Source organism: Oncorhynchus nerka, linkage group LG9b (genome assembly GCF_034236695.1).
Source record: "Oncorhynchus nerka isolate Pitt River linkage group LG9b, Oner_Uvic_2.0, whole genome shotgun sequence".
Classification (NCBI taxonomy): domain Eukaryota; kingdom Metazoa; phylum Chordata; class Actinopteri; order Salmoniformes; family Salmonidae; genus Oncorhynchus; species Oncorhynchus nerka.
Window position 1 is genome coordinate 30,709,532 of NC_088424.1, and position 288,358 is coordinate 30,997,889.

The 288,358-nt window shown below is 43.7% G+C and overlaps 4 protein-coding genes, 1 long non-coding RNA gene and 1 pseudogene across 6 annotated transcripts; 3 read left to right on the forward strand and 3 right to left on the reverse strand.

The window, feature by feature from the left end:
• Positions 1 to 31,815: 31,815 nt before the first annotated feature.
• On the forward strand, positions 31,816 to 67,465 carry LOC115114589 (CDK5 and ABL1 enzyme substrate 1-like). Its single transcript, XM_029642969.2, is given in 11 exon segments — positions 31,816 to 32,551; positions 51,160 to 51,231; positions 51,603 to 51,695; positions 53,096 to 53,173; positions 54,774 to 54,879; positions 55,045 to 55,204; positions 55,563 to 55,669; positions 62,150 to 62,256; positions 62,480 to 62,492; positions 62,494 to 62,685; positions 63,259 to 67,465. Coding segments are annotated over 11 exon segments (1,638 nt in total). The 5' UTR covers positions 31,816 to 31,982; the 3' UTR covers positions 63,400 to 67,465.
• On the reverse strand, positions 41,315 to 59,219 carry LOC115114590 (uncharacterized). The gene is made up of 3 exons (XR_003861253.2): positions 58,726 to 59,219; positions 53,873 to 54,054; positions 41,315 to 41,891 (listed from the first exon to the last, which is right to left on the reverse strand). It is a non-coding gene; the product is annotated as an uncharacterized LOC115114590 (long non-coding RNA).
• Positions 67,466 to 70,946: 3,481 nt separating the features above from the next.
• Positions 70,947 to 104,443, reverse strand: npc1 (Niemann-Pick disease, type C1). The gene is given in 26 exon segments (XM_029642973.2): positions 70,947 to 72,858; positions 73,033 to 73,195; positions 73,759 to 73,872; positions 74,059 to 74,290; positions 78,711 to 78,896; positions 79,154 to 79,283; positions 79,403 to 79,518; positions 79,784 to 79,974; positions 80,095 to 80,184; positions 80,323 to 80,457; positions 87,330 to 87,457; positions 89,834 to 89,948; positions 90,085 to 90,267; positions 90,630 to 90,819; positions 90,954 to 91,056; positions 91,477 to 91,577; positions 91,813 to 92,039; positions 92,271 to 92,641; positions 92,790 to 92,872; positions 92,981 to 93,107; positions 93,110 to 93,229; positions 94,200 to 94,367; positions 96,499 to 96,662; positions 96,887 to 96,993; positions 97,151 to 97,279; positions 104,269 to 104,443. Coding segments are annotated over 26 exon segments (3,828 nt in total). The 5' UTR covers positions 104,341 to 104,443; the 3' UTR covers positions 70,947 to 72,775.
• Positions 104,444 to 104,594: 151 nt separating this feature from the next.
• LOC115114592 (epidermal growth factor receptor-like) lies at positions 104,595 to 195,247 on the reverse strand. Of its 2 annotated transcripts, XM_029642974.2 has the most exons (27): positions 195,003 to 195,247; positions 143,228 to 143,379; positions 141,541 to 141,727; positions 140,699 to 140,830; positions 140,363 to 140,431; positions 139,479 to 139,597; positions 135,174 to 135,315; positions 128,205 to 128,321; positions 127,740 to 127,866; positions 127,542 to 127,615; positions 127,372 to 127,459; positions 127,039 to 127,238; positions 126,042 to 126,174; positions 124,171 to 124,261; positions 122,339 to 122,496; positions 116,316 to 116,354; positions 116,024 to 116,168; positions 115,796 to 115,918; positions 115,353 to 115,451; positions 114,086 to 114,271; positions 113,440 to 113,595; positions 113,078 to 113,153; positions 110,836 to 111,080; positions 110,503 to 110,670; positions 107,302 to 107,355; positions 107,050 to 107,143; positions 104,595 to 106,762 (listed from the first exon to the last, which is right to left on the reverse strand). In XM_029642974.2, the coding sequence occupies exons 1-27, from the start codon at positions 195,094 to 195,096 to the stop codon at positions 106,356 to 106,358; spliced, it is 3,675 nt and encodes a 1,224-aa protein (XP_029498834.1). In that variant the 5' UTR covers positions 195,097 to 195,247; the 3' UTR covers positions 104,595 to 106,355. The 2 variants fall into 2 exon arrangements, with proteins under 2 accessions (XP_029498834.1, XP_064869596.1); XM_065013524.1 differs by lacking the exons at positions 139,479 to 139,597; positions 140,363 to 140,431; positions 140,699 to 140,830; ... (1 more) ...; positions 143,228 to 143,379; positions 195,003 to 195,247 and adding an exon at positions 137,592 to 137,612.
• A 19,875-nt stretch (positions 195,248 to 215,122) lies between these two features.
• On the forward strand, positions 215,123 to 253,400 carry mmp16b (matrix metallopeptidase 16b (membrane-inserted)). The gene is made up of 12 exons (XM_029642975.2): positions 215,123 to 215,542; positions 223,760 to 223,908; positions 229,062 to 229,076; positions 232,205 to 232,321; positions 234,963 to 235,129; positions 235,742 to 235,879; positions 243,677 to 243,856; positions 244,117 to 244,334; positions 244,580 to 244,718; positions 248,667 to 248,817; positions 249,926 to 250,041; positions 250,440 to 253,400. Exons 1-12 carry the CDS (start codon positions 215,414 to 215,416, stop codon positions 250,805 to 250,807), a joined length of 1,887 nt encoding a protein of 628 aa, XP_029498835.2. The 5' UTR covers positions 215,123 to 215,413; the 3' UTR covers positions 250,808 to 253,400.
• Positions 253,401 to 274,538: 21,138 nt separating this feature from the next.
• Positions 274,539 to 288,358, forward strand: part of LOC115114868 (phosphotriesterase-related protein-like) — a 17,008-nt pseudogene continuing 3,188 nt past the window's right edge.

A 288,358-nucleotide genomic window follows, 5' to 3' on the forward strand; every position in this document is an offset into this window, starting at 1 on the left:
CGAACACAAAAATACCAATCATATCTCTCAGAACGTCATTCACCATACTTTGGAACACAGCAGGAGCGTTGGTCAGTCCAAACGGCATCACCTGGTACTCGAAATGTCCCATCGGAGTATTGAACCCAGTCAACCACTCGTCCCCCTCTTTGATCCGAACCAAATGATAAGCATTACGTAAATCAAGCTTCGTAAAAACCGTAGCACCCTGTAAAGAATCGAAAGCCGAGCTCATCAGGGGCAGGGGATACTTGTTCTTGACCGTAATATCATTCAAACCCCGATAATCAATACACGGTCGAAGAGAGCCATCCTTCTTGCTCACAAAAAATAATCCTGCTCCCAGAGGTGATGACGAGGGCTGAATGAGACCTGCAGCTAGAGACTCCTTGATGTAGATCTCCAAGGCCTCACGTTCAGGTCGAGAGATACTGTATAACCGTCCCTTGGGAAAGGCGGCTCCAGGAAACAGATTAATCGCACAGTCATAAGGTCGGTGGGAAGGAAGGGACAGAGCCTTCTGTTTACTGAATACTTCACCCAACTCGTGATATGTTTCTGGAACCAGGGACAAATCAGGAGGAGCAGAGTCACTGACCTGACTGGAAACGGCAGGAGAACAGGCAGTCCTAAGGCAGTTAGCATGACAATCAATGCTCCAACGAGTTACCTTACCCGTCACCCAATCAAACGAGGGATTGTGTTCCTTCAGCCAGGGGTAACCAAGAACCAGAGGAACATGGGGCGAGGACAGAATGAAGAAGGAGATAAACTCTGAATGATTCCCCGACAACAACATCTTAACCGGTTCAGTCCTCATAGTGATCCGTGCCAGACTACTGCCGTTCAGAGTGGTTGCTTCAATGGCTTCCGGCAATTGCTCCTTGGAAAGCCCCAGCTGTTCCACCAAGTCGGCATCAATAAAGCTGCCATCGGCACCTGAATCGATAAAAGCGTTCATCTCTAAGCTCTGATCCTTATTCATAAGGGTCGCAGGAAAACGGGGTCTGACAGGATTCTTGAGAGGTTGAAACTGGCTCGCTAAAATTCCTCCCAAAACTAGCGAGCCGGGCAGTTTAACGGGCGCTGTGGACAAGCAGAAATGTAATGTCCTGAGCTACCACAGTAGAGACAGCTGTTGGTCTCACGTCTACGTTGGCGCTCCTCCTTAGTTAGCCCGTGTCACCCCACTTGCATTGGTTCAGGATCTGGTGGCAAGACCCCTCCACTAATCCCGTGTGGGGAATAACGATCAATACGTTCTGGTTCACTTCCTGAACCGAATGGTAACCGAGTTGCTGATTGATTGGATGGGCCCCACTGCTTCTCCCTCCTTCTCTCTCGGACTCTATTATCTACCCGAATAGATAAAGTGACCAAGCTGTCTAGGTCACTAGGCTCTGGATAGGATATCAGCTCGTCCTTGAGTTGCTCCGACAACCCCTGGTAAAAAGCCGCTTGTAGTGACTCCTCATTCCAACCACTCTCCACAGACAATGTCCTGAACTCGATCATAAAGTCTGCCACACTGCGAGCTCCTTGTCGAAGAGTGAACAAACGTTTAGCTGCGTCCTTACCTCGGACTGGATGGTCAAAAAGCCTTCTCATCTCTCCCGTGAACTCCTGGTATGAAGCCATGCAGGTCTCCTGTCGTTCCCAAACGGCTGAAGCCCATTCCAGAGCTCTTCCACGCAGCAGTTCAATAACAAAGGCTATCCTAGCCTTGTCAGTGGCGTAAGAATGGGGCTGCAGATCAAACACTAACCCACACTGCATAAGAAACGAACGGCATCTTCCCAAATCCCCTTCATATTTATCAGGCGTCGGTACCTTGGGTTCACGGAAGGAAACCGCACCAGACACGGCAGGTGAGATGGGTGAAACAGGTGGTGAATGAATCGCCGGCAAACTGAGCTGATCCTGGATTTGTGTCAAGCTAGCAGATAAGTTCTGGATTGAACCCGCTATCTCCTGTAGCGCCGTCTTGTGTTGTCCCAATGTCTTCCCCTGCTGGGTAATGGCATGGCAAACAGAGTCCAGGTCCGCTGGGTTCATCCTTGGCCGGATCGTTCTGTCACGTTCTTTCAAAATCGAACCCAGAAGCAGACCAGGACAAGGAGAGTAGGAAGAAGGTGAGTATTTATTTACAAGTGAATGTGAATGGGTAGATATATCCAATGGGGTAGCGGAATCCTCCGACGACCAGGCGGGAATGGGGTAAGTGATCCGGGTGAGTAACTGAAGACAGAACAAACGGAGGTAAGTTTAAGGCAAGCAATACGTAAAAAACAACAAAACAAATTCTATCCAACTTGAGGCTGATACTATGGCACAACATACTGTTCATGGCTAACGATCCGGCAGGGAATGGATGTCAGGTCCGGGCTTATGAAGAGGAGAGATGATGATCAGGACCAGGTGTGCAGATAGCTGATGGGATACAGGTGCGGGTAATCAGAACTCCCAACTGGCTACATTGCCCGGCAACCAGACAGGATGCGTTCCAGGACGCCGGAAAAAACACTCCAGGACAGAACACAGGCAAAAAAACAGACTCAGGAAACGGGATTCGTGACAGTTTTCCCTTTGTCGCTATGGGGTATTGTGTGTAGATTGATGAGGGAAAACATAAGGAAATCAATTTTAGAGTAAGGCTGTAATGTCAAAATACGGAAAAGGGAAGGGGTCTGAATACTTTACAAATGCACTGTATGAGCCAATATGACCACTATATACTGTATATGAGGGTTAGGCTTGGGGTTACGGTTGGCTCCACATACTGGCTCAACCCTAATCCTATTCTTAACCCTAACCCTTATGCTATAATGGTATTCAAATATCCCTACAGCTGCAACGCTAACTGCAACCCTAACCCTTACCCTAGACTCATGTCGCAGTGCTGGCTCAACTCTAACCCCAATCCTTACCCTAACCGTAGACTCATGTCGCAGTGCTGGCTCAACTCTAACCCCAATCCTTACCCTAACCGTAGACTCATGTCGCAGTGCTGGCTCAACTCTAACCCCAATCCTTACCCTAACCGTAGACTCATGTCGCAGTGCTGGCTCAACTCTAAACCCAATCCTTACCCTAACCGTAGACTCATGTCGCAGTGCTGGCTCAACTCTAAACCCAATCCTTACCCTAACCGTAGACTTATATTGCAGTCCTGACTCAGAACCAACCCTAATCTCAACCCTAACCCTGAAGTATAAATCAATTAGTAATCTCCTCTTTCAGTTATTCCAACTGTACCTGATTATTTTATCATAAATAACAGCTTTTGTGCTGATATAACACTGAAGGTTATAGCACCTAAATATAACATGCTTTATTATTGTGTACTAGGTGCAGCACAGTAGATTAGAAGGTATTCATTTTGACTATCCCTTGCTGCATTAAAAAGGCCTGTTCTGTTTGAGAACTCTGATCACAACAATAGAACTAAAGATTAACTCCTACTTCTAGCAGAGAAGAGATTGGTCATGCTTACCAAGTGTTTGTCCAACTCCAACCCTTTTGTTCTCTCACCAGGTATCCAAAGAAACGTGTCAATACTGATCTGGCATTGCACAGTTAACCAGGTCATTGTGAAGGGGACTTTACTTTCTGGACACAACACATGTTTTTAAATGTAATGAATATGTGATTCAGCTTCCCCAACTACCTCTAATAAACATTATGTAAAAAAAAAAATATTCAGCATGGGCAGAATAGGAACCTACCATTATTTAATTTGCATGTAAAGGGTTGTCCTTCTATCCTGACATTTGACCCAGAAGCACAGAGGAATACATATATTTCTGTCCACTGATGCTGCTTCCAAACCAGATCAATTATTGAGCTTAACAGTGATTAATATGTGGTTTACAAAAGGAGTGGGAGGGTTCTCCTGCCTCAAAATTGACAAAAGCCCGACAAAATGTGACTGTCAAATGATCATTTATTCCCCCACAACAAAGAAAGTTTAGTCTATCGTTCCTAATGGAAAACTCACTACTAATGGCTCAAGCTCTCTGACTGAGACTGTTCTCTTCCCTGTCTCAATAAACAACCTAGCTAGTACTTTGAAACCTATCCCTTAAATCATGTAACTCATTTCAGTATTTTCTGTCCCGGGCTATCCAAGAGGAAGGCATAATACAAGACTCTTGTGAGTTCAGAGTCGGGTCACAGCTATCTCTCCTCTCTCACTAGCTCAACAGTCAGCCTGGCGTCCAAAGGGGTTTAGAATTAAGTTCAGCGCTTGTGTGTATGGGAAACCCAGCTCACAGCCAAATGCAATACTTCCCCAAGTATTTCTGTCAAAGCCCAGGCCTTTTAAAAACAATATGAAATCGTAGCGGAGACATTTTAATCAATTAGCTACGTGTCAACAACATGCCTGTCATTCTTTTAATGGGGGAGACTATACTATTCTAGTGTGGTGACGAGTGAGCAGTTGGCAATCATACTCTTGAGGTAATTTATGGTGAGCTCCAAAAGTATTGGGACAGTGACAATTCTTTTGCCTCAGTAACTTTCTCACTCATCATTATTCACGATTCATTCAGGATTATCCGTAATCATGGTAACATCCACATTAATGTAGAAGTGTTGAGAAACATTCTATTCTTATTTACAATAAAAGTTACTCCAAAATGACACAATACATGACTCACCATTCATTTCTATTGGGCACAAAATAATCTAAAACACAACCAAAACAAACAGCAAATGCATCCAACAAGTTTGTAGAGGCAGAAACTTGATGTAGTCATTGTGTGCTAGGAATTTGGGTACTAAACGTTGTACTACTTTAATACGCATAAATTAATTTGTCCTAATACATTTGTTCCCCTAAAATGGGGGGACTATGTACAAAAGGTGTTGTAATTTCTAAACGCTCCACCCGATATGGATGAAAATACCCTCAAATTAAAGCTGATAGTCTGCACTTTAACCTCATGGTCACTGTATCATTTCAAATCCAAAGTGCTGGAGAACAGAGCCAAAACAACAACAAAATGGTTACTGTCCCAGTATTTTGGAGCTCACCGTATATAGGCCTACAAGAATGTATAACTCTTTACATAAACAATATTATGTTGACATGTATTCTTAGACCGTTATAACCGTTAAGTTGTCTAAGATATTACTCTAAAATGTTCCTCTCTTTCAACCTGCCCACTGTTCCACACTTATTTTCCTTTATTACATGCCAGCATCATGGCTTTCCAGTGCTTTCACTTCTGATATGTAAATAAAGGCATCTTATCTGAACAAGGTCCTACCAGCAGCAGTGCAAACACACCATCCGGTGAGAGACAGATAGAGAACAATGTGAGGAGGATAAGTAAGGATGGTCAACCCATTCCCACGTCTTCACAGTGTGTGTACGTACGTGCACATCCGTGCCTGCATTCACGTGTGTATGTGTCCATAATGTGCATGTGTGTGTGTTTAACCTCATATGAAGTGGGTGAAAAACACGTCCCTCTTCCTGGCTGGTATCAGTCCTCTGGCTCAGTCTGTAGATATTCTGTGTGGAGTCACAGCCCTAGCCACTCAGGTCAAGTACAGGCTACGTAGTCTAGTGGGATACCAGACCCTCCTTCCTGCTATTAAGCCAATACAGGGCCAGGCTCTCACTCTCTCTCGCTCTAAACATCATTTGGCTCACTGAAGGCTTGAAACGCTATACATTTTCATTTGAAGTTCCAGATAGCTGTAGGATGTTGTTGGGGCTCTGAGAAGAGAGAGGAATCTCTGGGCTGCCCAGGGCCTGAGAGGTGAATCAGAGAAGAACCCCGCTGCCCAGGACCTGAGAGGTGAACCAGAGAAGAACCCCGCTGCCCAGGACCTGAGAGGTGAACCAGAGAAGAACCCCACTGCCCAGGACCTGAGAGGTGAACCAGAGAAGAACCCTGCTGCCCAGGACCTGAGAGGAGAGAGGAATCTCTGGGCTGCCCAGGACCTGAGAGGTGAACCAGAGAAGACCCCGCTGCCCAGGACCTGAGAGGTGAACCAGAGAAGAACCCCGCTGCCCAGGACCTGAGAGGTGAACCAGAGAAGAATCCCGCTGCCCAGGACCTGAGAGGTGAAACAGAGAAGAACCCCGCTGCCCAGGACCTGAGAGGTGAATCAGAGAAGAACCCCGCTGCCCAGGACCTGAGAGGTGAATCAGAGAAGAACCCCGCTGCCCAGGGCCTGAGAGGTGAATCAGAGAAGAACCCCGCTGCCCAGGGCCTGAGAGGTGAATCAGAGAAGAACCCCGCTGCCCAGGGCCTGAGAGAAATAGAATGACAAAATCTGCCATTCAAATGAACACTGTTAATTCTCTTTCAATGATGTCAAGAAACAATCTCTACTCTGGCAGTAGAGAACACAACTCAACCCCTCCCTTGAACCCTGGAAAGACTGACCAGCACAGACCCTTTGGCTGGGCCTGCCAATTAATTATATAGTGACTTTAAAGCTTCCTGTTTTTCTCTCTTCAATTAAGCCAATCTGCCACAATGCTGGAAACAGAGGAAATACCCTTAAAATAGTCTCTAATTTCAGCACGTTCAATTATTTTGTACCACCCGGTCCGAATCAGATAGCATCAGGTTGTGTTAATGTAAAGATCAACAATGTTTGATCACAGGGAAAATATTTCTGTCATATCTTCCTGTTTCTAGCCTGCGTAGTGTGGGAATTTGTGAGAAGTCTGGTGCAGCTTGTCTGAGATGGCCACTGCCCACTGCCCTATGCCAGGGTTAGCTGGTACATGCCTTAGTCAGGCCCATCATCCACCATCAATCTCTGACTGTTTATTATTACATGTTTAGCAAAAAAACTATTGATTTATTCCCTCCTCTGTTACGCTTTTCCTGTCTTCTTTTATGAAAACAAAATTCCAGTGAATTCTTCCATTATTACCATTAGGCAGCCAGGATGGCTGGCTCCCTCTCACTCACTGCAAACACAGTGCAGCGCCACAACATGACTTCAGCTAATGCTCACGGATATGCTGCCTGGTATTCACAACACATTCTGCTATACCGTAGCTTTGTTGCCAAGTGAGTTGCTGCACAAAGCATTGACTCTCTCCCCCATGCAGCCAGCACCTGACAAATCGACCTTGACAGCAGACACACACTTTGTCTTCCTCTCCCCTTTCTGCTGCAACCGTTCTAATTACAGTAAATCTACAGTGTAGCGTTCAAGAGCAAAAAGTCAACTCCAATGTTATCGTAAATGCTCTGTAGCCTACTTTCCTGCTGAATACCTGCCAGTGTTTTCCAACATTACCCTTTTCAACTCTGAACTGAAACTCACCTCCCGGCTGCCTCACCCTCTGTTTTTCACAGGGAAACCGGAAAGGAGGAGAAAGTGAAGACCAACCAGGGCAGGGCCAGTTAAAATGGACTTTAATGGAGGATTTCAGCTTCAGAAAGTCTGTATTTTGACCTAATTCACATGTTAGTTCTGCAGTAGGGACTGACACATTCTTTCAGGCTCTGTATCAGATAAATGTTGTCTATTGTTTTGGCCTAATGATATCTATGCTGCAGATCTGACAGATTGTGTGGTAAAAGTAAATGAAAGTGAGAAGTAAATAGTATGATGTGTCCAGCCACTTCACAATTCATGGTAGAGATAGACAGATAAGACATGCACAGATTTAAACAGCTTCCCTTGCTCCCACTCATTGTGTAGCACATAAAATTAAATAATAATTGGAAAATAGGCCTACTTGAACGGCAATTTCTTCCCGCATAACTTGACATTTTTAGTGTTATTCATTTTCTTTTTGAAAGCCGAATGGGGATAAATAACAGGTCATAACAGATAGAAATGAGTGTCGACAAATGGTGAGATGAGGTCATATGACTAGATAAGTCATAGAGACTGATGGTATTGGAGTGATTATGAGGAGGAAGGGGGTTTAGTGGGGATGAAGAGGGAGGAAACCCCGGCAGCCCTCGTATCAGTGGCACGCTGGCCGGAGCCCCTCGATAAACAGGCCGGTTATCACATCACTAACATTTATTTAACCCTTCTCTCCAGCACAGAGAGAGAGCACAGAGAAAGCGAGAGGTTGGTCCCTCAATCTCTCTGCAACAACCATAACATTTTCTGAGGCTACTACAACTTAAAAACACACACATAAAGATGAGTACATTAACAAAGCTAATTTTCTCAACGGACACTCCCTACACATATATACACACCCACAAACACCCAATCTACTCCTGTAACAATATCCCTGTCATCCACAGAACTCCCCCTGTCCATTTCTGTCTCCTCCTCTCGCTGTCCTCCTCTTTATAATAATTTTGTAATTTTTTGCACGCCCAATTTTTCAGTTTTTGATTTGTTAAAAAAGTTTGAAATATCCAATAAATGTCGTTCCACTTCATGATTGTGTCCCACTTGTTGTTGATTCTTCACAAAAAAAATACAGTTTTATATCTTTATGTTTGAAGCCTGAAATGTGGCAAAAGGTCGCAAAGTTCAAGGGGGCCGAATACTTTCGCAAGGCACTGTAGGTGATGACAACTAGGGTATTAACTTCAGATAGAATGATTAGAGATTAGTGTTATTATTCAAGTATATGCTTTCCCATGCATTTAAATTAAACTGAAACAGTAAATGACTCCATCAATGCAACAGACATAAGCTTTAACATGTATACTATCACATTTTCAATGGACCCCATCGAAAGAAATAAAAATAATGAACCCCAATGATTTTTTCACAACCCATGTCCAAATGACTGGCAGGCTTGCTTAAACCCGTTGGCACGCGTTGGAACTAAAAAAGAATGACGACACACGTAAACACCATGGGACCACGCAGCCGTCATTTCTCTCAGGAAGGAGACGCGTTCTGTCTCATAGAGATTAACGTACTTTGGTGGGAAAAGTGCAAATCAATGCTAGAACAACAGCAAAGGACCTTGTGAAGATGCTGGAGGAAACAGGTACAAAAGTATCTATATCCACAGTAAAACAAGTCCTATATCGACATAACCTGAAAGGTCACTCAGTAAGGAAGAAGACACTGCTCCAAAACTGCCATAAAAAAGCCAGATTTCGGTTTGCAACTGCAGATGGGGACAAAGATCGTACTTTTTGGAGAAATTCCCTCTGGTCTGATGAAACAAAAATATAACTGTTTGGCCATAATGACCATCGTTATGTTTGGAGGGAAAAGGGGAGGCTTGCAAGCCGAAGAACACCATCCCAACTGTGAAAAATGGGGGTGGCAGCATCATGTTGTGGGGGTGCCTTGTTGCAGGAGGGACTGGTGCACTTCACAAAATAGATGGCATCATGAGGCAGGAAAATGATGTGGATATATTGAAGCAACATCTCAAGACATCAGTCAGGAAGTTAAAACTTGGTTGCAAATGGTTCTTCCAAATGGACAATGACCCCAAGCATACTTCCAAAGTTGTGGCAAAATGGCTTAAGGACAACAAAGTCAAGGTATTGGAGTGGCCATCACAAAGCCCTGACCTAACAAAAATAGAACTGTTTGGCCATAATGACCATCGTTACCTCACAAAAATATAACTGTTTGGCCATAATGACCATCGTTATGTTTGGAGGGAAAAGGGGAGGCTTGCAAGCCGAAGAACACCATCCCAACTGTGAAAAACGGGGGTGGCAGCATCATGTTGTGGGGGTGCCTTGTTGCAGGAGGGACTGGTGCACTTCACAAAATAGATGGCATCATGAGGCAGGAAAATGATGTGGATATATTGAAGCAACATCTCAAGACATCAGTCAGGAAGTTAAAACTTGGTTGCAAATGGTTCTTCCAAATGGACAATGACCCCAAGCATACTTCCAAAGTTGTGGCAAAATGGCTTAAGGACAACAAAGTCAAGGTATTGGAGTGGCCATCACAAAGCCCTGACCTAACAAAAATAGAACTGTTTGGCCATAATGACCATCGTTACCTCACAAAAATATAACTGTTTGGCCATAATGACCATCGTTATGTTTGGAGGGAAAAGGGGAGGCTTGCAAGCCGAAGAACACCATCCCAACTGTGAAAAACGGGGGTGGCAGCATCATGTTGTGGGGGTGCCTTGTTGCAGGAGGGACTGGTGCACTTCACAAAATAGATGGCATCATGAGGCAGGAAAATGATGTGGATATATTGAAGCAACATCTCAAGACATCAGTCAGGAAGTTAAAACTTGGTTGCAAATGGTTCTTCCAAATGGACAATGACCCCAAGCATACTTCCAAAGTTGTGGCAAAATGGCTTAAGGACAACAAAGTCAAGGTATTGGAGTGGCCATCACAAAGCCCTGACCTCAATCCTATAGAATATTTGTGGCCAGAACTGAAAAAGCGTGTGCGAGCAAGGAGGCCTACAAACCTCAGTTACAGCTCTGTCAGGAGGAATGGGCCAAAATTCACCCAACTTATTGTGGGAAGCTTGTGGAAGGCTACCCGAAACATTTGACCCAAGTTAAACAATTTAAAGGCAATGCTACCAAATACTAATTGAGTGTATGTAAACTTCTGACCCACTGGGAATGTGATGAAAGAAATAAAAGCTGAAAGAAATAATTCTCTCTACTATTATTCTGTCATTTCATATTCTTAAAATAAAGTGGTGATTCTAACTGACCTAAGACAGGGAATTTTTATTGTGAAAAACTGAGTTTAAATGTATTTGGCTAAGGTGTATGTAAACTTCCGACTTCAACTGTAGTCGCCTACCCCTGCTTTAGGTAATAATTACTTAGTCTGACGCTATCTTGATGCCGCTCCACTTCGGGTGAGGTCTTCTAAATGGCCAATTGAACTTTCTGTCAAGCAGAACCCCCCTGTGACCCTAACACACATACACACGCATGCACACACACACGCACGCACGCACGCACGCACGCACGCACGCACACACACACACACACACACACACACACACTCCCAAACATTTACTGGGCCTCTGGAACATCAATAGTTTGTTTATAATTAGCCGTGGCATCTCTTGACGACTTAGAGAGTGATTGTTTTTCAAAATGGCCCCAGGGGAACTGTTGACTAATTGGCCCTACGTGGCTGGCTGGCTGGGAGAACATCGTAGACACACATGTGCATACACACATAAACAGACACACACACACTCATATGCACAAACACACACGCGCACAAACACACAGCAAAGCATGGGGCCTGTTACTGGCCTATGGTGGCGGGCCGCATTCCATACAAGCTGCTCTTGGTATCTGACAGTCCAGTCAGATAATAGTCTAGCAGAGACTGACTCAGAGGGCAGTGTGCCTAAACCCTGTATAGAACCACTCAAATAGGGGGGGGGGGGGGGGGGGGTTGTCCTGGCACCACACTACCAGGTCTCTGACCTCCTCCTATAGGCTGTCTCATCATTGTTGGTGATCAGGCCTACCACAGTTGTTTCATCAGCAAACTTAATGATGATGTTGGAGTCGTGCTTGGCCATACAGTCATGGGTGAACAGGGAGTACAGGAGGGGACTAAGCATGCACCCCTGAGGGGCCCCAGATGTGTTGTTGCCTACACTTACCACCTGGGGGCGGCTGTCAGGAAGTCCAGTATCCAGTTGCAGAGGAAGGTGTTTAGTCCCAGGGTCCTTAGCTTAGTGATGAGCTTTGGCACTATGGTGTTGAACGCTGAGCTGTAGTCAATGAACAACATTCTTACATACGTGTTCCTTTTGTCCAGGTGGGAAAGGGCATTATGGAGTGCGATTGAGATTGCGTCATCTATGGCCCTGTTAGGGCGAACTGGAGTGGGTCTAGATTTTCTGGCATGATGGTGTTGATGAAGTATTTGCTCAGTCCTGCTGAAACACGGAGAAGCAAAGCCAGCTATATTATCCGTGTATTCGTTCAGCCAAGTCTCTGTGAAACGTCCCGTTGGTAGGATAGTCTTAATTGTAGATTGTCCAGTTTGTTTTCCAATGATTGAGGGTAGTGGTGACCTCCGCCCCCTGTATTTCCATATTTTCTTCACGCGAATGACAGGGATTGGGGCCTGGTCTCCAGGAAGCAGTATATCCTTCGCGTCGGACTCATTAAAGAAAAATTATTTGTCCAGTTTGAGTTGAGTATAACTGTTCTGATGTCCAGAAGCTCTTTTCGGTCTTAAGAGATGATAACAGCAACATTATGTACAAAATGAGTTACAAAAAATGAGAAAAAACTAACAAAATAGCACAGTTGGTAAGGAGCTTGTGAAACGGCAGCCATCCCCGGCACCATTTTCGGGATTCATAAACAGAGGTGTTTATGCAGAGAAGTGTTAGGTAAATACACACTGTGTGGTCCTCTAGTTGACTCTGTTGGTGGGATGACTCCTTTGGTGGGGCAGGGTGTGTGTGCAGGAGTGTGTGTGTGTGTGTTTGTGGGTGCTTGTAAGTCGCTCTGGATAAGAGCGTCTGCTAAATGACTTAAATGTAAATGTAAATGTGCTTGTATTTTAGCGCACCCTGTTCTCATTACTGTTAATAAAGTGTACAATCGTCCATGGGAATTCCTCCATCCACAGCCATTTTAGGGAAATTATCCATGTGTTAAGTGGCCATAAACGCTTCTAAATCCCATTTCTAAGCATCTGCCATGCTTCAGAAACAGTACCCCCATGCAGTTTCATGACACCAGTTGAACCTATGTGGAGGTAGGGCACTAAAACCTGGACCAGTCTGAGGCCCTCCTCCCATCCACCCACACCATTCGCCTGCCTCTCCCTGCTCCTTCTCTCTCCCTCCCTCCACCTTCATCCCCTGTTCTCTCCCTCCCTGCCTCCTTCCCTCCATCCCTCTCTACTTTCCCTCCTTTCTTTAGCCAGCCTGTATCTGACCTTTCACCTCCCTTTGACCTCTCACCTGCAGGCGTTTACATGTAGACTTACTCACTCACACACACACCTTTGCTGCAGGCCTCGCCGTGTGACGTGGAGATCCATACAATGGGTCCGTTAGCCTTGTGTTGTCTGAAGCCTGAGGCTTGGATTAGAGATTAGAGAACAGCTAGTCTAGTGTGAGGTAAACATGAGAGATAAATACAATAGAACTATATTTTACCTGCTGTCCAAGTACAGTGGATGTTGGTGTCAAACGGCCTACTTGGAGCTTGTCATTCGATGTTGACATTTCCACCAGAAACAGGGGGTGGCTAGACAGAACAGTCCAGAACAGAGGTTGGTGGCTTGACAGAACAGTCCAGAACAGAGGTTGGTGGCTTGACAGAACAGTCCAGAACACAGGTTGGTGGCTTGACAGAACAGTCCAGAACAGAGGTTGGTGGCTAGACAGAACAGTCCAGAACAGAGGTTGGTGGCTAGACAGAACAGTCCAGAACAGAGGTTGGTGGCTTGACAGAACAGTCCAGAACACAGGTTGGTGGCTAGACAGAACAGTCCAGAACACAGGTTGGTGGCTAGACAGAACAGTCCAGAACACAGGTTGGTGGCTAGACAGAACAGTCCAGAACACAGGTTGGTGGCTAGACAGAACAGTCCAGAACACAGGTTGGTGGCTAGACAGAACAGTCCAGAACAGAGGTTGGTGGCTTGACAGAACAGTCCAGAACACAGGTTGGTGGCTAGACAGAACAGTCCAGAACACAGGTTGGTGGCTAGACAGAACAGTCCAGAACACAGGTTGGTGGCTAGACAGAACAGTCCAGAACAGAGGTTGGTGGCTTGACAGAACAGTCCAGAACAGAGGTTGGTGGCTTGACAGAATAGTCCAGAACAGAGGTTGGTGGCTTGACAGAACAGTCCAGAACACAGGTTGGTGGCTAGACAGAACAGTCCAGAACACAGGTTGGTGGCTAGACAGAACAGTCCAGAACACAGGTTGGTGGCTAGACAGAACAGTCCAGAACACAGGTTGGTGGCTAGACAGAACAGTCCAGAACAGAGGTTGGTGGCTTGACAGAACAGTCCAGAACACAGGTTGGTGGCTAGACAGAACAGTCCAGAACACAGGTTGGTGGCTAGACAGAACAGTCCAGAACAGAGGTTGGTGGCTTGACAGAACAGTCCAGAACAGAGGTTGGTGGCTAGACAGAACAGTCCAGAACACAGGTTGGTGGCTAGACAGAACAGTCCAGAACAGAGGTTGGTGGCTTGACAGAACAGTCCAGAACAGAGGTTGGTGGCTTGACAGAATAGTCCAGAACAGAGGTTGGTGGCTTGACAGAACAGTCCAGAACACAGGTTGGTGGCTAGACAGAACAGTCCAGAACAGAGGTTGGTGGCTTGACAGAACAGTCCAGAACAGAGGTTGGTGGCTTGACAGAATAGTCCAGAACAGAGGTTGGTGGCTTGACAGAACAGTCCAGAACACAGGTTGGTGGCTAGACAGAACAGTCCAGAACACAGGTTGGTGGCTAGACAGAACAGTCCAGAACACAGGTTGGTGGCTAGACAGAACAGTCCAGAACACAGGTTGGTGGCTAGACAGAACAGTCCAGAACACAGGTTGGTGGCTAGACAGAACAGTCCAGAACACAGGTTGGTGGCTAGACAGAACAGTCCAGAACACAGGTTGGTGGCTAGACAGAACAGTCCAGAACACAGGTTGTTGTCTGGCTGCTTTGAATCAGTCACAGAAATGTGTTGTGAATGAACTGCATTGGCTCTTTGATACCTACCTGCTTGAGTGGGAACTTGAATAAGACACAATATTGTATTTTAGAAGAACATTTGACTGAGACATTTAATATGAGTATTGTTCAACTTAAAGGTATTTTCCCATCGACTGCTTGGTGGTTTTCCCACCAAAGGAATGTGAAAAGCACAACAGCAAATTCTCCCTCCCTGTCACAATGGAGCACTCTCAGTCTCAAAGGACAAAGGGAAAAATTAACATTTTAATCATTTATCATTTATCATTTCATCTGGGAAACATCCCAAGGGTTTGCCTTAATATTTATTCTAATGTGATTTCTTTGTTACAAAACGGTACTCATATTGAAAGACATGTTCAAAAGTTTCAAGTTCAGGGCATGCTATCGTTTGAGTCTAAATTGAAACAAGACACTCCCTCAAGAACAGAGTCCTTCATATTTGCTTATTGAATCTGATATATAATAGCTTTTTTAAAGAAATATACATATTTTCCTTAAAAAGCTCCCATTAATTATAATGACAGGGTATGCAAATCTAAAATAAAACACAACAGTAGATATTTCCCTGCAGGAAAACATAAATAATGACAACAATGAACGTCCCCAGAAGAGATGATTCCAGAGGCTTCACTTCATCTTTCATCCAGACCATTTAGGACTACTAGGAGTCTGACCTGTGAACTTTGAACACTCTGTGTCTCCATATCACAGTCCAGTAAGGGGGCCTCCAGACTTCTGAACTAACTTTAAACGGAACATAACTTAAAATAAAATAGAACTTTAAAGCAGAGGTGTCAAACTCATTCCATGGAGGGCCTGGTGTCTGCGGCTTTTAGTTTTTTCCTTTCAATTAAAACATAGGCAACCAGACAAGGGGAGTTATTTACAAATTAGTGACCTTAATTCATCAATAGAGTACAAGGGAAGAGCAAAAACCTGCAGACACTCGGCCCCCCTTGGAATGAGTTTGACACATGTGCTTTAAAGGATTAAGCCTTGGGTTAATGAGGGTTTATGAAAGCATTATAAACCCTTTATAAGCAAGGTGTAATGCTATAGCCTCTAAAGTGTGGCAAAATCGTTATGATACATTTATAATAATAGTCATATTGAGTCCCAAAGCTTTTGCAAAGGGCAGCAGGAGAATGTGAGGAAATAAAAATGATAGTGCCATACACTGTATCAAGTTATAATTCAAATAGTTTCTAGTCAAAGCAAAATGACACAGCTTTAACATCACATAAGGGAATACGCAACATGAGCTATTGGTGTATAACATAATTTGTAGGACAGAGTTGCGAAAGATCCTGAGAGGGCTGTTTTACTTTACATTACCGTCACTACTACTAAGTCTCTTCACTGTCTACAAAATACAAGACCAATATATCACTGGCCTGAAATGGTGGCTACATTTCCACCCTTTATTTTCATATGGTAAGCAAGGATAAATGGATGTGTTTATTATGTTCAACAAGGGTAGTTTATGACTTGTTAAACACTTTTCCACTGTATCTCATTTATCAGAGGTTGGTGGAAAGTTGCCAAGGCATCTCTGGTTCACAGAGACATTAGGTGGGGATGTTTAGGATTACTCCCGTCCAGACACCCATGTTGGGTCATGCCAGGTCAGACATACTGGATTTAGCACTGGATAGTGGCTAGGGTTATAAAGTTCCAGTAACTCAGAAGAGGAAGGACCTTCCTCCTCAGTGAATGTCATAAAAATAAACATAGTGAAACATTCAAAAAGTTATCCTTTCTAGATAAAAATATACTAAATATATTCAAATGCCACCAAATAATTGGCCAAAACACTGTTTTGTAATGAAGGTCTACCGTAGCCTCAGCAGTACTCTGTAGGATAACACCATGGTGTAGCCGAAGGACAGCTAGCTTCTGTCCTCCTCTGGGTACATTGACTTCAATACAAACCTTGGAGACTCATGGTTCTCACCCCCTTCCATAGACTTACACAGTAATTATGTCAACTTCCGGAGGACGTCTTCCAACCTATCATACCTTTTATAGCATGAACTGACATGTTGTCCACCCAATCAAAGGATCAGATAATTAATCTAGTACTGAAAGCATAAGCTACAACTAGCTAGCACTGATGTGCATAAAATGTGGTGAGTAGTTGAAACAAAGAGAGAGAAAATAAATAAATAACTTTATTTCAAAATTAAGGAGAAGCAAGAGAGAGAAAGAGCTAGCTATATTTTGTAGTGTATATATATATTTTTCACTTTCACTTACTTAGCTAGAAAATGCAGCTAGCTAGTTTAGCTCACTCAAACACCCGGTTCAAACAGAGAGGGATGCTATGTTATCTAGCTGGCTTTGGCTATCCAACACTGGAACTCTTCCAAGTCAAGGTAAGCTTTTGGTTATATTAATTCATAGCCACCGGGGCCCGCCAGTGTAACTGCTAAACTGCTTGCTAACTGTACACTGTACTGCATGATTGTAGCGGGTTTACTAATGAGTTCATTCTAGTAGCTATGTTGACTATGACTTAATATTGTGACAACGATGTTGTATTGTGCACTGAAGTCCACAATCGAAGGGGAAAGGTGAGAGGAGGAGAGAAAAGATGCGAGAAGGAATTATATAAACAACGAGCAAAGTGATCATGCGGTTTATATGCAGCTCTGTTGGCATGTGATCAGAGGTGTATTAATTCTTAAACGGAAGCAAACATAACAAAAGGGGGATAAACATACCTGAATTTAGGGCCTCCCGTGTGGCGTAGTGTCTAAGGCACTGCATCGCAGTGTTGGCTGTGCCACTAGAGATTCTGGGTTCGAGTCCAGGCTCTGTTGCAGCCGCCTGCGACCGTAAGACCCATGGGGCGGCGCACAATTGGCCCAGCGTCATCCGGGTTAGGGAGGGTTTGGCTGGCAGGGATGTCCTCATCTCATCGTGCACTAGCGACCGTGGCTGGCCGGGCGCAGTGCACACTGACACGGTTGCCAGGTGCACAGTGTTTCCTCCGACACATTGGTGTGTTTGGCTTCCGGGTTAAGTGGGCATTGTGTCAAGAAGCAGTGCGGCTTAGTTGGGTTGTGTTTCGGAGGACGCACGGCTCTCGACCTTCACCTCTCCCGAATCCGTAGGGGAGTTGCAGCGTTGAGACAAGACTAACTACTAATCGGATACCACAAAATTGGGGAGAAAACATCGATACAAAAATAAAAAACATACCTAAATTTGTCCGATAGAAACTCTCATTTGCAACTGTTGGACTAATGATTACAGCCTAGATCAGCTAGATGCAGGCAAGTCATCTTGATTACTTTAATTTCTCTCAGCCTGTGCACCTATGTTGTGAACTTTCATTTATAGGCTAGGTTGTAGCAACCTCATGATGGGTATAGGGAAAATTCTAGTATCATATATTTAGCCTAAACCTATCGATGTTACATTGACAGTCAACCAATATGCTGTAATAGAAATACGGCATTGCTCGTGAAAAAATAAAAATCGCCCTCCCTCATCTTGAACGGCACTGACCGCGACTGATAAGTACTGTACCTCAATAATGCTACAAGAACACTGAGGAAGTGGGCCAAATGAAAGGTGAAGAAATATGGTTTTGCATCGGTGGCTACAATAACAGAATCCCAACATCTCCAAAAACACAGAAAGACAAGATTCCAGTTTCAAAGAGGAGCCCTGAGAAACTGTGGAAATAGTAGATGTTGAGGAGTGAGGAGTCATCCCCTGCTTGTGATCAAGACTGGTTGCTCTTTGCACAACCTCCTCACTCCCACTGGAATCTGATGACAAACTAGATTTAACCTCACAACAGGAGATGTGTGTCTCCACCACTTCATAACACTCCAGGGTGTGGGAGTTGTATTCTCCACTGAGAGAATGATTGCTACTGTACTGTTCTTTAGTAGACTCTAGGTTATGATTCAGGGCAAATGGGGGAAAGGAGGTATGAAAGTCCAGGACTGTGAGATGATGACTCATGTGAACACCTTACATCATGTGAGGAGAGGTGCGGTGTATAATGCCTCTCACTACTTACTTGGATGACAAAGGGTTCAGAAACAGTGAGGTGGGAATTCAATTCTAATGCAAAAGAATTCTTAACAAAATATGCCTATTGTAAGGAACCCTGCTCACAAGATGAAATAGGTTTTATGGTCATGTACGCCAGATAGGTGCAGTGAAATGTGTTGTTTTACAGGGTCAGACATAGTAGTACGATGCCCCTGGACAAACTTTGGGTTAAATGCCTTTCTCACGGTCACATCGACAGATTTTTCACCTTTTTGACTCAGGTATTCGACATCCTGTTTGAGACCTGAAGACTTGAATCGGATCCCCAAGCTAACCTGACACTGTTTTTTCTGTGTGAAGGAGAACTGAGTTTGAACCCAGTCAGTCTAGACTATGCTCTAAATATACTCAATTAACTTGACATCAAATTTGGCCAAATGTGAACAAATTGAAGAAGAGGAATACCTCTGACAATGAAAGGTGAATAAAGATGGTTTTCCATGGGTTGTTTCAATAACAGAATGCCAACCGCCCCAAACACTGCAACTGGGCACTGATAGACAAGATTCCAGTTTGAAAGAGTAGCAATGAGAAACCCTTGAAACAGTAGATGTATGTGGAGGAGTCAGGCGTCATCCACTGCTTATGACCAAGACTGGTTGCTCTTTGCACAACCTTTTCATTCCTCACTCCCACTGAAATCTGATGACAAACTAAAGGTAACTACCAAAATAACTGAGGAATACAAAGTATATTGAAAGCGGGTGCTTCCACACAGGTGTGTTTCCTGAGTTAATTAAGCAATGAACATCCCATAATTTTTCGTGTCATGTATAAAAATGCTGGACAGGACATTATTTTGGCTAGCATGGGATGACAATGACCCTATCCACCGTGCACGAGTGGTCACTGAATGGTTTGATGAGCATAAAACGATGTAAACCATATGCCAACCATCACCAGATCTCAACCCAATTGAACACTTATGGGAGATTCTGGAGTGGTGCTTGAGACGGCGTTTTCCACCACTATCAACAAAACACCAAAGTATGGAATTTCGCGTGGAAGAATAGAGCCCCATAGTGGAGATATCATAATACCCATAAAACCTAGAAGTCAAACAACAAAATGTTTCCAATCATTTTTCCATCATTTATTTTTCCCATAGGGGATTTTAGAAACACTTAAAAATAAGGGCTGTGTTTAGTGTAGGCTTACCCTGGTGTGATGTTTTAGTAACCATGTAAATCTCTCTCTGGCAAGGGTCTTTTATCAATATACTCAGCTCTATTTACTCTCAGATTCTAAAATGATAATTAGCATCAAAGTAGACATCATGCAAGACTACAATTCCCTGCAAGCTCCTGCACGTCAGCTTTAGTTGACACCTTTATTAACAGGTGTCTATTTAAAACTTGCATAAGACAGTTCACAGAATTGTCCATTTAAAGACATTTTGCCCATTTATTCATGACTACATTTATCTAACATTAGGTTGTTAATCCATACATTCTTACCTTTGCCTTGATTCGGCAGTCTTGTCCAGATCATCATTGCATGCATTTGTAGTTCTTTATGATAGCCACATTAGCAGCTAATTAGTGTTTCATTTTTCGGGGGTAAATATAGGGAACTCTATTGATAAAAGTCACCTTGTCCTAGAGAGATGTACACGGTTATCAAAACGTCAGGAAACACAGCCCTTATTTTAAATGTTTCTAAAATCCCCCATGGAATAAATGAATGGTGGAAAAAACGCTAAGTTTTATGGGTGTTATGACTCATACTGTGGTACTCTATGGTGTCCCTCCAATAGTTCCAGACACTTGTAGAATCTATGCCAAACTGTTCTGGCTCACGGTGATCAAATGCCCTATTAAATGCCCTATTAAATGCCCTATTAAGACACTTTGGTGCTTCCCTTATTTTGGAAGTAACCTGTAGGTTTAACCTCCCAGCAGTGAGGAGCTGGATGTGCTGCTCCACCACATAGCAGGAAAAAGGAGGTATGAATGTCCAGGACTGTGAGATGATGACTCATGTGAACACCTTACATCATGTGAGGAGAGGTGTGGTGTATAATGCCTCTCACTACTTACTTGGATGACAAAGGGTTCAGAAACAGTGAGGTGGGAATTCAATTCTAATGCAAAAGAATTCTTAACAAAATATGCCTATTGTAAGGAACCTTGCTCACAAGATGACTAATCTTACTTGAAACCTGAAGACTTTCATCGGCTCCCCGAACTAATGTCTATAGGCTTTAGCTCAGCAGGTCAACACGGTTTTGTGGCATGAAGGAGACCCAAGTTCAAACCCAGTCAGTCACACCAGTTCAATATCTCTCCATAGCCATTCAGTCTTCTATAGATAATGCTCTAAATATACTCTCCTCTCTCTAGAAGAGATAAAACCAGTGAAAGCTGAAAGCTCATTTAGCTGGACTTCAAAGCTGCAGCAGCGTTTTCAATACTTCCCTGCTGGCATTTCAACTTGTGTCAGTTCATTCATCTCTGCCCTCCAGGGTCTGCCACATTGCCCACTGGGCAGAGACGTCATTTAAATGTCTTGTTTTGATTTACATTTGATTCCGTTGTAAACAAACGTGAACTAAATGTGAAAATCCCCCCAAAATTGACCATGACACTGGATTTAGGTTAAAAGTCTTCCACATTGATTCACCATTATCACATTTAATTATTTTGTTGAAATGACATGAAAACAATATTGATTCAACCACTTTTTGCCCAGTGGGTGGTATTGCTTGGCATGCTGGGATACTAGGAACAAGGAGAGAGACGGTTCTATTGGCTAGTCTAGATGTTAATCACAACACCATATATTTTTTGGCTTGGAATAGTCTTCTACACATAGAAATGTTTTTTCCAGTGCTTCATCCTCTGAAAGAGAATGCTGAAGAGGTCATTAAACCTCTGTGAGCAAGGTTACCTCACAGGTTAAATGAGGCCTTGAGTTGATTCATAAAGGAATGCATGAAGCCAGCTGTGTAGTATTCTCACCACAACACAAACTGAAACTGCTAGAGCCATCTGCCATCCTTTCACATGACAAACTATGCATATTTCCACCCCATGCATTTCCTTCACCCCGCAACTACAGACAAAAGAAAGGGAAAAAGTGCTGATTATGCTTGATGAAGGCTGTTTTCATAAGTGGTCCGGCGTCGCTTTTGTCACAAAGGCTGTCCTGTCACCCTGCCTCAGCTATACATTAGCTTCTGTTGGGTAGAGGAAGTGATCCAGGGACCTTGTTTAATTTTTTTTATTTAAAAAAAAAAAAATGGTGTGTGTGTGAGAGAGAGAGAGAGAGAGAGAGAGAGAGAGAGAGAGAGAGAGCTCCAGAGGAAAGCCCTGGCTCCAGGGGACCTGTCCTGTCCAACCCCATGGCTCCCCTCTGGGCTGGTGGTGAGACAGGCAGGCAGGACGAGGATGAGGCTGGAGATAAATGGAGGGTGCGAGGGACAGAAAGAGAGAGAAGGAGGGAAAGAGAGGAGGGGCTGGGCCGACTCTTGCCCTCTCTCTGACAGGATCTGGTCAATGTCCTGCCGCCGAGGGTCGCAGGCCAAAGCCTACACACAGACACACACACAAACTTATCTGCAGTGCATCTGCCGGGCCGCCTGTGCAGTCAGCCTGTCTCCATGGCGGCCTGCGAGCCTTTTCCTGCTCTGGGGAGGGGAGAGGAGGGAGAGGGGAGGAAAGAGAGAGAGTGGGAAGGAGGAGAGGGGGCTCAATGGGAAACTGAGTTTGCAGGGCCCTGCCAAGTCACTGAGCTGAGCTTCATGGAAAACACTATCCCCCTGCCGGTTAACAGGAGTATGCACTTCTGAATTTCAGACAAACAAAAATAACTCTGATGACTGACTGGCTACGGACCCTCTCTGCCCCGCTAGCCCTCCTCAGTCTTTCTGTCTCTCACTTGAAATTCCCACACGTGTAACAAGCTCATGTTCGGACCCTAGCCTACTGCGAGAACAGCTCATTTCTTCTAGAGTTAAGAAAAGGAGGGAGAGGACCAAATGTAATAATTATAGCGGAGCCCCGTGTATTTATCATTCCTTCTCTCTGTGGATTGAGATGACCTTGCGGTGACCAATCTGAGGCGCTCAATTCAGGTCCCATTGGCCAGTCATTTCATCATTCAAACAGCATGCGCTCCAATTCTCATGACCTAATGCATTGCAGAATGCCTGAAAGCTGCTCATTTGGCTGTCTGTGTTCTCCCCTCCACTACATCGTCAACAGAACTAGAGAGCCATGACAGGTTCTACTGCATTATATTTGAATCGTTCTTCTGACTGAAAAATGGCAGTTATATTTGAATGGTTCTGACAGTGTGATGAAATGGAGATAAATAATGGGGAATATTATGATGGAGAGCAGTGTTTGTCTGTCTGCTGGTAAGAACTGCCAAGGTCAAGTACCTCAGATCATTGAGAAGTGATTAATTAGAAATAGGGGCATCATCATGAAAATGACTATTAGAGGCATGTTATACTGTATGTCCCAAGGACATCATATACTTACAGGACTAGTCAAAAGTTTAGACACACCTACTCACTCAAGGGTTTTTCTTTATTTTTACTATTTTCCACATTGAATAACAATAGTGAAGACATCAAAACTATGAAATAACACATATCGAATAATGTTGTAACCAAAAAAGTGTTAAACAAATATAAATATATTTTATATTTGAGATTCTTCAAAGTAGCCACCCTTTGCCTTGATGACAGTGTTGCACACTCTTGGCATTCTCTCAACCAGCTTCATGAGGTAGTCACCTGGAATGCATTTCAATTAACAGGTGTGCCTTGTTAAAAGTTACAAGGTAGGGCTGGTATACAGAAGATAGCCCTATTTGGTAAAAGCTCAAATAAGCAAAGAGAAACGACAGCCCATCATTACTTTAAGACATGAAGGTCAGTCAATCTGGAAAATTTCAAGAACTTTGAAAGTTTCTTCAAGTGCAGTCGCAAAAACCATCAAGCGCTATGATGAAACTGGCTTTCGTGAGGACTGCCACAGGAAAGGAAGACCCAGAGTTACCTCTGCTGCGGAGGATAAGTTCATTAGAGTTACCAGCCTCAGATTGCAGCCAAAATAAATGTTTCACAGTGTTTAAGTAACAGACACATCTCAATGTCAACTGTTCAGAGGAGACAGGCCTTCATGGTCGAATTGCTGCAAAGAAACCAGTACTAAAGGCCACCAATAAGAAGAAGAGACTTGCTTGGGCCAAGAAACACAAGCAATGGAAATTAGACAGTTGGAAATCTGTCCTTTGGTCTGATGAGTCCAAATTTGAGATTTTTGGTTCCAACCGCCGTGTCTTCGTGAGACGCAACGTGGTTCCCAATGTGAAGCATGGAGGGGGATGTGTGATGGTGTGGGGGTGCTTTGCTGGTGACACTGTCAGTGATTTACTTAGAATAAAAGGCATACTTAACCAGCCTTTCTACAACAGCATTCTGCAGCTATACGCCATCCCATCTGGTTTGCACATAGTGTGACTATCATTTGTTTTTCAACAGGACAATGACCCAACACACCTCCAGGCTGGGTAATGGTTATTTGACCAAGAAGGAGAGCAATGAAGTTCTGCATCAGATGACCTGCATCCACAATCACCCAAACTCAACCCAATTGAGATGGGTTGGGATGAGTTGGACCACAGAGTGAAGGAAAAGCAGCCAACAAGTGCTCAGCATATGTGGGAACTCCTTCAAGAATTTTGGAAAAACATTCCTCATGAAGCTGATTGAGAGAATGTCAAGAGTGTGCAAAGCTGTCATCAAGGCAAAGGGTAGGTACTTTGAAGAATCTCATGTATAAAATATATTTTGATTTGTTTAACACTTTTTTGGTTACTACATGATTCCATATGTGTTATTTCATAGTGTTGATGTCTTCACTATTATTCTACAATATAGAAATAGTCTAAATAAATAACAACCCTTGAATGAGTAGGTGTGTCTAAACTTTTGACTGGTACTGTACAACTGACTTGTTAAACAGTCCATTACCTCTGCAGTAAATATGATTCCTAAAATTATTTTATTTCTCCTTCAGTAGAGGTTCTTTAGACTGTATTTTAGTCTGTCAGGCAAAGGTATGTCTCAGTTTCACATTTTAGGGGCTGAAAAACAGGGGGTTGATGATACTGGTATATCCTATAGTAACACAACAGTCTTTAGAACCTGCTGTAGATTCTCCTAAACCCTCTCTGACAGTCTAGCTGACACTGACACAGCCATAAACCTCTAGAGCACAGATTTCCTCATCTGCTCCTTGTTGGGAGCCCTGTTCCAGTCAGACCTTCAGCAGTGCAGCTATGGAGGTAAAACCTAGCTCTGAGTGTTTACATCTCATGACCTCTAACACTAAAATAAAAGAATAAAAGAGAGAGAGAGAGAGAGATAGAGAGCAAGGGCGAGAGCGTTAAAGCACTCTGTTGTGTGATAAGGCTGTCCTGGAGAGAAAAGACAGCAATGTTATAGTTATGTCATGAATTATAGTTTCATTTAAGCAGTGTCTTATTTAAATGAGACACAGAAAAAGATGGACTTGCTCTCTCTACTCAGTAAGAAACATTAATGGGACTATAGCAGGTCCACTGGCAGGGCTAGAGTAGAGAGGTTTTGTCATGCTCTGAGCCGAGTGCTGTGCTACATTATCCCATTTCCAAGGGTCACATTATCCACTCTGCTCCCATTGTCACCACTGTAAATATAACAAGAGGGGAGAGGATTATGAGGGAGACCGTGATTTGTCTCCAACTCAGCACAAAGGCTATGTCGTTGTGTGTGTGGAGGAGGGGAGTGAGGGACTGAAGAACTCTACTTCACACTACGATTGCGATGAAACTGTGAGAAGAAAGAGAGGAGACGTAGAGAGAGAAAGTGAGAACGAGAGGGGAGGAGAGACAGAAGGGCCTCCCTCCTGTTTTATGTAATGTACATTCTGTCTTGGCTGCATTTCTCAAGGCTGCTTGACTAGGGTGTGTGTGTGTGTGTGTGTGTGTGTGTGTGTGTGTGTGTGTGTGTGTGTGTGTGTGTGTGTGTGTGTGTGTGTGTGTGTGCCTGCTGGTGCCAGGCACAGTGAGCGTCTCCTCCAGCCCAGTGTTGACCCTGTACAGTCTGAGTGCCTGGTGATGAATACTCCTCCTACTACTCTGGGCGAGGCTGCACGTACACACACACACACACACACACACACACACACACACACACACACACACACACACACACACACACACACACACACACACACACACACACACACACACACACACAAAGGCAAGCACTCTAAAAAGCACACAAATGAATGCACAGTCACACTGATACTCACACACACCAAGGTTATGGAGAAGGTGGAGTAGAAGGAAGACAAACGTATTGCCTCGTAGTTCATCATCACAGCAGAACTTGACTAGAGTGTCATGATCCACATGAGGTAAAGGAGGAGGTGGTCAAGGTCATCTCAGGTCAAACCTCTGACTTTGAGACAGTTGAAGATTGTCCATTCACTAACCATATTATTGGAATTCTGGGGGAAATGAGCTACTTCCCTCCCTCACTTCCTTCCTCTACACGTTCCAATGTTCTTTACTACGGAATTCACTGGTATGTTTCATCAATAAGGCCGGCTCTGAAAGATAACAATTCATTATGGAAAATGTATTCTGGTTAAACGGTCTCTGCTCCCTCTTAATGAGAAGTCCACTGGTGTTGCAGATGGTCTGAGTGAACCCATGTTGTCCCCCTCCAGTCAAAGTGGTGCCTGGTCCTATCTAGCCACCAACTCCCTCCCTCTCTGTCTTACTCACACCCAGCCGCCTGCAAATTAATACAAATGAGTGTTTTCATTCTGAGCTAGACAGCAAAGTATGTTATCACAAGCCTGAGCTCCTACTCTTAAAATTAACCAATCTCATCCCCAAGAAAAATAAACATGATGTGGTGGAACTCTTGAAGATATAATCGTATTGTGATCAAATTGCTTCTAATGTCCCTTAATGACTGGAGCTGAGGACTGACAGGGAGAACTTGATTGATTCAGTGAGCCAGTAGATTTGATAGATTTGTGAAGTGTTTCAGTCAGGAGTCATTGAGAGGGCATGGTCTACAACAAAACTGAAGAACAGAAAATGCATTGTATTTTGATAATCTCGTAGGTTATAGGGGAGTGCTACATATTTAAGATTGGATCAGGTGAGCTACTCCGTCACCCAAAAGGACTATAGATAGACAGCATAGCTATTAATATACTGTTTAAGGGGTGAATGTGTCCCCCCCCCAACCAGTATTAATACTCCCAAAAAGCAATTTCCTCACGACTGTGGAATTCTGAGAGATGCCAGGAACATGTCAGAAATACAGAGGAGGCTGAATAACTTACACCATGCCTCTGAGTCTGACTCCAAGTATTTGCTAATGTGTTTATAGTCAACGTTGCTGAAAATGTGATTTAACCTCACAACTTAGTATATGTATCTATGTACGCAAAGGACAATATACACTACCGTTCAAAAGTTTGGGGTCACTTGGAAATGTCCTTGTTTTTGAAAGAAAATCACATTTCAAAAACACCAGTCTCAACGTCAACAGTGAAGAGGCGACTCCGGGATGCTGGCATTCTAGGCAGTGTTGCAAAGAAAAAGCCATATCTCAGACTGGCCAATAAAAATAAAATATTAAGATAAGATGGGCAAAAGAACACAGACACTGGACAGAGGAACTCTGCCTAGAAGGCCAGCATCCCGGAGTCACCTCTTCACTGTTGATGTTGAGACTGGTGTTTTGCGTGTACTATTTAATGAAGCTGCAATTTGAGGACTTTTGAGGTGTCTGTTTCTCAAACTAGACACTCTAATGTACTTGTCCTCTTGCTTAGTTGTGCACCGGGGCCTCTCACTCCTCTTTCTATTCTGGTTAGAGACAGTTTGCACTGTTCTGTGAAGGGAGTAGTACACAGCGTTGTATGAGATCTTCAGTTTCTTGGAAATTTCTCGCATGGAATAGCCTTTATTTCTCAGAACAAGAGTAGACTGACGAGTTTCAGAAGAAAGTTATTCGTTTCTGGCCATTTTGAGCCTGTAATCAAACCCACAAATGCTGATGCTCCAGATACTCAACTAGTCTAAAGAAGGACAGTTTTATTGCTTCTTTAATTAGCACAACAGTTTTCAGCTGTGCTAACATAATTGCAAAAGGCTTTTCTAATGATCAATTAGTCTTTTAAAATTATAAACTTGGATTAGCTAACACAACATGCCATTGGATCACAGGAGTGATGGTTGCTGATAATGGGCCTCTGTACCCCTATGTAGATAGTGTCCAGCTACAATAGTCATTTACAATGTCTACTCTGTATTTCAGACCAATTTGATGTTATTTTAATGGACAAAAAAATGTGATTTTCTTTCAAAAACAAGGACATTTCTAAGTGACCCTAAACTTTTTAACGGTAGTGTATGCTACATCTACATTTTGCCAAATCCTTCTCAAGTCTCTCAATTAAACAATTATAGCTGATCGGCTCTAACTTGGGTAAATTGTTTGGGTAACAATTTGCAGACATACCGATGTGAATTCTCAACATATTGGAGCCGGTCTGGTTAGTATACAGGTTTAAGTGAGGGGACGTCACAAGGGGATGAGTAGGCTACAATGTCTACTATGTGAAAGCTGTCTTTGTATAAATCTCTCACTCAGAGGCTTGGGTTGACCCTCAGCCTTAGCCTTTGTTTGGCAGACGCCTTGGCCCCCTTTAATCTTGTGAGGAGATAAATCCATTGATGGACCTAGCCTGATTCAGTTGAAAGTGCTGTCTGACTATCTCCATAGATCACCATAACACAGCATGTTTGAAGTTGGGCTGGTGGGCTGTGGTGCATGGCGCGTGTGGGCCTGGAGAGGGAAGACGAGATGGGGTGGGGTAGGGTAGGGGGGCTTCCTCACGATCCAGAACAGAGTAATCAATCCTGGGCCATGACCACAGACCCCATCTCCCCCTCCTCCTCAAACCACCCACACACACACACACACCACAACAACACCACAACAACAACAACACATTCCTGCTGTCTTCTTGACCACAGAGCACAAACACCATACAGGGCCAGGATGGTAATCTCTCTCTATTTCTCTCTGTGTTTCTCTCTCTCTATTTTCTCATCTTTACTAAAAGTGGGTAAAATGTTACATTGTTGTTTTTTTCAGAGCTTCTACAGGGGTAAAATGCAACCTAGAAGTGCCATCCAATGCAGTTCAGATGGATTTTCCTGAGATTACCATGAGAGAGCTATCCATTCTAATGAGTACATCACGAGAGTCTATGTGTATATATGTGTCATCCAGAAGTGTATGTGAACTGATGTAAACCACTGGGAGCTCTTTAGATGTTAGCTGCTGATAAGAGCCCTTCTTCACCCCATTACATTACTGCAGGAGCTCACACAGTGGAAGTGCTGCTCTCCCTCCTCACACTCTTATCCTTCATCAACACAGACTCTAATCTGAACATAGAGGCTAATTTTGATAGATTGTTTTAGTCTCCTCAGGGCATAATAAGGAATAACACATCAAAGACAAAAACGACTTATCATATTTCTCATGTTACAAATGTGTTTAGTCCAGTCAAGTTTATTTGTCATATGCACAGTACAATGAAATTCTTACGTGCAGGTTCACTTTCGACAATGTGACATAATAAGAATAGTAAATATAAACTTAATGGAATATTTGCTATGGCTGTTAGGGATTTACTCTGTTAGGATTTACATTTTTTTTCTGAAGTCTCGATAGGTTGTTTTCCAATGCTCATGGGGAAGACTTAAAGATGAAGGTCTTGTAGGGGTGTTTCCCTGTGGCTGCTGACCTAGGAGCAGTGTTCTGGAGGTGTGTGTGTCCCTCTCCCAGCAAGCCCAACTAAGGCCAGCTAAAATACCAAGTTAAGGTAATGGATAAAAAAAGATCACAAGTCACAACAAAGAATAAAAGATACTTGCCACTGAAGATAGCAAGACTATCTCACCCTCATCAGTCTCCTCTTTCCTTCTTCCCAGCCTCCTCTTTTTAATGACCCTTGTTATTACCATCATACAACAATATACACTACCTCCACTCCATCTTGTTGCTGCAAACCATTGTCTACACATCATTATCCTGCTGGTAATCGTTTATGGTGCTCTAACACTTGGCATGTTTTTCCTTAATCAACTCTAAAGTAATAGCAGAGTGATGTGCATTGTGGCTCACAATGAGGTGCCAAATCCCTTTATGTCTGGGAAGCTTTACACAAACACAGGAAGTCCAGTGTTTCAAGGGAACGGCGAGGGGAGTAGGAGTCAGAGCCATGGCCTGCGTCTCTCTCTTTCTCCTCTGATGGGAAGTTCAGATTAACGGTGGGTGGTAAAACCTGCAGCTCGTACACCTCATTGTTGCAGTCCAGAAACAACCTAACCGGAGTCCAAGGTCTGCAGTGCACACTGGTTTCATTGTAATGCATGGCACTGCACAGTAGTGATCTGCTACTGGGGTGAAATTAAGGTAAACTTTTTTTAATAGGAAGTAATAAAAACAAATGGGCATGGCGCTGGATCTGTGTCAAGAGTTACTCAAAACCAACACAACTGAGAAGTTACTATAGCTAAGGCCAGAGTTATACATTAGCATATGACCTGACCAGGATTGGAAAAACTCCTGGCTCCGATTATAGGGATGAATCGAAAGCAGTGGTATTCAACTCTGACCCTACGAGGTCCGGAGCCTGCTGGTTTTCTGTTCTACCTGATAATACATTTCACCCACCTGATGTCGCAGGTCTAAATTAGTCCCTGAATAGAGGGGAACAATGAAAAAATGCAGTGGAACTGTCTTCGAGGTCCAGAGTTGAGTTGGAGGGATCTAAAGCATACTCTAATTTCCCCCTGAATCTATTATTCAATAGTCTGTCTAAAACTCCATTGGAATATGTATTTGTAGGACAGTGTGGTTGATTCGCCAGAAATCTGAGTAGTCATTCACCCCAATGCTTTTTGCAGCTTGTCTTCTCTAAAGAATATTCAACTTGACCTAAAGAACAACCCTCCTCACTTACTCCCAAACTGCAGGCGTTGTAGGATGCTTTCTGATCCACCATGGAAGCCTGGAAGGATTTTGAAGAAACACAGGGACATCCAGTGGTGAGCAGATGTCTTGTTGCCGTCCTAAACGATATGATTAACATAGCTTCCTAGATGTCCTCTTTTTTCTTAGAAGTGGACTATATAAATTAAAGCGAAAACTAGTGAAAAAGTATTCACATAAACAGCTAATCCCACCCAGGTGGATTACTACAGGCGCTCACCACCAAATAGTACTATTTTGCATTGGTGTATATCTGCAGTGTTGTGATATTTATCTAACACCACTAGATGGCATATTTAGTCCAAACCTGACAACTAGACCAGACTAAACCATGTAAAACAGACAGATGGCGCAAATGTTGCAGAACTGGAGAATTACATATTTTGGAAATACAGCATGTTCCATTCCTCAAAAGCTACACAGCCCAATTTTGGAAATACAGCATGTTCCAATTCCTCAAACGCTACACAGCCCAATTTTGGAAATACAGCATGTTCCATTCCTCAAAAGCTACACAGCCCAATTTTGGAAATACAGCATGTTCCATTCCTCAAAAGCTACACAGCCCAATTTTGGAAATACAGCATGTTCCATTCCTCAAAAGCTACACAGCCCAATTTTGGAAATACAGCATGTTCCATTCCTCAAAAGCTACACAGCCCACTTTTGTTTTCAATATCATGGGATGTTCTGCTAAAGATTCCCTAATTATTTTAGAGACATACAGTGAAGATGAAAGAGTTTATGCTTTGAGTCCTTGGTAAATAGCCCAGGGCTATTAGGGTTACCCATTATTTCTGTAATATGAACTCCAAAGCACAATTTCCAAAAATGTATATTTCCAATCAATTTAACTGCCTTGACATGCAAATATGACACATGGTAATCCATGAGTTATTTCTTAATGTGGCCAAAATCTGCTATACCTGATGACATTTTTATGTAATTTTGGACAACCAGTCCAGAAGTCTGAAGAGGGAGGGCACCGGAGGAAAATGAGAAGAAAAAATAACCCTTTCGTGTGTCCCTGAAAGCCTATTGGTCAATTTTTTTCCCTGCTGCCACAATACTGCAGACACGTAACCATCCTGTTTTAGTCAGTTTAAGCTTGCACTTACAATACAAGGCTTTAACATTTGCTATCTACATAAGCACACTTTTAATGTCATATTGACAAAACCTTTGCTCGCCGATTCGAATCGCTGGAAGTGGACCATGGCGGCTGCCACGAGCAGCAATACATCCACAACCACGCTTCAGATAAAGCATTCCAGTATCGAGCATACGCGGAAACGCATAGACCCTCGGAGGAGACAAGCCGCACTCTCTTTTCTCAGTAACATTTCTTTGGATGGTCGACCGGTGCAAGATGATGCCGACAATCAGATCGAAGAGGATAATTCAATTGAGTCGAGGACTAGACAGAGCCTGGTTTCTGCAGCAGAGCGTCCGCTGTACGCGGCTGGCAGTGGCACAGGGGTAGCGACCCCCACGGCCACCCAGGCGCTCGCTATTGCAAACCAGGCTCTGATTGCTAACGCACGAGATAGTTTTGGGATTGGTCCCGCAGCTGCAGCTCAAGCGTGTACAGATCCGGAAGGGGATGCTTTCGGCCCTTCGATTTTCAGTTCGCCTTTCTCTGCAGTACCAGCCGCGATTAGAGGCAGGCTTCAGACCTACACTCAGGGAGTTGTGCCTGCTGCCTACTCCAGGCAGGCTTCCCAAGTCTTCTGTTTGGAGGGAGGACAGATAGCCAACTCTGTCCTGGAGCTGCAGAGATCAAGGTAGGGCATTTGTAGATATCTCCATCATGTAGTGTTTACATTCATGACATGTGTGAAGGAGATTACTGGTTGCCCATATTGGGAATGGGAATAGTGACACAGAAGCCCACAGTCAATGTTTACACTGCACTCTCACAAATGATGCATGTCATAGACTACAGTATTGCAACCCAATAGTGTCAACAATACAGTTTGGCTACAGTATTGCAACACTCATATTGCAATAGTCACTGAAAGTAAGGTAAGAGTTTTCAGGAAGGTCTTTGTTGAGTGAAGCCACCAATCAGGATCCACACAGACCTGGGCTAGACTAATGTGTATCATCAGTTATCATCTCAACAATAGCACAGGTTTCTCCGGTCACATTCTGTACTAGGGCTGCTCAAACGGCATCAGCAGTTTTAGTCAGTTAGTGTTACTGCTAAAGACAAGTTTATACAAAGAGACAGATTACAGCAAAGAGCAAGAGCCTTGGCTTTCTCTATATGTGAAACTTAGTATGCTGCTAACTGTGCACATGCAGTGGCTCATCGATTTAGGTGGAATCAGCGGGATTAGATTGAAAAGGTCAACCATTGTGGAATCATTTTGATTAGCCTGCCTATTAACCAGTATGATGAATGTGCTCTCAAATAACATCATTTGTAAAACATGTTATATTCATGGTAGCACTGAAAGGCATGTCCAGCAGGAAGTGGACTTGTTTTCCCCTGTGCAGATACGGTCACCCGTGCAGATTCTTCCCCATAACCGGTTGGGAGGACTTTACAAAGCTGCCCTGCACCTGCTGCCTTGCCCTCTCCTATGCAATATAAACAACCTGTAAACCAGTACTCCTCAACACATCGGACCATGGACACCTTTAATGCCTTTGTTTACTCTGTAGAGTGGACCAGAGCACAGGGACAATCTGAGGCTGCCTGACACTCTGTCCCTGCCTATACCCCACAAACACACACAATTATCTGTAAGGTCCCTCAGTCGAGCAATGCATTTCAAACACAGATTCAACCACAAAGACCAGGGAAGTTTTCCAATGCCTTGCAAAGAAGGGCATCTAAATATATGGCAAGACCTAGCAATGATCAACAACCAATTTGACAGAGCTTGAAGCATTTAAAAAAATATAATGATGGGCAAATGTTGCACAATCCAGGTGTGGAAAGCTCCTAGAGACTTACCCAGAAAGCCTCACAGCTGTAATTGCCCCCAAAGGTGATTCTAACATGTAAGCAACTCAGGGGGCGAATACTTATCTAATCTATATACAGTATATCACAAAAGTGAGTACACCCCTCACATTTTTGTAAATATTTGAGTATATCTTTTCATGTGACAACACTGAAGAAATGACACTTTGCTACAATGTAAAGTAGTGAGTGTACAGCTTGTATAACAGTGTAAATTTGCTGTCCCCTCAAAATAACTCACACAGCCATTAATGTCTAAACCGCTGGCAACAAAAGTGAGTACACCCCTAAGTGAAAATGTCCAAATTGGGCCCAAAGTGTCAATATTTTGTGTGGCCACAATTTTCCAGCACTGCCTTAACCCTCTTGGGCATGGAGTTCACCAGAGCTTCACAGGTTGCCACTGGAGTCCTCTTCCACTCCTCCATGACAACATCACAGAGCTGGTGGATGTTAGAGACCTTGCACTCTTCCACCTTCCGTTTGAGGATGTCCCACAGATGCTCAATAGGGTTTAGGTCTGGAGACATGCTTGGCCAGTCCATCATCTTTACCCTCAGCTTCTTTAGCAAGGCAGTGGTCGTCTTGGAGGTGTGTTTGGGGTCGTTATCATGTTGGAATACTGCCCTGAGGCCCAGTCTCCGAAGGGAGGGGATCATGCTCTGCTTCAGTATGTCACAGTACATGTTGGCATTCATGGTTCCCTCAATGAACTGTAGCTCCCCAGTTCCGGCAGCACTCATGCAGCCCCAGACCATGACACTTCCACTACCATGCTTGACTGTAAGGCAAGACACACTTGTCTTTGTACTCCTCACCTGGTTGCCGCCACAAACGCTTGACACCATCTGAACCAAATAAGTTTCTTGCTCATCAGACCACAGGACAGGTTTCCAGTAATCCATGTCCTTAGTCTGCTTGTCTTCAGCAAACTGTTTGCGGGCTTTCTTGTGCATCATCTTTAGAAGAGGCTTCCTTCTGGGACGACAGCCATGCAGACCAATTTGATGCAGTGTACGGCGTATGGTCTGAGCACTGACAGGCTGACCCCCCACCCCTTCAACCTCTGTAGCAATGCTGGCAGCACTCATATGTCTATTTCCCAAAGACAACCTCTGGATATGAGGCTGAGCACGTGCACTCAACTTCTTTGGTTGACCATGGCGAGGCCTGTTCTGAGTGGAACCTGTCCAGTTAAACCGCTGTATGGTCTTGGCCACTGTGCTGCAGCTCAGTTTCAGGGTATTGGCAATCTTCTTATAGCCCAGGCCATCTTTATGTAGAGCAACAATTCTTTTTTTCAGATCCTCAGAGAGTTCTTTGCCATGAGGTGCCATGTTGAACATCCAGTGACCAGCCAGTATGAGGGAGTGTGAGAGCGATGACACCAAATTTAACACACCTGCTCCCCATTCACACCTGAGACCTTGTAACACTAACGAGTCACATGACACCGGGGAGGGAAAATGGCTAATTGGGCCCAATTTGGACATTTTCACTTAGGGGTGTACTCACTTTTGTTGCCAGCGGTTTAGACATTAATGGCTGTGTGTTGAGTTATTTTGAGGGGACAGCAAATTTACACTGTTATACAAGCTGTACACTCACTACTTTACATTGTAGCAAAGTGTCATTTCTTTAGTGTTGTCACATGAAAAGCTATACTATTATATACTACTCAAATATTTACAAAAATGTGAGGGGTGTACTCACTTTTGTGATATACTGTATATATATATATTTTTTTTTAAAATCCACTAACATTACAGTATTTTTAATATAGTATTTTGTGTAGATTGTTGACAAAAAAATACAATTAAATCCATTTGAATCCCACATTGTAACAAAAGTGAAGGGGTGTGAACTATACATTAACTATACATTCATGTACATACTACCTCAATTGGGCCGACCAACCAGTGCTTCCGCACATTGGCTAACCTGGCTATCTGCATTGTGTCCCACCCGCCAATCCCCTCTTTTACGCTACTGCTATTCTGTTCATCATATATGCATAGTCACTTTAACCATATCCACATGTACATACTACCTCAATCAGCCTGACTAACATGTGTCTTTATGTAGCCTTGCTACTTTTATAGCCTCACTACTGTATATAGCCTGTCTTTTTACTGTTGTTTTTATTTCTTTACTTACCTATTGTTCTCCTAATACCTTTTTTGCACTATTGGTTAGAGCCTGTAAGTAAGCATTTCACTGTATTCAGCACACATGACAAATCAACTTTGATTTGAACACTGTCTGAAGGCACTGTACATTACAATGATTCAGTAGTTAAACCCCCCCAGGTTATGGAATGCGGTCGGTCAAAGGAGGCTGCCACTGTAAACTAAATTATAAGCTGTTGAGTAATAACTAAGGCGAACTGTTGAGGGACCCCGGCCATATTCCACAGACACATCATAGATGGGCATCTCTCACACAGTGCCTGGTCTGTTTTCCCAGGGCAGCAGCTTGGTGGAAAAGTGGCCAGATCCAGAGAGAGAACCTTGGCTGGGAAGGGAAAGGCAGGACGCCCAGGCTTTCAGAGACGCTGCCCGGCCAGACTCTCCTTTATCTGTTTATCTCCATCTTCTGTCCTTCACTCCACTTCCTCTCCCAAGGGCACCATACCAGATACTCTTTATTTCTCTCTTTCCATCTTCCTCCCTCTCTCATGGCCTCCAGTCCTGCTCCCAGCCAGGAATCCCCAACCCTCAGATCAGCTGCCAAAAGATACTCTGAGATCAGCGCTCAGAGCTGCTTAAAACCATCTTATTCGGTGTGCATTGATTCTAATGCATGCAAATTATGGTTGAGTTTACATAGGCTGCAGTATTCTACTGCTCAAGCTAGACTCATAGACAATGGCCTTTTACATTCTAGCATAATTTAAGGCGCCCACTCTGTCTTGCTGCTACTGTAAAGGTGTCAGCCCGAGGTGTGGATCTGTTTAAACAGCTTTAAAATGAATTTAGCTTAGTGAATGTTGCCACAAAATCAAATTCCCATAAAATTGTATGGATTGACAGTTAATGCAGTAAATTATATTCTGCACTCCAATGTCCCCATGTTTTAAACCATTTTTTACAAGTCCTCATTGTGATCGAAAGCTTACTACAGGGAGACTATGAAGCCAAGGGAAACCATAGCAGAGAAACCACATGCAGTATAAACCATTACAATGGTCCTTTGCAGTTTTGTGCAATTGAGTCATATCCTTTTGGTTAAGAGGTTGAGGTTGTTGTTTGGTGAAGGAATGGTTGGCATAATTACATGATTATGTAAGCAGCAATCTTAGGCTAGTTTGCCTCTGAAACACTCGTGGCTTGAACTGTAAGCGAAATCTCCAAAGCAGCTGCAGGATAGGCCTTTATGGTTAAAACGGCCACCATAATTAAAGCATTACTGGTAATGAGTCTTGAGATAAGAAAGATAGACATGATGGGTTACTCTATTTCCAAAATGGAACTTGCAGTACAAGTTTACTTAGTTCAAGTTCCACAATGCTAGTAGCACTGTTGTTCACCCTAAACCACATGCTATTTAAAGGGAAGGGGGAAGGATGGATTCAGTGGTTTTACTGTATGTCAAGCAACCAGAGCAACTAACCACAATGTGCTGTGTGTTTTGAACAATATAGGTATGTGTTCTTGTCCTTTATCCATGTCTGCAGCAGTGTTTCCCCTATATTCATATATAGTTTTTTACAGCAGTGGTAAGAATTGAGCAGCGTTGGGACATATTTCTGCCGAGACGCGCTTTTAGAGCTCTCCCACTGCTACAGTAGCAGGAAGGAATTGACTGTTGTTGCAGCGTTGTTGTAAATGTGTTGGAGAAGAAAGACCGAAGGGGCTGAGAATAGCCTTTGTTGATTCCCCCCAAATGTTTCAATTTTCTTTGGCCTGTAATTGTAAGAAGGCTAGAACATTAGATTGACTTCCACTCTGTCACCCGACAGTGGAACGGGAAGACAATGTCCATGGCAGGCTGCCAATGGGTGTGCGTGTGAAACAATTGAATCTTTTATGTTGAGCACTACAGCTCCTTATCCTAAAAAGCGACAAGCATAGCTGTCAGGTTACATACCAATTGTTTATGAATGTCCTCATAGGATGTCTATAGGAATTGTTAAGATTGATTAAATAGACCATGCTTGAAATTCATTGAATGTGAACAGTGCTTGTTATGTCACATGCGCCGAATACAACAGCTGTAGACCTTAGTGACATGTTTTAAGAAGAAAAAAAACAACTCCATAAATTAAACAACCATTTGAGTAAACAAAAACACAGACAGATGGTGTCTTTCATGGGCAGCTCTACTTAGATGCCCACTGTCAATATTGAAGGAGGCGATAATTGAAAGTAGCCTGGGCTCTGCCTTAAAGCTTCAGAGTTTGACCAGTCCTTGTTAACGTCAGAATGCTACTGTTGGATTGGAGTTGATTTATCAAGGACCTCAGCCACACGAACTACGGACTGTTCACCCCGTTACCATCTAGAAGGAGGCGACAGTACAGGTGCATCAAGCTGGGACCGAGAGACTGATAAACAGCTTCTATCTCCAGGCCATCAGCCTGTTAAACAGTCACCACTAGCTGGCCTCCGCCCAGTACCCTGCCCTGAACCTTAGTCACTGTTAATAGCTACCACCCGGTACTCTACCCTGCAGCTTAGAGACTGCTTTGCCCTATGTACAGAGTCATTGAAAGCTGGTCACTGCTGTACACACCTTTGCTATTAATATACTGTCTACACACACACACACACACACACACACACACACACACACACACACACACACACACACACACACACACACACACACAGTGGGGCAAAAAAATATTTAGTCAGCCACCAATTGTGCAAGTTCTCCCACTTAAAAAGATGAGAGGCCTGTAATTTTCATCATAGGTACACTTCAACTATGACAGACAAAATGAGAAAAAAATTCCAGAAAATCACATTGTAGGATTTTTAATTAATTAATTTGCAAATTATGGTGGAAAATAAGTATTTGGTCAGTAACAAAAGTTTATCTCAATACTTTGTTATATACCCTTTGTTGGCAATGACAGAGGTCAAATGTTTTCGGTAAGTCTTCACAAGGTTTTCACACACTGTTGCTGGTATTTTGGCCCATTCCTCCATGCAGATCTCCTCTAGAGCAGTGATGTTTTGGGGCTGTTGCTGGGAAACACGGACTTTCAACTCCCTCCAAAGATTCTCTATGTGGTTGAGATCTGGAGACTGGCTAGGCCACTCCAGGACCTTGAAATGCTTCTTACGAAGCCACTCCTTCTTTGCCCGGGCAGTGTGTTTGGGATCATTGTCATGCTGAAAGACCCAGCCACGTTTCATCTTCAATGCCCTTGCTCATGGAAGGAGGTTTTCACTCAAAATCTCACGATACATGGCCCCATTCATTCTTTCCTTTACACGGATCAGTCGTCCTGGTCCCTTTGCAGAAAAACAGCCCCAAAGCATGATGTGTTACTGATGGTAGGCTTTGTTACTTTTGTCCCAGCTCTCTGCAGGTCATTCACTAGGTCCCCCCGTGTGGTTCTGGGATTTTTGCTCACCGTTCTTGTGATCATTTTGACCCCACGGGGTGAGATCTTGCGTGGAGCCCCAGATCGAGGGAGATTATCAGTGGTCTTGTATGTCTTCCATTTCCTAATAATTGCTCCCACAGTTGATTTCTTCAAACCAAGCTGCTTACCTATTGCAGATTCAGTCTTCCCAGTCTGGTGCAGGTCTACAATTTTGTTTCTGGTGTCCTTTGACAGCTCTTTGGTCTTGGCCATAGTGGAGTTTGGAATGTGACTGTTTGAGGTTGTGGACAGGTGTCTTTTATACTGATAACAAGTTCAAACAGGTGCCATTAATACAGGTGACGAGTGGAGGACAGAGGAGCCTCTTAAAGAAGAAGTTACAGGTCTGTGAGAGCCAGAAATCTTGCTTGTTTGTAGGTGACCAAATACTTATTTTCCACCATCATTTGCAAATAAATTCATTAAAATTCCTACAATGTGATTTTCTGGATTTTTTTCTCTCATTTTGTCTGTCATAGTTGAAGTGTACCTATGATGAAAATTACAGGCCTCTCTCATCTTTTTAAGTGGGAGAACTTGCACAATTGGTGGCTGACTAAATACTTTTTTGCCCCACTGTATATATAATCACACACACACAAAAGTATGTGGACACCCCTTCAAATTAGTTGATTTGGCTATTGCTCGTCACTGACAGGTGTATAACATCGAGCACACAGCCATGCACATCCATAGACAAACATTGGCAGTAGAATGACCTTACTGGAGAGCTCAGTGACTTTCAATGTGGCACCATCATAGGATGCCACCTTTCCAACCAGTCAGTTCGTCAAATGTCTGCCCTGTTACAGCTGCCCCGGGCAACTGTAAGTGCTGTTATTTTGAAGTGGAAACATCTAGGAGCAACAATGGCTATGCCACAAAGTGGTAGGACACACAAGCTCACATAATGGGACCGGGAGTGCTGAATCACGTAAAAATCGTTTGTCGTCGGTTGCAACACTCACTACCGAGTTCCAAACTGCCCCTGGAAGCAACGTTGGGCACAATAACTGTTCGTCTGGAGCCTCATGAAATGAGTTTCCATGTCCGAGCAGCTGTACACAAGCCTAAGATCACCATGTGTAATGCCAAGCGTCGGCTGGAGTGGTGTAAATGTCACTGCCATTGGACTCTGGCGCTGTGGAAACGCGTTTTCTGGAGTGAGGATTCACGCTTCACCATCTGGCAGTCCGACAGACGAATCTGGGTTTGGCGGATACCAGGAGAACCCTAGCTGCCCCAATGCATAGTGCCAACTGTAAAGTTTGGTGGTGGAGGAATAATGGTCTGGGGCTGTTTTTCATGGTTCGGGCTAGGCCCCTTAATACCAGTGAAGGAAATTCTTAACGCTACATACAGCATACAATGACATTCTAGACGATTCTGTGCTTCCAAATTTGTGGCAACAGTTTGGGGAAGGCCTTTTCCTGTTTCAGCATGACAATGCCCCACTGCACAAAGCGAGGTCCACACAGAAATGGTTTATCAAGATCGGTGTGGAAGAACTTGCCTGGCCTGCACAGAGCCCTGACCTCAACTCAATCGAACACCTTTGAATTGATTTGGAACGCTGACTGTGAGCCAGGCCTAATCGCCCAACATCCGTGCCCGACCTCACTAATGCTCTTGTGGCTGAATGGAAGCAGGTTCCCGCAGAAATGTTCCAACATCTAGTGGAAAGCCTTCCCAGAAGACTAGAGGCTGTTATAGCAGCAAAGGGGGGACCAACTCCATATTACATGCCCATGATTTTGGAAGCAGATGTTTGTTGAGTAGCATACTTTTGGTCATGTATATTCCGCACTCTTACATTGCTCATTCTGCTATTTTTAAAAATGTATTTATTTCTTGTTGGATTATGCGTGTATTTTTAGGTATTATTACTGCACTGTAGGAGCTAGAAACAGAAGCATTTCGCTGAACCTGTAAGGGTTTTCGTCCTCCTCTGATGAGGAGTAAGAGAGATCGGACCAATTTGCAGGGTGGTAATTGTCCATTTTAATAAGTAAAACTGAACACTACAACATACAAAATAACAAAGTGAAACCAACGAAACAGTCCCGTGTGGTACAAACACTAACACGGAAAATAATCACCCACGAAACACAATAGAAAACCGGCTACCTAAATATGGTTCTCGATCAGGGACAACGATAGACAGCTGCCTCTGATTGAGAACCATACCAGGCCAAACACAGAAATAGCAAATCATAGAAAAACTAACATAGACAACCCACCCAACTCACACCCTGACCGTACAAAAACAAAGACATAACAAAAGAACTAAGGTCAGAACGTGACAGCACCTACAATAACATTTGATTTGACCTGCAGTTAAACATCAATAGCTGGCTGTATCAGTCTTGTTGAAGTGAATGAGTAGTCTGGTCCGTGTGTTATTGTTTGCACGGGTGTGGAAAACATCCTTTGCACGTCCACCTCCTGGCTGGCCTGCTGTTGTTCATCTACAGTAGCTGGATCAGTCTGAGCGTCCCGCTGAACAGTAGAAACTAGTTTATGGGTTCACTTCATCAGATGTGTACTGTACAAACTGTGAAAGAAAAACCTAATAGTCAAAATAAAAATTAAATATTCTGTCCAAAAATGAAATTTGCAGCAGTGATAAGATTTTGACCCAATGACATCTGGTACAGTAAGCCATCTGTAATCGAGTGAACCTAATAATTTGTCATGGCAATAGATAGATTAGAGTACCTGGGATGAGGTCATGGTCACTGTTATGTTTCTAATAGACAGTGAGGGCTGTATTTGCTCTGCTGACTGCTACAGCCTAGCTATTCTGGTTAACATGTTCTCCAGGGTGAAGGTGGAGAGACATAGTGTATTCAGAATCCTTGACTTTTTCCACATTGTTACGTTACCGCCTTATTCTAAAATGGATTAAATTGTCCCCCCCCCCAATCTACAAACAAAATACCCCATCATGACAAAGCAAAAACAGGTTCAGATTTTTTTTGCTAATTTATATAAAAATTGTATAAAAAAAGTAACATTTACATAAGTATTCAGACCATTCTCTCAGTACTTTATTAAAGCACTGTTGGCAGATATTACAGCCGCATGTCTTCTTGGGTATGACACTACAAGCCTGGCACACCTGTGTTTTGGGAGTTTCTTCAATTCTTCACTGCAGATCCTCTCAAACTCTGTCAAGTTGGATGGGGAGCATTGCTGCACAGATATTTTCAGGTCTCTCCTGAGAGGTTAGATCGGGTTCAAGTCCGGGGTCTGGTTGAGCCACTCAAAGGACATTCAGAGACTTGTCCCGAAAACACTCCTGTGTTGTATTGGCTGTGTGCTTAGGGTCGTTGTCCTGTTGGAAGGTGAACCTTCACCCCAGTCTGAGGTCCTGAGTGCTCTGGAGCAGGTTTTCATCAAGGATCTCTGTACTTTGAGAATGCGAATCTTGTTTCTCATGGTCTGAGAGTCTTTAGGGGCCTTTTGGCAAACTCCAAGCCAGTTGTCATGTGCCTTTTACTCAAGAGTGGCTACCGTCTGGCCACTCTACCATAAAGGCCTGATTGGTGGAGTGCTACAGTGATGGTTGTCCTTCTGGAAGGTTCTCTCACCTCCACAGAGGACCTCTGGAGCTCTGTTAGAGTGACCATCGGGTTCTTGGTCACCTCCTTCACTTACAATATAGCTGGGTATTTTTATTAAGGGTGTCAATTTTTTGACCGCCCCGATTGCTCGGTTTGGCCGGGGGCCAGCTCTGGGAAGAGTCTTGGTGGTTCCAAACTTCTTCCATTTAAGAATTATGGAAGCCACTATGTTCTTGGGCCTTTAATGCTGCAGAAGTTTTTTGGTACCCTTCCCCAGATCTGTGCCTCGACTCAACCCTGTCTTTGAGCTCTATGGACAATTACTTCGACCTCAAGGCCTGGTTTTTGCTCAGACATGCACTGTCAACTGTGAGACCTTATATAGACAGGTGTGTGCCTTTCCAAATCATGTCCAATTGAATTTAACACAGGTGGACTCCAATCAAATTGCGGAAACATCTCAAGGATGGTCAATAGAAACAGGATGAACCTGAGCTTAATTTCTCAAAACCTGTCTTCGCTTTGTCATTATGGGGTATTGTGTGTAGATTGAGGGGGGGGGAAATGATAATACATATGGCATATGGCTGTAACGTAACAAAATGTGGAAAAAAGGAAGGGCTCTGAATATTCTCCGAATGCACTGTAGCTAAGACATAGGTTTCATTGCAGTTGCTCTGCTCTGTGCAACCGATGAATGTGTCACCTCATCAGGAATGTAAACCGTAGCATGTTAGCGCAGCTAGCAGGCTAGGAATGTAAGCCTTTAGGCTAGCATGATGGTAGCCACCTTATCCATCACTCAGCATTCTCACTGGAGGATGTCACCGGGCCTGTCGGCCACAAATACCTTGACGATCCATAATCAATCAATCAATCAATCCAATGTATTTTATAAAGCCCTTTTTACATCAGCAGTTGTCACAAAGTGCTACACAGATACTCTTCTTGCTGTGGTGATAAGAGTACATGGCCATTGAGGCCAGATTGTTTATCAAGATGAACAGCAGGGTCACATAATAACCACAGTGGTTAGAGGGTGCAGCAGTTCAACACCTCTGGAGTAAATGTCAATGATCCATCTCTTTGACCTTCAGAGAGGGGATGTGATGAGAATTCATAACATGTAGGCTACATGCTTTCCTTCATTACTTTCTTGCCGGGTTTCTCTCAAAAGAGAGGTTCTCAACTTCAAGAGATTATCCTTGTTAAATATGAAGATGTAAATGAATAAATTCCTCCATCTCAGTGCAGAGTGGATGAATGCCATGTAGTTGACCATGTTTACAATTTCTGGCACATCTCAGTGCTAGACATTTTAGAACTTGTTTCCATTCCAATTGCTGTTTCTAACCACATTCCCCCGTAAACATGATGTAGTCTCACCTATGTGGTATAAAGACTGTTGAATCATCCTCTGTTGATTTAGGCTTGCTTACTGCTGGGAGTTTGTCAAGGACAGTCATTTTTTGTTAATTTGTTCTGCTGTTCTGTAGTTGATTAACCAGCCGGAGAGCATACTCTTATCATCAGCTCATTCTTTCTCTCTCGCTGAATTGGTAATTGAAGAGGTGACAAGTCAAGTTGAGTGTCATTGAGTATATTTAAATAAGTACCACATGTTTAGTGGAGCCTGAACGCTTGGTGACAACTAACAAGCAGGCTGGCAGGAGTTGTGCAATATGTTTTTACATTTTTTATAGTAACGGGCTAATAGATTTTGCGCTGGCTAAGTCATGCAACCCAAGTGTGAAAGAAAGGCCTGTGTGTGATGAAACAGTGTTACAACAAAATGAACCAGCCATTGTCTTTATCCTCTTATGGCATATTTCCATACAGGATTTACCTCAAGTGTTTTACCCAAAAGGCTCAGACTTTTCTGTTTCCATCTACGCGGGCCGGTATCCGTGTCTAAATGGGCCACTGGTACTTTTCAGCCAGCATTTGCATAACAATGGCTAACTGTGAACTTGAACACCTCACAAAGCAACTGTTTTGATTATGCCGAGGTTGTTGATTCTGCTAGCTATGGAAACAATTTCCTTAGTATAACATGTATGTATACACTGATGTTAGTAGAAAAGCAGCATTAATTACCAACTAAACCAGTTTCTTACTCTAGATTAGAATGTTCTAACCATTCTACATGATCTCACACAGAGGCTACTGGTCAGAATGTAGAACACAACAGTGATCATTGACCACAGCAGCCAGCCAGTCAGTCACACAGTGCTGGTGTCAATGATTACAGCTTTGCTTTGTAAATAAGCCACTGTGCCTGACAAGACGGCACAGTACAAAGTCATAGAAACTTTAGCTATTCTTCACATCAAACGTGAAGGTAATGTACATGGGCCAGACTAAGAGGTCCAGTTAGTTTAGGCTACTCATTCATTCTCCAGACCGTTAAAGAAATATAAAAATGATTGTTATGGATGATCACTTGTTGATTTTAGATCGTCAATGATTTAAGATTTGGGTTCAAACCAGTACAATGTTGAACATTTTTCTAAGATTTCCCAATACTGATATAACGGGACAGTAGTTGAGAGGGTAGTAGAAGTTTTAAGTTCCTCTGCGTACACATCACGGACAAACTGAATTGGTTCACCCACACAGACAGCGTTGTGAAGAAGGCGCAACAGCGCCTCTTCAACCTCAGGAGGCTGAAGAAATTCGGCTTGTCACCAAAAGCACTCACAAACTTCTACAGATGCACAATCGAGAGCATCTTGTCGGGCTGTATCACCGCCTGGTACGGCAACTGCTCCGCCCACAATCGTAAGGCTCTCCCGAGGGTAGTGAGGTCTGCACAACGCATCACCGGGGGCAAACTACCTGCCCTCCAGGACACCTACACCACCCGAAGGCCATAAAGATCATCAAGGACAACAACCACCCGATCTACTGCCTGTTCACACCGCTATCATCCAGAAGGCGAGGTCAGTACAGGTGCATCAAAGCAGGGACCGAGAGACAGAAGCTGTTTTTCGATCTCAAGGCCATCACTGTTAAACAGCGACAACTAACATTGAGTGGCTGCTGCCAACATACTGACTCATCTCCAGCCACTTTAATAATGGAAATTGATGTAAAAATGTATCACTAGCCACTTTAATCAATACTACTTAATGTTTACATACCCTACATTACTCATCTCATATGTATATGTATATACTGTACTCTATATCATCTACTGCATCTTGCCATCTTTATGTAATACATGTATCACTAGCCACTTTAAACTATGCCACTTTATGTTTATATACCCTATATTATTTTTTAATTTTTAAATTTATTTTACCTTTATTTAACTAGGCAAGTCAGTTAAGAACAAATTCTTATTTTCAATGACGGCCTAGTGGGTTAACTTCCTGTTCAGGGGCAGAACGACAGATTTTTACCATGTCAGCCCGGGGGTTTGAACTTGCAACCTTCCGGTTACTAGTCCAACCACTAGGCTACCCTGCCGCCCTATCTCATGTATATAGGGTACTCTATACCATCTACTGCATCTTGCCATCTTTATGTAATACATGTATGACTAGCCACTTTAAACTATGCCACTTTATTTTTTACATACCCTACATTACTCATCTCATATGTATATACTGTACTACATTTACATTACATTTTACATTTAAGTCATTTAGCAGACACTCTTATCCAGAGCGACTTACAAATTGGTGCTTTCACCTTATGACATCCAGTGGAACAGCCACTTTACAATAGTGCATCTAGGTCTTTTAAGGGGGGGGGTGAGAAGGATTACTTTATCCTATCCTAGGTATTCCTTAAAGAGGTGGGGTTTCAGGTGTCTCCGGAAGGTGGTGATTGACTCCGCTGTCCTGGCGTCGTGAGGGAGTTTGTTCCACCATTGGGGGGCCAGAGCAGCGAACAGTTTTGACTGGGCTGAGCGGGAACTGTACTTCCTCAGTGGTAGGGAGGCGAGCAGGCCAGAGGTGGATGAACGCAGTGCCCTTGTTTGGGTGTAGGGCCTGATCAGAGCCTGGAGGTACTGAGGTGCCGTTCCCCTCACAGCTCCGTGGCAAGCACCATGGTCTTGTAGCGGATGCGAGCTTCAACTGGAAGCCAGTGGAGAGAGCGGAGGAGCGGGGTGACGTGAGAGAACTTGGGAAGGTTGAACACCAGACGGGCTGCGGCGTTCTGGATGAGTTGTAGGGGTTTAATGGCACAGGCAGGAGCCCAGCCAACAGCGAGTTGCAGTAATCCAGACGGGAGATGACAAGTGCCTGGATTAGGACCTGCGCCGCTTCCTGTGTGAGGCAGGGTCGTACTCTGCGGATGTTGTAGAGCATGAACCTACAGGAACGGGCCACCGCCTTGATGTTATTTGAGAACGACAGGGTGTTGTCCAGGATCACGCCAAGGTTCTTAGCGCTCTGGGACGAGGACACGATGGAGTTGTCAACCGTGATGGCGAGATCATGGGACGGGCAGTCCTTCCCGGGAGGAAGAGCAGCTCCGTCTTGCCGAGGTTCAGCTTGAGGTGATGATCCGTCATCCACACTGATATGTCTGCCAGACATGCAGAGATGCGATTCGCCACCTGGTCGTCAGAAGGGGGAAAGGAGAAGATTAATTGTGTGTCGTCTGCATAGCAATGATAGGAGAGACCATGTGAGGTTATGACAGAGCCAAGTGACTTGGTGTATAGCGAGAATAGGAGAGGGCCTAGAACAGAGCCCTGGGGACACCAGTGGTGAGAGCACGTGGTGAGGAGACAGATTCTCGCCACGCCACCTGGTAGGAGCGACCTGTCAGGTAGGGCGCAATCAAGCGTGGGCCGCGCCGGAGATGCCCAACTCGGAGAGGGTGGAGAGGAGGATCTGATGGTTCACAGTATCGAAGGCAGCCGATAGGTCTAGAAGGATGAGAGCAGAGGAGAGAGAGTTAGCTTTAGCAGTGCGGAGCGCCTCCGTGATACAGAGAAGAGCAGTCTCAGTTGAATGACTAGTCTTGAAACCTGACTGATTTGGATCAAGAAGGTCATTCTGAGAGATAGCGGGAGAGCTGGCCAAGGACGGCACGTTCAAGAGTTTTGGAGAGAAAAGAAAGAAGGGATACTGGTCTGTAGTTGTTGACATCGGAGGGATCGAGTGTAGGTTTTTCAGAAGGGGTGCAACTCTCGCTCTCTTGAAGACGGGAGGGACGTAGCCAGCGGTCAGGGATGAGTTGATGAGCGAGGTGAGGTAAGGGAGAAGGTCACCGGAGATGGTCTGGAGAAGAGAGGAGGGGATAGGGTCAAGCGGGCAGGTTGTTGGGCGGCCGGCCGTCACAAGACGCGAGATGTCATCTGGAGAGAGAGGGGAGAAAGAGGTCAGAGCACAGGGTAGGGCAGTGTGAGCAGAACCAGCGGTGTCGTTTGACTTAGCAAACGAGGATCGGATGTCGTCGACCTTCTTTTTAAAATGGTTGACGAAGTCATCTGCAGAGAGGGAGGAGGGGGAGGGGGAGGAGGATTCAAGAGGGAGGAGAAGGTGGCAAAGAGCTTCCTAGGGTTAGAGGCAGATGCTTGGAATTTAGAGTGGTAGAAAGTGGCTTTAGCAGCAGAGACAGAGGAGGAAAATGTAGAGAGGAGGGAGTGAAAGGATGCCAGGTCCGCAGGGAGGCGGGTTTTCCTCCATTTCCGCTCGGCTGCCCGGAGCCCTGTTCTGTGAGCTCGCAATGAGTCGTCGAGCCACGGAGCGGGAGGGAGGACCGAGCCGGCCTGGAGGATAGGGGACATAGAGAGTCAAAGGATGCAGAAAGGGAGGAGAGGAGGGTTGAGGAGGCAGAATCAGGAGATAGGTTGGAGAAGGTTTGAGCAGAGGGAAGAGATGATAGGATGGAAGAGGAGAGAGTAGCGGGGAGAGAGAGCGAAGGTTGGGACGGCGCGATACCATCCAGTAGGGGCAGTGTGGGAAGTGTTGGATGAGAGCGAGAGGAAAAGGATACAAGGTAGTGGTCGGAGACTTGGAAGGGAGTTGCAATGAGGTTAGTGGAGGAACAGCATCTAGTAAAGATGAGGTCGAGCGTATTGCCTGCCTTGTGAGTAGGGGGAAGGTGAGAGGGTGAGGTCAAAGAGGAGAGGAGTGGAAAGAAGGAGGCAGAGAGGAATGAGTCAAAGGTAGACGTGGGGAGGTTAAAGTCGCCCAGAACTGTGAGAGGTGAGCCGTCCTCAGGAAAGGAGCTTATCAAGGCATCAAGCTCATTGATGAACTCTCCGAGGAACCTGGAGGGCGATAAATGATAAGGATGTTAAGCTTGAAAGGGCTGGTAACTGTGACAGCATGGAATTCAAAGGAGGCGATAGACAGATGGGTAAGGGAGAAAGAGAGAATGACCACTTGGGAGAGATGAGGATCCGGTGCCACCACCCCGCTGACCAGAAGCTCTCGGGGTGTGCGAGAGCACGTGGGCGGACGAAGAGAGCAGTAGGAGTAGCGGTGTTGTCTGTGGTGATCCATGTTTCCGTCAGAGCCAAGAAGTCGAGGACTGGAGGGAGGCATAGGCTGAGATGAACTCTGCCTTGTTGGCCGCAGATCGGCAGTTCAGAGGCTACCGGAGACCTGGAACTCCACGTGGGTCGTGCGCTGGGACCACCAGATTAGGGTGGCGCGGCCATGCGGTGTGGAGCGTTTGTATGGTCTGTGCAGAGAGGAGAGAACAGGGATAGACAGACACCTATTTGACAGGCTAGAGAAGAGGCTACGCTAATGCAGAGGAGATTGGAATGACAAGTGGACTACACGTCTCGAATGTTCAGAAAGTTAAGCTTACGTAGCAAGAATCTAATTGACTAAAATGATTAAAATGATACAGTACTGCTGAGGTAGGCTAGCTGCGTTGTTGACACTACCTAATCAAGTCGTTCCGTTGAGTGTGAAGTTTCTACAATGCTGCTTTTCGGGGCAAGCTGGCTAGCTAGCAGTGTTGGTTACGTTACGTTGCGTTAGGAGAACGACAATAGCTGGCTAGCTAACCTAGAAAATCGCTCTAGACTACACAATTATCTTTGAAACAAAGACGGCTATGTAGCTAGCTATGTAGCTAGCTACGATCAAACAAATCACACCGTTGGGACTGTAATGAAATGAAATGAAAATATGATACTACCTGTGGAGCGAAGCGGAATGCGACCGAATGCGAAAGTTCTATTCAGTAGGCGTTGGCTGGCTATTGGCTAGCTAGGAGTGTCTCCTACGTTAAGGACGACAAAATAGCTGGCTAGCTAACCTCGGTAAATTAAGATAATCACTCTAAGACTACACACTCTAACTACACAATTATCTTGGATACGAAGACAGCAAAGACAACTATGTAGCTAGCTAACACTACACTAATCAAGTCGTTCAGTTGAGTGTGATAGTTACTATAGTGCTACGGTAGACGGTGAACGTGTTGGGCAGATAGGAGACGACGAAATACGATAATTACGCAATTATCTTTGATACAACGACGACTATGTAGCTAGCTAAGAAGAAATTGCTAAGATTAGACAAATCAGACCGTTGTACTATAATGAAATGTAATGAAAAAGTTATACAACCTGCAGACCGAAGCGCGGATGCGACCGGCTCGCTCCAACCCGGAAGTTGTTATACTCTATACCATCATCTGCATCTTGCCTATGCCGTTCTGTACCATCACTCATTCATACATCTTTATGTACATATTCTTTATCCCTTTACACTTGTGTGTATAAGGTAGTAGTTGTGGAATTGTTTGATTACTCGTTGGTTATTACTGCATTGTCGGAACTAGAAGCACAAGCATTTCGCTACACTCGCATTAACATCTGCTAACCATATGTATGTGACAAGTAACATTTGATTTGATGGATGTCAACCAGTGGTTTTGGGTAGAACTACCTTGCTTGCTGTTAGATAAGGAATGATGTGGTTAATACCATTAATTCTGAAGAAATGTGTTCAGGGTTTATCATGAACCTCACTCTATTGACATTTAGGCCTCTTTGCGAAAGCCCATGATTAAGAGTGATTCGACCATTTTATTACATCAACACATTTCTTTCTCTGTTATGGTAAGCCAAGGGTTTTAACCTGCATAATCATTACCAAATAAATGACCATCATTTAGCAAATATCTTGCAATTCAGAATGAATGATTCTAAATGGGCCTAATACATAGTGTCCAGTCTTTCCTCTTCCAGGGCCAGGTAGAGCTGGTTAGCAGCAACACAAGTTGCTTGTAAAACTCAATACCAGTTCCTTATTTCCCTTTTCTCCACAGACGGAGGCTCATCTCTCAGCGATCCTCCTTGGAGACACTGGAAGACATTGAGGAGAACGCCCCTCTACGCAGGTATTGTATAGCAACAACTGTCACAGATCACACAACTCTGCACACCACCCAGAAACATACATTTGGTTTGCTCATATTAGCCTCTCATTTTAGAGCGATACTCGAGAAGTCAATAACAGCTTTGGCCTGGGAAGTATTTTGATAGATGATGACACTGGAGGAGCTGTAGTTTCACTTCAGTTTGTTATATGGAGACATTTTATGTCCTTTGGGGGTGGTGGTGGGAACATCAGGCAACACTGTAATGTCTTGGTCTGGCTCAGTCTCTCTGTTTACGGTTGTTGAAGACATGTTGTGGTCTTTTACTGCTCCAAATGGATCTCAATGAATCACATTTGTTTTGATCTGTCTTGAATAAAATGTGTTTTTAGATGCAGAACCCTCTCAGGTTCACCCCGACCAAAGAGCTTCAAAAAGGTCCACTTCATCAAGAACATGAGGCAACATGATATGCGCAATGGAAGGTATGAATGAAAACAACCCCATCCGCAATTCAATACAAACCTTCAATAGAAAATCCCCCCAATGAACGCACAGTAGTTTGAATACCCCTCAGGTTAATGAAATCTACTAGAGATGTAGGTCACTTATTCTAAGCTATTCCTTATTGCTTAATACTATCAATAAATTTACTATTGATTGATACATTTATAATTCATAGGATAATTTATCAGACTGATCAGCAGTTCATTGAAAGATTAATCTTCACAGAAATTCTCTCAAATTGAGTTCATATTTCATATTGTCAAAGCTATACATTGAGGATCACACCCTTGAATCATGAAACGCATCACACTATCTCACTTTTATAAACAATGATACATGCACTTTCACTTAGATATTACAGAGCACTGAAGAAATTTGGTCACACAGATGTTAATGACTTATTTGATATATAACACAGTGATACTGTATGTAGCTAGTGTACAGCAGCTTCTCTCAGTAATAAATACTATAGGCTTTTATGGATATTTCCTGGAATCTAAAAGAAATTGGACAGTTAAACTATTTCCACGGCACTTGATTTTGTATTACACAGATTATTCAACTATCTTTAAAAAAAAAATGCTGGATGTTTTGAACTTACAAGCCTCAAGCTCCTTTTACACTTGGGTGTGTACCGGACCTATTTATTTTGATGAATTGTTCTATATCTGTCTTGACAGGTATTTGAATGGGTGCAAAGCCTTTCTTTTGGCCCAGGAAGAAAAGGAGTGTGCTGATACATTCTGTCTTCAATAGTAGCTTTTAATAAAGCTTATTTCTGGATTTTAGGTGGTTGAATTGGGACAGCAACTGTTGTGCTTTACATTCAATCTCTATGCAGTTGCGGTTGTTTTTATTTACTCTTATCTAGCTAATCAGTGTGCCATATACAGCAGTAATGAATTGCCATACGTCCCATTCTGCCTGTGACGTTGATATTGATCAGTGAGTAGGCCTGTTATTTTATGTCATAACTCAAAAAGTATAAATCAGTGACAAAGTTTTATGAAGCAATTTCTCAATGAATTGTAGCAGCAGTTATGCAAACCACTTTGAGGAGTGGTTCAATTTTACTGTACTATAGGATTTTACCTCGCGTGCAGCTGCTATTCTGATATTGTATGATAAACAAGTTTGGTCTTGTTTAGTCTCCAAAGCAAGACATGGCTAGTAACATCATTTGAAAAGATCTGCATAATTTTGTTCCCAAACCTCTGACTACATATTACATACTCCACAATACACTCACAGAACACATAAAAAAAAACAGTATTTCATTTAGTTTTCTAAATCTTGATTGTTTTACTGCTCACCTTTTCCTCCATCTTAACCTGTAAATCTGAGTGTCTTTTTCACCTAGTTCATTTTGTTTTTATAGGATAGTCCTAATCAGTGGCAGAAGATCCTTGTATAGTGTATTTTCTGTCCTGCCCTATCGAGATTGTAGCCAAGCAGGGTATGTATCCTACAGCATGCCAACCTCCATTTTCCCATCCTTCGTTCCCTGCTTTCCCCCGTTCTCACATCCCTTTAGTTTCTGCCGATATATAACTAGTACTTTATTACATTGGGACGGGGATAACATTATTACAATGAACAGTGTTCTAGACGGGTTGGTTTTGGTGGATGCTTTTTTTACTACTACAAAATAAATGTTTGCAAGAGAGGTGAACAAGTAATCTACTGAATTAATTAACTTAAAAGTAATGGATCACACCCATTTAAGGATTGTATCCATGTCACTATGTTTCCATGTAGGCCTGTAGTTTGCTGTATCTAGACTATTTGTTTTTGGAAGACATCATGAGGTTGTTTAGATTCATTCTAATACGACTTCGTTTTGCCCATTGCAACAGTCTCTGGCTTTGCTGTTATCATTTAGGCTGCACTTTTCCTCAACTCGTTGCTGCCCTCAAAGATTCCGTAGCATGTTTTTATCTCAGCACTTTAACTTTGCATGCGCTTTGCTGCGATTGCATAACACACACTTACATTTCAGAGTGGTCCCAAATGATCCATCCATAACCATAACAGAGCATTATGTAGTTTCTGTTTGGAGTTTACACATGACATTTCAGTTTGTTGTTGTTCATATTGTTCTCCCTGTGCGGTTAGAGATTATATTTCTTGGCCCTTGGAAGAGAGCCTGGCTTACCAGTAGTCAGACTGTTGTTTTTTCTTATTGCAACACGAGGTTCAGACTCCTTCGTGTTATGGGGACCCACGGTAGTCTTGAACTCTTTCCGGTCTGTTATATAGCTTCCCACCTGGCCTGCCTGCCTGGGGAAAGAGGCAGTGTTGGTTTGACCTGGGTCCTGGTGCCCTCCAATGAAATAGCTTGTTTTGGAGGAAGTGAGAAAGAAAAATGACTGATTAACACAGAGAATACAATGGACAGAGAGAAAGAAAGCACCATTTAGTGGGCTTAGTGAAGAGCAGAACAGGGTAATTTATGCAGCCTAATCTTCCTAAGCCTAGCCCTACAACAAAGGGTTAAAGAGCTAATGAAGCCCCTAATGAATTCAATAGTCTCATTCCTGACTGCCCAATGCTGCTAATTGGCGGTTGAGATTGCTTGGCTGAGTGTCATTGCAGCAAAATGCACTTTGACTATGTAGAGAACTGACCAAGCTAAAATCCCATGCCCTGTCTTATAGTCAGTACCATATAGGCCTAAAATAATAATTATCTAAATGATGTCCACAAGCCCAAGCTGTCTTTTAGGACTTTTTCCTGGAATGTTTTCCTTTCTTGCCCCAATTAGTGTTTTTGTTGATTTACCCCAGTGTTTATAATAACTGGGTGATTCAATTGCCTTGTTAATTAGCTCAGTCCTCTCTGGGGCATTATGGCACTCTGGAATTCTGGGAACATGGAATGATAGCTTCTCTACCTGGTCTAATTCCACATTCCTTTTTTAGAGCTTCCATTTATTTTCTGTGTGATAGATGGTGAGAGAGATGCTGAGGTGGAGTCTAGACCCTAGACAGAAGACTGTTTGGCAGGGGGTGTGGGTTTTAGGGGAAGGGGTGTCTAAAGGTTTTGTGCCCCGGCAGGGATGTGAAACTGGAAAGCGGGCGGCAGCGTCACCCCTCGGGCGGGGTCAGTGCCAAGGAGATGGTGATCGGGCTGGAGGGAGTGGAGCTGGGGGCCTATGGAAAGGTGAGAGAGGATGGGAGACATATCCTTTCCTCCCTACTTTGTTACAGATCAGTTATCACCTCAAGGAAGAGAATAAGGAAGGATTTTGAGTATGTAACAGCGGTCCAAACAGCGCAGACAGTGGTCCAATCACATGTTAAAATGTGAGTATGTCTCTCTCCACAGACTGTATCATACACTCAGTTCCTGTACCCCACCAACGCCCTGGGCAGCGGACGCAGGAACACCATCGACTCCACTTCATCCATCTCTCAGTCTCGTAACGCCAGCCACCGCAGCCTCAGCTTGGGCCGGGCCAACAGCAATCAGAGCAGCATCGACACAGGTCAGTCATGTGAGTGAGTGGATTTTCTGGAGTAGTTGTGGCATTCATACAGGCCAGTGTGTGGACCCACCCGTCCTGGAGAGCCCCTGAATAGGTGTATGTCAGAGTGAGGATGATACACATCACTTTTCCCCATCCACAGTGTGATGTTTTAGTTGATCAATTACTTGTTCAACATTGAGGGCTTGACTGTATTAGAAGTGGAAAAACAATTTGTATTTCTCGGCCCGTGTTTGTTTATCCCGGGCTCATTGTGTGACTAATATATAGTAATATGCCATTTAGCAGACGCTTTTAGTAATTTGTGTATAGATTTTACGTACAGGTGGTCCCGGGACTGTCCTTTTGTCCTCTGCAGGGAATGATCTGGGGGACTTGATCCGGGAGTATGACCCCAATCTGTTGGACGATCCCCAGTGGCCGTGTGGGAAGCACAAGAGAGTCCTCATCTTCCCCTCCTACATGGTAAGAGACTACTCTGCTTACCAGAAATGGTTTCAAACAGTATTTGTTTCCTTTCAAGTACTTCATTCTTTATTGAGCCTGCCTTTATGCCACAGGGACAGGGTTTGTTCTTGAGACAAGTCCATTGGTTCCATTGCGCCAGACAACTCAATCTAGCACAGATAAAGTATTTGAACGATTTCAAATACTTTTTGAACACAGGTCTGCTGTTTACTATGGCCCTGCATGTTGCTCTCTTCACAACCCAGGGATGTTTTTATGTAATACAGCCTGTCAAGAGTCCACCTTATGTAAGTAAGAGCAATGGGAATTAGGCTATTTGTGGTCAAGGACATTGTATTGCTGAATGGATCCACTGGTATTTCTCATGTTCATTTGTATCAAGTCATGCGATATCTTCCTTGTTTTTCCTGAAGAAAAAAAAAAAGTATTCCCCCCAAAATATTGTCTGAAAAATAACTACAGAACAACTCCTATATACAGTGGGGCAAAAAAGTATTTAGTCAGCCACCAATTGTGCAAGTTCTCCCACTTAAAAAGATGAGAGGCCTGTAATTCTCATCATAGGTACACTTCAACTATGACAGACAAAATGAAAAAAAAAAAATCCAGAAAATCACATTGTAGGATTTTTAATGAAATTATTTGCAAATTATGGTGGAAAATAAGTATTTGGTCAATAACAAAAGTTTATCTCAATACTTTGTTATATACCCTTTGTTGGCAATGACAGAGGTCAAACGTTTTCTGTAAGTCTTCACAAGGTTTTCACACAGTTGCTGGTATTTTGGCCCATTCCTCCATGCAGATCTCCTCTAGAGCAGTGATGTTTTGGGGCTGTTGCCAAGCAACAAGGACTTTCAACTCCCTCCAAAGATTTTCTTTGGGGTTGAGATCTGTAGACTGGCTAGGCCACTCCAGGACCTTGAAATGCTTCTTACGAAGCCACTCCTTCGTTGCCCGGGCGGTGTGTTTGGGATCATTGTCATGCTGAAAGACCCAGCCATGTTTCATCTTCAATGCCCTTGCTGATGGTAGGCTTTGTTACTTTGGTCCCAGCTCTCTGCAGGTCATTCACTAGGTCCCCCCGTGTGGTTCTGGGATTTTTGCTCACCGTTCTTGTGATCATTTTGACCCCACGGGGTGAGATCTTGCGTGGAGCCCCAGATCGAGGGAGATTATCAGTGGTCTTGTATGTTTTCCATTTCCTAATAATTGCTCCCACAGTTGATTTCTTCAAACCAAGCTGCTTACCTATTGCAGATTCAGTCTTCCCAGCCTGGTGCAGGTCTACAATTTTGTTTCTGGTGTCCTTTGACAGCTCTTTGGTCTTGGCCATAGTGGAGTTTGGAGTGTGACTGTTTGAGGTTGTGGACAAGTGTCTTTTATACTGATAACAAGTTCAAACAGGTGCCATTAAAACAGGTAACGAGTGGAGGACAGAGGAGCCTCTTAAAGAAGAAGTTACAGGTCTGTGAGAGCCAGAAATCTTGCTTGTTTGTAGGTGACCAAATACTTATTTTCCACCATAGTTTGCAAATAAATTCATTCAAAATCCTACAATGTGATTTTCTGGATTTTTCCCCCTCATTTTGTCTGTCATTGTTGAAGTGTACCTATGATGAAAATTACAGGCCTCATCTTTTTAAGTGGGAGAAATTGCACAATTGGTGGTTGACTAAATACTTTTTTGCCCCACTGTATAAATCATATACTGTATCAACTCACTGTAAGCCACAGGAGTCTATTTGACTGACCATTCTAATCAGCAAGGTCATTGGCTCAATCCCTGGCTCAGCTCCCATTCCTACTAGAGTCTGTGGTGTGTGAATACACTCCCGTCTCTCTACCCTGTAGATCTTTGAACAGCCATCATAACAGCTAGGCTGCTTCCAAAATTGCACCCTATTCCCTCTATAGTGCAACACTTTTGACCAGGGGCCAAATATTTAAATGAGTTAATGGCATTAGTTAATCACAATTTCTTTATTTACCAGTATTCATGTAAACAGTACAGCTTGTCACTTGTCTCTTAATTATTTTAAGCATATTTTAACAGGTTTAACACCTAACAAACACTTTATAAGTTTATTTTTATTTTTAACATAGGACAGGTCCTGTTGTTACCTCATATCCCAGAGCTAATGCCTTGCAAAACACCTGGGAAGAAAACACTTAAACTTTCCGTTGGCTCAACTTACCCCAAGGCAAACATTTAGACTATTAGCCCACACAGCTTCAAGGATGCACTTTAATACTAGATTTAGTATCTCATATTGAAGCTTATAGAGAGCCAAACTGATGTAATAGAACAAATCTTAAAATACACATTGGTTTAGATACAAGCATCATGAAACATTTTACACACTAATTAATTTGACTGGTAAATATCTGTTTTTCTTTATTTACTCAAATTGGGCCAAAGCAGTGCATTGAGTTATATTGCTTTGAAACTCAAATAATCTACATCCGAATGTTTTAATTAAGCAATAATGCACGAGGGGGTGTGGTATATTGCCAATATACCACGGCTAAGAGCTGTTCTTACGCACAAAACAACGCGGAGGCCATATACCACAAACCCCCGTGTCGTATTGCTATTATAAACAGGTTACAAATTAGAACAGTAAAAATACATGTTTTGTCATACCCTTGATATACCACAGCTGTCAGCCAATCAGCATTCATTAAACAACACAATTCACTACAGCTATTAATGCTCCCAATGTTTAGGTAGGCCTACTCCCTCTTATCTATGTTATTGAAATGTAACACTTAAGCACAACACAGACACACAGCTTTAAGTTATGTTAAAGCTTCAGGCATTCTACATGAGTGTGACAAAAGAAAAATAGAACTGGCTCTGGATACAAAGATCTTGTCCAACAATGTTATGAAAACACTAACCATCTGTACTGTTCAGATAACATTACACACATAGGCCTTCACACTTTCCCACCCTCCCACATCCTCTCGCTCTCACAGGGAGTTTCTTATGCACTTACTCCCGCTCTCACACATCCGCTTCACACCCCAATCTTGCATATGCAGCCTACCTTTTCAAAAATGTATTTGAGTAGCCTATTCCTTTTCAGTTCTAACCTGTGCCATACACATTTGTGCATAGTCTAGTCAGTGGTCAAGTAATCTGCTAGCTAGCCACACGGTCTTCAGCGCTGTAAAAGCGCAAGCGTTGATTATAGCTGTGTTCCGTGTTGTGTTCTGGTCATAAAAAAAGTCCGTACGGAAGCATGTGCGCTTAAAAAGTTCCGTGCCTTGAAGAAATAGAGACTCGATTAACGTTATACTTTTTTTTTGTGCCGAGAAACATGTTAACTTTGACAGCCCTACTATTTTCTTTAACTGATTTTTCAGGTTCTACTACTAACTGTGTCATGATATACAAATCATTTTGGTATGTTTAGTTTCCTTTGTGATCAGATAAATATCTATAAATTACATTCCTTTTAGTTAGAAAAGTAGCCACAAGTTTGCTGCAGTAGTCGAAGTATAGTTACAAATAGCTGATGGTATATTTTGAACTCTGATGGGGAGCTGCATGGAGGAATTACTATCCATGACCAAAAATATCAAGTTAAAAATACTAGTTTGATAAGTTGTATTACTGCAAGCTAGAGCAGAGCAAATTACTTGGCATGAGCTAATTTGGGCAATATGCTGTAAATTCATAATTGTTATCTCTCTCTCTTATCACATACCCAGATTGAGTGTGGGTCAACTGCAGGGCTCCTTCTATCTTCCTAGATAACAGTTGAGCCTCTGACCTGAAATAAAGTTAAATGGCTAAATTACAGTAGGGGAGAGTCGGGTAAATTGAGCCATTTTTTTTTCATTCCGTCAAGTCAAATAGTATTCTTTCTAACAAACATATCTACATATATTTCAGGATGTTGTATATCCCTGGAAATAACCAGTATTCATGTAAACAGTACAGCTTGTCACTGGTCTCTTAATTATTTTAAGCATATTTTAACAGGTTTAACACCTAACAAACTTTATACTTAAGTTTTTTTTATTTTTAACATAGGACAGGTCCTGTTGTTACCTCATATCCCAGAGCTAATGCCTTGCAAAACACAGGGGAAGAAAACACTTAAACTTTCCGTTGGCTCAACTTACCCCAAGGCAAACATTTAGACTATTAGCCCACACTGCTTCAAGGATGCACTTTAATACTAGGTTTAGTATCTCATATTGAAGCTTATAGAGAGCCAAACTGATGTATAGAACAAATCTTAAAATACACATTGGTTTAGATACAAGCATCATGAAACCTTTTACACACTAATTAATTTGACTGGTAAATATGTTTTTTGGACTTAACTTGCTTACCACTTTTTCCATGTGGTTTCTTCCATTAGACTCCATGAAATGATGACCTCTTCCTAAATATTTGGTACAATTATAAATTTTGTGTATAGTTTCCTAGAAACAAGGGTGATTCAACTTACCCCACTCTCCCCTACATCAACAGAATATACTGAGCTTGGAAATGTAAAGCATCAAACATTCTATAATATATTCTGTCTTTCCGTGGCCCGTGTATGGTGTGCCACCCAACTCCAATGTCTCGTGCTCCGACACTCAACCACCCAATGGAACTAGGGCTGAGCGATATGGCGGTATTATTATTTTTGGAATAATAAAAGTTCCACATTTTCTTTGAGTAGTGTGTGACCCTAGGGTGGCAACACATACATTATATGTGATTTCAATGGGTCTTTCTCCATTCTCATTTGTTTTATACTGGTCAATTCAACTTCAACCAGAAATAATTTTCAGCATTTTCATCGCTAACTAGAGATCATTTCCACACTGCCACTTAGGGCAGCACAATATGGGCAAACAATATAGGTCTTTTTTGTAAATGTTGTGATTTTTTAGCAAAACACTTGGGTGAACAACTGGAATCATGGAAATATAATGAGTATTCTAATGATATGGTTAGAATATAATAGTGGGCACTTTTAAATTGTCTTGTTTGACAGGACAACAAATGAAAATGCCAGGGAGGAGTTATTGTGACAGGCAGGGTAGGAACAAGTGTTGTGTTTCCTAGGGGACCCTACAAGCTTTAGATACATGTTTTTTATTTTCTTAACATATTCATGCTTATTCCTCTTTGTTTGAGAAGATACTGTTGCACAAACATGCTTGTTTTTTGGTCTACACCATCACTGGTATTATCAGGCTGTATAGCTGATAACGTTTGCTCTGACTCCGTACATGTATTAGCTAGCTAGCTAATAATCAGCTAATTAGTAATTAACATTAGCGGCTAACACGATTTAGTCCTAACTTGCTAAGAAAATACAAACTAGCTGTTTGCAGATGTAAGAAACACAAACGAATCATGTAATTATAAAACGCTAGTGGATTTCTATTAAGAGGCAAAGTGAAAACAGCATAGTTGTCATCAACATTGTTGCATTCAGACCGCATTGTCAAGGCAGCACATGCAAGTGTGTCGAGGAACAAATGCGTTCCTTAAGTGACAGGGGGCGGGGCTAGGTCTGTGTGGAAAGCCGCAAGGAGAGAGAGATCAAAAATATAATTACTTGACACATTGGAAAGAATTGACCAAAAAAAAGAGCAAACTAGAAAGCTATTTGGTCCCAAACAGAGAGTACACAGTGGCAGAATACCTGGCCCCCGAAGGCAGACCTGGCTCTCAAGAGAAGAGGGGCTATGTGCACACTGACCACAGAATGAGGTGGAAACTGAGCAGCACTTCCTAACCTCCTGCCAAATGTATAACCCTATTAGAGACACATATTTCCCTCAGATTACACAAACCCACAAAGAATGCAAAAACAAATCTAATTTTGATAAACTCCCATATCTATTGGGTGAAATACCACTGCAATCAAAGCAACAAGATTTGTGACCTGTTGCCACAAGAAAAGGGCAACCAGTGAAGAACCACCATTGTAAATACAACCCATATGTTTATTTATTTTCCCTTTTGTACTTTAACTATAGACATTTGAAATGTCTTTATTCTTTTGGAACATTTGTAAGTGTAATGTTTACTGTAATTTTTTTTTATTGCACCTTGGCAATGTCGACATATGATTCCCATGCCAATAAAGCCCCTTAAATGGAAATTGAGAGCGGAGAAAAATGACTCAAGTTGCGAAGTAAACTGTAAAAATGGACGTTACACACGGCGTATCACATTTAACAAACCAAAAACTCAAATACTGTTATAAAAGGTCAAGTAAAAATCCAAAACGATCTGTGCATCAAGACCAATATCATAAAAACTGTATACTGCCCAGCTCTAAATGGAACCCAACACTGAATATAAAGATCCCGCCACCTTCCATAGTGAGACTGATGCTGCTGTTTCCTCTTCCACATATGTATACAAAAACCTATAACACTTGCACAAATTCAATAACAGAGCCTAACACCAGTGCTGTCTGTCTAACACCAATACATTCATCTTCCTTTCAGACTACAGTCATAGAGTACGTCAAGCCTTCTGACCTCAAGAAGGACATGAATGAGACGTTCAAGGAGAAGTTCCCCCACATACGGCTGACCCTCAGCAAAATCAGGAGGTGGGGACGTCTAGTCCAAACAGATATTAGAGTATGATGTGGAAATGATCCGTTTGGTGCAGCAGTATTTAACCCCTTGTGGTTAATCGTATCAAAATTGGTTTACTGACAATGGCCACACTATGATACTTACTGGGTTCTTCTTTTTAGCTTTGACCTTTTAGCGTTTGTCTTATCTCCCTGCCTTCACCACCTTCAACCCCCCCCCCCCCCCCAACCCCAGTCTGAAGAGAGATCCGTAAATTGACCCAGGAAGAGTGTGGCTATGAGGAACCCACCGTAGCCATGGCCTTCGTCTACTTCGAGAAGCTGGTCCTCCAGGGGAAACTCAACAAGCAGAACCGCAAACTCTGCGCCGGTGCTTGCGTCCTGCTCGCTGCCAAGATTGGCGGAGACCTCAAGAAGCACGAGGTCAAGCAGCTCATAGACGTAAGTGTCATACTTTTGTCATCGTGCACTGGGCTTTGGCTCTGAGCAGCCTGGTGGAAACCATCAGTGCTTTCCTGTCACGCAGACAAACCGCGATCCTGCACGGATCATAGGATTGTTATATCGTATGAATTCATTACAAGTGTTTCCTGTAAAGCTGGAATCCTTAGTGGTGAAACTGCCATATCCGTTTGCGATATTACAACAACAAAGATATTACTTCAAACAACGAACACTTTTTTCCCCCCCATCCAAAAAAACAATGACAAATGCGTCTGGGGCGACCAGTGGCGGCTGTTTCACCTTTTGCGGATCCCAGCTTTAATGTTAAACTTTTGTAAAAATGTAATAAAAATATGATAGGATGGTAATATAATATTGATGTGGTTATTTGTCAAGCATTATAAATATCTGCGTGACAGGAAAGCACCACATGACAGATAGCAACGTGGCTAGCTCACGGATCGTAGACAAAAGTATTTGTCACTACATATTATTCACCTAATATATTAAGTAGTACAGTGGTTTAGTTACTACATCACCTCTCCTCTTCCTTTTTTCCCTAATTTGTAGAAACTGGAGGAGAGGTTTCGTGTGAACAGGAGAGAGCTGATAGCCTTTGAGTTCCCTGTGCTTGTAGCCCTGGAGTTCAACCTGTACCTGCCTGAGCACGAGGTCATGCCCCACTACAGACGCCTCGTCCAGACCTCCTAGCATTAGTGACCCGTCAGGAGGAGCACCTAGACCATGCCCTTCTGATCCAGGACCAGAATCTACACCACACCCTCTTCCCCACCCCACCACTGGGTGCCACGACCTTGTCTCCTCTCTGCAGCCTGGGGATCCATTATGGACTATGATGTGGGAGCTCCACTACACTCTACTGCAGGCCACATTCATATGTTCATTTTCAGATCAAGACTTGAAAGCAGCCAAAGTGACATGTATTTCCATACACATATTCTTACTTCAACATTTTTCTCAGACTTTTACTCCTACATTCGAGACTAGTTACATCTTCAAAATACTTACACTATCATTCAAAAGTTTGGGGTCACTTAGAAATGTCCCTGTTTCTAAAAGAGAAGGACATTTTTTGGTCCATTAAAATAACATCAAATTGATCAGAAAATGCAGTGTAGACATTGTTAATGTTGTAAATTACTATTGTAGCTAGAAATGACAGATTTTGTAAAATGGAATATTTACATAGGTGTACAAAAGGCCCATTATCAGCAACCATCCCTCCTGTGTTCCAATGGCACATTGTGTTAAAAGGCTAATTGATCATTAGAAAACCCTTTTGCAATTATGTTAGCACAGCTGAAAACTGTTGTTCTGATTAAAGAAGCAATACAACTGGCCTCCTTTAGACTAGTTGAGTATCTGGAGCATTAGCATTTGTGGGTTTGATTACAGGCTCAAAATGGCCAGAAACAAATAACTTTCTTCTGAAACTCGTCAGTCTATTCTTATTCTGAGAAATGAAGGCTATTCCATGTGAGAAATTGCCAAGAAACTGAAGATCTCATACAACGCTGTGTACTACTCCCTTCACAGAACAGCGCAAACTGGCTCTAACCAGAATAGAAAGAGGAATGGGAGGCCCCGGTGCACCACTGAGTAAGAGGACAAGTACATTAGAGTGTCTAGTTTGATAAACAGACGCCTCACAAGTCCTCAACTGGCAGCTTCATTAAATAGTACCCGCAAAACACATGTCTCAACGTCAACAGTGAAAAGGTGACTCCGGGATGCTGGCCTTCTAGGCAGAGTTGCAAAGAAAAAAACATATACTGGCCAATAAAAATAATAGATTAAGATGGGCAAAAGAACACAGATACTGGACAGAGGAAGATTGGAAAAAAAGTGTTATGGACAGACAAATCTAAGTTTGAGGTGTTCGGATCACAAAGAAGAACATTCGTGAGACGCAGACAAAATGAAAAGATGCTGGAGGAGTGCTTGACGCCATCTGTCAAGCAAGGTGGAGGCAATGTGATGGTCTGGGGGGGCTTTGGTGGTGGTAAAGTGGGAGATTTGTACAGGGTAAAAGGTATCTTGGGGAAGGAAGTCTATCACTCCATTTTGCAACGCCATGCCATACCCTGTGGACGGCGCTTAATTGGAGACAATTTCCTCCTACAACAGGACAATGACCCAAAGCACAGCTCCAAACTATGCAAGAACTATTTAGGGAAGAAGCAGTCAGCTGGTATTCTGTCTATAATGGAGTGGCCAACACAGTCACCGGATCTCAACCCTATTGAGCTGTTGTGTGAGCAGCTTGACTGTATGATATGTAAGAAGTGCCCATCAAGCCAATCTAACTTGTGGGAGGTGTTTCAGGAAGCATGGGGTGAAATCTCTTCAGATTACCTCAACAAATTGACAACTAGAAGCCAAAGGTCTGCAAGGCTGTAATTGCTGCAAATGGAGGATTCTTTGACGAAAGCTAAGTTTGAAGTACACAATTATTATTTCTAACCTTGTCAACATGTTATATTCATTTTGCAACTCATTTCATGTATGTTTTCATGGGAAACAAGGACATTTCTAAGTGACCCCAAACTTTAACGGTAGCGTATGAAAGGGAGAATCCTATCTTCCTCCACTTTGAAAAACAAACAAAAAAATATCAAGACTTTTTACATCCTCTGCTTTTTTCTTTGAGGTTTCATGTCATCTTTCTAGTTAAAGAGCATTGCAAGATGATTTCTTTTGTCAAAGCAAATTATTGCTTTGTGATTGTTACATTTGCACTAATCACATTTTTATTTTTAGATCCCATCTTTATTTTTTTGAGAGAGAGATGATTGATTTCATTGGTCCCTCGTTCCTATGTGGAACTTTGGCTTGTTTTGGTTGCCTTATGATCATCATAAGAATGAATTGCACTGCAGCTTTTGACAGGACTGTTATCAAAGTGAATGTGCTTTTTGAAAGACATTTTCCAGTCTCCTCACTAGAAGTATACTTTTGAATAATGCAGATATGGATGGATGTGATTTGAGAATGACTTGTGATGAAACAAACGGATTCTGATCAAGTTCAGTTGACTCAAACCACAAAAGGGCAAGTTGATGTAAATGGTTCCATTTATTTTCTCATCCATTTTCCCTTTTCTATTTTCTAGCCACCAATCCCACTATCAGCATGACAATTTATTTTAAAACAATTGGTAAAATACACAGATTTAATGGGATTTTATACTGTATAGTATTCAGTACATTTAAGTACTCTTCTTGTTTTCTACCTGTGGAGTGCTTGCTTTGGACATTCGGTGACTGACCTACTCTTATCAGTGTGTAGTCTCCTGTGCTCTATGTTAGAGTGAGTTATCAGTGCGTTTCTGGTGCTATACTGGAGTGGGTGGAAAGATATTGGAAGCAAGTCATGATGATGCCAATGACCAATGATACAGATTTGGTATTGAAGCTGAACTTCTTAATCACAATATCTGTCATGACCGGACCAAGTGTTTAAATGGCATTGTATCTGTCATGACCGGACCAAGTGTTTAAATGGCATGGTATCTGTCATGACCGGACCAAGTGTTTAAATGGCATGGTATCTGTCATGACCGGACCAAGTGTTTAAATGGCATTGTATCTGTCATGACCGGACCAAGTGTTTAAATGGCATTGTATCTGTCATGACCGGACCAAGTGTTTAAATGGCATGGTATCTGTCATGACCGGACCAAGTGTTTAAATGGCATGGTATCTGTCATGACCGGACCATGTGTTTAAATGGCATTGTATCTGTCATGACCGGACCAAGTGTTTAAATGGCATGGTATCTGTCATGACCGGACCAAGTGTTTAAATGGCATGGTGTCTGTCATGACCGGACCAAGTGTTTAAATGGCATGGTATCTGTCATGACCGGACCAAGTGTTTAAATGGCATGGTATCTGTCATGACCGGACCAAGTGTTTAAATGGCATGGTATCTGTCATGACCGGACCAAGTGTTTAAATGGCATGGTATCTGTCATGATCGCAATATTGTTGTGCCACCAATCTTTTATGACGAGTGGTTCAAGCTTGAAAGTCACCTTTGGAATGGTATGCTAATGGCATTGTTGTGACATCATAGCAGTGTTACCAAGAGTTTCTCTTATTTTACTATATCCAACTTTAGTCTTTTGAACACTTTTTCTTTGGTTTGAATGGACAAATCAAACAGGCCTTACAGAAACGAGCTTTATGCTACATGCACATATCCATGTCTGATCAGAAAGTTTAGGATGGTGAAAATCCTTTTGTCATGCACCTCAGCCACGCCCTAAGTGTAATGCTTATTAAATTGCCCTTTTCAAATGTGTGTAGCTGTAATTTTGACCTGTAATGTTGGGTATATATTCTCTCAATCTGAAATTGACTATATAAACTTTGATACAACAACGTAGGTTGATGCTGAACTATGTCACAGAGAAACATGGATACATTGTTCAAGTAAAAATAGACTGTGTGAATTGCCATGTGTTTGAATCAGGCCTATTGTATTCAGCACAGAAGGGTTGGATAAAACACGATTTATTTGACTTTAATCTGATTGCAGTGATTGAGTAATCAGAAAAGATGGATAGTGCTGAAATTGGGGTGAAATACATTTGGGAGAAGTTCTGATTCTATTTGTAAGCCCGAGAGGTTTTGCCATAGGATACCCACTTTTAGGCTTTTACAGAAAGCTGATGGTCAACAACATTCAAATACACGTGCGTATGTTTGTAAATATACTGCTTTGCTTGTTCAATAAAAACAAGATTCCTGAAATGTGAGTGGCTTCGCTTAATTTTGTGTTACTCTCTCCTGATGTTGCGGAATTGATTTACTGCCATAGCATGAGATATCTGGTTTCACACTTAATATTTGTTTGCAGAAAAACAATAGCATTTTTTACAATTCAACCATGCATGAAGCAGTGCATGTTTCTCATTATACAAATCCTAAACCCTTGAACGTGAGGTTTCGCCCCAATGTTAAAAAGCCTGTGACACATCAGCACTGTGATGTTGAGTCTGTCACCCAACCGGTTGTAATTTACCATGAATATTAAAGTATGTCTCACATATCCCTTTGCATAAGAGCATCAGAAACAACTCCAAGTCAGTGCAAGTTGAGAAGGCCAGCCAGTGCTAGTGAGTTGTGGCTCTCCTATATGGAGCTCAGGGAACATGTTGTGCCCGGCTATGGCTCTGATGCAATCTGAGAGGACAGTTTCTCAGGGAGAGGGAGGAAGGAAAATATAGCGAATGGGAGGGAACAAATGGGCTCTCCCAGTACCGTCTGACACACATCCAAGGTCAACAAGGCGGGTGGGCAGTCACGCCAGTCCCAGTCTTGTGCTACCATCAAAACAAACAGTTCCAGGCCTGGCCACGGCCACATGGCCTATACGGCTTAGCCCTCTTCATTGATACCCCTAATACCCCTCTCAGAGCCTCATAAAAGGACAATTGACTGCCCTTCCTGGGGTTGGCTCACACATCAGCCATCGCCATTGTACCAAATATGTGTTCCATCGTTTGGGGGGCAAGCCCCCTGGCCTAGTCTATTGCCCTTCCCGCTATTAAAATAACATTTGGCTGAAACGGCAGTTTGCCGCCCAGGCCTTTCCTCCCCCTTCTGATGCTGTGAGTGTTGCAGTGACTCAGGGCTTTTCACCCCAGGTCAGACCCTGGCCGCTGCTGGGCCCACCACCATTATGGCCTGGACATTTGTAAACAAGGAAGTGAATGGTGTGTATTCAGCGATGTGAAATGTTGCAGATAGAAATAGATATAGGGAATCATATCAATGTGAACGTTACAGACCCCAGACAGCACTGCAGGTGGACCTGTGTGTGAATCTGATCTCCACAGGCATTTCACTATACATCTGCTAAACACGTATGTGACCAATAACATTTGATTTGAGATGACTCTAGTCCCGCTGTTCCACGGTCTAGTTTGGCGTCAACTGAGCCCCGGATGTAACAGAAAACCAGTGACGCAAAACAACAGGGTATGAAATGTCTCTCTCACCTTACTTATTAATGTACCCTTTAAAGTGATTCAGCCCAAGTGATTCAGTCAAGTGGAAAACATGGCCGGAAATTGAACCCCAAGGAAAGTGTTGGCAGCAATTAAGGGCACTCAATGACTTATTAGGGGTACTTTGGAGAAAGCCAAGGTGTTGACAAGAAGTATGTGTATTTTCATGAACCAGCTTTGAGAGGTGTGGAGGTGTTGCAGAATTTGCTTTGGATTCCTGGTAGGCGACTAGCAAGAGATCGTCTTCTGTATGCCCTTATAATCATGTGGTGTGTGTTGCTTGACTACGTATTTTAGAAAGCATATGTCGTTGTGACAGTAAGGCGTCATGGCAACGCATGTAAAGCAAAGTGACCTCACATGGCGGCAGGAGCTGCCTGATAACGTGTCAATTTACAGTATGCCTTCTCTTAAAGTCGCCACTACAATCGCTACATTATTTCACATTAAATATTTCCACTGCGGCAAGAAAGGCAAAATGACTGGTGTTTTTCTTAATAACCTATTCAACTTGAATGTAATAATGTACCATGCCAGTATGGTTAGCCTTACTTTTTGTGCCAGTAGAATGTTTACATCACATGCTTTAGTTTAGTGGGCTGCTGCCATTTTAGCCCATATTTCTACCCTGCCTTTTATTAACCATTTTGTGCTGTTAAAAACAAAGTGGTGTAATATGGGTTGACTCTCTTTCCTTAGAATAATGACTCTTATTCCAAAGTGCATAATGTACATTGAGGTCAGCAAATCATATTTTATCTAGCGCTGGTGACCAATTAATGAGCTCATTCACTCATAAAACCATATTGATTATTTTATGTTTCGTTCAATGACGATATGATATGAGGCCTCAGAGGGGGAATGGATAGTTTTTCCAGGGATTGATAATCCATGGTCACAGTCATCCAGACCAGACAGACAGAGGCCACAGCCAGAACTCAGCCTGCCTGGCTCCCCACTACAAACTGAATGGATGAAAAATGCTGTACTTGAATATCTGCAAAATACAGCAACCTTGCACCTGATAGATAGTAAACTACAGTATAGTATGGTTGCCGTTCATAAATATTACCTTGATGTTTCACGGCTATATTCATATTCTAATTTTTATTTTGAATTTTACCCCTTTTTCTCCCCAATTGTTAGTAGCTACTATCTTGTCTCATCGCTACAACTCCCGCGCGGGCTCGGGAGCGATGGAAGGTTGAAAGTCATGCGTCCTCCTCCGATATTCTAATTTCTTAAGCTGATTGAGGGACTGATGCTATAAATAAGTAAAAGCATGGTGTAATGTACAGTATCTGGCATTCAATAATTCAGTGTCTCTATTCAAGTAAACAGTTTACATAAAATAATGCAAAACCTCATCTCTGCCATGTGATTTACAACCTGGAGAAAACCAGCTGCTGAAATGTCAGCAATGGTAAATCATCTGTAGATGACAGCCATATTCTTATTCATAAAACAGCAGTGTCTGGGTCAGGTGAGGGGTCCAGGGAGAGGTGAGCCACACCCCCCCCCCCCCCCCGTTCCACTCTCCTACATAGACTAATAATATATGTGTGTTCCCTCCGACCCTCTCCTGCCCCCCACAGCCCCAGCCAGGGGGAAATTAATATTTTAATCTCCGCCAGATTCAATGAACAGCCCAAACGATGAGAGAGAAAATGGATGAATAAATTATGAAGTGGCAGTCTGTATGACAAGGCTGTTAAGGCACTTGCCAAGTCAGGACAGAAAGGGAGTTGACACTGTTGCAAACCATCAGTCCTCGGTTTGGTAGCCGATTCCAGTTAGGATATTATGTTCAATGTGGGACATGGAAGTAGACACACTGTGGGTGAAGTTCGAAGTTCATATTGTTAGAAATGGTTCTTGGGTTTTAAAATACCGGACAAACATGAATCATCTTTAAAATACTCATGTCTCACAACCACAAGACAGAAAAAATATAAACGTGAGCCCTCAAATTGGCAGTAAATGTAAAGCATTGAAACTACCATGTTAGACCACATCCACCTGAAGTGAGGAAATACTGCATAACAACTGATGGAAAATAGGTCAACACCGTTAGTCGGGAGAGGCAGTTCCAGACACAGCAGACAGCTACTCTGATATCTGGCTCCACAATGTGGTCACTTTGTACACAACCATCAACCAGGCTGTTTCTTGTGAACATCTATTCTATTGTGTGAGGTTACTCAAATAAGGCACACATGAGATATTAGTAAGTGATTTATTCCCCCCCCCCCCAAATCAGAGAAATCTATAGTGGTGCATCTTTTCCACAACACCACTAGGAGGTTCTACTGCACATTACATTTAATCTGTCAAGATAGTTAAAAAATAGTCAAAATAGTTAAAAATTAAGATTTTCACTCAAGACTGGTTACAATATTACAACATTGTGCATCTCCTTTCCAGCACCAATGCACAACATTGTCAAAAAGCATGTCTGTCACAAACATTTAGAGCCACTAGTTGCCCTATAATAACCATTACGTTAATATCTAGGCTCAGCCTTACATTCTGAAGTACTACAGACACTGGACACTAACCTTAACTGTAAGCAAAAACGTCACTTCAAAATAGAGAGTCAGCCCAAGCTCACTACAATATCAACAAACAAAAAAAGAAAGAATAACTACTGTACTCCTTGGCCTAGAAAACCTCAGTACTTAGACTGACCTCTGGGCCCGTATTCACTGATCTAGAATCAGTTCTGCTTTTTCGATCATAATTAAATAGACAAGGGGACCCTGATCCGAGATCAGCACTCTTACTCTGAGTCGCTTTGTGAATACGGACCCCTGGCTATAGGAATACAGTGTCACACAATATTGTTATTATAACATGAATAAAATTACCTCAATCCAACTGGTAAAGTGTTCAGTAACTGTGGAACCATAGAAATATAATTACAGAATTATAGTTATTGTGTTTCTGTGTGGATTACCAACACATCCAAGGTACATTTTTTCTTTAAATATTTTTCATTATTAGTTACATTACAGTGTAAATCGGTACAGTATACATCAATGATTCGTCATATCAAATAGCTATCCTCAGAGAAGTCAACCTTTGCATATATCACTCTCTTTACACATAGTACTTAGCTAATCCCAATACAAAAAAACACTGGCTGGTTTCACAACTATTGATCCCCAAAAGAAACTAAAGGGTAGCATCGGTTTTATTATCCAAACTAGAAGGTTGTGGAAGTTGAAGTTTCTCCTAATGTCACACTGTGTTGAGAGAGAAAACAGTATACATCATCGTATTGCTGTTGATTTAGGGGGGTATTCTAGGTTAGTGAAATGAGTTGTGTTCATTTGGCACCAAACAGAAGGGAGAAAAACAGGGAGGGACTACCTGGGCCCACAAAGCATCTTCAGAGTAGGAATAGTGATCATTTTGACACTGCTGCTACTCGCTGTTTATTATCTATGCAGTCACTTTAACCCTCCTACATGTACAAATGACCTCGACTAACCTGTACACTGACTCGGTAGCGGTACCCCCTCAGTATTGTTATTTTGGTGTGTTTTTACTTGAGTTTATTTAGTCAATATTTTCTTAACACTGCATTGTTGGTGAAGGGCTTGTAAGTCAGTGCTTCATGGTAAGGTCTACTACACCTGTTGTATTCGGAGCATGTGACTAGGACCAGTTCCCACCTGTCAACGTAATCCTATTCAATGTGATCTAAAAGGCTAAACTGATCCTAAATCAGTACTGCTACTCTGAGATGCTTTGTGAATACAGGCCCTGGACTTCAGTTGCAAAACATTTGCCACTGTGTGCACTATTGCATAACACCCAGAATTGCCCTTGAGAATTAAATTGGCGAAAAGAAGCATTTGAGAAGGCCTCTGACAGACACAGCACACTGTTATTCCTGAGTTGCATCCCTGCGATATGCTGCGTAGTGAATGGTTGATGAGTGTGTCAATAATCATAGAAACAGCTGCTCCTGTCGCACTGAGTCACCCCACACAGTCTCTCCCAGACCAGACAGACTGGTTAGTTGGTTCATACCATTGTCCTGTCTCTAGAAGTTGAGGAGGCGTTCCCTTTCTGTGCCGGCGTAGCGTTTGTTGGCTGCAAACACCTTGGCCTTGTTCACCGAAGGACCTGAAGCGAGAGACAGATGGTGTCATTTTATCAAAGGCATAATCGTTAAGGACTTTTGGGAGGCACAACATACTCCGGTGTTAAGCAAACCTTCATTTCAAGGCACACTTCCTTTTGTTGATAGAGGGGAATTATATGTGAGGTGAAAGGCCACACAAACCACAGCATGCGTACCTGCATAGCTGAGCAGCACAGGGAGGAAGATGAGTCCGTGCGTGGCCCCCAGCAGCACCATGGCCAGGTACATGCGGAAGTAGAAGATCTGGAAGATCTGGGACTTGGACAGAGCCAGGATCAGGATGCCTCCAAACTTAGTCAAAGTGATGCCACTGAACACCTGGGAGAAGAGGAGCAATGGTTTAGTTATATTCTGCTGGTCAGCATTCCCTCCTGTCAATAATGAGTAAAATAACCAGTTTCTAAAAACCTGAGTAAAACAAGGAAGTAATTTCTACTTTTCTAGATATTCCATTCATGCCAAGAATTCAATTTTACTCCACAGTTCATTTTGCAATACTATTTTTGCATGTCAGATATACTGCTATTTCAGAATTATTGGGCAAAGGATGAACTAAATGCTTTTCTTAAAAAGAATATTCAGACAGTGTGACATTTCTATGGACAGAATACAGCGTTCCAGTCTGTGGTGAACTACAAAAGTAGAGCTGAGGTGTATTCATTAGTCCTATTCCGTTGCAAAACATTTTGTCTGGTGCAAACTGTCTTGCAACCTAAACACTTTGCCGTTTACTCCAGATACCACACGGAAGCAAACAGAACACAACATGGAGGGACCTACCGGAATTTGTCCTATCAAAACAATCGTTTAAGTTGCAAACCGTTTTACAGACAAAACATTTTGCAATGGAATCCAACTAATGAATAAACCCCTGTACTTACTGAGCTGCCCATGTGGGCCAGAGCCTCCTCAGCCCTCTCCACTCTGGTACTCTTCATACTGATGGAGAAGGCCCTCACTATGTGACTGCAGAACTCCACAGAGATACCACAGCTCTGCAACACACACAAACAATTAATAGACTGGGAATACTGGGCTGTGTCCACAACAAAGAGTTCTCTGCATCCTCTTGGTGTCAAAATGTGGCAATAAAAAATAACTACCAAAACAACTGAAATATGCCAAGTTACAGGAAGACATGATGTTAAAACCAGCTGCTATCAGCCTGTTTCTTCACTCACCATGACAAGGTTGACGAGGGACACAGCATTGAGGCTGATGTCCCAGAGCCACATGACCCCGAACATGTTGACCAGGATCATGGCGATGGTGATGCTGACCAGCACTCCTGACCACAGCTCAAAGCCCAGCAGCACCGTGGTAACCACAAAAATGGCCGCCAGCGACACGCCCAGCTGGAAGACCGTGTCGTAGGCTATGGTCAGGTACTGCTCATAGAACACGTAGAACACACTGGAGGGAAAACAACGGTTACACTTGAAGACTAAACGAATTCAACATGACTGTATTACAGGATGTAGAAAGCTACATGTTGTGAAGTGTGTATTTAAAAATAACAACATTCATTGCCCTAGTTGTGGCCACTCACGACACTAAACAAATATTTGACAAAGAAGCATAAAACAGGGCATTTGACTGGCCAGAATACATAGATTTCACCTTTCAGACTGGTCTTTCAAATCAAATCAAATTATATTAGTCACATGCGCCGAATACAACAGGTGTAGATCTTACAGTGAAATGCTTACTTATGAGCCCCTAATCAACAGTGCAGTTAAAAAATAATAAGAATAACAAATAAAAGTAACAAGTAATTAAAGAGCAGTAGTAAAATAACAACAGCGAGACTATATACAGAGGGGAACCGGTACAGAGTCAATGTGCGGGAGCACCGGTTAGTTGAGGTTATATGTACATGTAGGTAGAGTTAAAGTGACTATGCATAGATGCCAACAACAGAGACTAGCAGCGGTGTAAAAGAGGGGGGGGGAAATGCAAATAGTCAGGGTAGCCACTTCATTAGCTGTTCTGGAGTCTTATGGCTCGGGGGTAGACGCTGTTTAGAAACCTCTTGGACCTAGACTTGGCACTTCGGTACCGCTTGCCATGCGGTAGCAGAGAGAACCGTCTATGACCTAGGGTGGATGGAGTCCGACAATTTTTAGGACCTTCCTCTGACACCACCTGGTATAGAGGTCCTGGATGGCAGGAAGCTTGGCCCCAGAGATGTACTGGGCCGTTCGCACTACCCTCTGTAGTGCCTTGCTGTTGGAGGCCAAACAGTTGCCATACCAGGCAGTGATGCAACCAGTCAGGATGCTCTCGATGTTGAAGCTGTAGAACCTTTTGAGAAATCGGAGGACCCATGTCAAATCTTTTCAGTCTCCTGAGGGGAAATAGGTTTTGTCGTGCCCTCTTCACGACGGTCTTAGTGTGCTTGGACCATGTTCGTTTGTTGATGATGTGGACACCAAGGAACTTGAAGCTCTCAACCTGCTCCACTGCAGCCCCGTCGATGAGAATGGGGGCTTGCTCGGTCCTCCTTTTCCTGTCCCCAATCACCTCCTTTGTCTTGATCACGTTGAGGGAGAGGTTGTTGTCCTGGCACCACACGGCCAGGTCTCTGACCTCCTCCCTATAGGCCGTCTCATCTTTGTCAGTAAGCAGGCCTACCACTGTTGTGTCATCGGCAAACTTAATGGTGTTAGAGTCATGCCTAGCCATGAAGTCATGAGTGAACAGGGAGTACAGGAGGGGACTGAGCACACACCCCTGAGGGGCTCCTGTGTTGAGGATCAGCGTGGCAGATGTGTTGTTACCTACCCTTACCACCTGGGGGCAGCCCATCAGGAAGTCCAGGATCCAGTTGCAGAGGGAGGTGTTTAGTCCCAAGGTCCTTAGCTCATTAATGAGCTGAGGGCACTATGGTGTTGAACGCTGAGCTGTAGTCAATGAATGACATTCTCACAGGTGTTCCTTTTGTCCAGGTGGGAAAGGGCAGTGTGGAATGCAATAGAGATTGCATCCATCTGTGGATCTGTTGGGGCGGTGTGCAAATTGGAGTGGGTCAAGGGATTCTGGGATAATGGTGTTGACGTGAGCCATGACCAGCCTTTCAAAGCACTTCATGGCTACAGATATGGGTGCTACGGGTCGGTAGTCCTTTAGGCAGGTTACCTTAGTGTTCTAGGGCACAGGCACTATGGTGTCTGCTTAAAACATGTTGGTATTACAGACTCGGACAGGGAGAGGTTGAAAATGTCGGTAAAGATACTTGCCAGTTGGTCAGCGCATGCTCACAGTACACGTCCTGGTAATCCGTCTGGCCCTGCGGCCTTGTGAATGTTGACCTGTTTAAAGGTCTTACTCACGTTGGCTGCGAAGAGCGTGATCACACATTCTTCCAGAACAGCTGGTGCTCTCATGCATGTTTCAGTGTTATTTGCCTCAAAGCATAGAAGTAGTTTAGCTTGTCTGGTATGCTCGTGTCACTGGGCAGCTCTAAGCTGTGCTTCACATTGTAGTCTGTAATGGTTTGCAAGCCCTGCCACATCCGATGAACATCAGAGCTGGTGTATTAGGATTCGATCTTAGTCCTGTATTGACGCTTTGCCTGTTTGATGGTTCGTCGGAGGGCATAGCGGGATTTCTTATAAGCTTCCGGGTTAGAGTCCCGCTCCTTGAAAGCGGCAGCTCTAGCCTTTAGCTCAGTGAGGATGCTGCCTATAATCCATGGCTTCTGGTTGGGGTATGTACGTACAGGTCACTGTGGGGACGATGTCATGCACTTATTGATGAAGCCAATGACTGAAGTGGTGTACTCCACAATGCCATCGGAGGAATCCCGGAACATATTCCAGTCTGTGCTAGCAAAACAGTCCTGTAGTTTAGCATCTGCTTCATCTGACCACTTTTTTATTGATGTAGTCACTGGTGCTTCCTGCCTTTTTGCTTGTAAGCAGGTATCAGGAGGATAGAATTATGGTCAGATTTGCCAAATGGAGGGCGAAGGAGAGCTTCTCTGTGTGTGGGGTAAAGGTAGTCTAAAGTTTTTTCCCCTCTGGTTATACATTTAACATGCTGATAGAAATTTGGTAAAACGGATTGAAGTTTTCCTGCATTAAAGTCCCCGGTTACTAGGAGTGCCGCCTCTGGGTCAGCATTTTCTTTTTTGTTTATGGCGGAAAACAGCTCATTCAATGCTGTCTTAGTGCCAGCCTCAGTCTGTCGTGGAATGTAACCAGCTACGAAGAATACAGATGAAAACTCTAGGTCGATGCTGTGTTTAAATGCACTATACGGGTGGCGCAGTGGTCTAGGGCACCGCATAGCAGCGCTAGCTGTGCAACCAGAGACTCTGGGTTCTCGCCCAGGCTCTGTCGCAGCCGGCCGCGACCGGGAGGTCCGTGGGGCGATGCACAATTGGCCTAGCGTCGTCCGGGCTAGGGAGGGTTTGGCCGGTAGGGATATCCTTGTCTCATCGCGCACCAGCGACTCCTGTGGCGGGCCGGGCGCAGTGCGCGCTAAAAATAAAATGCACTATACAACCTCTCTCTAACCCTTAAAACAGGAAGTGTAGTAAATATAAACAGGAGTGGCCATAAAACTTAGATGTCAAGGTCAAACAAGAGAAAAACTGTGTTACAATGGCAGCCATAACAACATGTTAGTAGTTATCCAAGTCTGACTAACTTCACCTTTTATGGTTATTTTAAGGAACCCTGGACTTTGAGTCCTAAGAGACCACAAAATGTAACAGCTTTCAGAGCCGGTTCATTTAGCAAGATAAATCAAGAACTCAGAAACAGTGAGCATCTATCCCACTAGTGACAATAGTTTCTCCTCATGCGAGAACATTTTAGCAGGTTAGAGTTTTTCATCATGAATCTTGTTCTGGTGGCAGCTCTGCAGAGTGATCACTAGCTAGCACAGCCACAAAGTCGTTCAATCTGATTTTAAACTTAACCAAACTGCTGACCCTTGACTCTCAGTTCTATTACATTACACATAAAACTAACTGGAAGAAAGCGTTTTCTGTACGGTGGAGTTATGTTAGGTCTAAACATTAACACGGACCGCTTGCGGTACAGGGACCTTATCATTCATAGCTGCGAGAAATAATAATCATTTAAAAAAGGTTAATTAATACACCATTGTAGGGTTCCCAACTGGCCATATCTCCATGTTACAGCATTTGTTTACGGAAGACAGATGGAAGAGAGGCAACAACCTGTGCTAATTATCTATTTAGTGTGCTCCGAACAACTGTGTGGAAGCATAACTGGGAAAGAAGTGTAGCTTGGAGGCTCCACAGCTGTATGGATCTGTAACTGTATCTTTTTATTAGATTTTCTCTCGCTGATGAAAGGGCCATATGTTTCAAAAGCCGTATCGCAAGCGCTGATTACTGACGTTTCTAAACATAACACAGGGACGAGATTGTAGTTCACATGAGCCAATCGTGACTGAAGCGGAGGGCTGAAACTGTAGGGAGAAGGCAGAATGCCACCTAGAGTTTGAGAGCTATGCTAACCCTAACCTTAAATTAAGACCAAAATACAAATGTTTGTTTTTATGAATTGTTACAATATAGCCAACTTTTGACTTCACAGCTGGTTTACCTAAGGATAAATCACCCAGTTCTGCCTCCAGGACAAGACTCATGACAATAAAAGGACAATTATTGTCAACCTGCAAGATTTTACCAGTGACTTTTATAGCAACAGGTAAGCCAGTGATACTGACCCTTTGCAGGAAAAGCCTCACCCTTTTAAGTGAGGGTGATATGGAAACAACACTGGAGCAGATAATAACTCCTATTTGAGTGAGATAACAGGAATCCTTAACTAACATAGGAGTTAGCCTAGTTTACCTGTAGGGGAAGACTTTGTGTCCCATGGCGGTTGTGATGTTGTCAGCCAGCACACGGGCCATCTTCATGGCATCTATAAAGTCAGGTGAGTCCTTGAGGATGGTGTGGTAGGTCATGAAGTAGGTGGCCCCCACAGACGTGGCGTTCCCTTTTAGAACCACCGCTGAACTGTAGGCCGCATGACCACTACAGGACCACAAAGACCAAGTTAGAGACAGAAAGAGTAATTCAGTTAAAAGGAATTTCAATTCCCTTAAACTGAATGATTCATTTGGAAATGTAAGCGTTCATAGACAATTCTATCAGAGCTGTTGTGAAAAGCAAAAGTGAAAAGTAAAGATTCAGACGAGTGGTTTACCATCAACTCAAACCCCACATCCAATACTTCTCAACACACAATCCTTTATGAGCCATACCTGGATTGCCAGAGACACAATAATTACCCTTTCCCACACTTGACGTTAGGGTTGTCTGACAGGAACATGGGGAGGAAGTTCATGAAGTCCTGTTCCGTAGGCCTCAGCTTCCCACTGGGGGTCATGGGGCGGCAATGCACACACGACGTGTTCACCACTGATGAGAGTAGACAAATAGGTACTTCAATACAATATTTTTATAACATCAAATTACAAAGAAAATTGCAGAATGCCCCAGAAGAGTTGTAATATCTTCAGTGTGTGTGTGTGTGTTACCTGAGGCATTGCAGAAGGCCCCAGAAGAGTTGTAATATCTACAACAGGTGGACTGAGGCTTGACCCAGTCAAAGTAATCATCCAGCCACGACGACGGGTTGAATCCTATAGTGGTGCTGGGGGACAATAACATGGAGAGTATTTGATCCTTTTCTATTGGAAGATATTCAAGAAAGTCTCATAATTCCTTCAAACAAGAAGGTTATTTGTCAATGAGTTCACTGCTATAACAGCAGCTAAACCCAGAGTTCTAGTCACCCTGTTTGAGCTAGACTGACTTCACAGCATAATACTGATGTCAACATGCAGTCCAAAGGTTGTTGTTGCTTCACTCACTAGTTGCTGTAAGGGAGGCGGTGTGTGAGTGTGTGTGTCACTCACTAGTTGCTAATGAGAGATGCTGTGTAGACCTGTTGGATCAGAGAGTTATTGTTGCAGCCCACCCCTCCACACACAGAGTTCTGGCCCTCCAGACTCAGGTAGTCATGGCCATCCTCCACCACGAAGTAGACTGGAGGACCCGTGTGGAGGTACGTACTCAGGTTCTTAAAGTAGTCCAGCACGTACGAGTCCTATAGGATGGGAGATTCAATAGAGAGATGTCCAGCATGAGCCAATGTATCAAAACTAAGAGCACAACACCAAATGTCATTAGCCCACTGAGTGGGCCTGGTGGGGTTAGACATACTTACATCAGGCATGGAGAGCTTCTGGTCCAGTCCAATCTCTACCTTATTGGTGACAGCAATACTGAAGGACAGCAGCCCCACAAACACAGCCACCTGTCCAAGAAGAGGAGACATTAAAGACGCACTATGTTTACATCAATTGTTGGCTTAAATGCTGGCTCTATTGTACATTTACATTCAAATCTGAGTACCAGCACTCGTTGTGGATGAAGAGGGCGTAGATCTACTCACCACTATGGGTCTGACCCACTCCTTGAGGATGAAGGGGGCGTAGATATTCTTGAAGAAGCGGAACAGGAAGCCATCAGTCTTCCCCTCCTTCCCCTCTGGCAGCGTCACACAGCACATAATGTCCAGACGATTCTCCTGGCAACATAACACAACATGTTCATTCTTGAAGCACAAGAGAATGATACAAGTTATTGCGTTAACGCTAGTCAACAATGGCTCCAAAAATGACCTTCAATTTCCTTCAAACTGCACACAGAAACTTAAATTACATTAATGAGTTTCTCAACCATTTGAAAGCATGTGAATGCATCCAACTGGTATTTATAACTTCACAACTGGTAAATTCCAACCTCCCACGTGGTTACGAATGCAGGAGAAGGCCCCAAGGACCCAATTAGTAAAACAGGTATTGAGAATTTACTTCCATATTAGACTCCAGTGTCTCGATCTGAAAGAGCTGAAAAATCTGGATCCCTACAAATCAGCTGGACTAGACAATCTCGACCCTCTTCCTAAAATGATCCTCCGCCATTGTCGCAACCCTTATTACTAGTCTGTTCAACCTCTCTCGTATCGTCTCAGATTCCTAAAGATTGGAAAGCGTCCACAAAAATGCAAATTAATTACTTAAAAATCATACAATGTGATTTTCTGGATTTTTGTTTTAGATTCCGTCTCTCACAGTTGAAGTGTACCTATGATAAAAATTACAGACCTCTACATGCTTTGTAAGTAGGAAAACCTGCAAAATCGGCAGTGTATCAAATACTTGTTCTCACCACTGTATATCACTTGTGTAAATTACTAAATTATAATTACTTCGCAACTATTGGCCTATTTATTGCCTTACTTCATTTGCACACACTGTATATAGATTTTTCTATTATGTTATTGAGTGTACGTTTGTTTATCCCATGTGTAACTAACTGTGTTGTTGCTTTTGTCGCACTGTTTTGCTTTATCTTGGCCAGGTCGCAGTTGTAAATGAGAACTTGTTCTCAACTGGCCTACCTGGTTAAATAAAGGTGAAATCAAATAAAATTACAAATTAAAAAGTGACATCAGTGCACTGCTCATTTGAAGTAGGCTGTGATGTTCATGCTTAGCTGGACCCGAATTGACTTCCGGGTTGGAGCGAGCGGTCGCATCCGCGCTTCGGTCTGCAGGTTGTATAACTTTTCATTACATTTCATTATAGTACAACGGTTTGATTTGTCTAATCTTAGCAATTTCTTCTTAGCTAGCTACATAGCAGTCTTTGTATCAAAGATAATTGCGTAATTATCGTATTTCGTCGTCCTCCTATCTGCCCAGCAGCTAGCCAGCTAGCAAACGTTCACCGTCTACCGTAGCACTGTAGTAACTATCACACTCAACTGAACGACTTGATTAGTGTAGTGTTAGCTAGCTACATAGTTGTCTTTGCTGTCTTCGTATCCAAGATAATTGTGTAGTTTAGAGTGTGTAGTCTTAGAGCGATTATCTTAATTTACCGAGGTTAGCTAGCCAGCTATTTGTCGTCCTTAACGTAGGAGTCACTCCTAGCTAGCCAACAGCTAGCCAACGTCTACTGAATAGAACTTTCGCAATCCGGTCGCATTCCGCTTCGCTCCACAGGTAGTATCACATTTTCATTTCATTTCATTACAGTCCCAACGGTGTGATTTGTTTGATCGTAGCTAGCTACATAGCTAGCTACATAGCCGTCTTTGTTTCAAAGATAATTGTGTAGTCTAGAGCGATTTTCTAGGTTAGCTAGCCAGCTATTGTCGTTCTTTTAACGCAACGTAACGTAATCAACACTGCTAGCTAGCCAGCTAGCCCCCGAATAGCAGCATTGTAGAAACTTTACACTCAACGGAACGACTTGATTAGTGTAGTGTCAACAACGCAGCCACTGCCAGCTAGCCTACAAAGTCAACAACGCAGCCACTGCCAGCTAGCCTACCTCAGCAGTACTGTATCATTTTAATCATTTTAGTCAATTAGATTCTTGCTACGTAAGCTTAACTTTCTGAACATTCGAGACGTGTATTCCACTTGTCATTCCACTTGTCATCTCCTTTGCATTAGCGTAGCCTCTTCTCTAGCCTGTCAACTATGTGTCTGTCTATCCCTGTTCTCTCCTCTCTGCACAGACCATACAAATGCTCCACACCGCGTGGCCGCGGCCACCCTAATCTGGTGGTCCCAGCGCGCACAACCCACGTGGAGTTCCAGGTCTCCGGTAGCCTCTGGAACTGCCGATCTGCGGCCAACAAGGCAGAGTTCATCTCAGCCTATGCCTCCCTCCAGTCCCTCGACTTCTTGGCACTGACGGAAACATGGATCACCACAGACAACACCGCTACTCCTACTGCTCTCTCTTCGTCCGCCCACGTGTTCTCGCACACCCGAGAGCTTCTGGTCAGCGGGGTGGTGGCACCGGGATCCTCATCTCTCCCAAGTGGTCATTCTCTCTTTCTCCCCTTACCCATCTGTCTATCGCCTCCTTTGAATTCCATGCTGTCACAGTTACCAGCCCTTTCAAGCTTAACATCCTTATCATTTATCGCCCTCCAGGTTCCCTCGGAGAGTTCATCAATGAGCTTGATGCCTTGATGAGCTCCTTTCCTGAGGACGGCTCACCTCTCACAGTTCTGGGCGACTTTAACCTCCCCACGTCTACCTTTGACTCATTCCTCTCTGCCTCCTTCTTTCCACTCCTCTCCTCTTTTGACCTCACCCTCTCACCTTCCCCCCTACTCACAAGGCAGGCAATACGCTCGACCTCATCTTTACTAGATGCTGTTCTTCCACTAACCTCATTGCAACTCCCCTCCAAGTCTCCGACCACTACCTTGTATCCTTTTCCCTCTCGCTCTCATCCAACACTTCCCACACTGCCCCTACTCGGATGGTATCGCGCCGTCCCAACCTTCGCTCTCTCTCCCCCGCTACTCTCTCCTCTTCCATCCTATCATCTCTTCCCTCTGCTCAAACCTTCTCCAACCTATCTCCTGATTCTGCCTTCTCAACCCTCCTCTCCTCCCTTTCTGCATCCTTTGACTCTCTATGTCCCCTATCCTCCAGGCCGGCTCGGTCCTCCCCTCCCGCTCCGTGGCTCGACGACTCATTGCGAGCTCACAGAACAGGGCTCCGGGCAGCCGAGCGGAAATGGAGGAAAACTCGCCTCCCTGCGGACCTGGCATCCTTTCACTCCCTCCTCTCTACATTTTCCTCCTCTGTCTCTGCTGCTAAAGCCACTTTCTACCACTCTAAATTCCAAGCATCTGCCTCTAACCCTAGGAAGCTCTTTGCCACCTTCTCCTCCCTCCTGAATCCTCCCCCCTCCCTCTCTGCAGATGACTTCGCCAACCATTTTGAAAAGAAGGTCGACGACATCCGATCCTCGTTTGCTAAGTCAAACGACACCGCTGGTTCTGCTCACACTGCCCTACCCTGTGCTCTGACCTCTTTCTCCCCTCTCTCTCCAGATGACATCTTGCGTCTTGTGATGGCCGGCCGCCCAACAACCTGCCCGCTTGACCCTATCCCCTCCTCTCTTCTCCAGACCATTTCCGGTGACCTTCTCCCTTACCTCACCTCGCTCATCAACTCATCCCTGACCGCTGGCTACGTCCCTCCCGTCTTCAAGAGAGCGAGAGTTGCACCCCTTCTGAAAAAACCTACACTCGATCCCTCCGATGTCAACAACTACAGACCAGTATCCCTTCTTTCTTTTCTCTCCAAAACTCTTGAACGTGCCGTCCTTGGCCAGCTCTCCCGCTATCTCTCTCAGAATGACCTTCTTGATCCAAATCAGTCAGGTTTCAAGACTAGTCATTCAACTGAGACTGCTCTTCTCTGTATCACGGAGGCACTCCGCACTGCTAAAGCTAACTCTCTCTCCTCTGCTCTCATCCTTCTAGACCTATCGGCTGCCTTCGATACTGTGAACCATCAGATGCTCCTCTACACCCTCTCCGAGTTGGGCATCTCCGGCGCGGCCCACGCTTGGATTGCGTCCTACCTGACAGGTCACTCCTACCAGGTGGCGTGGCGAGAATCTGTCTCCTCACCACGCGCTCTCACCACTGGTGTCCCCCAGGGCTCTGTTCTAGGCCCTCTCCTATTCTCGCTATACACCAAGTCACTTGGCTCTGTCATAACCTCACATGGTCTCTCCTATCATTGCTATGCAGACGACACACAATTAATCTTCTCCTTTCCCCCCTCTGATGACCAGGTGGCGAATCGCATCTCTGCATGTCTGGCAGACATATCAGTGTGGATGACGGATCACCACCTCAAGCTGAACCTCGGCAAGACGGAGCTGCTCTTCCTCCCGGGGAAGGACTGCCCGTTCCATGATCTCGCCATCACGGTTGACAACTCCATCGTGTCCTCCTCCCAGAGCGCTAAGAACCTTGGCGTGATCCTGGACAACACCCTGTCGTTCTCAACTAACATCAAGGCGGTGGCCCGTTCCTGTAGGTTCATGCTCTACAACATCCGCAGAGTACGACCCTGCCTCACACAGGAAGCGGCGCAGGTCCTAATCCAGGCACTTGTCATCTCCCGTCTGGATTACTGCAACTCGCTGTTGGCTAGGCTCCCTGCCTGTGCCATTAAACCCCTACAACTCATCCAGAACGCCGCAGCCCGTCTGGTGTTCAACCTTCCCAAGTTCTCTCACGTCACCCCGCTCCTCCGCTCTCTCCACTGGCTTCCAGTTGAAGCTCGCATCCGCTACAAGACCATGGTGCTTGCCTACGGAGCTGTGAGGGGAACGGCACCTCAGTACCTCCAGGCTCTGATCAGGCCCTACACCCAAACAAGGGCACTGCGTTCATCCACCTCTGGCCTGCTCGCCTCCCTACCACTGAGGAAGTACAGTTCCCGCTCAGCCCAGTCAAAACTGTTTGCTGCTCTGGCCCCCCAATGGTGGAACAAACTCCCTCACGACGCCAGGACAGCGGAGTCAATCACCACCTTCCGGAGACACCTGAAACCCCACCTCTTTAAGGAATACCTAGGATAGGATAAAGTAATCCTTCTCACCTCCCCCCTTAAAAGATTTAGATGCACTATTGTAAAGTGGCTGTTCCACTGGATGTCATAAGGTGAAAGCACCAATTTGTAAGTCGCTCTGGATAAGAGCGTCTGCTAAATGACTTAAATGTAAATGTAATAATGAACCTGGGAGTTAGTGACAGAGAAACTGACAGATACTCTAGCAAGCCAACCCTACCCTAGTCCTGTGAGTCATCACCAGTCCTCTCAGAGGAACAGCAAATAGTGTGGAAGCATTTCTGGTTTTTAATCCCCAGCCAAACTCACCTCTTAGCACACCTTTTGCTTCTGAGTAACCCCAAACCCTCCTCACCAGGCCCTCCGTGTCCGGTCTGGAGCGTGAAGTCACAAGCTTTTAGCAAGGATAAAAGCCCTGGTCTGCCTATGTAAATTAAGATCGCCAGAACGGCTAAACAAAACTTGGAGATGGACATTTTGGGCTCTAAAATGTATTTATTATGATCATGTTTCATCCCCATAGTGAATTATTTGAAAGTTCACAGAGGATCACGTGCTGACACAGACCAATCACGGGCCGGCAGGCTACGAGGAGGCTCCCGCACTCATGCATGTGCACCTAAGGGTGTGTTTTGTGCTGTGCTTTTATCCTCTGTCTAGTTCAAACGTTATCACGTTTAGTCTGTCATCATGGGTAGTCTGTCATCACGGGTAGTGTAGTTGTATATACCTGTTATAATGTGTGATTTTATTGCTTTTTATCCTGCTGATTTTCTTGTGTATGTATGTAAAGTGACTTTGGATGTCGTGAAAAGCTCTTAAAATCAAACATATTATTATCCAGATGAGAGCAAAGTCAACAAGCCTGTTAAGTGGAGATGGAGGTGCTGACAGAGGATGACAGAGTGGAGAGCAGAGGATGACCGTATGACAGGGTTTACGTGCCTTTGAACAGGGTATGGTAGTAAGGGGCCAGGCGCACCAGTTTGAGTGTGTCAAGAACTACAACGCCATTGGCTTTTCAAGCTCAACAGTTTCCTGTGTGTATCAAGAATGGTCCACCACCCAAAGGACATCCAGCCAACTTGACACAACTATGGGAAGTATTGGAGTCAACATGGGCCAGCATCCCCGTCGAACGCTTTCGACACCTTGGAGAGTTCATGCCCCTAAATAATTTGGGCTGTTCTGAGGGCAAAAAGGGGGGTGTGCAACTCAATATTAGGAAGGTGTCCTTAATGTTTTGTCCACTCAGTGTACATCGTATGTCTGAGGTCATTCTTTATGATGACATAAGGATGCAGTTGCACAAATGATAAAGAAGTCTACAATCATATAAAAATACAGAATCAAGATAATGTATGTGTAGTCCACTCTTTTCTCATGGGGCAATCTAATCTAGCCTTACCGAGTTGGGATGGGTTGTTGTGATGGTAGCCCATTCACATTTAATTTCCTGGTGGAAGGCCCATGGCCACATGATACCTAGACTAGATAGGGTACTTATTAACTTTGAGTTTGATTTTACAATGCGAGTCACCATGCCGGCATGTTCTGTATTTAACTGTACTAATCGGCAATGGAAAGAGTAATTTTCCTTTTTTCCAATAAATCAACCGTAATTCTGATTATCATAGTTATTATTTGCTTTTTTGTTTTCCAATGTTAACCTAGCTAACTTTTAGGTAACGGTCAACTTTCAAATTAATCTTCGGACGCAAAGGTTTAACAGTAGGCGAGCATCAGGTTCATAAACATTAAAACTAGGTTGACTCTCTCAGGCAGGATGAAAATGACTACGTCGACCATGATCCTTTGCTAGTTACAGCCACTTTCACCATGATCCTTCGTGATTTTTTTGTGCCATTTAGACCTATTCAGCAACATGGCACGCTTCAAATTCAAATACCTCCGGCTTCATACGCCATTGGGAGTTTTCCATAGTCACGTCAGCACTATCACTATTTACTGGTTGTAATGTCCATGCGCCTCACCTCCTGCCTCTTGGCATCCAGGCCCAGCAGGCTGACGAAGCAGCTGATCTGTAGCAGAAAGTCAATGAACACAGCTAACCCAGCAAACAGGGAGAAGGTCCGCACCGCTGGCATAGTGGACAGGGCCCCTGGAGAAGAAAATAGTCGTTAACTCATTGACAGAGCTCCAGACTAAAGATTGTGGTTACAAAACATTTGCAGTCAATACTGAAATCCATAGAAAGGACTTAGTTGACATCTTCAATTATCTACATCTAGTGTGTTGAGACATACTACTTGGCTACATTATACAATATGTTTGATTGTTGTATAATAACTGTAATTTGATGGTTGCTTATATTTGTCCTATTTTAGACATGTACACGTGTATTAATACACGTGTGAATGGGAAATGTTTTTTGTTAATTTTTTTATATCCCAACTCTCCCTGAGAAACCCTCAGAGAGTGGCGTCAGAGCCAGGATCTGCCATTATCAACGGCGACCATGGAGCAATTAGGGTTTAAGTGCCTTGCTCAATGGCACATCAACAGATTTTGCACCTTGTCAGCTCAGGGATTCGAACTTTCGGTTACTGGCCCAACACACTAACACTAGGCTACCTGCCGTCCTTAGTATGCCAAGTAGTGTGTGTCAACACTGGAGGCGTTAAGTGATTGAAAGTTACAGGTAGGGCTGTAGCGGTCACAAATACAGTGGCATTATTTTATAGTAAGAACATAATTGAACAAAGACAAATAAAATCGAAAGGACATTTTCTCCAAACGACATGTAGGTATTCTGTGTTGAGCGATTAACAAAGAAACAGGTCCTCCTATATGCTTCATTTAGAGTTATTTATGGAACTTCAGTTGTGACACAAACGTTGGGTTACATGTTTTGATTTTTAATACAGTCTAAGGATGCATGATGCGACTAATGATGATTTGAAAAAAGTTGCATGAACTCTGCTTCGTTTTAAGTGCAGGCTGTACACATTTAATCAGTCTCTCATTCACAATTTAACAAGCACTTGATAAATGCCTCAAATTTCTCAGCGGAATCCCCTTTGTGTGGCCATAATGTCCCCTGACAAAAAGTCTAGGCCTTTTGCGGCCAGTGGCCGTTGTGTCCCTGGCCTGAACGTAATAACTCTAATTCCCTTCTCCCTGCGTGCTCCAAAGCACATCTCACTCACATGGCGTTCCGTCATGTGATCGATCGGGTCTTTCTCACAGGCTACAAGTGAAGACAGACACATGCAGACACTTGCGTCCTTATCCAATTCTGAGGCACATATTGAAGACATTGGAAGAACTGTCACATTTACTTTTTGTCAGCCAACAAGATGAGTAGGCCTAACGAACAGAAAATGTACTAGCCTATGTCAATCTACTATCCCTCATAGCACAAAAGTTGACCAAATTTGAGATTTTTGCTTCCAACCGCCGTGTCTTTGTGAGACGCAGAGTAGGTGAATGGATGATCTCTGCATGTGTGGTTCCCACCGTGAAGCATAGAGGTGGTGTGATAGTGCTTTAATGGTGACATGGTCTGATTTATTTAGAATTCAGGGCACACTAAACCAGCATTGGTACCACAGCATTCTGCAGAAATACTCCACCCCATCTGGTTTGCTCTTAGTGGGACAATCATTTGTTTTTCAACAGGACAATGAGCTACCTCCAGGCTGTGTAAGTGTTATTTGACCAAGAAGGAGAGTGATGAATTATGACCCGGTCTCAACAAAGACACGACTTCAAACCAATGAGATGGTTTGGGATGAGTTGGACCACAGAGTGAAGGAAAATAAGCCAACAAGTGCACAACATATGTGGGAACTCAATCAAGACTGTTGGAAAAGCATTCTAGGTGAAGCTGGTTGAGAGAATGCCAAGAGTGTGCAAAGCTGTCATCAAGGTGGCTATTTTGAACAATCTCTGCACCCAAATAGCAAATGGAGGACGCTTTCCCATGGTTAATTTTCATGCCAGGCCTAGCCTATAGAAAGTTGATGGGATCCACCTATTTTTAGCAGAGGCCTTCACACAATTGAAAATTTTGCGCAACATGAGCTCAAGGGCTTCTTTGAAGTGTTTGATTCGATTTTATTTTTACCTTTATTTAACTAGACAAGTCAGTTAAGAACAGATTCTTATTTCAATGATGGCCTAGGAACAGTGGGTTAACTGCCTGTTCAGGGGCAGAACGGCAGATTTGTACCTTGTGAGCTCGGGATATGAACTTGCAACCTTTCGGTTACTAGTCCAACGCTCTAACCACTAGGCTACCCTGCCGCCCCATTGCATTGATGTCAGAGTGATTAGAGGGACAATAGAGTGCTGAGTACCAGGCAGTTAGCAAGTTTGGTAGGCTACTAATGACCATCAGCAGCAGAACTTGAAGAAGCCTAAAATATCGAAACTAAACAGTTAAGTGGAATTTGACTGCCTTCATGACTCGTGACCACTGGTGTGGCCGTAATATGGTCACCGTAACAGCCCTAGTTACAGGTCATTCTCATACCCAGCAAGAAAGCCACGGTCTCAGAGAAGGAGGAGAGGAACATGCTTGGAGCCACATCTCCTAGGATACGGCCTATCTGCTGGTGCAGCTCTTCATGAGGCATCCGCTCATCCCTCTGCACAACACAACACAACACACACAGGAGGTAAATACAGTGTGTAAAAAAAAAAAAAGTCACTGGTATTCAAAACTATGTCCAATAAATCATGGTTAGTGTAGTCAGACAAGCATCAGGCAAGCATAATGCCTACCTGGTATGTCTGTACAATGATGAAGATGTTGTCGACGCCCACGGCCAACACCAGGAAGGGGATGACCTCGATGACGATGAGTGTGAGAGGGATGCCAGCGTAGCTGAAGATGCCCAGAGAACAGGCCACCGAGCTCAGCACGATCACAATGCCCGCTATGCCCAGGGAGATCTTAGAGTCCACCTGGGAAGGGACAAAGACAATGAGTTGCTCACATTTCAAATGTGTCATTTAGCAGACACTCATCATTTTTCTGACGTTTGAGTTACTGAATGCATTGTTCATTCCTTCTCAATGCTTTCGAAATTAGTTTTACAGACTCACACCGCAAACGATATGATCTTTGCAAATGAAACAGATATCATGTTACTAAAGGAAATGGTGACAAGGTGAACAGCTGGACAATACACTATTGTAAAGTGAGTTAGTTGTCTCACTTGTATTCGTCTGAAGCTATGGATATGCCCCAGAGCCAGGGAGATGTAGACGAACATCTTACTAAATTAAATAAACTATTATAATGTCTGAAGTTAGTTACTACTAACCAATACTCTCCTGAAGCTGTGGATATGTCCTAGCGCCAGGGAGATGTAGACGAACATTATAGCATAGCTGACCACGACAGTGCTGAGGTCACTTTCGCTCTCACGGTTGATCTCGTCCTCAATGCTCCTCTCAGAGTTGAAGGAGATGGTCAGGTTGGGGTTTGTATAGTTCTTCAGGAATCTGATGAATCTGGAAACAGAGACATGGAGGGTTGTGTTAGTGCAATGGTAACTCGTGGCACAAAACCAAACCATTTTTGACTTAATTAATTTAATCTATACATCTGAAGGTTGATAGCTAAAATGTATGAGCTTATTGCTCACTCTTTTTCCCAGACCAGAGCTTTCCCCAGCTTGACAGTGTCGTTATGGTAGTTGTTGACAGGGAACGTGATCACTAGAGCTGTGGCGTTGTTGTAGTTGGTTGCTACAGTGGGGAAGAAAGATGCAAATATGTCATGGTCAGGGAATTTGTGTTGACAGTAGACAAACTATAGTAAATCAATACAGAAGATACTGAAGGATAGCAGATCCAAGAGATTCAAAGCTGCAAACAGTCCGAGACAGCGAATTACACCCAATTCTACACAGGCCAATTACCACAAAAAAATGTGGTCTCTCTGCATAATAAAAACTATAAAATAAAACTACAAAACATTTGTGCTTAAACGGACTATATAAAAGGAGTTATGTAATGAAGTTAACTTGTCAGTGCTAAAAATGCTTTTCCCAATTCAAACATACAATTAAACATACCCATAGAAAAAGCAGCACAAAATAGAAAGGTATATTGCCCACTGACTAGTACATTCTATTTCTTTGTGTGATGATGTACATGTATCCTCACCATCATAGCCTCCCAGGACCAGCCAGGGGAAGATGGGGCCTCCGTAGGTGCCCAGGCAGGGATCGTGGAGCAGACTGGTGTCATTGAGGGACGCTGGGGCACTGACACAGGAGAGACAGCGCAAATGCTTTAAGAACTCTGAGGTAATATACACAAATCTATGACTACTATTCACCATTTACAGCTATGAGTATATACTTGCTGAAGGGAAATGAGGAGCAAGAAAGGAGTTGAGTTGAGAGTTAGAGAGGAACTCCAACTAGTATAACCTCATGAATTCAGCAGCATTCCCCAGATGCAGATGTCACAAGAGAATGTGTTCCGAGGGCCACTCACCTGACACAGTAGAGGAAGTGTGTGTGGTAGTCTGCGTAGACGTAGAAGTCATCTCCTATGCTATGGTCCAGCTGTTTGTGACTGTTCTGGAAGTAGTTGAGAACACTGAGGATGGTACAGTTGTCGTTGTATGGGGCCAGTGGGGCCAAGCAGATATCCTTTAGGGTCACCTTCTGGTCCCCATATGAGGCCACTATGTTCTCTATGTCCGTCTGGAGATCCAACACCTGAGAGATGAGTGATTGTGGAAAATTGAGAGAGAAAAACAAACTAAACAAACTAAAGCTATAAAATGTCACATCAGAACTAAGGCAAGGCCCAAAGATGCCTTCCTGAATTAGTCTACAAGAGAGCGAATATATTGTCCAGAACCAATAATCCCATTGAAAATGTTACAACAATTCCATCTGAAAGTATCAATCAATCACCACCCAGCCCAGTTCCTCTACCTAACCCACCTGGTGAAGGACGTCCTTGTCCAGGGGAGCTCCGAAGGGCACGGGAGCCCCCGCGGGGTACGGGGAGTAGGAGGATTCTGACTGCAATGTGGTGGTGATGATGAGCTGCTCTGCCCTGAAGAAGGGTCCAAAGTGGCTGTCAAAGTAGTCCTTCTCCTGCCTAGCCTGGCTGCTGGGTGAGGACCACAGCTCCACAGGGTCTGTGGTGATCTTCATGTAGACCAGGCCCCCTGAGCAGGCAGCCACTATGATCAGGCTGCCCAAGATGACCATGAGGGGCTGCCGTACGCAAAACGAGCCCCAGCGGGTAAAGAGGTAACGCAGGGCGTTCTCAAAGTGCTCGCCCAACGTCTCGCCACACGACGCATCCACTGAGAGAGAGAGAGACAAGAGGGAAGACAGGAGGTTACAGGTCAGATTGTAGCAAGAACAGGTTTGTAGCTGTATCTTGCTGAATATTGTACTTGGTTATTTTCCAAAATGAGACAGAGTCAGATCTCATGCCAAATAAAAGAGTACCTTGATCAATGCTGTCATTGTTCAGAGAGTGAGGGTTATTGCTGTCCAATATTGGGCCATACTCAGACTCAATTCTCCTTTTTCTGAATAAGAAATAAGAGAAAGAGACAAGCATTACATACTGCTCCAAAATGACACTGAATAGACAAGCATTACATTCTGGTCCAAAATCAGTGCCCCTCAGTTATCACCTGTAGCACCAGGTGCCGATCACGGTTCCCATGAAGACAAGGAGGAAGGCCATGTAGGAGATCCACATGATGAGGACCATAGCGCTGATGCCCAGGATGGTCCATGGTGGGGGCAGGGGAGGGGGACAGGCTGGGGGCCACAGGCCGGGCTACAGTCCTGGCAGGAGCAGGGACCAGAGCCATCCTCCAGACCCTCCGTACAGTCGTATGTCTTGTTGTTCATGGGGCTCATACCGGATACTGACACGTCTGGAGAGGTGGGGGTGGTAGGAGGATGTTGAATTATTTGTTGTGATCATTAAAAACGAAAGAAGAAAGCATTAGGCATAAGTACTCAATATTGTGTTAATGTGCGTATTACATACACTGAACAAAAATATAAAACGCAACATGTAAAGTGTTAGCCCCATGTTTCATGAGCTGAAATAAAAGATCTCTGAAATAGTCCATATGCACAAAAAGCTTATTTCTCTCAAATGTGAACAAATTTGTTTACATCCCTGTTAGTGAATATTTCTCTTTGCCAAGACAATCCCTCCACCTGACAGGTGTGGCATATCAAGAAGCAGGTGCACCTTGTGCTGGGGACAATAAAAGGCCCCAAAAATGTGCAGTTGTGTCACACAACAAAGCCACAGATGTCTCAAGTTGAGGGAGCGTGCAACTGGCATGTTGACTGCAGGAATGTCCACCAGAGCTGTTGCCAGTTAATTTTTATGTTCATTTCTCGACCATAAGTCGCCTCCAATGTCATTTAAGAAAATTTGGCAGTACCACGTGTATGGGGCGAGCAGTTTGCTGATGTCAACGTTGTGAGGCCATGGTGGCGTTGGGGTTATGGTATGGGCAGGCATAAGCTACGGACAACGAACACAAGAGCATTATCAATGGCAATTTGAATGCACAAAAATACCGTAATGAGATCCTGAGGCCCATTGTGAGGCCCATTTTTTTTTAAAGGTACCAGTCATGTGAAATCCATAGATTAGGGCCTAATTCATTTATTTCGATTGATGGATTTCCTCATATGAACTGTAACTCAGTAAAACCAATGAAATTGTTGCATGTTGCGTTTATATTTTTGTTCAGTGTAGTTTCACAGAGACCAGTGACATTTTCAAATAGTGAAATTACATATCTGATTACCCTTGTTGGGACATCCATACCTGGATGTACAAAGTGCAAATATTCTGTGTTTGTCCATTTAACTTAATTTCACCTGAGAATATAGGGATGATGGTGAAGGGACTCTGTCCGTTGTTGATGTCGAACATGTACTCGATCCAGTTGGTGGCGTTGCAGTCACTGGCATCTTTCCCACAGAGCAGTGACAAGGCCTTCACATTACTGGAGGGAGCCTGGACATCCTGACAAGCATTGTACATGGCTGCCAAGAAAGAGAATCAGAATTATATTAAACACCTGGGCAGAGACCAACATCTATAGCATTAGGTCAACAATAGCTATGCTAGCCTCCCGGGTGGCGCAGTGGTTAAGGGCGCTGTACTGCAGCGGAAGCTGTGCCATCAGAGTCCCTGGGTTCGCGCCCAGGCTCTGTCGTAACCGGCCGCGACCGGGAGGCGACGCACAATTGGCTTAGCGTCGTCTGGGTTAGGGAGGGCTTGGTCGGTAGGGATGTCCTTGTCTCATCGCGCACCAGCGACTCCTGTGGCGGGCCGGGCACAGTTCGCGCTAACCAAGGTTGCTAGGTGCATGGTGTACCCTCCGACACATTGGTGCAGCTGGCTTCCGGGTTGGATGCGCACTGTGTTAAGAAGCAGTACGGCTGGTGTATCGGAGGACGCATGACTTTCAACCTTCGTCTCTCCCGAGCCCGTACGGGAGTTGTAGCGATGAGACAAGATAGTAGCTACTACAACAATTGGATACCACGAAATTGGGGAGAAAAAAAGGGGGTACATTTTTTTTTAAACACACAAAAAAAACAATAGTTATGCTAGCCAAGGTGATTGCATTTTTCCACTCTTCAAGCTGTGACCTTCAACTGCATTTTGCCAAATGAACCACAACACAGGGGTGTTAATCTGACCCTTAGTTACCCAACTAATTGCATAATACAAGGAAAGTAATTTGTTTGTAGAAATCTACACTGCTACTCGGTCAGCATATACTACAAGCCCAAAAGTATGTAGACACCTGCTCGTCGAGCACCTCATTCCAAAATAATGGGCATTAAAATATGGAGTTGGTTCCCCATTTGCTTCTATAATAGTCTCCACTCTTCTGGCTTTCCACTAGATGTTGGAACATTACTGCGGGAACTTGCTTCCATTCAGCCACAAGCGCATTAGTGAGGTTGGGCACTGATGTTGGCCGATTAAGCATGGCTCTCAGTCGGCCTTCCAATTCATCCAAAAGGTGTTCGATGGGGTTGAGGTGAGGGCTGTGCAAGCCAGTCAAGTTCTTCCACACCGATCTTAATAAACCATTTCTGTGTGGACCTTGATTTGTGCAGTAGGGCATTGTCATGCAGAAACAGGAAAGGGCCTTTCCCAAACTGTTGCCACAAAGTTGGAAGCACAGAATCGTCTAGAATGTCATTGTATGCTGTAGCATTAAGATTTCCCATCACTGAAACTAAGGGGCCTAGCCCGAACCATGAAAAACAGCCCCAGACCATTATTCCTCCTCCACCAAACTTTACAGTTGGCACTATGCATTGGGGCAGGTAGCGTTCTCCTGGCATACACCAAACCCAGATTAATCTGTCAGACTGCCAGATGGTGAAGCGTGATTCATCACTCCAGAGAACGCGTTTCCACTGCTCCAGAGTCCAATGGAGGCAAGCTTTACACCACTCCAGCTGACGCATGGCATTGCGCATGGTGATCTTAAATAAAATGTTATTGGTCACATATGCTAAATATGTGTATGTTATTGAAGGTGTAGCAAATTTCTTGATCTTAGGTTTATGTGCGGCTGCTCTGCCATTGAAACCCATTTCATGAATCTCCTGACACAGTTATTGTGCGGACGTTGCTACCAGAGGCAGTTTGGAACTCGGTGGTGAGAGTTGCAACTGAGGACAGACGATTTTTATGCACAAGGCGGTCCCGTTGTTTGAGCTTGTGTGGCCTACCACTTCACGGCTGAGCCCTTGCAGCTCCTAGAGGTTTCCACTTCACAATAACAACACTTACAGTTGCCCGGGGCAGCTCTACCAGGGCAGACATTTGACGAACTGACTTGTTGGAAAGGTGGTATCCTATGACGGTGCCGCATTGAAAGTCACTAAGCTCTTCAGTAAGACCATTCTTCTGCCAATGTTCCTCTATGCAGATTACATGGCTGTGTGCTCAATTGTATACACATGTAAGCAACGGGAGTGGCTGAAAAAGCCAAATCCACTAATTTGAAGGGGTGTCCACATATACTTTTGTATATATAGTGTGTCTCAAACTGTGATATAGAGACAGTGCCCACTAGCTGGATAATGACCATAGGAGTTGGCTCTGACAGCACAAACAGAGCTGGGACCAGGAAATGTGCCCCCTCACCATTGGCAAATGTTTGTCCAATGTAATACTGGACTTCCACCACATTGGTCTTGTTGGCAGCTGTGTCATTAGTGAACTGGGTTCCATTCATAAAGAGACTCTGGAGGGGGCTGCAGGTTAGCTCACAGAACAGGTTCATCAGGTTGAAGAAACAGGCTGGGCATCTGGAGATGGAGAACACAGAGAGTCAGGATAAAGAAGCTTACCATCATCATCATCATCAACATATAAAGAGACCTTTAGAAGGAAACAGGTGACAATGATAAGATGCCAACAAAGCTACCTTACTGCCAAGGCATCTTGCTAGACTATAGCTATAACAGGGGTCTGTCCAAGTACGGCACACGTAACGTCAAAGTCCCTTTTGCAAAGCCACCATGGTACGTACCGAGAGAGGAACTGTAGGGGCAACTGAAGGCTCCCTTTCAGAGTCTTGAGCTGCTGGACATCACAGCACAGACTCTGGTTCCCATAGTCATAGCCTGGACACAGCTCCTACACACAAACAGATACACGGTATAATTTCCTTGATCTAACTTGGTTTTGCGAAAGTAAAACATGTGAGACAGAACACATTTCAATGTAAGTCAACTGTCATTTCAGAAGGCATCTTGAGAACCCGTTCAAAGAAAGCGTCCATGGTCAACCTTACCGTGAGCAGCTCATGGCCCTCTGCTGGAAGTGGGATGGGCGGTCCTGTATAGTTGCAGTTGTACCTCTTCCCCGGGACCTTGTCAGACTCACCACACTCACCGTACCACACACAGTGCTGAGCTTGAACCTGAGAGAAGATAGGTAGGCTACTTATCAGAACTTAAATTTGCTGTTCTGTAGGCTACATATGCTGCACATTTTACAATGCTTTTGTTGCGGTCATTGAAGGCCCTCAAGAAAGTGTTAGTCGAGTTTCCTTCTGTTCATTTGAATTGGTGAGATCAGTTGCTACGGTGTAAAAGTTTAAAAAAGGCACGTAGCCACTGTGTTTGAACGCTAAAGATAATAAATGTAATCCATTTGAATTCAATCCCTTTTTGACAGGACTTCATTTAAACAAAACTTTCCATACATGTTGGTCAATGGAAGAAGTCAGAAAGTGACTTTCTGAACCTGGATGCCAAAAGACAGGGCCTTTCGAGGTGGATAGTAGGCTAATATTACACTCAGATGTGGTATAGAGAAAATAACCCCAAGGTGCACAAGACGTCAGCTCACTTCTGCTTTAATTTAGCAAGAATCTAATTTGGGTAAATCATTTGAATTCTATCACTTTTTGACAGCAATATTTTTGATTCGAATGAAACCTTCCATACGTATTTGTCCATAGTAGAAGTGCTTTTTGGACCTGAATGCCAAAACATAAAGGTGCTCAAAGGTGACTCCTTTTGCATACCCCACCATACCATGAGACATCCATGTCTTCATTACTGGAGAAGATAAATGGTTGAAATCAATATCATCCTTCCCCCCCCCCCCCCCCTTAAAAGATTTAGATGCACTATTGTAAAGTGGCTGCTCCACTGGATGTCATAAGGTGAATGCACCAATTTGTAAGTCGCTCTGGATAAGAGCGTCTGCTAAATGACTTAAATGTAAATTTAAAAGCTTACAAACAGGGTTGTCAAACTATTTGATACTTTATTGAATAAAAAACAGATGGATGCCCTTTTTTTACCTTTAACGTAAATTCTAAAACATGTACAGTGCATTCGGAAAGTATTCAGACCCTTTGACTTTTTCTGCATTTTGTTACGTTAGACTTACTCTAAAATGGATAAAAAATATTTTTTTGCCCTCAATCTACACATAATACACCTTAATGACAAAGTAAAAACAGTTTATTTTTTGCAAATGTATCAAACATAAAACTGAAATATCATTTACATAAGCATTCAGACTCTTTACTCAGTACTTTGTTGAAGCACCTCTGGCAGTGATTAAAGCCTTGAGTCTTCTTGCGTATGACGCTACAAGCTTGGCACACCTGTATTTGGGGAGTTTCTCCCATTATTCTCTGCAGATCCTCTCAAGCTCTGTCAGGTTGGATGGGGAGCATTGCTGCACAGCTATTTTCAGGTCTCTCCAGAGATGTTCGATCAGGTTCAAGTCTGGGCTCTGGCTGGGCCCCTCAAGGACATTCAGTGACTTGTCCCGAAGCCACTCCTGCGTTGTCTTGGTTCTGTGCTTAGCGCAATTGTCCTGTTGGAAGGTGAACCTTTGCGCCAGTCTGAGGTCCTAAGTCTGGCCACTCTACCATAACAGCCTGATTGGTGGAGTGCTGCAGAGACGGTTGTCCTTCTGGAAGGTTTTCCCATCTCCACATTTCTAAAAAAACTGTTTTTGCTTTGTCATTATGCGGTATCGTGTGTAGATTGACGAGGACATTTTTCTTCTTATTTAATCAATTTTAGAATAAGGCTGTTACGTAACAAAATATGGAAAAGTGGAAGGCGTCTGAATACTTTCCCGAAGTCACTGTATACCTAAAATTCATTTTAGCATTTTTTTGTGCATATATCCCATTTTACGGCATCTGAGTTTGTGTTGTGCCCGCCATCAGTTGAGACATAACATGCTCTTGAATACAGGGTGAGTGTCATTTCAAATCATATAACTAGAATTCATGGATTCAAAGATAGTTGCCGGTCCACACACCGTCAAATTACATAGGTTTTCCTATGGAAGATTGACAGTATAATTTAAAACAGATATTCCCATTCAAGTCAACATTCTCTGATGTCTGGAGCTCCAACCATCTGTGTGGTACCATTTGAAAAGTTGAAATTAAAAATATAATCCCATTTTAGTACATTTATCAGCCAAAACGACACCCTGTATTCAAGAGCATGTTGTCTCAACCAATGGCGGTCACAACACAAAAACCTCAGTTATAAAATAGGGTCTAAACTACAACATATGAATATGAAAATAATCTGAGTTTACACATTTTTTGATAATTGACATTAAAAAGGTTAAAAAATGAAATAATGTGTCTTACATTTTTTTTTCTTTTCTAGAAATGAAATAGTTTGACAACCCTGTTTGTAAGTTTTTAAATGATATTGATTTCAACTGTTTATCTTCTCCAGTGCTGAAGACATGGATGTCTCATGGTATGGTGGGGTATGCAAAAGGAGTCACCTTTGAGCACCTTTATCTCTTGAATGTTTTGGCATTCAGGTCCAAAAAGTCACATTCTGAGCACTTCTACTATGGACAAATATGTATGGAAGGTTTCGTTCAAATCAAAAATATTGCTGTCAAAAAGTGATAGCAAGAATATCATTTGGGTAAATCATTTGAATTCTAAATGAAAGCAGAAGTGAGCTGACGTCTTGTGCACCTTGTGGTTATTTTCTCTATACCACGTCTCAGTGTAATATTAGCCTACTATCCACCTCGAAAGGCCCTGTGTGTTTCAGATTCTAAAATAAAACCTTCACTTCCACAAATCACATGTGCTGTGGTCTTCCGCGTTCCCCTTTTAATCTACTCTTTCGATGGTTGACTTCCGAACAAGTTTCTTTCAGACTGATAATGTACAGTACACACTGTGCCCGGTTTCTTTCAGACTGATAATGTACAGTACACACTGTGCCCTGTTTCTTTCAGACTGATAATGTACAGTACACACTGTGCCCTGTTTCTTTCAGACTGATAATGTACAGTACACACTGTGCCCTGTTTATTTTGCATAGGTCCCTCGACAGACTTGGTTGGTTGGTTCCCTTATTGTCACGGTCAGGGGTTTCAAGTAAATCACAGTAAGATGCACTCTACGACTAGACTGAACTCACTAATGTGTTGCTACTGTTAAATTATTTCCAACATGTCTCTTATGAGTTATTACACTGGCATTTATAGGAAGGGTGTGTTTGAAGACTTATTTTGTGCCTTTTCTGTGACCAGACCTTGGCTGTGCTCCGCCTAGTCTAAAGCCTTGTTCACACTGCTGAGCCTACTCCACTGCATTCACACCCGTTGTTAATATGACAACTAATGTAGCCATAGATAGATACAGCGAGTCATGTCTTAATGTGAACATGCCTCCGAGTAGGATACAGCCGTAGGGTACTCCCATTACACCCATGTTAAATTGCCTACTTTACTCATAACCGGCTATACTCTTTTTTTCAATTATTATTATTACTATTATTATCACAAAATGTACATATGCTTGGTTGGTCATTTTTAACATTCTTCCATGTCGTCTTAATCCCAAACTGGATGCTCAGATACTGTCGCATGGAAAGTACATAACAATTATCAGCCAAAGAGCCGAAAAGCCGGGGTGTATTCATTACGGTAACCGTTTACCATTACAGAACTAAATGGAAGCAAACACAGCAAAACAAAAGTTGCTATTGCAAATTCAGATGGGTCCTTCCCCATTTCGTTCCATTTGCTTTAGTTTAAGAAACGCTTTGCAACAGAATCGGCGTAATAAATACGCCCATTGCATACCATTTTTGTTTGAACAATAGTTTAATCAACTGCCCAAGGACCAGGTGAGACGAACCTCATGGGTTCAGGCTATTACACCGCAGTGATGGAAAGCTGTGGCCTCCAGTTACTCAATACATTTAGCTACAATGCATTCAGAAAGTATTCAGACCCCTTGACTTTTTCCATTTTGTTACGTTACAACTTTATTCTAACATGTATTAAATGTATTTTTAGCAATTGTATAATTAAAAAAAGAATTGACATAAAGTAGTCAGACCCTGTACTCAGTACTTTGTTGAAGCACCTTTGCTAGCATTTACAGCCGCAAGTCTAATTGGGTATGACGCTACAAGCTTGGGAGACCTGTATTTGGAGAGTTTCTCCCCTTCTACTCTGCAGACCCTCTCAAGCGCTGTCAGGTTGCACAACTATATTCAGGTCCCTCCAGAGATGTTCGATCGGGTTCAAGTCCAGGCCACTCAAGGACATCCAAAGACTTGTCCCGAAGCCACTCCTGCGTTGTCTTGGCTGTGTGCTTAGGGTCGTTGTCCTGCTGGATGGTGAACTGTTGCCCCAGTCTGAGCTGAGCGCTCTGGAGCAGGTTTTCATCAAGGATCTCTGTACTTTGTTCCGTTTATCTTTCCCTCGATCCTGACTAGTTTCCCGGTCCTTGCCACTGGAAAACCTCCCCCCAGCATGATGCTGCCACCACCATGCTTCACCGTATGGATGGTGCCATGTTTCCTCCAGACGTGACGCTTGGCATTCAGGCCAAAGAGTTCAATCAGACCAGAGAATCTTGTTTCTCATGGTCTGAGTCTTTGGATGCCTTTTGCAAACTCCAAGCAGGCGGTCATGCACCTTTTACTGAGGAGTGGCTTCTATCTGGCCACGCTACCATAAAGGCCTGATTGGTGGAGTGCTGCAGATATGGGAGAACCTTCCAGAAAAACAACCATCTTCACAGAGGAACTCTGGAGCTCTGTCAGAGTAACCATCGGGTTCTTGGTCACCTCCCTGATTGCTCAGTTTGGCCGGGCAGCCAGCTCTATGAAGAGTGTTGATGGTTCCAAACTTCTTCCATTTAAGAACGATGGAGGCCACGGTGTTCTTGGGGACCTTCAATGCTGCAGAAATGTTTTGGTACCCTTCCCCAGATCTGTGCCGACAAAATCCTGTCTCGGAGCTCTACAGACAATTCCTTCGACCTCATGGCTTGGTTTTTGCTCTGACATGCACTGTCAACTGTGGGACCTTATATAGACAGGTGTGTGCCTTTCCAAATAATATCCAATCATTTGAATTTACCACAGGTGGTCTCCAATCAAGTTGTAGAAACATCTCAAGGATGATCAATGGAAACGGGATGCGCCTGAGCTCAATTTCGAGTCTCATAACAAAGGGTCTGAATACTTATGTAAATAAGGTATCCGTTTTCGCATTGTCATTATTAAAACACATTAATTTAATCAATTTAGAATAAGGCTGTAACATAACAAAATGTGGAAAAAGTCAAGGGGTCTAGATATTTTCCAAATGCACTGCATTTGTGTTCAAAGCACTGTATCACCAGTGCAACTACCTGATATGAAAGTGATTTGAAATGTGGCTTGAAATGTCTGATTCCATTGTGCTTTTTGGCAGGCTGTCCAGATTGCAGGAAAAATAACAGATTCTAATCAGGTAGGATTTAGATTTTTATTTGAGTCACTTCAAACTGCCAATGTGAACAAGGATTAAGCCTCTGTCTGTTCGGGGTCTGACAGAGATATTGTGTTTCTATGTGGCGAAAGTTCAAAAGGCACTCGCCATCAACCCACCAAACCATTGAATCAGCTGCCTAGGAGAAGGATGGCACACCTAACAGGCTAAGTAATGTAAAATATATTTTATTGGTAGTGTACACATTTGCAGATGTCATCGCAGGTGCAGCGAAATACTTGTGTTTCTAGCTCCAACAGTGCGGTACTACCTAGCCATACACAAATCCCCAAAATATAACTAAATGTCTGGTTCAAGCAGGGGAATCCCGAAGAGCAACTCCAGTTACTTCCTTGACATACAGGTCTCCCATTACAGTCGTTTTCAGTATCCAACATTTGTGTATTGTTACTCCATATAGCCATACATACTGTATCTTAAAGTTCATTGCCCTTTTGCTGCGTGTTGTCGTGAAGTGTATTGGAAATGATTTGACTGTAGGAATGAAGAGGATTGATCAACTTATTTTAGGAATGCAAATGACTGCGCGAGTACAAAGATAGCACTTGTCAATTTTAACAATGGGCTATTGAATTCCATCCCACGAGAGAAAATCTGATCAAAACATGAGTTGCTTTGGGTCGTTTGTTGGATTCATGTATTTTTAGCTAAATGTGTTTTATATTGGAGCAGGAGGACGCACATCAGTAGCTTTGAAGAAGTCTCGCTCTCACTTGAATCAGAGTACAGTAATTTGCATGTAAGCCCATGTCACGCAAATATTTGATTTGAGATAAAGAAATGTGTTTATTTACTTTACCTTGCTGAATAGCTAACGTTAGCTGCATTTGATGGATGATTTTTGAGCTACAAGACACTCGCGTGACAGTGACGCAAACTATTTCGTCATGTCTGGGCCGCTCGTAGAACCATATTTATTTTAGCTATCTCTTAAACCAGGCTTCCCCAACTGGCGGTCCGAAGCCGGACAAATGTGGTTTTGTTATTTTTTTAATTGTTGGACATTAGACTGTAAAAACACCAGCTCCAAGTGACTTTACATTTTGGAAATCAGTTCCAAAATATTGCCAAACAATAGATGTGTGATCGTATACAAATATAAGCACGGTTTGAAATGATGTTTTTGTCAAATCTGTTTGGTCTTGAAGTCTACAAATTATTTGTAGTCATGTTCCGGTCCCCTGACCATCCGCTCAATAAGAAATCGTCCAGCGGCTGAATCTAGTTGATGATGGTCAAAACTAGCTACTAGTACAATTTGTAGCTGGCAGCTGATTCTTGTTTATTGATGCCAGCTAACGCTATCTAGTTACTTTAGCAAGATATTTAACGTTAAACGAACACACCACCTTGTAAGCACGAACAGGACTTGATTTGGGTAAGCAAACTAGCTTTTTGACACCGATTTAGCTCGTTTGACACACTTTAGTAAGTTAGTAGGGGTGTGCCGTAATAGCGATAGCGTGTCTGATGATTGAATCAACAAAACAAGTTAGCGAACGGTTACTGCAAGCAACCGGCAGCTTGCTAACTATACGCAACAAGAGATTAACTAGCTAGCAAAACAAGTCTATAGAAAGCTATTTAATAGGTAGGTGGACTTACCCATGTATAATGTCCCTCTGTCAAAATTATGAAGAGGAAAAATAAACAGCTTCTTTCTGATAAGAGCCCCATCCCTCTTACTGTCACAAATACTTATCTGGCATTCCAACTACAGTAACGACTGACGTTATAACTAGCTATATAAACCCCGCAAAACTTCGGCGTTTCCTGTTATTGCTCGTCTTCTTCATTACGACATTGGTGACTGGAGAACAACCATTTGGCACACTGCTGCAACCTACCGGATTGGAAAGTACGAGCACTAGCAACATTGTGAAATGTAAAAAAAAAAAAAAAAACTTTTGACACACAAAACGTAGTTTTTTAACAAGAGATCCTTTAATCTTATGTTCATCTTAATAAAACAGGTTGAAAAACACTCAGATTTGCTGTTGAACAGTGTAAATGTCTTTAAAGAAAACAACGGTTTATTCATTTTCACTTTGAAATTAAATAATTAGTTCATTAATAAGTGTATATTTATATATAATGGGACAAGACCATTTAGATGAGGAATGTTGATAGGATAATGTATAGGTGACCATATTGAGTATATTATACACCGTATAATCTCACACTTGTCTTGGGGCTCCGGATTGGCGCAGCGGTCTAAGGTACGGCATCTCAATGTTAGAGGCGTCATTGTCATTATAGACCTGATTCAATTCCAGGCTATATCACAACCAGCTGTGATCGGGAGTCCCATGAGGCGGTGCACAATTGGCCCAGTGCTGTTAGGGTTTGGCCGGGGTAGGCTGTCATTGTAAATAAGGATTTGTCCTAGTAAAATACAAATGATCTGTATATGTACCTCTGTCAAACAGCAGGCTCTCAAATGTCAAGTAACTAATTCATATATTCCTTCAAAACGGTTAGAAGATTTACAGATGTAGTGTCAGAACTAAAGACCCAACTGTTCAAGACAATAAGCAACAACAGAGATATACTAATATTGATACTTTTACACTGGGGCACCAACAGGGGTCAGTGTGTCTCCCATCTGGCCATATAATAAAGCCTATAGAGCCCTCAAATTAAAATCTGGACCTCAAAGCCAGTTTCACTGCAATTTTTCATTATTCCCCTCTAATCAGAGACTGATTTAGACCAGGGACACCAGGTGGATGCAATGAATTATCAGGTAGAACAGAAAACTAGCAGGTTCCTGACCTCAGTGTACGATTTGAATACCCCTGCTATAGAGCCTTCAGCAGAGTCATCAACAGCGACATTTGATATTGTTGTGTCCTCATGAAACCCTCCTTCAGAAAGAGTGCCGTCATGATTCAGAAGTTCATCAACGAACTCCATGGTCCAGCCACCATCAGTGAAGAGAGCCTCCTCCTTCCCACTTCTGACACCAACAACGTTCAGCAACATTTGACTCCAGTGGGTCTCAAACTGCAGGTTCCACACACAGAAGAGCCGAGACGTCTAACTGTTGTTCTAACAGTTTCAAGCCCTTAAGCCGTGGAAGGTAAATACCCAATAATACTATATACTCAATACACCAATCCAGTATGAGTGACATCTTTAAGTACTGTTTGTGTTGGCAAGAAAAGGGTGAGCTGCCACATATAATAGTATTTCTGGAGCATCTGACATCAAGGATTGAAGGTTACACTCTTGTCTAGTAATAGTGTTTCTCCACTTATACATTCTGATCACAACTTTTCATTGTGCAACAAGACATCTCTTATGGGTTTCTGATAGGGGCTACAGTATCTTATAGGCCTACGGTTTTCTCTTGGTCTTTTGAACACAATGGAGTAGAATACACCCAGACCCAGAGCCTAATTCCTATCACATCTCTATCTGTTCAGACACAGTTTGAAATGGAAGAGGTTTTGGAATGAGGAGTTTCATAGTACTATACAATACTACAACTGGTGAAACAAAATGGAAAGCTGCACTTATCTCACTTCTGGCTTCTTTAGGCAGGGATAAATACAATGCAAAGTACAATACAATCCATGGTACCGCTACCCCTCCTCAACAAAGACCTCATGTCTTCTCTCAGTAGGATAGAGAGCCTTATTCCCTGGTGTCTTGTTCCCTCCCCAGTGGGAGTAGGGGGGTAACAGAACTCAGTTTGGGCCCACGTACTCTGCGTTCTCTGCGGCTGGGATGTGGGTCTTGATGGAGGGGGTGAAATCCTGCTGGTAGTCTGGGTTATCTATACTGTTTTGGGGCTGGTTTTTCTGGATGTGGTGGAGACCACCATTGGAAATTGGGGAGAGGCCATTGGAGGTGGGGGAATGGCTGTTAGCAGTGGGGTTGAGGCCATTGGAGATGCCATTGGAGGTGGTGGGGGAGAGGAGGGAAGGCTGGAGGGTGTTGAGGTACTCAGGCCCCACTGCCCCGTTCTTATAGCAGTTCAGGTACTCTGCCTCTGTTTCATCTGAGGATATGGTGGGGACGAGGGTGCGAGGGGGACCAGGGTGCTGGTATACAGGGTTCATCATGTCTGAAACTCCGTTCTGGTTAATGTAGTCTGTGGGGCAAAATGACAGGAGTTACTTACTACAGCAGGAAAACAAGCCCTCACAGTGAATGAAACGTTCAATTGTAGTTTTGTAAGCAATGACAGGTGATTTGACAGGTGATTTGACAGGTGCTCTACTTGGCATATGAACTACAGCTATTGCCCAGCAGAGGTCACTCTTCCTTTCAAAATGATACATGACTGTTTTATTTTGAAAGGAAGATGTATCACAATATGTAATGAATTAGCCATGTTCTGGGGTTAAGACCCTTTGGGAGGTCAATGAGGATACTTTCCTGGAGATGGCTGGAAGGCGTGGTCCAATAACCTATCTGTGGGGTCAGCAATGTACCGGAGAACCATGCTTCCTTCTCTGACTGGGAACCCGTTCTAGTTTAAATACAAATGTTGTTGGCTCAAACCCACACCTTAACTGCAAGTATCCAATGAATTAGAGATCAGTTGTTTTGTATGGTGAAAGACTCAAGTCAATACTGCAAAGTTTCCTTTTCAATACACCTCAATGTGCATTTGTGATGGTTACTGACCCCATTTCTGCTGTGGCACATTCCAATGCTGCTGTTCAACGTGCTGTTCTGGCTCTGAAACACAGATTCACACTCAGGTTAACACTTCCTTTTACATCTCAACACACATGGTAAAATACCACAAAAACACTCATTACTGTAGGCTTACTTCTTATAAGCTCTTGGTAGTTCTTCACAGTAATGTTTCGAAAGGTCAAACCTTTTCATTTCGTTAATGTGTATGAAGAAGATGTTCAAATAAAAGAAAACAAGGAATAAATAAGTGACAAAACAGCTCAGACAAATGTAAATATTTTCGACAGACTGAATAAGAGGAAATAGGAATAAGTTAAACAGGCGACATCTGTCAATTGCTGTATAGTGAACCAAATGCTGCAATTATATAATCAGGTTCCTGCACTTGTATTCTGCCAGAACAATATTTAACAAGTAGTGCTGCCTGCAAAGGTAATCAAAGTTGAAAGCTTATGGAGTAACCAGACTGCTTTCAGAAGCAGGCATACAGCTTAGATATACGACCAACACTGCACTTGGAGATGAGTCTTAAGACAGACAGAGAAGGAGAGAGAGAGATGTCTTCTCATCTTAAATACCATCAATCAAGGTGCACCTGGGAGGAAGCAGGGTTGAGGGGGGAGTAGGGGTGAGAACAGAAATAGTATGGGGGAAGAAGAATACCCCTGATGACAATTTAACAGGAACGATTGGGTGATTGAGTGCAGTCTGGTTCAAGCCAGGTATGACTCGGTATGAATAACCACGTAAATGTAATTTACTCTGTTTCATCCCCAACCTATGTACACCATGATTCAATTTCACCACAATGTCAAAAGGGGCTAACTACTGGGTGTAGTAGGGAAACCTAAATTGCCTCCAGTAGTCTAAATTGCCTCCAGTAGTCTAAATTGCCTCCAGTAGTCTAAATTGCCAAATTATGTCCATTTTGGAAGTGGATAACAACATTCTGCAGACCCTTATTTATAAAACAACAGAAGAGCTGTGAGCATGAAGTGAGACATAATGGAATGACTTTTCTTTGAGTCAGTGCAAGGATGTCATATTATCCAGTCCCTGTAATACACTAAAAAAACTATTCTCTGTGTTAGAAATTAGAGCATAGACAGAGCCAAGGGCTGGTGGAAACCTTTTCTTTAGACAGGTTTAGCAGATTCAGATGAACTCCTGGACATCCCCATTGAACATGCATTTTAGAGTCCGGGAAATCGCCTCTCTAGGTTATAAGTGACTGCCACATAGCAGTAGATGATGGCTAGCCATGTTGATGTGTTATTGTACCATATCATGTAGGAGCTGTGTGCTGAAGGTGCTGAGGTATATATTACTATTATTGTACCATATAATGTAGGAGCTGTGTGCTGAAGGTGCTGAGGTATATATTACTATTATTGTACCATATAATGTAGGAGCTGTGTGCTGAAGGTGCTGAGGTATATATTACTATTATTGTACCATATAATGTAGGAGCTGGGTGCTGAAGGTGCTGAGGTATATATTACTATTATTGTACCATATAATGTAGGAGCTGTGTGCTGAAGGTGCTGAGGTATATATTACTATTATTGTACCATATAATGTAGGAGCTGTGTGCTGAAGGTGCTGAGGTATATATTACTATTATTGTACCATATAATGTAGGAGCTGGGTGCTGAAGGTGCTGAGGTATATATTACTATTATTGTACCATATAATGTAGGAGCTGTGTGCTGAAGGTGCTGAGGTATATATTACTATTATTGTACCATATCATGTAGGAGCTGGGTGCTGAAGGTGCTGAGGTATATATTACTATTATTGTACCATATCATGTAGGAGCTGGGTGCTGAAGGTGCTGAGGTATATATTACTATTATTGTACCGTAGAGTGTAGGAGCTGGGTGCTATAGGTGCTGAGGTATATATTACTATTATTGTACCATATCATGTAGGAGCTGTGTGCTGAAGGTGCTGAGGTATATATTACTATTATTGTACCGTAGAGTGTAGGAGCTGGGTGCTGAAGGTGCTGAGGTATATATTACTATTATTGTACCATATCATGTAGGAGCTGTGTGCTGAAGGTGCTGAGGTATATATTACTATTATTGTACCATATAATGTAGGAGCTGTGTGCTGAAGGTGCTGAGGTATATATTACTATTATTGTACCATATAATGTAGGAGCTGTGTGCTGAAGGTGCTGAGGTATATATTACTATTATTGTACCATATAATGTAGGAGCTGTGTGCTGAAGGTGCTGAGGTATATATTACTATTATTGTACCATATAATGTAGGAGCTGTGTGCTGAAGGTGCTGAGGTATATATTACTATTATTGTACCATATCATGTAGGAGCTGTGTGCTGAAGGTGCTGAGGTATATATTACTATTATTGTACCATATAATGTAGGAGCTGTGTGCTGAGGTATATATTACTATTATTGTACCATATAATGTAGGAGCTGTGTGCTGAAGGTGCTGAGGTATATATTACTATTATTGTACCATATCATGTAGGAGCTGGGTGCTTAAGGTGCTGAGGTATATATGACTATTATTGTACCGTAGAGTGTAGGAGCTGGGTGCTGAAGGTGCTGAGGTATATATTACTATTATTGTACCATATCATGTAGGAGCTGGGTGCTGAAGGTGCTGAGGTATATATTACTATTATTGTACCATATCATGTAGGAGCTGTGTGCTGAAGGTGCTGAGGTATATATTACTATTATTGTACCATATCATGTAGGAGCTGGGTGCTGAAGGTGCTGAGGTATATATTACTATTATTGTACCATATAATGTAGGAGCTGTGTGCTGAAGGTGCTGAGGTATATATTACTATTATTGTACCATATAATGTAGGAGCTGTGTGCTGAAGGTGCTGAGGTATATATTACTATTATTGTACCATATAATGTAGGAGCTGGGTGCTGAAGGTGCTGAGGTATATATTACTATTATTGTACCATATAATGTAGGAGCTGTGTGCTGAAGGTGCTGAGGTATATATTACTATTATTGTACCATATAATGTAGGAGCTGGGTGCTGAAGGTGCTGAGGTATATATTACTATTATTGTACCATATCATGTAGGAGCTGGGTGCTGAAGGTGCTGAGGTATATATTACTATTATTGTACCGTAGAGTGTAGGAGCTGTGTGCTGAAGGTGCTGAGGTATATATTACTATTATTGTACCGTAGAGTGTAGGAGCTGTGTGCGGGAGGTACTGGAGCTACTGAAGAAGCCGTGCTGAGGCACTAGGTACTCGTCTGCGTCCACAGCATCTTCCATGTCCTCTCCACTGATCAGACTGTGGTAGAACTTGGTGTCACTGGGGCTGGGGAGGTGCATCCGGTCGTCACCCTGGAAGAGACACACACAACTCACCATCAGTACCAAAAACACAGGCAGAAAGAATAATAGAGTAGCTAGGTGGTTGTTCACTAGCTTTACAGTGGCTGAGGGAGTCTAATAGATTTGTGTTGTGTGACTCTACAGTTATTCCTGGCAAGGAGTTAAAATGCTTACCTGGATGACAAGGTAACGTGGGGGATCCCGCGCCATCTTGGAAAACTCAGCTATCAGCTCCCGGAAACGAGGCCTGCTGTCTGCGTCGATCATCCAACATTTGACCATGATCATGTAGACGTCTATGGTACAGATGGGAGGCTGGGGGAGCCGCTCGCCTTTCTCCAGCACCCCTGCTACCTCACTGGCTGGGATGCCGTCATAGGGCTTGGTCCCAAACGTCATCAGCTCCCACGCGGTCACACCTAAACAGAGGTACAGTGAAACAAAGTCACAATCAATGACATAATCTCAGTTAAAAACTTTCATTACTGTCACACTTAATGATAGTGGCACAATCTCAGATAAAGTTCAGTCACTAGGGAAGATGACTGTTTTCATTCCATAAAAGCCGATAGCATTGTGTTGATATCTGCCTAAGTTAGTTTTCAGAACATTCCACAGTAAACATCAGTAAGTTGGATGTGTCCTTAGGAGTGGGAGTTGTCATGTTCCGTTGGTGTTGGAGCTGTTTGAAAGGGAAAAGGAGAATGTAAAGAAGGGAGGAGGAGGGCTGGCTGCTGCTACTGATGTCTTTGCCTTGTAGAGCGGAAGACACAATCCAACCTCAGAGGACAGGATCTGGAGACTGGCCCGCTGAGCATGTGTGTGTGTGTGTGTGTGTGCGCATGCTTGCGAGTGTCCAAACCGGGGGTGGTGTGTGTGTTGTTGAGGTTTCAAAGTTTCTTTTGACAAGACATTGGGCATCTGGGACTTGCGGTGCATATCACCGATACTAGTTAGCTGTTTCTCTCATCTCCCAGACTCTAGCAAACCAACATCCCCATTTGGACCTGACTCTAACAGATTTGCTTAAGTACATTATCCAGAATCAATATTTATGTATCTGGGGTTACACAAGCAATGTAGTTAATTCTGACACGATGCAGCATTGGCATGTTAGTGTTTTGGCAGAATGTAAAGGTATCAGTGCATTAATCCTATTAAATAGTGTAGATGCATGTTCTCCTGACTTACCATATCTCCACAGGATGCATGTTCTCCTGACTTACCATAGCTCCACAGGATGCATGTTCTCCTGACTTACCATATCTCCACAGGATGCATGTTCTCCTGACTTACCATAGCTCCACAGGATGCATGTTCTCCTGACTTACCATAGCTCCACAGGATGCATGTTCTCCTGACTTACCATGTCTCCACAGGATGCATGTTCTCCTGACTTACCATACCTCTACAGGATGCATGTTCTCCTGACTTACCATATCTCCACAGGATGCATGTTCTCCTGACTTACCATATCTCCGCAGGATGCATGTTCTCCTGACTTACCATACCTCCGCAGGATGCATGTTCTCCTGACTTACCATATCTCCACAGGATGCATGTTCTCCTGACTTACCATAGCTCCACAGGATGCATGTTCTCCTGACTTACCATAGCTCCACAGGATGCATGTTCTCCTGACTTACCATGTCTCCACAGGATGCATGTTCTCCTGACTTACCATACCTCTACAGGATGCATGTTCTCCTGACTTACCATACCTCCACAGGATGCATGTTCTCCTGACTTACCATATCTCCACAGGATGCATGTTCTCCTGACTTACCATACCTCCGCAGGATGCATGTTCTCCTGACTTACCATATCTCCACAGGATGCATGTTCTCCTGACTTACCATATCTCCACAGGATGCATGTTCTCCTGACTTACCATATCTCCACAGGATGCATGTTCTCCTGACTTACCATACCTCCACATGATGCATGTTCTCCTGACTTACCCTATCTCCACAGGATGCATGTTCTCCTGACTTACCATAGCTCCACAGGATGCATGTTCTCCTGACTTACCATACCCCCACAGGATGCATGTTCTCCTGACTTACCATACCTCCACAGGATGCATGTTCTCCTGACTTACCATACCCCCACAGGATGCATGTTCTCCTGACTTACCATACCTCCACAGGATGCATGTTCTCCTGACTTACCATATCTCCACAGGATGCATGTTCTCCTGACTTACCATATCTCCACAGGATGCATGTTCTCCTGACTTACCATATCTCCACAGGATGCATGTTCTCCTGACTTACCATATCTCCACAGGATGCATGTTCTCCTGACTTACCATACCTCCGCAGGATGCATGTTCTCCTGACTTACCGTACCTCCACAGGATGCATGTTCTCCTGACTTACCATATCTCCACAGGATGCATGTTCTCCTGACTTACCATAGCTCCACACGTCACTTTGATGTGTATATGTCCGGTAGAGGATGGACTCCAGTGCCATCCATTTGATTGGTACCTGCAGAGAAAGGGTTCTCATGACATAGGGCTCACTGTGCAAGACCAACCTGAGGTAGCTAATACTGGGCATCCTTAAGTATGTAGGTAAAGTATTGTGTTATCGATAGACTATATATAATAGGTTGGGTAAGGGATGGACATGGTAACAACATACATTATCACTATCATACAATCAAAGTAAAAGGGGATTATAATATTATATTTACACTCCAAAAAATGGGTTCTGTTACATTACTACACAGTAATTCAATTAAAATCAAATGACATGAGGAGATTGAGCAGACCTTTCCTCCGTCTGCGTGGTACTCCTTCTCGTCAGAGTTGAGGAGTTTGGCCAGGCCGAAGTCAGTGATCTTGACATGCTGAGGGGTCTTCACCAGGACGTTCCTCGCTGCCAGGTCACGATGCACCAGGTGATGCTCCTCCAGGTAGCTCATCCCCTGGGATCAACCACAGGTGAAAGGTCAAATTATCTTGTATACGTCGACGGCTATACATGGGGCCTGTTCGATTACTACTGAAAGTTAAGGAAGCATTCTAACAGTATTCACATTTTTCATGACTCATTGTTTGATTAGGTTTTAAAGAGGTCAACAAGACGTCAAATGAGGGTTGAACTGTAGGGGTCTATTAGGAGCCTATACATTGCCATACATGGTTACACCAGACGTTCCACTGACTCCTGTTTGATTAAATACCATACACTGTGACTCATGGGTAGTCAGAAATTAGGGTCAGGAAAACTCAGGGCCTCATCATAGTCTGGGTGCCATTCATCAGTAAGTTGGATGTGTCCTTAGTAGTGGGAGCTGTCAAGTTCCATTTGTGTTGGAGCAGTTTGAAAAGGAGGATGAGGAAGTATTGGAAAATCACTGCAATTTAAAAAAACACTATCCGGTCGATGACTGTTTAAATGCAGCTTAGTCTTACCTTGGCTATCTGTACACACCAGTTGAGAAGGTACTGGGACCCGATGTTGTCCTTGTTCTCCTTGACATAGTCCAGCAGACAGCCATAGGGCATGAGCTGGGTGACCAGCTGGACTGTAGAGGTCAGGCAGATGCCCAGCAGTCGACAAACATGGGGGTGGTCCACACCGGCCATCACATAGGCCTCCTAGAGTCAGATAGATACAGTACCAACATTTACTACAGGCCAAGAAGGAGGGCATCACTACTCTGCTCCACACTAGTCATCACATTGTAGACGTTATACAAAACACACAAACAGTACATTATACAGCATATAGGGCTAGGGATGGTGGCATCATTCTACTGTGAGTTCATAAAACCCACACAACATGAACATTTCAGATCAACTGACAGCTTGAAGACAACGACACTGGTCAGAAAAATACGTAAACTTAGTGAATACTTTTAAGAGAGCTCTTGACCTCATTACAAGAGGACAAGAGCAACATCACTGTGAAACCTCAGCTGTCCATGCACTCCATGAAGTCTGACTGAATTTTCATGACTGTCAGACCGGGGTTCAAATAGCATTTTAAATCTCTCAAATACTTGAGCCTGCCTGGAGAGCCAGGTGGGTGGAGTTTGTGCTTTTGGGACTATTCTATTGGTTCAACAATGCCAGGAAAGCTAAATCAAGCCCAGCTAAAGTATTTGAAAGATTTCCAATACTATTTCAACCCAGGTCTGGACTGTTTTTTAACTGCGGTTACTGGAAGAGATTCTAAATTCATTTCCAGAACACCTTAACCTTGAATTAGTGTCCTCCTCCCACGCCCAACCCTGGACCAAAGCTTCTCAATGAGTTAATCCCATTTCCTACATCCCCATCGAGGTCACTGACTAGAAACCTGACTCCATTTTCAAGCTAAATGTTGTCATTATTTCAGCTTCTACCTAAATGGAAGAGCATGTGCTTGGAATTAGACTATTAGAGGAAACGTGACACCTAAATTGGCCAGTAACATGCACTAATACTGAGTGTATTATGCAGCTAAATTAGGTCAAAATACTCATGTCAAAACATTTTTTTTTTTAAGTGCATGGTATGGATGACCATCAATGACTGACTGATACCAGAGTGTGCCTAACAGCACTAACTTAGACTGTATAATACCATACAGATTATACTGTGAATTAGATATAGACTCTTTATATTTGGAGGATAACAGATTCTAACTCCCATGAACAAACATCTTTGAGTAAAGTGACAGAGTGATATGACTCACGTCCAAGATCTCCTTGTTGGCTTTAGGTGATGTGGCCTCTCTTAAAACCTTGATGGCCACAGAGATCTTCACATCCTCTCCTTCAGGGACCCACAGACCCTGGATAGGACAGACCGTAGGGTTATTTAACATGATAACAGGAGAAATCTGTGTCAGTGTGTGTACTCTGATCATTTCTTTCAATCTTTTGTCATTAGTAGAATGTGGGAATGGTAAAATAACTAATAAGGAGACAGGAGGGTGAGTGTGGATTGATGCATGATGTGGTGCATTAAATATCTGGCTGTTGTTGTAAAAACAGATGTAGATGTATCTAAAAGTGTTGGTTTATATTCAGTCTGAACATACATTCCCATAAACTCTTTACATACAGTACCACAGTACAATCCATGAAACTAGAGTTTCCAGAATTAAATCTAGATACTGTGAGAATTTGTATTTACCTTGTAGACAGTGCCGAAGGCCCCTGATCCCAAAACTTTCATCTTCTTAAACTCTGTCTCCTTCAGGATACGGAGCAGAGCCTGGTTGGGCGCCTCCCCACTGGGGGTCAGCGGTTCAACTAACTGTAGATGCATATAAGGATGGTTTACTTTGTTCACATTGATGCACTAAGGTGATTGAATTCCAGCCCTAGAAAGCCCTTGAGGCTCAGCAGTTCAGCCTCTCACCTCTCTCTCCTGGAGGAGTCTTCGCAGGGTCCTCTTCTTCTTGATGTGGCGTCGTCTTAGCAACACGAAGACGGACAGGCCCATGATGAGAAAGGCCAGCATCCCGCCCACCACACCAGCTGCAATCACTGACAGCCCAGAGTTACTGAAAGGGGAACAGATGGTAACCAATCAATGCGGGCAAAATACTTACACAAATAATCAAATGTTCATTAGCTTAGTGTTTAAGTTTATGTTGAATTTGAACAGTATGTTTGTAAGTTACTATTCATGACTAGAGTCACTTGCTTACCCTTTAGACTGACAGCCTTTCAGACCAGGACCAGTACATCTGTAAACATATTAGCACATATATGTTTTTTAAAATTCAAATCAAATCAAATTTTATTTGTCACATGCGCCGAATACAACAGTGAAATGCTTACTTAGGAACCCCTAACCAACAATGCAGTTTAAAGAAAATACAGATAAGAATAAGAAATAAAAGTAACAAGTAATTAAAGAGCAGCAGTAAAATAACAATAGCGAGACTATATACATTTACATTACATTTACATTTACATTTAAGTCATTTAGCAGACGCTCTTATCCAGAGCGACTTACAAATTGGTGCTTTCACCTTATGACATCCAGTGGAACAGCCACTTTACAATAGTGCATCTAGGTCTTTTAAGGGGGGGGGGGAGAAGGATTACTTTATCCTATCCTAGGTATTCCTTAAAGAGATGGGGTTTCAGGTGTCTCCGGAAGGTGGTGATTGACTCCGCTGTCCTGGCGTCGTGAGGGAGTTTGTTCCACCATTGGGGGGCCAGAGCAGCGAACAGTTTTGACTGGGCTGAGCGGGAACTGTACTTCCTCAGTGGTAGGGAGGCGAGCAGGCCAGAGGTGGATGAACGCAGTGCCCTTGTTTGGGTGTAGGGCCTGATCAGAGCCTGGAGGTAGTGAGGTGCCGTTCCCCTCACAGCTCCGTAGGCAAGCACCATGGTCTTGTAGCGGATGCGAGCTTCAACTGGAAGCCAGTGGAGAGAGCGGAGGAGCGGGGTGACGTGAGAGAACTTGGGAAGGTTGAACACCAGACGGGCTGCGGCGTTCTGGATGAGTTGTAGGGGTTTAATGGCACAGGCAGGGAGCCCAGCCAACAGCGAGTTGCAGTAATCCAGACGGGAGATGACAAGTGCCTGGATTAGGACCTGCGCCGCTTCCTGTGTGAGGCAGGGTCGTACTCTGCGGATGTTGTAGAGCATGAACCTACAGGAACGGGCCACCGCCTTGATGTTATTTGAGAACGACAGGGTGTTGTCCAGGATCACGCCAAGGTTCTTAGCGCTCTGGGACGAGGACACAATGGAGTTGTCAACCGTGATGGCGAGATCATGGAACGGGCAGTCCTTCCCGGGAGGAAGAGCAGCTCCGTCTTGCCGAGGTTCAGCTTGAGGTGATGATCCGTCATCCACACTGATATGTCTGCCAGACATGCAGAGATGCGATTCGCAACCTGGTCGTCAGAAGGGGGAAAGGAGAAGATTAATTGTGTGTCGTCTGCATAGCAATGATAGGAGAGACCATGTGAGGTTATGACAGAGCCAAGTGACTTGGTGTATAGCGAGAATAGGAGAGGGCCTAGAACAGAGCCCTGGGGACACCAGTGGTGAGAGCACGTGGTGAGGAGACGGATTCTCGCCACGCCACCTGGTAGGAGCGACCTGTCAGGTAGGACGCAATCCAAGCGTGGGCCGCGCCGGAGATGCCCAACTCGGAGAGGGTGGAGAGGAGGATCTGATGGTTCACAGTATCGAAGGCAGCCGATAGGTCTAGAAGGATGAGAGCAGAGGAGAGAGAGTTAGCTTTAGCAGTGCGGAGCGCCTCCGTGATACAGAGAAGAGCAGTCTCAGTTGAATGACTAGTCTTGAAACCTGACTGATTTGGATCAAGAAGGTCATTCTGAGAGAGATAGCGGGAGAGCTGGCCAAGGACGGCACGTTCAAGAGTTTTGGAGAGAAAAGAAAGAAGGGATACTGGTCTGTAGTTGTTGACATCGGAGGGATCGAGTGTAGGTTTTTTCAGAAGGGGGTGCAACTCTCGCTCTCTTGAAGACGGGAGGGACGTAGCCAGCGGTCAGGGATGAGTTGATGAGCGAGGTGAGGAAAGGGAGAAGGTCACCGGAGATGGTCTGGAGAAGAGAGGAGGGGATAGGGTCAAGCGGGCAGGTTGTTGGGCGGCCGGCCGTCACAAGACGCGAGATGTCATCTGGAGAGAGAGGGAGAAAGAGGTCAGAGCACAGGGTAGGGCAGTGTGAGCAGAACCAGCGGTGTCGTTTGACTTAGCAAACGAGGATCGGATGTCGTCGACCTTCTTTTCAAAATGGTTGACGAAGTCATCTGCAGAGAGGGAGGAGGGGGAGGGGGAGGAGGATTCAAGAGGGAGGAGAAGGTGGCAAAGAGCTTCCTAGGGTTAGAGGCAGATGCTTGGAATTTAGAGTGGTAGAAAGTGGCTTTAGCAGCAGAGACAGAGGAGGAAAATGTAGAGAGGAGGGAGTGAAAGGATGCCAGGTCTGCAGGGAGGCGAGTTTTCCTCCATTTCCGCTCGGCTGCCCGGAGCCCTGTTCTGTGAGCTCGCAATGAGTCGTCGAGCCACGGAGCGGGAGGGGAGGACCGAGCCGGCCTGGAGGATAGGGGACATAGAGAGTCAAAGGATGCAGAAAGGGAGGAGAGGAGAGGAGGGTTGAGGAGGCAGAATCAGGAGATAGGTTGGAGAAGGTTTGAGCAGAGGGAAGAGATGATAGGATGGAAGAGGAGAGAGTAGCGGGGGAGAGAGAGCGAAGGTTGGGACGGCGCGATACCATCCGAGTAGGGGCAGTGTGGGAAGTGTTGGATGAGAGCGAGAGGGAAAAGGATACAAGGTAGTGGTCGGAGACTTGGAGGGGAGTTGCAATGAGGTTAGTGGAGGAACAGCATCTAGTAAAGATGAGGTCGAGCGTATTGCCTGCCTTGTGAGTAGGGGGGGAAGGTGAGAGGGTGAGGTCAAAAGAGGAGAGGAGTGGAAAGAAGGAGGCAGAGAGGAATGAGTCAAAGGTAGACGTGGGGAGGTTAAAGTCGCCCAGAACTGTGAGAGGTGAGCCGTCCTCAGGAAAGGAGCTTATCAAGGCATCAAGCTCATTGATGAACTCTCCGAGGGAACCTGGAGGGCGATACCAGGGGGGAACCGGTACAGAGTCAATGTGAGGGGGCACCAGTTAGTTGAGGCAGTATGTACATGTAGGTAGAGTTACTAAAGTGACTATGCATAGATGACAACAGAGTAGCAGTGGTGTGGAGGGGGGGGGGCAATGCAAATAGTCTGGGTAGCCATTTGACTAGATGTTCAAGAGTCTTATGGCTTGGGGGTAGAATCTGTATAGAAGCCTCTTGGACTTAGACTTGGCGCCGGTACCGCTTGCTATGCGGTACCGGCGAGGGTGGCTGGAGTCTTTGACCATTTTTAGGGCCTTCCGCTGACACCGCCTGGTATAGAGGTCCTAGATGGCAGGAAGCTTGGCCCCAGTGATGTACTGGGCCATTCGCACTACCCTCTGTAGTGCCTTGCGGTCGGAGGCCAAACAGTTGCCATACCAGGCAGTGATGCAACCAGTCAGGATGCTCTCGGTGGTGCAGCTGTAAAACCTTTTGAGGATCTGAGAACCTATGCCAAATCTTTTCAGTCTCCTGAGGGGGAATAGGTTTTGTTGTGCCCTCTTCATGACTGTCTTGGTGTGCTTGGACCATGTTAGTTTGTTGGTGATGTGGACTCCAAGGAACTTTAAGCTCTCAACCTGCTCCACTGCAGCCCCGTCGATGAGATTGGCGGCGTGCTCAGTCCTCTTTTTCCTGTAGTCCACAATCATCTCCTTTGTCTTGATCACGTTGACGGAGAGATTGTTGTCCTGGCACCACAAGGCCAGATCTCTGACCTCCTCCCTATCGGCTGTCTTGTCGTTGTCGGTGATCAGGCCTGCTGTCATCTGCAAACTTAATGATGGTGTTGGAGTCATGCCTGGCCGTGCAGTCATGAGTGAACAGGGAGTACAGGAGGGAACTGAGCACGCACCCCTGAGGGGCCCCTGTGTTGAGGATCAGTGTGGCGAATGTGTTGTTACCTACCCTTACCACCTTGGGGAGGCCCGTCAGGAAGTCCAGGATCCAGTTGCAGAGGGAGGTGTTTATTGACAGGGTCCTTAGCTTAGTGATGAGCTTAGAGGGCACTATGGTGTTGAATGCTGAGCTATAGTCAATGAATAGCATTCTCACATAGGTGTTCTTTTTGTCCAGGTGGGAAAGGGCAGTGTGGAGTGCAATAGAGATTGCATCATTGGGGCGGTATGCAAATTGGAGTGGGTCTAGGGTTTATGGGATGATGGTGTTGTGAGCCATGACCAGCCTTTCAAAGCACTTCATGGCTACAGACGTGAGTGCTACGGGTCGGTAGTCATTTAGGCAGGTTACCATAGTGTTCTTGGGCACAGGCACTATGGTGGTCTGCTTAAAACATGTTGGTATTACAGACTCGGACAGGGAGATGTTGAAAATGTCAGTGAAGACACTTTCCAGTTGGCCTGCGCATGCTCGCAGTACACGTCCTGGTAATCCATCTGGCCCTGCGGCCTTGTGAATGTTGACCTGTTTAAAGGTCTTACTCACATCGGCTTGCGAAGAGCGTGATCAGTCTTTCAGAACAGCTGGTGCTCTTATGCATGTTTCAGTGTTACTTGCCTCGAAAAGAGCATAGAAGTAGTTTAGCTCATCTGGTAGGTTTGTGTCACTGGGCAGATCTCGGCTGTGCTTCCCTTTGTAGTCTGTAATGGTTTGCCAGCCTTGCCATATCTGACGAGCGTCAGAGCCGGTGTAGTACGATTTGAATATTGGTCCTGTATTGACACTCTGCCTGTTTGATGGTTCGTCGGAGGGCATAGCGGGATTTGTTATAAGCTTCCGGGTTAGAGTCCCGCTCCTTGAAAGCGGCAGCTCTAGCCTTTCGCTCAGTGTGGACGCTGCCTGTAATCCATTAAATCTGGTTGGGGTATGTACGTACGGTCACTGTGGGGACGAGGTTATGCACTTATTGATAAAGCCAATGACTGATGTGGTGTACTCCACAATGCCATCGGAGGAATCGCGGAACATATTCCAGTCTGTGCTAGCAAAACAGTCCTGTAGCTTAGCATCTGCTTCATCTGACCACTTTTTTATTGATCTAGTCACTGGTGATTCCTGCTTTAATTTTTGCTTTTATGCAGGAATCATGAGGATAGAATTATGGTCAGATTTGCCAAATGGAGGGCGAAGGAGAGCTTTTTATGGGTCTCTGTGTGTGGAGTAAAGGTGGTCCAGGGTTTTTTTCCTTCTGGTTGCACATTTAACATGCTGGTAGAAATTTGGTGAACAGTAATTATGTTTCCCTGCATTAAATTCCCCGGCTACTAGGAGCGCCGCCTCTGGGTGAGCATTTTTCTTGTTTGCTTATGGCGGAATACAGCTAATTCAATGCTGTCTTAGTGCCAGCCTCAGTCTGTGGTGGTATGTAAACAGCTACGAAGAATACAGATAAACTCTCTCAGTAGGTAGTGTGGTCTACAGCTTATCATGAGATACTCTACCAAAGGCGAGCAATAGCTCGAGACCTCCTTAGATATCGTGCACCAACTGTTATTTACATAAATACATAGTCCGCCGCCCCTTGTCTTACCAGACGCTGCTGTTCTATTCTGCCGATACAGCGTATAACCAGCCAGCTGAATGTTGATATTGTCGCTGTTCAGCCACGACTCTGTGAAGCATTAGATGTTACATCAGCTTGATGTTACAGTAGTTTAATCTTCTGCGTATTTCGTTGATTTTATTCTCCAAGGATTGCACATTTGCTAGCAGAATGAAGGGAAGTGGGGGTTTATTCGATCGCCTACGAATTTTCAGAAGGCAGCCTGCCCTTCGGCCCCTCTTTCTTTGCCTCCTCTTCACGCAGATCACGGGGATCGGGGCCTTTTCCCGAGGACGCAGCATATCCTTCGTGTCGAGCTCATCAGAGTATTGAAAGGAAAATAATAATTCTGCTAGTTCGTGGTGAGTAATCGCAGTCCTGATGTATAGAAGTTATTTTTGGTGATAAGAGACTGTAGCGGCAACATTATATACAAAATAAGTTAAAAAAATAAGTTACAAACAACGCAAATAAAAAAACAATCGGCTGGGGGCACGTAAAACGTCTGCCTTCTTCTCCGGCGCCATTTGTGTATTTGTGAATTATTCATGTATTTATGCGGTTGTGACAGATGCCCTTACTTACCCCTCGGTACAGTTCTGGTGGCACAGCTGGCACACCTTCATCTTATCTGCGTATTTCCAGATGAAGGTGTTCTTGCCCCCAGCCACCCCTCTAGGGCACCACGGGACACAGTTGTCTCCATCTTTGAAGTTGGCACACCGGGTACACTGCTCATGACCCTGAAAGAGATTTGGATAGCAAGACAATGTATTACATACGCATCTAAAGAAACATTCTAAGGAAACAGCCCTACTGTGCTGAGATGTAGAATCATTAACAAACACAAGCAGTGTACCCAGTGTACCAACTTCAAAGATGGCGACAACTGTGTCCCGGGGTGCTCACATGTTAATATGTTTACAGATGTACTGATCCTGGTCTGAAAGGCTGCCAGTCTAATGGGTAAGCAAATGACTCTGCAATAGAATGCCAGAGAAATACATTGTGCCTATTGTTCTGGGACATAGCATGGAGAGAGACACAAACTGCTACATATTATATTATAGGGAGAGAGACATCCCACTGGTCAAAAACTGGTTGAATCAACGTTGTTTCCACCTCATTTCAACAACAAACTTCTGTGTGATGATGTTGAATCAACTTGGAAAACTGATTGGATTTGCAAAAAGTCATCAACGCAAGGGAATAAAAAAAACTAATTCCAATGACATGTTGACATTTATTGTTTCATGTTGATTTTTTCTGTTGGTTAACAACTCAACCAAATGTAAATCAAAACTAGATGTTGAAAATACATCTGTGCCCAGTGGGATACTTCTTCATAGTATATTATAGTGACACATACTACTACATAGTACACTACAGTTCAGAAGTTTGGGCCCACTTAGAAATGGCCTCAAGTCCTCAACTTGCAGTTTCATTAAATAGTACCCACAAAACACCAGTCTCAACGTCAACAGTGAAAAGGTGACTCCAGGATGCTGGCCGTCTAGGCAGAGTTCCTCTGTCCAGTGTGTATTATTTTGCCCATCTTAATATGTTATTTTTATTAGTCTGAGATATGGCTTTTTCTTTGCAACTCTGCCTAGAAGTCCAGCCTCCCGGAGTCGCCTCTTCCCAGTTGGCGTTGAGACTGGTGTTTTGCGGGTACTATTTAATGAAGCTGCCAGTTAAGGACTTGTGAGTTGTCTGTTTCTCAAACTAGACACTCTAATGTACTTGTCCTCTTGCTCAGTTGTGCACCGGGGCCTCCCACTCCTCTTTTTATTCTGGTTAGAGACAATTTGCATTATTCTGTGAAGGGAGTAGTACACAGCGCTGTATGAGATCTTCAGTTTCTTGGCAATTTCTCGCATGGAATAGCCTTCATTTCTCAGAACGAGAATAGACTGACGGGTTTCAGAAGAAAGTTATTGTTTCTGGCCATTTTGAACCTGTAATCGAACCCACAAATGCTGATGCTCCAGACACTCAACTAGTCTAAAGAAGGCCAGTTTTATTGCTTCTTTAATTAGCACAACCGTTTTCAGCTGTGCTAACATAATTGCAAAAGGGTTTTCAAATTATCCATTAGTCTTTTAAAATTATAAACTTGGATTAGCTATCACAACGTGCCATTGGAACACAGGAGTGATGGTTGCTGATAATGGGCCCCTGTACGCCTATGTAGATATTCCATAAAAAATCTTCCGTTTCCAGCTACAATAGTCATTTACACCATTAATAATGTCTACACTGTATTTCTGATCAATTTGATGTTATTTTAATGGACAAAAAATGTGCTTTTCTTTCAAAAACAAGGACATTTCTTTGTGACCCCAAACTTTTGAACGGTAGTGTATATTATATTACAGAGACTGCACTGACGTAGCATATATAAGAGACACACATACTGGTCCAGAGCAGGTCTGGGTCCCGTTGAGGAGCTGACACTCAAGGTGACACTCCACACACGTCTTATTCACTTCAGTCTCCCGTGGCTCCCTGCAACAATTAGGACACATGATAGCATGAAGCATATTTCCACTAGCCTGGTCCCATATCGGTTTGTGCCATCTTGCCAACTCCTCTAGTCATTGTCCCATAGGAGTTGGTAAGATTGGGACCAGGCTATATTTCTATTGGTTGAACATTTAATTTCAGATGGTTGCATTTGCAGTGAAATACTTGATCCCGTTCCTCATAGCAGTAGTTAAATTGTAAGCAAGGTTGATGCTCAATGTTTGACAGAGGAGAGGACTCCCAAAGTTAAACAGCTATAAGTTAAGTGATTTCATTCCAGCTGAGAGAACTTTCTTCATTACCAAAAGTGAACAATTCTACTGTAAGTACTGTCTTACTACCTTCCTTAGATATACTCCATCTGTTTTTGCTGTTAAATTCCATGCAACATCGTTTCATGCAACATTTTCTTGCAAAATACACGTTTTTCTTTGCCAAGTATACAACAAGTTACTTTCACTTTTCCTCCCTGCTTCAGCTACAGAATCAGGTTACAGTCTCCTCTCACCCCTCCAGTAGGTTACAATGGCTCCTCTCTCACCCCTCCAGTAGGTTACAATGGCTCCTCTCTCACCCCTCCAGTAGGTTACAATGGCTCCTCTCTCACCCCTCCAGTAGGTTACAATGTCTCCTCTCTCACCCCTCCAGTAGGGTACAATGGCTCCTCTCTCACCCCTCCAGTAGGTTACAATGGCTCCTCTCTCACCCCTCCAGTAGGTTACAATGGCTCCTTCTCTCACCCCTCCAGTAGGTTACAATGGCTCCTTATCTCACCCCTCCAGTAGGTTACAATGGCTCCTCTCTCACCCCTCCAGTAGGTTACAATGGCTCCTTCTCTCACCCCTCCAGTAGGTTACAATGGCTCCTCTCTCACCCCTCCAGTAGGTTACAATGACTCCTCTCTCACCCCTCCAGTAGGTTACAATGACTCCTCTCTCACCCCTCCAGTAGGTTACAATGAATCCTCTCTCACCCCTCCTGTAGGTTACAATGACTCCTATCTCACCCCTCCAGTAGGTTACAATGGCGCCTCTCTCACCCCTCCAGTAGGTTACAATGGCTCCTCTCTCATCCCTCCAGTAGGTTACAATGGCTCCTCTCTCACCCCTCCAGTAGGTTACAATGGCTCCTTATCTCACCCCTCCAGTAGGTTACAATGGCTCCTTATCTCACCCCTCCAGTAGGTTACAATGGCTCCTTATCTCACCCCTCCAGTAGGTTACAATGGCTCCTTATCTCACCCCTCCAGTAGGTTACAATGGCTCCTTATCTCACCCCTCCAGTAGGTTACAATGGCTCCTTATCTCACCACTCCAGTAGGTTACAATGGCTCCTTATCTCACCACTCCAGTAGGTTACAATGGCTCCTTATCTCACCCCTCCAGTAGGTTACAATGGCTCCTTATCTCACCCCTCCAGTAGGTTACAATGGCTCCTTATCTCACCCCTCCAGTAGGTTACAATGGCTCCTTATCTCACCCCTCCAGTAGGTTACAATGGCTCCTTATCTCACCCCTCCAGTAGGTTACAATGGCTCCTTATCTCACCCCTCCAGTAGGTTACAATGGCTCCTTATCTCACCCCTCCAGTAGGTTACAATGGCTCCTTATCTCACCCCTCCAGTAGGTTACAATGGCTCCTTATCTCACCCCTCCAGTAGGTTACAATGGCTCCTTATCTCACCCCTCCAGTAGGTTACAATGGCTCCTTATCTCACCACTCCAGTAGGTTACAATGGGGAACAAATAGGGGCTCCTCTCACCCCTCCAGTAGGTTGCAGGAGTCGACACAGCTTCCTGCTCGGCTGTAGTCCTGACAGGCGAAACACATGGTGGGTCCAGGACCCCAGCAGCCATCTCTGGTACACATCCTGTCACACGTGCTGTTCTGCATCCCTGCAAACACACATACAGACGCATACTATAGATAGGCCCAAAACATTGTCAAAGACTCCAGTCACCCAAGCCTTAACTGTTCTCTTCTACCGCACATCACGGTCCAAAAGGCTCCTTAACAGCTTCTACCCCCAAGCCATAAAACTGCTGAACAATTCATTAAATGGCCACCTGGACTATTTACATTGACCCCCTCCCCTCCCTCCTTTGATTTTACACTGCTGCTACTCGCTGTTTATTATCTACGGTATGCATAGTCACTTTACCTCTACCTTCCTCGACTAACCCCAGCACATTGACTCGGTACCGGAACCCCCTGTATATAGCCTCGGTATTGTTATTTTATTGTGCTACTTTTATTTTTTTAAATTACTTTATTTGATTTAGTAAATATTTTCTTAACTCTATTTCTTGAACTGCATTGTTGGTGAAGTGCTTGTAAGTAAGAATTTCACCTATTGTATTCGGAGCATTTGACAAATAACATTTGATATCAATACAAAATAACTTTGAACCCTTTTCTCTTTTCACACAACCCTGCACAAGCAACAAGCTAGCGTCAATTTCCTTTCTCCCACAATAACACTCCATCATCATTGCATTCTGTATCTATCACAGTTTTATTACCACAACAATAGAGGGTAAATATTATCCCGGAGCCACTCATATCCCAGTGTAACCATTCGTTTAGTAAGACCCGAACATGTTATCACTCATTTGTCATGGGCTTGAGCTGATATTATGGTGTTGACTCCTGGTGTTTGTTGTGTATCTCCTGTTTGTTAGTGTTTGCTTTTTTTCTGTTATGTGACCACAAAAATCTATAAAAATGTTAATCATAAAAAAAATGACTGAATGATTTACCGCAGTCGGCTGCGTCGGCGTTGTTCTCCAGCCGGGCGGTCTGAGTGTCGGACTTGAACAACTGCTTCCAGTGGTGATTCTTGGTGTAGCAGAGGTTGGGGTTTTTTGCAATGACCACGTCTCCGTCACTGATCTCCTTCAGGTTACGCAGCCCCAGGTGGGTGATGGTTAACTGGGTTATGGCCAAGCTCAACAGAACACTGAGAACAGAGAGAGGGAGAGAGAGAGAGGAGTTAAAGGGATATTGAATGAGTCACATCAACCCATTCACGGTCAGTGGCACACTGTAGTAGAGGCTGAGGTTTAGAGAGAGGCCAGGAACAGTGATCTTACCGCTTGGTCCGTCCACGGATGATCTCCAGGTTCTCAAATGGACTGAGGGACGTCATGTTCTCAGGCCAGTTCTGAATCAGCAAGTACCCTGGAAGATGAATAGATGTTTTTGTAATAATCGTGAAAAGTGCACTTTTGTCTGATTTGAACTGCCATGGCTCTATTCTTACCGGTAATTTCTCTAACTGTCTTGAAAACTTCTAGCTTGGCCGGATCCATCTTAGGTGCTTTGGTGAACGTGTCCCTGTGAATAGCAATAACAACTGTGACATGCATCTGTCATATTTGTGAATTTCACAATACAAAGGTTAGAAATGATCTATGATGTTTCTACAATTTCAAAAGACCTTAATGTGCTCACTACTTACCCATGGATAGATGTGTAGATAATAGCAATGTTCCCGTTGATTTTGGTACAGTTTTTAAATGTGTCAATGTTGGTGGCATTAATTGACAGAATATTGGCAAGTTTTCCCATTCCAAGTCCATTGCAAACTGTGAAAATTAGTAACATATTAATAAAAACAAACGTAGCTACTAATTTCTTGACACACAGAAAAGTTAGTTTGAGAAATCACAAGCCCCCCAAAAAACAGAAGACTAGTGCAGTACATCAGGTTAAAATACATTTTTATTCAATAAGTAAAATTCAAAATCGGAAAATCCTCTATTGGAAATAAAATGGTATTGAACACAACCCTGCAGTGCATCTTTGGGGAATAACACTGGGGTGAACTTGATGTTATAGAGAGGCACATTCATGCAGTATCATCGTGAATGCTATAATCCCTGCCATCAGAATATATAGTAGAAGCTGTAGCATTATTAACTACCTTTGGGGCACAGTCCATCACACTTCTTGCACTTCCTGACCCCTCCCTCGTCCACCTCGTATGTGTCACCACTGCATGTCCGAACGCACGCTCCATGGTCCGTCACCACATAGTTATCTGAGGAGGGAAAAAATTAATAAAAATGAGAGTACACAATCAGCACTCATTAATCATATACATATGGTTCTAAAATCAAGTCAAATTAAAAACAATTTAAAAAAAAAAAATCTAATTTCTTCAAAGGAATAAAACTATGAAAATATATAATAAACCTATATAATGCAATACTGCAGGACAGTATTTTAGGCATGCCAGAGGTTGAGTGCTGATTCTAACAAAAAGTGGAGGCTGCTGCATTAGCACACCCTAAAACTACAACATTTTCTTTCCTCGCTTATGCAGTTTATGATTAAACTGAGTCTGACACAGACTGACTGACACGAACACCAGGCTAGAGGGACCGTGTGGCCCCTTGTTCAAAATACCAGATCTGAACATTTCACATCACTGAGACTCATACAGTACCAGTCAAAAGTTTAGACACACCTACTCATTCAAGGGTTTTCTTTATTTAGACTATTTTCTACATTGTAGAATAAAAGTGAACAATTCAAAACTATGAAGTTAGTGTTAAACAAATGAAAATATATTTTAGTTTTTAGATTCTTAAAAGTAGCCACTCATTGCGTTGATGACAGCTTTGCACACTCTTGGCATTCTCTCAGCCAGCTTCATTTGGACTGCTTTTCCAACAGTCTTGAAGGAGTTCCCACATATGCTGAGCACATGTTGGCTGCTTTTCCTGACAGTGTCACCAGCAAAGCACCCCCACACCATCACACCTCCTCCTCCATGCTTCACAGTTGGAACCACACATGCGGAGATCATCCGTTCACCTACTCTGCGTCTCACAAAGACACGGCGGTTGGAAACAAAAATCTCTCATTTGGACTCATCAGACCAAAGGACAGATTTCCACCAGTCTAATGTCCATTGCTCGGGTTTCTTGGCCCAAGCAAGTCTCTTTTTCTTATTGCTGTCCTTTAGTAGTGGTTTCTTTGCAGCAATTTGACCATGAAGGCCTGATTAACGCAGTCTCCTCTGAACAGTTGATGTTGAGATGTCTGTTACTTGAACTTTGTGAAACAATTATTTGGCCTGCAATTTCTGAGGCTAGTAACTAATGAATTCTGGGTCTTCCTTTCCTGTGGGGTTCTCATGAGAGCCAGTTTCATCATAGCGCTTAATGGGTTTGCCAGTGGTGTAAAGTACTTCAATAAAAATACTTTAAAGTACTACTTTAGTCGTTTTTTGGGAGGGTCTGTACTATTTATATTTTGACTACTTTTACTTCACTACATTCCTAAAGAAAATTATGTACTTTTTACTCCATACATTTTCACTGACACCCAAAAGTACTTGTTACATTTCGAATGCTTAGCAGGACAAAAAATGGTCCAATTGCCACACTGGTCATCCCTACTGCCTCTGATCTGGCGGACTCAAGAAACACAAATGCTTTGTTTTTAAATTATGTCTGAGTGTTGGAGTGTGACCCTGGCTATTCATTAATAAGGATTTTTTTTTTATTCTTACTTTTACTTTTTATACTTACAGTTGAAGTCGGAAGTTTACATTCACCTTAGCCAAATACATTTAAACTCAGTTTTTCACAATTCCTGACATTTAATCCTAGTAAGAATTCCCTGTCTTAGGTCAGTTAGGATCACCACTTTATTTTAAGAATGTGAAATGTCAGAATAATGGTTGAGATAATGATTTATTTCAGCTTTTATTTATTTTATCACATTCCCAGTGGGTCAGAAGTTTACCATACACTCAATTAGCATTTGGTAGCATTGCCTTTAAAATGGTTTAACTTGGGTCAAACGTTTCAGGTAGCCATCCACATGTTTCCCACAATAAGTTGAGTGAATTTTGGCCCATTCCTCCTGACCGAGCTGGTGTAACTGTCAGGTTTGTAGGCCTCCTTGCTCGCACATGCTTTTTCAGAAGCCATTTTTCTACAACTATGGAAGTATGCTTGGGGTCATTGTCCATTTGGAAGACCCATTTGTGACCAAGCTTTAACTTCCTGACTGATGTCTTGAGATGTTGCTTCAATATATCCACATAATTTTCCTTCCTCATGATGCCAAACAGTTCTATTTTTGTTTCATCAGACCAAAAGTACAATCTTTGTCCCCATTTGCAGTTGCAAACCGTAGTCTGGCTTTTTTATGGCGGTTTTGGAGCAGTGGCTTCTTCCTTGCTTAGCGTCCTTTCAGGTTATGTCGATATAGGACTCATTTTACTGTGGATATAGATACTTTTGTACCTGTTTCCTCCAGCATCTTCACAAGGTCCTTTGCTGTTGTTCTGGGATTGATTTGCACTTTTCACACCAAAGTATGTTCATCTCTAGGAGACAGAACGCGTCTCCTTCCTGAGCGGTATTTTTTTTTATTTTAATTTTAATTTTATTTATTTATTTCACCTTTATTTAACCAGGTAGGCTAGTTGAGAACAGGTTCTCGTTTGCAACTGCGACCTGGCCAAGATAAAGCATAGCAGAGTGAACAGACAACACAGAGTTACACATGGAGTAAACAATTAACAAGTCAATAACACAGTAGAGAAAAAAAAGGGGAGTCTATATACAATGTGTGCAAAAGGCATGAGGAGGTAGGCAAATAATTACAATATTGCAGATTAACACTGGAGTGATAAATGATCATGTACAGGTAGAGATATTTGTGTGCAAAAGAGCAGAAAGGTAAATAAATAAAAACTGTGGGGATGAGGTAGGTGAAAATGGGTGGGCTATTTACCAATAGATTATGTACAGCTGCAGCGATCGGTTAGCTGCTCAGATAGCTGATGTTTGAAGTTGGTGAGGGAGATAAAAGTCTCCAACTTCAGCGATTTTTGCAAATCGTTCAGTCACAGGCAGCAGAGTACTGGAACGAAAGGCGGCCGAATGAGGTGTTGGCTTTGGGGATGCTCAATGAGATACACCTGCTGGAGCGCGTGCTACGGATGGGTGTTGCCATCGTGACCAGTGAGCTGAGATAAGGCGGAGCTTTGCCTAGCATGGCCTTGTAGATGACCTGGAGCCAGTGGGTCTGGCGACGAATATGTAGCGAGGGCCAGCCGACTAGAGCATACAAGTCGCAGTGGTGGGTAGTATAAGGTGCTTTAGTGACAAAACGGATGGCACTGTGATAAACTGCATCCAGTTTGCTGAGAAGAGTGTTGGAAGCCATTTTGTAGATGACATCGCCGAAGTCGAGGATCGGTAGGATAGTCAGTTTTACTAGGGTAAGCTTGGCAGCGTGAGTGAAGGAGGCTTTGTTGCGGAATAGAAAGCCGACTCTTGATTTGATTTTCGATTGGAGATGTTTGATATGGGTCTGGAAGGAGAGTTTGCAGTCTAGCCAGACACCTAGGTACTTATAGGTGTCCACATATTCAAGGTCGGAACCATCCAGTGTGGTGATGCTAGTCGGGCAAGCGGGTGCAGGCAGCGATCGGTTGAAAAGCATGCATTTGGTTTTACTAGCGTTTAAGAGCAGTTGGAGGCCACGGAAGGAGTGTTGTATGGCATTGAAGCTCGATTGGAGGTTAGATAGCACAGTGTCCAATGACGGGCCGAAAGTGTATAGAATGGTGTCGTCTGCGTAGAGGTGGATCAGGGAATCGCCCGCAGCAAGAGCAACATCATTGATATACACAGAGAAAAGAGTCGGCCCGAGAATTGAACCCTGTGGCACCCCCATAGAGACTGCCAGAGGACCGGACAACATGCCCTCCGATTTGACACACTGAACTCTGTCTGCAAAGTAATTGGTGAACCAGGCAAGGCAGTCATCCGAAAAGCCGAGGCTACTGAGTCTGCCGATAAGAATATGGTGACTGACAGAGTCGAAAGCCTTGGCAAGGTCGATGAAGACGGCTGCACAGTACTGTCTTTTATCGATGGCGGTTATGATGTCGTTTAGTACCTTGAGTGTGGCTGAGGTGCACCCGTGACCGGCTCGGAAACCAGATTGCATAGCGGAGAAGGTATGGTGGGATTCGAGATGGTCAGTGACCTGTTTGTTGACTTGGCTTACGAAGACCTTAGATAGGCAGGGCAGAATGGATATAGGTCTGTAACAGTTTGGGTCCAGGGTGTCTCCCCCTTTGAAGAGGGGGATGACTGCGGCAGCTTTCCAATCCTTGGGGATCTCAGACGATATGAAAGAGAGGTTGAACAGGCTGGTAATAGGGGTTGCGACAATGGCGGCGGATAGTTTCAGAAATAGAGGGTCCAGATTGTCAAGCCCAGCTGATTTATACGGGTCCAGGTTTTGCAGCTCTTTCAGAACATCTGCTATCTGGATTTGGGTAAAGGAGAACCTGGAGAGGCTTGGGCGAGGAGCTGCGGGGGCCGGAGCTGTTGGCCGAGGTAGGAGTAGCCAGGCGGAAGGCATGGCCAGCCGTTGAGAAATGCTTGTTGAAGTTTTCGATAATCATGGATTTGTCGGTGGTGACCGTGTTCCCTAGCCTCAGTGCAGTGGGCAGCTGGGAGGAGGTGCTCTTGTTCTCCATGGACTTCACAGTGTCCCAGAACTTTTTGGAGTTGGAGCTACAGGATGCAAACTTCTGCCTGAAGAAGCTGGCCTTAGCTTTCCTGACTGACTGCGTGTATTGGTTCCTGACTTCCCTGAACAGTTGCATATCGCGGGGACTGTTCGATGCTATTGCAGTCCGCCACAGGATGTTTTTGTGCTGGTCGAGGGCAGTCAGGTCTGGAGTGAACCAAGGCCTGTATCTGTTCTTAGTTCTGCATTTTTTGAACGGAGCATGCTTATCTAATATGGTGAGGAAGTTACTCTTAAAGAATGACCAGGCATCCTCAACTGACGGGATGAGGTCAATGTCCTTCCAGGATACCCGGGCCAGGTCGATTAGAAAGGCCTGCTCACAGAAGTGTTTTAGGGAGCGTTTGACAGTGATGAGGGGTGGTCGTTTGACTGCGGCACCGTAGCGGATACAGGCAATGAGGCAGTGGTCGCTGAGATCCTGGTTGAAGACAGTGGAGGTGTATTTGGAGGGCCAGTTGGTCAGGATGACGTCTATGAGGGTGCCCTTGCTTACAGAGTTAGGGTTGTACCTGGTGGGTTCCTTGATGATTTGTGTGAGATTGAGGGCATCTAGCTTAGATTGTAGGACTGCCGGGGTGTTAAGCATATCCCAGGTATGACGGCTGCGTGGTCCCATGGTGTTTATACTTGCGTACTATTGTTTGTTCTGATGTTTTTGCTGATTTCTTTTGATGTTCCCATGATGAAATACATCCACAGGTACACCTCCAATTGACTCAAATGATGTCAATTAGCCTATCAGAAGCTGCTAAAGCCATGACATAATTTTCTGTAATTTTCCAAGCTGTTTAAAAGCAGTCAGCTTAGTGTATGTAAACTTCAGACCCACTGGAATTGTGATACAGTGAATGATACGTGAAATAATCTGTCTGTAAACAATTATTGGAAAAATGACTTGTGTCATGCACAAAGTAGATGTCCTAACCGACTTGCCAAAACTATAGTTTGTTAACAAGAAATTTGTGGAGTGGTTGAAAAACAAGTTTGAATGACTCCAACCTAAGTGTATGTAAACTACCGACTTCAACTGTAAGTATATTTTAGCAACTACATTTACTTTTGATACTTAAGTATATTTAAAACCAAATACTTTTAGACTTTTACTCAACTAGTATTTTACTGGGTGACTTTCACTTGAGTCATTTTCTATGCAGATATCTTTACATGTACTCAAGTATGAGATTTGAGTACTTTTTCCACCACTGTTTTTTGCAACTGCACTTGAAGAAACGTTCAAAGTTCTAGAAATGTTCCAGATTGACTGACCTTCATTTCTTAAAGTAATGGACTGTCATTTTTCTTTGCTTATTTGAGCTGTTCTTGCCATAATAAGGACTTGTACCAAATAGGGCTATCTTCTGTATACCACCCATACCTTGTCACAACACAACTGATTGGCTGAAATGCATTAAGAAGGACAGAAATTCCACAAAGGTTTAAATAAGGCACACCTGTTGTCTGAAATGGACTCATGAAGCTGGTTGAGAGAATGCCAAGAGTGTGCAAAGCTGTCATCAAGGCAAAGGGTAGATACTTTGAAGAATTGCAAATATAAAATATATTTTGATTTGTTTAACACTGTTTTGGTTACTACATGATTCCAAATGTGTGATTTCATAGTTTTGATGTCATCACTATTATTCTATAATGTAGAAAATAGTAAAAAAGAAAAAAAAAAAACTTGTGTCCAAACGTTTGACTGGTACTGTATGTGTTGTCTGTAGACCTGGTTGAAGCCTCCTCTGTGTACAGTTTATAAACCAGGGCTTCCCAGTCCTGGTCCTGGAGGGCCAAAACACGTCTGGTTTTTGTTTCTACCTGGTAGTTAATTGCACTAATTGAGTAACTCAAGTTGAAGACATACCGGGGTACTGCAGTCCGCCATTAGTAACTAAATGATGATCAGTATAACTTTATTTTGTGTGTAATTGTAAAGCTCAAGGAGACACATCTGGTGTATTAGAAGCAGCTATTGGTACCATGATTGTCTTCTAATATTTGATTTATTTACATGAAGATTGCCAATTTTCCATTCACTATAATGGGGATCCTGTTTTCTGCTAACAATGCCTGCTGTACCACAGTCAGCTTTGAACTTCTGTGGCTTCAATGAGACGGGGGAGTCGTTCTCCCCTGGTCCCAGGTCTGAATTAGTCCGTGATTAGGAGAGGATGAAAACCAGAAGTGTTTCGGCCCTCCAGTTCAGGATGGGGCAGCCATGTTCTAAACAATCCTTATATCATTTATCCTATACTGCAGCCTCAGAGGAGGTAATGGGGGGACATGGAGGGGACACGGAGGGCCATGGGGGTTTTCTTACGAGGACAAGTCTTGACGCAGGTGGCCCCAAAGTTGTACTTCCCGTCTGGGTTGTTGACCAATTGGTGAAGGTTGCGGTCGTAGAGCAGGAGGCGGGGACACGAGTCTTTACACATCCCATCATCCTGGAAGTCACGGCAGGCCTACGACATCAAAGAGGGTTGTGTTTATTAGGCACCAAACGGAAGAAAACTGACTGACACCGGGAGGGACAACCTGAACTTGTCCAATAGGAAATGTTTGTTTTCACTTTCCATTGCAAAATGTTTTAAATGGCCTAATCACAGTGCTTGACTTGGACAATAGGTTTGGGTACTCATTTTGGGTGCCGGTACTGTTTATATTTAGGTGCAGGAGCTCCGCAATACTTTTGAGCTAATATTCTACGAAGAGGAACAGGAGCTCAAACAGTAGAACATTTGAGGTGCCGGTACTCAGCTCCTGTGAGCTCCTACCCAAGTCAAGTACTGCCTAATCATCAATTCAACCCAGCCAACCCAGAGAGCACTAGGACCATATAACAGAGCCATATATACTCAGATGATAACACTGCATTTCTATTTCATGCCTTAGGTTAGCCAGAGAGGAATAGGTGACTGGCTTAGCTCCCAGCTGGGGACCCAGCCTGATTCTCAAGGCACTGTCAAAAAGCAGAGTTTAACCAGTGGTCACTGGATGCAAGAGCAACACAATTTGCAACACAATTTGGTTTCAATCATAAAGTGGATAGAAAACACTCACCCGGTGTATGGTTGATCGTGAGCCAGTAAGTTACAAGGGAGCCTCATAAGAGAGAAATAATTATGTGTGAAATGCAATGTGGGTCTGTTTCCTCAAACCCTTGACTCTTGAGTGACGACACTGTTATTGGGTTAAGAAATAACTTGAAATAATACATAATAGCTTGTGAGAGATGCAAGTGTCCTCCCTTATGGAGCCACTCATGACCTCTCTCCCTATAACCTCTGACCCCAGTAATATGTGAAGGTGGCTTCAGTCTCTCTATTCCTGGTATAATCACATGACATGGTGAGGTAATAATCCTGACCCCAGTACAGTGTGTGAAGTTGGTGTTTCTGCCAGTCTCTCACCAGACAGTCTGGGTCCAGTACAGTGTGAAGGTGGGTTATGGTTAGGGTCTCTCACCAGACAGTCTGGGTCCAGTACAGTGTGAAGGTGGGTTATGGTTAGGGTCTCTCACCAGACAGTCTGGGTCCAGTACAGTGTGAAGGTGGGTTATGGTTAGGGTCTCTCACCAGACAGGCTGGGTCCAGTACAGTGTGAAGGTGGGTTATGGTTAGGGTCTCTCACCAGACAGTCTGGGTCCAGTACAGTGTGAAGGTGGGTTATGGTTAGGGTCTCTCACCAGACAGTCTGGGTCCAGTACAGTGTGAAGGTGGGTTATGGTTAGGGTCTCTCACCAGACAGTCTGGGTCCAGTACAGTGTGAAGGTGGGTTATGGTTAGGGTCTCTCACCAGACAGTCTGGGTCCAGTACAGTGTGAAGGTGGGTTATGGTTAGGGTCTCTCACCAGACAGTCTGGGTCCAGTACAGTGTGAAGGTGGGTTATGGTTAGGGTCTCTCACCAGACATTCTGTAGGTCTGGGTCCAGTACAGTGTGAAGGTGGGTTATGGTTAGGGTCTCTCACCAGACAGTCTGGGTCCAGTACAGTGTGAAGGTGGGTTATGGTTAGGATCTCTCACCAGACAGTCTGGGTCCAGTACAGTGTGAAGGTGGGTTATGGTTAGGGTCTCTCACCAGACAGTCTGGGTCCAGTACAGTGTGAAGGTGGGTTATGGTTAGGATCTCTCACCAGACAGTCTGGGTCCAGTACAGTGTGAAGGTGGGTTATGGTTAGGGTCTCTCACCAGACAGTCTGGGTCCAGTACAGTGTGAAGGTGGGTTATGGTTAGGGTCTCTCACCAGACAGTCTGGGTCCAGTACAGTGTGAAGGTGGGTTATGGTTAGGATCTCTCACCAGACAGTCTGGGTCCAGTACAGTGTGAAGGTGGGTTATGGTTAGGGTCTCTCACCAGACAGTCTGGGTCCAGTACAGTGTGAAGGTGGGTTATGGTTAGGGTCTCTCACCAGACAGTCTGGGTCCAGTACAGTGTGAAGGTGGGTTATGGTTAGGGTCTCTCACCAGACAGTCTGGGTCTAGTACAGTGTGAAGGTGGGTTATGGTTAGGATCTCTCACCAGACAGTCTGGGTCCAGTACAGTGTGAAGGTGGGTTATGGTTAGGGTCTCTCACCAGACAGTCTGGGTCCAGTACAGTGTGAAGGTGGGTTATGGTTAGGATCTCTCACCAGACAGTCTGGGTCCAGTACAGTGTGAAGGTGGGTTATGGTTAGGGTGTCTCACCAGACAGTCTGGGTCCAGTACAGTGTGAAGGTGGGTTATGGTTAGGGTCTCTCACCAGACAGTCTGTAGGTCTGGGTCCAGTACAGTGTGAAGGTGGGTTATGGTTAGGATCTCTCACCAGACAGTCTGGGTCCAGTACAGTGTGAAGGTGGGTTATGGTTAGGATCTCTCACCAGACAGTCTGGGTCCAGTACAGTGTGAAGGTGGGTTATGGTTAGGGTCTCTCACCAGACAGTCTGGGTCCAGTACAGTGTGAAGGTGGGTTATGGTTAGGGTCTCTCACCAGACAGTCTGTAGGTCTGGGTCCAGTACAGTGTGAAGGTGGGTTATGGTTAGGGTCTCTCACCAGACATTCTGTAGGTCTGGGTCCAGTACAGTGTGAAGGTGGGTTATGGTTAGGGTCTCTCACCAGACAGTCTGGGTCCAGTACAGTGTGAAGGTGGGTTATGGTTAGGATCTCTCACCAGACAGTCTGGGTCCAGTACAGTGTGAAGGTGGGTTATGGTTAGGGTCTCTCACCAGACAGTCTGGGTCCAGTACAGTGTGAAGGTGGGTTATGGTTAGGGTCTCTCACCAGACAGTCTGGGTCCAGTACAGTGTGAAGGTGGGTTATGGTTAGGGTCTCTCACCAGACAGTCTGTAGGTCTGGGTCCAGTACAGTGTGAAGGTGGGTTATGGTTAGGGTCTCTCACCAGACATTCTGTAGGTCTGGGTCCAGTACAGTGTGAAGGTGGGTTATGGTTAGGGTCTCTCACCAGACAGTCTGGGGCCAGTACAGTGTGAAGGTGGGTTATGGTTAGGGTCTCTCACCAGACAGTCTGGGTCCAGTACAGTGTGAAGGTGGGTTATGGTTAGGATCTCTCACCAGACAGTCTGGGTCCAGTACAGTGTGAAGGTGGGTTATGGTTAGGATCTCTCACCAGACAGTCTGGGTCCAGTACAGTGTGAAGGTGGGTTATGGTTAGGGTCTCTCACCAGACATTCTGTAGGTCTGGGTCCAGTACAGTGTGAAGGTGGGTTATGGTTAGGGTCTCTCACCAGACAGTCTGGGTCCAGTACAGTGTGAAGGTGGGTTATGGTTAGGATCTCTCACCAGACAGTCTGGGTCCAGTACAGTGTGAAGGTGGGTTATGGTTAGGGTCTCTCACCAGACAGTCTGGGTCCAGTACAGTGTGAAGGTGGGTTATGGTTAGGATCTCTCACCAGACAGTCTGGGTCCAGTACAGTGTGAAGGTGGGTTATGGTTAGGGTGTCTCACCAGACAGTCTGGGTCCAGTACAGTGTGAAGGTGGGTTATGGTTAGGGTCTCTCACCAGACAGTCTGTAGGTCTGGGTCCAGTACAGTGTGAAGGTGGGTTATGGTTAGGGTCTCTCACCAGACAGTCTGGGTCCAGTACAGTGTGAAGGTGGGTTATGGTTAGGATCTCTCACCAGACAGTCTGGGTCCAGTACAGTGTGAAGGTGGGTTATGGTTAGGATCTCTCACCAGACAGTCTGGGTCCAGTACAGTGTGAAGGTGGGTTATGGTTAGGGTCTCTCACCAGACAGTCTGGGTCCAGTACAGTGTGAAGGTGGGTTATGGTTAGGGTCTCTCACCAGACAGTCTGTAGGTCTGGGTCCAGTACAGTGTGAAGGTGGGTTATGGTTAGGGTCTCTCACCAGACATTCTGTAGGTCTGGGTCCAGTACAGTGTGAAGGTGGGTTATGGTTAGGGTCTCTCACCAGACAGTCTGGGTCCAGTACAGTGTGAAGGTGGGTTATGGTTAGGATCTCTCACCAGACAGTCTGGGTCCAGTACAGTGTGAAGGTGGGTTATGGTTAGGGTCTCTCACCAGACAGTCTGGGTCCAGTACAGTGTGAAGGTGGGTTATGGTTAGGGTCTCTCACCAGACAGTCTGGGTCCAGTACAGTGTGAAGGTGGGTTATGGTTAGGGTCTCTCACCAGACAGTCTGTAGGTCTGGGTCCAGTGCAGCCTGCAGCACAGTGTTCGTTGCAGCAGTCGATGGGAGACGGACCCTTACACCTCTTAGAGCACTGCTGGGCACAGTTCAGCTTCGTCACTATAAAGGGATTAGAAATGCCAAATCAAATTTTATTTTTCACATGCTTGGTAAACAACAGGTGTAGACTAACAGTGAAATGCTGAGTTAAGGCCCTTCCAAACAATGCAAAGAGAAAAGAAATAGAAAAATAATAGAAAAGTAAAACACATAATAATTCTGTAAAAATAATAATAAATATACAATGAAAAATTATAACTTTGCTATAAACACGAGGTACCAGTCCCGAGTCCATGTGCCGGAGTAAGAGGTAATTGAGATAAATATGTACATATACAGTAACTAGGAATTAAGTAACTAGGCAACAGGATAGATAATTAGCAGAAGCATTTGTTATTGGTCAAAAGATTTCTGGTTTGAATCCCCGAGCCAACTAGGTAAAAAGTCTGTCAATGTGCCCTTGAGCAAGGCATTTAACCCTAATTGCTCCTGTAAGTCACTCTGGATAAGAGCGTCTGCTAAACAACTCAAATGTAAAATAGTCTGGGTAGGTATTTAGTTAATTATTTAACTAAACTATTTTGGGGTTAGAAGCTGTTGGTTCCTTAGTTCGTGCATCGGTACTGCTTGCCGTGCGGTAGCTGAGAGAACAGTCTATGACTTGAGTGGCTGGAGGCTTTGAACATTTTTCTGGCCTTCCTCTGACACCGCCTGGTATAGAGGTCCTGGATGGCAGGGAGCTCAGCCCCAGTGATGTAATGGACCATATGCACTACCCTCTGTAGCACTTTGCAGTTGTGTATGGTTTAAACTTGAAAGACTTACACGTCTGGCAGTGTTCTGGGCCGGGGGCCCAACAGGAACCATTGAAGCATCCAGGATCACATCTTTTACCTACAAAAACATAGACACAAATAAAAGTTTAGCAAAAGCTTAACTTCCAAACCATTACTTTAATGTTTAATCAAATAAAGTTGGAATATTTGACAAGTGAAACATTACGAAACTGTTGGCCAAACTTGTTGAAGCAGCTTCCTGTTAATATCTTACAACATGAACCAGTCTAGCCTCAAGGGTGTATAAAAACACAAAACCTTCAATGGGATTATGGTAGGTACATTTATGTGACGCAATGTTTGTGTTCTAACAGGAGCTCCTTACAGAGCCGATTGTTGCTGGGTTCAGGTAACTGCATGTTGGGTTTGCTGTTACTGTTTACAATGTCCAACCACTGGATGGTCTCCACGTTACAAAGCTGGTTGTCTGAGAACTTCACTCCTCCTTTCAGGATCTCTGGAAATTGGAGAGAGACTTGTTTATTTTCAGGTGGAAGCTAAATATTGGTGTGAATTAATCATTGTAATAAAGCTGTGTAGATGAAATACAACAAACTACTGAATCTTCAGATTCTGATGCAAGCCTAACTTCAACCCTAACCTCAAGCCTAACCTCAGCTTCATGTCCACATCCTGGTTCAACCCTCATGTCCACATCCTGGTTCAACCCTAATCCTAGCTTCAACCCTAACCTCAACTTCGTGACCACATCCTGGTTCAACCCTAACCCTAGCTTCATGTCCATATCCAGGTTCAACCCTAACCCTAGCTTCATGTCCATATCCTGGTTCAACCCTAACCCCAGCTTCATATCCATATCCTGGTTCAACCCTAACCCTAGCTTCATGTCCATATCCTGGTTCAACCCTAACCCCAGCTTCATATCCATATCCTGGTTCAACCCTAACCCCAGCTTCATATCCATATCCTGGTTCAACCCTAACCCCAGCTTCATATCCATATCCTGGTTCAACCCTAACCATAACTTTGTGTCCACATCCCGGCTTAACCCTAATCCTCAACCCTAACCCTATTTTATAGCTTATATCTAGGGCTTAGAGTTTGCCTGGTTTGGCCCTAGTATGTGAGAATTCCCACAGTGACTAGTCATTCTGAGGCTGGGTATAGACCTGCCTGGACAGAGCAGGGACAGGCCTATAGACTGACCTGTGAGGCTGGTCAGAGGCAGCTCAGTGGTGCCTGCTCGCATGGACTTGTTATAGTTCAGCACCACAGCCAGGGCAAAGCCACTGTCATAGAGAGTGTGGCCTCGGATGATGCGCAGGTTGTCCAGGGGAATCGTGTTGGCTGTGTTGAGGGCGATCAGAACGTAGCCACCCACCTCCTGGATGGACTGGAGGCAAACAAGGAAATGTTTAACTGGACTTCACACACTATGCCAGTGGTGAACAACTCTACACCTACAGGGTCCAGCTTCAGTCCTGCTGGTTTTCACATCAGCCTGTCTATATCCTCATAGCTAGATATATCCTGCATACCTAAATAACATAGGTAATGTAATGTAATGTAACGTAATGACGCCACATAAAATTTTGCTTCGGTGATTCGGTGGCACTCTATCTGAGCCTCTCTACTGTGTCACCACCATGCTGGATGCTATGTACAAGGACCGCTACTTAGATGCAAACAAGAAACAGGGTTTATGTGAACTGATACATACACAGCTGGACCAGATGGAAACAGACACAGTGACAGTGCACACAGAGGAAAAGAAGCCATGGACAGACAGAGATGAAACTTCACTGCTTGACATGTATGATGAAATCCTGGTTGAGAATGAAACGAACAAATGAACAACGAAACAGCACAGCAAGTAAGTGAAAGAAATAGGTTTTAATTATGTTTTACTGGTAATGGGGACGTACGTAAATGCCAACAAAATAACTTTTTGGTCAGTGTGGTGTGTAACCTTTAACTAGGCAAGCGTTATTTATAATGACGACCTACTCCAGCCATACCCGGACGACACTGGGCAAAGTGTGCACCGCCCTATGGGACTCCCAATCACGGCCAATGTGATACAGCCTGGATTCGAACCAGGGACTGCAGTGACGCCTCTTTCACTGAGATGCAGTGCCTTAGACCGCTGTGTCCATGTGTGTGTGTATTAACTATTTAACTGTACTAGAATGCTTAAAAGGCCGCAAAAATGTTTAATATCGGTTATCAGTTTCGTTTTATTTATTTATTGGCAAGGAAAATATCGGATATCGGTATCAGCCAAAAATGAAATAGCGGTGCATCACTAATGTCTGTAGGTTAAAGCAAGCTTGTAAGGTGTTTTAAGCAGCTGTTATGTACATGTTTTTATCATCCAGTATTGCTTTCTCCAGACAAATGTGTTCCTGACCTGTAGCCTGGTATCTCTTATGGTCATTGTCCATAGGACTTGACAAGACCGCACAAACAGATCTGGTACCAGGCTAGCATTCCTTCATCTTACCCTGAGGAAAGACAGATCTGGTACCAGGCTAGCATTCCTTCATCTTACCCTGAGGAAAGACAGATCATGGTACCAGGCTAGCATTCCTTCATCTTACCCTGAGGAAAGACAGATCTGGTACCAGGCTAGCATTCCTTCATCTTACCCTGAGGAAAGACAGATCATGGTACCAGGCTAGCATTCCTTCATCTTACCCTGAGGAAAGACAGATCATGGTACCAGGCTAGCATTCCTTCATCTTACCCTGAGGAAAGACAGATCATGGTACCAGGCTAGCATTCCTTCATCTTACCCCGAGGAAAGACAGATCATGGTACCAGGCTAGCATTCCTTCATCTTACCCCGAGGAAAGACAGATCATGGTACCAGGCTAGCATTCCTTCATCTTACCCTGAGGAAAGACAGATCATGGTCGTCCTCCATGTATGTGACCTCCAGGTTCTCCAGGACCACGGTGCAGTTGCTGTAGGTCTTGACCATGTTTAGGTAGTGGTCCTCTTTTGACCCAAGCAGGCTGAACCGGTTAGTGACGCCCTGGCACACTGTGGATGAAGAGTGAGGAGATGATGATCCAGGAAAGTAGATGAGAACATCAGAGCGTCAACTTGAATTTCACAAGGAACATTTAGAATTAGTAGGCCCACTCATATAAAAAAAAAGTTGGTGAGGTGGCCAGAACAAATATGCCCGTTGTCAAAATATTGCTGCCTTGATCTACACTGAGTGTACAAAACATTAGGAATTCCATGACAGACTGACCAGGTGAATCCAGGTGAAAGCTATGATCCCTTATTGATGTCACTTGTTAAATCCACTTAAAATCAGTGATGGGAAGAAGAGGGGTTAAAGAAGGATTTTTAAGCCGTGAGAAAATTGAGACATGGATTGTGTATGTGCCATTCAGAGGCTAAATGGGAAAGACAAAATATTTAAGTGCTTTTGAACAGGGTATGGTAGTAGGTGCCAGGTGTACCAGTTTGAGTGTGTCAAGAACTGAAACGCTGCTGGGTTTTTCACGCTCAACAGTTTTCCGTGTGTTTCAAGAATGGTCTACCACCCAAAGGACATCCAGCCAACTTGAAAACTGTGGGACGCATTAGAGTCAACATGGGCCAGCATCCCTGTGGAACGTTTGACACCTAGGAGAGTCCATGCCCCGGCGAACTGAGGCTGTTCTGAGGGCAAAAGGGGTGCAACCCAATATTAGGAAGGTGTTCCTAATGTTTTGTACACTCAGTGTAGACAGGACAAATCTAAGCTACCAAGCCCACATACATGGCTAGTGCTAATCATCATGCAGTCTCTGCTCAAATTCATATTGGCATACCCAACACAACGAAGGACTCCCACTCTGTTTCTCTTTGGCTTCTCTTAGGTATCACACATGTTTAGTATATTTGTTTGTAAGTGTGCACAGTCATCATTTGGCTCATTCAGATGCATTAAATAGCTGATCTGGATTCAATCTACAATGGGAACTCGATCCCTACAATGCTAGTGCTTACTCATGAGTCGCAGTGAGCTCTGAGCTGGCTGGCTGAATTTATCTTGGCTCAGACTCTTTCCACTGCTATTCAGGCTAGTTAAACAAAGCCTAGCGACTCTGCGCCATGTCATCTCTGCAGAAATGTTGGAGTTAATATTCACACACACACGCACACGTTATTCATGGGGTCTATTATCTATTCCACTCATCACCCTGTCGCTAGGAAGAATAGTGGCAGCATTAATGTTAATCGATCCATAAATACTGCATCTTCTGAAGTTTAGACAGGTTTTCCAGTCAGATAACAAGGATTATTTAAGGAATTCCTGGAAATGAAAGCCGGAGCCATTTTGCATGATAACTCCCATTCTTGGCACGAATCAACAAACTTCTCAGGATCCTCCAAGTGTTGTTGATGCATGTGTGTATGCAACAACAGCTATTAAGCCTTTCCGCGAGCTACTCCAACAAACACCTACGATAAAAGGATTATAATGGTCTAATCCAGGGGTTTTCAAACTGGGGTACTGCAGTTGGTCCGCAAATTATTATTATTTATTTTAATTTAAAAAAAAATACTTTTCATGTGAACGACAATTATTTGAGGAATATCACTAGCTGCAACAGAATAGCATTGTGGGTACCATTTTCATGTCTCTGCCTCCAGTAAGAAGGAAGTTAGAGGTAGTTTCAAAAGCCCAAACTAACTAGCGTCAGTGCAATGACTGGAAGTTTACAGGAACTGCTAGCATGCTAGCTGTTCCGGTTCATCTGACTCTGGGGAAGTAGATAAATGGCTTCATGGCCAAAATCACGAACTACGCCTTTAATATGGAAGAAATTACAGTCATTGGAGCTAACTACAGGGTTTGTTTTCTGTATAGGCGGGATGGAAAAACTGTTTCAGTCTCAAGTTAAATGACCAAAACCAGATAGAGTGCATGCAGAAAGGATATTGAACAATATATATTTTTTAATAAGCTTTACAACAGCAACATTTTCTCTACACTGCCAAGATAGATAAGATAAATGGTATGTTAGAGTTTACACTTCCTCTTCCAATGAAAAAATCTATTAATTTTAAACTGTTGACTACTTCTACTTGCCATTATCATTCACCTGATAAGACGAGATGTGATAAATATAATTTTTTGCTAACATATGATGGGAGTCCCAGGTTTTCCTGAGCAGGGGTCACTGGGCAAGAAAAGTTTGAAAACCCGTGCTCTAATCTACGATTACAAAAACGTGTTTGACTAAGTCAATGCAGTGAGACACTATTGAAGATACAGAGGAAGACGTGATGATTCTTTACAGAGTAGTAGAAGCTGCCTGAGGAGATCTGGAGGAAACAGGTTCAGTCTGTCTGTCCCTTGAGCTGGTCTGACAGGTTGTTGTGACTGACAATGTGAACCAGGGGAACATCAAATTCTATTTGTCACATGCTTCGTAAACAACAGGTGTAGACGGACAGTGAAATGCTTACTTAGAGGTCCTTTTCCAACAATGCAGAATTAAAGATTTAGAAGATGTTTTTCAAATAGAAATTGTGGCACAAATAAATACACAGTGAAAAACGAATTACACTAAAGAGTAAAAATAACATGGCTATATACAGGGAGTAACAATACCGAGTCGATGTGCAGGGGTACGAGGTAACCGAGGTAGTTATGTAAAGTCACTAGGTAACAGGGGCGGCAGGTAGCCTAGTGGTTAGAGCGTCGGGACAGTAACCGAAAGGTTTCTGGATCGAATCCCCGAGCTGACAAGGTCAAAATCTGTCATTCTGCCCCTGAACAAGGCAGGAATATCGCATTTTATTTGTCACATGCTTCGTCACTGTTCTACGGTGGGCCGTCATTGTAAATAAGAATTTGTTCTTAACTGACTTGCCCAGTTAAATAAAGCTTAAGTTAAAAATGTAAAAACAGAATAGATGCATAACTTCTGGTTTCCCAAGCGCCATCCATCACACACTAAAGACCACAAAGGGATCATATAAAGCAGAGTTAAATGTGTGAACACATTCTATTTACTTTACTTTGGGCTCGAACCAGGGATCCTCTGCATAACAACTATAGTCGAAACATAGAGATTTGGTTCTGCGTTGCTGAGATTACACAACAACACTCACTAAAGCAGCATATACAGTGGGGAGAACAAGTATTTGATACACTGCCGATTTTGCAGGTTTTCCTACTTACAAAGCATGTAGAGGTCTGTAATTTTTTATCATAGGTACACTTCAACTGTGGGAGAGGAATCTAAAACAAAAATCCAGAAAATCACATTGTATGATTTTTAAGTAATTAATTTTCATTTTATTGCATGACATAAGTATTTGATCACCTACCAACCAGTTAGAATTCTGGCTCTCACAGACCTGTTAGTTTTTCTTTAAGAAGCCCTCCTGTTCTCCACTCATTACCTGTATTAACTGCACCTGTTTGAACTCGTTACCTGTATAAAATACACCTGTCCACACACTCAATCAAACAGACTCCAACCTCTCCACAATGGCCAAGACCAGGGAGCTGTGTAAGGATATCAGAGTTCAATTGTAGACCTGCACAAGGCTGGGATGGGCTACAGGACAATAGGCAAACAGCTTGGTGAGAAGGCAACAACTGTTGGCGCAATTGTTAGAAAATGGAAGAAGTTCAAGATGACGGTCAATCACCCACAGTCTGGGGCTCCATGCAAGATCTCACCTCGTGGGGCATCAATGATCATGAGGAAGGTGAGGGATCAGCCCAGAACTACACGGCAGGACCTGGTCAATGACCTGAAGAGAGCTGGGACCACAGTCTCAAAGAAAACCATTAGTAACACACTACGCCGTCATGGATTAAAATCCTGCAGCGCACGCAAGGTCCCCCTGCTCAAGCCAGCGCATGTCCAGACCCGTCTGAAGTTTGCCAATGACCATCTGTATGATCCAGATGAGGAATGGGAGAAGGTCATGTGGTCTGATGAGACAAAAATATATATTTTTGGTCTAAACTCCACTCGCCGTGTTTGGATGAAGAAGAAGGATGAGTACAACCCCAAGAACACCATCCCAACCGTGAAGCATGGAGGTGGAAACATCATTCTTTGGGGATACTTTTCTGCAAAGGGGACAGGACGACTGCACCGTATTGAGGGGAGGATGGATGGGGCCATGTATCGCGAGATCTTGGCCAACAACCTCCTTCCCTCAGTAAGAGCATTGAAGATGGGTCGTGGCTGGGTCTTCCAGCATGACACCGACCCGAAACACACAGCCAGGGCAACTAAGGAGTGGCTCCGTAAGAAGCATCTCAAGGTCCTGGAGTGGCTGGAGAAGGTCTGTATGGAGGAGTGGGCCAAAATCCCTGCTGCGGTGTGTGCAAACCTGGTCAAGAACTACAGGAAACGTATGATCTCTGTAATTGCAAACAAAGGTTTCTGTACCAAATATTAAGTTCTGCTTTTCTGAAGTATCAAATACTTATGTCATGCAATAAAATGCAAATTAATTACTTAAAAATCATACAATGTGATTTTCTGGATTTTTGTTTTAGATTCCGTCTCTCTCAGTTGAAGTGTACCTATGATAAAAATTACAGACCTCTACATGCTTTGTAAGTAGGAAAATCTGCAAATTCGTTAGTGTATCAAATACTTGTTCTCCCCACTGTATGTAGCCTTAGAAATAAGGTTCATGAAATCAATAACTTGCTAATATCAGATAACATTCATATATTAGCCATGTCTGAGACTCACTTAGATAATTCATTTGATGATACATCAGTAGCAATACAAGGATATAACATTTATAGAAGAGACAGAAATGCTGGGGAGGAGTTGCTGTATGTATTCAGAGCCATATCCCTGTAATGCTTAGAGAAGATCTTATGTCAAGTGTTATTGAAGTGTTGTGGTTGCAGGTTCACCTGACACATCTAAAGCCTTTTCTTTTGGGGTGTTGCTATAGGCCACCAAGTGCTAACAGTCAGTATCTAAATAATATGTGTGAAATGATTGATAGTGTATGTGATGTAAACAGAGTGGCCTACTTTCGTGGGGAAGTGTATATTGACTGGTTTTCATGAAGCTGTCCGCTTCTTACTGTAACCAGTGCCTGTAATCTGGTTCAGGTTATTAATCAAACTACCAGGATGTTTACAAACACTACAGGAACATACAGGAACAAGATCATGCACATGTATCGATCACGTTTTTACTAATACTGTAAAACTTTGTTCTAAAGCTATAACCTTGCCCATTGGATGCAGTGATCACAATATAGTGGCTATATCCAGGAAAGCCAAAGTTCCAACATCTGGGCATAAAATAGTATATAAGAGATCATACAAAATATTTTGCTGTGACTTATGTGGATGATGTTAAAAATATTTGTTGGTCTGATGTGATTAATGAGGAGCATCCAGACATTGCACCTGATGAATTTATGAAATTGCTTCTTCCAATTATTGATAAACATGCACCTGTTAAGAAACTGACTGTTAGAACTGTTAAGGCGCCATGGATTGATGAGGAATTGAAAAACTATGGTTGAAGGAGATGGGGCAAAAAGAGTGGCTAATAAGTCTGGCTGCACATCTGACTGGCTTACTTACTGCAAATTGAGAAATTATGTGACTAAACTCAACAAAAAGAAGAAGAAACTTTATTATGAAGCCAAGATTAATGATATAAAGAATGATGGGAAAAAAAACTTGAGTAATTTAAATGAAATTATGGGTAGAAAGACAAATTCAACTCCATCTTTCATCGAATCAGATGGCTTATTTATCACAAAACCATTTGATGTTGCCAATTATTTTAATTATTATTTAATTGGCAAAGTGGGCAAACCTAGGCAGGAAATGCCCACGACAAAACAGTGAGCAATTATATTCATTCATTTAAAAAAACAATGAAAGAAAAGCAGTGCAAGTTTGAATTTTGTTAAGTTAGTGTGGGAGAGGTGGATTTTTTTTGGTTAACGATCCATAATGACAAACCTGGCATTGAAACTTAGAAGGAAAGCTACTGAGGATGGTAGCTGACTCTATAGTCACTCCTATCTGTCATATTTTTAATCTGAGCCTAGAGGAAAGTCTTTGTCCTCAGGCCTGGAGGGAAGCCAAAGTAATTCCGCTACCCAAGAGTGGTAAAGCGGCCTTCACTGTTTCTAACAGCAGACCTATAAGCTTGATGCCAGCTCTTAGCAAATGGTTGGAAAAAATTGTGCACTGCTATTTCTCTGTAAACAAATTAACAACATACTTTCAGCATGCTTATAGAGAAGGGCACTCAACATGTACTACACTGACGCAGATGACTGATGATTGGTTGAAAGAAACTGATAAGAAGATTGTGGGAGCTGTACTGTTAGATTTCAGCAACCACAGCTAATGAAGTCACTGAAACCCTTAACAAAGAGTTGCAGTCTGTTTTCGAACGGGTGGCCAGTAATAAACTGTCCCTGAACATCTCTAAAACTAAGAGCATTGTATTTGGTACAAATCACTCCTTAATTGCTATACCTCAGCTGAATCTGGTAATGAATGGTGTGGCTGTTGAACAAGTTGAGGAGACTAAATTACTTGGCGTTACCTTAGATAGTAAACTGTCATGGTCAAAACATATACAGTTGAAGTCGGAATTTTACATACACCTTAGCCAAATACATTGAAACTCAGTTTTTCACAATTCCTGACATTTCATTCTCGTAAACATTTCCTGTCTTAGGTCAGTTAGGATCACCACTTAATTTTAAGAATGTGAAATGTCAGAATAATAGTAGAGAATGATTTATTTCAGCTTTGTATGTGTGTGTGTATATGTATGAAAATCAAAAGAAATTGGCAAAGACCTCAGAATTTTTTCTTTGTAGACCTCCACAAGTCTGGTTCATCCTTGGGAGCAATTTCCAAATGACTGAAGGTACCACGTTCATCTGCAAACAATAGTACGCAAGTATAAACACCATGGGACCACGCAGCTGTCATACCGCTCAGGAAAGAGACACATTCAGTCTCCTAAAGATGAACGTATTTTGGTGCGAAAAGTGCAAATCAATTCCAGAACAACAGCAAAGGACCTTGTGAAGATGCTGGAGGAAACGGGTACAACAATATCTATATCCACAGTAAAACGAGTCCTATATAACCTAACCTGAAAGGCCGCTCAGCAAGGAAGAAGGCACTGCTCCAAAACCGCCATTAAATAGCCAGACTACGGTTTGCAACTGCACATGGGGACAAAGATCATACTTTTTGGAGAAATGTCCTCTGGTCTGAAGAAACAAAAATAGAACTGTTTGGCATCATGAGGAGGAAAATTATGTGGATATATATATATTTTTTTATTTCACCTTTATTTAACCAGGTAGGCTAGTTGAGAACAAGTTCCCATTTCCAACTGCGATCTGGCCAAGATAAAGTGTAGCAATTCGACACATACAACATGGAATAAACAAAACATTCAGTCAGTAATACAGTAGAACAAAATAAATCAAAAAGTCTATATACAGTGAGTGCATATGAGGTAAGATAAGGAAATAAATAGGCCATGGTGGGCGAAGTAATTAAAATATAGCAAACACTGGAATGCTAGTTCGGCAGAAGATGAATGTGCAAGTAGAGATACTGGGGTGCAAAGGAGCAAAATTAAATAAATAAATACCAGTATGGGGATGAGGTAGGTAGATAGATGGGCTGTTTACTGATGGGCTATGTACAGATGCAGTAATCTGTAAGCTGCTCTGACAGCTGGTGCTTAAAGCTAGTGAGGGAGATGTGAGTCTCCAGCTTCAGAGATTTTTGCAATTTGTTCCAGTCATGGGCAGCAGAGAACTGGAAGGAAAGACGACCAAAGGAGGAATTGGCTTTGGGGGTGACCAGTGACATATACCTGCTTGAGCGCGTGCTACGAGTGGGTGCTGCTATGGAGACCAGTGAGCTGAAATAAGTGGGGGCTTTACCTAGTAGAGACTTGTAGATAACCTGTAGCCAGTGGGTTTGGCGACGTATATGAAGCGTGGGCCAACCAACGAGAGCGTACAGGTCGCAATGGTGGGTAGTGTATGGGGCTTTGATGACAAAACGGATGGCACTGTTTGAAGCAACATCTCAAGACATCAGTCAGGAAGTTCAAGCTTGGTCACAAATGGGTCTTCCAAATGGACAATGACCCCAAGCATACTTCCATAGTTGTAGAAAAATGGCTTCTGAAAAAGCATATGCAAGCAAGGAGGCCTACAAACCTGACAGTTACACCAGCTCTGTCAGGAGGAAGGGGCCAAAATTCACCCAACTTATTGTGCGAAACTTGTGGAAGGCAACCTGAAACGTTTTTAAAGGCAATACTACCAAATACTAATTGAGTGTATGGTAAACTTCTGACCCATTGGGAATGTGATAAAATAAATAATAAAAGCTGAAATAAATGATTCTCTCAACCATTATTCTGACATTTCACATTCTTAAAATAAAGTGGTGATCCTAACTGACCTAAGAAAGGGAATTTTACCTAGGATTAAATGTCAGGAATTGTGAAAAACTGAGTTCAAATGTATTTGGCTAAGGTGAATGTAAACTTACGACTTCAACTAATTATAAAAAGTAAAAGTAATAATTTAAAAAAAATCCTTATTAATGAATAGCCAGGGTCACACTCCAACACTCAGACATAATTTAAAAACAAAGCATTTGTGTTTCTTGAGTCCGCCAGATCAGAGGCAGTAGGGATGACCAGGGATGTTCTCTTGATGCTGTAGGTGTGGCAATTGGACCATTTTCTGTCCTACTAAGCATTCGAAATGTAACAAGTACTTTTGGATGTCAGGGAAAATGTATGAAGTAAAAGGTTTTCTTTAGGAATGTAGTGAAGTAAAAGTAGTCAAAATATAAATAGTACAGACCCCCCAAAAAACTACTAAAGTAGCACTTTAAAGTATTTTTATTGAAGTACTTTACACCACTGGCAAAACCCATTAAGCGCTATGATGAAACTGGCTCTCATGAGAACCCCACAGGAAAGGAAGACCCAGAATTCATTAGAGTTACCAGCCTCAGAAATTGCAGGCCAAATAAATGCACATCTCAGACACATCTCAACATCAACTGTTCAGAGGAGACTGCATTAATCAGGCCTTCATGGTTGAATTGCTGCAAAGAAACCACTGCTAAAGGACAGCAATAAGAAAAAGAGACTTGATTGGGCCAAGAAACACGAGCAATGGACATTAGACTGGTGGAAATCTGTCCTTTGGTCTGATGAGTCCAAATTTGAGATTTTTGCTTTCATCCACCGTGTCTTTGTGAGACGCAGAGTAGGTGAACGGATGATCTCCGCATGTGTGGTTTCCACTGTGAAGCATGGAGGAGGAGGTGTGATGGTGTGGGGGTGCTTTGCTGGTGACACTGTCAATGATTTATTTAGAATTCAAGGCACACTTAACCAGCATGGCTACCACAGCATTCTGCAGTGATACGCCATCCCAACTGGTTTGCGTTTAGTGGGACTTAAGAGGGCTGATATAAATACTATACATGCCAGTCTCTCTTGGCTAAGAGTTGAGGAGAAACTGACTGCATCACTTCTTTTTATAAAAACATGAATGTGTTGAAAATCCCAAAAGTTTGCATAGTTGACACACACACTTATCCCACCAGACATGCCACCAGGGGTCTTTTCATAGTCCCCAAATCCAGAACAAATTCAAGAAAACGTACAATATTATATAGATTCCTTATTGCATGGAACTTCCTTCCATCTCATATTGCTCAAATAAACAGCAAACCTGGTTTCAAAAAACAGATAAAGCAACACCTCGCGGCACAACGCCTCTCTCCTATTTGACCTAGATAGTTTATGTGTATGCATTGATATGTAGGCTACGTGTGCCTTTAAAAAATGTATGTAGTTCTTTCCTTGAGCTGCTCTTGTCTGTTGATGTTCTGTATTATGTCATTCTGTATTATGTTTCATGTTTTGTGTGGACCCCAGGAAGAGTAGCTGCTGCTTTTGCAACAGCTAATGGAGATCCTAATAAAATACCTAACGAATCGCTCTGTTAAAACTATGGTCTTTATTGAGCAACAGTGACACTGACTCACTTTAAATTCTGGTGATTTTGTCCCTGGTGTCAGAATATGAGCTTTGGGATAAAGAGGGGATTTATTTTCCTCCTATTTCAGTCAGTCTTGTTGTTGTAATTTTCCTAGGAATACAGTACATTCCTAAACATGCCTGGTCTAGACAGCAAAGCCAGAACAGCTCCACAACTCAAGCAGTAGCCTCAGCATAAAACACATCTTACTAGCACAACAGTTTGCTGTCGTACACTGACATTTTCATATCCAAGAATGGAAGAAATAAACATATCATCAGGATTATTTTCTTAACGCCTGTCCTCTTTCCAACTTTTTTTTTTTTATGTCATTTTTTTGGTGGTCTTTGTTTTTTAAATTTAACAATAAAACAAAATAAGTGATGAACTACATTAAACAAATAAGTGAAAGTAGATTCTATACTGTTGTAGCTGTAAAGACTGACAATATTCTGGGTATGATGCCATTGAACTTGATAATGAAGCTGGCAACACAAATGTCAAAGTACAATGGAAGTCTGCTTATTTATTGTACACCTCACTTGTTTGTTATTGCTCCCTGTTGTGATCAGTTGAGATGGGCTAGCCTGGACCCAGATCTGTTTATGCTGTCCTGGTACACCTCACTTGTTTGTTATTGCTCCCTGTTGTGATCAGTTGAGATGGGCTAGCCTGGACCCAGATCTGTTTATGCTGTCCTGGTACACCTCACTTGTTTGTTATTGCTCCCTGTCGTGATCAGTTGAGATGGGCTAGCCTGGACCCAGATCTGTTTATGCTGTCCTGGTACACCTCACTTGTTTGTTATTGCTCCCTGTTGTGATCAGTTGAGATGGGCTAGCCTGGACCCAGATCTGTTTATGCTGTCCTGGTACACCTCACTTGTTTGTTATTGCTCCCTGTCGTGATCAGTTGAGATGGGCTAGCCTGGACCCAGATCTGTTTATGCTGTCCTGGTACACCTCACTTGTTTGTTATTGCTCCCTGTCGTGATCAGTTGAGATGGGCTAGCCTGGACCCAGATCTGTTTATGCTGTCCTGGTACACCTCACTTGTTTGTTATTGCTCCCTGTCGTGATCAGTTGAGATGGGCTAGCCTGGACCCAGATCTGTTTATGCTGTCCTGGTACACCTCACTTGTTTGTTATTGCTCCCTGTCGTGATCAGTTGAGATGGGCTAGCCTGGACCCAGATCTGTTTATGCTGTCCTGGTACACCTCACTTGTTTGTTATTGCTCTCTGTCGTGATCAGTTGAGATGGGCTAGCCTGGACCCAGATCTGTTTATGCTGTCCTGGTACACCTCACTTGTTTGTTATTGCTCCCTGTCGTGATCAGTTGAGATGGGCTAGCCTGGACCCAGATCTGTTTATGCTGTCCTGCCAATTCATCTGGTCATTGTCTCACCAAAAACATAAGCGCTGGCAAGACAGCACAAACAGATCTGGGCTAGAGATGGGCCCAATCAGAGAAAGTGTATAGGACATGAACAGCTGTGTTCTTCTGTGAAGACATTAAGTTCTAGTTCTCATTAACATGTCCCTGAAGGGACACCCTGAAATGTACCCTTACCATCCACGCCACTGGCCTGGCTAAGCATGCCACCCAAAATGCACACTATTACCTTTATAGTGCACTAATCTGGTCAAAAGTAGTGCACTAAATAAAGGGAATAGGTTGTAATTTGGTACGCACACTAATTAAAACCCTGACACCGTGGCAACAGAGGCAGAACCTAAACACCCTAATGCCTAGCAACAGAGGCCAACTTACAATGCTACTGCAGCAAGCTCTTCTTTTATAATTAGGAGAGGCATGATGTGAGATTTAATTAATTTAATTAACTCAATTAAGACTGACTTAAAGGCTGAAAAGGAATAAACAAAAGATATCATCACAACCTGTCTATACACAGTAAGAGGAAATTGTATAAACATATTATCTTGACATCATATATCGTCATAAGGAGACATAACATATTGATCCCAGTCACGTGGCATAAGCATTATTTACAATATCAGACTAAGCATTCAGCTACAATCAGGCCTAAAACATGACCCTGTGTCTTATCAATGTAACCTTTCTTTCAGTGAGAGATTATCTATTGAAGAATTCAAATGAAATATGAGCAAAGGTCAAAAGTTATTGTTTACCATAAAACACCTGAGGCCTGGTTGGCTGTAAAAGTGACACATTCAGTCTGAAGAAAACACTACACAAGGCAGTTGCACAATAAGACATGTTAAACATTGTACTGCATCTGCTTGTGCGTGTGTTGTGTGTGTGTGTGTGTGTGTGTGTGTGCGTGTGTGTATAATATTACACAGTGCCTTCGGAAAAGTATTCAGACCCCTGGACTTTTTCCACATTTTGTTATGTTACAGCCTTATTCTAAAATTGATTAAAAAATAAAAATCCTCAGCAAACATATTAAAAATAAATAACAGATACCTTATTTACATAAGTTTTCAGACCCTTTGCAATGAGACTTGAAATTGAGCTTAGGTGCATCCTGTTTCCATTGATCATCCTTGATCTTTCTACAACTTGATTGGAGTCCGCCTGTGGTAAATTCAATTGATTGGAGATGATTCGGAAAGGCACACACATGTCTATATATAAAAAGGTCCCACAGTTGACAGAGCATGTCAGAGCAAAAACCAAGCCATGAGGTTGAAGGAATTGTCCGTAGAGCTCCGAGACAGGATTGTGTCAAGGCACAGATATGGGGAAGGGTACAAAACATTTATGCACCATTGAAGGTCCCCAAGAACACAGTGGCCTCAATCATTTTTAAATTGCAGAATTTTGGAACTACCAAGACTCTTCCTAGAGCTGGCTACTCAGCCAAACTGAGCAATCAGGGGAGAAGGGCCTTGGTCCGGGAGGTGACCATGAACCCAATGGTCACTCTGACAGAGCTCCAGAGTTCCCCTGTGGAGATGGGAGAACCTTCCAGAAGGACAACCATCTCTGCAGCACTCCACCAATCGGGCCTTTATGGTGAAGTGTCCAGACAGAAACCGCTCCTCAGTAAAAGGCGCTTGGAGTTTGCCAAAAGGCAAAGAAACATGATTCTCTGGTCTAAGGAAACCAAGATTGAACTCTTCGGCCTGAATGCCAAGCGTCACATCTGGAGGAAACCTGGCACCATCCCCACAGTGAAGCATGATGGTGGCAGCATCATGCTGTGGGGATGTTTTTCAGTGGCAGGGACTGGGAGACTTGTCAGGATCGAGGAAAATATTAGCGGAGCAAAGTACAGAGAGATCCTTGATGAAAACCTGCTCCAGAGCGCTCAGGACCTCAGACTGGGGCGAATGCTCACCTTCCAACAGGACAACAAACCTAATAAGCACACAGCCAAGACAACAACGCAGGAGTGGCTTCGGGACTAGTCTCAATGTACTTGAGTGGCCCAGCCAGAGCCCGGACATGAACCCGATCAAACATCTCCGGAGAGACCTGAAAATAGCTGTGCAGCGACGCTCCCCATCCAACCTGACAGAGCTTGAGAGGATCTGCAGAGAAGAATGGGAAAAACTCCCCAAATACAGGTGTGCCAAGCTTGTAGCGTCATACCCAAGAAGACTCAAGGCTGTAATCGCTGTCAAAGGTACTTCAACAAAGAGTCTGAATACTTATGTAAATGTTTTGCTTTGTCATGATGGGGTATTGTATTTAGATTGAAGGAAAAAAGCTATTGAAACAATTGTAGAATAAGGCTGTAATCTACATATGTGTGTGTGTGTGTGTGTGTGTGTGTGTGTGTGTGTGTACAAGCCATTGTAAACATTGCACTGTATTTAATTTAAATCAATAGTTTTATGGCAGTCAGACCCAGGGCTCAGCGGTGCTCTAAAAGACCTGATATGACACTGTGCCACGACAAGGAGAAACAAAAACTAAGGCGCGTCTGAAATGGCACCCTATCCCCTATATAGAGCACTTCCTTTGACCAGGGTCTACAGGGTTCTGGTCAAAAGTAGGAAATCTGAAATATAATGCCCTTTCAGACGTAGCCTTAGTCCTTTTAGTGGCCTGGCTGCTGAGGTTAGAATAACAGCAAGACCGAACCGGCACGCACACACTCATATTTAACAGCGATCCAACCATTTATAATGAATAACAGATCCTTCATTGAAAAATTGGTTTTGTGCAAGTGCTTTTTGTACACGCATCTGAGAAGCATTCAAATCCCTTGGACACAGCCCTAGTTAGATATTATTCCATTACTATCCTTCATGAGAACTGTTTGACGAGAATCTACAAGTAGCAATGAGGTTCCCCTTAAAAGAAACCTGAAGGGAAATGTCAACGGAAACTACAAGTCAAACCTGATAGTCCATGTCTTCAGTCACACCTGCTGTCATCAAGAAAGACAGTACTGTCACTCTACATAAGGTGCACAGGGAGTGGTTGATGAGTAAGTCAATGGGACGCGTGAGGAGAGTTTGTGAGATTGTTAAAACGCTTCAGTGATTGCTTCACTTCCTCTCTCCCAGCTGTGGTGGTGTCACTAAGTATGTACAGAAGCCAAGGAGAAGCATACAGGGTAAGGCGGCTCTGGCAAGTCTCCACAACCTCTACCTTTTTGTTTGCGTGTGTGTGTGCGTGTGCGTGTGTGTGTGTGTGTGTGAGAGAGAGAGATGCAATGAGGTAGGTAACACCCTGTTTCATAGACCCAGGTGTACAGAACATTCCCTGGAGCGCCCTGTATTGCAATGAATGCGGGTGCATGCCTACACACACACACACACACACACACACACACACACACACACACCTGGTCATTAGTCATCTGAGCTTCTTGCAATGTGCAGTCAGAAATGTGGCTTTTGATGTTTGCTCACTGGACAAGTGTTAGAACTCAAGGGTGTGAGAACAGGTTTCTGTTTCTGGAGGCATCAGATCTTTAAGCTGCAGGAAATTGAACGAGGTCCCTACTTCATCTCCAAAAGTTAGCGTATATATCACATTGTCATTAAAAGCTGTTACTAATGTGTTTGCAGGGAACCTCTGTATGCCTGTCAGGGTGAGGGATTTGTCCACGTTTAATTTTGTATCAATAATTGCTCTCATTTTACCAAAGCAAACTGTAAACAATATTCATATTATGCCAACTGATTTGTACTAATGTATCTATAACCTATCTTCATTAAAGGTCATGATGATTGAAAGCCCATTCTACTGGGGACAATAGAAATGATCCAACAACCTTGTTCCCTTCCCCTCATTTACTACCTGCAATTCAATTACACTGCAGCCAGAGTCTGATAATTATATTAGTTAAGTTTTACTCATCATTAAAGGGGAGTGGCAATGTTAATTGATACTCTTGTTTATATTCCTCCATGAAGAAAGAATCCCAGCAAGGCATTTTGTATAACCCAACCACCATTGTCTTCCTCTCTTCATTACAAATCACTGCCAAACTAATGTCCTTAGTATCAGCTCCTTGCGGGTGCAGTATCAGCTCCTTGCGGGTGCAGTATCAGCTCCTTGCGAGTGCAGTGCACTGCCTCAGGTTTCCATCCAGATCCCCAGATTCAATGGAAGCATAATCACAAAGGCCCCCTATCAGAGAGGGAGGAAAAAAATTAAGCACTTCCTCCATACTTCCTGTGCATTGAGCACACACTTCCTCCTTTCTGATTGGCTGATGTTGATGAGGGGGTGAGAGATAAGTCCAGATATGATTCTAAAAGATAATACTTTGGTTTGCCAGTTACCAATGCAGTTGTGGGATCATCATTTAAAACATTCATTCTGAGAAGTACCCTACGCAGGCCTACTGTGCATGAGTAAAGACAGTTGGAGAAACCCTCCTCCTAACCTCCTGTTCTTTTTACTGTGAGGCCAGAGGTACACGCCATTTTCCTCTACGTGAGAAATGCATGCAGCATCAATTCCTTTGAGAAAACAACTTCTCTCAGAAGAAAAGGGCCCACAAGGGGAGTGGAGGGGGGCGGATATCCCTCCTCCATACACACGCAAGCACTCCCACACGCGTGCGTGCGTACCCCCCCACCGCCCACACACACACAATGGATGGCTGCAACTACACAGCAGGACCCTCTGAATTGTCTCAGGAAATGTCTTCTTTGCATGGAGTCAGTTCCGTCAGAGAGAGCTATGCTGAGATATGAGCTACAATACTACGCTAACCCAGATGCTGCCTGGGTTGTTGTCTCAAGGGGGCCAGGAGAATGTTCTAGATCTGAGCTATAGAGAAAGGAAGGTGATTTAACCAACCCAGCCAGATGTTGCAGAGCCACTGAGCCTGAAGCTGTGTTTCATACTGTAATGAGAGAGCGGGATATCTGCCTGTATCCCTCAGGGTTGCACAGAGGACAAAACACCAGCCCAGCTGTGGAGCACAAGACAAGCAAACACCAGTGATTGCTGTGAATGACCGATAATCCTTCCAAACTGTGTTCACTTTAAATGACGCACGTCTATCTGGAGAGCAGATCGAGTCCTCTGTTAGAACACAACTCCATGACTTCTCACCGGGAGAGCTCTTAACAGTTTGAGCCGAAAGTAAACGCCTTTGAAAATGGAGTCTTCTTAGCGGCTTGGTCCTTTAGAAGCTGAAAGAAAAGAGACCAAATAAAGGCCAAAAGGCTCATGTTTAGCCCAGTTGGAGAGGGTTTCTGTGCTAACAGAGTGTTCTCTAACATAACTGAGACACTCCAGATATCTGCAGCAAAAAGGGTCAGTCGTGTGTTTATTCTGTGACCTTGTGGTGGAATGCTGGATGTAAGTTCCTTACAAACACACAGGAATAGACCCAGTCACTCTGCACTCCGGCACACAGCACACACAACGTTGCTCGTAAGTCGCAACACTAACCAAGGGGCTCCTGATATTGTATATCTACACCACTCCCCACAAACATTCTCCCAACGATGCCACATCATATAGTTTCAGTCATGTCAGTGCCTTTCTTGGCTATGACTTAAATGGGGAAGCTTGCCAATAGACATGTAGGTTTGGCTTATACAGAGCTGCAGGTTGATATTGAATAAGCATGTATCAATCATGTAACGACTGAACATACAAGAAACTCTTCTCATGGCAGTCAAGTCGGCGATCCCTTGAATTGCCACAGTGATCCCTGGTCACACAACAGACACTTGTTATTCATTTATTTGAACTATCAATGGTGCACACACTGCTCCTAGTGATGCCCTTTTGTGGTCACAGAAAGAGGTATTATAGATCTGAAAATAATCAAGTAAAAGTGTCAATTTAACACCGAAACAATGTCTTTTGGCTTGCTTCCATACATATCTGCACCAGTGTCACTCCACACAGCTGTCCCATATACAGTAGAACAGCACTATAGAAACCTTATAATCATTAAACACACCAGTCATAAACAAAACCATACTTGGCACTATCTGTTGACCGTTTTTAAATCTCAATGCATCCCACCAGTCACCCAACACTCAAAACTCCTATTCCCCAACCTCCTATCCTCTGTCCCCTTTAACGTCCAATAATCTACCCACCAGCCTCCTTAAACATTCAACAGTCTGCCCACTTCCTCCTTTACTTCTTTCACTCCAGACATTCTCCCCATTGTCCCACTTTAAACTCAAGACATTTTACCCCGTCCCCCCCCCACACTCCCCCATCCACTGCTAACACTATCCTCCTCTTCAGCAATCCCACAGGAAGTCAGTTAGAGGAAGACTGGAGAGAGAGTGGGCGGGTCGGCTGGCAGAGAGGCCGGCAAGACAAACACACGGCTGCCTGCTAACTCACTGACGCGCACACACACACACACACACACACACACACACACACACACCAAAGAGGTAGGTCTCCTTTTATTTACCAACGCTCTTAGAGAACCATGCCTGTTAAAGGAGGGGGAAAACGACAACCACAGGCAGTAAAAACTACACATTTCCCACACCATTCCAGCCTGAAAAAGGCGCAGTAATTCAGGATTCCCCTTCTGACACCCTATAGGTTGGCCTGAGTAGCCTTCCCAAAGCCGTCCCGGCTCAGAGTGGAGCAGTACACAGCACAGAGAAGGAGGCGGAGCTCTTCCTCAACATAATCTGAGGATACAGGAGATAAAGACATTGGTTGCCACTTATCAAACCTACACTGAAAGCTACAGTTAAGTCAAGGTAGTCAGTCAGTGCTACAGGTGTAGGATCTTAATTTGAGCCAGTTTGCTACAGCAGGAAAACAATTTTGCAGCAACAGGAAATGTTAATTATTATGTGGATTGTAATTAAAAATGTACAGTTTTGTAGGGGTTGATACATTTTGCGAAAGGGAAGATCAAGTCGGAAATTTCAAAGTGGAAATTACAAACTTTTGAAGCCTTTTTAAACCTCAAATACACTAGAGGTTTTAAAATGTCCTGCATTGCAGGAAAGGTCTCCTGCAACAGGGTGATCAAATGAAGATCCTACATCATCTGTAGTGAGTAGAACCTAAACTTTCTCAACTTTTAAATGGGACAGAGTAGTATGAAAACAGTCTATACTAGGGATGCTTGGAGGGAGGCGATATCAGGGATCCCACTGCATTTCTCGCAGTACTGCTCCTGTGTGATTCCAACCACTTTCCAGCTACTGCCTTAGTCATTTCCCTATTAACTCACACTATGTCGATCTGGACTCACACATCAGTCAGTTGCCCTACAAGGGTTCCCATAAAAAGACATAGGCCTTTTCTAAAAGAGACTGAGGTTTTAGTTCTTAAGTAGCATTGTGTTGCTCAGCTCTTACTCACTGTCAGTTTCCCCTGGTTAAGGCATTAGGTGGACTGAGGGCTTCTCCTATAACCTCCTACTGGGGGGGGGGGGGGGAGTATTCAGCTTGAATACAAGAGTATTCAGCTTGAATACAAGAGTATTCAGCTTGTTAATAATCCTTAAGAGTATTTAGAGAACAATCCCCTCTCTGGTAATGATGTGGGCAATATAACATGAAACCTGACTGACATTAAACGTCGTAACACTTCCTTAATGTGAAAAGCCGCTCTACAGAAACGGCAGCTCGTATGTCTTCTAATGTTAGATCCGGTGGCGTGTGATGATCATCTGTGTGACAAAAAGACATATCACACCTGGATGGTAACGGAAGCCAAAACGATGCCATTGGCTGTTTGAAGTGATCATGGCAGCGGAGCTGGGGACAGTTTATTCAAAGCCGACCCCTCATCTCACTGGATACAAAGCAGTGCTATTGCAGGCACCTCAGGACCGCAGTGCTAAGCACTGGCTGTCTTGCGTCAGTCAAAGGGTCTGGGGCTTGGCGGCCAGGGAATCTTTCTCCTATCAGGGTGCACTGCACTCACTTCTGAGCACTAGGGCCCTGGCTCACAGTCAGAATGGGTGAGACATGCTCTATACTACAGATATACACACAGACCAATTATAAGAGTGGGTAGCTAGGGAGAAGATATGAGGAACTTGGTCCTATGTCACAATTGTTTGGCTAAAATGGCTAACACGCATCCAACCAATAGCATCACAGCATTCTTATTGAAAGATGGGAGTATTGGATCTAACTCCTCTCAGCAGATGCAATGATGTTTCTTGTTAAAAATGTTGGATGTCTAACTTTCCATGTTTTTTCCAGTTCTAGGTATTGTTGGTGCCAAAACTTCACAACACAGAACAAGGGGTAATTTGACATGGGAGAACATCACATCCTTTCGCTAAATGCCTGCGATCTAAAGACTATCCATTGCTTGCAAAACAACAAACGTGCCTCAGAGTTGAAAACGAAACAGGGAAAAATGACTCACATACTCCCATGACCCAACCGAGTGTTCTCCCTTCGCTGCCAACTGAGAATGCTGCTTGGCTTTCTTCAAATGCCTCATGCTTGACTATTTGAAAGCAATCTAACTTGCTGTGTTTCTCTTTGACCCCTTAAACCAATTTAAGCTTATTCTAATCTTTGGGGCAATATTCTGCGTGGGTGATTATTACTGTGTATGCCCACGGTGGATAATACCTTAATAATACCCAGCGTGACAAGTACATTCATATTAAAAATTCAGAGACTCTCAAGCATAATCAGTTCAGAGTGAGACGGTCGGTACAGTGAACAGAAGTCTACTGGGCTCATCCTATTGGAATCAGTCCAACTTGCACTCTGGGGTATTTCCATCTATCATTGCAACCTCCATAAACCTAGAACGAATCGTTTCTACTAGACCGAGAGCAGATTTTTCTATAATATTTTAACAATACCTCTGATCTAGAGGACTCATTATGCTATAACGTCATGCAATGTATGGGATGAAATACACATGGCCTAATATGCTAATGTAAACCAGGTCTCTCTCAAATAGATTTGATCATCTCAACAAAACTAACCTGGATGAATAAAAATTTAATTGGAAGTAGCCTAGCATTGTACGGTCAAGGAATGAGAAAATGAATCATGCCCTACTCTACAGATGATATCTATTGACACTGACCGGTATCTATTCTCTAACATCAAGTTAGAGACATCAAGAGATAAACTTCACCATGCTATTGATAGTTAATGCAATACCAGTATCTCAAGTTAAACAAACAAAATAACAGATCATCTCTATGCTACTGATAGTGAACGATGATAACCACTAAATATCAACAAGCAGATCCTCCCTGTAGTAAACAACTGTGGAAGATAAAACAAAAAAAAGCGTCTTTTCTGTGAGCCGGATCATTTTGCTCCGTTCACCTAAAAAAGCCTTTCATTTGGCCCCCAAACAGCTCTTTGCTTAGTAATGCTTCGAAATTGACCTACAAGCATGAACAAATGTAAAGCCTAAAATGTTGTCTATGTCAGATCGTGAAATGTGAGTTGAAATACATTTTTACCTGACCAAATTATTAGATAGCCTGCAAAAAAAGATGAAGACTGAATGAGGCTCTCTCCTCACTATATTGTTCCTGCACATCTTCAGACAATGTTTTTATAACTTATCTCCAGATAACCGATGTCTAGAGCTCATAAAGCACTAGTAAAAGCATGACAATCAGGGAGCCAAATGAACGGCTCCTTCACAAATGCGATTCGGTTCCCGACTGTCACCAAAAAGAGCCTTTCAAAAAGAGCTGTTCGTTCACAAACAACCTATCACTACTGGCTAACCAGGGGTGGGATAATGGCAATGTTGCGTTTGCTAAATAGTAGCTGGGAACTTGCAGTGTCTGATACTTAAGAGATTTGTTTATGACAGTTTGCGGTGGAACACTTGAAAATTACATGTACATTCAGAATTGTTTGGCGAGCTATTCATTGGTGGTCTGTGAGCTAATGGTAACTCCCGATCAACCTTCGACCTGTTGGAGTCCCCTGCTCTACAGGCCAGAATGATATTTAGACGTACTTTACCGGGTGTCTGTGCTGTCGGTCCGTTTGATGGTAGGAGGTGGAGATGGGTAAACAACACTTGGATACCGTTACTTTTTGCGGCGTCGGTCATTTCTGTCACTTGAATTTTCAATGTCCTGACGCATTGTACGTGATGCAAAATATTTCAACAATAGCCGAATGTAACTGAACGTAGTCGACTGAAGCATGTTTCCTCACTATCAGCTGGAAGTGTTTGTGAAATTTGCCAGCTGATTCCCTGGGACAATGTTCAGTTTGTGGTTCAGTTAGGCTTGGCCATATTGTGCAAGTGTTTGACACGGCGAATTAAAACGATATACTGAAGGTCGGGTTATAATGCTTCCCTGTGAATATTTTGTCTCAGATTACCTCCGACATAAGGACAAAAACAGGGAAAGTACGTTGAAATTTTAAAAATTCAACATTCTGTAATGGGAGTATTCGGGAATGCTGAGCCAACATGTTAGAGACAAGAGTGTAAGTATTTCACTGTCAGATTTTAATTAAGGCTAGACTGGAGGGTGAGACAGCGAGGGCTGAAATGTTCGTCTGTCCGGCCTGGCAATGACGTCCTGCTAGCCTGCCTAGTGTTGCCTGCTACCCTACAATCATGTCTGTAACTCATACAGGGCTAGGCACTATGTCATCAGGTGCAATGTCTGTAATTTCCTCCCCAGTAACATACAGTAGACCTAAGTAAGGGTTTACCAGTTCCCTCCAACAAATGTTGTACTCATATTGTAGTTTTAACATCATGTACGTGCACATTAGTTAGTATTTATATAGTAGTTGTAGTGTAGGCTGTTAATACAAAGCTTTAGTGACACATTTACATTTACATTTAAGTCATTTAGCAGACGCTCTTATCCAGAGCGACTTACAAATTGGTGCTTTCACCTTATGACATCCAGTGGAACAGCCACTTTACAATAGTGCATCTAGGTCTTTTAAGGGGGGGGGGGGGGAGGGGGGGGAGAAGGATTACTTTAGCCGGCCCGTTGAGTAAAGATTGTAGATGTTACAGACAGACCAGCCGGCCCGTTGAGTAAAGCTTGTAGATGTTACATACAGACCAGCAGGCCCGTTGAGTAAAGATTGTAGATGTTACAGACAGACCAGCCGGCCCGTTGAGTAAAGCTTGTAGATGTTACATACAGACCAGCAGGCCCGTTGAGTAAAGCTTGTAGATGTTACAGACAGACCAGCCGGCCCGTTGAGTAAAGCTTGTAGATGTTACAGACAGACCAGCCGGCCCGTTGAGTAAAGCTTGACACTATGTAATGTTGCTTGCTTTATGCCAAAATGTTTTATCAGACAGGTACATCAGGTAAAATCAGGATATTTCAGCCTTATTATCTGAAACATTGACCCATCTAAGTGCATTCTCTGGTGTCCATAAATATCAGTTAAGTAACTGGCCTTTCTCCCCCTGTTGTCATAGGGCTAAATCCCAGTGTCTAAAAGTGACGTCTACATGGCCCATTAACACCCCAGAAGATATACAAGCCAGTGTCGCAGCAGACACGAAAGCGGTGGAGAAAGAACCTTTTAACGGGGTTGTGCTTCCCACAGAGATGGAGCTATACATTCAGGGTCTGTCTGTGTTTATGGATCAGAGGCTAGATGCATTTAGCTTCCCTCTCTTTCCTCCCCCCTCCCGCTCTCTTACTCTCTGCACTCACTCTCTCACTAAATTGCTCCCTCTCCCTCTAGCATATAATAAGTGCATTGGAACTTGTAACAAACAAACAAGACAGCACTCTGTAGATTTCTGTAGTCTGTAGATGTTACAGTCTGACCAGCCGGCCCATTGAGTAAAGCTTGTAGATGTTACAGGCTGACCAGCCGGCCCGTTGAGTAAAGCTTGTAGATGTTACAGACTGACCAGCCGGCCCGTTGAGTAAAGCTTGTAGATGTTACAGACTGACCAGCCGGCCCGTTGAGTAAAGCTTGTAGATGTTACAGGCTGACCAGCCGGCCCGTTGAGTAAAGCTTGTAGATGTTACAGACTGACCAGCCGGCCCGTTGAGTAAAGCTTGTAGATGTTACAGGCTGACCAGCCGGCCCGTTGAGTAAAGCTTGTAGATGTTACAGGCTGACCAGCCGGCCCGTTGAGTAAAGATTGTAGATGTTACAGACAGACCAGCCGGCCCGTTGAGTAAAGCTTGTAGATGTTACATACAGACCAGCAGGCCCGTTGAGTAAAGCTTGTAGATGTTACAGACAGACCAGCCGGCCCGTTGAGTAAAGATTGTAGATGTTACAGACAGACCAGCCGGCCCGTTGAGTAAAGATTGTAGATGTTACAGACAGACCAGCCGGCCCGTTGAGTAAAGCTTGTAGATGTTACAGACAGACCAGCCGGCCCGTTGAGTAAAGCTTGTAGATGTTACAGACAGACCAGCCGGCCCGTTGAATAAAGCTTGTAGATGTTACAGACAGACCAGCCGGCCCGTTGAGTAAAGATTGTAGATGTTACAGACAGACCAGCCGGCCCGTTGAGTAAAGCTTGTAGATGTTACAGACAGACCAGCCGGCCCGTTGAGTAAAGCTTGTAGATGTTACAGACAGACCAGCCGGCCCGTTGAGTAAAGCTTGTAGATGTTACAGGCTGACCAGCCGGCCCGTTGAGTAAAGCTTGTAGATGTTACAGACAGACCAGCCGGCCCGTTGAGTAAAGCTTGTAGATGTTACAGGCTGACCAGCCGGCCCGTTGAGTAAAGCTTGTAGATGTTACAGGCTGACCAGCCGGCCCGTTGAGTAAAGATTGTAGATGTTACAGACAGACCAGCCGGCCCGTTGAGTAAAGCTTGTAGATGTTACATACAGACCAGCAGGCCCGTTGAGTAAAGCTTGTAGATGTTACAGACAGACCAGCCGGCCCGTTGAGTAAAGATTGTAGATGTTACAGACAGACCAGCCGGCCCGTTGAGTAAAGATTGTAGATGTTACAGACAGACCAGCCGGCCCGTTGAGTAAAGCTTGTAGATGTTACAGACAGACCAGCCGGCCCGTTGAGTAAAGCTTGTAGATGTTACAGACAGACCAGCCGGCCCGTTGAGTAAAGCTTGTAGATGTTACAGACAGATCAGCCGGCCCGTTGAATAAAGCTTGTAGATGTTACAGACAGACCAGCCGGCCCGTTGAGTAAAGATTGTAGATGTTACAGACAGACCAGCCGGCCCGTTGAGTAAAGCTTGTAGATGTTACAGACAGACCAGCCGGCCCGTTGAGTAAAGCTTGTAGATGTTACAGACAGACCAGCCGGCCCGTTGAGTAAAGCTTGTAGATGTTACAGACAGACCAGCCGGCCCGTTGAGTAAAGATTGTAGATGTTACAGACAGACCAGCCGGCCCGTTGAGTAAAACTTGTAGATGTTACAGACAGAATTGCCGGCCCGTTGAGTAAAGCTTGTAGATGTTACAGACAGACCAGCCGGCCCGTTGAGTAAAGATTGTAGATGTTACAGACAGACCAGCCGGCCCGTTGAGTAAAGCTTGTAGATGTTACAGACAGACCAGCCGGCCCGTTGAGTAAAGCTTGTAGATGTTACAGACAGACCAGCCGGCCCGTTGAGTAAAGCTTGTAGATGTTACAGACAGACCAGCCGGCCCGTTGAGTAAAGCTTGTAGATGTTACAGACAGACCAGCCGGCCCGTTGAGTAAAGCTTGTAGATGTTACAGACAGATCAGCCGGCCCGTTGAGTAAAGATTGTAGATGTTACAGACAGACCAGCCGGCCCGTTGAGTAAAGCTTGTAGATGTTACAGACAGACCAGCCGGCCCGTTGAGTAAAGCTTGTAGATGTTACAGACAGACCAGCCGGCCCGTTGAGTAAAGCTTGTAGATGTTACAGACAGACCAGCCGGCCCGTTGAGTAAAGATTGTAGATGTTACAGACAGACCAGCCGGCCCGTTGAGTAAAGATTGTAGATGTTACAGACAGACCAGCCGGCCCGTTGAGTAAAGCTTGTAGATGTTACAGACAGACCAGCCGGCCCGTTGAGTAAAGCTTGTAGATGTTACAGGCTGACCAGCCGGCCCGTTGAGTAAAGCTTGTAGATGTTACAGGCTGACCAGCCGGCCCGTTGAGTAAAGATTGTAGATGTTACAGACAGACCAGCCGGCCCGTTGAGTAAAGCTTGTAGATGTTACATACAGACCAGCAGGCCCGTTGAGTAAAGCTTGTAGATGTTACAGACAGACCAGCCGGCCCGTTGAGTAAAGCTTGTAGATGTTACAGACAGACCAGCCGGCCCGTTGAGTAAAGCTTGTAGATGTTACAGGCAGACCAGCCAGCTCGTTGAGTAAAGCTCCTGTTGAGTAAATCTCTTGGTACCTTGTGTGTGTTTAGTGAATCCAGCCCACAGAATGAGTCATGTCAAAAGAGGCTGTTGATCAGGAGCCAGGGGGATAACACACATAGCCTACACACACACACAAATCGGCATTGCTCTGTCTGTAGTCCTAAAGCATGCATGACTTCACAATGTAGTCAAATGTTTTCAGATTTTTGTGTTAAATGCTCTACAACAACGTTTGTGTCCAACAAGCTTTCTCTACCCTTAACCTTGTTCTGAACACATCCAAAACAAAGGTCATGTGGTTTGGTAAGAAGAATGCCCCTCTCCCCACAGGTGTGGTCACCTCATACAAGTACTTGGGAGTATGGCTAGATGGTACACTGTCCTTCTCTTAGCACACAAGCTGCAGGCTAAAGCTAAATCTGGACTTGGTTTCCTCTATCGTAATCACTCCTTTTTCACTCCACCTGCCAAACTAACCCTGATTCAGATGACCATCCTACCCATCCTAGATTACGGAGACATAATTTATAGATCGGCAGGTAAGGGTGCTCTCGAGCGGCTAGATGTTTTTTTACCATTCGGCCATCAGATTTGCCACCAATGCTCCTTATAGGACATATCACTGCACTCTATACTCCTCATCTCTGTATACCCGTCGCAAGACCCACTGGTTGATGCTTATTTATAAAACCCTCTTAGGTCTCACTCCCCCCTATCTGAGATATTTACTGCAGCCCTCATCCTCCACATACAACACCCGTTCTGCCAGTCACATTCTGATAAAGGTCCCCAAAGCACACACATCCCTGGGTCGCTCCTCTTTTCAGTTCGCTGCAGCTAGCGACCTGAACAATCATGGACACTCTTACTGACAGTTGTGGCTGCTTTGCGTGATGTATTGTTGTCTCTACCTTCTTGCCCTTTGTGCTGTTGTCTGTGACCAATAATGTTTGTACCATGTTTTGTGCTGCTACCATCTTGTGTTGCTACCATGCTGTGTTGTCATGTGTTGCTACCATGCTGTGTTGTCATGCGTTGCTACCATGTTGTGTTGTCATGGTAGCTGTGTTGTCATGCGTTGCTGCCTTGCTATGTTGTTGTCTTAGGTTTCTCTTTATGTAGTGTTGTCTAAGATTGTCGTGATGTGGGTTTATCCTATATTTATTAGAGGTTGACTGATTTATCGGAATGGCCAAATAATTAGGGCCGATTTCAAGTCTTCATAACAATCAGTAATCTGCATTTTTGGAAGCTGATTATGGCCGATTACATTGCACTCCACGGGGAGACTGCGTGGCAGCATGATCATTACACAGGTGCACCTTGTGCTGGGGACAAAAAGGCCACTCTAAAATGTGCAATTTGAATGGAATGTTAATTTCTCTACCATAAGCCGCCATCAAGGCCCTTTTAGAGAATGTGGCAGTACGTCCAACCGGCCTCACAACCGCAGACCGCAGCTGGCGTTGTGTGGGCGAGCGGTTTGCTGATGTCAACTTTGTGAACTGTGTCCCATGGTGACTGTGGGGTTATGGTATGGGCAGGCATAAGCTACAGACAATGAACACATTTAACGTGACAAGATCCTGAGGCCTTGTCATGCCATTCATCCGCCGCCATCGCCTCATGTTGCAGCATGAAAATGCACAGCATCATGTCGCAAAGATCTGTACACAATTCCTGGAAGCGGGGTTCTATCATGGCCTGCATACTCACCAGACATGTCACCCATTGAGCAAGTTTGGGATGCTCTGGGTCGACGTGTACGACAGTGTGTTCCAGTTCCCGCTAATATCCAGTACCTTTGCACAGCTATTGAAGAGTGGGACAACATGCCACAGGCCACAATCAACATCCTGATCAAGCTCTATGCGAAGGAGGTTTGTGTCGAGCTGCATGAGGCAAATGGTGGTCACACCAGATACTGAATGGTTTTCTGATCCACGCTCCTACCTTTTTTTAAGGTATCTGTGACCAACAGATGCATTTCTGTAGTCCCAGTTATGTGAATATTAAAATATATATATATAACCTTTATATTTAACCAGGTAGGCAAGTTGAGAACATTTACAACTGCGACCTGGCCAAGATAAAGCAAAGCAGTGTGCCACAAACAACAACAGAGTTACACATGGAATAAACAAACATACAGTCAATAATACAATAGAGAAAGTATATATACAGTGTGTGCCAATGGGGTAGGATAAGGGAGGTAAGGCAATAAATAGGCCATAGTGGTTAAATTATTACAGTATGGCAAATAAAACACTGGGGTGATAGATGTGCCGAAGATGTGTGCAAGTCGCGGTACTGGGGTGCAAAGGAGAAAAATAAATAAATAACAATATGGTGATGAGGTAGTTGGATGGGCTATTTACAGATTGGCTATGTACAGGTACAGTGATCTGTGAGCTGCTCTGACAGCTGGTGCTTAAAGCTAGTGAGCGAGATATGAGTCTCCAGCTTCAGTGATTTTTGCAGTTCGTTCCAGTCATTGGCAGCAGAGAACTGGAGGGAAAGGTGGCCGAAGAAGGAATTGGCTTTGGGGGTGACCAGTGAGATATACCTGCTGGAGTGCGTGCTGCGGGTGGGTGCTGCTATGGTGACCAGTGAGCTGAGATAAGGCGGGGCTTTACCTAGCAAAGACTTATAGATGACCTGGAGCCAGTGGGTTTGGCGACGAATATGAAGCGAGGGCCAGCCAACGAGAGCATACAGGTCGCAGTGGTGGGTAGTATATGGGGCTTTGGTGACAAAACGGAGGGCACTGTGATAGACTGCATCCTATTAGCTAAGTAGAGTGTTGGAGGCAAATTTGTAAATGATATTGTCGAGGTCAAGGATCGGTAGGATAGTCAGTTTTACTAGGGTATGTTTGGCAGCATGAGTGAAGGATGCTTTGTTACGAAATAGGAAGCCGATTCTAGATTTCATTTAGGATTGGAGATGCTTAATGTGAGTCTGGAAGAAGAATTTACAGTCTAACCAGACACCTAGGTATTTGTAGTTGTCCACATATTTTTAGTCAGAACCGTCCAGAGTAGTGATGCTGGACGGGTGGTTGGTGCGTGCAGCGATCGGTTGAAGAGCATGCATTTAGTTTTGCTTGCATTTACGAGCAGTTGGAGGCCATGGAAGGAGAGTTGTATGGCATTGAAGCTCGTCTGGAGGTTAGATAACACAGTGTCCAAAGAAGGGTCAGAAGTATACAGAATGGTGTCGTCTGCGTAGAGGTGGATCAGAGAATCACCAGCAGCAAGAGGGACCTCATTGATGTATGCAGAGAAAAGAGTCGGCCCGAGAATTGAACCCTGTGGCACCCCTATAGAGACTGCCAGAGGTCCGGACAACAGGCCCTCCGATTTGACACACTGAACTCTCTGAGAAGTAGTTGGTGAACCAGGCGAGGCAGTCATTTGAGAAACCAAGGCTGTTGAGTCTGGCGATAAGAATATGGTTATTGTCAGAGTCGAAAGCCTTGGCCAGGTCGATGAATACAGCTGCACAGTATTGTCTCTTATCGATGGCGGTTATGATGTCGTTTAGGACCTTGAGCATGGCTGAGGTGCACCCGTGACGAGCTCGGAAACCAGATTGCATATCGGAGAAGGTACGGTGGGATTCGAAATGTTAACTTGGCTTTTGAAGACCTTAGAAAGGCAGGGTAGGATAGATATAGGTCTATAGCAGTTTGGGTCTAGAGTGTCCCCTCCTTTGAAGAGGGGGATGACCGTGGCAGCTTTCCAATCTTTGGGGATCTCAGACAATACGAAAGAGAGGTTGAACAAGCTAGTAATAGGGGTTGCAACAATTTCTGTGAATAATTTTAGGAAGAGAGGGTCCAGATTGTCTAGCCCAGCTGATTTGTAGGGGTCCAGATTTTGCAGCTCTTTCAAAACATCAGCTATCTGGATTTTGGTGAAGGAGAAATGGTGGAGGCTTGGGCAAGTTGCAGTGAGGGGTGCAGGGATGTTGACCGGGGTCAGGGTAGCCAGGTGGAAAGCATGGCCAGCCAAAGAAAAATGCTTATTGAAATTCTCAATTATCATGGATTTGGTGACAATGTTTCCTAGCCTCAGTGCAGTAAGCAGCTGGGAGGAGGTGCTCTTATTCTCCATGGACTTTACAGTGTCCCAGAACAGTTTGGAGTTAGTGCTACAGGATGCAAATTTCTGTTTGAAAAAGCTAACCTTTGCTTTCCTAATTGCCTGTGCATATTGGTTCCTAACTTCCCTGAAAAGTTGCATATCGCGGGGGCTATTCGATGCTAATGCAGTACGCCACAGGATGTTTTTGTGCTGGTCAAGGGCAGTCAGGTCTGGAGTGAACCAAGGGTTATATCTGTTCCTGGTTCTACATTTTTTGAATGGGGCATGCTTATTTAAGATGGTGAGGAAAGCACTTTTAAAGAACAACCAGGCGTCCTCCACTGACGGAATGAGGTCAATAACCTTCCACGATACCCGGGCCATGTTGATTAGAAAGGCCTGCGCACTGAAGTGTTTTAGGGAGCGTTTGACAGTGATGAGCGGTGGTCGCTCGACCGCGGACCCATTATGGACGCAGGCAATGAGGCAGTGACGCTGACATCCTGGTTGAAGACAGCAGAGGTGTATTTGGACGGCAGGGTGGTTAGGATGATATCTATGAGGGTGCCCGTGTTTACGGATTTGGGGTTGTACCAGGTGGGTTCATTGATAATTTGTGTGAGATTGATCAAGCTTAGATTGTAGGATGGACGGGGTTTTAAGCATGTCCCAGTTTAGGTCACCTAGCAGCACGAGCTCTGAAGATAGATGGGGGGCAATCAATTCACATATGGTGTCCAGGGCACAGCTGGGGCAGAGGGTGGTCTATAGCAAGCGGCAATGGTAAGAAACTTGTTTCTGGAGAGGTGGATTTTTAAAAGTAGAAGCCCAAAATTGTTTGGGCACAGACCTGGATAGTAAGACAGAAATCCATAGATTAGGGCCTAACGGATGTATTTCAATTGACTGATTTCCTTATATGAACTCTAACTCAGTAAAATCTTTGAAATTGTTGCATGTTGCGTTTATATTTTTGTTCAGTATACTAACCTTAACCCTACCTCTTTTTCTAAACCTAACCTTAGCGGGCAGTTTCTTATCAACAGATAGCTTGTTGATTGTACGGCCATCTGTAGAACATCTACATAAGGACTATTCAGACTATCCAAATAAAGTGTGACTAATATTTCCAGGAGGGTATTTTTAGGGGGCAGAAATTAAAAGGACAGAAGGATATAAGGCTCTAGCCACAAGTAGAGAATTATATAGGGGGTAATTTCACTCTATGCATATTCTGACCTTGAACTTAAGCATGACAATAGCACGCTATTCACCAGCTATTCGTTTGGGTAAAGATTGAACAAATGAAGGTGTGGTGAATGTGTGGTGGAGGGGTCTACAGATACGTCTTATTCTGACCTGGACTTCATTCCCTGATAATTCCACCACCTTTACGTGTGAGGAAACCATGAATAAGGTTTCCTCTCCCTCTCCAACTCCTCTCCCACTCTCCTCCAACTCCTCTCCCACTCTTCTCCCTCTCTCCTCCCACTCCTCTCCCTCTCTCCTCCCACTCCTCTCCCTCTCCTCTCCATGAATAAGGTCTAGCGAACCTACCGGTTCCAAGTCGGAAAAGCATTTGCAGTACTTTATTTTTTCATGTGAACCTAACTCGCAGCTAAAAAATGTAAAGAAAGGAATCCAATGTTATTTGTTGCCTAGACTTTACTGCAAATGACACTCAAGTCTTGAGAAAAAAAACAATACACTAATATTGCAGTTAGCCATGACAGCCTTTATAATAGAACGCTTGTGACCACACACATAAATATTGCACTTGGGAAAAAAACATCTTAAAGTAGAAATAGAATGAGACAAACAGGCATTCTATTTTTGCTCTATTATAGTTACAGCACGTGAAGTCCGCTTCATCACCTTCTCACCCGGTCTCTGTGGTCAGGCTTCTCACCTAACGTCACCTTCTCGGTATCGTTCAGGAGACGCGCTGCTGTATGTAACTGACGCGCTGCCTTTCCAGAGCGCGCGCTGATGCTGTAACTAGTAAATTGGTTGTCTCTTCTTTCTTCAGTCGCATGCTGCGCTGTATTCTGTTGTATGTAAACGATTGGCTGAGCCTTGGATACAGCCAGTATTGCTCCAAATGCGCATCACTCGTTCGCTTACAGCCAGTAGTGATCTAAGCTCCCCCGAACTTTTCTCATCGAATCTACACGAATCACTATTTTGGATTCAAAACGGCGAATTTCGCCAAAAGGTGACAAGTTTGCACCCCTGTAAATGCTGTGCGGTTATGCAGAACTTAAATTGGCCTTATGACTTGCAGGGATTGGCACTCTCAAATGTCTTAATTATAGGCTACCCCGAATGTCTCGGTCTCCTTTTTCTACCATGTTAAGTAGACCGTCAGTAGGCCTAATAACCACACATATTCAACTGACAATTTACTGTTAGTTCCCTTCAGTTGGTATAGCCTACATTATTATTCTATTTGTTTACCTTAATTTGGTTCCTCTTTAAATGCCGTAACAGTCGTGTGGTTGTTGCTGTGGATCATTAGTAACGTATTAGTATTCAGACGCCTCGACCTTTTCCACATTTTCCCCCCACATGTTGTTACGTTACAGCCTTATTCTAATTTTTATTTTATTTTTTTATTATTTCCCCTCATCAATCTACACACAATACCCCACAATTACAAATCCAAAACTGAAATGTTTGCAAATCTATTCACAATTCAAAACTGAAATATTACATTTAAATAAGTATTCAGGTCGACCGATTATGATTTTTCGAAGCAGATACCGATAATGATTATTGGACGACCAAAAAAGTCGATACCGATTAATTGGCCGATTTAAATTTTTAAAATGTATTTGTAATAATGACAATTACAACAATACTGAAAGAACTCTTATTTTAACTTAATATAATACATCAATAAAATCAATTTAGCCTCAAATAAATAATGAAACATGTTCAATTTGGTTTAAATAATGCAAAAACAAAGTGTTGGAGAAGAAAGTAAAAGTGCAATATGTGCCATGTAAGAAAGCTAACGTTTCAGTTCCTTGCTCAGAACATGAGAACATATGAAAGCTGGTGATTCCTTTTGACATGAGTCTTCAATATTCACAGGTAAGAAGTTTTAGGTTGTAGTTATTATAGGACTATTTCCCTCTATACCATTTGTATTTCATTAACCTTTGACTATTGGATGTTCTTATAGGCACTTTAGTATTGCCAGTGTAACAGTATAGCTTCCGTCCCTCTCCTCGCTCCTCCCTGGGCTCAAACCAGCAACACAACGACAACATCCACCATCGAAGCAGCATTTACCCATGCAGAGCAAGGGGAACAACTACTAGAAGGCTCAGAGTGAGTGACATTTGAAACGCTATTAGCGCGCGCTAACTAGCTAGCCATTTCACTTCGGTTACACCAGCTTCATCTTGGGAGTTGATAGGCTTGAAGTCATAAACAGCGCAATGCTTGACGCACAACGAAGAGCTGCTGGCAAAACGCACGAAAGTGCTGTTTGAATGAATGTTTACAAGCCTGCTTCTGCCTACCACCGCTCAGTCAGATACTTAGACACTTGTATGCTCAGTCAGATTATACGCAACGCAGGACACGCTAGATAATATCTAGTAATATCATCAACCATGTGTAGTTAACTAGTCATTATGATTGATTGTTTTTATAAGATAAGTTTAATGCTAGCTAGCAACTTAACTTTGCTTACTGCATTCGCGTAACAGGCAGTCTCCACAGCAACGAGAGAGAGGCAGGTCGTTATTGTGTTGGACAAGTTAACTGTAAGGTTGCAAGATTGGATCCCCCGAGCTGACAAGGTGAAAACCTGTCTTTCTGCCCCTGAACAAGGCAGTTAACCCACCGTTCCTAGGCTGTCATTTAAAATATGAATGTGTTCTTAACTGACTTGCCTAGTTAAATAAAGGTATAAAAAAATATATATTAAAAAATGGGCAAATCGGCACCCCAAAATACCGATTTCCGATTGTTATGAAAACTTGAAATCGGCCCTAATTAATCAGCCATTCCAATTAATCGGTCGACCTCTAATTCAGACCCTTTACTCAGTACTTTGTTGAAGCACCTTTGGAAGCAATTACAGCCTCGTATTTGGGGAGTTTCTCCCATTCTTCTCTGCAGATCCTCTCATGCTCTGTCAGGTTGGCTGGGGAGCGTCGCTGCACAGCTATTTTCAGATCTCTCCAGAGATTTTCGATTGGCTTCAAATCCGGGCTGGCCGGGCTACTCAAGGACATTCAGAGACTTGTCCCGAAGACACTCCTGCGTTGTCTCGGCTGTGTGCTTATGGTCTTTGTCCTGTTGGAAGGTGAACCTTCGCCCCGATCTGAGGTCCTGAGCACTCTGGAGCAGGTTTTCATCAAGGATCTCTCTGTACTTTGCTCCGTTCATCTTTCCCCCGATCCTGACTAGTCTCCCAGTCCCTGCCGCTTCATTTTAGGGATGGTGCCAGGTTTCCTCCAGACGTGACACTTGGCATTCAGGCCAAAGAGTTCAATCTTGGTTTCCTTAGACCAGAGAATCTTGTTTCTCATGGTCAGAGTCCTTTAGGTGCTTTTGGCAAACTCCATGTGGGCTGTCATGTGCCTTTTACTGAAGAGTGGCTTCAGTCTGATTGGTGGAGTGCTCCATAAATGGTTGGCCTTCTGGAAGGTTGTCCCATCTCCACAGAGGAACTCTAGACCTCTGTCAGAGTGACCATCGGGTTCTTGGTCACCTCCCTAACCCGATTATTCAGTTTGGCCGGGGATGGCCAACTCTAGGAGTGTTGGTGATTCCAAACTTCTTCATTTTAAGAATGATGGAGGCCACTGTGTTCTTGGGGAACTTCAATGCTGTAGAAATGTTTTGTTACCTTACCCCATATATGTGCCTCGACACAATCCTGTCTCGGAGCTCTACGAACAATTCCTTCAACCTCATGGCTTGTTTTTTGCTCTGACATGCTCTGTCAACTGTGGGACCTTTTTATATATAGACATGTGTGTGCCTTTCAAAATCATCTCCAATCAATTGAATTTACCACAGGTGGACTCCAATCAAGTTGTAGAAAGATCAAGGATGACCAATGTTAACAAGATTCACCTGAGCTCAATTTCAAGTCTCATAGCAAAGGGTCTGAATACTTATGTAAATAAGGCAATTCTGTTTTTTTTTATATACATTTGCAAACATTTCTAAAAACCAGTTTTCGCTTTGTCGTTATTGAATATTGTGTGTAGATTGATGAGAATAATTTTTTTTTTTTTTAGAATAAGACTGTAACCTAACAAAATCTGGAAAAAGTCAGTGGGTCTGAACACTTTCTGAATGCACTGTATATTTTTTGAAAGACATGTAGGTTAATTCAATTGTCATGGAGCGGAGAGCAGAAACCATAAAAGTTTGAACCTGAAGCATGGCGCAATACTTGGCAGAGTTCCATGGTTTGTGCAAGCAATAGACGAGGGTATAGCCTACTATTGTACACTCTTCTCCCTATTATAATTCTATGTACACTAATCTTCCAACATTACCATTTTCAGAATGAATCAAACCACCATTTTCTTTCTTTAGTGTGTAAAGACTCTCCAAACCTGTTTTTTATGATTCATAAATACTTTTCTAAACCTAAATTACCTACAAGATCAGAGTATTTTCAAATCTACTAATTGGTGCTGAAACGGAGACTAATATGCATACATTTAGATGGCTTTCTTTAATTTATCCCTACTATTCTGAACTGTCGATAAAATTAGAACTAAAAAAGGAACACCATATTTAAAGGATGGCTTAAGATAAAAGTACTGAAAACCCTATTAAATGAAAACACCACAAGAAAATCTGTTGGCAAGTGGGACAGTTTTCAGTGGTTGAATGAAATTTAAAATCAGAGTGCGTAAGGTAAACAAATGAAGGTAAACGAAACAATGTAATTAAATGGAATAATAATGTAGACTATACCTACTGAAGGGAAATTGGAAGATGAATGTGTGCGGTAATTTGGCCTACTGAAGGTCGACACTGATATTTAACACGGTAGAAAACGGAGACAGAGTTCGGGGTAGCCAAAAAATTATGGCTGCCAAGGGTTGGAAACTTTCCGGTAAATGGGATGTTAAGCCCTGGAATTTTGGGATTTTTGCTTAAATTCACCCCCAAAAAGTTAGCTTATAACAGTGAACCTTTTTTGTGGGACACACATAAGGCAATTCTAGGTCTTGTGGCATATTTTGGTTAGACTATCCCCAATTCAATGGAATTGCAACCCTCTGCATGCACAGTGCATTCTTCCATCACATGTACAGCTGATTGTCAAGATCTTGCACACTAATGAGATGCTATTGAGCCCACACTACTACATGGTCTGAGCCAAGGACTACATGCTTTCTGGTAAGATTTGATTAAAATACTGGGTGAGGTGAATATATTTTATATGACATACATGATTTTTTGTTAACTAGTAAATAGTAGCCTAAAACAAAGTGTGTTGAAATCATTTCTAACTTAACAATTTCTGCTAGTTAGTTTTTGCGAACAGGTGTGTTTTAGCTTGCTTGAGCCTACTAACTGAGGAGTGTTAATTCACCTGTTGCCATACGTTTAATTTTAAAACATTTATCTTACAAAGGAGTTGTTTAATCTAACTGCTTAACTATTTATCTGTACATGGAATTGTATTTATATATTTATATTCTTTAAAAAAAAAAGTAAAATCTTTACAGGAAAATGCTACGGGCACTATCTGATGTGTGGAGACATTTCACTGCAGCTAATGTAGAAGGAAAAGCTGTGTACATTTGCAAATACTGTGCCAAATCATATGTGAAGAATGCAACAAAGATGCAGAAAATGATGAATCTGACACCTTATCGATAGCAGCAGCTCACGGTCCTCCTGGAATCCAAAGTTGTTGTTTTTTACCCATATGGAGTAACGAAGTCACAAAAATGCTGATGAATGTCTAGCTAGAGCTGTGTATGCAACTGGTTCAGCTCTGATGATCACAGGCAATGTGTATTGGAAGAGATTTCTGAATGTTCTTTGCCCACCATACACCCCTCCAACCAGACATGCTTTATCTACTAATTTGCTGGATGCAGAGTTCAACAGAGTTCAAGTGAAAGTCAAGCAAATCCTAGAGAAAGCAGACTGCAATGGAATCATCTCTGATGGACGGTCAAATGTTTGTGGGCAAGGAATAATTAACTACATCATCTCCACCCCTCAACCAGTATTCTATAAGAGCACAGACACAAGGGACAACAGACACACTGGTCTCTATATTGCAGATGAGCTGAAGGCAGTCATTAATGACTTTGGCCCATACAAGGTATTTGCACTGGTGACAGACAATGGAGTAGCAGTAAGACGTGTGTATTTGTCTTTGTCTTATCCCATGTAAATAGCCAGACTTGTTTGCATATATCTTAATGTCACTTTATCTACAAACTAAATATGCTTTCCTGCAACCTGCCTCATCCAATGTGGTAGGGATCTGCTATTTCTATTTCTTATAACTGGAACTTCCATCAGGAGCTAGCCAGCTAACTAGCTACTAGTATTTGTTAGCCACAGCTAGCGGTCTTCACCTTTTTCCTCGGTCATCAGCTAGCCTTAGCTCAGACAACACCTGCCAGTCTGCACAGCGCGATATCAACCCAGAGCATATCGGACTGCTTCTCTCTACCATATCACCAGATTCCTGCCGCTCTGCATCATTACACCAGATCATCGCAGCTAGCTAGCTTCAAACGAGTGGCTACTGTTAGCTAACGCCTCTGTCCCGAAGCAAGCACCAGCTAGCCTCGAGCTAGGCCCATATACCAGCTAATTCTAGGGTGACAATACCTCCTTTGCCAATTGGCCTGGACCCTTTTACTGTCGACACGTAAAATGTTTGTTTGTCTCCATATGATATGGTAAATATATCCAAAGCAAAAACATCTACATTTAAATGGTATTAATATCACATTTGCATATATTACCATTAATTGCAATGGAAAGTTTCCACCTCTGAATATTCCCCAAAATTTGCAACCCTAACTATAATTAAGACATTTGATAGTGTCACGTTCACGGTCTTCAAACTCCCTGTCATAAATGAGCCAAGGCGCAGCGTGCATGTAATTCCACAGCTTTAATAAAGTGAAACCTTCACAAAAAAACAGGTAAACAGAAACCGAACGTGACGCGCACACAAACACTCACAGAAAATAAATTATTACCCTCAAACACAGGTGGGGAAAAGGCTGCCTAAGTATGATTCCCAATCAGAGACAACGATAGACAGCTGCCTCTGATTGGGAACCATACCCGGCCAACAAAGAAACAGACAAACTAGAATGCCCACCCAAATCACACCCTGACCTAAGCAAATAGAGAAATAAAAAGGCTCGCTAAGGTCAGGGCATGACAGATAGTGCATAAGCATTTCATCAACTTTAATGCTCCAGTTTCCTACAAAATGACTGGTTTCACATTTGCCTCCAGTGATAAGGTAAAAAATATATCTAAAACAAGTGTAATTTAGATGTACAATTCCCTTATCCATTCGGACTACTCATTTACCTAGCTCTTATCAAGTTGTTAATTAGAGTGCATAGAGAATGTTGTGATTTCTATCTGAAAAAATAAAGTACTGTAAATCCTTTTCCGACTTGGAACCGGTAGGTTCGCTAGACCTTATTCATGGAGAGGAGAGGGAGAGGAGTGGGGGGAGAGAGGGAGAAGAGTGGGAGAGGAGTTGGAGGAGAGGGAGAGGAGTTGGAGGAGAGTGGGAGAGGGAGAGAAGTGGGATAGGAGAGGGAGGAGGAGAGGAGTTGGAGTGGGAGAGGAGTGGGAGGAGAGAAGGACAGGAGTTGGAGAGGGAGAGGAAACCTTATTCATGGTTTCCTAAAGTTGGTGGAATTATCAGGGAATGAAGTCCAGGTCAGAATAAGACGTATCTGTAGACACACCTTCACCAGAACTTCATTTATTCAATTTCAACCCAAAACGAATAGCGGGTGAATAGCATGCCATTCTAATGCTTAAGTTCAAGGTCAGAATACGCTAGAGAGAAAATCTAATCAAATACAATTTTATTAGTCACATACCAGGGTCTCGAGCTTAATGATGAGTTTGGAGGGTACTATGGTGTTAACCCATTGGGGCGGTAAGCAAATTGGAGTGGGTCTAGGGTGTCAAGTAGGGTGGAGGTGATATGATCCTTGACTAGTCTCTCAAAGCACTTCATGATGAATGAAGCGAGTGCTACAGGGTGATTATCATTTAGCTCAGTTACCTTAGCTTTCTTGGGAACAGGAACAATGGTGGCCCTCTTGAAGCATTTGGGAACAGCAGACTGGGATAGGGATCGATTGAATATGTCCGTAAACACACCAGCCAGCTGGTCTGCGCATGCTCTGAGGACGCGGTTAGGGATGCCGCCTGGGCCGGCAGCCTTGCGAGGGTTAACACATTTAAATGTTTTACTCACGTTGGCTGCGGTGAAGGAGATCCCGCAGGTTTTGGTAGCGGGCCGTGTCGATGGCACTGTATAGTCCTCAAAGCGACCAAACTTCCGGGTTGGAGCGAGCGGTCGCATCTGGACTCGGTCCGCAGGTAGTATTACATTTCATTACATTTCATTATAGTACAACGGTTTGATTTGTCTAATCTTAGCAATTTCTTCTTAGCTAGCTACATAGCCGTCTTTGTATCATAGATAATTGCGTAATTATCGTATTTCGTCGTCCTAACGCAGTCTACACTGCCCTGCAGCTAGCCAGCTAGCTAACGTCCACCGTTAGCTAGTCCACCGTCTACCGATTAGCAGCACAACTATTACACTCAACTGAACGACTTGATTAGTGTAGTGTTAGCTAGCTACATAGTTGTCTTTGCTGTCTTCGTATCCAAGATAATTGTGTAGTTTTATGTCGTCCTTAACGTAGGAGACTCTGCTAGCTAGCCAACGTCTACCGAACAGAACTTCTGCACTCAACAATCCGGTCGCATTTCGCTTCGCTCCACAGGTAGTATCACATTTTTCATTTCATTTCATTACAGTACAACGGCTTGATTTGTTTGATCGTAGCTAGCTACATAGCTAGCTACATAGCCGTCTTTGTATCAAAGATAATTGTGTAGTCTAGAGCGATTTCCTAGGTTAGCTAGCCAGCTATTGTCGTTCTTTTAACGCAACGTAACGTAATCAACACTGCTAGCTAGCCAGCTAGCCCCGAATAGCAGCACAGTAGAAACTATTACACTCAACGGAACGACTTGATTAGTGTAGTGTCAACAACGCAGCCAATGCCAGCTAGCCTACATAGTCAACAACGCAGCCTCTGCCAGCTAGCCTACTTCAGCAGTACTGTATCATTTTAATCATTTTAGTCAATAAGATTCTTGCTACGTAAGCTTAACTTTCTGAACACTCGAGACGTGTAGTCCACTTGTCATTCCAATCTCCTTTGCATTAGCGTAGCCTCTTGTGTAGCCTGTCAACTATGTGTCTGTCTATCCCTGTTCTATCCTCTCTGCACAGACCATACAAACGCTCCACACCGCGTGGCCGCGGCCACCTAATCTGGTGGTCCCAGCGCGCACGACCCACGTGGAGTTCCAGGTCTCCGGTAGCCTCTGGAACTGCCGATCTGCGGCCAACAAGGCAGAGTTCATCTCAGCCTATGCCTCCCTCCAGTCCCTCGACTTCTTGGCACTGACGGAAACATGGATCACCACAGACAACACTGCTACTCCTACTGCTCTCTCTTCGTCTGCCCACGTGTTCTCGCACACCCCGAGAGCTTCTGGTCAGCGGGGTGGTGGCACCGGGATCCTCATCTCTCCCAAGTGGTCATTCTCTCTTTCTCCCCTTACCCATCTGTCTATCGCCTCCTTTGAATTCCATGCTGTCACAGTTACCAGCCCTTTCAAGCTTAACATCCTTATCATTTATCGCCCTCCAGGTTCCTCGGAGAGTTCATCAATGAGCTTGATGCCTTGATAAGCTCCTTTCCTGAGGACGGCTCACCTCTCACAGTTCTGGGCGACTTTAACCTCCCCACGTCTACCTTTGACTCATTCCTCTCTGCCTCCTTCTTTCCACTCCTCTCCTCTTTTGACCTCACCCTCTCACCTTCCCCCTACTCACAAGGCAGGAAATACGCTCGACCTCATCTTTACTAGATGCTGTTCTTCCACTAACCTCGTTGCAACTCCCTCCAAGTCTCCGACCACTACCTTGTATCCTTTTCCCTCTCGCTCTCATCCAACACTTCCCACACTGCCCCTACTCGGATGGTATCGCACCGTCCCAACCTTCGCTCTCTCTCCCCGCTACTCTCTCCTCTTCCATCCTATCATCTCTTCCCTCTGCTCAAACCTTCTCCAACCTATCTCCTGATTCTGCCTCCTCAACCCTCCTCTCCTCCCTTTCTGCATCCTTTGACTCTCTATGTCCCCTATCCTCCAGGCCGGCTCGGTCCTCCCCTCCCGCTCCGTGCCTCGACGACTCATTGCGAGCTCACAGAACAGGGCTCCGGGCAGCCGAGCGGAAATGGAGGAAAACTCGCCTCCCTGCGGACCTGACATCCTTTCACTCCCTTCTCTCTACATTTTCCTCTTCTCTCTCTGCTGCTAAAGCCACTTTCTACCACTCTAAATTCCAAGCATCTGCCTCTAACCCTAGGAAGCTCTTTGCAACCTTCTCCTCCCTCCTGAATCCTCTTCCCCCTCCCCCCCTCCTCTGTGCAGATGACTTCGTCAACCATTTTGAAAAGAAGGTCGACGACATCCGATCCTCGTTTGCTAAGTCAAACGACACCGCTGGTTCTGCTCACACTGCCCTACCCTGTACTCTGACCTCTTTCTCCCCTCTCTCCAGATGAAATCTCGCGTCTTGTGACGGCCGGCCGCCCAACAACCTGCCCGCTTGACCCTATCCCCTCCTCTCTTCTCCAGACCATTTCCGGAGACCTTCTCCCTTACCTCACCTCGCTCATCAACTCATCCCTGACCGCTGGCTACGTCCCTTCCGTCTTCAAGAGAGCGAGAGTTGCACCCCTTCTGAAAAAAAACCTACACTCGATCCCTCCGATGTCAACAACTACAGACCAGTATCCCTTCTTTCTTTTCTCTCCAAAACTCTTGAACGTGCCGTCCTTGGCCAGCTCTCCCGCTATCTCTCTCAGAATGACCTTCTTGATCCAAATCAGTCAGGTTTCAAGACTAGTCATTCAACTGAGACTGCTCTTCTCTGTATCACGGAGGCGCTCCACACTGCTAAAGCTAACTCTCTCTCCTCTGCTCTCATCCTTCTAGACCTATCGGCTGCCTTCGATACTGTGAACCATCAGATCCTCCTCTCCACCCTCTCCGAGTTGGGCATCTCCGGCGCGGCCCACGCTTGGATTGCGTCCTACCTGACAGGTCGCTCCTACCAGGTGGCGTGGCGAGAATCCGTCTCCACACCACGTGCTCTCACCACTGGTGTCCCCCAGGGCTCTGTTCTAGGCCCTCTCCTATTCTCGCTATACACCAAGTCACTTGGCTCTGTCATAACCTCACATGGTCTCTCCTATCATTGCTATGCAGACGACACACAATTAATCTTCTCCTTTCCCCCTTCTGATGACCAGGTGGTGAATCGCATCTCTGCATGTCTGGCAGACATATCAGTGTGGATGACGGATCACCACCTCAAGCTGAACCTCGGCAAGACGGAGCTGCTCTTCCTCCCGGGGAAGGACTGCCCGTTCCATGATCTCGCCATCACGGTTGACAACTCCATTGTGTCCTCCTCCCAGAGCGCTAAGAACCTTGGCGTGATCCTGGACAACACCCTGTCGTTCTCAACTAACATCAAGGCGGTGGCCCGTTCCTGTAGGTTCATGCTCTACAACATCCGCAGAGTACGACCCTGCCTCACACAGGAAGCGGCGCAGGTCCTAATCCAGGCACTTGTCATCTCCCGTCTGGATTACTGCAACTCGCTGTTGGCTGGGCTCCCTGCCTGTGCCATTAAACCCTACAACTCATCCAGAACGCCGCAGCCCGTCTGGTGTTCAACCTTCCCAAGTTCTCTCACGTCACCCCGCTCCTCCGCTCCCTCCACTGGCTTCCAGTTGAAGCTCGCATCCGCTACAAGACCATGGTGCTTGCCTACGGAGCTGTGAGGGGAACGGCACCTCAGTACCTCCAGGCTCTGATCAGGCCCTACACCCAAACAAGGGCACTGCGTTCATCCACCTCTGGCCTGCTCGCCTCCCTACCACTGAGGAAGTACAGTTCCCGCTCAGCCCAGTCAAAACTGTTCGCTGCTCTGGCCCCCCAATGGTGGAACAAACTCCCTCACGACGCCAGGACAGCGGAGTCAATCACCACCTTCCGGAGACACCTGAAACCCCACCTCTTTAAGGAATACCTAGGATAGGATAAAGTAATCCCTCTCACCCCCCCCCCTTAAAAGATTTAGATGCACTACTGTTCCACTGGATGTCATAAGGTGAATGCACCAATTTGTAAGTCGCTCTGGATAAGAGCGTCTGCTAAATGACTTAAATGTAAATGTTAAATGTAGTTTGTCTGGGAGGAAGACATATAAAAAGGGAATTACGTTCCATTTACGCGAGCTTAACTCAGGTCAGAATAGGGGCCAGAGTGAATAGGGATTCCTCATAATCAAGATATCATAAAACAAGCAGCAACCTAGATCTACAACTGGAAGGGAAAATAGAAGGCAAACATTCCGAATCTCAATCTAGATTCAGAACAGATTGGAGAATGAATTTACACATAAAAGTGGACAAATTAAATACACTGCTCAAAAAAATAAAGGGAACACTAAAATAACACATCCTCGATCTGAATGAATGAAATATTCTTATTAAATACCTTTTTCTTTACATAATTGAATGTGCTGACAACAAAATCACACAAAAATTATCAATGGAAATCAAATTTATCAACCCATGGAGGTCTGGATTTGGAGTCACACTCAAAATTAAAGTGGAAAACCACACTACAGAGGAGAGAGAGCGAGACAGAGAGGAGAGAGAGACAGAGAGGAGAGAGAGGCAGAGAGGAGAGAGAGAGACAGAGGGACAGAGAGGAGAGAGAGAGAGACAGAGAGTAGAGAAGAGAGGGACAGAGAGAGAGAAGAGAGGGACAGAGAGGAGAGAAGAGAGGAGAGAGGGACAGAGAGGAGAGAGAGAGGAGAGATAGAGGGACAGAGAGGAGAGAGAGAGAGAGAGAAGAGAGGAACAGAGAGAGACTAGAGAAAATGCATTTATTTGCCACTTTCCATCTTTACGTACTACTTCTGTTTGCATAAGCCGTTTCAGTGATTTCAGCTAACCAAGCAGACAAAAACCAAGCAAGGGAACTGGAAGTGTTTTTTTCAATTAGCCGTCATCAATATGGTTTTGTTGACATTACAACCCCTTTTGCACTTATGGCTCTGGTCTTTGTCTCTTTTACAACACGGAGGAACAACTGCCAATGTTTGTGCCATTATTGCTGTTCAATATTTGAATAGCCGTTTGCTGCTGTATATTGATGCAGGCCTACTGTCACCGAATATGCTACATTTATAAATCATGCAACAACATATACAAATATTGTCAGTTATCCGTGTGTTGTATTAATGGATATTGGGAGTGATTTTGGTTATGGGGAAGATAACATTCATATTCAGTCAAAGCATTCAATTCACAGTCTGTATTATCTGATAAACTTTGTTATTGGTTAAATATGGCTTGAATGCAGTAATTATAAGGAGGGGGGGGGGGGGGGGTCGAAGAACTCAAGTGAACAGTGGGCTGTTTTCCTGGTACACCGGAGTGGCTGCACCTGTTGAGATGGTAAGATAGCAGCAGGACCTTTAGCTAGTTTTTCCAGACTAAATTCATGCGTCTCTTTCCACTGGAGCCTCTCACACAGCCACAGGTGACCCACTGGATCATGGAAAGGCTCAAAAATAACTCCATGACTCTGTTACCACAAACAAAGAAATAAGCTCAATGAGTAACTACATGCAGACAAAGTCCCCTTTCCCATGCATATCTTCAGGATTCTGCATTGGTGATGACACAGTAGTCTACCTAGGGATACAAACAGTGTGTTTATCGATAATCAACTGTAAGTCTGTCTGTGTGAGATAGGGACTGTTCAATACTTTCCATCACTATTGACCATCTGGTATGTCTAACAGCACAATAACTGCTTATCATGACACATATTGATTCATTTCTATGACAGCAAACATGAACAGAAGCCAGATGAATGATAACAAGCTGGTATTAATGGTGTCCTAATGACATAACGGAACTGAAGAATAACAATGGGCTCCTATAGCCTCAGCGTATGATAGTGCTGAGCGATTAGCCGAATATCCTGTTGTTTTTTTTTAAACAGGCAATGTACCTTTTTATGGTGAGCTCAATGCACACATTGTGTAGTTTCTCTATAGAGATAGATCAGATCAAGCCAGAACTGTAGGGAATTGTAGTTTCCAACAGGCCAACAATATTCTACATACAGTACACAGAACAGAAATATAAATGCAACATACAAACATTAAAGATTTTACTGAGTTACAGTTCATATAAGTAAATCAGACAATTTAAATAAATTCATTAGGACAATCTATGACTGGGACTACAGAAATGCATCGGTTGGTCACAGATTTCTTTAAAAAAGGTAGGGGTGTGGATCAGAAAACCAGTCAGTATCTGGTGTGACCACCATTTGCCTCATGCAGCACGACACAAACCTCCTTCACATAGAGGCTGTTGATTGTGAACCACAGCTTGGTGCCCTTGCTCATGTTGGCCATAGATCACAATGCTCAGCAGATCTATAGGTGTTGCTTCCTGAATACCTGCAATCTACAGAAACACTGTTGTCCCTCTGTGAAACCATACTCCAAATGTAATCTTTCTCTGCCACTCTGAGGTAGATTAGTTTATCAAAGAGAGTAGCAGAAACAGAGTGAGTTTTCCCCCAACAGCCCACAGTTAGCTCTCATGGCCATGCTCCAGAAGCCATATCCACAACAATGGCTTAAGCAGATGAGAAATCTGGGAAGGTCAGAGAGCACGCTTGGGTTCAAATAGTGTTTGTTTTCTTTCAAACACTTTACCTACTCTTGACTGAGCTTGCCCTGGCGCAATGGAAACAATGGGTTAGTCCCAAAAGTGCAATCCCCTCACTTCTGGCACTCTAAGCAGGGCTCAATCAAACACTCAAAAGTATTTGAAAGAAAACCAATACTGTTTGAACCCAGGTCTGTTAGAGAGGCTACAATAACCAGACAAGCACCCCCTAGATTCTACTGAACAGCCAAGCTGAGATTCTAGGGTTACTGAAGTATTGTAACCTACATTTCACTAATGCCCGACAACGGCAATATCAATCTGATCCTACAGAGTGGGCCTTAATGAAAATAAAATGTCTTTCTGAAAATATGGAAAACAATAGATGACGGATGGAGAGTCTAGAGAGATGTTGGGTGGACTCCAACAGAGAACATGAAGTGTTATGGAAGATAAGGTTTCTGGTATGGTACAGTGGCACTGAGGTATGATAATGAAGGTGTGCAAGAAGGCCAAAGGTAAAAAAGGATCGGAAGCACAATGCAATCTAGGCTTTATTGACAATATTTGATCCCTTAGGTCTTCATCAGGTCAGACCTGAACATGATCTTTGACCTCCAGCAGCTGCTGTGCCAATATGTAATATTCTCTTATACAAGAATAGGGGAGATACATGAGTCTGAATATATGATAGTATTCACACCGCTTCATTAAAAGATAGCAGCTGTGGCACTTTCACTGGACACATACCTACACATCTCACATGCTCTCAGTCACCCAGACCTACCATCGTACAAGAGCTCCAGTCATCTATTAACTGGGAATAGCAGAATATTGCAGCATATTGATATAAGGGGGCCGGGCCTTGCTTCGCAGGCAGCCTGGTGTTGTGATGGGGATTAAGGATTTAGCTGTGAACATGTCCCTATGATTAGACTGATCTGACACAGGTCATATTTTATTGTCTCTGGACCCACAGAGACAGATAGAAAGGACCTCTTCCTACTCCATGTCTCTTCTCTCTCTGACAGCTTGGCATGGGGAGAGATGTGATGAGATGACACACCGAAAAGATGAGAGGAATTTTTAGGACTGCCTGCAATAAGAAAGAAATGTCAGCCATCTATCTGCAAATTCGATGTGTCATCTCTATCAAAAACAGGAATTTTGGGGTGACAGCAACAAGAACCATCTCAACCATCTCTGAGTTCTCCAAATAGAGATCCACTGGAAGACATATTGACTGAAATGCATTCGAGCCCAGTAATGTATAATTGCTGGAGTGATTGCTTCTGGGTGGATGATGAGGATAATTATCTGGGTTATATTAGCGTCTTCTCAGAAGATAACAGTTTATCATCATTGATACCAATGGCGTGCGGGAAGAAACATCAGATGAGCTCTCAGATTAACTTTTTTTTACCAAATATTGTAGGCAGGCCCTTGACTAGAGTCCATGGATATTGATTTAGGGACCCCGCCAGTGAAAAACTTTCTAGGGGAAACTCTGCGCCAACGTAGTCTGTTTGGCATGACAATGACAGCAATGGCGTTGGCAAGACAATGCAAACAGATCTGGGACCAGGTTAGTACCAACTTGCAGAAATAAACATTGGAAGATCTCTTAACACTAGTTCTACCTAAATCCCACCACCAGCAGCACTAAATTGGGTGCTGGGCCCAGGCTGTCACATTAGGACTGGCAGAACGCTTTGGCCTCCCGAGTGGCACAGCATTCTAATGCTAGATGCTTTACTACAGACCCTGGTTCGATCCCGGGCTATATCACAACTGGCCGTGATCGGGAGTCCCATAGGGCAGCGCACCATCGGCACAGCGACGTCCTGGTTAGGGGAGGGTTTAGCCGGGGTAGGCCGTCATTGTTCTTAACTGACTTGCCTAGTTAAAAAAGGTTCAATAAAATAAAAAATAAATCAAAATAATTGACATGGCCCCCTTCCTGTGGGAGATGGATAATTGTTGCTAAATGCATTGTCAAATCTCCCACTCATCTCAAAGAGGGGATAAGGAGCCCAGTAGCCCACTGCTTTGCCTTGATGTCATCCCCATGCATACAGGATAACCACATAAATATATTCAGATCCCCAGTGCAAACTCAGGCAGGACTTTCAGCTCTTGTTGTCACTAATTTAGGAGGTTTGTTAGTGTTTTTCTCACACCAGTTCAACACTGACATTTAGTCCCAGGAGAGAAATAGAATAGTCTCTTGAATTCTAGAAAAATCCACTAGTTTAGAGTACTTTTCAAAAGATGAGTTGAATGGGAAAGACAAGGCACAACATGAACCTCATTAACATATTGTGACATTGTTGACATCTTCTCTTCACTGAGTAACTCATGACTTTATGTGTAACCACAAACACTCAGCAATCAGAACTTCTCAGCTACTTTTATAAGACTGAAACGTTTCAGATTGTTGTTTAGACATCAGCCAACATGAGGAGAATTATGTCAAATTAACAGACTATAACATACTGTAATTTCGCACCATGTTCATTCTGGCTTGAATATTTTGCGAACTGTGAGTGTGTGTTACGAAAAAGTTGCTAGTAAAAGAAACATCTGTCACAGCCCGTGGCCAAACAACAAAAAGACGTTTGCCTTCGTCCTATTAAACCATATGGCAGGACTGTGAAATTCTATGTAACACCATCTTTCTAAACATATGTTCTATGTACTGAAACTTAAAAAGACAAATTCTCCAGTCCAGTGACTATTTCTTTGCTTCTCTCTCTTTTTATTGGCTCTCTAAAAGCCTTATTTAGGGTCCTTTCACAACAGGGGGCCAATGTGCTCTGTCCGGTTTGTTTAGCTGCTCGGAAATATTTAGGAAATCTGTCTTTTGGCTCACAAACACGCCTGCCTTGTTATGATTCTGTGAACACCGGCTAGGACTGGGAAAGGATTGTATCTTAATGAGTGACAGGGGGGGATACCTGCACAAAAAGTGGTTTTCCTCCATACCTTGTTCTCCATCTTCTTTTAAAATAGGGAGCCAATTTGTTTTTAGCACTTATTTCCCTGACTGATCAAAACTCGTTTTCTCGTCGCTCTGAGGCAGACATATGGTGAGCAATATGCTTAAAACATCGAATCACAATTATTATTATTATTTTTTAATCACAGTATCGAATCGCAATACAAATAGAATCGCAAAACATATTGTATCGGCACCCAAGTATCGTGATAATAACCTGAATTGTCAGGTTCCTGACAATTCCCAGCCTTAAACTTAATAGAACTAGCTGATGAAACCTGTTGCAATTGGAGCTAGTCAGGAACCATGTTTTTGGCCTCCGAGTTTGAGTGCACTTATTGTAAATCGCTCTAAATAAGAACATCCGCAAGCTACCCAACATGACTCAAATGAAACATAAATGTTTTGATCTCAATAAAGATTTTTTTCCACGATATTGCCACCACAAAGTAATCAATTTGCCGCCTTGTCAGCTGAGGGATAACATGTACTTCACTGGATGTTAGTCTTATTGGCTCCTGGTTTACTCTGGTTTAAATGCATTTGAGGTGTCAAAAGTACATTGTAGGGAGAGCAAAAAACACCCCAAGATAAGAAACCTATGATAACGTCAAGTCTAAAATGTGAAGTCCCAAAGAACAGGAGAGAAGAGTGGACAATGGCAACTGACCAAGTAAAGCGGAACAATCACCACCTGGAGTTTCTCAAAGCTAATACACAAATCATCCAGCAGGTAAAGTGAGTGGCATACTGGCATACTCAAACAAAATAAAACACTGGTCAATTAAGTATGTACAAAAAATTGTTCTCCAACATACATACAAAATACAAAAGTATGTGGACACCCCTTCAAATTAGTGGATTTGGCTATTTCAGCCACAGCTGTTACTGGCAGGTGTACAAAGTCGAGCACACAGCCATGTCATCTCCATAGACAAACATTGGCAGTAGAAGGGTCTTACTGAAGAGCTCAGTGACTTTCAACGTGGCACCGTCATAGGATGTCGGTTCGTCCAACAAGTCAGTTCGTCAAATGTCTGCCCTGCTAGAGCTGCCCCGGTCAACTCTAAGTGCTGTTATTGTGAAGTGGAAACCTTTAGGAGCTGCAACGGCTCAGCCGCGAAGTGGTAGGCCACACAAGTTCACAGAACGGGACCGCCGGGTGCTGAAGCATGTATAAATTGTCTGTCCTCGGTTACAACACTCACCACAGAGTTCCAAACTGCCTCTGGAAGCAACGGCAGCATAATAACTGTTCTTAGGGAGCTTCATGAAACGGGTTTCCATGACCGAGCAGCCACACACAAGCCTAATATCACCATGCGCAATGCCAAGCGTCGGCTGGAGTGGTGTTAAGCTTGCCACCATTGGACTCTGGAGCAGTGGAAATGCACTCTCTGGAGTGATGAATCACGCTTTACCATCTGGCAGTCCGACGGACGAATCTGGGTTTGGCAGATGCCAGGAGAACCCTAGCTGCACCAATATATAGTGCCAACTGTAAAGTTTAGTGGAGGAGGAATAATGGTCTGGGACTGTTTTTCATGGTTCGGGCTAGGCCTCTTAATTAAAGTGAAGGGAATTCTTAATGCTACATACAGCATACAATGACATTCTAGACGATTCTGTGCTTCCAACTTTGTGGCAACAGTTTGGGGAAGGCCCTTTATAGTTTCAGCATGACAATGCCCCCGTGCACAGAGAGAGGTCCATACAGATATGGTTTGTTGAGATCGGTATGGAAGAACTTGACTGGCCTGCACAGAGCCCTGACCTCAACCCCATCGAACACCTTTGGGAGGAATTGGAACACCAACTGTGAGCCAGGCCTAATCACCCAACATCAGTGCATTTTGTGATTGAATGTAAGCAAGACCCCACAGCAATGTTCCAACATCTAGTGGAAAGCCTTCCCAGAAGAATGGAGGCTGTTATAAGCAGCAATGGAGAGTAACTATCTATTAATACCCATGATTTTGGAATGAGATGTTCGACAAGCAGGTGTCCACATAACTTTTGGTCATGTAGTATATGTTACAATGTCAAATGTGATACAGTGGAAGTCATTGCAAAACAACTCTCCTCCCTTTCCAGGGAATCATCAATGGCTAGAATATTCTGGTGCGTTGCCTAATGCTGCATTCCTAACCAAGCTGGAAGGTGGTAATTACCAGTTGCCAAGTTGTAAAGACCAGTTGGATGCATTCACATGCTTTGAACTTGTTGGCCAACAAGCTGCGTCAACCATACACTAAAAGTACATGCTTGTAAAGATATTAGTGTTCAATAAAGATATGAATAGATTTTCCCCAATTCGTATGTGGTAAATATCACCTTCCCACTTGGTTATGAATGCAGCATAAATTCTTCGTTTCGCATGGGATGTATACTGTAGTTGCGCTGTAGTGGTCTATTGGTCCATGTTTGTGTTCCTTGGCACCTCAAACAGTACCTACTATGAAAGTCTATCACCGAACTTTCTATAAAATGTAGGCAATCATAATATACCTTGAGTGAACTATTTTTTACAAGTGTGCTACATAGTCCCAGACAAGTAATAACCAGCAAGACCTCTTCACTAAGGTTACTGGATTCTTTGCCATGCTGGTTGTCTGGAGTTTCTAAATCTTGAAAGTGTTTTACGCTCGCGGTAGTGAAATGCCTGAACTTTCGTTGATAATCTAAAGAAATGCAACTAGGATTCCAAAAATGTTCACTAAAATAGGCGAATATAAGCACATGATATTTCTTTGTCTTACCTTTCTTTTCCGGCAACGCATAGGAGACCAAAGAGGTGAAAATGATCCAGATTTGAAACAGTGTAGCCATGGTATTTGTTAAACTCGTCTTCATTCTTCCCCACCGAATGTATGAAAACGTGTCAGTCCATACTAATTATGCATAAAATCCAACTAACTTTACATTAAAACTGTGAGGTGGCGTCAACTGAAGGACTTATCTTTACTTGTAAGTTTGACAGCTCCTCTCCTCCTGTATTTCTCAACAGTACGAGACGTTCGAAGGAAAGCGAGAGAAACCGAACGGATTTCTGACGTCATCAGTAGGGAGGACCACTGGTGTAAATTCTCATGCATCCTCTCAGGTCACCAGATAAGAAATTGCAAAGGGTCCCTTTTCAATTTTTCTATATGAAGTTACGTATTCTAATGTAATTTGCATGATTAACAAAAAAACAGAAGGCAGGGTAGCCTAGTGGTTAGAGCGTTGGACTAGTAACCGGAAGGTTGCAAGTTCAAACCCCCAAGCTGACAAGGTACTAATCTGTCATTCTGTTCATGGTTTGTCCCTGAACAGGCAGTTAACACACTTCCTAGGCTGTCATTGAAAATAAGAATTTGTTCTTAACTGACTTGCCTGGTTAAATAAAGGTAAATAAAGTAATTAACTTGATTTATATACATACTATATACTATACTTGATACTATATAAATAGTTAACTACAATTTACACTACAATTTAGCCTTCAGTTAAATAGAGGCATACATGTGCTTCTTCTAATGCATTATGAAGAGGGTATTGATAGGAATTGTTACTCTGACTAAAACCATAGCAACATTATATTGCAATCTTGTCACCCTCAGTCTTCCTCACTTATTTTTTGGACCTAAAACAAACAAGTGTTCAGAGTAACACCGTCAGGGTTCGACACGTTCATTGCCAATTAATAGCATGTGCAGACAATTGTTGACAGAAGGTCAGCCTGGTCAAAGTGATCTAAATGGCCGCCGAGCCAGTGTGTGTGTGTGTTTCTGTACACAGAGCAGACTCTGTGGGGACAGGAGTGATAGAAAACATTTGTCACATCGGTCGTTATCTCATTATGCTGGAATCTAATGGCTCTGCAAATTGTCTTTGGTTGCAGAACAGAGGAGGAAGAGGATATCATGTGTATCGGTGAAGTTACTACCATTTCTACTCTCCTCACAGAGTGCTTGGCTAAAGACAAATAGGTACAGTAGGGTTTGATTTTTTTATGCTATTTTGAGAATGTGGATGTGTTGCAAATGTTTCTTAGGAAAAAGGAATCAACATTTATTTTTATTTTTTACACAGTCCGTATTGACCCCGTTCTGTGTCCAGATCCAGACCACAGTCCATCTGAGTATGGCTGATCTATGGCATATGGGGGTTTGTAGTTTATGGCAGCCTACCCTGAACACAATTGAACCTGAAATGAGAGGTCAGGACTCACCTTGCTGTGTTGGACCTCCGTAACCTTACATTTCTCCTGGATCTGATGTTGCCTTCACATTCTTCAGCTGTGGACAGAGAGGAACATCAATACTCTTTCAAGTGGACTACACTCCAACTGCCTGTTTTAAAGGAAGGTAGTTATAGTTGCACAGGAGATTGGTGGCACCTTAGTTTGGGAGGAGGGGCTTGTGGTAATGGCTGGCGCGGAATCAGTGGAATGATATCAAATACATCAAACACGTGGTTTGATGCCATTCCATATGCTCCACTCCAGCCATTATTATGAGCCGTCCTCCCCTCAGCAGCCTCCACTATATTGTTGTGCCTTATATATCCAGTCTCTCAGATGGTTTGTCTTGTCTTTAACACTCACTGGCCTCTTTCTCCCAGATGGTTTGTCTTGTCTTTAACACTCACTGGCCTCTTTCTCTTAGATGGTTTGTCTTTAACACTCACTGATCTCTTTCTCCCAGATGGTTTGTCTTTAACACTCACTGACCTCTTTCTCCCAGATGGTTTGTCTTTAACACTCACTGACATCTTTCTCCCAGATGGTTTGTCTTTAACACTCACTGACCTCTTTCTCCCAGATGGTTTGTCTTTAACACTCACTGACCTCTTTCTCCCAGATGGTTTGTCTTTAACACTCACTGACCTCTTTCTCTCAGATGGTTTGTCTTTAACACTCACTGACCTCTTTCTCCCAGATGGTTTGTCTTTAACACTCCCTGACCTCTTTCTCTCAGATGGTTTGTCTTTAACACTCACTGACCTCTTTCTCTCAGATGGTTTGTCTTTAACACTCACTGACCTCTTTCTCCCAGATGGTTTGTCTTTAACACTCACTGACCTCTTTCTCTCAGATGGTTTGTCTTTAACACTCACTGACCTCTTTCTCTCAGATGGTTTGTCTTTAACACTCACTGACCTCTTTCTCCCAGATGGTTTGTCGTGTCTTTAACACTCACTGACCTCTTTCTCCCAGATGGTTTGTCTTTAACACTCACTGACCTCTTTCTCCCAGATGGTTTGTCTTTAACACACACTGACCTCTTTCTCCCAGATGGTTTGTCTTTAACACTCACTGACCTCTTTCTCCCAGATGGTTTGTCTTTAACACTCCCTGACCTCTTTCTCCCAGATGGTTTGTCTTTAACACTCACTGACCTCTTTCTCCCAGATGGTTTGTCTTTAACACTCCCTGACCTCTTTCTCCCAGATGGTTTGTCTTTAACACTCACTGACCTCTTTCTCCCAGATGGTTTGTTTTGTCTTTAAGACTCACTTTTAGGGCTGGGACAAGTCTATGGCTGAGAATAGGGTTGGGTCTATGTCTGGGGCAGGGCCTGGAGCTCGGGCTGGGACTTGGGCTATGGCTGGGACAAGGGCTGAGGTTGGGTCTATGGCTGGGGCAGTGCCTGGAGGTCAGACTGGGACTAGGGCTTTGCCTGGGGCTATTTGGTTATCAACAGCCTCTCTAATTGTTATGTTGACATATAGCTCAGGAATTCTGTAGAATCTGTCTTCATGGTCCAAACACACCAAAACAGTTGTGAAGAGGACATGGCAACGCCTTTTCCCCCTCAGGAGACAGAAAAGATTTGGCATAGGTCCACAGATCCTCAAAAAGTTATACAGCTGCACCACCGAGAGCATCCTGACTGGTTGTATCACCGCCTGGTATGGCAACTACTCGGCCTCCGACAGCAAGATGCTACAGACGGTAGTGTGGCAGGCCCGTTACACCACTGGGGCCAAGCTTCCTGCCTCCCAGGACCTCTATACCAGGCAGTGTCAGAAGTAGGCCCTAAACATTGCCATAGACTGTACTCTCTGCTACCGCACGGCAAGCAGTACCGGAGCTCCATGTCTAGGTCCAAAAGGCTTCTTAACAGCTTCTACCCGCAAGCCATAAGACTGCTGAACAGCTAATCAAATGGCTACCAGGACTATTTGCATTGACCCCCCCTTTTGTTACACTGCTGCTACTCGCTGTTTATTATCTATGCATAGTTACTCTACCCCTACCTACATTACCTCGACTAACCTGTATCCCCGCACGTTGACTCGGTACCAGTACCCCCGTATATAGCCTCATTATTGTTATTTTATTGTTGCTCTTTTATTTTTTACTTTAGTTTATTTAGTAAATATTTTTCTTAACCAACAATGCAGTTCAGAAAAATAAGAGTTAAGTCATTGTAAGTAAGCATTTCATGGTAAGGTCTACTACACCTGTTGTATTTGGCAAATGTGAGAAATAAAATTGGATTTTGATTTGATATTTCCAGACAAAGTGGACGTTGGTAATGGTCACTGCTGTCCCAGCTTTCACTAATACAGGTGTTGCAGAAGCTGTGTCCAGATGGAATGGAGACTGGCTCAGTGAACACATCCAGACAGCTGGAGCACTGTGTATCTTCAGAAACGTCACGCTGGAGGCAGGGGCGCAACGTTTACTGGAATTGTATTTTTGTCAGTTTTCCAGTTTTATAATTGGAATGTGATACAAAATTAGGCAACGGAGTGCTTTAGGACCGTGTTGACACCTCCGAGCGGTTGGGTAGACGGTTTCGAATGATTATCTGACTGGATAAAAAATAACATATGTTTATGACCCCCCCACTTCTAAAACCAAAGTTGTGCCCCTGGCTGGAGGAACACATATCTGGGAATAAAGACACAAGTGGAGCCAACACAAGTCTTCAGGTCTGAGGCAAGGGTACTCATCACATGAGCATATAGACATGAGTATACACTCCCTTACGTATTCATTTGGACAGTGAAGATAAAACGTTTAATTTGGCTCTAAACTCCAGCATTTTGGATTTGATATTGAATGTTTTATATGAGGCTACATGACAGAATGTCACCTTTTATTTGAGGGCATTTTCATACATATCTGTTTTATCGCAGGTCCATAATTATTGGCACCCTTGATAAAGATGAGCGAAAAATACTGTATATAATACATTGAAATAATGAGATATATTGTACTGATACAATTGCTCAGAAAAATACCTTTTGTTTAGAAAGTAATAAAAACATTTCTCAAAAAGATAGGGGTCAAAATGATTGTCACTCCTGTTTTCAATCCTCTAACACCCTGCCCATGCCAGGATAACAACACTGAGCCTTTTTCTCAAATGTTTTATGAGATTAGAGAACATATTGGGAAGGATATTAGACCATTTCTCCATAGAGAATCTTTCCAAATCCTTGATATCGTTCTGTCCTCTGCCCACTTCAATTCAAAGCATCATGTAGTAACCAAAAAAGTGTTTAACAAATCAAAATATATATATTTTTTTATTCTTCAAAGTAGCAACCTTTTGCCTTGATGATGACAGCTTTCCACACTCTTGGCATTCACTCAACCAGCTTCATGAGGAATGCTTTTCCAACCGTCTTGAATGAGTTTCTGCATGTGCTGAGCACCTGTTGGCTGCTTTTACTTCACTCTGCAGTCCGACTCATCCCAAAACATCTCAAATGGGTTGAGGTTGGGTGATTGTGGAGACCAGGTCATCTGATGCAGCACTCCATCACTCTCCTTCTTGGTCAAATAGCCCTTACACAGCCTGGAGGTGTGTTGGGTTATTGTCCCGTTGAAAAACAAATGATAGTCCCACTAAGCATGAACCAGATGGGATGGCGTATCGCTGCAGAATGCTGTGGTAGCCATGCTGGTCAAGTGTGCCTTGAATTCAAAATAAATCACTGACACTGTCACCAGCAAAGCACCACCACCACCTCCTCCTCCATGCTTCACGGTGGGAACCACACATGTGGAGATCAACTGTTCACCTGCTCTGCGTCTCACAAAGACACGGTGGTTGGAACCAAAAATCGCACATTTGGACCCATCAGACCAAAGGAAAGATTTTCACCAGTCTAATGCTCATTGCTCATGAATCTTGCCCCAAGCAACTCTCTTCTTATTATTGGTGTCCTTAGTAGTGTTTTTTTTTGCAGCAATTCGACCAATAAGGCCTGATTCACACAGTCTCCTCTGAGGAGTTGATGTTAAAATGTGTCTGTTACTTGAACTCTGTGAAGCATTTATTTGGACTGCTGTATCTGAGGCTGGTAACTCTAATGAACTTATCCTTTGCAGCAGAGGTAACTCTGGGGCTTCCTTTCCTGTGGCGGTCCTCATGAGAACCAGTTTCATCATAGCGCTTGAGGGTTTTTGCGACTGCACTTGAAGAAACTTCCAGATTGACTGATCTTCATGTCTTAAAGTAATGATGGACTGTTGTTTCTCTTTGCTTATTTGCGCTGTTCTTGCCATTATATGGACTTAGCCCTATTTGGTAAAAGACTACCTTCTGTATACCAACCCCTTCCTTGTTACAACACAACTGATTGGCTCAAGCGCAGTAAGAAAGAAAGAAATTCCACAAATTACCTTTAACAGGGAACACATGTTAATTGAAATGTATTCCAGGTGACTACCTCATGAAGCTGGTTGAGAGAATGCCAAAAGTGTGCAAAGCTGTCATCAAGGTAAGGGTGGCTACTTTGAAGAATCTGAAATATAAAACATGTTTTGATTTGTTTAACACTTTTTTTGGTTTACTACATGATTCCTTAAGTGTTATATCATAGTGTTGATGTCTTCACTATTATTCTACAATGTAGAAAATAGTAAAAAAAAAAAAATCTTTATTTTCTACTATTTTCTACATATATGTATTACATTAATAAAACAATCCAGAAAAGAAATAGCAGAGGTCCATGAAAGCTTTTCTGAACGGCACTGTCTGTGCCTTTAAAGGAGGCCATAGCCTCTGCAGCCCTAATAGTGTATGGAGGTGTGTTCCACAGCCATAGAGCCGTGCAACTGACAGCCCTGTTACCCATAGTTTTCAGTCTTCTGTGGGGCTGCTGAAGGGAGACAGACCTGGAGGAGCGAAGGGTGCGTATGTGATCGGAGGTTAGAATAAGGTCAGACAGGTACTTGGGTCCAGAGTTGTGGATAGCTTGGTAAGTGTGGGCCAGGATTTTGGGGTCGATGAATGAGCATGGGAGCCAGTGTAGGTTGAACTGTACTAGGACTGATGGCTATAAACTGGTAGCAATCAGTGAGATAGGACCTGAACCAGTCCTGGACAGTGTCTGACAGACCCAGGAGCTTCTCCATGCGGTCCAGCAGGATGACGTGGCTGACCGTGTCGAATGCTCCACTGAGGTACAGTATGTATGTAGTATGACTTTGGTCAGCCTATACATCATTTGTGAAATATTTATGTAGTGCTTATAAGGACTTTGCCATAAAGCCTTTAGGTAGTGGTACTTTGTTTAAAGTGTGACTGAAGTTTAGATTTGGCTCATTTACATTTGTAATAAACCATGCAAAGTGTTTTAGTGTTGTGTAGAAATGGTGGCCTCACCCAAAGTGGTTTGTCACATTGAATTAGGGGGGGGTGATGTACTGTAGACAAGGCTTGTGTCCCAAATGGAACCCTAGTCCCTACAAAGTGCACTACTTTTGATCAAGGCCCCTATACAGGGATTAAGGTGCCATTTAACACACAGACTAGCTCTGGTACTTGCTTATTGTAATTTTCTTTGGTCTGTTCAGATATTATAGATCCACCAATTACATTTCTTCTCAAATAGAGTTGGTTTACAAAACTGATTAGGCAAATGGAAATACAAATCCTCCTGTTTTTGAGGACATTATATTGTATGGACTCTAATCACAAACAACTTTGCAAATATGCAACGTAACTGAAATGTGAATTGCTCTATTTGGGCTGGTTTTACTATGACTTGCTTGCTGATGCAAAGTTAGTACCTGTTTTTTCAAAAGGGAATAAAAAATGACACTGAGATCAACAGGGCGGTTAAAGAGTGATGTAAGACATGAGCATGGGTACACTGACGCTGCTGCAACGGGATAGCTGTCAGGTGCATTGATTGGTTCCCTCAAACTTTTTTCCCCCTGAGGGGTTGAGACCACTTGCCATGCACACTAGTGGTGGGTTTGGCGTTGAAAAACAGAAGCATATGCAGAAAAGTACCTCATAACTAAGGTCAAATATGGTGGTGGATCTTTGATGTTATGGGGATATTTTCCTTCCACTGGCCGTAGGGCCCTTGTTAAGGTCAACGGCATAATCAACATTTTTGACAAAAACCTGGTTGCCTCTGCGAGGAGGATGACACTTGGCCACAAGTGGATCTTACAGCAAGTTAATAACCCCAAGCACTAATCAAAATGTACAAAGAAATAGTTTAATGGGTACAAAATCAACATTTTGCAATGGCCATCTCAGTCTCCAGACTTGAGCCCCATTGAAAACCTGTGGTTTGAATTGAAGAGGGCCGCCCATAAGAGCAGACTAAGGATATTAAGGATCTGGAGAAGTTCTGTATGGAGGAATGGTCTTTTCCAATCTCATAAAACATAGAAATGATACCGCGGGCCACATTTGGCTTGCGGATCACGTGTTTGACACCCTTGCACTAACCACTATGGAAGATTAAACGCATCATGTCTAAGGTCTCTGTATTTGCCAAGATAAGTAAGTGGAAAATACGTAGAGCGAGTGTGTGTATTGTGCAAGGTACAAGCAAAGAGGGGTGGTTAGACATGCTCTGTATTCCAAGAGGATGACTCGAATTTGTAACAATGTCAGGTGACATGGGAAAGAGGGGACACGTTGTCTACGTTAATATGAAGGTATGTTGTTGTTTATGTTACTGACACACGTGTAGACTACTTGTAAATCTTAGCAACACTTTTGAAAACAAGAAAATATTCACACCATGGCATTTTAGATCTGCATTTACACAAGATAAAGAAACAGCGCTATTTTGGTCCATGACGATATTGCCCCAAATAGAAATGTATGGCCATATTGATAAAATGTTGCTGTGAAAGGTCCAGACAAACACAACATAATGACCAGCTAGTGTTCTGGTAATTTCTCTGAAAGAGAGTATGATGGCTGAATGAAGGTAGTTTCTGGTCATCCCTCCTTGCTTTCATTCATCACCTTTCAATTCAGCCACTCCTCAGGTATTCAAGAGCTGTTGCTCAGGGAAAGACCTGTTGGAGGAGAAACATGTTTTCATATAACGAAGGGAGAAGTTGTTAAGGAGCAGGTTTATAGCCGACACACAAAGTCGACTGAAGAAGGTATTAGCAACATCTACAGTAACTAAAAGAGAAGCAACTCAACTTAGCTACCTGTCCATCAAGGAAAATGTAACACCTAATTATTCAACAATAACTGGACAAATAAGTCAAACCAATTAAGTGGTTCATTGAAGCAGAGAGAGAAGAGAGGATCTCATGTCAAATGCTGTTGAAATAATATGGCTACAGGTTCACCTGCCTCACCTAAAGCCCATTCTAGTGGGATGTTCCTATAGACCACCAAGGGCCAACAGTCAGTATCTGGACACTGTAATATGTGTGAAATGCTTGATAATGTATTTGATATCAACAGAGGTATATTTTCCGAGTGACCTAAATATTGACTGGTTTTCATCAAGCTGCACACTCAAGAAAAAGCTTCAAACTGTAACCAGTGCCTGCAACCTGGTTCAGGTTATCTCTCAACCTACCAGGGTATTTACAAACAGCACAGGAATTAAATGATCTGCATGTATTTACTAATTCTCCAGAAATCTGCTCTAAAACAGTATCCACATCCATTGGATGTAGTGATCATAATATAAACTCAGTAAAAAAAGAAACGTCCCTTTTTCAGGACACTTTCTTTCAAAGATAATTTGTAAAAAATCCAAATAACTGAACAGATCTTCATTGTAAAGGGTTTAAACACTGTTTCCAATACGTGTTCAATGAACCAAAAACCTGCGGAACGGTCGTTAAGACACTGACAGCATACAGGCGGTAGGCAATTTAGGTCACAGTTATGAAAACGTAGGACACTAAAGAGGCCTTTCTACTGACTCTGAAAAACACCAAAAGAAAGATGCCCACGGTACCTGCTCATCTGCGTGAACGTGCCTTAGGCATGCTGCAAGGAGGCAATGAGGACTGCAGATGTGGCCTGGGCAATAAATTGCATTGTTTGTACAGTGAGACGCTTAAGACAGGGAGACAGGACAGACAGCTGATTGTCCTCGCAGTGGCAGAACACGTGTAACAACACCTGCACAAGATTGGTACATCTGAACATCACACCTGCGGGACAGGTACAAGATGGCAACAACAACTGTCTGGGTTACACCAGGAACGCACAATCCCTCCATCAGTGCTCAGACTGTCCGCAATAGGCTGAGAGAGGCTGGTCTGAGGGCTTGTAGGCCTGTTGTAAGGCAGGTCCTCACCAGACATCACTGGCAACAACGTTGTCTATGGGCACAAACCCACCCTCGCTGGACAAGACAGGACTAGCAAAAAGTGCTCTTCACTGACGAGTCGCGGTTTTGTCTCACCAGAGGTGATGGTTGGATTTGCGTTTATCGTCGAAGGAATGAGCGTTACACCAAGGCCTGTACTCTGGAGCAGGATAGATTTGGAGGTGGAGAGTCCGTCATGGTCTGGGGCGGTGTGTCACAGCATCATCGGACTGAGCTTGTTGTCATTGAGGCAATCTCAACACTGTGCGTTACAGGGAAGACATCCTCCTCCCTCATGTGTTACCCTTCCTGCAGGCTCATCCTGACATGACCCTCCAGCATGACAATGCCACCAGCCATACTGCTCGTTCTGTGCGTGATTTCCTGCAAGACAGGAATGTCAGTGTTCTGCCATGGCCAGCGAAGAGCCCGGATCTCAATCCCATTGAGCACATCTGGGACCTGTTGGATAGTGTAGCTCCCTTCAGTAACCATGAGCACAACCGTTCCTTGATTTTAACTGGCGGCTTTATTCTGTAGTTTTAGTCAGAATTATCACCTTCCGTGAGAACTATAAAGTAAATGAAAAATACAGTTAAGCACACTCTTACAACCTTATCTTACGAGTGACTTATTAGCTTGGTATAACTCTGAAGTGCTTACATACATAACAGTTTAACCGGCGTTATAACGGGTTCAGATTAAACACATGAATAAAGGAAAAAATACCTCATTGGCTGCTTATTACAGAAGGGAGGAAATCAAACTTCACACTTATTATTCCTGGCATGAATTCACACTTCATCCTAACATACACTCTTCAACCTTTATGAACTACACCCGATGACATGAAAACTTAGCTAACGCAGCGCAGGATTGCATTCCCTCCAAAAGTGTGTTGCTACAATAAGGATCCCCGTTACAACAGTATTAGCTACGTAGTTCCGCTTGTATTATCATTTCCCCCGCACAGCGGACACATAAACAATTCAAACAAAAGACAACAACATAACCTGTAAGTCTAACTGTCAGTTACAGATAGGGCCAACCCCCCAGAAATGTCCGGGAACATGCAGGTGCCTTGATGGAAGAGTGGGGTAACATCTCACAACAAGAACTGGCAAATCTGGTGCAGGCCATGAGGAGGAGATGCACCGCAGTACTTAATGCAGCTGGTGGCCACACCAGATACTGACTGTTACTTTTGATTTTGACCCTTCCTTTGTTCAGGGACACATTATTCCATTTCTGTTAGTGTCACGCCCTGACCTTAGAGAGACGTTTTATTGACTCTCTGGGGTCATTAAAGATCCCATGGCACTTATCGTAAGAGTAGGGGTGTTAACCCCGGTGTCCTGGCTAAATTCCCAATCTGGCCCTCAAACCATCACGGTCACCTAATAATCCCCAGTTTACAATTGGCTCATCCATCCCCCTCCTCTCCCCTGTAACTATTCCCCAGGTCGTTGCTGCAAATGAGTGTGTTCTCAGTCATCTTACCTAGTAAAATAACGGATACATATTTGGTGAGGTCAGGGTGTGATGTGGGGTGGGCATTCTATGTTTTGTATTTCTTTGTATTTGGCCGCGTGTGGTTCCCAATCAGAGGCAGCTGTCTATCGTTGTCTCTGATTGGGAATCATACTTAGGTAGCCTTTTTCCCACCTATGTTGTGGGATCTTGTTTTTGTACAGCTCTTGTAGCCACGGAACGGTATGGTACGGTCGTTTTGGTTTCACGTTGTTATTTTGTTGCTGGTTCTCATTTAAATAAATATGATGACCACCAATTACGCTGCGCTTTGGTCTCCTTCAAACAACGCACATTACAGTTAGTCACATGTCTGTGGAACTTGTTCAGTTTATGTCTCAGTTGTTGAATCTTGTTATTTTCATCCAAATATTTACACATGTTAAGTTTGCAGAAAATAAACGCAGTTGACAGTGACATCTCTTTTTTTGCTGAGTTTATTAGCCATATCTAGGAAAACATAGTTTGAAAGGCTGAGCCTAATATAGTGTATAAGATGTCAATAGTTTTGCAGTGATTCCTATGTTGAAAATGTAAAGAATATTTGCTGGTCGGTGGTGTGTTATGAAGAGCAACCAGATGCTGCACTTGACTCATTTATGACATTACTAATTCCAGTTACTAATAAGCACGCACCCATTAATTAAGAAAATGACTGTAAATACTGTTAAATCCCTGTGGATTGATAAGGAATATAAAATCATGTATGGCTGAGAGGGATGAGACAAAGGGAATGGTAAATAAGTCTGGCTGCACAGCCTTTTGGAAAATTAAATCATGTGTCTAATCATGTGACTATATTGAACAAAAATAAGAAGAAACTGCACCATGAAACAAAGATAAAGAATAATAGCAAAAACGCTTTGGAGCACCTTAAATTACATTTTGGGCAAAAAGGCGAACTCGGCTCCATCATTCATTGAATCAGATGGCTCATTCATCACAAAACCCACTCATACTGCCACAACTTTATTACTTTTTTGAAATTTGCAATATTAGCATGACATGCCAACAACAAACTCTGAACTTACACATCCATGCATAACTGACCAAATTAGGAAAGACAAGCATTGTAATTTTGAAGAGGAGGAAGAGGTGAACATTTATTTTTTGTCTATCAACAATGACAACCTGGGTCTGACAGCTTGGATGGAAATTCACTGAGAATGATAGTGGACTATATTGCCACACCTACAGTACTTGCCATCTCTACAATATCAGTCTACAGGAAAGTGTGTGCCCTCTGGCCTGGAGGGAAGCAAAAGTCATTCCTCTACCCAAGAATAGCAAAGCAACCTTTACTGGCTCAAACAGCTGACCAATCATCCTGTTACCAAGCCTTAGTAGACTTTGGGAGATTTTCTTTTGACCAGATACAATGCTATTTCACAGTAAACACAGTAAATGAACAACAGACATTCAGCATGCTTATAGGGAAGGGCATTACATTTGTATGGCACTTACACAAATGACTGATGATTGGCTGAGAGAAATTGATAATAATAAGATTGTGGGAGCTGTTTTATTAGATTTCAGTGCAGATTTTGACATCATTGATCATAATCAGCTGCTGGAGAAACGTATGTGTTATGACTTTACATCCCTTGTTATATTGTGGATTGAGAGTTACCTGTCTAACAGAACACGGCAGGTGTTCTTTAATGGAAGCCTCTCCAACATAGTTGGGACAAATCATTCACTAAACCCTAAACCTCAACTAAATCTTGTAATGAATAATGTGGAAATTGAGCAAGTTGAGGAGACTAAACTGCTTGGTGTAACCCTGGACTGTAAACTGACATGGTCAAAATATATTGATGCAGCGGAAGCTAAGATGGGGAGAGGTCTGTCCGTAATGAAGTGCTGCTCTGCATTCTTGGCATCGCTATCAACAAAATAAGTCCTCCAGACCCTAGTTTTGTCACACCTGGACTACTGTCCTGTCCAATGGAGGCTGCTGAAGGGAGGACGGTTCATAGTAATGGCTGGAAAGGAGTGTCATGGCTGGAATGGAGTGACTATGAGCCGTCCTCCCCTCAGCAGTCTCCACTGGTCCAGTCATGTGGTCAAGTGCCACAAAGAGAGCTATTTACAATTGGCCCATAACAGAGCCGCACGCCTGGCCCTTAAATGTACACCGAGAGCTAACATGAATAATATGCATGTGACTCAAAGTAGAGGAGAGATTGACTTCATCACTACTTGTATTTGTGGAGTCCATGGAGAATAATCTGCCCACTGCACTGAGGCTAGGAAACACTGTCACCACCAATAAATCTACGATAATCGAGAATTTCAATAAGCATTTCTCTACGGATGTCCATGCTTTCCACCTGGCTACCCCTACCCCGGCCAACAGCTCTGCACCCCCCACAGCAACTTGCCCAAGCCCCCCCCCCCCCAATCCAGATAGCTGATGTTCTGAAAGAGCTGCAAAATCTGGACCCCTACAAATCAGCAGGACTAGACAATCTGGACCGTCCTCTTTCTAAAATTATCCGCCGCAATTGTTGCAACCCCAATTACTAACCTGTTCAAACTCTCTTTCGTATCATCTGAGATCCCTAAAGATTGGAAAGCTGTCGTGGTCATCCCCCTCTTCAAAGGGGGAGACACTCTAGACCCAAAATGTTACAGATATACCTATATCCATCCTGCCCTGCCCTTCTAAAGACTTCGAAAGACTTCTCGGCTATGCAATCTGGCTTTCGAGCTGGACATGGGTGCACCTCAGCTACGCTCAAGGTCCTAAACAATATCATAACCGTCATCGATAAGAGACAGTACTGTGCAGCTGTCTTCATCGACCTGGCGAAGTCATTCGACTCTGTCAATCACCATATTCTTATCGGCAGACTCAACAGCCTTGGTTTTTCAAATTACTGCCTCGCCTGGTTCACCAACTACTTCTCAGATAGAGTTCAGTGTGTCAAATCGGAGGGACTGTTGTCTAGACCTCTGGCAGTCTCTATGGGGGTGCCACAGGGTTCAATTCTTGGGCCGACTCTTTTCTCTGTATATATGAATGATGTCGGTCTTGCTGCTGGTGATTCTCTGATCCACCTCTACGCAGACGACACCGTTCTGTATACCATTCTGGTCCTTCTTAGGACACTGTGTTGACAGACCTCCAAACGAGCTTCAATGCCATACCACACTTCTTCCGTGGCCTCCAACTGCTCTTAAATGCTAGTAAAACTAAATGCATGCCATTCAAGCGATCGCTGCCCGCACCTGCCCGCGTCACTACTCTGGACTGTTCTGACTTAGAATATGTGGACAACTACAGATACCTAGGTGTCTGGTTAGACTGTAAACTCTCCTTCCAGACTCACATTAAGCATCTCCAATCCAAAATTAAATCTAGAATCAGCTTCCTATTTCGCAACAAAGCCTCCTTCACTCATGCTGACAAACATACCCTCGTAAAACTGACTATCCTACCGATCCTTGACTTTGGCGATGTGATTTACAAAATAGCGCCCAACACTCTACTCAGCAAATTGGATGTAGTCTATCACAGTGCCATCCGTTTTGTCTCCAAAGCCCCATATATTATCCACCACTGCGACCTGTATGCTCTCGTTGGCTGGCCCTCGCTTCATATTCGTCGCCAAACCCATTGGCTCCAGGTCATCTATAAGTATTTGCCAGGTAAAGCTCCGCCCTATCTGAGCTCACTGGTCACCATAGCAAAACCCACCCGCAGCACGCATTCCAGCAGGTATATTTCACTGGTCATCCACAAAGCCAACACCTCCTTTCGGCTGCCTTTCCTTCCAGTTCTCTCCTGCCAATGACTGGAACGAATTGCAAAAATCACTGAAGCTGGAGTCTTATATCTTCCTCACTAACTTTAAGCATCAGCTGTCAGTGCAGCTTACTGATCATTGTACCTGTACACAGCCCATCTGTAAATAGCACACCCAACTACCTCATCCCATATTGTTGTTTTTTTTGCTCTTTGGCACCCCAGTATCTCTCCTTGCACATCATCATCTGCACATCTATCACGCCAGTGTTAATGCTAAATTGTAATTATTTTGCCACTATGGCCAATTTATTGCTTTACCTCCCTAATCTTACTACATTTGCACACACTGTATATAGATTTTTTTCTACTGTATTATTGACTGTACGTTTGTTTATTCCATGTGTAACTCTGTGTTGTTGTTTTTGTCGCACTACTTTGTTGTAAATGAGAACTTGTTCTCAACTGGCCTACCTGGTTAAATAAAGGTGAAATAAGAAAATGTAATTGTTGAACGCACTAAGCTGTCTGTTTAAAAGACTAGCACACAGCTCAGACACCGATGCATACCCCACAAGACATACCACCAAAGGTCTCTTCACAGTCTCCAAGCCCAGAACAGACTATGGGAAATGTACAGTACTACATAGAGCCATGACTACATATAACTTTATTCCACATCAAGTAAGTCATGCAAGCAGTCGAATCAGATTTAAAAAACAGATAAAACTACACCTTATGGAACAGTGTGGCTTGTGAAGAGGCGCACATACACACACACATATGCTAACACACGCACTCTACACACAAGTACGTATGGATTTTGTATTGTAGATATGTTGTAGTAGTATGTAATGATGTGTTGTGAAGTGTAATGTTTTAACTGTATGTAAATTGTCTTAATATTGCTGGATCCCTGGAGGAGTAGCTGCTGCCTTGGCAGGAACTGATGGGGATCCATAACAAAAACAATACAAAATAAAATACTCCTGACGATGAGATGGCCAATCAGCAGTCTAGAGGATGAGCTGGACAATCAGCGGTTTAGAGGAGGATGAGCTGGACAATAGGAGGATGAGCTGGCCAATCAGTGGTCTAGAGGAGGATGAGCTGGCCAATCAGCTGTCTACCTGCGTGAATATTTTTTATGACCAATATATAGGGGGAGAGGTACTTTGGGTTACGCCCATAGCATTCCAACACATAAAAGCTGCTTACCATTTTGAAGGAAAACTATTTAACTCATATTGTAATTATAGGTCGTATTTCATAGAAATCTGGACACTGGACATTTACTTTAAGAGAGGTATTGTTATGGATTTGGGTTGGTATGAGCATTACAAGAAGATGGCAGTTCTTGTTCCTACCTCTAGGTTTTATTGTTCCGACCTTTAGGTTTTGTTGTTCCAGCCTTGGGCCCTTTTCTTTTCAGAACTGTAGGATCACACTAAAATGTAGTGTGCAAACACAGCAAACTTGAAGTGCTGAAAGTGTTAACTGAATCCTGTTGCCAGTGGTAGCCTGGTGAAGCCAGACTGAATACTCAAATGGTTCATTCACAAATGCTGAGCGCATCATTCAGTCTGGTTTAACCAGGCTATGGCAACAATACAGTGATATAAGATGGCTCCAGGCACAGTGAACAAACAGCCTAATGCCAATGAATGAAGAGGTAATTAGCAGAGCTGCAGAGATTACAGTGCACCACCTGGTATCTCTAAAGCATCTGCTTTCCTCAAGGCGTTCCCATTGTGTTCACACAGCTAAGACTAGCTAATATTTGAATGTGCAATGGGGATTTATTTCACAAGATGAGCAATATTTTACTGGTAGATTCCGCTACTGTTAATGGCAATAACACTGTTTTGTGGTGGATAGTTAGTGGGATAGAATATGCAGGTACTCTGGCGTGTGCACACTTTTGTGCTGACACGGTGAAACTAGACTTGCACAGTACTGTACATGATCCATTGTATGGTGGTGGTTTTACCCTTTCCCAACGATCTCCCCAGGCCAATGCAGCTCTTGTTAGAGCATGTGGTCTCCATAGCAGCCCATTGGGTTATACAATAAATGTTCAGAGTAAATGAATGAACCTGCTAACTATAATCCAATAGGAATCCCTTTCAAAAGTGTTACGCTAGTCATGTCCTGTTTCAACCCTTAAAATGAAAATACTGCACAGTACAGAATCATATAGTATTGTGAGTAATCAATCACATTTCATCATGAAAAGGTGTAAAAGATTTGGGGAGGTTCCGTGGAGTGTGTTGGTTTAAAATAGACTCGTATTGGAGTATCGAAACATTCACCCGACCACCATCAGCAAGGTTTAATAAACACTAGGAAGCATCTAAACAGAGTCTGTTTATTTGTCTTTTTCTATGGCTTCATTTACCTTTTAATATATACGGAACCTACGAAGTGTTTGTGTGTAGGCCAGAGAGAGAGAGACAGCGAGAGAGAAATACAGTTGAAGTCGGAAGTTTACATACACCTTAGCCAAACACATTTAGACTGAGTTTTTCACAATTCCTGACATTTAATCCTAGTAGAAAAGCCCTGTCTAGGTCAGTCAGGATCACCACTTTATTTTAAGAATGTGAAATGTCAGAATAATAGTAGAGAGAATGATTTATTTCAGCTTTAATTTATTTCATCACATTCCCAGTGGGTCAGAAGTTTACATAGACTCAATTAGTATTTGGTAGCATTGCCTTTCAATTGTATAACTTGGGTTAAATGTTTCAGGTAGCCTTCCACAAGCTTCCCACAATAAGTTGGGTGAATTTTGTCCCATTCCTCCTGACAGAGCTGGCGTAACTGAGTCAGGTTTGTAGGCCTCCTTGTTCGCACACGCTTTTTCAGTCCTGCCCACAAATATTCTATGGGATTGAGGTCAGAGCTTTGTGATGCCCATTCCAATACCTTGACTCTGTTGCATCTTCACAATGTCCTTTGCTGTTTTTCTTGGATTGATTTGCACTTTTCGCACCAAAGTATGTTCATCTCTAGGAGACAGAACGCATCTCCTTCCTGAGCGGTATGACAGCTGCATGGTCCCATGGTGTTTATACCTGCAGACTATTGTTTGTACAGATGAATGTGGTACCTTCAAGCATTTGGAAATTGTTCCCAAGGATGAACTAGACTTGTGGAGGTCTACAATTTTTTTCTGAGGTTGCAACGATTTTCTTCTTCCTCTGACAAGGAGTATGAAATATCGGACCAATGCGCAGCGTGTGTGTCCATAATGTATTTATTAAACTGAACACAGAATGCAAAAAAAACAAGAGAAATAAAGGAAAACCGAAACAGTTCTGTATGGAAAACACAGACACAGAAAACAACTACCCACAAATCATAGTGGGAAAACAGGCTGCCTAAGTATGGTTCTCAATCAGAGACAACGAACGACAGCTGCCTCTGATTGGGAACCATACCAGGCCAAAACCAGAAACACAAAACCTAGAATACAAAACATAGAATGCCCACCCCAACTCACACCCTGACCAAACTAAAACAGAGACATAAAAAAGGAACTAAGGTCAGAAAGTGACAGAGGTCTTGGCTGGTTTCTTTTGATTTTCCCATGATATTAAGCAAAGAGGCACTGAGTTTGAAGGTAGGCCTTGAGATACATCCACAGGTACACCTTCAATTGACTCAAATTATGTCAATTAGCCTTTGAGAAGCTTCTAAAGCCATGACATCATTTTCTGGACTTTTCCAAGCTGTTTAAAGGCACAGTCAACTTAGTGTATGTAAACTTCTGACCCACTGGAATTGTGATATAGTGAATTATAAGTGAAACAATCTGTCTGTAAACAATTGTTGGAAAAATTACTTGTGTCATGCACAAAGTCCTAACAGGCATGCCAAAACTATAGTTTGTTAACAAGAAATTTGTGGAGTGGTTGAAAAACGAGTTTAAATGACTCCAACCTAAGTATATGTAAACTTACGACTTTAACTGTATACACTATATAATGGGCATCTTGTACTGTGCAGTATTTTCCTTTTAAGGGTTGAAACAGGACATGACTAACGTACCACTTTTGAAAGGGATTCCTATTGGATTAAAGGCCTCTTTAATCGTTAATATCTAATGAGTAGGGTGGGGATATTGTACACCATATCATTATTTAATTATGATATGTTTGTCTTGTCTCAGTGTATTTGTCTTGACCCCATTTGAGTAGTAGTTGGGAACCTGTTTCTCAATAGAACACTGCCACCTTGTGGTTAAAGTACAGTCTCTGTCTCGTGCAGAATCCTGACCTTGGTACTCACCTGAGGTTTATTGTCTCCATGCATTAATTCACCAATCACCATGAACCTGCAAATAGAGTATTTCCTAGAGTGGTGTAGTCTTCTTTAGTCAACAGCAGGGTTAGGGTAGGCCTGTAACGAACATTGACTAGCTAGGCCTGTTACGACTTACGATCCCCCCCAAATGGGTTAACCCTTAAGGTCTACGGGCTGGGAGACCCGTGTTTGAGACTTGCAATGGGCGTTATACTGTCGCCGTTCGCAACGATCGCTACGTTGGTGGCAGGTGTGGGATGGTGCCTTGGGGGCCATCGGAGAGGAGTGCACACGCGAGGTACTTGGTATCGTGAATCGTGAAGTACTTGGTATAGTGCAACGTGGGGACACGCTCTCCCAACCGGAGGGGATACTGTAATGAGCCTTGCCTAAGTAGGCATGTTATGACCCACGTCTTTAGCTGGGAGACAAGGGTTCGACACCCGCAAGGGACATTCTTCTCATATAATATCATATGTTTATCTTCATGAATAGGACATATGATTAATACTGTTAATATGCCCGTTATTACATGACATTGTTGTAACCGTTTAATAGTCTATACTTGAATGATATCGGGGATATTGAAGGATGATTGCTCCATCTGTCTCGGGCTATTTCTATTCTCACAGTACATAAAGAATCTTGTACCAGGGTACATTACATGACGTTGGTCTTTACGCCGTCAAGTGGAGTGTTGCGCTGCTGGAGACATCATAGCGCAGGCGTAGACTCGGGGGGTATGCTTACTGTACATGGCCATTGATGCCGCTGGATAAACTAAATCAGCTATGTAAATAATAGTGACTGGGGCGGTGGAGCTAACATGCCGAAATCTATCACAGCCTAACATGAGAAAATAATACATGTCATCTGGGTTTACTTTATCCGGTTGACAAAACCACCGCGGCAGTCCTTTTATGCACGTCTCGGAATTTGGCTTTGACAGCTCGCCCGATGGTTTTCTTCATTTGACGCACGAATAAAAATCAGACGACGGGCGGTTTTTCCTAATAACCCATTTGGGAAAAACGGGTCATTATGACCTTAGTATCCCCCTCTAAAAGAAAACCATTGGATTGCCTTTACGCAACAGCGTTCTGCTTGCATTTCTTGCTGTGGATTTTATGCGCCGCGTCCGGAGAAGAGATTCGTCAATTCAGCGTTGAGGTAAGTAAGATACATGGCCTGCTATTGCTTCGCGGTGGCTCATAATAAATGACAATGCACTCTCCTGTGCTCGAGTGGCAGAACATTGCGTGTGGACGATGGTTGCTGTTATTTATCTGGCTACATTATCACATAAACATGACCAGATGACATAGCAACATTGTATTTTATGCATGTTTCAAGATGCATGGAACGTCGAAATGATTATCCGTTCAATATTTTTTTACAAGTCAGAAGAACAACATCCTATGCTATTGCTTTGGACAGCGGGTGAGAGGGAGGATGGGCGACCATGAACGAGATGGTCCAGCGCCCATCCTCTCATTCGATCTCACTGCAATATTTGTTATCATAATACAGTGCCTTGCGTGTGCAGACCCCTTGGATTTCTTCACATTTTATACTGGGATTAAAATGCATCAATTTGTCATATTTTGTCAACATTCTACACAAAATACTCTGTAGTGTCAAAGTGGGATATATATATATATATATATATATATATTTTTACCATAAATAAAACATTCTGAACCAAAATACAGTCGTTATATATTCATCCCCTTTGTTTAGGTAATCTACATTATTTCAAGAGTAAAATGTGGTTTAACAAATCACATAAGTTAAGTGGACGAACCCTTCCTCTGTCCCCCATACATACAACAACTGTAAAGTCATTCATTCAAGTATTACATTTCAAGCACAGATTGACATTTTCAAGCAAGGTGGTGGCTGCATCATGGTACGAGTATATGGTTAATATCTGCAAATACTGATGAGTTTAAGGATAAAAAGTAATGGGATGGAGCTAAACACAGGCAAAATCCTAGAGGAAAACCTGCATCAGTCTGCTTTACACCAGAGACTGGGAAAGGAATTCACCTTTCAGCAGGACAATAACCTACAACACAAGGCCAAATCTACACTGAAGTTGCTTACCAAGAAGACAGTGAATGTTCCCGAGTGACCAAGTTACAGTTTGGACTTAAATCTGCTTGAAAATCTATGACAAGACTTGAAAATTGCTGTCTAGCCATGATCCCCAACCTCTTGACAGAGCTTGAATATTTTTTTAAAAGAATAATGGGCAAATATGGTACAATCCATGTGTGCAAAACTCTTATAGACTTACCAGTGTTTTAGTGGTGCCTGGAGAAGTAGGTATACTCTAATTGTGGAAGTAGGTATACTCTAATTGTGGAAGTGGGCATACTCTAATTGTGGAAGTGGGCATACTCTAATTGTGGAAGTGGGCATACTCTAATTGTGGAAGTGGGCATACTCTAATTGTGGAAGTGGGCATACTCTAATTGTGGAAGTGGGCATACTCTAATTGTGGAAGTGGGCATACTCTAATTGTGGAAGTGGGCATACTCTAATTGTGGAAGTGGGCATACTCTAATTGTGGAAGTGGGCATACTCTAATTTTGACAAACATTTCCCAAACAGCCCCTGTGGCGAGGGAAAGGTGCCTTGTTTGAACAATTCTATGACAAACAGTGACATAGGCTATGCTCCTAAAATGATGAATCCCATATTGGTCTTTCACAGTCAGGCCAACCCAAACTGTACTGTACAAGTAGGTTAATAGTAGGCCAAATATCAGGATAAGGTAAGAACCAGATGAAGACCGTGTCGAAGTAACAATGTTAATTACAGCAACAGAAGCAAAGGTACAGGACGGCAGGCAGGGTCAAGTCAGGCAGAGGTCAGAAATCCAGATAGGGGCAAAGGTACAGGACGGCAGACAGGCTCAGGGGCAGGCAGAGTGGTCAGGCAGGCGGGTTCAAGGTCAAGACAGGCAAGGGTCAAAAACCAGGAGGGCGAGAAAAAGAGAGGCTGGGAAAAGACAGGAGCTGACAGGACAAATACTGGTAAGCTTGACAAACAAGATAAACTGGCAACAAACAGAGAACATAGGTATAAATACACAGGGGATAATAGGGAAGATGGGCAACACCTGGAGGGGGGTGGAGACAATCACAGAGACAGGTGAAACAGATCAGGGCGTGACAGTTCCCCCCCCAGGATGCCTGGGTCCAGGATGCCTTTTAGCGGGGACTCAGCACCTCTCCTCCGGGTCATAACCCTCCCAGTCAACCAGGTCCTGGAAACCCCTGCCCCATGTTCAAAACCTCAGGAGGTGTCTCACCGTGTATGCCGGATGGCCATCGGTGACACGGGGAGGAGGGGTGGGCCTGGAAATGGAAGACAAGGGACTGTGAGATACAGGCTTGATACGGGACACATGAAAGGTGGGGTGTATATGAAGGGTACGGGACAACAGAAGACGAACATCAGAGGGGCTAATGACCTTGGAGATTGGGTAAGGGCCGATAAACCGGGGGGACAGTTCGCGAGACTCCACCCGGAGGGGCAGATCCCGGGTGGAGAGCCATACCTTCTGCCCGGGACGATACCGGGGATCTGGGGTCCGATGGCAATCCGCTTGTCGTCGATACCTGGAGGTATCGTAGTTCCTTTCCTTGGCGTTGAGGCGATGGGAGAAGAAGGCGCAGGGATGTAGCTTGAGGTCAAGGGCAGAACCCTGGGACAGGACAGCCCCTACTCCGATGTCCGAAGCATGGCCTCCACCACGAACTGACGAGATGGGTCTGGATGAACCAGGATGGGAGCTGTGGTGAAGCAATGTTTGAGGTCCCAGAATGCCTGGTCAGCAGCTGGGGACCACATGAACGGAACCTTGGGCGAGGTGAGTGCTGACAGGGGGGAAGCCAGGGTGCTGTAACCCCGGATAAAGCGGCAATAGAAATTGGCTGATCCCAGAAAACGTTGCAGCTGCACCCTGGTCGTAGACTGAGACCAATCCATCACTGCTCTCACCTTCCCGGGATCCATCTGGACACTCCCAGCAGAGATGATCTAACCCAGAAAGGGGGTGGTGGAGCGATGGAACTCGCACTTCTCTGCCTTCACAAACAGCTGATTCTCCAGAAGGTTTTGAAGGACCTGCCGGACGTGGCGCACGTGTTCTTGATGAGAGAGGGAGAAGACGAGGATGTCATCAATGTAGACGAAGATGAACTGGTTCAACATGTCGCGGAGAACATCATTCACCAGAGCCTGGAACACTGCAGGAGCATGGTGAGGCCGAAGGGCATGACCAGATACTCGTAGTGGCCACTGGCTGTGTTGAAGGCGGTCTTCCACTCATCCCCCTCTCATATCCGCACCAGGTGGTAGGCGTTCCGTAGATCCAGCTTGGAAAACACAATGGCCCCCGGGAGCGGCTCGAAGGCCGAGGAGATGAATGGTAGCAGGTAACGGTTCTTAACCGTAATGTTGTTGAGTCCCCGGTAGTCAATGCACAGGCGCAAGGGCTTGTCCTTTTTCTCCACGAAGAAGAAGCCTGCGCTAGAGGGAGAGGAAGAGGGATGGATAAATCCAGCAGCTAGGGAGTCCCCATTGTAGGTATCCATAGCCTTAGTCTCCGGTCCCGACAGAGTACAGACGTCCTCGGGGGAAGCGTGGTGCTAGGGAGAATGTCAATCCCGCAGTCATAGGGTCGATGCGGTGGAAGCGGGCCTTGCAGAACACATCCTGGAGGTCCTGGTACTCTGAGCGATTGGTGGAGAGGCCTGAGGCACGTTCAGAGCCCCCAGGAAGATGTACCGAGGCACGTTGTGCTGGCTTCAGGCAATAAGTGTGGCAGAACGGGCTCCAGTCCACGAAGGCACCAGTCGACCAGTTAAGGAGGGGATTGTGTGGTTGGAGGCAGGAGAATTCCCAATACCACGGGAATCAGAGGGGACTTGATGAGCAGGAAACTGGATAACCTCACTGTGGTTCCCTGACACCCGTAGGTGGATGGGAGTGGTGTTGTGGGTGACTCGGCCTATAGAGTGCCCGTCCAGCTCTCTAACATCCATGGGAATGGCAGGGTACAGAGTCAATGAGAGCCCAGAGAGATTTGGATTGGTCTCCCCACAGTAGAATGGCATGAAAAGGGGTGTGAGCAGGGGAAGCAGTAATGTTCTCCATATGGCCCACCAGAGTCCTTGCTCCTACCGGTAAGCCTGGCTTCTTTAGAGAACAAGAGGACAAAAAATGAACAAGAGTCCCGCAATACAGACAACTCTTCGCGTTGATCCTGTATTTCCATTCCGCTGGCGATAGCCCAGCTCTGCCTAGTGACATAGGCTCAGGAAGCAGTGAGTCGGCCGTCTTCGGGCAGCCCTCGGGGCAGGTCGGGAATCCTTGGTCCTCTTGGCAACGAGACCGTCAGGAGCTTCCAAGTTGACTCGGAGGCAAGGTGGGGTCCTTGGGCGTGCGATCAAAATCTAATCTCTCCCTCCATCGTTCCCGTAGTTGCCCACCGATTCGGATGGTCAAAGCGATAAGGGAATTGAGATCCGTAGGTAACTCCCGATCAGCAAGCTCGTCCTTGACCTCCTCCGAGACGCGTGCAGGAACATATCAAACATGCTTCCTGGTTCTAACACTCTCCGCTGCCAACGTGCTGAAATCCACCGTATAGTAAACTACACTGTAGAAGCCTTGCCGAAGCTGGATTAGCCTCCGGGCAGCTTCTCTACCGGAGAACGGTTAGTCTGAATCCCTCCAGACTAACACATATGGCCGGCTGCTGTTCCCATACAGCAGTAGCCCAGGTGAGAACCCTCCCAGACATCAGCATGATGAGATAGGCTATCTTGGAGCGATCCAAGGGGAAGGAGGAGGACTGAAGCTCGAAAATGAGGGAATACTGAGCTAGAAACACCCGACAGGTGCTCGACTCTCCACCGAGAAGGTGGAGTCACCGATGAAACGGCACTGTTAGCAGTGGGGTTACTGAGGGGCTGTGGGGCTGTGGGGTTACCACCGTGCTAAGCTGCCTCCCAGACAACCCGCGGAATTGCTCTGGGCAAACCGTCCAATGCCCGGTCATGGCGATCAACCAAAGTTTGGACCCCCTCCATAAGGCCACGAAGCAGTTCCTCGTCCCTTCCGATAGTGGCTCCTTGGGAGGAGATGGCGTCGCGCAGCTGGCCCGGGTCTGCTGGGTCAGTCATGGCCAGTTCTTGCTATCAGGATACGGTAAGACCCAGATGAAGGCCGTGTCGAAGTAACAATATTTATTACAGCAACAGAGGCGACGGTACAGGATGGCAGGCAGGCTCAGGGTCAGGCAGAGTGGTCAGGCGGGCGGGTTCAAGGTCAAGACAGGCAAGGGTCAAAAACCAGGAGGGCGAGAAAAAGAGAGGCTGGGAAAAGACAGGAGCTGACAGGACAAATACTGGTAAGCTTGACAAACAAAACGAACTGGCAACAGACAAATAGAGAACACAGGTATAACAACACAGGGGATAATGGTGAAGATGGGCGACACCTGGAGGGGGGTGGAGACAATCACAAAGACAGGTGAAACAGATCAGGGCGTGCCAGCCTACTATTGAAATAGATAAATTAGGATGTCAACTGTTTCATAAATTCACAGGTTTCAGATTTTTTTACACTCAAAGTATATTTTTTTGAAATAGAACATCCAATTTTGTTGTATTTCTAAGTCCACAACAATACTTAAACCACATCAGAAGAGCACTTTTTAGGTCTGGGAAAAATAATATCTAAAGAGTCTCCCTTTAAATTCAACTGTTCAGGCACCAAGCACTGTTGTTTGGTTCTTTCTTTACTCACATGAGATGGAGTTTGAAAAAAAAATGCAAATAATCACAATATATTTCTGCCAGGTAGGCATAGGCTACTTTGTAGCTAGTTTACATTTAATTGAGAAGGTTTTTGGGAAAGACTTTCCATTTACCAGAAGACGGTTAGGCCTATCATTAGCATCGCTATATTTTTCCTTTTACTTCATGTCTTACCTTGCTTCAAAGTCGCCTATAGACAAAATTCCACCATAGAAAGGTGGAAGCAATTATTTAGTAAATACTCAAATCAACTTTTCATTGTCTAGCAGCAAAAGCCATTTCCCAGTCATATTAGCAACCCAGGATCCTTATAGCATCTTTAGATGTCCTGTTTTTCTAACTTTCTAATGGATATTTCAATCTCTGTCCATGAAACCTCTAGCATGTGTTGCGCATTTTAGAAAGTTTTTCCCCCCGCAAATAATATTTTGGAATGTTTGCGCACAGGCCTACTGCCGTGTGCAGATTGCTGCACTTAAAATGTGAAGAAATAATAGTTGAACATTTTTAAGCTAAAAATTCTGATCTGTTCCATCAGCCTTATTCATTGATATGTCTTATATCTCCACTATACTACTTTGATTTGCATTGTGGGGATTAATAAGTGAGTGTAGGCAATGGCCACAACAAAAGTGGGTATATGGCTTATACCTACTTCTACCCTCTGCTACACCACTGGACTTACCCAAGAAGACTCTAAGCTGTAATTGATGCCAAAAGGTGTTTCTAACACATATTGACTCGAAACTTTTGCAACGACTATATTTTAGTCATTACATTTTTGTAATGTTATTTTGTGTAGATTGTTGAGAACAAAATGACAACTAAATCAATTTGAATCCCACTATGTAACACAATAAAATGTGAAGAAATCCAAGGGGTCTGAATACTTTTGCAAGGGACTACTATGCTATAAACTATTATTCTTTGTCGAGGGAAATTTGGTGGGTTTATGGCTGTGCAGATTAAGATGTGATCCAAGTTGCGTAATGGGATAGGGTTGAATATCTAGTACCATATTAATTGCTGCTGTCATATTCTCTGAATAGGCCTAGCCTACCATAGACTATTCTCTCTCATCCCATCCCAAGTCAAATGGCACAATCAAATTCCTTATTCAGTCCTGGGAACCAGAACCTGGGCCGTAGCTATACACAGACTTAGCAACAAACAACTAACCAACCAACCAACCATTGGCTACATATGATTAAGGGATGGTGGAAAGATGGACAAACAACAACAAGGCGTTTGGCTCAATGAGGAGCGGAGAGGGAGAGATAGAGATACAGGGATTGAGGGAGGGAGGGAGAGATATGTGGAGGATTAGCGGGAGCATCTCATAGGATGGGTAATGATGGTGATAGCGAGGCAACAGCAGCTGGTTGGCGTGTGGACAGCTGTGGTGGAGCGTGGCCGCCTGCCTCGCTGCCTCGTGGCTCTCGAATCCCATCAACGGGGATAGGATCTAACAATGACCCCTGGTCTACACTCAATCTCTACTGAATGAAGGAGTGTCAGTGTCACTCTGTGTGGGCGGCTGCTTTGAGCTGTGTTGGTTATAGGCAAAAACACTGAGTGAATGTTACTGGAAAGGATGTGGGTAACTGTGGGTAACTGGGCATAGCCATATGGGTTACAATGTTCATCCTGAAATATGAACCTGCAGCCCTTTCTCTGTCAGTGTCACTGTGTGGTTATAGAAAACAAGTGTTCCTGTAACTCTGGATACTGTTGGATGTGGCTAACAATGTTCAGGTTGGAACAGAGGTACTTCTATCCAAAGAGTTCTCCATCAATTATGAACCTGAACTGTATGATGCAGAGATTCTCTGTATGATAGGCTACTGAACAGCTTCTACCCCCAAGCCATAAGACTGTTGAACAGTTAATCAAATAGACAGCCGGACTATTTGCATTGACCCCAGTTAAAAAAACGCCTCTCTTGCACTGGGTCTATGCACACTCACTAGACTCTACCCCCACACACATACCACACTGACACCAGCACACACACAAACTACATACGCTCACACACACACACAAAACACACACATGCATATTAACGCCACACACACACACACACAGAGACATAGTTTCACAGACGCTGCTACATGTACATACTACCTCAATTACCTCCACTGTTTTGCACCCCTGCACATTGACTCGCTACCACTCTTCCGTTATTAAAGATTTTATTGTGTTACCATTTCCTTTTTATTATGTTTTTTAAAAACCTTTGAACTCTGCATTGTTGGTGAAGGGCTCGTAAGTAAGCATTTTACAGTAAAGTCTACACCTGTTGTATTCGGCGCACGTGACAAATAAAAATGTATTTGATGCAGAGATCAGTTTGACTCATACTAGAGACTTTATGAACAAGGACAGACCTTTCTCCCTATCATTTCTCTCGGTTACGATTACCAAAATGTAGCTTTGTTATAACTCATGTAATAGCGATGTAATTTCATCATTTGTCAGCTTTCTTTCAGATATGAATAAGGACAGTAATGCATGAATCTCTCCCTCTCTCCTCCCTCCCTTTCTCCTGTAGGGATGGCTACAGAAGTATGGCTACCTTCCCCACACAGACCCCAGAATGGCTATCCTGCGTTCAGCCCAGACCATGCAACAAGCCATCGCAGCCATGCAGCGCATCTACGGCCTCAATGTTACAGGGACACTGGATGAGAGGACCACAGAGTGAGTAGACACACATACACACGGACACACACACACACCAAATCAAATTTTACTGGTCACATACACATGGTTAGCAGATGTTAATGTGAGTGTAGTGAAATATTTGTGCTTATAGTTCCGACAGTGCAGTAATATCTAACAAGTAATCTAACAATTCCCCAACAACTACCTAATACACACAAATCTAAAGGGGTGAATGAGAATATGTACATATAAGTATATGGATGATAGGCAAGGTGCAGTAGATGGTATAAAACCCAGTATATACATGTGATATGAGTAATGTAAGATATGTAAACATTATTAAAGTGGCATTATTTAAAGTGGCATTGTTTAAAATGACTAATGATCCATTTATTAAAGTGCCCAGGGATTGGGTCTCAATGTAGGTAGCAGCCTCTCTGAGTTAGTGATTGCTGTTTAACAGTCTGATGGCCTTGAGATAGAAGCTGTTTTTCAGTCTCTCGGTCCCAGCTTTGATGCACCTGTACTGATCTCGCCTTCTGGATGATAGCGGTGTGAACAGGCACAGGCAATGGCTTGGGTGGTTATTGTCCTTAATTATATTTTTGGTCTTCCTGTGACAGCGGTACTGTAGGTGTCATGGAGGGCAGGTAGTTTGCTCCCAGGGATGCGTTGTGCAGACAGCACCACCCTTTGGAGAGCCTTGCGGTTGAGGGCGCTGCAGTTGCCGTACCAGGCTGTGATACTCGACAGAATGCTCTCGATTGTGCATCTGTAAATGTTTGTCAGGGTTTTGAGTTACAAGCTGTTGCGCCTTCTTCACCACACTGTCTGTGTGAGTGGACCCTTTCAGTTGGTCTGTGATGAGTACGCCCAGGAACGTAAAACTTTCCACCTTCTCCACTGCTGTCCCTTCGATGTGGATCGGGGGGTGCTCTCTCTGCTGTTTCCTGAAGTCCACGATCATCTCCTTTGTTTTGTTGACATTAAGTGAGAGGTTGGTTTCCTGACATCACACTCCAAGTGCCCTCACCTCCTCCCTATAGGCTGTCTCGTCGTTGTTGGTGATCAGGCCCACTACTGTTGTGTCGTCTGAAAACTTGATGATTGAGTTGGAGGCGTGCATGGCCACGCAGTCGTGGGTGAACAGGGAGTACAGGAGAGGACTGAGCACACACTCTTGTGGGGCCCATCAGAAAGTCCATGACCCAGTTGCACAGGGCGGGGTTGAGACCCAGGGGCTCCAGCTCGATGAGCTTAGAGGGTACTATGGGTTTGAATGCTGAGCTGTAGACAATGAGCAGCATTCTTACTTTTTGTCCAGATGGGATAGGGCAGTTTGCAGTTTGATGGTGAGTGCATCATCTTTGGACCTGTTGGGGCGGTATGCAAACTGAAGTGGGTCTAAGGTGGCGGTGATATGATCCTTGACTAGCCTCTCAAAGCACTTCATGATGGCAGAAGTAAGTGCTACCGGTAGGTAGTCATTTAGTTCAGTTATCTTTGCCTTCTTGGGTACAGGAACAATGGTAACCATCTTGAAGCATGTGGGGACAACAGACTGGGATAGATTTGATAGGGAGTGATTGAATATGTCCGTAAAACACACCAGCCAGCTGGTCTGCGCATGCTCTGAGGATGCGGCTAGGGATGCCATCCGGGCCACCAGCCTTGGGAGGGTTAACAAGTTTAAATGTTTTACTCACGTCAGCCATGGAGAAGGAGAGGGGGGACACAGTCTTTGTTAGTGAGTCGCGACGGTGGCACTGTATTAGCCTCAAAGCGGGAAAAGAAGGTGTTTTAGATTGTCTGGAAGCCTGATGTCGACGTCCGTGACGTGGCTGTTTTTGTTTTTGTAGTCTGTGATTTCCATGGTCATGCCACATACGTCTCGATATTGAGCCATTGAATTGCGACTCCACCTTGTCCCTGTTCTGGCGTTTCACTTGTTTGATTGACTTGTGGAGGGAATAACAACACTGTTTAAATTCAGCCATATTTCCAGACCTCTTTCCATGGTTAAATGCGGTGGATCGCGCTTTCAGTTTTGCGCAAATGCCGCCATACATACACGGTTTCTGGTTAAGGAAGGTTTTAATAGTCACAGTGGGTACAACATCTCCTAAGGACTTCTTAATAAACACACTTATCGAGTCAGCATATAGGTCAATGTTGTTCTCTGAGGCTGACCAGAACATATTCCAGTCTGCGTGATCAAAACAATCTTAAAGTGTGGCTTTCGATTGGTCAGACCAGCGTTGAATGGTTCTCGTCACTGGTACATCCCCTTTGAGGTTCTGCCAATAAGACGGATCGAGCAAGATGGCATCGTGGTTGGATTTGCCAAAGGGAGGGCGGGGGAGGGCTTTGTATGCATTGCGGAAGTTAGAGTAGCAGTGATCAAGAGTATTATCCCTGCAAGTCGTGCAATCAATATGCTGATAGCATTTAGGTAGCGTTGTTCTAAAATTTGCTTTGTTAAAATCCCAAGCTAAAATAAATGCAGCCTCCGGATATATGGTTTCCAGTTTACATAAGGGTCCAATGAAGTTCCTTGAGGGCCGTCTTGGTGTTCATTCGAGGGGGAATGTACACAGCTGTGACTGTAACTGACGAGAATTCTCTTGGTAGGTAAAATGGCCAGCATTTGATTGTAAGGAATTCGGTCGGGTGAGCAGAAGGACTTGAGTTCCTGTATGTTGTTATGATTACACCATGAGTCATTAAACATAAAGCAGACACACCCGCCCTTCCTCTTCATAGAGAGGTGTTTATCTCTGTCGGCACGATGCATGGAGAAGCCCGGTGGCTGAACCGATTCCGACAACATATCCGGAGAGAGCCATGTTTCCGTGAAACAGATAATGTCTCTGTGGAAGGCAACCCTTTGCTCGAATTTCGTCTACCTTGTTGTCAAGAGACTGGACATTGGTGAGTAGTATACTCGGGAGCGGTGAGCGATGTGCCCATCTACGGAGCCTGACCAGAAGGCTGCTCCGTCTGCCCCTTCTGCGGCGCCGTTGTTTTGGGCCGCCTACTGGGATTAGATCCAATGTCCTGGGTGTTGGTCCGAACAGAGGATCCACTTCAGGAAAGTCGTATTCCTGGTCGTAATGTTGGTAAGTTGACGTTGCTCTTATATCCAATAGTTCTTCCCGGGTGTATGTAATAAGACTTAAGATTTCCTGGGGTACAATGTAAGAAATAAATAATAATTAAAAAAAATACTGCATAATTTCCTAAGAACGCGAAGAGAGGCATCTCTGTCGGCGCCATTGGGTTATTGAGTTACACGGATACATTCACATATTAACACATCTACAGTACACTCACATTGAGGACCATTGAGTCATCTAAATCCCAATAAACCATTTTTCATTACTTAAAAACAGAATGGGACTGAGTATATCAGTGAAAATAGCAGTGGTGTAAATTACTTCAGTAAAAATACTATACTTTACTATTATTCTTTTTGACAACTTTTACTTCAGCTCAGTCCCCTCCTGTACTCCCTGTTCACCCACGACTGCATGGCCAGGCACGACTCCAACACCATCATTAAGTTTGCTGACGACACAACAGTGGTATGCCTGATCAACGACAACGACGTGACAGCCTATAGGGAGGAGGTCAGAGACCTGGCCGGTTGGTGCCAGAATAACAACCTATCCCTCAACGTAACCAAGACTAAGGAGACGATTGTGGACTACAGGAAAAGGAGCACCGAGCACGTCCCCATTCTCATCGACGGGACTGTAGTGGAGCAGGTTGAGAGCTTCAAATTCCTTGGTGTCCACATTAACAACAAACTAGAATGGTCCAAACACACCAAGACAGTCGTGAAGAGGGCACGACAAAGCCTATTCCCCCTCAGGAAACTAAAAAGATTTGGCATGGGTCCTGATATTCTCAAAAGGTTCTACAGCTGCAACATCGAGAGCATCCTGACCGGTTCCATCACTGCCTGGTACGGCAATTGCTCGGCAATTGCAAGGCACTTCAGAGGGTAGTGCGTACGGCCCAGTAAATCACTGGGGCAAAGGTGTCTGCCATCCAGGACCTCCACACCAGGCGGTGTCAGAGGAAGACCCTGAACATTGTCAAAGACCCCAGCCACCCCAGTCATAGACTGTTCTCTCTACTACCGCATGGCAAGCGGTACTGGAGTGCCAAGTCTAGGACAAAACGGCTTCTCAACAGTTTTTACCCCCAAGCCATAAGACTCCTGAATAGGTAACCAAATGGTTACTCAGACTATTTGTATTGTGTGCCTCCCCCCAACCCCTCTTACTGTTGTTTTATTTCTTTACTTACCCACACACACACACACACACACCTTTTTTCCCGCACTATTGGTTAGAGCCTGTAAGTAAGCATTTTACTGTAAGGTCTTCACCTGTTGTATTCGGCACACGTGACAAATACACTTTGATTTGATTTGATCCTAAAGAAAATATTGTACTTTTTACTCCACACATTTTCCCTGACACTCAAAAGTACTCATTACATTTTGAATGCAATTCACACACTTTCATCAAGAGAACATCCCTGGTCATATCTACTGCCTCTGATCTGGCGGACTCACTAAACACAAATGCTTCGTGTGTAAATTATGTCTGAATGTTGGAGTGTGCCCCTAGCTATCCGTAAATAAAATAAAAACATGAAAATTGTTCCATCCGGTTTGCTTAATATAAGGAATTTTAAATGATTTATACTTTTACAGTATCAAACTTTCTTGTTAAATAAAGGTTAAATAAAAAAGTAAACTTGTTTTACTATATTTACTAATTACAGTTACTTAAGTATATTTAAAACCCAAATATTTATCTTAAGAAGTATTTTATTGGGTGACTTCCACTTTTACTTTTACGAGTCATTTTATATTAAGGTATCTTTACTTTTACTCAAGTATAACAATTTGATACTTTTTACACCACTGGAAAATAGGAAACAAAAAAAGTAACTATCACCAATGATAAAGTAGCCTGCACTGATTAACCCGAATTAGCTCCAACACCACTGTCGGAACTAGAAGCACAAGCATTTCACTCCACCTACATTAACATCTGCTAACCATGTGTATGTGACAAATAACATTTGTTTTGATTTGACCTCTAACCAGCAGCCACGTGCCAAGTGAGATTTGAACTCTTTTCATTCTTCCCCTTCTTGCTTAATTGATGAAGTGATATCACACTAAGGTGAGGCTCTACATTTGACATATTATGTGTGAGCACAGTATTCCATGTGTTGCATGGGTTTGAATGGAAATAGATCAGTCATTGAAGCTCTAGCCTGGCCAACACTCAGTCTCACCACTTTTTTCTCAGAATGGAAAGAACCATTTAATTCAGCTAGCTGTCACATTTTTATGGTAATACATTCACTTTTGTGGCGTACTATAATATGAAAAGTGTTTATTTTCAAAACGTGATAATGAAAAAAATGTACATTTGCATTTTTTCATCTGAATTGAATATTTCATACCAGAGCCATGTGTTTAGAGAGATGGGACATTGAGGTTTCTTCAGTAGGATACATTGACATAACACTACAACATTATATGGCAGCTATGTTAGCTCCCTTGAACAGAATTAGCATTATGATGCATTTACATGATACTTCAAAATTATATGGTAGCCATGTTAGAAACCATTAACATTACATTGGGAGTATAAAAAAAGGCTATGTAACTGATCATCTACAATTAGAACAATATTTTTAAAATGCTTCTATCTTTATCCACTGTCCTGGGTTTTGTCGCTGGCACAAAAGTCAGTCATTTAGCAAATCATGTCCATTATACTGTATTTGTCTGTTGAGTTACCTTCTTAAGAATTGGACCCTTAAAAAAAATTGGGGCTAAAATGACATACCCAAATCTAACTGCCTCCAGCTCAGGACCTAAAGCAATGATATGCATATTCTGGATACCAATTGAAAGGAGATACTTTGAAGTTTGTGGAAATGTGAAATGAATGTAAGAGAATATAACACATTAGATCTGGTAAAAAAAATATAATACAAAGAAAAAAACATGTCCCCCCATCATCTTTGAAATGCAATGAGAAAGGCCATAATGTACTATTCCATGTTAGGGGCAATTTAGATCTTGGCCACTAGATGGCAGCATTGTACATGCAACGTTTTATACTGGTTCAATGAACCATTGCATTTCTGTTCAAAATGTTGTCTCAAGACTGCCCAAATGTGCCTAATTGGTTTATTAATACATTTTCAAGTTCATAACTGTGCACTCTCCTCAAACAATAGCATGGTATTCTTTCACTGTAATAGCTACTGTAAATTGGACAGTGCAGTTAGATTAATAAGAATTTAAGCTTTCTGCCTATATCAGATATGTCTATGTCCTGGGAAATATTCTTGTTACTTACAATCTCATGCTAATCACATTAGCCTACGTTAGCTCAACCGTCCCATGGGGGACACACCGATCCCATAGGTTTAGGTTTCCCTAAATATTTTAATATAATCAGAAACATATCTTATTCGTTTAGGCTAACCCGTGGCTTAGTCAGCCAGATGCGTAGACCGCTGTCACTCTCAGCTGTTCCCGTGCTACCTAGCGTTACGTAAGCTTTGAGCTCTTGAGTGTCGTGGACTTTTTTGTTATGGATCCCTTTGACAGTTTGAAGCCTCTGATATCTATTCCTCTTGGCCCATAGAAACTTTCTAAACAAAAGGAGAGAGCCAAGATCCACTAATGGGGAACAATAGGCTACTGTGTGCAAACATACAGAGGCTGCAAACAGCGTGCTGTGTCACTCCGACAATAAGAATCAATCCATCTTTCACCGGAAAATGAATTGCAAGAGACTTTCAATGTCTTTATTATTCCTTAAATCCTTCCCCAAAGTGTATATAATCAAACTGAAAAAGCTTCCCTTTACATTATTTATCCTAAACGAAAAACCTGTAAAACCCCCATAAAATTGTTGCGTAAGTTGCTTAAATGTCCAAAAAGAAACCACACATTGTATAGACTGTTCACCCTCTGGATACAATAAACTGGCTATGTGATATTTGCACAGTATAGTTGAAACAAATGTAGTATTTTAATATTTATTTATGTATCGATACTGTCTAAAACACAATCAGGATCATTTTAATATTGGAGTTCTGTTGTTTGGGGTGGGTTTATAGCGTTTACCACAAAACATGATTATTTGTCTCTCTAAAATAAAATTACCTTGCATATATTTCAAATAAAATCATGTGTCTTTTCACTAGCCCAGGTTATGGTAAGATGAAACATGATCTCTTTCTCAAAATATGTCTGAAAATGCATATATCGCGTTTTGGAATGAAACTCTTCATATGTTTTTGTTTGGCACTAAAAATGTAATATATATATACCAGTTCCCCAAATAGCGGCCCACAGGGGATTTTATTTGCCTCCAAAGTTTTGATAGGTACAAAATAGGTAGATTATTATTATTATTATTCTCATTTATTGTTGGACAATAAAACCCCCAGAAAACCAGCTCCAAGGCATTTACATTTTGTAAATCTGTACCAAAGTATTCCCACGCATAGAGAGATTACTTTGACTAACCGGTGCCCCCCCCCCCCCCCCCCCGCACATTGACTCTGTACCAGTACCCCCTTGCATTTAGTCTCCCTATTGTTATTTTACTGCTGCTCTTTAATTACTTGTTACTTTTATTCATATATATATATATATATATATATATATATATATGTGTGTGTGTGTGTGTGTGTGTGTGTGTGTGTGTGTGTGTGTGTTTTAAACTGCATTGTTGGTTAGGGGCTCATAAGTAAGCATTTCACTGTAAGGTCTACTACACCTGTTGTATTTGGCACATGTGACTAATATAATTTGGTTTATATGTGATCTTTGACAAATATTATATCTGTTTTGGCTTCTTGCGGTCAGTTTGCATTTTGCAGTCTACTGTATGTTCCGGCCCCCTGACCATCGTCTCCAGACAAAAAAAGAGAGAAAAAAAGAAAAAAGACATCAGCCCACGGCTGAATCTTGTTGATGATTCTGAAATATACATTTGAAAAAGGTACATACTGTACAGTATGTAGTTATTAGGGGTAGTATGAAGCAGCTCTATTTTACAGTGGGAACCAATTGTCCCATTGTCCACTGAACCGCAGTATGTAAGGCAATATGTAGGGTATTCTAGTTCAGAGTAGTGCTTGTTGTGGCATCAAATATAACCAGTTAAACATCCTGTAGGTATATCTGTCACCAGATTCTTGTACTTATCTAACCAACTCTTGTCGTCCCCATCCCTTCTTTTTCCTTCTCTTCAACCTCCACTTCCTCCCTCCTTAGTTGGATGAAAAGGCCGAGGTGTGGGAATCCAGACAAACTAAAAGGCAACTCGAGGTCGCGGAAGCGGAGGTATGCACTGACGGGGCAGAAGTGGCAACGAACACATATCACTTACAGGTGAGAGACGTAGGCCGGCACATGCACGTACACATATCACTTACAGGTGAGAGACGTAGGCCGGCACATGCACGTACACACATCACCTAAAGGTGAGAGACGTAGGCCGGCACATGCACCTACACACATCACCTAAAGGTGAGAGACGTAGGCCGGCACATGCACCTACACACATCACTTACAGGTGAGAGACGTAGGCCGGCACATGCACGTACATACATCACCTAAAGGTGAGAGACGTAGGCCGGCACATGCACCTACACACATCACCTAAAGGTGAGAGACGTAGGCCGGCACATGCACGTACACACATCACCTAAAGGTGAGAGACGTAGGCCGGCACATGCACCTACACACATCACTTACAGGTGAGAGACGTAGGCCGGCACATGCTCCTACACACATCACCTAAAGGTGAGAGACGTAGGCCGGCACATGCACCTACACACATTACCTAAAGGTGAGAGACGTAGGCCGGCACATGCACGTACACACATCACCTAAAGGTGAGAGACGTAGGCCGGCACATGCACCTACACACATCACCTAAAGGTGAGAGACGTAGGTCGGCACATGCACCTACACACATCACCTAAAGGTGAGAGACGTAGGCCGGCACATGCACGTACACACATCACCTAAAGGTGAGAGACGTAGGCCGGCACATGCACCTACACACATCACCTAAAGGTGAGAGACGTAGGCCGGCACATGCACGTACACACATCACCTAAAGGTGAGAGACGTAGGCCGGCACATGGAATGTTTTTCAACCTCTTCTTTGCATTCCTTTGCAGTTAACTTTTGTTTGCATTTTAAGAATATCAGCAGACAAACTACTTCATTTTAATAGCAAGGATGATCGAGGACAACTTTTCTCTTGTCCAATTCTCTAAGATTCTCTATGTAAATCATCCAATAATCTTACCAAAATATTCAAATTCCCCATCTTATCACCATTGCTAATGGGGTCTGAGAGAGCAGGATAACGGGTCCTCCTCAGCGCAGTGGGAAATTGACAGGTTACAGCCGGCATAGACGATAACTCTGTAAATTTATTCAAATCCTTCCTTCCTTCTTGCATGTGGATTGATGAGGCACCTCTTCTAATGGAATGTCAGTCTGCTTGGCTGTGCTGTCTGGCTGCACTCGCTCTGTAAAAATGAGTTGGGGAGAGAAAACGAGGGGAAGAAGATTTCTCTCGCTCTCACCGTCTGCAAACGACTGATAACGACAGCTATGTTAAAAGTGCAGTGAAAGCTGCTGGGCTTGTTGGAATAGTTTAAAAGTGAAACTTTTAGAGTGCCTCATCATCCATTTTAGAGAATATTCTCCCCAGGCAATAGTGGGAGAGGTGGTTTGAATTTGGGCAGATATGTGCTTCTGTCTGTTTTTCTATATTTAAAATGCTGTTTTTGTTGGGGCCTGCTTTGTGCTAAAGCTTCATCTTAATGATGTGAAATGTAGCAAAGGTGTTAAATATTTTCTTCCAAGTATTGTCAATGTCTTATATGGTCTTACCAATGCACAATGGCTCGTCTAACTGGTGGTACCATCCAACTCTACAATACCAACCCCCCACCCCTCAAAACCCCACAAAGGATGGATTACACAATCTGTTTTCCACTCTTTTATATTTTGTCTCTTAACATCAGGACCCAGATTCACAAAACCTAAGAAGACACTACTTCTTTACTGCTATTTTTTTCTTACGTTTAGACTTATCAAGTTAAGCAAAGTTGCTATTCCTCAAAAATGTTACTGGAAATGTTCTTGCGCTATTTCTTATGTTTTCCCTAAAGCGAAAAGTTAAGCAAAAATGTGATTCTTTAAAAAAAAAAAATCTGGGGGGGGGATTTGTTTGATAATTATCACTATTACTGCAGATTTATTATGGTCATTTTCTGAAATTGCAATCCCAAAAAATCTAACATATGTCATATGTTTCTTCTTAGGCAAAATGTGAAGAATATATTAGATTATTGTAAATATTTTTAAGTCCAAGATGGTTAAATCATTTTCTTAAATTCATGGCAGTGAGAGAATAAGCTCATGAAAGCAATTGAACATGTTTAATTCACTCACAAACTCTGAAAGTTTTGGTATTGATTATTTTAAACCCAAATTGTTTTAGAACAGTAATCTCAGTAGGAAATATGCTAACATGATTGCCATTTCTAGCTTCATAGCTAGCTAAATTGGTTGCCTAGCAACAAACATCTTAAGAAGCAGGGGCGCAACTTTTAGAAGTGGTGGGGACATCATTTTTTATCTAGATGGATAAACACTCCAAACAGCCTACCCGACCACTCGGAGGCATCCGCATGGTCCTAAAGCACACCGTTTCCTTGTTTTGTATCACAGTCCAATGATAAAACTGTGGGGGAAATGCAATTTCAGAATAGACTTGTAAGTCAATATTTGAGAAGTTCATAAGAAAATCATTAAATCTTAAGATATTGTTGAGGAATTGCACTTACAAATTATCCCATGAACTTCTTATTTTTTTTCTTAAGAAGTTTCTTAATTGTTGCATAAGAAGTGTTTTGTGAATCGGGGCCGAGGCCTTTATTGTAAAAACATGCTGTCGATGTAAATACAAATATGTTCTTAATTGACTCACCCCCTCTTCCTCCCTCAGCATAAAGAACGTCACTCCCAAAGTGGGCGCCAGGGAGACCCACGATGCCATCCGGCGTGCGTTTGATGTGTGGCAAGGGGTGACGCCGCTCCGCTTCGAGGCTGTCCCTTACAGTGCCCTGGAGAGCGGCCGGCGGGACGTGGACATCACCATCATCTTCGCCTCAGGTGAGAATTGTATGGAATGGTTCTGGGGAGAGGAAACTGTATCTGAAACAACACTGTGTGTACAAAACATTAGGAACACGTCCCTAATATTGAGTTGCACCCCCTTTTGCCCTCCGAACAGCCTCAATTCATCGGGATGTGGACTTTACAAGGTGTCGAAAGTGTTCCACAGGGATGTTGGCCCATGTTGATTCCAATTCTTCCTACAATGCTTCCCATTCTTGATACACACAGAAAACTGTTGAGCGTTAAAATTCCAACAGCGTTGCAGTTCAAACTGGTGCGCCTGGAACCTACCACCATACCCCGTTCAAATGCACTTAAATCTTTTGTCTTGCCCATTCACCCTCTGAATGGCACACATACACAATGTCTCAAGGCTTAAAAATCCTTATTTAACCTGTCTCCTTTCCTTCATCAAGACTGATTGAAGTGGATTTAGCAAGTGACATTAAAATGGGAACATAGCTTTCACCTGGATTCACCTGATCAGTCTATGTCATGGAAAGAGCAGGTGTTCCTAATGTTTTGGGAACTCAGTGTATGTCTGTTGCCCTAATTTTGTTTTCCTAGTGTAAACTTTGAAGATAAAATAAATTGATCTCACCTCAGGTTTCCACGGTGACAGCTCACCCTTCGACGGCGAGGGGGGGTTCCTAGCCCACGCCTACTTCCCGGGCCCTGGGATTGGAGGGGACACCCACTTCGACTCAGACGAACCCTGGACCTTAGGGAACCCCAACCATGACGGTGAGAGATGGAGGTGTGGGGGTGAGAGATGGAGGTGTAGGGGTTAGAGAGAGAGAGAGAGAGAGAGAGAGGAACAGGAACAGAGGAACAGATGGAAAAAGGAATATGGTTGTGAGAGAATCATCTCAAAGACTAATGCCATAGAAGAAAACAAATATATGCAGTCTGCATATTTGATCATGCTGTATTGCACAGCACAAGGGCCCAGATTCACAAAACGTTAAGAAATGTCTTCTTAAAAGGTGCTACACATTTTTTGCATTGTAATTTCAGAAAATGTCAATAATATACAGTACCAGCCAAAAGTTTGGACACACCTACTCATTCAAGGGTTTTTCTTTATTTTTACTATTTCCTATATTGTAGAATAATAGGGAAGCCATCAAGACTATGAAATAACACATATGGAATCATGTAGTAACCAAAAAAGTGTTCAACAAATAAAAATATATTTTAGATAATTCAAAGTAGCCACCTTTTGCCTTGATGACAGCTTTGCACACTCTTGGCATTCTCAAAACCAGCTTCACCTGGAATGCTTTTACAATCTTTGAAGGAGTTCTCACAAATGCTGAGCACTTGTTAGCTGCTTTTCCATCACTCTGCAAACCAACTCATCCCAAACCATCTCAATTGGGTTGAGGTCAGGTGATTGTGGAGGCCAGGTCATCTGTTGCAGCACTCCATCACTCTCCATCTCGGTCAAATAACCCGTACACAGCCTGGAAGTGTGTTGGGTCATTTTCCTGTGGAAAATCAAATGATAGTCCCAGTAAGCCCAAACCAGATGGGATGGCGTATTGCTGCAGAATGTTGTGGTAGCCAAGCTGGTTAAGTGTGCCTTGAAGTCTAAATAAATCATAGACAGTGTCACCAGCAAAGCACCCCCACATCATCACGCCTACTCCATGCTTCACAGTGGGAACCACACAAGCGGAGATCATCCGTTAACCTACTCTGCGTCTCACGAAGACAGTGGTTGGATCTAAAAATCTCAAATTTGAACTCATCAGACCATAAGACAGATTTGCACCAGTCTAATGTCCATTGCTCATGTTTCTTGACCCAAGCAAGTCTCTTCTTATTATTGGTGTCCTTTAGTAGTGGTATCTTTGCAGCAAATTGACCACGAGGGAATAAGGGCACAAGGCGAGACCCAAATGCAGACACAGGAGGCAGATGGTTGAGCTCCGTTATTTATTATAGCAAAAGGGGTAGGCAAAAGGCAGGTTGGGTACAAGCGAGAGTTTCTAAACCAGGTTAGAGTCCAAACGGTACAAGACGATAGGCAAGCTCGAGGTCAAGGCCAGCAGGGGTTCAGTAACCAGGTCAAAATCCAAAAGGTACAAGATGATAGGCAGGCTCGTGGTCAGGAAGGCGGGCTCAGAGTCAGGACAGGCAAGGGTCAAAACCAGGAGGGCGAGAAAAGAGAGGCTGGAAAAAGCAGGAGCTGAGACACAAAAACGCTGGTTGATTTGACAAACAAGACGAACTGGCACAGAGAGAAAGGAAACACAGGGATAAATACACCGGGGATAATAAGCAACACCTGGAGGGGGTGGAGACAAACACAAGGACAGGTGAAACAGATCAGGGCGTGACAGAAGGCCTGATTTACGCAGTCTCCTCTGATCAGTTGATGTTGAGATGTGTCTGTTACTTGAACTCTGTGAAGCATTTATTTGGGTTGCAATATCTGAGGCTGGTAACTCTGATGAATTTATCCTCTGCAGCAGAGGTAACTCTGGGTCTTTCTTTCCTGTGGCAGTCATCATGAGAGCCAGCTTCATCATAGCGCTTGATGGTTTTTGCTGACGCACTTGAAGAAACTTTCATTTTCTTGAAATGTTCCAAATTGACTGACCTTCATGTCTTAAAGTAATGATGGACTGTCATTTCTCTTTGCTTATTTGAGATGTTCTTGCCATAATACGGACTTTTCACAAATAGGGCTATCTTCTCTATACCACCCTTACCTTGTTACAACACAACTGATTGGCTCAAGCCCATTAAGAAGGCAAGGAATTCCACAAATGAACTTTTAACAAGACACACGTGTTAATTGAAATGCATTCCAGGTGACTACCTCATGAAGCTGGTTGAGAGAATGCCAAGAATGTGCAAAGCTGTCATCAAGGCAAAGGGTGGCTACTTTGAAGAATCTCAAATATAAAATATATTTTGATTTGTTTAAAAAATAAAAATAAATGTTTACCTTTAGGCAAGTCAGTTATGAAGAAATTCGTATATACAATGACAGCCTACACCGGCCAAACCTGGACGACGCTGGACCAATTGTGCGCCGCCCTATGGGACTCCCAATCACGGCCGGTTGTGATACAGCCTGGATTCGAACCAGATTGTCTGTAGTGACACATCTAGCAATGAGATGCAGTGCCTTAGACTGCTGCACCACTCGGGAGTTAAAAATGTTTTTGGTTACTAGATGATTCCATATGTGTTATTTCATAGTTTTGATAGAAAATAGTAAAAAGAAAAACCCTTGAGTCGTTGTGTCCAAACTTTTGACTGGTACTGTACATGCACCATCGAGAGCATCCTGACCTGTTGCATCTCCGCCTGGTATGGCAACTGCAGAGGGTAGTGCGAACGGCCCAGCACATCACTGCGGCCAAGCTTACTGCCATCCAGGACCTATTTAATAGGCTGTGTCACGGCCCATAAAATTGCCAGAGACTCCAGTCAGCCAAGTTTTAGACTATTTTCTCTGCTACCGCACGGCAAGCGGTACCGGAACGCCAAGTCTAGGACCAAAAGGCTCCTCAACAGCTTCTACCCCCAAGCCATTAGACTGCTGAACAATTCATAAAATTCGCCACCGGACAATTTACATTGACCCCTCCTCCCATCCCACCCCACCCTCTTGCACACTGCTGCTACTCGCTGTTTGTTTGTTACCTATGCATAGTCACTTCACCCCCACCTACATGTACCGATTACCTCAACTAGCCTGTACCCCTGCACACTGTCTCGGTACCGGTGCCCCCTGTATATAGCCCCGTTATTGTTATTCTTATTGTGTTACTTTTTATTATTACTTTTTATTTTAACCTACTTAGTAAATATTTACTTCTTCTTGAACTGGTTAAGGACTTGTAAGTAAGCATTTCATGGTAAAGTCTACACTTGTATTCGGCGCATGTGGAAAATAAAGTTTGATTTGATTTTTGATTCGATTTGATGTTCAGTGAGGCGGCAAGGGATTCGTCATTGAAATTCCCTGCGGCACAGGAGTCCACTAGAGCAGTAGATACAGCATATGAGGGACAGCCAGCTAGTGATAGACACTAGAAAGGGTTTGGTGGAAAGGGAGGATGGTGGAATAGTTGCGCCAAACCTAGGAGACGGATGATCATGGGACCTTCCGTCCCTCTGCTCTTGTGGACCCTGGGTTGGGACATATCGGACACTGCTGAAGCTGGTGCCCCTCCTGTCCACAATAGGGACAGAGCCCCAGCTGTCTATGACGGTGTCGCTCAGCCGCAGGGAGGCGCCTGGCCCCTATCTCCATGAGTTCAGGCTCTGACTCAGATTGGTCAACAAAGGAGGGAGAGAGGTGATGGTGGTGCTGATGCTCCCGCAGAAAGTTATCCAGACAGATGGCCATCACGATAAGTGCGTCCAAGGAGAGGGTGTCATCTCGGCACGCCAACTCCGTCTGGATCTCCTCGCGCAATCCTCTTCAGAATAGGGTGCATTCCGTCCGTTGGATGCTGCCACTGTCCTGAAGGTGAGGACGTACTCTGTAGCTGTCTGGCCTTCCTGCCGTAGGTGGAGTAAGTGCTCATCTCAATCTCTGCGCTCTAGTGGATGGTCGAAGACCCCCCTGAACAGAGCCAAGAACCCCTCATATGAAACCAGCTCCTCTTCTCCTCTCTCCCAGATGGCCGTAGCCCACTCCAATGCCCGTCCAGTCAGCAGGGAAATAACCATGGCAACCTTGCACCTCTCAGTGGTGGGGGCTCCCATCTGATGAGCGAAATAGAAGGAGCACTGGAGTAGGAAGCCACGGGCATTTTGATGGAGTCCCATCGTATTTGTCCGGGAGGGACAAACGGACCTCACTGACCTGGATGGACTGCTGGATGGGCCGGGGTGCTGGCTCGCTGGGTCGACACATAGGAGAGAATCCTCCGCCCGAGACATTGAAGAACGGAGGACCTCTTCCATACCCGTCCCCAGTTGAGCCAGCTAGTCATGATCTCCATCTGGGAGATGTCTTGATCAACTGCTGCTTCCATGTGGTGAGGTGTTATTTTGTTATGTAGACGCAGGGAGTCAGGAAGCAGTTTGAGAGTTGAATATAAACAAACACGTACCACTACAAAAACAAGGAATGCGTCTGAACATGGAAACCGAGACAATAACGCCTGATGGGAATTTAAGAAATAATTGTAATCAATTGAAACGTTAATGTATAATGATCTGAATCTATTCTATAGTGTATAGGCTTTAACAAAATATTAATTCAAATATGAATAGGCCCATCATAGACTAGGCCTTTACTTTGAATAAAGAGGGACAATCATTCAAGGTTTGCCAAATGAATGTAGCTTTGGAAAAAGTACATGTGATACGCTGTGGGTAAGTATCACTATTACTGCAGATATATTATGGACATTTTCTGAAATTGCAATCCCAAAAATCGAACATATATAATATGTTTATTCTTAAGCAAAAAGTGAAGAAGAAATTAGATTCTTGTAAATGTTCTTAATTCCAAGATATATAAACCCTTGTCTTAAACTCAGGGCAATAAGATAATAAGCTAATGAAAGCAATTTAACATGTTTAAGTCACTCACAAACTTCATCTGAAAGTTTCAGTATTGATTATTTTAAACCCCAAAACATGTTTTAGAACAATAATCGCTGTACAAAACAATACTAGATAGCAAGCTAAATCGGTTGCCCCGACAATATGTTTGTAATGAGTGCGCTGAGAGTCAGGAAGCAAGTACAGGGAGTGACTGTTTTAATAAATAAACAAAACAATAAACACGAAACGCAAACAATGCACCAACATGAAACAGAGTCAATAACACTTGAGGAACTAACCAAGGAGAGTGACAGATATAGGGAAGATAATCAAGAAGGTGATGGAGATCAGGTGAGTGTCATAAGGCGCTGGTGCGCTTGACGATTGTGACAGGTGTGCAGGATAATCAGCAGCCTGATGACCTAGAGGCCGGAGAGGGAGTATACGTAAGAGTACGCCCTCCCCAATGCAAGGCTCCAGCCGCAGGACGCTGACAAAGGGAACGAACCCGGGGATCAGGAGCGGACCGGTCACCCCTGCTGAAGAGCAGAAACCTGACGAGCCGGCTGGGGCGCGGACGGCTGGGGCGCGGGAACTTTACGAGCCGGCTGGGGCTCGGGAACCTGTCGAGCCGACTGAGGCAGAGGAGCCTGGCAATCTGGCTGAGGCAGAGGAGCCTGGCGATCCGGCTGAGGCAGGGGAGCCGGTGGAAGCAGGGGAGCCTGGCGATCCGGCTCCGATACCGCTTGCCATGTGGTAGCAGAGAGAACAGTCTATGACTAGGGTGGCTGGAGTCTTTGACAATTTTTAGGGCCTTCTTCTAACCCCGTCTGGTATAGAGGTCCTGGGTGGCAGGAAGCTTGGCCCCGGTGATGTACTGGGACATTTGCACTACCCTCTGTAGTGCCTTGCGGTCCGAGGCCGAGCAGTTGCCATACCAGGCAGTGATGCAACCGGTCAGAATGCTCTCGATGGTGCAGCTGTAGATCCTTTTGAAGATCTGAGGACCCATGCCAAATCTTTTCAGTCTCCTGAGGGGGAATAGGTTTTGTCATGCCCGTTTCATGACTGTCATGGTGTGCTTGGACCATGTTAGTTTGTTGGTGATGTGGACACCAAGGAACTTGAAGCTCTCAACCTGCTCCACTGCAGCCCCGTCGATGAGAATGTGCTCGGTGCTCGGTACTCTTTTTCCTGTAGTCCACAATCATCACCTGTCTTGATCACGTTGAGGGAGAGGTTGTTGTCCTGGCACCACACGGCCAGGTCTATGACCTCCTCCCTATAGGCTGTCTCGTTGTTGTCAGTAATCAGGCCTACCACTGTTGTGTCATCGGCAAATTTAATGATGGTGTTGGAGTCGTGCCTGGCCATGCAGTCATGAGTGAACAGGGAATACAGGAGGGGGCTGAGCACGCATCCCTGAGGGGCCACTGTGTTGAGGATCAGCGTAGCGGACGTGTTGTTACCTACCCTTACCACCTGGGTGCGGAGTGTCACGAGGCGCTGGTGTGCTTGAAGATGGTGACAGGTGTGCGGGATAATCAGCAGCCTGATGACCTAGAGGCCAGAGAGGGAGTATATGTGACCATTTTTAAGAAGATGGCTAATAGGTTCGTAAGAAGATATTTGAGAAGTTTGTAAGAATATTGTGAAATCTTAAGATATTTTTGAGGAATTGTACTTCTGAACTTTGTTTTTTTCTTAAGAAGCTTCTTACGTTTTTGAGTAAGTTGTGTTTTGTGAATCTGGGCCCAGGTCATAGTGCAGAGCCTATCCCTGCCACAAGAATAAACACTCACATTTCTACTGTGTTATGGTGAGGGAGTGTATTGTACCATAGCTGTAGGGCAGGGCAGGGTGGAGGGTGGATCCAGCCTGCTTGAAGACGGTAATCAGATCCCTCTCTCAGCCCTGTCAGCCTCCATCCATCCACCGTCAGGCAGCACTTTACCTTAATTACCCTGCTGCCGACCTGCTCTGCTCTGACTGCTGTTAGTGAAGCCTGCGGGACAGCACATCTAGAGGGTCAAAGCCAGAGGCGCGTCAGGAAGCACTAACCGCATCCAGGGCAGCCAGAATGGATATGTGCACGGCACAACACTGCCACTTAGATAGACACTCCCCTCCTAGGCCGCCAGCCTGTATATACAGTGGGGCAAAAAAGTATTTAGTCAGCCACCAATTGTGCAAGTTTCTGGATTTTTTTTCTCATTTTGTCTGTCATAGTTGAAGTGTACCTATGATGAAAATTACAGGCCTCTCTCATCTTTTTAAGTGGGAGAACTTGCACAATTGGTGGCTGACTAAATACTTTTTTGCCCCACTGTATATGGTTCAACCCTTTGACTCAGCTTGTGTTTGTACATCAATTACTTTAAAGGGTGTAAAATCATAGCTGGATCTCTTTGCTCCTGGATCGCTATGCTCCTGGATCTCTGTGCTCCTGGCTCTCCGTGCTCCTGGCTCTCTGTGCCCCTAGATCTCCGTGCTTCTGGATTTCTGTGCTCCTGGCTGGATTAGATATCATGTTGTTAAGGGCAGCCACCTCCCGGGGATATCTTCAGTCACATGCTATAGAGAGAAACTGTATGTTATAGAATTTTCCAAAGCTAACACAAAATCAACCTGACACTATTATTACACTGAATGCTGACAGTACCATGGAGTCATGCACGTATTACTGTGATCCTGCTGCTATGTGTGTGTGTGTGTGTGTGTGTGTGTGTGTGTGTGTGTGTGTGTGTGTGTGTGTGTGCGTGCGTGTGCGTGTTGTATAGCAGGACATGATGAGTGTTCCAATGCCCTGGGCATGGTGTAAGCTGTGGCTCCTGAAGACATCTCCCAGCCTCAATAACCTCTTCCTAACCTTGTGTTTGATGTATTTGACACCATTCCACCTATTCCACTCCAGTCATTACCACGTACCTGTCCTCCACCAAGTAAGGTGCCACCAGCCTCCTGTGGTGTGTGCGTGCGTGTGTGTTTCAAATCCATAGTCTCTATCGCCCTTCCCAGGTAATGACCTGTTCCTGGTGGCAGTCCATGAGCTGGGTCATGCCCTTGGCCTAGAGCACTCCAACGACCCCACAGCCATCATGGCTCCCTTCTATCAGTACATGGACACAGAGAACTTTAAACTACCTCACGATGACCTTCAGGGCATCCAGAAAATCTATGGTACTGTGTCTATCTATGGTACTGAATTTCCTACATTTTATTTTATTATAAGCATGCCCTCAATATCTGTTCATTACACTAAACCAAGTAGTATGTTAATATTTGTCTAGTCTACATGTTTTTTTAAACAAGTTTCATTGTTTTCATTGAAGGAACAAATGTTAAATGATAATGTTAAATGAAAATGTTCAATGACAAAATAATTACAACGATAATGTTATTTTGTGATGCCCTTAGCTAGTTAGCTGGCTAGGCTAATGTGTCCCATTCATCTCCAGGTCCGCCAGACAGGTCCTCCCAGCCCACCAGAGCCCCACCCACGGCCCCTCCCCCACGCTTCCACCCCCCCTCGGAACCCCGTAAGCACGACCGCCAGGTCCGGCCCCACCGCCCTCCTCAGGGCGCAAAACCCTCCAACCCCAACGCCAATCCCAACATCTGTGACGGAGGCTTCAACACCCTGGCCATCCTCAGACAGGAGCTGTTCGTATTCAAGGTAGGTTGGCATGTACCGATACTGTATGATGTACCCTTGTCTAACCTATATAATCTCATGAACACAGTGTTAAAAAGGTTTGTTTGCATGAGGAGGTAGTGATGGGCGCTGAAGGGTTTCAGTGGAATCAATCATTCCTGGTGTTAGACAGCAAAGCAGGTTTCAGAGTTTAGGTAATACTACAGTAGAGAGAAGGGGATGAAAATGATGAAACAGATCATGTGTTTTTGTCTACATTTGTGTAGGACCAGTGGTTCTGGAGAGTGAGGGACAACTCAGTGGTCCCTGGCTACCCTATGGAGATCAACTTCTTCTGGAGAGGCCTGCCCGCCAAGATCGACGCCGTCTACGAAAACAGCGAGGGGAAGTTTGTCTTCTTCAAAGGTGAGAGAAGAGAATGAGAGAGAGGGGGGAGAGAAAGAGAGATGAAGGAGATGAAATGGAGCTTATTTTACTCTTGTATCAACAGAAAGTAGCATCAGGTTTGAAGGTTAGTTAGAGGAGAGAAATTTAGAAAGAAAGACAGAGCAAAGTATTTTGTTTGTGGTCATCACTGTAAAATAAATACAAATGTTTTTTTTGTTTACTCAGCTTTTTGGTCAAAGTGTTCCCAGAATTTAACATTTTTAGTTCCGTAACAAAATTGAAGTCAACTTAGTTTTTGTGTCATCCAACTAGAAATGATTATTTTGGCAGAAATGCCAGAATGTGGAAGTAGTTACACACACAGTGCTTTTAATTTAACACACGTTGACAAACATTATTACATTGTGCATGTTAATTTATACAGTAATTCGTATTCGTCATGTCAAGTACTGTATAAATGAACATCCAAAATGTAATCATGTATGTCAACGTGTGTCAAATATGTCAATTGAAAACATTCTATGTTAAAAGCGCTGTGTAACTAGTTCCACATATTGTTTTTGTAAAAATTTACATTTTTCTAGTTGAATGAACATATGAGACAATTTAAAGTGGACCGAATTTTTGTGTATGTTTTCTCATGTTGGGCAACCTAACATTCAGGTTAAATTTAGACCGAAAAGTTGGGTAAACAAAAAAAAGAACCAGTTAGTTGAAACAACTAGATTTGTGTGCGTTTTTAATGTATTAATTTATAGTGTATTAATAAGTATACAAGAGAATGCCACTTCAATTAGTAGAAATATTGCTTGTGTGTTCTAAATAGCATCCATTTAGTTCTTTATGATACTGTATAATAACGGGTGAGAGTTCAGCCCCTCCTCCATCCCTGCATCCCTCCATCAGGCAGATTAACATGACATCTGTCCTCCAACAGGATCACAAAGAGTCTCATGCTTTATTTATTCCCTGATGGAGGAGCTACTTGCTGGACTGGACTTACTCACAATGCTATAGTTGCCCCTTTCCGTATCAACTATAATAAAACTACTGTAGAGTAGCTCTTTAATACACGCGTAAGACTATTATTAGCTCTTTAAAATACTTTAAAATACTCCAACACTATTTTAGCTGTAATATACTCCAACACTATCTTAGCTGTAATATACTCCAACACTATCTTAGCTGTAATATACTCCAACACTATTTTAGCTGTAATATACTCCAACACTATCTTAGCTGTAAAATACTCCAACACTATCTTAGCTGTAATATACTCCAACACTATCTTAGCTGTAAAATACTCCAACACTATCTTAGCTGTAATCTACTCCAACACTATTTTAGCTGTAATATACGCCAACACTATCTTAGCTGTAATATACTCCAACACTATCTTAGCTGTAATATACTCCAACACTATCTTAGCTGTAATATACTCCAACACTATTTTAGCTGTAATATACTCCAACACTATCTTAGCTGTAAAATACTCCAACACTATCTTAGCTGTAATATACTCCAACACTATCTTAGCTGTAATATACTCCAACACTATCTTAGCTGTAATATACTCCAACACTATCTTAGCTGTAATATACTCCAACACTATCTTAGCTGTAAAATACTCCAACACTATCTTAGCTGTAATATACTCAACACTATCTTAGCTGTAAAATACTCCAACACTATCTTAGCTGTAATATACTCAACACTATCTTAGCTGTAATATACTCCAACACTATCTTAGCTGTAAAATACTCCAACACTATCTTAGCTGTAAAATACTCCAACACTATCTTAGCTGTAATATACTCCAACACTATCTTAGCTGTAAACTACTCCAACACTATCTTAGCTGTAATATACTCCAACACTATCTTAGCTGTAAAATACTCCAACACTATCTTAGCTGTAATATACTCCAACACTATCTTAGCTGTAATATACTCTGACACTCTCTAAGTTGTAAGTGGTGCCGTGGTCTAAGACGCTGCATCTCAGTGTAAGAGGCGTCACTGCAGTACCTGGTTCGAATCCAGGCTGCATCACATCTGGCTGTGATTGGGAGTCCCATTTGGTGGTGCACAATTGGCCCAATGTCTTCCAGGTTTGGCTGGGGTAGGCTGTCATTCTAAATAAGAATTAATTCTTAACTGGCTTGCCTAGTTAAATAAAGGTTCAATTAAAATACTCACAACACTATCTTTGCTTTAATATACTCACAACACTATCCTAGCTTTAATATACTCACAACACTATCTTAGCTTTAACATACTCACAACACTGTCCTAGCTTTAATATACTCACAACACTATCTTAGCTCTAATATACTCACAATGCTATAGTAGCTTTAATATACTCACAACACTATCTTAGCTCTAATATACTCACAATGCTATAGTAGCTTTAATATACTCACAACAATATCTTAGCTCTAATATACTCACAACACTATCCTAGCTTTAATATACTCACAACACTATCTTAGCTCTAATATACTCACAATGCTATAGTAGCTTTAATATACTCACAACACTATCTTAGCTCTAATATACCCACAATGCTATAGTAGCTTTAATATACTCACAACACTATCTTAGCTTTAATATACTCACAACACTGTCCTAGCTTTAATATACTCACAACACTATCTTAGCTCTAATATACTCACAATGCTATAGTAGCTTTAATATACTCACAACACTATCTTAGCTCTAATATACCCACAATGCTATAGTAGCTTTAATATACTCACAACACTATCTTAGCTCTAATATACTCACAACACTGTCCTAGCTTTAATATACTCACAACACTGTCCTAGCTTTAATATACTCACAACACTATCTTAGCTCTAATATACTCACAACACTATCTTAGCTTTAATATACTCACAACACTGTCCTAGCTTTAATATACTCACAACACTATCTTAGCTTTAATATACTCACAACACTATCTTAGCTTTAATATACTCACAACACTGTCCTAGCTTTAATATACTCAGAACACTATCTTAGCTTTAATATACTCAGAACACTATCTTAGCTTTAATATACTCAGAACACTATCTTAGCTTTAATATACTCAGAACACTATCTTAGCTCTAATATACTCACAACACTGTCCTAGCTTTAATATACTCACATCACTATCTTAGCTTTAATATACTCAGAACACTATCTTAGCTTTAATATACTCACAACACTATTTTAGCTCTAATATACTCACAACACTATTTTAGCTCTAATATACTCCAACACTATCTTAGCTCTAATATACTCACAACACTATTTTAGCTCTAATATACTCACAACACTATTTTAGCTCTAATATACTCACAACACTATTTTAGCTCTAATATACTCACAATACTATCTTAGCTCAAATATACTCACAATGCTATCTTAGCTCTAATATACTCACAATGCTATCTTAGCTCTAATATACTCACAATGCTATCTTAGCTCTAATATACTCACAACACCCTGGGGCGGCAGGGTAGCCTAGTGGTTAGAGCGTTGGACTAGTAACCGGAAGGTTGCAAGTTCAAACCCCCGAGCTGACAAGGTACAAATCTGTCGTTCTGCCCCTGAACAGGCAGTTAACTCGCTGTTCCTAGGCCGTCATTGAAAATAAGAATTGGTTCTTAACTGACTTGCCTGGTTAAATAAAGGTAAAATAAAAACACTATAGTAGCTTTAATATACTCACAATGCTATATTCGCTCTAATATACTCACAACACTATAGTAGCTCTTTACATCTGTCTGAACGATGCTAATAAGGCCTTATTATTAGACTGAATTAAGCAGCTATACGGCAATAATGCTCATCATGTTACTGCAAATAGCAAGGGCTATTTCCTAGCAAAAGTGTAAAACATAATGTTTGGACCCAGGCTCTGTTTGTGATTACTGGACAATTATGACCACTGATCCATTTGTGACTGTGTTTGTTTTAGGAAACCGGTTCTGGGTGTTCAAGGACACTACTTTGCAGCCCACCTACCCTCAGGACATCTCTCTGTTTGGGAGTGGGATGCCCACCCAGAGTATAGAGACTGCTGTATGGTGGGAGGACGTAGCCAAGACATATTTCTTCAAGGGAGACAGGTCTGTTTGACCTTTTCATTTATCCATTACAATACATTGATTTTATCCATAGTGAAGGTAAAGTGTAGCTGATTCTAGAATTGTCCATCTATCTGTTGCATTAAATTGGTTAGATTTTGAATTATAGGTTATACATGATACTGTATTAGTTTTGTCAATGACAATGATCACTGGCCCCCGCAGCCCCGGCAATGTGGGGGGCCCACGAGCTCTAGGCCATGGAGGTTGGGCCCCCTCCCCAGATAGCATAGGAACACGTCATAAGCATAGCAAAACATTTAGAATTACAGGAAATTAGCTTTATAACTGAAAAAAATTATAATTTCAGCCTCATGGCAAAATGTTATCTATGAGATTAGCTATGAATGTCACGCCCTGCCCTTAGAGAGCTGTTTTATTTCTCTATTTGGTTAGGTCAGGGTGTGATGTGGGGTGGACATTCTATGTTTTGTATTCTACGTTTCTTTATTTCTATGTTTTGGCCGGGTATGGTTCTCAATCAGGGACAGCTGTCTATCGTTGTCTCTGATTGGGAATCAGTGCGGGTAGTTGACTTTTGTTCGTGGCACTATAGCCCTGTAAGCTTCACGGTTGTTTGTTGTTTTTTTGGTGACATTCGAAATAAAATGAAAATGTACGCTCACCACGCTGTACTGTGGTCCACTTCTTTCCACGGCCGTGACAATGAAACTTCACATTTTTCTCTAAACTGTGGTACACCACTGACTGTGAAAAAAGGCTAGCTGATATAAAGCTCACTGTGAGATGCTATAATTAGTACATGATTTACTGTATACTAACGTGACTCAAACATTTGGTGGATCTGTCATGATAGATGAAATCATATGAGGTCCTAACCCTGTTGTGAGCGAAGATAAAATGCTTTGTCATCATTCTGTAGCAAACTGTTGCATATCACTGATATGATGTTTTGTAAAACATGACTTCATCTCTCTGTGTTTGACAGAATTCCATTATCTTGATCCTAAACAGTTGTGTGTATGTGTAGTAGATCATGAGATTGTAATGTTGGTGCATGTGACTGTGCGTTTGTGTGTGTAGTCTTTCTGGATATTGACCGCAGTGTTTCTTTCCTACCTGGCATTAGATATTGGAGGTACAATGAAGACATGAGAAACATGGACCCTGGTTACCCCAAACCCATCACAGTGTGGAAGGGCATCCCTGACTCTCCTCAGGGAGCGTTTGTGGACAAGGCCAACGGTAGGCCATCCGTTCCTCCCTCTATACCCCTCATACTCAACTCCAGACTTCAAAGCCAGTGTTTTTTTCATTGTTCCTCTCCAATCAGGGTCTAATTTAGACCTGGGAGACCAGGTGGGTGAAATTAATTATCAGGTAGAACAGAAAACCAGCAGACTCTGGACCTCGTAGGATAAGAGCTGAATACCCCTGCTCTATATCATCCTCCATTTCTGCATCACATCTCTTCATAATGACTAAAATAGGCCTCTTTTCTCTTTATATAGTCTACTTATGCCTTGCTTCTCAGTACAGAAAGTAAAGATTGGGTTATAAAACTAGCAAACCAAAGTTAAGGAGAAACTATTAGCTTGTATGAATGTTTAAATGTTGATTTTTTTCCCTCCTCCTTTGAACAGGATTCACCTACTTCTACAAGGGGAAGGAGTACTGGAAGTTCAACAACCAGCGGTTGCGTGTGGAGCCGGGCTACCCCCGCTCCATCCTGAGGGACTTCATGGGCTGTGACGGCCTACCAGCTGACCCCGACTGGGACTGGAGCCCTCCGGAGGTGGAGGAGCGCCACTACGACAGCAGCAGTGGTGACGTGGACATCATCATCAAGCTGGACAGCACGGGGGGCACGGAGAAGGCCGTGGCTATCGCCATCCCCTGTATCCTGGCGCTGTGCATGATGGTCCTGCTCTACACCGTGTTCCAGTTCAGGAGGAAGAGCACGCAGAGACACATACTGTACTGCAAGCGCTCCATGCAGGAGTGGGTCTGATCTAAACCTGAGAGGGGACTGGAACTGTAGAAGTGTATGGAACTCCCACTAGGCACTGTAGGGAAGAGTTATCAAACTCCTATTGTTCTGTAGTTGTTGAACTAAGCCCTTCTGTGGATGGACAGTATATACAGTACAGTAGAGGAGTCCTCCTAACATGGTCAAAACAGTGCTTTGCCCTCTTTGTGACATGCAAGGTGGAGTGAAGCTAGCCCTCTCATCATACACTATGAGGGACTGTGGCTGCCAATTCCAACTGAGGGGCATTTGCTTTAACTCTAGACTATCTTTGTGTACACTCAGTAGTTATTGGAGAAAGAGGAAAGTTGTGTGGGACCTATGTCTATCTCTGTCTCTGCACGCCCCTAACAAGCCCTTACTAACTACAGTACAGTGGACCATTTAGTAATAGGCTACTACTTTTTATTTTCGTGTCATAGTAAAGTTCAAGTTGCCCAGACTCTGTGCTTTTTGATTGAATTATCTTTAAAAGATTAGTACTTGTGAGGTGGACTGTCTGATACCCAAACCAAATATGACCTTTGACCTATCTTCCTTTCCCAGAAAGGATTATGACTCTGGATTCTTTGTTGGGATGTTTAATTCTAATCCATGGATCTAACATCATTGTGACATTCCATCACACTCACGTTTTCTTTGACCATGTCTTTTCCATATATGCCTGTGACCATCTGTCTGGTCTGGTCTGGTGTGCTCTGCTCTGGTGTACTCTGGTCTGGTGTGCTCTGGTCTGGTCTGGTGTGCTCTGCTCTGGTGTGCTCTGCTCTGGTCTAGTGTGCTCTGGTCTGGTCTGGTATGCTCTGCTCTGCTCTGGTGTGCTCTGCTCTGGTCTGGTGTGCTCTGGTCTGGTCTGGTGTGCTCTGGTCTGGTCTGGTGTGCTCTGTTCTGGTCTGGTGTGCTCTGGTCTGGTCTGGTCTGGTATGCTCTGCTCTCTGTCAAGTTTCACATTTTATTTGTCACATGCACAAGTACAGTGAAATGCATAAATTGCAAGCCCTACCGTGCAGTATTTAATGTCAAAATAGTATAACTAATAAAAAATACAATAAATAAAAAAAAATGTGAGAAATAAGAGAGGAAGCTATATACAGGGTAAGTGCCAGTACCAAATTGACAATGTCTGTGGTCTAAGGGAAGCAGCAGCAGTTAAACAATTTAGAGGCGCACAAAGACATTTAAGAGCACACAAAGACATTTAGGAGCTCACAAAGACATTTAGGAGCTCACAAAGACATTTAGGAGCTCACAAAGACATTTAAGAGCACACAAAGACATTTAGGAGCTCACAAAGACATTTAAGAGCACACAAAGACATTTAGGAGCTCACAAAGACATTTAGGAGCTCACAAAGACATTTAGGAGCACACAAAGACATTTAGGAGCACACAAAGACATTTAGGAGCACAATAAAAAATATTTTCGGTAACAAGCCGTTTTCTTTTTAGTAATGGTGCAAGCATGATGGTCATGAATCTGGTCTCAGTGTGTTCTCCATGGCGCTCAGGGCCTGTGGTACAGTGAAGTAATCATTGCAACAATTATCATCTGGGTGATTTGTTTCTAGGTGCACTGGTGCTCCTCAATTAAAATTCCAGGTCGCACAGCCAAATATTTAGGCGTATATGCGAGTAAAATGGTCGCGCTGTAGAGCTCTGTTATATCACGTTCCTCTCGACGTGTGTGAAATGACTCAGTATGTGAGATTCCCGGTGAATGTGAAAACATGTATTAGCATTTTTAGGGATTGAGTTTGCCACGTTTGTTGTAAAACATATATTTTTTTTAAACTTAAACAGGATATGGTCACTTATGAAATCAGGATGTTGAACTCTATATCAACAGCTACATCAATAATATATCTTAACCCTTCAAAATCATTATCAAACCATAAGACTAATGTGTAATAACATGTTATAACTATCTTATAACAACCTCAGTTAATTTCTCATTGTTGTTCTCCATGGATTGTTTAAAAGGGTCATAACGAATTGCTATTCATGAACTAATGTACTGATGGTAATTGTAGTTTTGTATTTGATTTACAAGGCAGAGACATCATTTTTTTTCTAAACCATGTTAAATGTTCTGCTCCCCAGTCCTCTCCTCATTTGCAGGCCATTAAATATTATGTTCACATTGGCAGAGACGTTCTAAAGAGATATCTTTACTTTCTTCAAACATGCAGTTTCTGTTGTTATTGCATTCTCATATGATTTCAGCTGGAAGAAGAAAGCCTTCCATGTTGTCCTACATGTCTTAATGGTAAGTGTGCTTGTGGTGAGGGTCTGAAAGACAGGTCTGAAAGCATGGCAGGGTTGGGGTCAAGTCCATGTCAATTCCTGAAGTATGCTGACATTTCAATTCCAATTTTCATCAACGAGAATTTGGAAGTCAGTGTACTTCCTGAATGGACTGAATTAAATTGAAATAGAACCCAACTCTGAAGCAGAGCCAGGCTAGTTCAGTCAATACTGTATTTATTGGTGTATTTATTCCTCTGTGCTCATCAGCACCTTAATCTCGTTGCATTGTTCTGAGGGCAAGATAAAGTCTGTCAATAAAATGGATTTTAAAAAGCAGTGCCGTGTTTGGTCCATCCTCCTGCTTGTTCTTTTGTTGGTTGTTTTTGGCATTGTACAGTAGAGTCACATCATTATTGTAAATGTTATTTTCATTTTAAGTGATTAAATCGAAGAAAATTATATTTCTAAGTTATCATAAAATAAAATACAGTATTAGTAGTATCAACAGAAATTATGATGAAATAAAATACAATGTTTGAAAGCAGAGAGCTCAAAAGAGAACATTTGAAAAGGGCAAAACCAAAAGGATGAATACGATGTTTAATAGAACGCTTTGCCATTGAAGCCTGCACAGAGAATTCCATTAGTGTGTACAAAGGATCAGCATCAATGCCAAAACAAGCCAGACACTATCATTTTATAGTCAAATAACCTGAGATCTTCTTCACGAAGGACAAAAGGAAATGTTATAAAAATCAGGAGCAATAAATGTTAAAACTGCCTGGCATGGTTGCCAGCTTTGTCTGTCGGTCTGGAAGTTGATAAGTGTTATCTTCACCAGCCTCTTGAGTGCCTCTCTCTCTTCTGCTTTGACACATGCTGTTAAGCCATTAGGGATAATTTGGAGTGCCATTAATGGAAGTGGGTAGAGGCCATTACACAGCATTCGATACAAGAAACGTGACTTTTGAGAGTTTTCACTAAATGAGCTAATTGTACAGTTACATAGAAAACAACACTGGAAAGGTACATCACCCTTGTCTCATGTACCCTTAATATATACAACAATCAATCCCTAATATATAAAAGACAATCACAATATAACACACAATAGGCACCAAAAGTCAGCGCATATGCTAAACTGTGCATGTTCTTCTCATCCACGTACTGTAGTCTTACAGCTCAGTGTTGAGACATGCTACTGTTTAGTCATTCTTTCAGTGAGAACTTGAAACCGACCATGAACTTCTTTGGAAGACTATTCAAAATAATGCCAGTTGAGTACAAAAAGGTTTCTTTCCCTGTACCACTCTTAAAAAGAATGGTAGTTAAGTACAAAAAGGTTTCTTTCCCTGTACCACTCTTAAAAAGAATGGTAGTTGAGTACAAAAAGGTTTCTTTCCCTGTACCACTCTTAAAAAGAATGGTAGTTGAGTACAAAAAGGTTTCTTTCCCTGTACCACTCTTAAAAAGAATGGTAGTTGAGTACAAAAAGGTTTCTTTCCCTGTACCACTCTTAAAAAGAATGGTAGTTGAGTACAAAAAGGTTTCTTTCCCTGTACCACTCTTTAAAAGAATGGCAGGTGAGTACAAAAAGGTTTCTTTCCCTGTACCACTCTTTAAAAGAATGGTAGTTGAGTACAAAAAGGTTAGTTTCCCTGTACCACTCTTAAAAAGAATGCTAGTTGAGTACAAAAATGTTAGTTTCCCTGTACCACTCTTAAAAAGAATGGTAGTTGAGTACAAAAATGTTAGTTTCCCTGTACCACTCTTAAAAAGAATGGCAGTTGAGTACAAAAAGGTTAGTTTCCCTGTACCACTCTTAAAAAGAATGGCAGTTGAGTACAAAAAGGTTTCATTCCCTGTACCACTCTTAAAAATAATGGTAGTTGAGTACAAAAAGGTTAGTTTCCCTGTACCACTCTTAAAAAGAATGGCAGTTGAGTACAAAAAGGTTTCATTCCCTGTACCACTCTTAAAAAGAATGCTAGTTGAGTACAAAAATGTTAGTTTCCCTGTACCACTCTTAAAAAGAATGGTAGTTGAGTACAAAAATGTTTCTTTCCCTGTACCACTCTTTAAAAGAATAGTAGTTGAGTACAAAAAGGTTAGTTTCCCTGTACCACTCTTAAATCTGAAAGAAACAACGTCTGTTTCACTCCTTCTATTGGAATAGTTACAGTTTTCCCTGACCAAGGTAAAGTAGTTACATCGGTAGCCTACTTGGGGACCATGAAATACAAGACACAATATAATCTGAGAGACTCTCCTTTGAGATTTCATAGTGGGAATGGTCAAGTTGAGTAAATAATTATATATTTTAAAAATAATTGATAAGTAGAAATACAGTGGGGCAAAAAAAGTATTTAGTCAGCCACCAATTGTGCAAGTTCTCCCACTTAAAAAGATGAGAGAGGCCTGTAATTTTCATCATAGGTACACTTCAACTATGACAGACAAAATGAGAAAAAAAATCCAGAAAATCACATTGGAGGATCTTTAATTTATTTATTTGCAAATTATGGTGGAAAATAAGTATTTGGTCAATAACAAAAGTTCATCTCAATACTTTGTTATATACCCTTTGTTGGCAATGACAGAGGTCAAACGTTTTCTGTAAGTCTTCACAAGGTTTTCACACACTGTTGCTGGTATTTTGGGCCATTCCTCCATGCAGATCTCCTCTAGAGCAGTGATGTTTTGGGGCTGTTGCTGGGCAACACGGACTTTCAACTCCCTCCAAAGATTTTCTATAGGGTTGAGATCTGGAGACTGACTAGGCCACTCCGGGACCTTGAAATGCTTCTTATGAAGCCACTCCTTCGTTGCCCGGGCAGTGTGTTTGGGATCATTGTCATGCTGAAAGACCCAGCCACGTTTCATCTTCAATGCCCTTGCTGATGGAAGGAGGTTTTCACTCAAAATCTCACGATACATGGCCCCATTCATTCTTTCCTTTACACGGATCAGTCGTCCTGGTCCCTTTGCAGAAAAACATCCCCAAAGCATGATGTTTCCACCCCCATGCTTCACAGTAGGTATGGTGTTCTTTGGATGCAACTCAGCATTCTTTGTCCTCCAAACACGACGAGTTGAGTTTTTACCAAAAAGTTATATTTTGGTTTCATCTGACCATATGACATTATCCCAATCTTCTTCTGGGTCATCCAAATGCTCTCTAGCAAACTTCAGACGGGCCTGGACATGTACTGGCTTAAGCAGGGGGACACGTCTGGCACTGCAGGATTTGAGTCCCTGGCGGCGTAGTGTGTTACTGATGGTAGGCTTTGTTACTTTGGTCCCAGCTCTCTGCAGGTCATTCACTAGGTCCCCCCGTGTGGTTCTGGGATTTTTGCTCACTGTTCTTGTGATCATTTTGACCCCACGGGGTGAGATCTTGCGTGGAGCCCCAGATCGAGGGAGATTATCAATGGTCTTGTATGTCTTCCATTTCCTAATAATTGCTCCCACAGTTGATTTCTTCAAACCACGCTGCTAACCTATTGCAGATTCAGTCTTCCCAGCCTGGTGCAGGTCTACAATTTTGTTTCTGGTGTCCTTTGACAGCTCTTTGGTCTTGGCCATAGTGGAGTTTGGAGTGTGACTGTTTGAGGTTGTGGACAGGTGTCTTTTATACTGATAACAAGTTCAAACAGGTGCCATTAATACAGGTAACGAGTGGAGGACAGAGGAGCCTCTTAAAGAAGAGGTTACAGGTCTGTGAGAGCCAGAAATCTTGCTTGTTTGTAGGTGACCAAATACTTATTTTCCACCATAATTTGCAAATAAATTCATAAAAAATCCTACAATGTGATTTTCTAGATTTTTTTCCCTAATTTTGTCTGTCATAGTTGAAGTGTATCTATGATGAAAAGTACAGGCCTCTCTCATCTTTTTAAGTGGGAGAACTTGCACAATTGGTGGCTGACTAAATACTTTTTTTGCCCCACTGTATACAGTACATTGTATTCACATGGTTTGCAATATATATATATATATATATATATTTACTCTTTCACAGCATGGCTCTGGGATACTATCGTATGAAAATACTGGGCTAGGAAATTTCTGGGATGATGCACCATTTCTTGATACACATTGGAAATGTCTGATTTACCGACAACCGTGCAGCCCATAGTCATCTGGATAGAGGACATGGTGGTAATCTGGAGACGTGGTTGACTGTTATCTTTACTGGAGAGGCTGATGTCAGAAAGACTAATGTTTATTCAATTACTTGTATATACTGTTTTAAATTGTTTCAAGTTGTGGAATTGTGAGCGATAATTCTGGAGGATATATTAAAGGTCCTGTGCAGTCAAAAACATGCTTTCCCTGTGAGTGTACAAACTGCTATTTTCATGATATACACTGATCGGGTGAATCCAGGTGAAAGCTATGATCCCTTATTGATGTCACCTGTTAAATCCACTTAAATCAGTGTAGATGAAGCCTTGAGACATGGATTGTGTATGTGTGCCATTCAGAGGGTGAATAAGCAAGACAAAAGATTGAAGTGCCTTTGAACAGGGTATGGTGGTAGGTGCCAGGCGCACCATTTTATGTCAAGAATTGCAATGGTGTCGCATTTTTCTCACTCAACAGTTTCCCATGTGTATCAAGAATGGTCCACCACCCAAAGGACATCCAGCCAACTAGACACAACTGTGGGAAGCATTGGAGTCAACATGGGTCATCATCCCTGTGGAACGCTTTCAATGCCTTGTAGTCCAGGCCCCGATGAATTGAGGCTGTTTTGTGTGCAAAAGGGGGGGCAACTCAATATTAGGAAGGTGTTCCTAATGTTTTGTACACTCAGTGTATACTGTAGATAGACATACAATTGCTGCAGTAATGTGACTATTTATTAGGCATGTTTGTGTTAAATCTACTTACTGTACTGTTAGTTTTTTATTAATTTCCCAAAAGCATCATCATCCTCATGTTAATTAACATCATTCCAAATGACTCAAGATGCAACTATGACAGAGACAGACTAACATACAATGAATGAACTGTTAGTTGAAAGGAATCAGAGATCAGGTAGACTTTATCAGACCACATTGCAGAATGCATGGATGGGTGCAGCAGTTGAGAGAGATCACAGCAGATGAAAGGAGTAAAGTTTTCACATACATGATGGAGTTGGTTTGGCATCCTCTTCAGTAGTTGCTGTTTTCTAGCTTTTTGGGAAGTGTGTCTGTGTGTGCCAAAGCAGTAAAAACCCAGGCTTTATAGAGGATGTTTCCCAAACTTCAACACCATAGGCTTGTCATGTATAACATAAAATAGATACTCGCAACATGGATTTGTAAGACAATGGCATGAATGATGTCTTGGTATTGGGAAGGTTTTGCTTTCCCAGTTTTGTTAAAGATCTTTTACTCCAGATGGCCTAGGCCTGTCATGTGAGGTCGGTCTAATGAAGGGAGCAACACAGCATGAATTAGTCAGACCAGGAGCCAGGGTGTGACTTCCTGATTTTGGGACAGTTTAGGTATTCACCCATCATGCATTGTTCTCATTCGTTTGCATTTGTTTTGTTGCTAACTTTTACGTATCTAAAAATGTTTTATGTGCACAACCTACTCAATACATCAAAGGGGGTAACTTAAAGCAATAGTATAAGAGTTGTATGGAATAAAGTTGAGACTGATTGGTCATTAGACCAATGCCTGATGTCATGAGCTGATGGGTTTATGATGGCTTGTTGTAAGAATGACTTATGACAATAATAAAGTTACATACTTTTGTTGGAACTGCAGCCTGACTCCATCCTTGAGCCTATGTTGTTGCTGTGCAAATGCTGACTCCATCCTTGAGCCTATGTTGCTGCTATGTAAATGCTGACTCCATCCTTGAGCCTATGTTGCTGTGTAAATGCTGACTCCATCCTTGAGCCTATGTTGCTGTGTAAATGCTGACTCCATCCTTGAGCCTATGTTGCTGTGTAAATGCTGACTCCATCCTTGAGCCTATGTTGCTGTGTAAATGCTGACTCCATCCTTGAGCCTATGTTGCTGCTATGTAAATGCTGACTCCATCATTGAGGCTATGTTGCTGCTATGTAAATGCTGACTCCATCCTTGAGCCTATGTTGCTGTGTAAATGCTGACTCCATCCTTGAGCCTATGTTGCTGCTATGTAAATGCTGACCCCATCCTTGAGCCTATGTTGCTGTGTTAATGCTGACTCCATCCTTGAGCCTATGTTGCTGTGTAAATGCTGACTCCATCCTTGAGCCTATGTTGCTGTGTAAATGCTGACTCCATCCTTGAGCCTATGTTGCTGTGTAAATGCTGACTCCATCCTTGAGCCTATGTTGCTGCTATGTAAATGCTGACTCCATCATTGAGGCTATGTTGCTGCTATGTAAATGCTGACTCCATCCTTGAGCCTATGTTGCTGTGTAAATGCTGACTCCATCCTTGAGCCTATGTTGCTGCTATGTAAATGCTGACCCCATCCTTGAGCCTATGTTGCTGTGTTAATGCTGACTCCATCCTTGAGGCTATGTTGTTGCTATGTAAATGCTGACTCCATCCATGAGGCTATGTTGTTGCTGTGTAAATGCTGACCCCATCATTGAATCTATGTTGTTGCTGTGTAAATGCTGACCCCATCTGTGAGCCTATGTTGCTGCAGTGTAAATGCTGACCCCATCATTGAAGCTATGTTGTTGCTGTGTAAATGCTGACCCCATCTGTGAGCCTATGTTGCTGCAGTGTAAATGCTGACCCCATCCTTGAGCCCATGTTGCTGCTGTGTAAATGCTGACCCCATCTGTGAGGCTATGTTGCTGCTGTGTAAATGCTGACTCCATCCTTGAGCCTATGTTGCTGTGTAAATGCTGACTCCATCCTTGAGCCTATGTTGCTGTGTAAATGCTGACTCCATCCTTGAGCCTATGTTGCTGTGTAAATGCTGACTCCATCCTTGAGCCTATGTTGCTGTGTAAATGCTGACTCCATCCTTGAGGCTATGTTGCTGCTATGTAAATGCTGACTCCATCCTTGAGCCTATGTTGCTGTGTAAATGCTGACTCCATCCTTGAGCCTATGTTGCTGTGTAAATGCTGACTCCATCTTTGAGGCTATGTTGCTACTATGTAAATGCTGACTCCATCCTTGAGCCTATGTTGCTGTGTAAATGCTGACTCCATCCTTGAGCCTATGTTGCTGTGTAAATGCTGACTCCATCTTTGATGCTATGTTACTACTATGTACATGCTGACTCCATCCTTGAGCATATGTTGCTGCCATGTAAATGCTGACTCCATCCTTGAGCCTATGTTGCTGTGTAAATGCTGACTCCATCCTTGAGCCTATGTTGCTGTGTAAATGCTGACTCCATCCTTGAGGCTATGTTGCTGCTATGTAAATGCTGACCCCATCCTTGAGCCTATGTTGCTGTGTAAATGCTGACTCCATCCTTGAGGCTATGTTGCTGCTATGTAAATGCTGACTCCTTCCTTGAGCCTATGTTGCTGTGTAAATGCTGACTCCATCCTTGAGCCTATGTTGCTGTGTAAATGCTGACTCCATCCTTGAGGCTATGTTGCTGCTATGTAAATGCTGACTCCATCCTTGAGCCTATGTTGCTGTGTAAATGCTGACTCCATCCTTGAGCCTATGTTGCTGTGTAAATGCTGACTCCATCCTTGAGGCTATGTTGCTGTGTAAATGCTGACTCCATCCTTGAGGCTATGTTGCTGCTATGTAAATGCTGACCCCATCCTTGAGGCTATGTTGCTGCTATGTAAATGCTGACTTCATCCTTGAGCCTATGTTGCTGCTATGTAAATGCTGACTCCATCCTTGAGCCTATGTTGCTGTGTAAATGCTGACTCCATCCTTGAGCCTATGTTGCTGTGTAAATGCTGACCCCATCCTTGAGCCTATGTTGCTGTGTAAATGCTGACTCCATCCTTGAGCCTATGTTGCTGTGTAAATGCTGACTCCATCCTTGAGCCTATGTTGCTGCTATGTAAATGCTGACTCCATCATTGAGGCTATGTTGCTGCTATGTAAATGCTGACTCCATCCTTGAGCCTATGTTGCTGTGTAAATGCTGACTCCATCCTTGAGCCTATGTTGCTGCTATGTAAATGCTGACCCCATCTGTGAGCCTATGTTGCTGTGTTAATGCTGACTCCATCCTTGAGGCTATGTTGTTGCTATGTAAATGCTGACTCCATCCATGAGGCTATGTTGTTGCTGTGTAAATGCTGACCCCATCATTGAAGCTATGTTGTTGCTGTGTAAATGCTGACCCCATCTGTGAGCCTATGTTGCTGCAGTGTAAATGCTGACCCCATCCTTGAGCCCATGTTGCTGCTGTGTAAATGCTGACGCCATCTGTGAGGCTATGTTGCTGCTGTGTAAATGCTGACTCCATCCTTGAGCCTATGTTGCTGTGTAAATGCTGACTCCATCCTTGAGCCTATGTTGCTGTGTAAATGCTGACTCCATCCTTGAGCCTATGTTGCTGTGTAAATGCTGACTCCATCCTTGAGCCTATGTTGCTGTGTAAATGCTGACTCCATCCTTGAGGCTATGTTGCTGCTATGTAAATGCTGACTCCAGCCTTGAGCCTATGTTGCTGTGTAAATGCTGACTCCATCCTTGAGCCTATGTTGCTGTGTAAATGCTGACTCCATCCTTGAGCCTATGTTGCTGTGTAAATGCTGACTCCATCCTTGAGGCTATGTTGCTGCTATGTAAATGCTGACCCCATCCTTGAGCCTATGTTGCTGCTATGTAAATGCTGACCCCATCTGTGAGCCTATGTTGCTGCAGTGTAAATGCTGACCCCATCCTTGAGCCCATGTTGCTGCAGTGTAAATGCTGACCCCATCTGTGAGGCTATGTTGCTGCTCTGTAAATGCTGACCCCATCCTTGAGCCTATGTTGCTGCTGTGTAAATGCTGACCCCATCCTTGAGCCCATGTTGCTACAGTGTAAATGCTGACCCCATCTGTGAGGCTATGTTGTTGCTGTGTAAATGCTGACCCCATCTGTGAGGCTATGTTGCTGCTGTGTAAATGCTGACCCCATCTGTGAGGCTATGTTGCTGCTCTGTAAATGCTGACCCCATCCTTGAGCCTATGTTTCTGCTGTGTAAATGCTGACGCCATCTGTGAGCCTATGTTGCTGCAGTGTAAATGCTGACCCCATCCTTGAGCCCATGTTGCTGCAGTGTAAATGCTGACCCCATCCTTGAGCCCATGTTCCTGCAGTGTAAATGCTGACCCCATCTGTGAGGCTATGTTGCTGCTGTATAAATGCTGACCCCATCCTTGATCCCATGTTGCTGCTGTGTAAATGCTGACCCCATCTGTGAGGCTATGTTGCTGCTGTATAAATGCTGACCCCATCTGTGAGGCTATGTTGCTGCTGTATAAATGCTGACCCCATCTGTGAGGCTATGTTGCTGCTGTGTAAATGCTGACCCCATCTGTGAGCCTATGTTGCTGCTCTGTAAATGCTGACCCCATCCTTGAGCCTATGTTGCTGCTGTGTAACTGCTGACTCCATCCATGAGGCTATGTTGTTGCTGTGTAAATGCTGACCCCATCTGTGAGCCTATGTTGCTGCAGTGTAAATGCTGACCCCATCCTTGAGCCCATGTTGCTGCTGTGTAAATGCTGACGCCATCTGTGAGGCTATGTTGCTGCTGTGTAAATGCTGACTCCATCCTTGAGCCTATGTTGCTGTGTAAATGCTGACTCCATCCTTGAGCCTATGTTGCTGTGTAAATGCTGACTCCATCCTTGAGCCTATGTTGCTGTGTAAATGCTGACTCCATCCTTGAGCCTATGTTGCTGTGTAAATGCTGACTCCATCCTTGAGGCTATGTTGCTGCTATGTAAATGCTGACTCCAGCCTTGAGCCTATGTTGCTGTGTAAATGCTGACTCCATCCTTGAGCCTATGTTGCTGTGTAAATGCTGACTCCATCCTTGAGCCTATGTTGCTGTGTAAATGCTGACTCCATCCTTGAGGCTATGTTGCTGCTATGTAAATGCTGACCCCATCCTTGAGCCTATGTTGCTGCTATGTAAATGCTGACCCCATCTGTGAGCCTATGTTGCTGCAGTGTAAATGCTGACCCCATCCTTGAGCCCATGTTGCTGCAGTGTAAATGCTGACCCCATCTGTGAGGCTATGTTGCTGCTCTGTAAATGCTGACCCCATCCTTGAGCCTATGTTGCTGCTGTGTAAATGCTGACCCCATCCTTGAGCCCATGTTGCTACAGTGTAAATGCTGACCCCATCTGTGAGGCTATGTTGTTGCTGTGTAAATGCTGACCCCATCTGTGAGGCTATGTTGCTGCTGTGTAAATGCTGACCCCATCTGTGAGGCTATGTTGCTGCTCTGTAAATGCTGACCCCATCCTTGAGCCTATGTTTCTGCTGTGTAAATGCTGACGCCATCTGTGAGCCTATGTTGCTGCAGTGTAAATGCTGACCCCATCCTTGAGCCCATGTTGCTGCAGTGTAAATGCTGACCCCATCCTTGAGCCCATGTTCCTGCAGTGTAAATGCTGACCCCATCTGTGAGGCTATGTTGCTGCTGTATAAATGCTGACCCCATCCTTGATCCCATGTTGCTGCTGTGTAAATGCTGACCCCATCTGTGAGGCTATGTTGCTGCTGTATAAATGCTGACCCCATCTGTGAGGCTATGTTGCTGCTGTATAAATGCTGACCCCATCTGTGAGGCTATGTTGCTGCTGTGTAAATGCTGACCCCATCTGTGAGCCTATGTTGCTGCTCTGTAAATGCTGACCCCATCCTTGAGCCTATGTTGTTGCTATGTAAATGCTGACTCCATCCATGAGGCTATGTTGTTGCTGTGTAAATGCTGACCCCATCATTGAAGCTATGTTGTTGCTGTGTAAATGCTGACCCCATCTGTGAGCCTATGTTGCTGCAGTGTAAATGCTGACCCCATCCTTGAGCCCATGTTGCTGCTGTGTAAATGCTGACGCCATCTGTGAGGCTATGTTGCTGCTGTGTAAATGCTGACTCCATCCTTGAGCCTATGTTGCTGTGTAAATGCTGACTCCATCCTTGAGCCTATGTTGCTGTGTAAATGCTGACTCCATCCTTGAGCCTATGTTGCTGTGTAAATGCTGACTCCATCCTTGAGCCTATGTTGCTGTGTAAATGCTGACTCCATCCTTGAGGCTATGTTGCTGCTATGTAAATGCTGACTCCAGCCTTGAGCCTATGTTGCTGTGTAAATGCTGACTCCATCCTTGAGCCTATGTTGCTGTGTAAATGCTGACTCCATCCTTGAGCCTATGTTGCTGTGTAAATGCTGACTCCATCCTTGAGGCTATGTTGCTGCTATGTAAATGCTGACCCCATCCTTGAGCCTATGTTTCTGCTGTGTAAATGCTGACGCCATCTGTGAGCCTATGTTGCTGCAGTGTAAATGCTGACCCCATCCTTGAGCCCATGTTGCTGCAGTGTAAATGCTGACCCCATCCTTGAGCCCATGTTCCTGCAGTGTAAATGCTGACCCCATCTGTGAGGCTATGTTGCTGCTGTATAAATGCTGACCCCATCCTTGATCCCATGTTGCTGCTGTGTAAATGCTGACCCCATCTGTGAGGCTATGTTGCTGCTGTATAAATGCTGACCCCATCTGTGAGGCTATGTTGCTGCTGTATAAATGCTGACCCCATCTGTGAGGCTATGTTGCTGCTGTGTAAATGCTGACCCCATCTGTGAGCCTATGTTGCTGCTCTGTAAATGCTGACCCCATCCTTGAGCCTATGTTGTTGCTATGTAAATGCTGACTCCATCCATGAGGCTATGTTGTTGCTGTGTAAATGCTGACCCCATCATTGAAGCTATGTTGTTGCTGTGTAAATGCTGACCCCATCTGTGAGCCTATGTTGCTGCAGTGTAAATGCTGACCCCATCCTTGAGCCCATGTTGCTGCTGTGTAAATGCTGACGCCATCTGTGAGGCTATGTTGCTGCTGTGTAAATGCTGACTCCATCCTTGAGCCTATGTTGCTGTGTAAATGCTGACTCCATCCTTGAGCCTATGTTGCTGTGTAAATGCTGACTCCATCCTTGAGCCTATGTTGCTGTGTAAATGCTGACTCCATCCTTGAGCCTATGTTGCTGTGTAAATGCTGACTCCATCCTTGAGGCTATGTTGCTGCTATGTAAATGCTGACTCCAGCCTTGAGCCTATGTTGCTGTGTAAATGCTGACTCCATCCTTGAGCCTATGTTGCTGTGTAAATGCTGACTCCATCCTTGAGCCTATGTTGCTGTGTAAATGCTGACTCCATCCTTGAGGCTATGTTGCTGCTATGTAAATGCTGACCCCATCCTTGAGCCTATGTTGCTGCTATGTAAATGCTGACCCCATCTGTGAGCCTATGTTGCTGCAGTGTAAATGCTGACCCCATCCTTGAGCCCATGTTGCTGCAGTGTAAATGCTGACCCCATCTGTGAGGCTATGTTGCTGCTCTGTAAATGCTGACCCCATCCTTGAGCCTATGTTGCTGCTGTGTAAATGCTGACCCCATCCTTGAGCCCATGTTGCTACAGTGTAAATGCTGACCCCATCTGTGAGGCTATGTTGTTGCTGTGTAAATGCTGACCCCATCTGTGAGGCTATGTTGCTGCTGTGTAAATGCTGACCCCATCTGTGAGGCTATGTTGCTGCTCTGTAAATGCTGACCCCATCCTTGAGCCTATGTTTCTGCTGTGTAAATGCTGACGCCATCTGTGAGCCTATGTTGCTGCAGTGTAAATGCTGACCCCATCCTTGAGCCCATGTTGCTGCAGTGTAAATGCTGACCCCATCCTTGAGCCCATGTTCCTGCAGTGTAAATGCTGACCCCATCTGTGAGGCTATGTTGCTGCTGTATAAATGCTGACCCCATCCTTGATCCCATGTTGCTGCTGTGTAAATGCTGACCCCATCTGTGAGGCTATGTTGCTGCTGTATAAATGCTGACCCCATCTGTGAGGCTATGTTGCTGCTGTATAAATGCTGACCCCATCTGTGAGGCTATGTTGCTGCTGTGTAAATGCTGACCCCATCTGTGAGCCTATGTTGCTGCTCTGTAAATGCTGACCCCATCCTTGAGCCTATGTTGCTGCTGTGTAACTGCTGACCCCATCTGTGAGCCTATGTTGCTGCTGTATAAATGCTGACCCCATCTGTGAGGCTATGTTGCTGCTGTGTAAATGCTGACCCCATCTGTGAGCCTATGTTGCTGCTCTGTAAATGCTTACCCCATCCTTGAGCCTATGTTGCTGTGTAAATGCTGACTCCATCCTTGAGGCTATGTTGCTGATATGTAAATGCTGACTCCATCCTTGAGCCTATGTTGCTGTGTAAATGCTGACTCCATCATTGAGCCTATGTTGCTGTGTAAATGCTGACTCCATCCTTGAGCCTATGTTGCTGTGTAAATGCTGACTCCATCCTTGAGCCTATGTTGCTGTGTAAATGCTGACTCCATCCTTGAGGCTATGTTGCTGTGTAAATGCTGACTCCATCCTTGAGCCTATGTTGCTGTGTAAATGCTGACTCCATCCTTGAGCCTATGTTGCTGTGTAAATGCTGACTCCATCCTTGAGCCTATGTTGCTGCTATGTAAATGCTGACTCCATCCTTGAGCCTATGTTGCTGTGTAAATGCTGACTCCATCCTTGAGCCTATGTTGCTGCTATGTAAATGCTGACTCCATCCTTGAGGCTATGTTGTTGCTGTGTAAATGCTGACCCCATCATTGAAGCTATGTTGTTGCTGTGTAAATGCTGACCCCATCTGTGAGCCTATGTTGCTGCAGTGTAAATGCTGACCCCATCCTTGAGCCCATGTTGCTGCAGTGTAAATGCTGACCCCATCTGTGGGGCTATGTTGCTGCTCTGTAAATGCTGACCCCATCCTTGAGCCTATGTTGCTGCTGTGTAAATGCTGACCCCATCCTTGAGCCCATGTTGCTACAGTGTAAATGCTGACCCCATCTGTGAGGCTATGTTGTTGCTGTGTAAATGCTGACCCCATCTGTGAGGCTATGTTGCTGCTGTGTAAATGCTGACCCCATCTGTGAGGCTATGTTGCTGCTCTGTAAATGCTGACCCCATCCTTGAGCCTATGTTTCTGCTGTGTAAATGCTGACGCCATCTGTGAGCCTATGTTGCTGCAGTGTAAATGCTGACCCCATCCTTGAGCCCATGTTGCTGCAATGTAAATGCTGACCCCATCCTTGAGCCCATGTTCCTGCAGTGTAAATGCTGACCCCATCTGTGAGGCTATGTTGCTGCTGTATAAATGCTGACCCCATCCTTGATCCCATGTTGCTGCTGTGTAAATGCTGACCCCATCTGTGAGGCTATGTTGTTGCTGTGTAAATGCTGACCCCATCTGTGAGGCTATGTTGCTGCTGTGTAAATGCTGACCCCATCTGTGAGGCTATGTTGCTGCTCTGTAAATGCTGACCCCATCCTTGAGCCTATGTTTCTGCTGTGTAAATGCTGACGCCATCTGTGAGCCTATGTTGCTGCAGTGTAAATGCTGACCCCATCCTTGAGCCCATGTTGCTGCAGTGTAAATGCTGACCCCATCCTTGAGCCCATGTTCCTGCAGTGTAAATGCTGACCCCATCTGTGAGGCTATGTTGCTGCTGTATAAATGCTGACCCCATCCTTGATCCCATGTTGCTGCTGTGTAAATGCTGACCCCATCTGTGAGGCTATGTTGCTGCTGTATAAATGCTGACCCCATCTGTGAGGCTATGTTGCTGCTGTATAAATGCTGACCCCATCTGTGAGGCTATGTTGCTGCTGTGTAAATGCTGACCCCATCTGTGAGCCTATGTTGCTGCTCTGTAAATGCTGACCCCATCCTTGAGCCTATGTTGCTGCTGTGTAACTGCTGACCCCATCTGTGAGCCTATGTTGCTGCTGTATAAATGCTGACCCCATCTGTGAGGCTATGTTGCTGCTGTGTAAATGCTGACCCCATCTGTGAGCCTATGTTGCTGCTCTGTAAATGCTTACCCCATCCTTGAGCCTATGTTGCTGTGTAAATGCTGACTCCATCCTTGAGGCTATGTTGCTGATATGTAAATGCTGACTCCATCCTTGAGCCTATGTTGCTGTGTAAATGCTGACTCCATCATTGAGCCTATGTTGCTGTGTAAATGCTGACTCCATCCTTGAGGCTATGTTGCTACTATGTAAATGCTGACTCCATCCTTGAGCCTATGTTGCTGTGTAAATGCTGACCCCATCATTGAAGCTATGTTGTTGCTGTGTAAATGCTGACCCCATCTGTGAGCCTATGTTGCTGCAGTGTAAATGCTGACCCCATCCTTGAGCCCATGTTGCTGCTGTGTAAATGCTGACCCCATCTGTGAGGCTATGTTGCTGCTGTGTAAATGCTGACCCCATCCTTGAGCCCATGTTGCTGCTGTGTAAATGCTGACCCCATCTGTGAGGCTATGTTGCTGCAGTGTAAATGCTGACCCCATCTGTGAGCCTATGTTGCTGCTGTTTAAATGCTGACCCCATCCTTGAGCCCATGTTGCTGCTGTATAAATTCTAACCCCATTTGTTTGCCCATGTTGCTGCTGTATAAATGCTGACCCCATCCATGAGGCTATGTTGCTGCTGTGTAAACACTGACCCCATCCATGAGGCTATGTTGCTGCTTTTTAAATGCTGACCCCATCTGTGAGCCTATGTTGCTGCTGTTTAAATGCTGACCCCATCTGTGAGGCTATGTTGCTGCTGTGTAAATGCTGACCCCATCCTTGAGCCCATGTTGCTGCTGTGTAAATGCTGACCCAATCTGTGAGGCTATGTTGCTGCTATGTAAATGCTGACCCCATCTGTGAGGCTATGTTACTGCTGTGTAAATGCTGACCCCATCCTTGAGCCCATGTTGCTGCAGTGTAAATGCTACCCATCTGTGAGGCTATGTTGCTGCTCTGTAAATGCTGACCCCATCCTTGAGCCTATGTTGCTGCTGTGTAAATGCTGACGCCATCTGTGAGCCTATGTTGCTGCAGTGTAAATGCTGACCCCATCCTTGATCCCATGTTGCTGCAGTGTAAATGCTGACCCATCTGTGAGGCTATGTTGCTGCTCTGTAAATGCTGACCCCATCCTTGAGCCTATGTTGCTGCTGTGTAAATGCTGACGCCATCTGTGAGCCTATGTTGCTGCAGTGTAAATGCTGACCCCATCCTTGATCCCATGTTGCTGCAGTGTAAATGCTGACCCCATCTGTGAGGCTATGTTGCTGCTGTGTAAATGCTGACCCCATCTGTGAGCCTATGTTGCTGCTGTATAAATGCTGACCCCATCCTTGAGCCTATGTTGCTGCTGTGTAAATGCTGACTCCATCTGTGAGCCCATGTTGCTGCTGTGTAAATGCTGACCCCATCCTTGAGCCCATGTTGCTGCAGTGTAAATGCTGACCCCATCTGTGAGGCTATGTTGCTGCAGTGTAAATGCTGACCCCATCTGTGAGGCTAAGTTGCTGCTGTATAAATTCTAACCCCATTTGTTTGCCCATGTTGCTGTTGTGTAAATGCTGACCCCATCTGTGAGGCTATGTTGCTGCTGTATAAATGCTGACCCCATCCATGAGGCTATGTTGCTGCTGTGTAAACACTGACCCCATCCATGAGGCTATGTTGCTGCTTTTTAAATGCTGACCCCATCTGTGAGCCTATGTTGCTGCTGTATAAATGCTGACCCCATCTGTGAGGCTATGTTGCTGCTGTATAAATGCTGACCCCATCTGTGAGGCTATGTTGCTGCTGTGTAAATGCTGACCCCATCTGTGAGGCTATGTTGCTGCTGTGTCAACTCCCCTATACTGGATGGAGCAGAAGCGCTATAGTAAGGTATAGCTAGTCAGTTGTACAACTAGTTGTTCAACTGAATGCCTTCAACTGAAATGTGTCTACTGCATATTTCCCAATCCCTTTGAATCAGAGAGGTGCTGGGGGATGCCATAATCGACCAATAAAGTTATCTAGTAGACTATAATAGGTTGGACCTTGTGTGCAATTGACCAATAAAGTTATCTTAATCTTAGTCAACTGGGTGGGGTTCCTATGGGTCTGGAGGGATCAGTCAATGATCACAGAATTGGCTTCTTCAAATTTAGTTACCTGATTTAAAGGGCTTGAAGCTGTATCATTGCCATCTAGTGGCCACAATAAATGAATGACACACCGGATTTGGTTCAGGACTCCTGGCGGTAAATCACCAATATAAGAAATGTATGCGTTTTTCAAATAAAAAAATAAGAAATGTGACTACTTTAAAATGGAGATGGCTTTGCCCGTGCTCTCAGACGCCATAATGGTTCAGATACAAAGATGAGTCATCTATGATCGTACCATGAAGAGTAACCCTTGAGTAGTGTAATTCTGTCATGAATAACTACTTATTTCACCTAAATGTTATATTCAGTCATACAGAGCATGTGTCCACTTCATAAAAATAATTTTCCTCGAGGTTAAATTAAGTAAAGTGCCAATTAAAGTAACAGGGTTGACCATAACAGGGTTGACGATGTCTTAAATCAGCCATAACTCCTTGTGACAGGGGAAATGGAAGCTTGTTGTGTGCAACAGGGAGGGGAAATTGAATGCAAGCTTCACAAAACATTTCAACTTGGTAAAACATTTCTATCCCATCTATCTACATGTATGTAACAGGGTTGACATGTTGTGCTTGACACTCAGTTTTCTACCTCAACATCGGAAAATGGCTAAAAAGCGTAGAGCCACCTCATCTGCTCTCACACTATGACTACGTTTAAAAAGGAATAGTTTCACCATATTAAAATGAGAGTTCAGTTCGCATAAACCGGGTTGACTTTAAAATGAATTAAATGATCATCTTTCTGTAATGACTTTGACAAAGCAACAAAATAACTGGGCTATACAATGAAACCTTTGGGAAATGTGAGGGGTAAGTGGGTTATGAATCCTCCTAGAAGTCAGAAACACACCACGTGTGACGTGCCAAAATGTGGATTTTCAGAGAAAACAACTCATTTATTTGAATGAAAACTCACTACTACTGGATTTTTAAAAAAACATGGTTTAGTGTAGTTAGAGCATACCTGTATGTGATGCAACTGTTAAAGCTACTACTTACTTAGAATCTGACATTAGACAAATGTATGGATTTCATGGATCTGCATTTCAAAAAGTAAATTAATATATGCTAAAATCAAGTGGGCCAAAAAATACAGGTTCTTGCAATTAGTGTAATTGGGCCATAGATAATCTCTATGAGTGGTTTAGTCCAGATTCTGGCTCTGGGAAAGGGCCCCAATGTCTATATAGAGTCTGGATTTTGGTTTAATATCAAATCTAAAGCCCTGTTTATACCTGCTGCACCTTTGTCCTGATTTTTTTCCACATTCTGATTGTACCCACATTTTTAGGTGTATAAAAATGGAGATAGTCAAGCACAGATGGGTGTCTGGATATCAATCGAGTGTAAACAGATCTGGTTGGTCAATACATTAAATCATCATTATACTGGCCTCTAAAATCATTGACAGGTAGCATCAAGGACTTATGGCATCAGTAGTTATGATAAAACAAATGAATTCATATTATATTGAAGGAATATATGTCAAATGATTTGCATACAGGGAGGCACCAGCTAATCTGATTACAATGTGGACACAGTGGACGGATAAGAGACACATTTTAAAACAATGTTTGTACGTGACAAACCTTGATCAGATAGTGATTGGATCATGTTAATCAGATCACGAAAACTCAGATATTAGTGCACATGTTAAGAATAGCACTATTAGCAGCACACAGTGTCCCAGATCACTCCTCAGTAATATCTAGAACTCTATATAATAGACTAAGTCTACCAGATGGGAAATGATAGCCTTTAGTTCTTTGTCGCACCTGGACTACTGTTCAGTCGTGTGGTCAGATGCCACAAAGAGAAAATTGCAATTGGTTCAGAGCAGGGCAGCGTGGCTGGCCCTTAAATGTACATGGAGATCTAACATTAATTATATGCATGTCAATCTCTCATGGCTCAAAGTGGAGGAGAGATTGACTTCATCATTACATGTTTTTGTAAGAGGTGTTGTGTGCTACTAGCACACAGCTCAGACACCCATGCATACCCCACAAGACATGCCACCAGAGGTCTCTTCACAGTCCCCAAGTTCAGAACAGACTATGGGAGGCGCACATTACTACATAGAGTCATGACTACATGGAACTCTATTCCACATCAGGTAAATGATGCAGCAGTAGAATCAGATGTTTTTAAACAGATAAAAATACACCTTATAGAACAGTGGGGACTGTGAAGAGACACACACAGGTACAGACACAAGCGTACGCACACAAACGCTAGCATACGCACTCTACATGCGCATATAGTACCAGCCAAAAGTTTGGACAAACCTACTCATTTAAGGGTTTTCATTTATTTTTACTCTTTTCTACATTGTAGAATAATAGTGAAGACATCAAAACGATGAAATAACACATACGGAATCATGTAGTAACCAAAAAGTGATAAACAAATACAAATGTATTTTATATTTGAGATTCTTCAAAGTAGCCACCCTCTGCTTTGATGACAGCTTTGCACACTCTTGGCATTCTCTCAAGCAGCTTCACCTGAAATGCTTTTCCAACAGTCTTGAAGGAGTTCATACATATGTTAATCACTTGTTAGCTGCTTTTCCTTCACTCTTTTCCTTCACTAGCTGCTTTTACTTCACTTTTCCTTCACTTTTGCTTCGTCCAACTCATCCGAAACCATCTCAATTGGGATGAGGTCGGGTGATTATGGAGGTCAAGTCATCTGGCATATCGCTGCAGAATGCTGTGGTAGCCATGCTGGTTAAGTGTGCCTTTAAATCTAAATAAATCCCTGACAGTGTCACCAGTAAAACATCCCCACACCATCACACCTCCTCCTCCATGCTTCATGCTTTCCACCAGTCTAAGGTTCATTGCTCATATTTCTTGGCCCAAGCAAGTCTCTTCTTATTGGTGTCTTTAGTAGTGGTTTCTTTGCAGCAATTTGACCATGAAAGCCTGATTCACACAATCTCCTCTGAACTGTTGATGTTGAGATGTGTCTGTTACTTGAACTCTGTGAAGCATTCATTTGGGCTGGAATTTCTGAGGTGCGGTTAACTCTAATGAACTTATCCTCTGCAGAAGAGGTAACTCTGGGTCTTCATTTCCTCTGGCGGTCCCCATGAGAGCCAGTTTCATCATAGCGCTTGATGGTTTTTGCGACTGCACTTGAAGAAACTTTCAAAGGTATTGAAATATCCGGATTGACTGACCTTCATGTCTTAAAGTAATGACGGACTGTCGTTTCTCTTTGCTTATTTGAGCTGTTCTTGCCATAATATGGACTTGGTATTTTACCAAATAGGGCTATCTTCTGAATACTACCCCTACCTTGTCACAACACAACTGCTTGGCTCAAACACATTAAGAAGGAAAGAAATTCCACAAATTAACTTTTAACAAGGCCTATCTGTTAAATGCATTCCAGGTGACTACCTCATGAAGCTGGTTGAGAGAATGCCAAGAGTGTGCAAAACTGTCATCAAGGCAAAGGGTGGCTACTTTGAAGAATCTCAAACATAAAATATTACTACATGATTCCGTATGTGTATTTCATAGTTTTGATGTCTTCGTTATTATTCTACAATGTAGAAAATAGTACAAATAAAGAAAAACCCTCAAATGAGTAGGTGTCCAAACTTTTGACCGGTACTGTACATTGTAATATTGTGGTATTATACATTTTGAATTGTAGATATGTGGTGGTGTGACAGTGTTATATGATATACTGTTTTATCTTTTGTTTTATGTGTTATATAAGTGTCTTAATGTGGTTAGGACCCCAGGAAGAGTAGCTTATGCCTTGGCAGGAACTAATGGGGATCTTTAATAAATACAAATACTTAACAGGATGACCACCTCTTCCAGTGGACCTATAATACATAAATATGTTAAGAGATGTATTTTGTGGTTTGCAGTGATAATGTTTATCCACTGATCAGAGACTGCAGCACTATTCATTGACCAGAGCATGTCTATTGATTAGCATGATGGTCCTGGGAAAAATATGCTTAAACCTCTTAGATGGGTCACGGGAATGGTCCCCTTTCCCATGGGAATGGTCCCCTATCATGTGGGGATGGTCCCCTATCATGTGGGATAGTCCCCTATCACGTGGGAATGGTCCCCTATCACGTGGGAATGACCCCTATCACGTGGGAATGGTCCCCTATCACGTGGGAATAGTCCCCTATCACGTGGGAATAGTCCCCTATCACGTGGGAATGACCCCCTGTCACGTGGGAATGGTCCCCTATCACGTGGGAATGGTCCCCTATCACGTGGGAATGACCCCTATCACGTGGGAATGGTCCCCTATCACGTGGGAATGGTCCCCTGTCACGTGGGAATGGTCCCCTGTCACGTGGGAATGGTCCCCTATCACGTGGGAATGGTCCCCTATCACGTGGGAATGACCCCCTGTCACGTGGGAATGGTCCCCTATCACGTGGGAATGGTCCCCTGTCACGTGGGAATGGTCCCCTGTTACATGGGAATGGTAGTTAACTAGTTAAATAAAGGTTAAAATAAACTAACAGCTGATGTACTAATCTGGGAAAAGGATATGGAGAAGAGGGGGGGAACGATGGATGGGGTAATCATAGTGATATCTGGGAGAAGGATATGGAGAAGAGGGGGGAACGATGGATGGGGTAATCATAGTGATATCTGGGAGAAGGATATGGAGAAGAGGGGGGGAACGATGGATGGGGTAATCATAGTGATATCTGGGAGAAGGATATGGAGAAGAGGGGGGAACGATGGATGGGGTAATCATAGTGATATCTGGGAGAAGGATATGGAGAAGAGGGGGAACGATGGATGGGGTAATCATAGTGATATCTGGGAGAAGGATATGGAGAAGAGGGGGGGAACGATGGATGGGGTAATCATAGTGATATCTGGGAGAAGGATATGGAGAAGAGGGGGGGAACGATGGATGGGGTAATCATAGTGATATTCACATTTAGCTGTTTTTTAAAACTCATTTTGTACAGTTTTCTCTCCTGTCTGTGATCATCCTTGCAGTCTATTCATTGACTTTTGGATCATTGAATAGTCAGTTGACATGCAGCTCTCCCTTTCCACCCCCAGAGGGCCCTAGAATCTAATCGTTAACCCAGAGGGCATTCAGCAGGACATTTTGTTACATACTGTATGTACAACAAAAAAAGCTCTCTGACATGTAGAATAAAGAATAACGCCGGCTCTAGTCATTTCTATCTGCTACATTCCAAAATGTTTTCGTACTGAAAATGGCCCAATATCCTCATTTCTAGCAGGACGAGAGCTTTTTAAACGTAATAAATAATAGTACGTAGTAAATTTACTCCTCTATAAATGCAGGATAGCATCTAAATGCTAAGGTTTTGACGTCTTTTATACATATTTTTGTACCTCTTTTTGTCTGAAAACCAAGAACTCATGGGTTGCAACACCAGCCTACCCCAACTCGCAATAATTAAAAAATGGCAATGAACAATGACTAGTATCAAAGCACAACAAAACTATGAATCAAATCACATCCAACCCTCGACTCTGTGTCCCACTGAGATTCATCCTAAATAAATGGGTTGTCTCTACAGAGGTCTCTGTGGATATCAGGCCTTGCTTCAGTCATCTCTCTTTGTCATAATCCCACATGCCTGTGTGTGTGTGTGTGTGTGTGTGTGTGTGTGTGTGTGTGTGTGTGTGTGTGTGTGTGTGTGTGTGTGTGTGTGTGTGTGTGTGTGTGCAGCAGAGTTAGGGTGACTGATGACAGTGACAGGACAGAGCTTCACTAACGAGGGACCCTGGAGCGAGGAGCACGTTGGGTCATGTGTAAAGCCGCTGTAACACTGTGCATAGGGCAGGGGACCTCTAGTTTTAGTTTTCAGTAATCTTTAGGGCCTTGAGTTTTTTCTGATCATGCGATCTGAGCTGAAAAATCTCAGAGGCCCAGTTATAGACAATAATCAAGGTAAAACTTTTATTCTTATTGTACATCAGAAGAATTACTCATCATATCCTCTCTCTCTCACTGTCCCTTCTGCCACGTGACACTGTTGATAGGTCATGATCTTGCAAAGTCTACAGATGGAGAACAGCCGTAGTCGGTCATTTGGTCAACCATTGGCATTTCTCAAAACCAAACGCTGGAGAACATAATTGTAACAGATATGGCAAAAGTGTGTTCAGAGAGAGCATAGAAGTTGGCCCTAACTCCAATTGTTGCCTATGTCAGACTCTCTGCAATGATCTCACATGCTGTATGAGTGCACATCCACTGGGCTGGTCACTGAGTGACAGTTGGAGAATGATAAACTGTGGTTACCTAATCCATCTGTCTTTCAAGCTGTTCAAGAAATGGGCTATGTAAAAAATAAAAGGGGGGATAGAGAGGATATGTTGGCAGTCTGAGAAAAATAGAGACCAACCAGGAATGTGAAAACAACATGCTCAATTTGCAATCAATCCTTTAGAGATAGATACGGGCGTTTCTTTCTCTAATCCCATACATACAGCTGTTAAAGGCAAGGAGGTTAATTAGATTCCTGGCACAATTTGCAGTGAGTTAATAACTTATCTATTGCTACTCCTGAGAGTTTAATGAACATAATGGAGAAGAACTCTTGTCACATATGATCAAATCAAAGTAGCCTACTCTCAGGATGGGGTCGTGGTGGACTCTGGAAAGAGAAGCGTGCTAAGCAACTCAATTTATGACTGAGAACAGATCTTTTCTGAGGCTCATATCAAGATTTCACCTTTAAAAAAAAAGAAAAACATTTGTTGGTATTAATACTCTGGTCTTTAAACCCGTGGTACAATAGGCCATTATTGTTATGTTAATGACTTCATAAGTAATGTCATTATGATGATAAATTGCATCAAATGATATGCTCATAATATATTCTGGTAGTAACCTACTATACTTTGTATCAGTCATATTCTCACTATGGTACAGTGCATTCGGAAAGTATTCATGCCCCTTCACTTTTTCCACATTTTGTTATGTTACAGCCTTATTCTAAAATTGATTATATTGTTTTTTCCCCTCATCAATCTACACACTACCTCATAATGACAAAGCAAAAACAGTATTTGTGTTTTTCAGCAGCAGGGTCTGGGAGACTAGTCAGGATCGAGGCAAAGATGAACAGAGCAAAATACAGAGAGATCCTTGATGAAAACCTGCTCCAGAGCGCTCAGGACCTCAGACTGGGGCAAAGATTATTATTATTATTTTATTTTTTTCACCTTTATTTAACCAGGTAGGCTAGTTGAGAACAAGTTCTCATTTGCAACTGCGACCTGGCCAAGATAAAGCATAGCAGTGTGAACAGACAACACAGAGTTACACATGGAGTAAACAATTAACAAGTCAATAACACAGTAGAAAGAAAAAAAAGGGGGGAGTCTATATACAATGTGTGCAAAAGGCATGAGGTAGGCGAATAATTACAATTTTGCAGATTAACACTGGAGTGATAAATGATCAGATGGTCATGTACAGGTAGAGATATTGGTGTGCAAAAGAGCAGAAAAGTAAATAAATAAAAACAGTATGGGGATGAGGTAGGTGAAAATGGGTGGGCTATTTACCAATAGACTATGTACAGCTGCAGCGATCGGTTAGCTGCTCAGATAGCTGATGTTTGAAGTTGGTGAGGGAGATAAAAGTCTCCAACTTCAGCGATTTTTGCAATTCGTTCCAGTCACAGGCAGCAGAGTACTGGAACGAAAGGCGGCCGAATGAGGTGTTGGCTTTAGGGATGATCAATGAGATACACCTGCTGGAGCGCGTGCTACGGATGGGTGTTGCCATCGTGACCAGTGAACTGAGATAAGGCAGAGCTTTACCTAGCATGGACTTGTAGATGACCTGGAGCCAGTGGGTCTGGCGACGAATATGTAGCGAGGGCCAGCCGACTAGAGCATACAAGTCGCAGTGGTGGGTGGTATAAGGTGCTTTAGTGACAAAGCGGATGGCACTGTGATAGACTGCATCCAGTTTGCTGAGTAGAGTGTTGGAAGCCATTTTGTAGATGACATCGCCGAAGTCGAGGATCGGTAGGATAGTCAGTTTTACTAGGGTAAGCTTGGCGGCGTGAGTGAAGGAGGCTTTGTTGCGGAATAGAAAGCCGACTCTTGGTTTGATTTTCGATTGGAGATGTTTGATATGAGTCTGGAAGGAGAGTTTGCAGTCTAGCCAGACACCTAGGTACTTATAGATGTCCACATATTCAAGGTCGGAACCATCCAGGGTGGTGATGCTAGTCGGGCATGCGGGTGCAGGCAGCGATCGGTTGAAAAGCATGCATTTGGTTTTACTAGCGTTTAAGAGCAGTTGGAGGCCACGGTAGGAGTGTTGTATGGCATTGAAGCTCGTTTGGAGGTTAGATAGCACAGTGTCCAATGACGGGCCGAAAGTATATAGAATGGTGTCGTCTGCGTAGAGGTGGATCAGGGAATCACCCGCAGCAAGAGCAACATCATTGATATATACAGAGAAAAGAGTCGGCCCGAGAATTGAACCCTGTGGCACCCCCATAGAGACTGCCAGAGGACCGGACAGCATGCCCTCCGATTTGACACACTGAACTCTGTCTGCAAAGTAATTGGTGAACCAGGCAAGGCAGTCATCCGAAAAACCGAGGCTACTGAGTCTGCCGATAAGAATATGGTGATTGACAGAGTCGAAGGCCTTGGCAAGGTCGATGAAGACGGCTGCACAGTACTGTCTTTTATCGATGGCGGTTATGATATCGTTTAGTACCTTGAGTGTGGCTGAGGTGCACCCGTGACCGGCTCGGAAACCAGATTGCACAGCGGAGAAGGTACGGTGGGATTCGAGATGGTCAGTGACCTGTTTGTTGACTTGGCTTTCGAAGACCTTAGATAGGCAGGGCAGGATGGATATAGGTCTGTAGCACTTTGGGTCCAGGGTGTCTCCCCCTTTGAAGAGGGGGATGACTGCGGCAGCTTTCCAATCCTTGGGGATCTCGGACGATATGAAAGAGAGGTTGAACAGGCTGGTAATAGGGGTTGCGACAATGGCGGCGGATAGTTTCAGAAATAGAGGGTCCAGATTGTCAAGCCCAGCTGATTTGTACGGGTCCAGGTTTTGGAGCTCTTTCAGAACATCTGCTATCTGGATTTGGGTAAAGGAGAACCTGGAGAGGCTTGGGCGAGGCGCTGCGGGGGGGGGCGGAGCTGTTGGCCGAGGTTGGAGAAGCCAGGCGGAAGGCATGGCCAGCCGTTGAGAAATGCTTATTGAAGTTTTCGATAATCATGGATTTATCGGTGGTGACCGTGTTACCTAGCCTCAGTGCAGTGGGCAGCTGGGAGGAGGTGCTCTTGTTCTCCATGGACTTCACAGTGTCCCAGAATTTTTGGAGTTGGAGCTACAGGATGCAAACTTCTGCCTGAAGAAGCTGGCCTTAGCTTTCCTGACTGACTGCGTGTATTGGTTCCTGACTTCCCTGAACAGTTGCATATCCCGGGGACTCTTCGATGCTATTGCAGTCCGCCACAGGATGTTTTTGTGCTGGTCGAGGGCAGTCAGGTCTGGAGTGAACCAAGGGCTGTATCGGTTCTTGGTTCTGCATTTTTTGAACGGAGCATGCTTATCTAAAATGGAGAGGAAGTTGCTTTTAAAGAATGACCAGGCATCCTCAACTGACGGGATGAGGTCAATGTCCTTCCAGGATACCCGGGCCAGGTCGATTAGGAAGGCCTGCTCACAGAAGTGTTTTAGGGAGCGTTTGACAGTGATGAGGGGTGGTCGTTTGACTGCGGCTCCGTAGCGAATACAGGCAATGAGGCAGTGATCGCTGAGATCCTGGTTGAAGACAGCGGAGGTGTATTTGGAGGGCCAGTTGGTCAGGATGACGTCTATGAGGGTGCCCTTGTTTACAGAGTTAGGGTTGTATCTGGTGGGTTCCTTGATGATTTGTGTGAGATTGAGGGCATCTAGCTTAGATTGTAGGACTGCCGGGGTGTTAAGCATATCCCAGTTTAGGTCACCTAACAGAACAAACTCTGAAGCTAGATGGAGGGCGATCAATTCACAAATGGTGTCAGGGCACAGCTGGGAGCTGAGGGGGTCGGTAGCAGGCGGCAACAGTGAGAGACTTATTTCTGGAGAGAGTAATTTTCAAAATTAGTAGTTCGAACTGTTTGGGTATGGACCTGGAAAGTATGACATTACTTTGCAGGCTATCTCTGCAGTAGACTGCAACTCCTCCCCCTTTGGCAGTTCTATCTTGACGGAAGATGTTATAGTTGGGTATGGAAATCTCTGAATTTTTGGTGGCCTTCCTGAGCCAGGATTCAGACACAGCAAGGACATCAGGGTTAGCAGAGTGTGCTAAAGCAGTGAGTAAAACAAACTTAGGGAGGAGGCTTCTGATGTTGACATGCATGAAACCAAGGCTTTTTCGATCACAGAAGTCAACAAATGAGGGTGCCAGGGGACATGCAGGGCCTGGGTTTACCTCCACATCACCCGCGGAACAGAGAAGGAGTAGTATGAGGGTGCGGCTAAAGGCTATCAAAACTGGTCGCCTAGAGCGTTGGGGACAGAGAATAAGAGGAGCAGGTTTCTGGGCATGGTAGAATATATTCAGGGCATAATGCGCAGACAGGGGTATGGTGGGGTGCGGGTGCAGCGGAGGTAAGCCCAGGCACTGGGTGATGATGAGAGAGGTTGTATCTCTGGACATGCTGGTTGTAATGGGTGAGGTCACCGCATGTGTGGGAGGTGGGACAAAGGAGTTATCAGGGGTATGAGGAGTGGAACTAGGGGGTCCATTGTGAACTAAAACAATGATAACTAACCTGAACAACAGTATACAAGGCATATCGACATTTGAGAGAGACATACAGCGAGGCATACAGTAATCACAGGTGTTGAATTGGGAAAGCTAGCTAAAACAGTAGGTTTGACAACAACAGCTAATCAGCTGGCACGACAACAGCAGGTAAAATGGCGTTGACTAGGCAACGGGGCCAACAGATAAAACAAACAAGCAGAATGGAGTACCGTGATTAATGGACAGTCCAGCGTGCATCAGCTATGTGGCCAAGAGATCAGTGTCCAGGGGGCAGCGGTGGATGGGGCAGGGAAGCTGGACTGGCAAGTGTTATCCAGGTAAAAAAAAACGAACAATGACTAAATAGCTTGTAGCTAGTTAGCTTCTGGAGGTTCTTGAGTGTGTTCTAAAAAATTAAAAATAATAGCGATTCTGTATCACATTGGGTGAGGCAGGTTTCCGGAAGGTATAAACAAATTAAAATCAAAAAGAGATAGAAAGTAAATATGGGTGTTTGGGATGCGGCGATGCAGACGGTTAGCATGCCTGTGCTAGCAAGCTAACAGTTCGTAGATAGCTAGATAGCTAGTTGTGAAGATCCAGCTGAAAAATGTTCCATTTGCGGTGGGAATCCGGGGAAGAAATCGGTGGATGAAAAAAAAAAAATAGGTCCGTTATGCTCTGGTTAGAGTCGCGTTGTTCGAACTGGCGAGAGCTTTCCGGACTGAAGGTTAGCTGATGACCGGTTAGCTGAAGACCGCTAGCATGGCTAGTGGTTTGCTGGCTAGCTTCAGTTGAGGGGTTCCGGTTCCAAGTAAATATAAATATAAATACTTTAGGAAAAATAGCTACATTGGGTGAGGCGGGTTGCAGGAGAGTAATTGGAAGCTTAGGTTTAGCAAAAAGTTTTTAAGGAGATATGCGAAGAAAAATTGGTAAAAAAACGAAAGAGATATATACAGAGACACGACACGAAAGGACTTACTGCTACGCCATCTTGGATTCAGAACCCAGATTCACCTTCCAACAGGACAACGATCCTATGTAAACAGCCAAGTCAAAGCAGGCGAGGCTTCGGGACAAGTCTCTGAATGAAATATCTGAATGAAATCTTGATAAAACAGTATTTGTTTTTGCTTATTTATAAAAATGTAAAAACTGAAATATCACATTTGCAAAAGTATTCAGACCCTTTACTCAGTACCTTGTTGAAGCACCTTTGGCAGCGATTACAGTGCCAAATCTTATTGGCTATCACGCTAAAAGCTTGGCGCAGCTGTATTTGGGGAGTTTCTCCCATTCCTTTCTGCAGATCCTCTCAAGCTCTGTCAGGTTCGATGAGGAGCGTCGCTGCACAGCTATTTTCAGGTCTCTCCAGAGATGTTCGATCTGGTTCAAGTCTGGTCTCTGGCTGGGCCACTCAAGGAAATTCAGAGACTTGTCTGAGGTCCTGAGAGCTCTGGAGCAGGTTTTCATCAAGGATCTCTCTGTATTTTGCTCCGTTCATCTTTGCCTCGATCCTGACTAGTCTCCCAGACCCTGCTGCTGAAAAACCCATACAGCAGGTAGTCTAGAACCCTACAGCAGGTAGTCTAGAACCTGTACTGCAGGTAGTCTAGAACCTTAACAGTAGGTAATCTAAAACCAATATAGCAGGCAGTTTTCAAGAACCCATACAGCAGGTAGTCTAGAACCAATACAAAAGGCACTTTTCTAGAACCCATGTAGCAGGTAGTCTAGAAACCTGTTATAGCAGGTAGTCTAAAACCCTTACAGCAGGTAGTCTAAAACCCTTACAGCAGGTAGTCTAAACCCCTTACAGCAGGAAGTCTAAACCCCTTACAGCAGGTAGTCTAAAACCCTTACAGCAGGTAGTCTAAAACCCTTACAGCAGGTAGTCTAAAACCTGTTATAGCAGGTAGTCTAAAACCCTTACAGCAGGTAGTCTAAAACCCTTACAGCAGGTAGTCTAAAACACTTACAGCAGGTAGTCTAAAACCTGTTATAGCAGGTAGTCTAAAACCCTTACAGCAGGTAGTCTAAAACCCTTACAGCAGGTAGTCGAAAACCCTTACAGCAGGTAGTCTAAAACCTGTTATAGCAGGTAGTCTAAAACCTGTTATAACAGGTAGTCTAAAACCCTTACAGCAGGTGGTCTAAAACCTGTTATAGCAGGTAGTCTAAAACCTGTTATAACAGGTAGTCTAAAACCCTTACAGCAGGTAGTCTAAAACCTGTTATAGCAGGTAGTCTAGAAACCTGTTATAACAGGTAGTCTAAAACCCTTACAGCAGGTAGTCTAAACCCCTTACAGCAGGTAGTCTAAAACCTGTTATAGCAGGTAGTCTAAAACCCTTACAGCAGGTAGTCTAAAACCTGTTATAGCAGGTAGTCTAAAACCTGTTATAGCAGGTAGTCTAAACCCCTTACAGCAGGTAGTCTAAAACCCTTACAGCAGGTAGTCTAAAACCGTTACAGCAGGTAGTCTAAAACCCTTACAGCAGGTAGTCTAAAACCCTTACAGCAGGTAGTCTAAAACCCTTACAGCAGGTAGTCTAAAACCGTTACAGCAGGTAGTCTAAAACCCTTACAGCAGGATGTCTTAAACCCTTACAGCAGGTAGTCTAAAACCGTTACAGCAGGTAGTCTAAAACCGTTACAGCAGGTAGTCTAAAACCCTTACAGCAGGTAGTCTAAAACCCTTACAGCAGGTAGTCTAAAACCGTTACAGCAGGTAGTCTAAAACCCTTACAGCAGGTAGTCTAAAACCCTTACAGCAGGTAGTCTAAAACCGTTACAGCAGGTAGTCTAAAACCCTTACAGCAGGATGTCTTAAACCCTTACAGCAGGTAGTCTAAAACCGTTACAGCAGGTAGTCTAAAACCGTTACAGCAGGTAGTCTAAAACCCTTACAGCAGGTAGTCTAAAACCCTTACAGCAGGTAGTCTAAAACCCTTACAGCAGGTAGTCTAAAACCTGTTATAGCAGGTAGTCTAAAACCCTTACAGCAGGTAGTCTAAAACCCTTACAGCAGGTAGTCTAAAACCCTTACAGCAGGTAGTCTAGAACCTTTACAGCAGGTAGTCTAAAACCTGTTATAGCAGGTAGTCTAAAACCCTTACAGCAGGTAGTCTAAAACCCTTACAGCAGGTAGTCTAGAACCTTTACAGCAGGTAGTCTAAAACCTGTTATAGCAGGTAGTCTAAAACCCTTACAGCAGGTAGTCTAAAACCCTTACAGCAGGTAGTCTAGAACCTTTACAGCAGGTAGTCTAAAACCTGTTATAGCAGGTAGTCTAAAACCCTTACAGCAGGATGTCTTAAACCCTTACAGCAGGTAGTCTAGAACCTTTACAGCAGGTAGTCTAAAACCTGTTATAGCAGGTAGTCTAAAACCCTTACAGCAGGTAGTCTAAAACCCTTACAGCAGGATGTCTTAAACCCTTACAGCAGGTAGTCTAAAACCCTTACAGTAGGTAGTCTAAAACCCTTACAGCAGGTGGTCTTAAACCCTTACAGCAGGTGGTCTAAAACCCTTACAGCAGGATGTCTTAAACCCTTACCGCAGGTAGTCTAGAACCTTTACAGCAGGATGTCTTAAACCCTTACAGCAGGTAGTCTAAAACCCTTACAGCAGGTAGTCTAAAACCCTTACAGCAGGTAGTCTAAAACCTGTTATAGCAGGTAGTCTAAAACCCTTACAGCAGGTAGTCTAAAACCCTTACAGCAGGTAGTCTAAAACCAATACAGTTGGCAGTTTTCTAGAACTCTTACACGGGTAGTCTATAATCCACACAGCAGGCAGTCTAGAACCTGTTAAATCTCTGTGACAATGGACAATAAAGTATTCTTCTTCATTAGCCATGAGAACCTGCTTCTGTTGCAGGAGACCAGTGCTGTGCGGGAAGTGTTTCGTGAGTACCAAAATGCAGGAACAGGAACCATCTGAGAAACCACTACCCAGAGTATTGCCAGGGACCTGCTCTTCCTCAAACAGCTGTCCAAGGTACAGGTGTACACATCATAGAAGGGGCAGGGTTCTATGTGGATGGCACCCACTCTGAGGACGCCAGGAAGATGACGGTTGGAAAGGTTTATGGTGTAGTATATATAGTTTGTGTCTGATGTGTACTGGCCTATTTGTAGGAGACGGTGTCTCAGTAAGACACTTCCAATTGGCTTTGGTCAGCTGTCTCCCAACTGAAGGAGTTATGGCCAGTTTGTGTCCATTGTCTAATAGTTAGATAGACTGCTGTGAGGATGGCAATCCCCCCAGGAGATAATAGATAGAAGGGGATGCAAAACTTGATGAGGCTAGTAGTGCACAGTGTCGTGCAACGCAACATGCACTGCAGAAGACAGAGGAGGACTGTTAGTAGGGTCAGGTTTAAGTAGGGTGGTGATTAAGAAGAGTGAGGACAGGTGTGAAGGCAGATCTGCAATGTGTTGCAACAAATGCTGTTGAGGAGCTGTGTTCACGGCAACTAGTTAAAGTGTTGCAAAAGGCTTGTAAACTGATTGGCAGTTAGTAACATCTGGTGCTTGTTAAGTTAGTAGGGAGCTGCATTCAATGAAACTACAGTAGTTCAAATGTTGCATTCAAGTCTGGTCCTCTCTCCTGAATTTTTGTTAATTCTTATCACCATCAATCACAATAAACCTAAACGGGAGGCTTAACAGCCAATGTGTATTTTTAAAATATATTTTATACTTTATTTAACCAGGTAGGCAAGTTGAGAACAATTTCTCATTTACAATTGTGACCTTGTCACGAGGGACTGGATGTGTGAGGTAAGAATCAGGCGCAGAGAGCAGAAAGTTCCACAGGGAAAAGTGCACTTTAATATGGCACCAAAATACAATGCCCAAAACACAGGGTGCGAAAATACTGACCAACCCAAAACACAGAGTACACGGTCCAGCGCACTAACAACCCCAACGTCTCAACACAACCCCAACGTAACACAAAATTATAAAGAAGAGAAAACAAAACAGTTCAGCCAGGTGAACAGACACTAAACAGAAATTAAACACCCACAACCAAAATGGGGAAAACAGGCTACCTAAGTATGATTCTCAATCAGAGACAACGAACGACACCTGCCTCTGATTGAGAACCATACTAGGCCAAACACATAGAAATATAACATAGAAAAAGGACATAGACTACCCACCCCAACTAACGCCCTGACCAACCTAACACAAAGACATAAAAAAGGAACTAAGGTCAGAGGGTGACAGACCTGGCCAAGATAAAGCAATTCGACACATACAACAACACAGTTACACATGGAGTATAACAAACATACAGTCAATAGTACAGTAGACAAATAAGTCTATATACAATGTGAGCAAGTGAGGTGAGATAAGGGAGGTAAAGGCAAAACAAGGCCATGGTGGCAAAGTAAATACAATAGAGCAAGTAAAACATTGGAATGGTAGATTTGCAGTGGAAGAATGTGCAATGTAGAGAGAGAAAATGGGGAGCAAATGAGCAAAATAAATAAATACAGTAGGGGGAGAGGTAGTTGTTTGGGCTAAATTATAGATGGACTATGTACAGGTGCAGTAATCTGTGAGCTGCTCTGACAGCTGGTGCTTAAAGCTAGTGAGGGAGATAAGTGTTTCCAGTTTCAGAGATTTTTGTAGTTCGTTCCAGTTATTGACAGCAGAGAACTGGAAGGAGAGGCGGCCAAAGGAAGAATTGGTTTTGGGGGTGACCAGAGAGATATACCTGCTGGAGCGCGTGCTACAGGTGGGTGCTGCTATGGTGACCAGCGAGCTGAGATAAGGGGGGACTTTACCTAGCAGGGTCTTGTAGATGACCTGGAGCCAGTGGATTTGGCGACGAGTATGAAGCGAGGGCCAGCCAACGAGAGCATACAGGTCGCAGTGGTGGGTAGTATATGGGGCTTTGGTGACAAAACGGATGGCACTGTGATAGACTGCATCCAAAATGATTGAGTAGGGTATTGGAGGCTATTTTGTAAATGAAATCGCTGAAGTCGAGGATCGGTAGGATGGTCAGTTTTACAAGGGTATGTTTGGCAGCATGACTGAAGGATGCTTTGTTGCGAAATAGGAAGCCAATTCTAGATTTAACTTTGGATTGGAGATGTTTGATGTGAGTCTGGAAGGAGAGTTTACAGTCTAACCAGACAGCTAGGTATTTGTAGTTGTCCACATATTCTAAGTCAGAACCGTCCAGAGTAGTGATGATGGACGGGCGGGCGGGCAGGTGCAGGCAGCGATCGGTGGAAGAGCATGCATTTAGTTTTACTTATATTTAAGAGCAATTGGAGGCCACGTAAAGGGGAGTTGTATGGCATTGAAGCTCGTCTGGAGGGTTGTTAACACAGTGTCCAAAGAAGGGCCAGAAGTATACAGAATGGTGTCGTCTGCGTAGAGGTGGATCAGAGACTCACCAGCAGCAAGAGCGACATCATTGATGTATACAGAGAAGAGAGTCGGTCCAAGAATTGAACCCTGTGGCACCGCCATAGACTGCCACAGGCCCGGACAACAGGCCCTCTGATTTGACACATTGAACTCTATCAGAGAAGTAGTTGGTGAACCAGGCGAGGCAATCATTTGAGAAACCAAGGCTATCGAGTCTCCCGATGAGGATGTGTTGATTGACAGAGTCGAAAGCCTTGGCCAGGTCAATGAGTCTCAGATGACACGAAAGAGGTTGAACAGGCTAGTAATAGGGGTTGCAACAATTTCGGCAGATAATTTTAGAAAGAAAGGGTCCAGATTGTCTAGCCCTGCTGATTTGTAGGGGTCCAGATTTTGCAGCTCTTTCCGAACATCAGCTGACTGGATTTGGGAGAAGGAGAAGTGGAGAAGCCTTGGGCGAGTTGCTATGGTGGGTGCAGTGCTGTTGACCGGGGTAGGGGTAGCCAGGTGGAAAGCATGGCCAGCCGTAGAAAAATGCTTATTGAAATTCTCAGTTATAGTGGAATTATCGGTGGTGACAGTGTTTCCTATCCTCAGAGCAGTGGGCAGCTGGGAGGAGGTGCTCTTATTCTCCATGGACTTTACAGTGTCCCAGAACTTTTTTGAGTTTGTGTTGCAGGAAGCAAATTTCTGCTTGAAAAAGCTATCCTTGGCTTTTCCAACTTTCTGTGTATATTGGTTTCTAGCTTCCCTGAAAAGTTGCATATCATGGGGGCTTTTCGATGCTAATGCAGAACGCCATAGGATGTTTTTGTGTTGGTTAAGGGCAGTCAGGTCTGGGGAGAACCAAGGGCTATATCTGTTCCTGGTTCTAAATTTCTTGAATGGGGCATGCTTATTTAAGATGGTGAGGAAGGCTTTTTTTTTAATAACCAGGCATCTTCTACTGACGG

Coding starts and splice junctions, on each gene's coding strand:
- mmp16b (XM_029642975.2), top strand. CDS start 215,414: ATGACCTTAGTATCCCCCTCTAAAAGAAAACCATTGGATTGCCTTTAC. Junction 215,543..223,759: donor TTCGTCAATTCAGCGTTGAG/GTAAGTAAGATA, acceptor TTTCTCCTGTAG/GGATGGCTACAGAAGTATGG. Junction 235,880..243,676: donor AGGGAACCCCAACCATGACG/GTGAGAGATGGA, acceptor CGCCCTTCCCAG/GTAATGACCTGTTCCTGGTG.
- LOC115114592 (XM_029642974.2), bottom strand. CDS start 195,096: ATGAAGACGAGTTTAACAAATACCATGGCTACACTGTTTCAAATCTGG. Junction 127,867..128,204: donor TGATGGACTGTGCCCCAAAG/GTAGTTAATAAT, acceptor TAATTTTCACAG/TTTGCAATGGACTTGGAATG. Junction 111,081..113,077: donor AAGTGACGTGTGGAGCTATG/GTAAGTCAGGAG, acceptor ACCTCTGTTTAG/GTGTGACCGCGTGGGAGCTG.